We start from the raw sequence: 285183 nt of genomic DNA, 5'->3' as shown, positions 1-285183 counted from the left end.
TCTCAGAAGGTAGCTAGATAAATGTAGGACGGTGTTTAAAATTGAAAATAATTGGAAGATAACTTTTCCTTCCCCGCGAATAACAACTTTGTTATTCGCATTCTTTTTTAAGTAAGTGCACCAAAGAATAATTCTGTTGACAAAAGTTTAAAAATTCGCATTTTATTAAATTGCATAAAGCGAATAATTGAATTATATGGTGATAAAAGATAGTAGTTGAATATAATATATGATAGTAGTTGGCTATCCGGATTTAAATAAATATTAAGATAATTGAATTTTTTAAATCCTATATTTTTATAATACTGTGCATTTCACAAATATATATTCAATAATAATTTAAAATTAAAATTGAATTAACCAAACATTAAATTAACCAAATTTGTTACCGCGTAGTTTATTCATTTAACTTGACATCTGTTTGAACAATGACGACTCCCGTTCGCACGCACGATTTAGATTTCGAAACCTATGATTACACGAACGAAATACGCCGGAAGACGTTTAGTTGTCTCACGAAATTGTCGAGGCAGCTGAAACCCACCGACTTGCTTTTTCTCAGATCCCCGAATTCAAGTTTTCCGAGTAATCTATACTTTGCAATCGGTATCCCCCAATTTCTACCGCCGGGCGACGATCGCCCTAGCGGGATCGCCACTATGATATATAGGTAACTCGTAATTACAAGCCATTCGCGTGCTAACAAATTTTTATTGGCTCACCGTGGCTCATTCGCTAGACACAAATTCTTCGTAAGACGTGGAAACGCCGCGCATTCTCGTGACGAGGTGCCGTATATTTCACAAAGTCGTATCCGTATCCTCGCATATCCAGGCACAGTTTTACCCCTGTCTCGCTTGATTTCTTTCGCGATTAATCTCCTCGTTCGACGGAGTCACCCCATTGCCGGGCGAGATACTTTCCGTTATGCCGGGCGTTTAACCCGAATTCGGTTTTAATCGTTTCTCCAAACGCGAGCTTGGCCCGCTTGGCCGGCGGCGAGATACGGCGTCGAATTCGTTCGATTGCTCACTTTCGTGCTCCGCGTGTTTTCACGGGAAAATCCGAGGAGTGAAATTATATGCCGCGTATTACGGAGCGTTTCGTTGCGTGCCGCTTCGATCAACCGCTTAAACGTTGTAATATACAGAGGGGGAAAGTCAAGTATGAGTACCGACAATTACGTAATGAGACGCAAGCAAGAGAAATATCACGGCACGATGTATACTTATACCATTAACGTAATGTATCGTATCTCGCGAATTGCCACGGCACGAAAACACATTGTTGCGCATACGCATGTTGGAAACGTGCTACCGTATGACCGTGGAAGCGATCCGTTTTCACGGTATATTAATGCGATTTTCACGCGATCACGACCTGTGCGACAGCGCGAACTGGTTTGGATGATTAAATACCGGGTGACCCGTTGAAGCCGGGTAATTTTCGTCGGTCCGAAGATTCCGAAAGAGAAATTGGCGTAATCGTCCGATAAAGACCCCTTTAACCGGCACTGAAGGCTCGGTGGGGAAGAAAGCTCTCCTGGAAATTTTTATGCAAATGGAGGGGGTCTCTTTTTTTGGGGTCGGTGATTTTAGTTTTTGGGCACTGCCGGGCAGATCGGTCTCTCTGCCTCCTACCGAACATGATTGACAGCGCTATGTGGAACATGCGTCGTCCAACCCTGCTGTCAAAAGGAGAAGCGAGGGGAGGCGAGTTGCCGAGGAGACATGGAACCGAGCGCAAGAGAGGGAGAGAAAGAGAAGGGTAGCGGAACAGAGAGAGGTAGGATGAGCGGGAGGCAGTGCCAGCAATGGCGGATTGTCGAGGGTCCTTCAACGTTGCCACCCCAGTCATTACTTCGGCATTAACGGGGGATGATTCTCCTTCCCTCTTTCGCGGATTCACCGGTTCATCGAGTGCTCGAGAGGGCCCAGGAGAGGCGGGTACGCAGCAGGGGACTCCTCTCTCCGGGGCACGAATGTCGTGCAAAGTTAAATCGGCAGATTTACGAGTGGTTCTATACTTATCGCTGCCGATATTTCGTTATTTCGCGTCTCTCTGCCCGCGGGTTTGTTTTTTTTTTACTTTTTCAGCGACTTTAATAACGTGATGATGATGAAAAGTTTTGCAAAAGCGGGGACAAGCGTACGGTATAATTAAAGGAACATATAAACAGAACTATTATATCTATTATGAAACTTTTTGCTGTTTCCTTCCTTTTCTTGAAGGCTCTAAATTTTTTGTCCCTATAGGGTACATTCAAATGATACGTTTCATTTGCAAGCAATCCAATAGGTAGATCTCTTCTGAACGCGCAGTTACAAAACGTATAGTTATAAAGTTATTCATCAAATTTAATCTCGCTTGATAAGCGCCCTTTATTTTTGATCATGTATTGTTTCACTAGAGCCGTGGGACGATCGACACCGCTTGGGAAGATTTGGCTGCGCATATTGCGTACCGGATTGCCGCAGCTGCTGCGGTTTCCGGGCCTGATGGCCAGTTGGCCGAATTGTTGCCAAATTGCGTTCTTCCTTCCATCGAAAACGCACGTGGTAACGCATATGATTTACATGTAAAACGTATTTTCATTCTCCAAATTAATGTTCTCAATGCTGTATTAATTAAAAAGTTTTATCGGTGATACTTTTTCTGATAATTCCCACTTAGGACCAATAAAATATAATTTATAATAATATTTTGCATATATTTCAAAGTTGCATTAATATAAAGCTGTTATAAAGCCATAGATATTTATTTTTAGAGTTTTTATATACATATTTTATGTATAAATATTATTTTATGTTCTATGATAAAAATATCGTTCAATGGATTGAAATAGGAAGAAGAATATTAAAAAAATAATTTCTCTGAATCGGATAGTATAATAATAATCGGAGAGTATCACTTTGAAATTAATCAAAATGCTAGAATTCTGTAAAATTATGTCTTTTATTTTGAATTTTATCTTTCCAATTATCAAAATTAATATTTTATATTTTTTTTATCCCGATCTAAAAGACATTCTTGTCTCTCAAGTGACATTAAAGGCAAAATTATAAAATCCCTCGTCAGTCCTTCGTGGAAGTTTAGTCGTATCACTCATCAATCTACGCAGTTATAAGAGCGCTCGCTCACTCGCGTTCAAACGTCAACGGTCTCGATAGGTTTGGCTCGTTCTCCTTTCACAGTCTTCTCATTCTCTCGACGTGTACGTAACGAAAGAGGCACGATTAGTAACGCCGCTGCGAAGACGATGGATTATTGACCGGTGCAATAAAACGACGCCAGATACGCGCGAATATTTCGCAACCAGACGTCAAGCAAGGTCCTTGGATCCCATTCTGGACATGTGTTTCTGTTCCTTCGGTGGTAGCTACACGCCGTGGCTATAATGTTCGCAGGTGAAAGGCTGTGAAAATGTCAAATTGCAAACACGATCCGTAATAACTTCCTTGTTTAGCACTAAATTGATCGCGGAATCAATTATTTGTATATATTTTAAAGAATAAGAAAGTGCATACAAAAAATTCTTTCAAAAATCGTTCTTAATTAAGTACATATCCTTTTAGATTCGTTTTAGTTTAAAGGAATGAAAAATTATATAACAGAAAAAGTAAATGTATATTTAATGTATGTATAACAGTCAAAGAATAACAAGTGTTTCTAAATTAGCTGTAGAAGAAATGGAATCGACAAGCTATGATATAAGTGGGCATTTCTGTGAGCCTCGATTACGTAATTATTATTGCGTGAAAAATCGAGAGAACTGCGCAGATATTCTCGGAAGTTACCAAATAAATACGATTGGCCTTGATCGGAACTCCGTTGGCCCACGTTGTCAGTTATTACTGCGTGTGATCGTATCCATCTGATTACACAATCGTGTACGGGCCCATGCGATTTCGTTGACAGTATCGCCTACGCATCGGCCGATAAGAACTCTACAAACTATATAAACTCACGCGAGTAGCCAACAATTTCATTTCGCTACGCGCTTGACACCCGTCGCGAAGATTATGAGTAGAAGAATCGAAAGTTTCAGAAGTTTGCTTAAAAATATTATATGATATTTCATATATAATGTGAAGTCATTATACACACATACACACACGATATGCCATACCATTATATGACTTAATAAAAACTTGTGACGTTTTTAAATTTCAAAGAACAAACACTTGAGATTGACAATACGGGACCTAAAATTTCGGAGTTAGATCTTCGTTATAAATCTCTTTTGAGCCATTTCGTGGTTTTAATATATACACGGAGAATAACTTGAGGCATTGTAATAACATAGAGACGTATCGAAAACTCGCGAGAGACGTTGAGCACGTTGTGAGGCATAAAATAACGTTTACCTGCGTGACGTTATATCGCTGATGGCGTTTAACGCTGCCGGATCGGTGCAATGTCCGCAGGCGGCCACCAACTAGTTCAAGGAGAGAGAACATTGGCTTCGGAGCCAAGAGTTTCACGCTCCGTAGCCGTTTATAGCCATCCTGCGTACGCTACTGCCACGATAAACTTCTCGTTCCTTTTTTTGTCTTTCTTTTTTCAACACTGTGCCGTTTTACTGTACTCTTTGCTAAAATCAGCCGTTTATTTCACTATTTTACGAGAGCGTAACATGCATGACTTGCGTTTTTGTTAGGCGGAAACCGACACCAAATTGGGATCAGACTTGAAATATTTACAAAAAGAGGAAAAATGATATGTAGGACTCTAAAACATTTTATTGCCGAGCATTATCATTTTTTTGACCAAAGGAGGCTTGATACAGAAGAAGAAGTAATTACGGAGCTAATTTACAGGATCGGTGTACGCCTTTATCGCGTTGATCAACTGTCAATTATTCATCTGCAAATTCTACAGCGTAGACGCCGTCGAATATGTACGCAAATATGTACCGGTTATACTGCCAACCATCCCCCTCGGCATGTATCACCGCAGGTGGAACCGCGGAGGAGCAAACGCGGTCGTGTTTCCCTGGCAACTGGAGAGGCGCGTTTGGACGCTCGGATCCGCGCAACGCGGAATCGAGCTCGTAAACCACGGTACGATCGGCTTTAACGAAAAGTCAGTGCGTCGCGACGTGTAATCGAACGCCGTTGGGATAAAAACTGACTAATCCCCGGCTCCTCGATCATTCGATCCCTCTCGAGGGGGCGAGGCAGCGACCATCACGTCAACTGAAAGCTCCGTCATACATTCTAATCCGTCGTTTCAAAGCGCGCACGAAAAAAAAATGAAACGGATTCGATACCTTACGTACTACGTGGGTTCAAACAGTCGTAGGGTTCCTCTTCTCTTCGCTTGATGTCCGTCATATCTGATCGCGCGGAGCGAGACGAGATTACCGTCGTGAATGATACACGGCCGCGCCGTGAGAGAAATCCTCCGTGCCCGCGTGTTTCCGTGGCAACCATAAACAGGCGCCCCGAAATTTTATTGGCGACCACTGTCGTGTCGCAGGCAGGTGGGTCACCTCTTTTACGATCCGCACGTGGATACATCGGGGGTTTCTAGCTACCTCGGTATTTTCGCAGCCTACCCTCTGTCCGACTCCTCTCATCCCTTCTCGAGCTTTCGTCACGGGCGAACACGCTCGCGTTCAGCATTTATCGGCCTCGATTAATTTCCAATGGATGCTCGTAAAGCGTTTTACTGGCTATCGTACGTGCCGATACAGTCGGCAAAAAGATATATTTGTCGAATACTGCGCTTCCGCTGCGATACGGCCGCGGATCTCGGAGAGAACTTCCTCGTTTTCTCGAATAGAAACGACCGCAATCTCCGTAATGGAGAGGAATCCGTCGGCATCGGAGGCGTTCTGGTCGCTAGTAAATTGTTTCGTGCGAAAGACTGTTTGTTGCGTTCTATTCGTATTTTTTTCGAGGATAGAGTGACCGGAGGTTCCTAAATCTTTCATCCCTTTTAACTAGACTCTTTTTTTATATCTCGGTTGTGACTGTACCTTTATTTTATAATTCTGTTCGTTATAACGTTTGTATTCGGCTTCTCTTATATATATATATATATATATATATATATACCAAGCTATTATTCATATTCATTTTTCATAATAGAGTATATCTTATATATACATATTTGAGATGAATTGAATGACTTTATACTGAAATGAGATTGCATGATATGGTTAACAAACGCTAATCATAATATTAACATTTCGGACTTGTATTATAAAAATTTTCAATTAATTTGTGAACGCTGATATTTTCTTTTATTTTTCTTTCTCTATATTAATTAGTCATACTGTTCAGTTTTCCTTAGAAGTTTAAGACATTCTTTAGAAGAGAACTATCCTATGATTCCTATATTGGTTTTGGCGGAGTAGGAGCGTGCATTTATCGCCGGATGCACTGACAGCTTCGAAGTTCTCGCATCGAATAAATAGTTGGCATTTCTCGCAATGGAGAGACGACCCGATGTATGACGCACTGGTATTCATAGAATGCTTACATAATATTGGCGTTTCCGCGATAAAGATAATGCACACAGGGCAATAAACCGTCGAAAGGATAAATAAACGGGTGAATTTGAGAACCAGCAATTCAGAAATAACAGAATAAAACAGTGAGAAAACAATATAAAATAGAAAACTAAAAATTGTTAGTACAATAAGATAGTGTCGTATCAAATAATGGGAATTTTTGATATTTAATAAAATTTTATATAAAATTATGACGTTCTGATTATTAGAAAAGTTATGATCTTTTATCATGTACACAATATGAATTAATATTTAATAAATAGTTTATCGTGCCATCGATAAATTGTTTCATCGTTGAAAGCACTCTCTCTTTCTCTCTGTTTTTATTTCTTACATCTATCTTTCTATCTCTTCATTTCTATTTCTCCCTGTCATGCTTTTCTTTGTGCAATACTAATATTTTTATAATTTTTTATACATACACTTTTATATTCTTAATCAATAATGATAACGTCTATATCTGAACACACTTAACTCATATTTTCTTGACGATGATCAAATGCATCAATAAAGCACTTTAAACAATGTTATATTTTCTTTGTACACACATCATAAATGCACTATCTAGCGACCGTGCCTTTTTTTCCATGAACCGACAGTTCGTGAGAGAGCTTAACCTAATCAGGGCGAGATCCACGACGGGGGGTATGAAAAAGAGCATGAGAGCGGCGCAAAATTTATGGTTGATTTATGTATGTCGCGAACGGGCCGCATTTTAATTGCTATATAAATATCTTGGCGTGAATATCCACGATTGCAGTCACGGTTCAATTTCATTATGGAATTTAATGCCCGCGGCGTGTCGATAAAATATGTCTAAGGTACCCACCCAACGATTCGTTTTGCGCTTATTTTTAGTCTACTTCTAAATAGTATCGCAAAACAGGTTTCAGAACACGCAAAATTGCTACAATGAGGATAATATATGTGACATAATAAGTAATATAAATGTGTTTTAGAGTTAAGATTAAATACTATACTTTATATTAACCTGCGATGCAATTTTTAACTTTTGTTAGAAGAATGAATATTTTTTTTAGGTGAAAGACTTTATTTGGTGAACAAATTGCCATTAAGTTTAAGTGTCTATTTACTAATACGTAAATATAAACTGTATTTCTCGACGGATAAGAATTTCTTGACATAATTTTTTTAGTTACATAATTCTATTTGATTAAATTTTATCGGCATTCGAGAATAGATGTATTTTATTAATATGCTTCTATCGACGATTCGTCAAGTTCGAGAATGTTAATGGTGTTTATTGTGTAGGTAATGTAATTGGTATCCGTATCCCTACCGACCGGTTTGCCACTTCGCGTCGGCGTTTTCCTGGTCGTCTCCGTTAAGGCGTAATTACTTCGTCGTGATCTTTCTTCAATCAAAAACAAATGTCGACAATTGTAGGCGGACATGATAATTAAGGAGTAAGGAGATTGTACTTTCAAATACAATTAGAGCGCTTTTGAGGCATAATTTCCATTTTTGCTGTCTACAATCCTTTAGTAGAAATTAACGGGAATAAAATATTAAATTGTAGGTGCTATATATAGAATTAAAAGTTTACGTAAACATTCGTGTCTATACCTCATATTTTACGTTAAATATTAAAAATTATACGATATTTGTGTGTTTCTGATTATTTACCTTTTTTCTATTACTTTTATTATTTTTATAGAATTTTATCTTGAAGATGAGAATTAAAGATTTAATTTAACTATTTATAATATATTATCTTGTTTTTAATATCCCTCGTAGATAATTTGCTATAACTTCTGTTACACACTGTGTACACACGAAATTTTCCATCCACACCTGATCAGATATCCCGTTAGTCAGCTGTTATCTCTTTTAACGAATTGTGGGAACACAGATTGCGCTTATCTGTTCAGAATATTCTAGAAATCATCGATTCTCGGTTTCACATACGCCGGGTCAGCTTCCCAGACGATTGTCTAGATATAAGACACACGATCGAATCGCGGAGATTTGTGGATTCCATTATGAAACTTTTCGATTTACGTAAATTCTGATCCACGGTAGACCTCGATTGGGTTGCAATGCTCGGAATAGATTAAATCTTCGTTGGAGAAATGGGGCGATCGGATGCGATGAATCAAGTCCCCCAGGCTTTTCATCTCGGAAAAGACGTGTCTTTTTATCTTTAAATCATTTTCCCGTGCTACACGTCAACGGAGATTAAAGTTTCATTCGAGCCCGTAATTTCATTTAGATTTACTTATCTGAGTTTCAGTCGTGATTGGTTTAGTACCGTGTTTCATTGGTACAAGATGGTATAAGGAAGATAATCATGGTATTTAATCTATTTGACTTTCTGTATGCATCATGCAATTTTTCGCTAGAGCAGTTAAGGAAATCTATGCAAACATCGCGTAGCATAAAAATGTGATAAAATACGATTTAAAGACGCTTCAAATTATGAATACATATGAAATATTACATTAAATATAGCCATGTAATGTTAACGTTTCGTAACTTCTTTCTTCTTTGTAATACAAATTATTATATACACATATTATATTTTGCAAACTTTAAACAAATGCGATATTATGTTTGATTTTTTCGAGGTATACGGTTCGTGTGGGTAATTAATCATATAATTTACGTGCGAATGGTTTATTAAATTATCTTCTTTTCGCATCAGAGAGTCTTCTGCATTGAAGGCTCGTTCGCACCCCCAACGAGTGGCTATGCGTCAACCGACTACGCGAAATGTTTTCCCTTCGTCATCCTCAAACGCTGTATTGTCTCTGCCCGATCGACATTCGGCTTTATCAGTCCGGCATATTGAGTCGGCCGACCGGAAACGCGGTAGCCGAATATGCCTCGAGTTTCCTCTTCTCTTCCTTCATCCTCGTCAATCGCCCACCATCGCATGCCTCTCTCTAAAACTGACGATTCAGATCTCTCCGAGGGTTCTCGATTGCGATTTGAGATGCTGACGATGGGGCGATGGCCACGCGCGTCGTTCACGGTATTTGTCGAATGTCAAATATCTGCTTCGAAGGAACGAACTGGATATTGCGCCATTGTTCGTCATACGTCAGATATTTGCCCTGTTCGGGGTAGTGCGGATGCATTTCTCAAAGAATTAATCGATACGGCATGACATGATACGGTATAATAACTGATACAGCTTCCGAAGATTTAGTGGTATTAATAATATTATCGTGAGACTTCGTTAAAATCTTTCTGACAATTGTTGTTAATTACAACTTTTTTTAAAGTTATTGTTTTATCTCTCATGTCCCGCTACACCTATACTTCTTGATAGTGATGTGTGCTGCAAAAAACTGACTCACAATCAGTCTCTGTATCGGAAATCAATTCGCAGATTAGATTATTTATTAACGCACCAGTAGGAATAGTCAGTTCGCGAGTTTCTCATCTGCCTGTGAATCGCGTAATAACGCGCTGCTTAATTCTATTAATGACAAATTGCTTTACGATGGGATTCAGTTTTCTGAGCTGTCGGTCGGGAAGTGGAGTTCTATGACGAGGGTACAAGATGCCTGAGATATTAACCACGTCTTTAATTAATAAAGACAACCGGTCATGTGACTAATCCGATTTTAGGCTCCGATTTGGAGCCTAATATTAAATTACAGAATCTCGATGTGACATATTACTGTTACTATCGTATTTTTTGTATTAATTTTTCTATTGTTATTACCTAATGCATATCTTTAATTCGACATTTAACTTCCATTAATTTCCATTTAACTTTTATTTTTACATAAAAATAATAAGAGTGTTAATATATTGCAAAATTGCATTATTTTCCAAATGTTATATGACATGTTACACATATAAATGTTGCTGTCTCGAGACTGCGTAAATATGATTAATGCCAACGTGTATTAGCGTGTCATATGTACTCACGAGTACTTATGTAAATTAGCACACAATTAATCTGCGATTATTGCTCCAGATATAATGAGAAAAACATATTAACAGTTTTATCAACAACGTAATCATAGGAAATAAAGCCTATATAGAATCATATTTAAATTATATTAGAAGCTTTTTCGGTACGAATGCATTAATTAATTTGAAATATTTGACCACTCCAAATATATACTGTATCTATATAACGGAGTTTTATCATATTGTCATATAAATCGTATCGCTATAACGATCGACAAGGTATCAACAACAGAAATGTAATATTTGTAACGCTCTCGTGAGACTCGTCAGGCGCTCTTTTTTTGGAAACATATCTTTAAGACCAGTATGCGTCATTCGCAACATATTTTCTCTCGGAATTTATCTTAATGCGATGTAAAAATGCGTAACCGAGATTATAGAGTTTCAATTATCTACACTTGTTTCATAAGTTGCACTGTTATCTTTATTTTATGTAGGATACAGTAGAAATACAATAAATATATTATATATTACGACATTTCTATATGTCTATTCATTATCATAAACAAAATTAGATATTGAAATTATCGATTAGATATAATCTGATAATCCGGTTAGAAGTAGTAAAACATCTTGCACTTGTCTTATAATCCGATTTTTGTTCATTGTTTTCTTGGCTATTAATAATTTAATAAAATATTAAATGTGTGTATAATAGCGACAACTGGAAATTAATATTAATGGCCAACGAATTAGATATTTATAGCCATAAGAAGTATAATTTATATATACGTGTAGTCATTATTCTAGATGCCACCTAAGTTTTTTCTTAAGATTTTTTATCGAATATAAAGTTGATTCTTTTTTTACAAGATGTATTTAGAAAATGTATATGAGTATATTTTCCGCTGAAAAATATTAATATTACATGAAATTTTATCGAATGACTATATATACTAAAATTATTATATTATATATTCATATTCGTTGCAAGAGAATACTATTTACTGCTAATTTGTTGCAGAGTTAAAAAAGAAATTGCCAGTTTATCTTTAGTATTTAGTTTTCTATTTATTTGTCTTTAACATTACATGCATATTATTTTACGTTTCTTAATTTAAAACAAGTAATAATTTGGTAAATATGATATTAACAAGGTTCGTAAAAAGCCATGGATACGGGACATAGGATTCTAGAAACCTTTGACAAAGTTTTCTAAATGTTCTTAAATTTATTTTATTAAAAATATGAAACGCAATGTTGGTTTTACAAAATTAAACAATTCAAATAAATGTAACTACATAATACAATTGTTTAGATTAGTGTAGTACAACTACAAGTCTGCAAGCTTACTAATCTACGAAAAGACTTTTAATGCTGATTGGATTTACGTATCATTTTAGATAATACGAAATGTTCTCGTTTGAAAATCATGCTTTCTGAATGATTAACAATATTGTAGAAGTATACATCTGTTTTGCCCATCTCTTACATATCCTTCCGCGCAGTCGCATCCAGGTATACATGCCTATAAAACAAAATAAAGCAATTAAGAATTAAAGATACAAAAGTTTTATTTAATCAAAATTAGTTTCAAGTATATTTTTAGATTCTATTTGCTAAGAAATATACACATAATTTCCAACTAAATTAATTATTTTAAAAAACTAGTCGATACCAGGTGTATTTCTTTTTGACGTAAATGAAGAAAAAATTTTGTTAAAATATTTAATCACAGCTTGTTTAAAACATTTTTTAATATATCTCTTTCGTTAGAGGATTCAATACTGACCAGTGTACAGATACTAGGCGTTGGATTTTGACAGGTGCTTGGGCACGATGTACCACAGCTATTAAATACTTCGTTCTCACCGCAATGAGGCGCAGCACCTACACAAATGTAATTAAAAATTAATTATTTACATAGTAAAGTTTTTATAAAAATATTGTTATTATATAAAATATTCTTTAGTTTCGCTTTTCCTACTCATTACTTCATAAAGATATTGTCTGAAGCGAGTTCTATAAAACGGCTGTCAGCAAGTTACATTCTCGCTGTCAAGCAGAAAGCTTATTATTCTACATTTATATAACGTACGTAATTCTCTCTATTATTGGATTAATATGAAAAATGTATTCTTTTCCTATTAAATTCTGTATTATAAATAAACTTATTTCTGGAATTGCAAATACGAAATTTACTGAAAGAGAGATTAAAAGACTTCTTTTTAAAAAAAAGAATGTAGCGAAGCTATAACAATGGCTATAATTATATTTTGACTTTATTATGACTTCGCCCGTAATTTTATTTAACAAATACGATTATTATTACACGATCTTGCGTTTTAATCTAACACTTGCACACTCTTACGTAACGTCAAAGTGAAACTCCATTATTTAGAGATAAAATTTCAATATTTGACAATTTTGTTTATTATTGTGTTGGACTTACTGATTGTAGCGACTGCCACGATGAGGAAGAGGAAAGCTACGATGCGAGCCATGCTTGTGTCTTCGAATTCGCGTTGCTTGCACTCGAACAACTCGAGATAGACTGATGATAGCTGTCCATTTCATTGAGTTTATATAGCCATGGTGGATGGCCTTCGACCGCGACAAGTTGTTTCTCGAGATATATTTTTTCGGCATACTTCCTTCTTTCTCTCGACTCATCTCATAGTTCTGTACGTGACTATTGGCTCGGAGGCTTGGACCGTTATCGAAACGTGCGATGTGAATTTTAAACATGATTATCTATCTATAGGCTTGTAATCTAATCCTAATTTAGAAGCAGATGTTTTGTATTTTTATGGAATCAAATGTTTAATCATCTAAAGTAATATCAATGCTGAATCTAGGTTTGATAGCTTTTTTATGTGACAATAACAAACATGACAAGAGGATAGAAGTCTTATTTTTATCTCCAAAATAATATTTTATCAAGCTTACAAACATCTATCATTAAGTCAATTATTATTTATAATTGACTTTTATTATTTATTAATAATTGTCGATTACAATTTCTATGTATGATTAGAAGGTTCGAAGGAATTACACGTTTAAACATAATAAAATTTAATACCAGTATTATATTAACCGAAAATGATATAATGTATGTAAAACAATTCAGTCACCCATCTTGCTTTTGAAAAAAGATTTCGGTAAGACTCGAAGATGCATTCTTGCTAACGGGACTATCTCTCGAAGTGACCTCTACTACTTGAATTTGGCATTTGCTCTCATTATATATCTCGTTTCCAAGAAATACATAATTTACATAGATTTACATATCTCTTCACATTGACTGTTTAATTCTAGATAAGTGGCATATTATATTTAGTATGTTACATGATAAAAATAAATGAAACATACCGAAAAGTTTCTACATCACGTAACACAATGCGTTCAATATAAATATTTTTTAATTTCAACAGCTCGCAAATATTTATTTTAATTTTAATAAATTAATATTTATTTTTAATATTAACTTTTATTTTAATATTTACTTTAAATATTATCTAAATTCGATAACGCATAGAAAAATTATGATTGACTAACAAATATTACTCACCGCTTTCATAAGCCAGTTTCAATCGATAACTGATTATCCAATGTAATTTAATTGAAATACGTTAACAGCATATATATATTGCATCAATATTGCAGCTCTACTTGTATTACAAGTAAATTAGTAAATAAGTCAATAATTGATTTTTATAAACAATAGTGCCCGCGATCTAAGAATAAGGACGTACTCGCATTTCTTTGCTAAAAGATTTTTAATGTATTTTTTTTACACTTTAATATAAGTTACATATTTCTATAATAATAGATATAATAATAACTTTATAAGACATGATTTGGTTGCTTTTTTTATTTCACATTTTACAACATACAATAAAATTACAATAACAGAACTCTCATGTTTTTGACCTTTATAATTCGAATATTGAATAAAAAATACATAATGTATATATGCACTCATTGAGTCATTGAGGATGAAAGGTAAATGTCATTTTCACATCTGACCGTGTAACAATTATTTCTTTTCATAATATTGATTTTAAAATATCTACTGTTGATTTTTTTTCTCACGAGTTAAATAATTATAATTTTTTCCACACATATGCATATGCGAATTCCCATTCGTATACGTTTCTTTTTCGTTAAAACTAAAGTTTAATTGCATAAGGGATAATATCAAAATTATGCCTTTTTCTTAATTTTATGTGTTTGCAATATAATCGGCCCTCGCGCTTTATATATAGTAGAGAGAAAATTATTCTAAAGAATAATATATTTTATGCTAAATATGTAGGTAACTCTTAATGCTACTACTGCAGTATCCATATGTGACGTCTGTCTTAACGTATACTTTCAATATTAGCTAATATCTTATTCATTCAGTGAAATCTTGTTATTTAAACAGCATTGACGTACGAATCTTTGTTCATTCTCGGAAATACGATAAAAACAAAGCTTCCTCTATGAGGAAGCAAAAAAAATGAATACTGTCTTCTATGTGTGTGTATATGTGTGAAAGAGAGAGAGAGAATTTTTGAAGACAAAATACATTTGTTATACTATGATATCTTGTGTTATCAGTTCTGTTTCTCTAAAAAAGTTCCATATACATAAGTGTTGTTAACATATTTTTTAAACTTTGTATACACAAGAAGATAATGCAATCTATTGTATATTCTATGATAAGGAAGAAAACTGCGAGGCATGTCGATGTAATTTCGATGCTATGTGATTGTGCAATGGGAATTTACATATGAGAATCGATACGTTTTTAATTTTTAAATATTTTCTTTTTATAGGCGTTTATTATTCTTTTATTTTGTACACTGAAATATTTAATTGTAAAAAAAAACAGTTATTTCTATTATCATTTATAAGTATTCCGCGAAAGAGAACTCAGTCGTTAAGATAAACGTACGTTTTATACGACACGACAAAAAGATCTAAAAAAAGTTTCCGTTACAATATATTTTTTCCCAACTGTCACATTTTTTATACTTGTTACTCTTGTTATACTTGTTACACACGATACTTATTGTTAGTATAGATCCGTTTTTTTTTTCCGGTTATTTTGATATTTAGCCATTCGCGTATTATAGTGGAAAATTGTCGTAAAATAATTAATATCGAAAAATATGTCTTGTGTCTTTATGCACGGAAAAATTAGTGGATGTTATGCAATCAATGCACAGTTATGGGATCAAGCATTATCTTTTTTTTATTCTTGCAAAGTGTGCTTGGAAAAATTGATACACATACTCTGGCATGTTAAAATCTTGATGAAAACATATTATTACTTTTGATACAATGCCGAAATAGGATTTTATTTGTAATATTTTTCCAGGAAGAAATTATGTTATAATTAATTTTAAAACGATGCGTTGTAGGATTTAACAAAATGTAGTTTTTTATTCCAAACGCTATTCTCTTGATAGTTTCAGAGGATATAAAGATTATAGAGGAATATTTTTTTAGAAATATTAAATACATCCCACACATAGTAAATTATTAAAGAAAAAAATCGATGTTATTAATCTGTTGTATATGTTGTATCGTTTATCGTAATATCGTTCGAACTTTCCTCAACTGTCATATTTCAGTATGAATCATAAAATTCAGACCTCTTAAAAAGATTCCACTATCGTCTGTTTGTGCATTTATCTCGAAGTACAGTTTAAAAAAACAAAGGAAGGAGTAAAAATTAAGAACAGATATGTCATTATCAAATTAATACAGGTATATTTAAAAATGTACTTTGATTGTATTAGCGAGCTTACAAAATACAGAATTTCTTACGGATTCGGTCAAATATTTCATTATATTTATCCGCTGTTTTAAAAATGCTTATACATATAATTTATTTTTAATATTCCTAAACTCACTAGTGCAAAAGATCATCGCAATTTTAGACAAATACAAGATTAAGGATTTAGTTTAATTCTCGCAAATAGTTTTATTGCGTGGTTTTTATACTAGACGTATAAAAATATCTTTATTCAAGACTGGTTTACAGATTTTATAGTAATCCGTAAATAAAACAGGTAATTTACCGCGGTAGTAATTTCTTGCCATAAAGATAATAATTTATAGTACATGTACGCAGACAACTTAATTATTTCCTATTTATATTCAGAAGGATTGTTACCATCACCTCAAACAGTTGAGTCATAAAATCGATAAACTGAATAAACTTCATACTTCATTAATAAGTCAGTATAAAATCTAAATTTATTAAATGTTAAATGAAAAGACAGAAAGTTCTTCTAACTTGCAAACTCGAGATACTGAAATATTTGGAAAGCATTGAATTGGAAAAATATTTAGTCAGAGAGATACATTATCATTAATTATATAAAAAATAATAAAAAGTTTAAATTTTATAATACCATATTTATTAAATATTTAAAAAGTTGCAGATTAATAATTCGATAAAATAAACATTGAAAAATGTTTAATGATAGTAATTCATATAATACGAAGACGGAAATAAAGATAATTGCATTTATTTTTATATACTTTTATTTTCTCTTTCTTTCTCTATTTTATTTCCAACTCATAATAATATTCATTAATTACATAAAAATATGAATTATATAAGCTCGAGAATGTTAAGGAAGCCGTAGAAAAAGCTTAGCAGATTTAATTTTGCGTTTTTTATTTTTTTTAATTTTAAATTTGTAAAGAATATAGATATCTAGTATAATATCTAGTATAATGGAGAGGCGAATATATTCTTGTTCGTTTTTAATTAATCAGTAAATATATAAACAAACAATAATATGTCAAATTGCATTTAATACATGTTAAAACTCGCCGATTTTTAATTGAATTTTTTGTAAAAATATCATTGGCGTTAAACAAAATTTTTCAGCTCCTTAGTAAGTACATGTTTGTTAATTTCTAGCATTGTGTAGAGGGCACACATTCTCCTGAAGATTTTAACAACAACCCATCTTTGCATTGGCATCCTTGCACGCATTGCTGAAAAAAAGAATAATATTACAATAGTATCAGTAAAAGAATAGCAAAATATCGATATAATATATTGTAGTATACATAATTCAAAAAATATTTCACAGTTAATCGCATAGTATGTTTACTTCAAAAGAAATATAATTTTTGACGGAATTCGCGTATTCAGCAAAATCAAATAAATACCATAGTACAAAGTGGTGGATCGGGGTTGTTGCAAGATGGTGGACATGCCGATCCACACTCCTTATACTCTTGATTTACCGGACACTGTGTCTCTGTCTGTGCGATAGTCATGCCTGTACACAAGAGTGCAATGTTACACAAGTTATAATCAAGTCCAATTACAATATTAAATTGAAAATGGGAACTAAGATTATTGTTTATGAAGTTTCGAATTTAGTCGCAGAGTGAGGAAACGCAATAAATTCTTGCGTAGCGCGTAACTTACTGCAAAGCACTCCGATCATTAGGAATAATACGAAACTAGCGCGAGACATGGTTAATATCCTTGCACTTTATCTCGTGGACTGATGCTTCTGATGCGAGCTATGCGCTTTTATATACCGGCCAGTTTATTAGCTGACCTTCACGCTGAGACAAAACAGTTTAAAGTCACGTATTGAAAATTATTATCTATTTTCTAACTTATTGCGTCAGCGTCTTCATCCGCTGACGCATACATACGCATAAAAACATGTGTTTATTATCGTTAGCGACAACGTTACTCAGAGAATTCGAACATATAGATGTCGTTATAATCGTGAGAAAATATTGTTAGTGGAATTTTAACAACGTACAATTACGTTGTTGCGTTTATTTTTATGCGCTATGTTATTATTTTTATCCTATGTTTTTATATATTTTCTAAGTGCATCCAAAAGTATGATCTAAGATTTGCTACTGCACAGGAATTTCTGAAATAATTATTAGAAAAAGAAGTATATGAAAAGAAATCTTTGTGTGCTTTAATTAACATGTGTTATTCACAGCGACTCGTTAGATCAGTCAGAATGTTAGATGCCTTATTTGTAATTCTTTATTTCTCAGATGGTATTCCCCGTCCATATATATCACTATCACGCAATTGTGTTAGGCTTTATTCGTTATCTGCCGACGATAAAAGATTGGTCGACCAGAAATAGTAGCACATGTCGTCATTTATATAGATACGTTATTATTTTTTAAATGGTGAACTATTTTAAATTGCTGATGTTTAGTAATGTTAATGGGTTTGTGTGAAATAACGTGGACTGTATATAATGGTTCTTTAAACTTGAATGACTATTAACTAATGATACACTTTGACGTAAGGCACAAAGACTGTAAATCACGCTATCACACGCTACTGCTGCCAAATTGCAACGGCTCTCTATCTCAATGGCGCCTAACTAATTCGACTAACTAATAAGAAAAAGGAAACGTGCCAAAAGTAACGCCACCTAACTTCCGCTCAGCGCACGAGCGCCTTCAAGATATGCGCGCGTTGCACTAATAAGTAATTAGAGTCGGGACGACGCAGGCAGAATGCAACTCTCGTTCGATCAATCAGGAAATTTCGGGCTTGCAAAACGTTGTGTCCACTTTGTCGGCGTAAGCTCGACAGTCTCTCAATCCGGCCGCTTTCCGAACATGCTTTTACCCTAAATGCTATTTCGCCATCGGCGAGATGGCCCAAGTGAATCAGTCTGACCCTTCTGCTCTCCCTCCTGGCACATACTTTTTTTTTATTCTACGTAAAGAGCGCTGAGAATCGAGTATCCGGCGATTCGAATCGAATTTATTAGAATGGGGAATTGATTTATTGTCTGTGCGTATATATGTACAACTTCTTTTCGGTTGAAATATTTTTTTCCATGAATTAGAATTAGAGCAACTAGAATAACTTTAAGATGACGCATTCGCCTAGAAAATCATAAACCCCATCTGCAATGTCTAAAAAAGTATAAAGTCTACTTATTTACATTGCTATCTGCGATGTAAATAACGAATTCTTTATTAAACGCATATTAAACGCGCATGATTCTTGTGAAAGAACTTTCTTCTCTTATTTTTTATATATCTTAAGAAGCGAAAACTGTAGTCGATTACCGACCATCGTATCGCAAGGAATCGAAGACGCGCGAAATGAATGCACGAACGAAAACTGCTTTCGTACAATGGCGAGCCGACGACTTAATTACTTGGAAAACCCGGCGTGTAATTGTCCCACGTACCATTCCCCCATTGTCCTGGGTGTCCTATTCAGCATTTCACGACGCTACCACCCGTTTCTGACAGCGGAAAACTCGATCGGGGATTCTCGAGATTTCCCGCTCGTTCGCCTGCCTTCGCTTTCCGGTCAGCCTTCGTACTTCCTCTCACCCTATGTCCTATCTCGTTCTTGATACGCTGCTTTCACCGTTCAGCCTTTGTGTCGAGCAGCAAGTAGACGGTAACTATATCGTGACTCTGTCCCACTGACCCAAGCGTAACTTTACTGACCGCAATTCGACAAGTGACATATGCACAAGTTACAAAGTATCTGGAGTACTCTTATTCAACTTCCTCCGTAATTTATATATATATATATTTTTTATTAGGCATGCTTTGAAACGAATCCAGATAGTAATAATACTTACAAAAACATAAGTACGGAAGAATACTTATATATGTATATGAAAAAAAGAAAAAGAAACAAGAAAAGATAGAAGTTTGATATAGCTAGATATAGATGTGGAAATGGAATATAAAGGCAAAGCAATTATGCAATACTGGAGCAAAAGGGCACAATAAGGAATGTGCTAAAAAAATATGAAGCGATTAGAATTGACATGCAAATAGATGAATTTATAGGTGAGGGAAAAAAGATTTAGAAATAATGATAGACTGATAGAATGTGATATAGAATGAAGTAAAATGCTATAGAATATAGAATAAAAATATATAGCTTATAATTTATAATTTGATCATGTTGAGGCAGAATTATTAAATAAGTATTAAATTAAAGAGATCATATGTGTGTGAAAAATCAATATTAAAATTTATATATTATTAAAAATATATAATAAAGTTAATGCAATATAAAAATATAATATAAGAATAATTTATTGTATTATAAACTCTAAACTGAAAGCCATTCTATGCAAGACAAGGATTATAAGAAATAAATAAGTAAATAAAAATAAATTGCTCAATTTGAGATATTTGAGAAATATCTTTTAAAAAAATATTGTTTTAAATCGATATGACTGACGCTTTTATTTAGCTTGTTTTAAAAATATTTGATGTAAAAAATATATTTTATTTTATTTAAACGGAATATGTATACATTCAATAAGTTTATTCTGTGTTCACACAGGATGCATTATTGCCGTCTGCGTTAATAATATTAATATATCGTGAGTCACAAGATATTGGTTTACAGATTTTTTATGTATTTTATTTCTTCGTCTTATAAAAACTTGCTTTTTTATCATTTATATATATTTAACATACATAAAATATTATACAGGGAATCTAATATATAAATGCTTCAAATACATTGTGTAGTGCAGATAAGAATCTTATTGCAAAATTTTACCTACAAATATAAACAATATTGTATATGTATATGTTAACGTTAAAATGTGACATACACTTAATTTTCTAGTAAACGTAACTAGTAAAGACTCATATACCTACCGTTTTTTCTCTTGCATGTGTCGCGCACACATAAGAATAGAAGCGCAAAAAAACAATAGATTATAACGTAGTCCAGTATTACACATTGATTTCTCGAGATCCACGATAGTCTGCGTATAGTTATAAGACAAGAAATTGCACGTTGTTTAATAAACAATATGTCTATTATACTTTTCCCCGATCGTGCGCATTGTAATTTACAAAGATATAAAAATAACTGCGTTTATTTATATATTTTTTTTAATTTTTAATTTTCTGTTTTTATTTCTATTTTACTCTTCCAATTCATAATAATATTCATTAATTACGAATTTATAAAAATACGAATTATATAAATTCGAAAATGTTTCTATTAAGAAAGTCTTAGAAGAAGCTAAGCTCAGAAAAAGCTTAGCAGATTTAATTTTGCGATATTTATTTTTTTTATTTTAAATTTATAAAGCATATATATAGATATCTACTATTAACAGAGAGGCGAATATATATTAATAATTTCGTTTATTTTTAATTAATCAGTAAATATATAATAATTTGTCAAATTGCATCTAATACATGTTAATGCTAGCATACCAATAACCATGATTTTTAGTTGAAATTTTTATAAAAATATTGTTGACATAAAAAAATTTTTCATCCCTTTAGTAAGTACTTATTTGTTAATGCAGTATGAAGGGTGCACACAGTTTCCAAAGGAATTTAGCAGAAATCCTTGTCTGCATTGGCATCCTATCTTGCAAATCTGAAAAAGAATAGTACTAGAATAGTATCAAGAAACTAATAATAAAATTTTGATATAATTTATTGTAATATATGTATATAATTTAAAAAAATATTTTAATGTTAATTACACGTTTTCACTTGAAAAGAAGTATAACTTTTGACCAGATATCGCGTATTTAGCAAAATCAAATAACAAATACCGCAATGCAGGCTCTCTGCACAGGCTTGTCGCAAGATGGCGGACATGCCGATCCACAATCATTCCACTCTTGATTTACCGGGCACCGTCTATATGCAGGACTCCGATAATATGGTAGTTGTGCGATAGTTGTGCCTGTACACATGTGTTACACAAGTTACGGTCAAGTCCAATTACAATAAAAAATTGGAACTAAGATATGCGATAATTTTTTATGAAATTTTGAATTTAGTCGCAGAGTAAGGAAACGCAATAAATTCTTGAGTGGCGTAAAAACTTACCGCAAAGCACTACGATCATTATGAATAGTACGAAACTAGCGCGAGACATGGTTAATAATCCTTGCACTTTTTTTTATGGACTGATGTTCCTGATGCGAGACATGCCCTTTTATGGGATCTGACATTTGTAATCACGCCGTCTGGTGGTAAAAAGTAACACCATTCGAAGCCTACAGAATATCACGAATGTACTAGCGTAATCACAGATACTCTCCATTTTTATAAACATTGCGAATAAAATTGCACATTAATATTAAATACACACACATAGGCTTCACTTCCATGTCAGATCCCGATATCGATCAATTTATTAGCTGATCTTCACGCTGAGAAAGAGCAGTTTACGTTTTGAAAATTATTATGTATCATCTAACTTATTGTATCAGCGTGTTCATGTGCTTACGCATACATACACATAAAAACTTTGTTTATTATCGTTCGCGAGGACATTACTCAGAATTCCATCATATAGATTTCGTTATAATCTTATACATAATTAATAATTAATAATTTACTTATGCTGAGGCAGAATTACTATTAGGAGTATAACTAAGTTTCCGCCGTTTTTTCACAAAAATTCTTTTTATTAATACAAAAGAAACGATACAATTGTTTTAGTCAAAATATTTTCCATTTGCATTTACTACTTTTTGCCATCTTTCAGGTAGCGTACGGATCCCGCGGCGAAAGAATGTCTCGTCTTTTAAGAGTGAAAGAATGTCCCTACGCGATAATGCTGTCGACTCATTTTCTAGTATCTGCTTTATTTTTAAAGTGTGTATCGGAGAGGCTGTGCTGCATCGACTAAATCAGACGGCGCGATATCTACGAGAGTACTATGGGTGGAAATGGGCTTTCCATTCGAGATTATACAGCGTTTGTTTGATCTTATAAGCAACATGGGGCCTTGCGTTGTCATGGAGCAAAATGTCTTTGCGTTGTTCTGAGGCTTATGCCGGTCGTTTTTCTTTAACCGAAACGTTATGTGCATCAATTAAACCGTTCGAACGAGGCACATCAAGAAAACTGGCTGGTAAAACGATGCAAAGACATTTTGCTCCATGATAACGCGAGGTTCTATTGCTCATGACTCATAAGTCATTAGATCAAACAAATGCTGTATAATCTCGAATGGGAAGTCCTTTTCCATCCAGAGTATTCTCCAGATATCGCGCCGTCTGATTACCACTTGTTTTGGTCGTTCCAGCACAGCTTCTCCGATACACACTTTCAAAATGAAGCATGCAGATACTAAAAAATGAGTCGACAGCATTATCGCGTCGAGACATTTTTTCACTCTTAAAAGACATTCTTTCGCCGCGACATCAGTATGCTGCCTGAAAGATGACAAAATATGGTAGATGCAAACGGAAAATATTTTGATTAAAATTATATTGTTTTTTATACTGAGAGAAAAATCCAGGTTTAAATAATCGTTCGAAAATTAACAAACGGACAATCCGACACTTTCAATCGGAATAATTAACAAGCCGATCAATTATCAGTGATATCCGGCTATCATTGATCGGACATTATTCTAATCTTGATCGGCTTTTCATAATTCCGATTAAAAATATCGGATTTTTGAACGAATTGTCCATTTTTCTGAGTGTATGTATTAAATGTTTTCTATTAAGAAAACCTTAAAAAAAGCTGAGTAGATTTAATTCTGCAATATTTTTTTTTTTTTATTTTAAATTTATAAAGAATATATAGATGTCTATTATTAAGAATATATGTATAGACATCTACTATTAACAGAAAGGCGAATATATTAATAATCTTGTTTGTTTTTTATTAATCAGTAAACATATATTGCATTTATTACATGTTAATATTAGCATGCCGATAATTTTTAGTTGAAATTTTTGTAAAAAATATTGTTGACGTTAAACAAAATTTCTCAACTCCTTAGTAAGTACATATTTGTTAATTTCTAGCATTGTGTAGGGTGCACACAGTTTCCTGAGGAATGTAGCAGAAATCCTTGTCTGCATTGGCATCCTATCACGCATTGCTGAAAAAATAATAATAGTATCAGAATAGTATCAAGAAACGAATAGTAAAATTTTGATATAAACTATCGTAATATATGTATAATTAAAAAAAAATATTTCACCGTTAATCACACGTTTTCACTTGAAAAAAAATATAATTTTCGACAGAATTCGCGTATTCAGCAAAATCAAGTAATAAATACCAGAGTGCAGGGTTGATTAGGTTGCGAGTTGCAAGATGGTGGACATGCCGATCCACAAGTGGTCCACTCTTGATTTCTCGGACACCGTCTCTGTGCGATAGTCATGCCTGCAGTACATGTGCAGTGTTACACAAGTTACAATCAAATTCAATTACAATATTAAATTACAATTAAAAATGAAAACTAAGATATGCGATGATAATTGTTTATGAAACGAATTTAGTCGCAGAGTAAAGAAACGCAATAAATTCTTGCGTGGCACAAAAACTTACTGCAAAGCACTCCAATCATTAGGAGTAATACGAAACTATCGCGAGACATAGTTAATAATCCTTGCACTTTATTTCATGGACTGATGTTCCTGGTGCGAGACATGCGCTTTTATATACCGATTAGTTTATTAGCTGACCTTCACGCTGAGAAAGAGCAGTTTACGTTTTGAAAATTATTATCTATTATCTAACTTATTGCATCAGCGTGTTCATGTGCTTACGCATACATACACATAAAAACCTCGTTTATTATCGTTTGCGACAACATTACTCAGAATTCCAATATATAGAATTCGTTATAACCGTATATGTAATTAATAATTTATAATTTAATTATGTTGAGGTAGAATTGTTAAATTAGTATTAAATTAAAGACATAATATGTGTAAAAAATCAATTTTAAACTTTATATTATATATGTTATATAACATATTATAAATAATGTATTAATCTATTGTAAAAAAAAATATATATATATATATATAATAATAAAATCAAATAATGTAATATAAAATATAATATAAGAATAATTTGTTGCATCATGTATATTGTAAACTGATAGCCATTCTATGCAAAGCAAGTATTATAAGAAATAAATGAATAAATAAAAATAAATTTTCCGATTTATGGAAATATCTTTCCGGATAATATTATTTTGAAACGATAAAATTGAAGTGTTTATTTAGTTTTTTCTAAAAACATTTGATGTAAAAAATATATTTTTCTTTATAAACGGAATGTGTATATTCAATAAATTTTATTCTGTGCCCATACAAGGTGCATCATTATCGTCTGCGTTAATAATATTAATATATCGTGAGTCACATGATATTAAATTACAGATTTTTTTCTGTGTTTTACTATTATTATGTTTTACAATTTTCTCATGTTATAAAAGCTTGCTTTTTTAACATTTATATATATTTAATATATATTTGAAATATATAAATTATATTATATTTTCTTATTTATACAACGTCAATTTCTCGATAATTAATGAAATATTGTTCAGGAAATCTAATAATATATAAAACAGCCAAATACACACATATAGTGCAGATAACATATCTTCTATTGCAAAATTCCACCTGCATATACATTCAAACGTTATTGTATATGTTTGTTACATATAACGTTAAAATGTGACGTATACCTAATTTTTCAGTGAAGGTAACGGATAAAAACTGATACTGTTTTTTACGTTACACGCTTCGTGCACACGTAAGAATAGAAGCGCAAGAAAACAACGGATTATACTTTGACATAGTTCAGTATAATACACACCGGTTTCCCGAGATTTACGGTAGTCTGCGTATTGTCATAAGATGGGAATCACACGTTGACGGGTAAACAATATCTCTATTATACCTCGGTTTTTCCCGGTTGTGCGCATATACAACACACGAAGGTGACTGGATGAATCGACTTTAAAAAAGAAAAAAAATGACATCCTAGATGCGTTGTCCGATTACCGTCGCTTATTCAGCGGTAGACGCGAAATTATCTTTAAATAACTGGCCTTCGTTGTCTCAGACGCGAAGAAAAGAGTGTTTGCAAACAGTGAATTTAGACGTGGAAGGTTACAATTTTAAGCGCACATTTCGCGCGCGCTGATATTTGCAAAGATACAAGTCGTATTATGTACTGTTAGAGTTGTAATTATTGATTCAAATTTTATTTCTAGTGATTTGATATTGTTTTGTCTTTTTATCTATAACAATAAGTTTTTAAGTTGTCTGTTTCTTCTCTCTTTTTTTTGCCTGTTGCTTTTCTAGCCATTTTTTTCAGTAAAAGTTTTTTTATATTGTGTAAAACAAATATACTTGTGCGATTCTACGTCAAATCGAATAGCAAATGAACACGTATTTTTTATTTTTTCAAAACTTTTTTGTTTTCAAATATTTTTTATTTACTCGAATTCTGAAGTCACATTACCTTTAGAAATAATATAATATAAGAAAATTATATATTTTTATAGTAGTCTTTTTTTTAGTTTTATGTCTTATGTTCTACCTCATCTTATTTTAAAGATAATAAATCAAGGAATATTTTATAATTTATAATTCCTTGGGAGAGCTTAAAAATCCGAAAAAATTATTTTTTACATTTAAAATAACATATTTTAGATAAAATGCATTGTACAAGCAGATAAAGCAACCATCACTACGGTAGAAATAATTAGACTTCCTAAGACATGGCATAATACGTTCGGTCAACATCATATAAATGCTAATAAAATGCTAATAGAACTTTCAGAATTGCGAAAACGCTTGTCACTCCGCCAACAAGGGTACGCAAATTAATGACGAAAACATACATTCCTACCACAATGGTCTTAAAAATCCGGATTATGCTGCAAGGATAGTTTATGCATAAAAGATAAATCTCTTTATCTCAAAGATTAAATTATTTTTTATATTTTTTTATTCGCTGCAGCTTATGAGTCTTGCATCGTTCGGGGAGGGTTACATAAATATACATAAATTTATTTATATTAAAAATATTTACGTCGTGTTACTATTTATTCAGTTTTATAAAAGTAATCCAGGAAGAAATTAAAAGACAAAAAGTATCACTTTTTTCTTATCTTCCTGTACCGCATAAATTTTTTTGTAAATTATATGAACGACCATTTATCTTCTCAGTACATCTCATTGTACTGATAATGGTTTTATAAAGTAACGATCTTGTGCGCCATGATCGTCTAGGTATAACAGGCAAGTGAATACATTTTCCGCGCATCTTGCTCGGTGCACCGAGCGCAGATTCGAATGAAGCCATTCTTCCGGAATATTGTTCGCTAACAAGATGATAATGCTCGACTCCGAGTACACACGACGGAAGTCGGAAACCCCGCCTTTCGACAGGATCGGCTTCGCGTTTGCTTTAAGCCGCTTTTCGGATTAGCAAAGCTTCTCCCACAGTCATCGTCCGGTTACTGACGGCCCGGTACGCCGAACACCCGAACGGCCGAACGAAGTAACCATGCAGGCTCGACGTTCGAACGTACAATCGCGTAAGTCAAACAGTTTGGCCGGTGTTCCGAAGAGGTGCTCCAATATTTGGCCTCGTAATGTAATCCAGAAGTTGAGAGAGAGGATAACGTTCAGAATGTCCCGTACCTTTCCTATATATACACCTAGGCGAAATCCCGTCGAATATCGTGAGGTAGCTTCGAAATTTTCGGCACCGTTCTTTGTACAAGTTCGTTGTCGTATTCAGCGACGTGGTTCGCGATTAAAATGCGCCGGACAGTGTGCGATTACGAAACCGTTGCTCACGCGAGCGCGATTCATGTGCTCTGTCGATCGCATTAACGCCGCGGGCGATCGGCGAACGGTGCACGATGTGGGAAGTGCGGAGGTACACTTGATTTAAAAAATCTGCGGGCATTTGATGGCAGTAATATAATAATAAAAGGAAAAAGAACGTTTAAAACTTTAAAACATCCGACGATTCTCCCAGCTTCTTATATTTTTTCGGAAATTATGTATGTTATGATACTGAAAGTTTTATATTCTGAGATATTTTAATTTTTCCTTGTATGCATTCTTAAATTCTTGTATTATATTTTTTATTATGTTATATATTATTTTTTTACATATGCGCTAATATAGTAATATAACAATAAATTATTGCAATCTGCTGTTTACATACCTCCAATTTCAACAATTGATAAAAACGAATAACTCCTTCAGTTATATTGATATTTACAAACTTAAAGATAATATCATACTTCTGTAATACGCACATGTTTTTGGATTGAACAAACGTAGTGTAACTTTTGTGAGTAAGTGTAGCTCGAATGAAACGCACATGGTGAATCCAGCTCGAGTTTCGCATGCCGCACGACACGTGCGACGATCGAAACTCTCTCGTGCCAGGAGAGCGAGAGAATGAGAGGGGCATATATTCGTTGACGTACACCAAGAGAGCAAGGAGAGATGGACGCCAGTGCCTGAGGGGTTGCTCGAGTTCCTGCCGGCATTTGTTTAATTGGGAACCGACATGGTCGCCATGGCACCCCTCTCGATCGACCGTTTACTCGTCCACATGAAATCTCTTCAAAATTCACGAGCGGCGCACGAAAGCTACTCGTAGAGAATGCAAAAATTTATCCGTCTATTTCCCGCATATCGCACAGAATTGCAAAGAAATTCAGTGAATGGGAAGAATCGTAAAAATATCGTAAAACACAATTTTATTTTTCTCCTCTTCTGAGGCATTTAAATATAACATGGTCCGCGTAGGTAAATTTTCGAAATTTCAATTTGTGAAGTTTTAGAGAAGTGTACCCTCATGCAATATTACGAGCTTATAGCCCTTTAGTTTACGTGTCGTGCAAGCTGCTATCGTGAAGGCCGACCACCGAGGGTGGGATTGTGAAATTTTCTCTAACCAAACATGGCCGCCAGATCAACCCTCCACAAAGCGACGTCGATGCGAAACTCCCGCTGCCCTGCCGCCGGAGGTCTCGTTGCAAGGAAACGAGGGTTGAATTCGAAATGGTGCTTAGCGTACACGTTACGTACTGGCGCGTATACCATTATCGTGAATTCATTTCTGTTTGATTATACCACTGATACTCGCTATAAAACTAACAATATGCGGCGAGAGTAAAAGAATTAGTGTCTTAATGAGCTTTTTCATTTCAAGACATGATATTTTCTTTATAAATATCGTCAACAATTTCGATATTGAAAAAATACGCTTGATTGAACGCAACATGTTGGGAAGCACGCACAAAGCTGCGACTTTCGAAATTTCCTTCATCAGAATCGCCCGTCTCCATTACGATTTTCTTGAAATTTCAGAATGTAAATACATTTTCCTCGGGTTCGGTCGGCGTGTTAATCCGACAAAATGTAAATACTGTCCGCTGTATGAATATTCAATTAACGGACAATAGCTGTGCAAACTGGTATGTTTGTTTATTCAGGCTACTGAGGATTATCTGCAATTATCGAAGGCGTATTCTAACAATTTTCGTTTCTCGCGACAGGGAAATCTCTTTGATGACGAGATTATATCAGAACAATTTATGTCATGTTTACATATGTATGTCGTGTTCCTTTATGGTGTGTAACTAGTTAATAACGATTGTACAAATTTCAACAAGTTATATAAAACTGCACATTTTATTATTCATGATTATGCATCCGGTTGTTATTTTGGCAACGGAAAGCGAGTCAGCGATGTGACACACGAGATATCTTTCAGATATCATATTTTATTGTATAATTAAAGCGATATTGGATTTTCAAGATACCTGTTTATTGTTTATGCAATGCTAGGAATTTCGTAGTATTAATCCGGACATAAAAATTAGCAGAAAAGAGGAAGAAATTTCTACTCTCACAAACGGCTCGTTATCGCTTTTTCCCCGAGATTTCCTACTCTAGCGTTAGCGTTTTCCTGAAATAAGCGTTCAGTCCCGGTACCGGCAAATTGATTGGAAAAATGATTGGATTTCTCAAGTATCCTGAATAGACGGGATGGTCATTACGATATATCTGCAGAATAGAATAGATTCTTTTTTACTACAGAAATTTGCAAGGTTTATGCATTTTTAACAAAAAAAAGAGCCTGTTTCGGTTAGCAGGAATAAACTAGAAATAATCATCGCGGAATATGCAATTACGAACGATTAATAATTGTCGTGCTTATTCTTGTACCGCGCGATACTGCCTATATTTGGATACTAAATGCTAAATTTTTGTGCCGTTGTGTGTGCCGCGAGAATACAATAAATTGCCGATTATGTAATACTGTTTTAAAAGATATTTTTTCGCATGTTAAGGTATAGGTGACCCTTAGCAACTTAATGTCTTGTCATTTTGTACAGCCGTGCAGTTCGATATAAATTTTAGACATTGATGACGTTAATTTTTTCTGATGACGGTCTTCTTTTTCTTTTTTTTTTTTTTATGATGTCATTGAATAAATCCTACGCGATCGCGATCTTGGCGGCACGTGACATTTACATCACGCTTACATTACCGTCGTGAGACACGCTACGCATAGTACCACACGCGCGACGAATAATTCACCCTGGCCTCGTACATCTTCGGGACTTTATCTCGGGAAAAAGGGTGAGCACATTTCGAACGTCACGTTGTTCCAGCCGGCAACGTGAATACCAAACGGCGGACTGCATATAACTCACAATCAGTAAACGCGGAATTGCGTAGCGGCGGGCGCTCGAGTAGGTGATAAAGAGGGCAAATATCGTGGAATAGTTGAGAAATGGATGGAGATTGCAGTACGGGATATTATTCTCGATAGCAGAAATCATCGAGAGTCTGGACCTATATAAGGACGCTTGAAGCCGCGCGTCTAAGGCAAGCGATGCGGAAATCCTCGTCGAGCTTGACATAATCCTGACATTATTGTCTCGATGTCGGTTCAGACTGTCGAATAATCCCGGGGATCCCGCGTCCTTGTCTCCCGGGTGCGACGCGATAACACCCGAGAATAGCGTGCGGACCGGTAGGGTTAACGGCGTCCGATCCGGTTTTCAATGGACGATCGATGGAATTTAAAAGCGTCCGTCGCTCGCTTGGTATATCGCATAGTTGTGCGCATAAATCCGCGTATTCCGGACAGCCCGAATCGCGCAACAGCGGGGATTAAAAAGCGCGCTGCCAAAAACATCTCTCCTCCCTCCCTGTTGTAGCCATACTCTTCTGCACAAACGCAAACACGTGCGATGGAACTCGGCTGGATCTCTTTGTACATATATAGGGATTTAATAAAGTCCCCTAAATGTTTCGTTATCGCGATTAATAAATTAAATTATTAATACAAATAATAATTATGTTAATAAATAATATATAATATAATATATAATAAAAGTCTAAATTATTAATATGTACATAAAAAGAAAAAAAATGTCTATCAGAAATTGTATAAAAAATTTAATTTCTATGTAGAAAAAATCCGAAATTCTCATTAGAAAGTACATTGGTGTCAATATAATCGAGAACAGATTAATTTAACGAGTTCCTACGAAGTACATGTTGCACGATAAGATAGCCCGTTAAAAAAATTGATTATCTAAAATTATAAACAAGATTTATTTTCGTGAAAATATATCCGAACCTCTCATTAGAAAATACATTGATATTAGATCAGATTATTTTAATGAGGTTTCTATGAAGTAGAATGCATGTTGCACGATGAAATGTCTGGAGAAACTAATTATCTAACATAAATCACATGATACAAAAATGATTTATTTCCATGGAGAAAGGATTCGAACTTCTCGTTAGAAGACACATTGACGTTCGTATGATCGAAAACAGATTAGTTTAATGAAGTCTCTACGCAGTAGACTGCATGGTGCACGGATGAAATAGCTCGCTGGAAAAGTTGATTATCTAACATAAATCACATATTACAAAAAAAAAGTTCATTTCCATGGAGAAAGGATACGCGAACTCGTTAGGAAACGCCGTTGCCGTCGGATGTGTTCGAGCGCAAATTAAACAAAGTTCAATACGCTCGGTCGCTCGCCACGGAAGTTACACGCCGCACGATGAAATGACCCGCCGGGAGAGCGTTAATTATCTAGATCTAGACGCGTATCTCTCGCGCGCTGGCGATTCTCCGGAGAGACGGTCGTGAAAGAAATTCAAGCGTCGGCGTCGTTCGGAAGATGGATCGGCCGGCCGGTTAGCCTCGCGGAGACCGATAACACGTGTGCCTTTCCTCACGGCGTTATTAGAGCCCGGCACTGAATGAATCACGCATCGACTTAATCGCATTAACGATAAACGCTCCACCTCCAAGAACCCCCTCGGGCTGTGGATCCAGACCCGGTCGGTCGACGCGCGCAAATATTAGCTGGCGATATTTCCTCCGCGCGATTGTCGGAACGGCGCAATGAAAGCCGGGACTCGCGAGTATTCGCAACGACGAAGGCGCAATTATCATGTTGATTATCGCGCGACAAGCTACACTTGTCGAAGATTCGTCAGTATTTAACGCCTCACCGGCGTTATAATTCATTTTCTGTTATTGTCGCGATACGCTTCGCTTCAGCAGCGCGACATAATTTCGCTGTTGCATTTAAAATACGATACGTCTTGAATATGTAGATATAGTTTGAAATAGCAAATTGTGTTTGCCAGATTCGGAGTTAGTAGTTCTATGACTGTCGTCTTGCGTGTGTGCCGGCATAAATTCGACATAAATTTGCGCAAATGACACGCGAAACATCTCTGACGCAACGCTGAGCTAACCGTCCTTCTTTTTTCGATTGTTTTCCAGTAATGGTAAAAATAGCTTGGTAACAGAGACATAAGAGACATTTCAATATAATTTCTTTTCAAGATAGAGAATTCTTGTCAAATACTTTTAAATCTCCGTGAGAGGAGAGATAGGTACTCGCGTCATTAGTCAAGGTTTAAGTACATAGGGAGGAAGATAGTAAAAACGACCTCGGGATGCATGCCAAATTGTCTTTAAAAGCTGAAGTGGTATTTGCATGCTTAGAAAGCAGCGGATTCAAAATTTCCGACGTTAGCATTAATGGAGTTGAGAGAGAGAGAGAGAGAGAGAGAGAGAGAGAGAGAGAGAGAGAGCGAGAGAGAGAGAGCGAGAGAGAGCGAGAGAGAGAGAGAGAGAGCGTGAGAGAGAGAGGATGAGAGAGAAAGCGTGAGAGAGAGAGCGTGAGAGAGAAAGAGCGTGAGAGAGAGAGAGAAAGAGAGAGAGAGAGAGAGAGAACACATCAAAGATTCGAATTTCCACATGCATGGACACAGCTGAAAATGGGGAACGTGCGTAGTAACACGAAATGAAAATAATGACTATATGAATGTGAAATTAAAACGTCGACTATAAAAAGACGGAAGAAAGCGAATTCTGAAACATTGCTTTGACGTATACACAATAGTGCGGGATAATGAAAAATTATGTACCAATAAACGATTTTTTTATTGTCTGAAAAACACGAAGCAAGTCACAAATAATGCGCACCGTGCTCTGGTGGATCGAGTAACATCACCGGTACAATTAAGTTTCTGCCTTTAATTAGGGCAATATCAAAGCACTCTCCCGAACACTAGGAGGGAAAGAGAACAATGAGAGAAAGTCAAAGTACACAATCGGACCAACCACTGTTTGGCAAGGCTCGAACCTATCGAATAACTTGCCGCGTCCCGAGTGTATTTCAACGTAAGGGGGAAAAGTATCTTCTGTAGATTCACAGCACCCCCGCAGCACAACCTACCCCATATTATTTCTATCGCGTTTTCGTTGCGAGAGAAATAGGTAAATAAGTTTATTGTTATTCATTTTTAAAAATTTCTGTTTGATACAGACAGAAATTCAGGTCGCATAATTTACACACTAGATATGTGTAGCTGCAGCCGAATACGAGGACGGCGTGTACAAGAGCCAACCGCAGTTAGTTGGCTCATCATCGTGCTCCGCGTGAATATACATATTGTTTGAAAAAAAGTAATTTTTGAATTTAATAGGGCAATGATAACGCCCCGTGGGCATTCGTGCGTAGGGTGAAGAGAAAAAAAAGTATCTCGCCCGAATATACACGTAGTTCGAATTTAGGTAGCGGCCCCACTGTGTGCTATCTTCCCCCACGTTTTTGTTGTAATCTCCCGAGGGATGCATGAACGCACGTACGGCTCGGAGCGCGGTGTATATCGAGTGACCCTCGCCGGGATACGTTCGCAATATATACAGGAGTTTACAATTTCCGGAGTTTATAAGTCCTCCCCTATATTCTTACTATTACGCCACATTCTATGATGCATTCTGCGCGACTTAATAAAAGGATATTTACAAGGCAAGGATGTGTAAACAAATCTCTTCTATACTCTGCTTTCTCTGTTTCGTGCCATTATTATGGAGGTTATTATTTTTGCAGTGTAAATATTCCGCATATTTCGCACGGTAAAATCTTTATTCAATCTTCTCGTCCGAATCTGAATAATTCGTTGAACGAGCTGATTGAAATAATTACTCTATGAAATTAAAGGACAGAGTTTTTCATTATTCTAGTCTGATTTCCCGTGAATTATACCGACCCAAGCGAAAATATTGTGGCCAGGAGACTCGTTTCGGTCCAAAAAATTGCCTTCCCGACATCAGTGACAGCCCAGAAGTGTTCCCAAGCACCAAAAATTGGCGGATCTTTACGTGATCGGAATTTAGGGGTATCACCTGTGGTCGACGGGCGACTACAGTGACGCTAACTAACGTCATGTAATCAAGTAAGCAGTTCAACCGAACGATCCGGTTAGGACGACTTAGCCCTCCGTATCGACGAGGCGTCACTAATTGGTTTACAGATCTCCCGTGCCGAAGTCGGTGCTCAAAGGTCTCTCTAGTTAGCTACGTCGACCGTCTCCACGATATCCACCCGCACCGTTCAAATCCGCTCTTCGCAAATGCCCTTAATTAATACCTCCATACCCCGTTATTATATCTGTATCTCCGATCAATAATTTTTGCGAAACACGCAAGAACACAAGAACGTGCGAATTTCAAACCGCAGCTGCATTTTTTCTTTCTACATTCTTTCACAGCCAGTTGTTGTAAAGTTCGGAAAAAGCGAGATTGAAAAGAAAGAAACGTGCGATATCGCGCGTCCTTAAACAAGATATTTTATATTTCCATTAATGAGAAGATTTGCAGAGACTGGAAAATTATATCTAGCACGTGCTGTTCTTTCAAAGCGTCGAGCATCTCAGTATCTGAGGAATTTTTATCGCGGCTTACTCTCGTGACGTCCGCTCCAGCGAACGTGACGAACTGTAGATACCGTGTAAAAAAAAGATACATGAAAATATTTTTAGACCTTATGTCGCAGTAAAATGATAATTTCATTTGTGTGCCCCGAGAATATCCGCGAATATACACGACCGAATCGTATTTCAGATTTGCTGGAATCTCTATTAGGATTAAGGAGTGCAACACAGGCATCCGAGAGACACTTGAGAGCTGAAACGTCGGGCACTCTTCCACGAAGTGAAAAATGTCGTCCGTATGCAAAACAAATTGCGCGACAGCTCTCGTGGCGTTTCATTACCCCTCTGCAACCGGGGTGACTGTCTAAACTCGGGCTTTTCCCCGCCCGAGAAATTTAATTCTAGGCAGGAATGCCTGATGTCCTTTAATATCACGGTCACGACGAGTATGACGCACCGTCACCTGCGGTCGGTCCTTTAAAAATGATTAACTCGCTAAAGAAGCGACGGTCCCAGCCGCGCCGAAGCCGATGAAAAATGAAAGTCGCCTGCTCTGAGGACGAAACAAAGGAACCATTAACTCCCCCTCATGCTAACGATGACCATGGACCTTTCCCTAAACAATATTATGGCGAATTTCTTGTATCGAGTAAACAAAGTGGGCAAACTTTCCAACGAATAATCGCACCCATATATAAAGCCCATTCTACAATAGCTGTAAAAGTATGCGTTAAGACGTAAGCAGTAAGCTATTGACTAATGGGGTTTTTACAATCCAAGAATGATCGACTGTAGTTGGTCAATTTTTACTGCTTACGTCTTAACGCATACTTTTACGGCTATTGTAGAATGGGCTTAACACGATACATCAAGTTACTTTGCATATCGTGTGCGTATCTCTCGTTACGTTAATGGAAAAGAAATTTACTCATTTTTTACCTGAAACCTTTTGTCGTTTAACATAATGACTCAAAGTGAGATAATTCAAAATCTCTCAGATATCTGCATTGCATTTCTTGATCATAACAAAGATTTCAGTAAATCTGAAATACGATTGAGTAGGATAATTTAAAAAGTAACTAAGAATAAGATAAAGGCTTTGATATTTTGTAGACAAAAAAATTTTAAATACTTTATATTTAATATAGGTCATATGCAATTAATAAAGAGATCACACTTTTACCGATCACACTTTTTGAATTAAATTAAACTTACTAATTTGCTATCCATGTTTACAAATTATTAGAAGAAAGTATATTTAGATTTTAAAACTACAGAATGACACGACAGAATCGGCTTATTGTTCTAAAGTGTCGCTTCTGTTACTGGATTATGAATGATTTTATCAATCTTAAATCGAAATCGACACGCTCCGTTGTGATCGTAAGAATCGAAGCGACACGAAATCGTATTGACAACAGAGTTGTCATGCTAACAAATGCCTAATTAGTATTCTCGTTTATCGACTAATGAGATGCTCAAGATCAATGTGGCATTACGCATAATTTTCACATTAAACGAGCTCATTAACAGTAAGGTTGAATGAAACAGATTGTTGTGAACGGATCGAAGGTCGGAGTCTTTAAAACGAGAAGATTACCTATTGGGTTCTCCGTCAATGCAAACTTCGATTCTTTTCGAAGACTCTTATTTCAAGGATCTTTATTAACGAGTTCTTACTGAGAATTCAAGCTTATATAAGTTTCACTTTCCAGAAAATGTACTAATAATTTCAATACGTGGAAGACGAGTATTAAACGTGCTCTTAGAATATATTAATGACTCTTTTCTTCAATTATATTGTAAGATAATTAACAGTCTATAATAAACAATATATTTACTAATTGACTCGTAACTAAATTAATTGCGAGATAAAAATTACGCAATTTGTTGCGTATGATATAAACATAATACTGACAACAGCCAGTGTGATTATAACAATATTAAAAGTTAATGATGTATAAATTAACATGCTATTTCCCGTAATACTGAAAGTACGTTATCGCATGTTAGATAATATCCATATTCCGTAGAATATATTAACAAAATTTCAGAATATTTTAGTCACTCTCTCTCTCTCTGTCTCTCTCCCTCTCTTTCTTTCTCTCTTTATTTTCTTTCCCCTATTCTTTGTTCAGCAACAAAGCCGACGCAATTTTCGAGATATCGCCTAACGAGTGGCTGATGCCCAATTAAGCGCTGAAGTTTCTTTCGAAGTCCGTGCCAGAAGCGCAAGTCCTGAAACCAGAAGCTTCCTCTCGTTCCGCCTGACACGCGAAACATCAGCTATTCGAGCGGCTCTTACACCCTCCGCCGTCCAGCGCGGCTTAATGAAAACCGTGATTGAAGCCGGTGCACGGATGCCGATCGATCCGCCACGTATCACGGAGGAGGGTGTCCGAGAGCCAATCACCGGGAACCGTCAAAGGGACGATAATTTTTTTCTTTGTCCCCCTTCTGTCCGATGGGATTCATGAGTTGACTTTGTGCAGATCGTACTATTAGCAGTGCTGCTGTATGTTTGCTGTGTGTCCGAATCATTAGGGAGGCCGGAATGCAATAATAATAATGCTGCAGACCTCTGTGCATGAAACAATGCAGACAGACGATTCAGTAATCGCGTGAATATCTTTTAATTTCATTTTAAGAGTTTTTCTCGCTCATTCTACGAGAACGATACTTCAAAGGCTGTGGCACACGGTAAAAAATCGAAAATTTTATTTATTTCGCTATGCACTTTTGATACCGGCGATATCAAAATTATGAGACCTTTGTGTTCTTCATGCGGATATATTTTCCTCCCTTCTTCCCTCGTATCCCTATCTCGGGACTCGGCACTAAATTAAATTGACCGACACTTTGTAGCTGGATATAGGCATCGGCTTTTGTTTACTCCGGGGGTACCGGTATTGATCTCCGACGTCTTCAGGGAGGGCTCCCGGTTACGACGAATGACGGATAATTTCTCCTTTTTCCTCTGTCGCGGAAAACTGAACGCCGATTCGTGAAACGGGCCGGATACTCCTCGGAGACCTCGCATCGTTTCTCCTCCTACGTTTTATTAACTCTCGGTCGATTAGTCGACCTCGAAGCACCCCACCTACGATCGACCGTCTGGGATTTGCCGTCGAATCGTTCTCTTCTTTATATGTCGTAATTGCGGAATCGAGTCGCGTGAAACATCGTCTTGCGAGTAAAGAGCAAATTTATCTCAGATTTAAGAGTATAATGTCTGAATGATTACACATAAACTATTGGTACATCTACAGTGCTATATCTTTATTAGAATGTAAAAATATAACAAGGAGAATTTTATTATAACTAAATAAGAACAATTATATTAATCTTAATTAATTAATTCCGACTAATATTTTTACGATTTTCATACAACAAAGAGAAGTCTAAAATACCGCCTTATCTACGTAACGAAGATCACCAGCAAAAATATTCGACAAAAAAATGATTTAATGTTTATCTCCTTGCGAACAGGTACAATCGCGATGTCAATACATTTATTAATATTACTTAAGCAACCAACGTCGGACTAATTGCTAAATATAACGGCAATTATTCTATCTAGGTTTGCAGCAAGAGAGCCACGCCGGCCAACGTCCACTTGGCCGGTTTCTCCTTGCTTTTTAAATTAAACGTCCATACATATGTCGGGCCACGCGTGCGTGTTTTGTACACCGGGCACTCGTACATGTTCCTCAAATCCTGTTTGTCCTGCGTGATCGCGCGTACATTAATCACCGGCATCGCCGGGTATAATTCCTTGGGTCTGGAGTCGACGATGATTCCTGTTTGGACGTCCCATCGCGCGCCTTCCATAAATATTCCGTGAACGTAGGCCCCGTCCCTCGGCGCTGACCTAACGCGAACGAATCGGGAAGAAAGTCACTCCTCGGCTCGATATACAAGAACGAATCGACTTAACGGGCGACAACTATTCTGCTCCTCGCGACCGCGTAGATTATACCCGTGGAAACTTGAACTTTCGTCCAATTATTTTTCCTACTCACGTGAATTCTTCCTTGTTCTTTTTGGTCACGTCGCACTGAAGGCACATTTTGTCGAGCGGCAACTCGTGCCTCCTAGCTGTCGATTGCATGATGGCGGTGAGTAACGATTGGGGATTGAAAAACCCGGCGAGCCACACCGACGCCGGTAACTGGAAAAGGATTAATTTTATCGCGTTACGTCAGCTCTGTCTGTAAGAGCGTGCCGTCGTTGTATACTCTGTGTACACACAACGAAATCCGTGGACCATGTTTCCAGCTCTCTGATCCTGAGCAGCAGATCGACGAACCAAGCAGTCAGGCCCAATAAAGACGGATAAGCCCTGTTAGCCCATACCGGCGGAACTTGATCGAAGAACAACGCGTTCTCCAGGTCCTCCATGTCCGACGTTATGGTGAGCTCGCCCTTGAGGCCCAGATCTAATTCCCGCAGCGATCGTTTGATCTCGGTCGTCAGGTAATTCATCCTCTCGCATTCTTGAAAGGCGACGATTACGTAAGGTGTCCGTTCCTCCACCTTTCCCATAATCTCCGTCATGTTGAACTCCTCGGGTAGCTTCTCTATTATCTCGTCCAATACTTGCTTTACCTGCGAGATAAATACGACGTATGAGACATTTATATCTGCATATAATATATCTGCAAAGAAATATACATATATATAATAACACCTTCTCTTCTCTGGTAACTGTTTGTCCTCCCGAACCACCAGTATCACGCGGTTGCATCTCAAAAACTGTTCGGAATAAATTCTCAGCCGTCATCGTTAAAAAGCCGATTTCTGCATTTGGATGTAATCCATATAAATATGGTGATTCCGGTGGTATAGCTTCGTCAATATATGTGTGATAACCGACTAGATCTGTATTAGGGGGCGCGGGAAAACCTGAAATGCAAGGTGATTCGTAACTTTTAAAAATATTATCCTTCATTAATATTAAATAACCGAACGCGTCTGCTAGTTTACCTGGTGCCAGTTGCAATTCTCCGTCGATCAGGTCAGGCTGCATTAATTCTTCAAGATAGGATACGCAAAGTCTTCTGTCCCAGTCGTCTGTTATATGGCCACCATACATAATTTCTCCGAAGAGATACCTTTTTAAAAATATTAATTATTAAATTCTTTTATTCGTAGTTTGAGGAATAATTTTAAGTTAAACTATATATTTACGTACGTAGCTTCATTAATTCTACATAACTTTTAATAAATTATGCTGTGTATTTAACCCATTTATCTTATTTATTATTGATCTTAAAAATATAAATATATATTAACCTTAAATCTTCCCAAGGTACTTTCGGACTTGCTTCCAAATAATTGTAAAGCACACTGACACTGATATTCAAGTCTCCCACATTGAAGGGATATATTTTATTCCAACCCTGGGGTCCGAATTTACGACGTTCCGCAACGACTGCGTGGAAGTAACATAAAGAGAATAAAATTGCTTTGAACTCGGCTTCTTTAGAGCACATTTCTAAAGTCTCTTGAGTAAAATTGTCTAGAGCTTTATGCAAATTAGCTTGCATGCCGGTGGGTGGCTCATTTGTAATTTTAATCGATGATTCCAGAATACCCTAAAAGTAATGAAACAATATCGATAAACAAATATTAAGTTTATTGAGTTAAGTTTCTGTTACATTTAAACAATTAATTAAAAATTTACTGTTTACAAATTTTATAAAATAAAATAAAATTTATTTTATGGAATAAAATAAATAAAACAAAATTTTTAAATTAATTATCTTTATTTTAAAAATGTAAGGTAGAAATATAAGAATATTCTTACTTGAGGTATTATATGGCCGGCTGGCGTACTAGCCGGTTCTGCGCTCATGAACATTCTATAATCGGGATTAGAACCTTCCGCGGCCATTTCCAATTTCTTCTCCAATAGTGGAAGCCATTTTTTTACTAAATGTATATTTTGCAACACTACCCAATGCCCATTTTTGGCTGCTACGTCTATAGCCTGCTCGGCCACCGTTTCTTGTCCTTGACCGAGGGACACATTATGGAAATTTTGATTATCTGACATAAAACCAAGGCGACGCCCTAGATCCTCCACATCCTGAATAAATATACAAAATAAGACATTTTCTGTCTTATTATTTTATTCTGTCTCATTTTCTCGCTATTTCATAAATTGAATCTAATAATCTGATTTTTATTGGTGTGAACAAATTTTAGAAATTATTTTTGAAAACTGCGTTATGTATAAGAAAAACGGTAAAAGGAAATATTCCGTAATAACCTTCAGTGGATTTACTCCGGGCGACAGAATAAAGAAAATGGGAGTGCTCGGGCTAGTCTCTTCGAAAGATTTCGCGAACTCCACCGTTCTCGCCTCGATGTATCTCGCGCCGAGCTTCTCCTCAATAAATGCTGCGATGGCATACGTCATCCTGTCCGGCCTCAGAGCTCTCAGCATGCACAGACGTTGTATAGCCGTCTTATTTTTCCACTCTTGGGGAAACTTCTCGCGCTCCGGGCACTCGCACTCCACGAACTTTTTCCAGCGTTTGGCGGAACTCTCGATGTCTCGGTCCAAATTCCTTCAAACAAGCGGGATAAGTGGGTATAGCTAAAGCGACAACGGGACAACAGTTTCTCATCGTGCGTACCGAAACTCCTCCCTCGTAGCGAGACTTCTTATGCCGCCCCAACTGGTGTTGGTGAGGAAATCGACCGGCGAGGTGACGTGTGGCGTTATAGGGAATCTCAGGAAGAAGTCCAGCTCGCTGGCCGTGACTTCGTTTCTCACCAATAAGATTTGAAAAGCCATTTGCGAGGCGAAGATCAGCTTGTCGCACTCAAAGAGTCCCCTACTGGTGTACATGAAGACCGAATACGTGATGCACTCGATCAGATTCTGCACTCTTCCCGCAACGTCGGCCGCGGGATTGGCCTTCAGGATCGCCTTTTGAAATACTACGCTGAAGGCCTTTAGCGAAAATTGGTAGATAGGATTGATCGTGTTCAAGTCGTTTAGAATGAAGTACAGCAACGAGGCTCTCGCTGCTGCCGGCCGATATAGTTCGCGAGCCGCGTCGATCTGTCGGCTGGTGCCGTGAGCCTCCGTAACTTTTGTCTCGATCTCCGCGGCAGTACGCTTAGTAGTCTCTAAATTCTCCACGAGAGATGTGTCTTCGAGGACATTGCTGCCGGCTGATGATAGCCTAAAATGATAACATTAAAATTAATAATTATATACATTGCATATATTTACTGCTCGTCAAGTACACTTATTTATTTGACGAACTCACATATCACTGGCTGCAAATAAATTAGTAAAAAATATATATATAAAGAAAAAATAGTATTATAATGTATGAATTATAATATTTACAAAAAATTATTATTATTATTATTATTATTATTTTAGAACCAAGCTTTTGAGCAAACATTTTTGAGTGAAATGCATCGTATATAATTTATCGTGTATATGAGTAGTTTATAAATCTTAATTGTTTAATGACAAATTTGTACCTCGACAGAAGCGAATCTTCAAGACTGTTGAGAGTAATCTTAAAGTCATTCTGTTGCCTGGTAAGCTCCGCCTTCAACTCCTCTAAATCTGGTCTCTCCGCCTTAACGACTTCCGCGAGCAATTGATCCTCCAAGCCGTCCCTCGTCACCGTAAAATTAATCAGCGTAGTTTGCGCCTGCATTTCCGGCTTATAATGGGGATTAGCCAGTTTCGTGTGCAGCAACAATCTGAACATGGAATTGTATTCCACTTCCTTATCGCCGATCTTAATGGCTCGGCCTTTCTTGATTAAATTTCGGCCGAGCAGAGGATCCAGGACGGGATCTACAGACTCCCCGATGTTCTCCAGCAGGACTGTAGATCCGTTTGCTAATGATAATTCGATCACGTCCAAATAACCACGTTGACCTAATCTGATCACTTTTAGCTCGTCTCCGTACTTCTCCTTGATCCACTTTATACCCTGAAGCTGTAAAAAATTTTTTTATTGAATTGAATTCGATTTTCTATCATTTCCTCTGATATATTTCGTATAATTTCTTGATACCTGTGGATCTATCATTAGCGGCCAACGATCGGAGTTGGTCAGTATCGTGGCGTTCTCTGTCGACATTCGATCGTTCGGCAATCCCTCGTTATTCCATTTGGCGATTTGCGTGTCATCCGTTAGCAGCGAGAGGGGATCCAGGCCTTCGGTAATTGGGATTGTCGGTTCCACGGTGCGCATGAACGGCAACCATTGCTTGTTTTGCAAATCCTGTCGGAATTGTTTTGTGAAACAACCCACGTAGGATATAAAAGCCGTCACCAATAGTACATCGCCGGGTAACGTCGATGCTTGCTGCATGAAGCTACAAATATTTGCATTTTTTACTTTGTTTATATAACGTTATAAAATAAACAAAATGCTTGTAAAAAATGCCCACTTGGCGACTGAATCGGCCCAACGAACATTTTCGGACGCCAGACCGCCGACTAATCTGTTCGCTAACGCGATTGTTGAATTTGTGGCATCGGCTTCCTGTTGGCATTTTAATTTCTCGGATGTCGCTTGCTCAAAGTCCGCCGTTAACTTTGCCAGCTGCTCTTCCAAAGACTGAAAAAAAGAGATCGGTTATCCAAACTGTTTTCATAATAAAGCATTGCATGTGAAATATATATATGTGTGTGTGTGTGTGTGTGTGTTTATGGAACTTTTTGAAACTTTGAGGCATGGAATCAAATATTTGATATTGACGTTCACTTACGACTACTTTTCGCTTGATACCACTAAGCTTATCTTGAGCTGCAGCCAGCTCCGCGTTCGCATGTGCGAGTGCCTTCCGTTTCGGTTCCACGTCGCAAAAAACTTCGTAGAACTTGATGATATTGATCACCCAGGCGCATAAGCCCGCCGCGGCGGCTGACTTGGATCTTACGAACTCGGGCTCGAATTCGGAATCCTTGAGATAGGGCTGTATCGCTTTAATTACTTCAGGATGTATGTTCTCTTTGTCATAATTGATCAGGGAATCCAAGAAGGTGTCCACTTTCGCCATCACGATCTTTATGGAGAAAACAAAGAAAATGACTTGTTGCTCAGATGAAATCACGATGAGAAATGTTCTCTCTCGAATTGTTCCAATTGATTTGACAATACCTTGGCGGCTTTCCAACTGCGATCCTTAGCTACTTTGCCAGCCGGTGCCAAGAGGACCATGACTGCGGCAGTGACGTTAGTTACAGCGCCGGGAGGCGAGCCGAATGATTTTAATTCCGTTAGATTCGCCTTGTTCAGAGTATTTAGAGCTTCCTGCGCGGCCAGCAAAGCAGGCTCGGCTTTCAGTAAGTCCGCCTCGCAGTCTTTTTGCTTCTTCGAAACTTCCTCGGCTATTACGGCCACTTTGGACTCCTCCTCGTCCGCTAAATTAAATAACATTTTTCAATTAAATTATCTTTAAATAGTATAGAACTGTATAATTTTTTATATATCATTAATGATGTTACAAACCTATCGCTTTCTCTTTTTGAACTTTCTCTGTCTCGACACCAACTATGGCAATTAGAGCGTCTGCCGCGTCGTTCTTCTGCTGTAATTCTACTTCTTGTACGGCCAACTTCTTTTTCAACTTATCCACTTGTACGGCCGTTGATCTCAATTTGTCCAAGCCGTTTTCCAATCTAACCACTCTAGCACGTAGTTCGGAAGTTTTTGTTTTTAACAATTTGATGTATAAACTTATTTGTTCCAAGAAAGACTTCGGGGTCGTGTAATTGTAACGACGCTCGCTGCTCAGATAATGACGGCTGGCTATATTTACGCTGGTGTGTGCGTGGGCCATAAATTTGGCAGCTGATTCTCTATCAGAAAGAACGTATTTCTTATATTTTGAGCTGTATATATTATCTCTGTTCACATTAGCATATTATTCTATACCTGTAAGTTTCTGGTAGCTCCACCAGTTCCTGCAAAAAATTTTTCGATACAGACATTAATGCCTCCTGGGGCCACTCGTGAAACCAGTTTATCATTGTGCAGTTTATGATTGCCGGAAATTTTCTCGATCTGACCCGCAGTGTCGAACCGACGGGAGAAAAACATAATACTATCCTGAGTTGTCGGCGAACGCGATCGATGAAGAACTTCCAGCAATTTTCGCGTGTGTCCAACATACCGGCGCCTTTCACCTCGTTACGAACCCCTGATAAAATTTAATAAGATATATTAACGCTATCTACCTAATGCTTAACGATTTTAGCAAATAATAATAATAATGAATAATAATACTAATAAAGTGATTTGACAAATATTGAACTAAATAACAAAAATATTTTTGTGAAATGTTACGCGCGCGATTATTTTATCTATTTTAATGTATCCAGCGTTTTAATTAAAATTGTTTTTCAAACCTGCTATTATATTCTCCACTTCGTCCTCGGCGAATAAATCGGGAACTTCTCCGGACGCGAGCATGTCATTGATAAGTACTAAGAATTGCTCGTTCGGCACTTGCGCGTCTGTCATCAAGAACATGAGACCCAAATTTTTCAAGCCTGCTTTCGAATACAAAGCGGCGAGTTCCAATTTCAGATCAGTTATTCCGTAGCCCTTCTTCAGCTGAACTTGGAAGACCTCCAGTGAACTTATGAAGGCTGCTAATCGCGAAAGACTCTGCTTACCGGAACCACCTACACCCACTAAGAGCGCACTGCCTCTGGGCGATTCCAGAATCCTATTTACGCGACATACGTGCATCATAGCGTCCTCGAAAAGCACTAAATTCATGGCCGCCACCAAATCGTTATAGCTGACCATTGCTTCTGACAATAGCCGATGTAAAGTCGGCCAATCCTTGACGGGCATGTATTTCGGCTCTCCAACGCCTCCTAAACATTGCGCGATCTTTTTAGTAATTTCCGAAAAATTATATATCTTTATTTAAAAAAGGTAAATGCTGATTATTAAATCTTGAAAAATTAAAATTGGATATTAGTAACGTTGTAAAGGTATTTGTAACAGAAAATTAAAACAGAATTAAAAAATGTGGACCTGCAAAATGGCAATAAATGTTAGGCTTTTCCAGAATCGCGCTCTCGTCCACTTCCTCCACATTCTTTTTCAGAATATCGAGTTGTAGTTTCAAAAAACTTTCGATGTCTTTCTCGTCCGTTAGCTTATCTCCGTAGACGCGTTGAGTTTCGTGCATCCAGAGCCTAATTAGATCCACCGAAGACTGTAAGCACTCGTTGCCGCTGAACAATAAACCTTGAAAACAGTTGGAAAGTTCACGGAGATTGAAGATATAATGGAACTTCACGGCTGTCGGTAGAAACATTTGAGCGCAACGGTGATGCAGTTGAATGCTTGCTTGCACGATGTTGGAGCATAATTCAGTGACGCTTACAGGAAACCTGATTAGTATTATCGTTAATTAGCATTATAACAATAATCGAATAATTTTCGAGAATTACAAATTACAATGTTATTCGATAAACGATATTCAATTATTGTGAGTGTATATTTGATATGTAGAGAATTTGATTATCCATTCCAATATTACCTGTGTTCTACATTCGCGAGATGCTGCGACAAAATGGATGTATATATCATCGTCAAAGAATCCACGTTTGGGAAACTGATGGCAAATACAGCGAAATGCCTTTGCAATCTCGGATTAATCGTAAACGATCCAGCGGTCGGATTCATGCAGCTGACGTATTGACAATTATGAATGTCCTTCAGGGTTAATTTTGTTCGATCGTACCAATGACCGTAATCTAAGTGTTGCCTAATTAACGTGTGAGGCTGAACGGTGCCGTACGCGTCCACTTCCGGCATGTTCATGTCGTCGATGAAATACACTAAGGTTTTGTTTCCCGGCGGGCCGTAATTTCTGCCCGCTTTCTTTTCCAATGATTTCTCCAAGATCTTCTGCAGCATTTCGGATGAAGTGTAGAAATTGAACGGTACGTTGGAAACCGCGTAATTCTCAGAAAGTTGAAGAAGTTTCTCGGCGATCAGGACAGTCTTGCCGCAACCAGCCGTGCCGACCAACATTACCGGATGTTTCTCCGGCATCAACAAGTCGAGAAAGTATTTTATTCTGATACACTCCGACGTGTAGACAAGAACGGCTTGCAGTGGCAGCTCCGGATCCAACTCGAACTTCGGGAGACGTTCCGTCCAGGGAAGAAAACTTCTCGTCTCGTTGTCGATGTAATAGTCGAAAACCGTTCCTTGCGACGGAAATTTCACTTGCTTGAATTCGTTGGTCCACCATTTAGTGAACTCTACTCGATAATCCACAGTTTGATCCTGAAACATGGAAGAACCGAAGGCCCAGACGGCGGCGAACACGAAATAAAGTTCGTAATGATCCTTGTGGAAGTCGCTGGTCGTCAGCTCTGGTCTTAAGAGACAATGAAGAAGATGGCACAGCATCTCGACGTGCGCCATGTCGGCTATGGGCGTTATCTTCTTGAATCTCGTTCGTAGAGTCTCGAGACAAGTGGGGATGTATTTGTCGAATAGCATGACCAGATTCGACTTCTCGTTCGGCGAAGATCGCTTCTCAACCCAACTGGTCACGTACGGATTCCACCCTAAATCCTGCGGATTTATGTACAGGATACCGGCACGCGAGACCGTGGCGGGTGTAGCGGTTCTCAGATTCGATATTTCGAAGAGTAATCTCATGGCCGGTGTGAGGGCGATTCGTTCGTTGCTGGCCAACGTCAGAACTTTGTTGTCGTCCATAACGGTATTCAGCGATTCGATCCACATTGGATCGATATCGCCGTCCAGGACGATCCACTTCGGATGTTCGCCGCCCAAGTTGGCCTGCTCTCTCATTATCACCGAGAAGAGGCCGTCTTTCCACTCCCGCGTCGCCGGGTTGATGATACCGAAGAGCTCGTCGTTGGTCACAGCCTTGGGATTGAGATCGTTGTAGACCGGCCTTCTTTTCATATTGTGATAAGTCTTAAATAGCGTCTTCCAAACTTGAGTCTTTCCGGAACCAGCTATACCTACGATAAAGACGGAGTGTCTCACTTCTAACAATTCCTCGAGTTGCACGACCTTGAGAATGACACCGTCTTCCGGTTGCAGACTTAGATCGGTGGCCGCTTGCTTAACCATCTTCTCGAACTCGACGTCTCTTTTTCTAGGAACGTCCAATGCCGGGAATAAATCGGCTATCAGTCCCATAAAGACTGGCAGATCGTCCGACACTACTTTAGGAATGTTGAAGTCTCTCAGGGCTCGCATTAATACCTCTTCTTCCGGTCTGCCGGGATCGCCTCTTTTCAAGCTCCCGGCGACTACCAAAACCGACTTTATCGCCCTCAAACCCCAATCATAGTGATCCTGTTTGGACAATAACTCCTTGCACAATGTATACAACGTGATGAACTTTCTCGCGAGAACTCTCGCATCCTGAAATCCTTCCGCTACTAACATTATCTCGCATATCAGCTCGAAGTCGGGCACTACCATGGCGCAGGGACGGAAAAGCGCCTTCAGATTCTCTGGCAGTTCCGTACGACCGGCATAACCGGGATTCATGGTGATGAATATGCCAACGGTCGGCTCGAGAGCTATCATCTCGCCCATGAAGTTGAACTTTTCCTTCTTATCCCTGATGGCGTCTTGAATCGATTTCACTTGCACGGCGACCACCGAGAGCACCTCGACAGTGATCCTGTTGAATTCGTCGAAGCAACCCCACGCGCCGGTTTGCGCCAGACCCTTGTATATGTTACCGCAGGACTTGTAGTCCATCTGCTCGGAGCAGTTGAACACGTACACCATTATGCCGAGAGCTCTGCCCAGATCTTTCGTGGTCTCGGTTTTTCCGGTTCCGGCCGGTCCTGCTGGACCACCACCCATGATAAGATGCAGAGATTGCGTCAGAGTTATGTAGCACCTGTCCGTTAGCGGCGTTATGACCAATCTGGGAGCAAATAAACGTATTATACACATTACATCAGTGATCGATGAAAACGTACCGATATTAAGTAAAATATAATGCGTGTTCTAACCTGGGGGTATTACCCAGGTATTCGTGAGAATATTTGAACTGTGCGTCGCAAATATTTGCGAAGCAATCCTTTTCCTTCTCGTCCCATCTGTGTCGCAGCTGACTCTGCCATTGGAAGGCCTGCGCGCTCTCCACCTTCGACTGCACCAGCTTCGTCACGACGTCCCTGGAGTGGACGTCGATCGTACAAATGGTCATGACCTTCTGCCTCTCCTGCTTAGTCAATTCTCCTATCAGTAGCGTGATCAAAGTGCTCAGCTGCGAGATCTGCTTCTTCAGATAGTCCTTGATCGAGTTATCGTAGCCCTCCTCGAGACGCGCGAAGGCCATATTGACCTCGGTAGTCCACCAAATCTGCGTGCCGCAGAGAGACACCTGGGCCGGATAATCGAACAGCCACTGCTCTCGCGGCTTTTCCTCATACAACACAACCGCTTCGCTGAAGTAATGCCGGATGGACACGCGCATGGCTTTCTGAAGACGATTCAACCATCCTTCCACGGGACCTTCGCAAATCATCTCGCAGTTTGCGAATTCCACGTATTCGCCGTCTTTAGCAAACATGCCTGAAATATAAGTGAAAAGTTAAATGACTAATATTTAACACTAAATATTACCCGAAATTAATTATTTACCTAGGACGCGCTTTACCGAGGTATCTTTAGTGTCAAAGTTCAGACGCGCCATAGAATCGAATAACTTTGTCAAGTGTTTCGCCACTATTTCCGGTTGGTTTCCGTTCGAGAGTACATCCAACAGATCGCTAGAAGAGACGAAGTAGAATCGCGGGAAAGCGAGACGCTTGGTCTCGAGATACTCCGCCAAGGCTTTCTCGCATAACACGAGCCCTTTTTGCAAAATGTCCAAAGTGGACACGAGACCGTCCTTATTTGTTGCCTCGACGACGTTCGGCGTTTTCGCCATCTCCTCCGTCATCTCCTTAAATTCTTTGTCGATGCGATCGAATCGCTCAGCATCCACCGGCAACTGCCGTCGAATATCCTCGGACGACATAAAAATGCTTTCGAGGTGCATCCAAGTACGTTGAACCTCGAACCAGATCGTCGTCACTTGATCGGCGATACTCAATTTCTTCTGCCACGACGACACCTCCTCCAGGAAGTGCGCGATAAATTTCGAAGTGATCAAATTTTGTAATTGCACCTGCAATTTTAGGAAGGAAATTATCTTTAAATATCAGGATGATATTTCTATTATTGATTGCAAGTTGGAAACGTTTAAATGGTCTAGCGTTGAAGTTGAAATATTAATTAAGAGTAACCTGGTTTTCCTCTAAAGTCTCAATCAATTCTTCACTAGCTCTTATTAAAGTAGCTCCCGTGCGAGCGTGAACTTCCCGCTCAAATTCCATTTTCGACCACGTAACATTCAATTCTTTCATGTATTTTTCCATGGACATTTCCTTAACTGCTTTATCCACTATATTCTTAACTTCCTCCTCGCATTCGTGGAGATTCAACTCGAGCAGATCGGCTAGAGTCGTCGATTCGTCCATTACAAAACGAACCTATGTATAAAAAAATCGTCTGACGATCTCAGCTGCATTTTCTCTATAAAAAGCTATTATATCGGTCGTGTGACTTACTTTAATTCATAATATAATTTAGAGTGATGTAGGAAGTTGCTAAATAACGTAAAATATGTGACTTTCTGTATTTATTAGCAAATTTATTAAAAAATCGTACAATGATTCATACAATGAATGAATAATGAGAAACTTACATAATGAAAGAATGATGGCGACTATAAATAAGCGGTTTATCAGATTTCTAGCGATGCTAAATGTGGCTATTCTTATTTTTATTTTATTATTAAATGCGAAATTTATATTAAAATCAGCATTAACTCAGATAAACACATTCAAACAGGCTTATATAAATATGAATCTTGCGAATAATAAAATTCTAAAATCCTAGCTTTATATTAACCAGCGTGTCATCGCATGCTGCGTTGTAGCCATGCTTACAAAATAATGTACACTTATGACGTGTAACAGTGCGCGCTTATGAAAATCTATCGTGCCGAGATTGATTTTGTCATACGAAAATTTAACTATTGAAAATATAAAAATGAGAATGTAGTTTAAAACTAAGTTCCACGTGCGTATGTACAGCGGACTTACGGTCATTTCTGGAGTCATGTTGCCCAATTTCTGTAACACCGATAGCGTATATATACAGCGGTGCAACTAAGTCTAGTATGATTTCATGTGATTACACACACTCGCATTATATACAATTTTACAGGATTATATCAAACGTGATGATAGTAGCATAATTAAAAATGTTAGAAATATAAATAGGTAGGGCGTTGAGCTTGTATGAATTTATGTCTTCTTTCAGCTAAAGATATCAAGTATATCTCCTAATTTGCACGAGTTTATACCGTAGGGAAATGAATTAAACATCCGCTCTGCGATTTCCAGCGATACCTTAGTACTATTCATCAGCTGTCGCCAGTGTCTCTCTCGAATAGCTGGATTTTGCAACTCCCCTACGGCACGCAGCGACGTAAGCATATTCTTCACCGTCGCTTCCAACGATACGTAGGTGTCCCATGGCCGCATTTCTTTGTCCAGTGCTACTCGACAAAATATATCCGATGAGATAAAAATTGTACCGTTTTAATTTAGGAAAACATTTTAGCATGATTTCGCAGATAATAAAATACAGCTGTACCTTGCGTAACGGTAATTTGAGTTGTGCGAAAGAGGGAGCGCGAAGAACAGTAATATTTTATAAAGATATATTCAGGACATAAAACCGCGCAATTCGAGGGAATCCTTCGGGAGCGCGGACAATTTCTTAGCTACTAACCACGTATCTCCTTCGCAAACTTCTTGCACTCGATGTCCATATTCTCCACGTCGATTTTCCTCCAGGGCGTCGTCTTCCAGCCCTCGATACTACTCTGCACTATATTTACATAATCCCAGAGCTGCTTAAGCATCTTCAGCTCCCTCCTGCACTGCCTCAGCTGTTTAAATTCGGGTACCGTCACTTCAAACAGCGAGGCGGATTCTTGTATATCCTTCATTTGACATTCCAGCATCGCGATCTCTTTGTGGGCCTCGTCTGACAGCTCGTACGGATTCTTGCAGTCGTACTTAAAGAACAGGTATCGTCGAAATGCCTCTCGATACTGACTTATTGTGATGTCGAACGCGGAAATCCGACCGCGAATTCTCGATACTTCGCCTATTATTTTCATACATCTTTATTATATTTAATGATTGGTAGGAATGGTTATATAATATGTTGCAATAATATTGTATAATATTTAAACGTAAAACTAAATTCTAAAAAATTTTGTTTTTAGGTAACAAATATTAGGTGCGCTACTACTAATTTAAAAAAAAATGTGTGAATATTCTTATCTGTATGTTTTTAATTAAATAAAATACTTCGTCGATTGACAATAGTATTGTCAGCTTAATAATAACGTCGGTAGCGTTTTATCTTACGTACCTGCCTGCAATGGCGCAACTTGCTGCTTCACCATAAGAGCGAGTTTTTTCGTGTTTGCCCATTGCTCCGGCAACTCTTGCAACAGCACGTTTACTTCTTCGGGTATATCTTGATCGTAGAACTTGAGCAACTCAATGGTTTCCTCTAATGGGTGGAACATCTCGTCCGTAGTTGGCTGGCGTTCCTTCACCTGCAGTAGGTAGCCCATTACGCTAACTAGAGCCGCATAATCGCCCGGTTGTACTTGTTGTAACAATCCCTCGTCCGCTAATCTGGAAACCGAATACGATAGATTAAAGAGATAAGCCATAAATGATGATAATGATTAAAATTAAAAAATATGCGAGTTAAGAAAAATAATGATTTAAATGTTGTACTTAGAAATGAGATCTTACATTGAATTTTGAGATATTTGAATTATATTACAATTATTACATACGTTTTATGTGAGAGTATACCTTATGAACGTTCCCAGATCAGAAAGGCTGCTTGTTACACGATCGACCAAATGTTTTTTGAACATGCTCGACCATTTGCACACCGTATTCAGTACCGACTGTCTGAAGGGTCTTAGATCTACTCTGAACCAGCCGCAAAATGCTTTGGACAGATCCATTTCCTCGATCTCGAGATAGAGGCCCTCGTAAAGGTCAATTTGTTCGCGGAATTGCTCCATTTTCGGCGGTGACTTCGTCGGACCTTTAGGGTCCTGAGCCGCCACCATGTCCATTTCTTCCACTGACAATTGCCGACTGTACTCGAGAAATTGTTGCATCACAACATCCCTATCATCCAACCATAAATAGGCGTAACCTAATCGAACATTGAAGCGTTGCATTTAAAGATTTAAAAAACAATGCGTGTAATTATTAGTTTATATTTCGGAATAAGGAAAATAGAGAATGTTTTAGAATCCATTTCTTAATTTCAATTTTAATTTTAAATTAATTTTCTCAGATATATAATTTATATGATAAATGTTTAATGTAAAATTGTAACTCTTTGAAAATTATATTATGTTATATGAGATTTTTGACGAATTATTGTCGAAAAGATACTGAGAGTAGTTATTAAAGACTTCATTCAAATCAAAACTATTGTAAACTAGATTGTTACAATCATACCTTCAAAGTTACTACAAAAGTCAGTAGCCTCCTCTACGGCAGTAGCTACGCTTGTCAATATCTCGTCTTTCATTCCCTTCATGTCTGCGTCAGATGCTAATTCTTCAGCATATCCTACAGAATCATTTTTTAATCTTGGTACCAAACCGGCCATGCCGGTAATGTCATTTAACATGCCGAGAATTAACTGATCAAGCCCATCTGGATCTTCGGGTTCCAACGATGGCATGTAATACAAATCTGGTTCCCTGAGCTCTAATTTTGCTTCAAGTAACGGCTCGCACTGACCGATTGGATCCATACTTTCCGCCAAGTAGCCTAAGTGTAACGATGATAAAAAGATATTCGATTTTATTAAATCGATTGATGATTAATGAAGAGACGTTAACTAAATTTTCCGTGTCATTAAATGTGGCTTTTTCTTAATTTAAAAATGGATATAAACCTAAAGAGCAACCAACTGCTTTTCGAAGGGACTCGATCACGATGTCGTCAATATACTTCACGTATTCCTGCCAAGCTTCCTGTTCGGTCTCGTTAATTTGAAAGAGCGTTTTATTTTCTTCCAATATCGAGTGTATCTGCTCAGCGCCCTTGGTGATCTCCGCGTAACGTTTCGATACTTTTTCCGGACGATCTTCCAAGGCCAGCAATGTCTCCTTACGACGGTCCTTCCGTTCTATGAGGGGCGTTTTCGTCCAAGGTTCCAAAATGTTTCTAATCTTCTCCACGTTCGATTGGGCGGACTTCATGCGCTTCCACAGCCCCTCCACGAGATCACCTAACTCCGTTATATATTCCAGAAGCCCGTCTGATCTCCAGCATAGCTCATCTTCTCCACGAGATATCAGGGAATCGATTCGCGCTACTTCCAACTCGATTAGATCAAACTCAACACGCTTGGTTGTTTTATGTATGTTGTTGTACGAATCCACCGTTCTACCTAGCATCGTGCGAAATTTTCTGAACGTCTCCGCGCTCTCGGATACCTAACAATGCGATATAAAATGGAAATAATTAAACACCACGTAGTAACGACGAATTTCCGTAAAAATAAAAAAATTCCGAGCACGAAGACATGATTTTGCTCGTTTTACTTAAAGCACGTATTTAAGACTATGTACCTTAATTGCTTCTTCGGGAATATCGGAATGCGACATTTGTTTCAAATAGGTCACTTCTTTCAATATTGCGAGAAGATCGGGATCGAAATTTAATAGCAAAATATTGTTCTCTCTACAAACCAGATGACGGTTGAGACCAACGTCAACAGTTTGCGGTACCGTACGCGCCCATTCAGTGAAAAGATCGTTTTCTTTATTGGCAAATATTTTTATTAATCTTTCGTGACGTGCCATTATATTATTACCTTCGTCGCTGTGAACGATTCTGCAAATGAAAGATGTTATAGGTAACTATCAGATTATTGAAGAGATATTTATTTTTCTCTTCAAATTTTATACAATTTTCTACATAAAAATACGAACCACTCTTTGAATTCTATCTAGAAGATAAAGTTAAACAAATTTTTGATACATACGGATGCGGCATGGCTTTGAACGATTGTACCGGCAAGTTGATACGCTGCCGCAACATGCTGGTGAACGTTAAGGCAGCTGCCAAAGGCGGTAGATCAATCAGAGCACCTCTGCTACCGCGATTGAACAGAACTTCCACTATCGAAAGTTCCATGTTTAAAAGCTCGAGAATCCTGGTGTATCGATTAGTGAATTGTTTTCGTATGACAGGACGCTCCAACACTGACCCAACGATATTTATCAACTGATAATAATTAGAAACGAGCATCTTTTACGTTTCGGACATTTGAAATCCATTGTGCTAAGAAAAGCAAATGAATTACAAACCTTGAAAACACTTTCAAGATTGCCGCAGTCGTCGAAAGCCTGGCACAGAATCGCTGCCAGTTTACTGTCGAGGTCGATAATGGATTCAGCAAACTTAGCGCAATCGACGACGAAGGATTCGTCGTCCGGCTCGAGAACGTCGCTGGCCCTCACGGTGAACGAGACGAAAAGCTGCTGGAATTCTTTGAACACGCTTATGATCCTCGTGCTCAAAGACCGTCCGAGAATGCCACCTATTTCAATCTTCTCCAACTTGGAAAATTCAAGGACGGTATCGAACAGCCACTCGATATCCGCCAGCCGTTTCAGGAAAGCATCGAGACGAGTGAAGACGGCGGTTGAATTGAATGTCCAAGGTGGAGCCTCCGGTTTCAAGCCAGGCATGTGTTTTCTCAATTCGAACTGTTTTTTGAACTCCTCCAGTACTCCTGATTGAAAAACATATTCTTTCAAAAAATTTATAACATTTAATCAATAATGTGTTATTTAACAAATCTAGCACTTGAAAATTTCTGCACTTATTGATAGATTGATGATTTTTCATATTTCGATGTAATGTAAGAGGATAACTTAACAAATGGTTATTACCTCTCGATATTTTAACGCGCTGGAGAGCTTCGTCGACATCGCTCTGAAATATCGACGTCGGGTCGAGAAATCGACGTGCCTCCTGTATCAATAAGTTGCATATCTGCCGGAGTATAATGATGAGTTTACTAGAGCTTTGATAACTCTTGCAATTTGCCCATGCTAATCCGAGCGAGTGTACGAGAATTGCCATCAGCGGCTTAGCTTCGGCGAAGTCGATCTCTTCCACGGACTTGAAGCACTTCGCCAGAGGTGTCAAGTACAGTGATATGTCCTTCGCTTCGGCCAAGGAGGAGACGACATTGTCGAACAACGTGCGGAAACAGGGGAAGTACGCGCTGTCAGTTTTCTCGAGAATTGTCGCCATCTTCTTCACGCGATCCTCTTGCAGTTGATCGTAGATGTATCTGCAAGATGAGCGCGATAATAAATATTTTTACTGTATATAATATACGCGTTGTACTATAAATGAAAGAAAAGTGCATTCGACTGTCTTATAAAAGTGCCATATGAAAAATGTATGTCGTCTATTACTCGATACCTCAAATTCGCCAATCTGGCAGACCAGTACTCCAGTTCGATGTTGGGCGTTGGGTTTTGTCCGTTTTCAAACGCGACGCTGGATTCGTGAGTGACCACGTCGTTCACCAAGTAAGCCCACTTAATCACCACACCCTCTATAGCACTTTTTAGATACAGATCAGCCGCTTGCGGTCCCTCTGTAGAAACCAATCTCTCGACTTCCGCCACCTTTTCGAGACCTGCTGGCATCGGTAGTACCGTTCGTCCATTTACCTGACCTTTTACCTGTGCATTCAAGCGTAATATTATTTATTAAAGATTTTATTTGAAAAGGTAGAATTTTAAAAGACTTAATTATATCGATTGCTTTATTACCTGGTACAACGTACCACGGAGAGCGTGTACGTGCTTACATATGTCGTGAATCGCTATTTCCGGCAAGTCTTTGTGATTTTCCGGCTTGGTGAGAAGTGGAGCGACGATATTATCTACTAACGTAGCCAATTGGTCGACAATTCGGTGGGATAGATCTCCCACGATTAACATAGCTGAACATCCTTCCTTGTCTCTTGGTAATGGCGCTTCCTTTACCTTGATTGCGTAAACTCCTACATTAATGACATAAATTTGTTCTTTAATATAAATGCTCGTAATATACTCACGATAAATAAATCATCGTTGAAGCGGGATAAAAAGTTCTTGGAGATTATTAATTATTGTTAAAATATTTCTGATCATTCAGTCGTGATACAACAAATTGCAATCATGAAGAACTCACCCTTTGTTCTCTGGCACGGTATGGGAAAACTGGACGATGCCACTAATTGCGCATTCGGTGTTAAAACGACAAAAAGAGCAACTGGTAACGGTTTGTCCAAGAAATCCAACACCACGTTTCGATAGTCTTCCGTCAGTAATAATCTTCCCCATTTTTCCGGCTTTAATTTCAAACTCTTCTGCACGAAACCGCCGATGTATTCAAGTCGAAAGTCGAGCGGTGCTTCCGGAGTAGTCATTTCTGTTCACAATACCAAAAAATATTTACATATTTTCTTCTATTAGGAATTTCAATGTAATTTCCCTTTTTAAATAATAATTTTTGTTCAGAAGCAAATATATATGGAGGGGTAAAAACCACAGTGGTGTAAGTCAAATTTTTAAAAATATTTTCTTGTGTGCAATCTGTATAATATATAAATTGCATCTATGCACGCGAGAAAATATTTTTAAAAATTTGACTTACACCGCTGTGTTTTTTACTCTTTCATATAATGTCTTGTTGATAGATGCACGTGTGTCTGTTTGTCGATTATAAATATAATAAAGGGAATTAAATACGTCGATTAAATTTTTAGACAGCAGATTAATGGCAATCTCCCGCTTGCGCGATGGCAAAACTCGAAGAATGAATGACCGAACGACTCCGCGCCGAAGACTCGAGCGACTTAGCTTCTCGCCTTAGTTCACCGCGGGGACGAGCGGTCGTGAAACGCGAATATTCGCTGACGCGGGGTATCATGCTCGTTAAATGGCTGTCATGCAAGCGGGTCAGGAAACCAGGTACGGACTGAACCAGCGAAAAGCAGTCTGGCATTGGACGATCGTGTCTCTCCCGAGTTGGAACCCCCGCACCCTCGGTTGGCCGCCCTATTGTCGCGAGACGCACGTAATATGCTGAAAACAACTGACATTGCACGCGATGTCCGCCTTCCGCGCAGCGGCAGGTACGATCTCATTCCTCCTGCAAAGTTTCCTCAGGCTCGCGCACCCCGAGTCTTCCGGTCGCTAGCGTGACGTTACGTTTCGACTCCTTCTACCTGCTTCCTGCTTCTACTTGCCTCGCAACGACGTGGATCTTCGCTACATTCGTAAGTTTCCCCAATACGTTCGCGAATATTAGCGCGTCGTAAGACGAAGTTAACACTCTCGTTGCTTGCCGCACGTTTGGCGAAGTCTTTTACGTGGAACATGACTTTGTTATCAAGACCTGGTTCTTCATGTGTTCCTATAGTTTTATAAAATATCATCGAGTAACTACGCCGATGTTATAACATAAAATTTTTGTTATCGTAGAAGGTATAGGTAAACTGATTAGTTTCGATTGAAGTTCAGTGTTTTCCAAAGAAAATTTTCTATGAAAGTGTCGCAGTGGAAGTGACAATGACGAGATGAGAAATAAAATTCTTGAAGTTACTTCTCGAAGTTAATTCTATCTTTTCTCACAAACGTGAACATATAATATATAATTTAATCAATATCAATTATGAATCCAAAATACTCGTCACGGAAAGTCCACTTAATGCAAAATACGATCGTTCGGAATGTCACTCTGTGCCGTGCACCATTTTCGCGCACAAAGGAAATAATAGACTTGAATATCTCGATCGATTGGTCATAAAATCTGTATATTTAAGAAAAGAATTACTTTCACTCTATATACTCTCATGCGTAATTATACTTTTTCTGCAGCAGTTTCTTCATTATAATTAATGAATTGTGACTTCAGGTTTTTTTTTACTTACTAATATATAAAATCTCTCTTCCGCATTTTCGAGAAACGTGAGGTAGATAGAAAATATTTCATGAGATGTATAACATTCTGAAATTGTTTAAATATGCCTTCTATTTTTCTCTTGCGTCTAGAAATTAAATAAGCGGTGCTAAACGTTTTAAATTTTACAAATATCGGATAAATTTGCATGAGAAAGGGCGCAAAATGTTGTTACACGTGCAACTCAGATTGGATAAGTTCAACATCACTATAATGTTCAAAATGAGTGTATTAAAAATGGCTCCGGTTGTGCCCGATCGAGCCTGCCGCTCGTGCTATGGGGGTGAAGAGAGTTTCTCTTTCATCGCTTTAATCCCGGCACACGCACGTGCACGCACACGAGCTATCCTGCGGAGGGCGCGCGTACGCGCGCATCTACAAAGGGCCCCGGCGCTTTTCATTTCGCGGATACTCGCCCTTCTTCAAATTAGGAAAAAAAAGGGGCGAGTACATCCCCCGTACTCTAGCCCACCATATCAAATTACTCCGCCCCCTTTCCACCTTTTTATCCACGCGTTCCGCTCGTACCTTCCGCCTCGACGACGGGGGTGCGCGAGAAAAAAATTCGTCCTCGCTGGGTGGTCGCGGAAATTGGAGCGGCACGGACCAGCATCCGGAACGAAGACGGTAAATGCGCTGTAACAACGTTCGTAAGCTTTCTCATGTACTCTTTGTATGGACACCGCGCTACCACTTGCAATCAAGAGATCCGCACACAAAGAGGGTGCGAGCGAGTTCTCGGAAAATCCGAGTGGCTGTAACGTTACATCATATTTTTATTCGAGAGCGACTTGTAATTGTCTCTTCAGGATTCATTTCTAATCTAAACGTCTTTCCCTTTATTTCTTTCCTTTATTTTTAGGGTAAGGTATATAGGTGTAGATTTCCAAAATCGTCTTCCGATGTAAAAACAATTTGTGCGCGGTAAAGAAATCACTCTTGACGTTATCTACCCTTCGAGGAAATTTGTCTTGCCGGTCATTCGTCATTCCCCGCACGATTACCGTCGCTCTAACAAACCGGCCGCCACGGATTATCGCACGTCCTCGCGAAACAGATCATTCGACGGCATCGTCTCCTCCTCGCCGTCGTTATCGTCATCGCCGTGGGGTGTATCGCGGTTTTTTGTCTGGCACGACGTTGAAATTGATGATCGAGAATCCCGCGGGCCGACTCGGGTATTTCACTTTAAGAGTTTTCGGACGAGTGAATAATGCGACTGCGGGTGTGTACGCGCGCGAGTTTTCGCGCGCGTGCCTCCGCGAAAGCGATTTCTTATTTAGGGAGGCTTTTGAACTTGATGTCATTTTTCACACACACGCGTCTCTCACACTGTACGGATGCAGCGATACGACGAGCGTCGCTTTTGAAACTTTCACGGCTTTCTCCTCCTCTGCTATCGCGAGGAAGAAAGGCATATTTCTCCGTCTACCGCGTGCGTTTTCCAATTTTCTCCACGCACGATGGTTGTGCCCGCGAAAAATGGGAATATCGGGAGACACGAACTCGACGTTCTACACAATCTCTTGAAAAATTGTTTGTCTACCAATACTTTGCGTCAATTTTAAACTGTCAATTCACCGTTTTGTGATGGAAACATGAATTATAACGAGACGAATGTAGAGAAGAAATGTAACAAATATATCTTGCTCTCGTCAGGCCATTGCATATTTTGATGATGCTGTTTCTTTATCATTGCGCGCTTTCGCTGAAACGTACGTTCACAGAAAATTTTTTACGGAAGGCAATACACTTTGATTGCACATATCTTCTAGAATATACATATACAAAAATATAAGTTCGAATATTGTAACATATAGTTCGAATTCCTCTTTGCGTTATCTTATAAAAATTCTTGAACGATATTCAGAGAACAAGATTTATTGTTAAATAAATTCTTGATAAAAAGAAATATACGATAACATGGCGTACATACCCCAACTATATTTTTTTCGCATGTCGTAATGAAATTATACATAATGTTATATGTTCGCGTGGCTTATGAATTTTAAATGAAATTCGGCAGAGTCTTTGTATCGCGTTCTGGTTGAAATCTGAAGAAATAAGTAGGAAGGTAATCGTCAAATAAAAGTTTGAATGTTTATAAGATATTCCTAATCGAGAGAGTATCTTCTCGAGAAGATGTAACGTGGGACGTGATGAGCAAATCCGTTTGGTCCAAAACTTCTCAGGAGACGAGAGAGAGAGAGAGGCTTAAAGCACGTCAAATGGAAGGGAGCGCTTGTGAGGAAGCTCATACAAGCTTGACATCCAGCATTATGATAATCCGGAATCGATGCTGCGTTCTACGTGCCAATTCTCTCAGACGGGAGAGAAGGAAGAGAAGGAAGCGTGAAAGCCTAGGAAAGTACATTTTATTCGCCGACGAAGCTACATCGAGATTTTATATCCAATGGGAGAAAGCATACAACGCGTAAAATGTATAAATAAAGAACATAGCGAGTCGCAATGTTATTTGCGTAGCAACACATCGCATATACGCGAGACGTTTCTCTATACATCTGTGCCCTGAAATGTAATAAATGCGCAGAAACATTTTCCCGCATTGATCGATAATTCTTAATAATGTAATATCGCAAAATCTCATTTTTATCCCGGCTTATCTTATTTGATATTGAAAATATGAAAAATAGAATCCAGGCATTAGGTGACGTTTCTTGTTGACGATGTTCAAGACTATTCGAAAATGTCGAAAAATCTCTTAACTTGTCCTTCGACTGTCTAATGTATGCTTGCAGTCCACGGGAATGAAACGGACCGTGAGATCGAATTGGAAGGTTGCCCAGAGACGCGCCTAACGAACGTTACCCTAATAAAATCTCGCCCTCTTCCTTCCCGAAGGAAGAGAAGAGGGTCTCCTTAACTCGAACGGCGTATGCCGGCACCATTCTCGCGCATTCAGCCTGACATTTATAATTCAAGGCACCGTCCTTTGCAGCCCAGAGAACGCCATTGCGTGCACGATGCAATACTAATTCGAGCCAAAATCTCTCTCTACTCGTATCTCCGGAATTTATTATTTTAATCATGACTCCGCACGAACTCTCGCGCACGACCATGTGGAAGCATGTAGCACCGCAAACCGTTTGTCGTTGCAATGACCGAGGCAAGGCAGCATCAGGGTTTATTCACAGCAAGTTTAAAGACGTACCGTTTGTACGACAGTCATATGTATACGGGATTTCGAGCGACAAGAATCATTGTCAGTGTACGCAATAACAATTATTTCAAATAATCTCTTCTTGAGAAATTTTTTTCACAAAGGATCTTCTCGACTGTCGCAGAGTCGTGATTAAAAACATCTCACTTTTCGTGAAACTAAAGGCAAATCTCCGTTTCTTTCGTTATCTCTCTTTCAGAGATAGCGCTGTAATTATTTCTAAAAGTGATAAGAGATTATACGCACAGAATTGTACGGGCGAGCCGGTTTTAATACGCCGACATCTCAAGCGTTATTCTTTCCTTCTTTACGCAGATGGCACGATCTTAATCTACCCTTGTGGATCTACCTTTAAATGGCCGCGAGCGTTGCGGGCGTTTTATGAGTTTAATTTGGGACGCAGACGGTTTCTCTCCGTCGTACGGGTGTTTCGGTTCTCGCAAAATTTACCGAGACATTTAGGACGTCTCGTGTAAGGCCGAGATCGTCGTTGGCGCAGTCGCGGGATCGGTAACAGCTTGCCGAACCCGCAGTTTCGGATATCGGATTACGCGTAGGCGCGCAATTTCTCTCGGCCGGTCGCAATTAAAGTATAATTGCCGATTTCACGCGTGGTCCACGATTAAAGGGAACGACGGGTGTCGCTTCCCTTTGTCTCTCGAGTCTCGTTCGCGCACGTGATGGACTCTTCTTCCACGAACGTTTGAAGTTCCGTCAAATAAAGCTGGTCGCAGCATGACGCAACGTTGTCGGGAAAATAAAGCGAAGCACGCGCGAAATTAGGGGGAAGAACAGCTAATTTATTCGAGACCGAGGGACAGCGAAACCACCGAACTTCCAGTCGGTATCCGCGTTCTCGCGGACTCTCGTCACGAGAATGGAATAAAAATGAATGCCAAGGGGGGCGAAGAAAAAAAAGAGCGAGATGTTTCGAGAGGGTGGAGGGTGGAACTTAATCCCCGAGGTCGGAGACATTTCCTTCGCGCCGTCCATCGCTGTTCAGCCACTTTCCCGCTGGTAATACCCACGGCGAGCGTCTGGGAAATTCTCCAAGTTAAGCTGCAGCAAGCTCTCCATTTTCGCCCACTCCAGAGTCTCTCAACAGGTTACCCGAGTTCCATGCAACTTCATCCCCGTTTCGCATCCTCAGCTTCGTCGTCTCGAATCGGCGCCGAAGCGGGCGAGACTTTGGAAACGAAACGTTTTATCCGTGCTAATCTTTCTCACATTTGGTTGTTGCGAAAACTGATTGGTTCGACGTAGGATATCTACTTCAAAGGTTTTTTTATTTATAAAATGATAGAGAACAACTTCCTATAATATTAAATTATACTTTTTGATTTTGTGAAGATATTTGACTCTCCGGAAATCCCCCAAAATATATCTTATTTGATGACGTTTTCAATTATTATTAGTATTAATTTATCACTGACATACAGGCACATAAAATTATATTTCACAAATTAGTTAAGTGCAATTAATTTCCAGATACAATATATCTTTAACTTCCAAAAAATATTATAGATATAGGTATGTATAAAAAATAACTTATAAAGTATAGAAGTGTGTGTAATTGCTTTACAAAGTATAAAAACCAAAACACATGCACGCATAAAATTATACGTAAAGTATATAAAAAATATTATTCGATTAATTTTAATAAAAATTTATAGATACTTTATGATACATTCTCTGACATCGTGATTACAAACAAACATAAACTTTTGTACATTTGTGGAGTCGATGGATACTGGCCTACCTACGATCTTCTTTTCGTTCACGTTATCTTCCTCCTCTACCTGCTCCTCCTCTTCGGACGCGCTATGGATGATCGCTATCATCGATTGAAGCAGTTTCTCGAATTCCTCAGGCTTGTCGCCATTCTGCCGAGTCGGCATCGTTTCGATGGTGTCGTCGTGCGTTGCTGATTTTTCCGAGCCGTTCTGGCTCACTACGCTGTCCTCGGAATCGGACATTTTACACCCTTTTTGTAACAGCGTCTCTCGGTGATATCCCTAAAGAAACACATCAAAGACACGTCATTAAGTTTTATTTAATAAAGTCATATCAAGATATTAAGAAAAGAGCAGAAATTTATGGACTTCAGTCTTATTGACACTACATAAATATAATAAACACATTCAATATAATTATGTAATTTATTATGGCATTTAATATGTACGGAAATTGTTATTGTATTTTTATTACGGTGTCCAAATTTTTTTTCATATATCCACACGATGCAGAATTCAATCGTCAAGCTAGAAGTCGACGCGACACCCGCGAGAATAGCTTCGGGCCCTTTTGCGCTACAATGGGAGTTGATAGATGCGATCAATGAGAATGATGCATGACGGACGATGAGAGTGGTTGGGGTAGCGAGGGGTGACGGGAAAAGAAAGGAGCTGGGACTCGCTTCGAGTGTGCGTAAGCGTGTAAAATTGAGCTATCCGCATTCATATCAGTCCTGCTTTACGACCGCGACAGTCCTCGCACAGTGCCTCAATATTCGGATATTATTCGTAGGCGGACTTCTCGCCGCTATCCTTCTCTTAAAGCGCGCCAATACTGTCGTTTGCGGCGAAAGTTAGGAATATCCTCCGATTATGCTGACATAGCTTGTCTCTCCGTAGTTACCGTGCCTCCTCTCGCGTTATCTCCTTCTTGCCGCTTACACTTGGCCGTTCCTTGGCAGATAATCTTCCACTCTTTTTTTTTACAGTAAAATGATCGCGTCATCATTTTCCACGTCGGCTATACCTGCCGAGAATAAGGTCGCTGGTTTTTTTTAACGCGTAACGTAATTTCAAAAATTTCTCATCAAGCTCAGCGAAACGTGAAAAATTTATTGTCATCGAAAATTAAATTAATAATTCGACTAATGCTTTTTGATGTTTGTAGCCTTTAAATACTTCCAAAAACCTTTTTTATCTTTATAATGCATGAAATTAATTTTTTTTATCATTTTAATTTTATTAACTGTGAGACTTTAAAAAAGAAAAAAACTTAATTTAAAAGAAAAAATTCCTTGGTATTTTAAGATTTTGATACTCTATAGGGAATTAATGACTCTGTACAATCCCAATATCTGTTGTAATGGTTATTTAGTTTTGTTAGAATTTCTTTCATATTTTAATAGAAATATTATCTTAACATATTGTATCGCTTTAAATTTCTTTTAAGCTTATAGTCCTATTTCGAGTAAATTTTCTTTCACGGCGAATGCTTCTATCGCGATGAAATCTCACGACTTCCGATGGCGTTTCATCACGATGTCTGTCGCGTGTGTTCTTCTTCTACTTTTTCTTAACACTTGTTGTGTCTTTCTTCGATATCTGCTGCCCCATCAAGCGACATTTTATCTTCCCGTTCTCCTGTCGTCGCGAATTCCCGTCATGTTGCGCGATAAGGCAGCAAAAAAAGAGAAAAAAGAAAAGAAAAGAAATGTCTATACACTTCGATCGAGTGGAAGACTGTGAAAATTGCGTTTCTTATGCCTTTAACTAGTATATAATATCGCACGAAGAACGAAATCACGATTACGTCTGCCCGAAGAAGTTTCCGTGTACAGAAATAGCATCGCACTTCGCGAAGTATTTATTGATTCTGGGTATGTCTATTGGGGCTTCTACCGGCTATATGAATTATTCATTAAAACTTGTTATTATTAAATCGGCGTACCTATAGCTCGCCAACGTGTTGCCGCCGAGTGCAAATGTTAACAATGAAAACACGTGCGCAGATGAATAATAAAAGTAATTAAAAATAACTTTATGATCACAGTTGATCGAGAATATACGAAGATTCTGCAATTGTATACCAAGATGAAGTGAATGCATTATCATATATGAGAACATACGTAATATTTAACACGCTAGATCTTTCGTTACACGTGGAGAGTTATCGGATATTTGCAACGCAAATTGTTAGGTGTAAACAAGTATATTTGTAATAAATTTTGTTTTTAGTTACATATTTTAATTTTTTGTATATTTAACTGATTTTTCGACTTCGTCGAAGTGCATTTATTAAGCTACATTTATTTATAGATGTATAATTGGAAGATTTGGTTTTCAGAAAAACCGACACATCTTGCTTGGAATAAAAATTATATTTCGTGAAGTTCACAGTGGCCACGGTCGGCTATTATCGTACAAACACTCCCTAGCAACGGCATCGCACCATGACGACGTAAACGTTGCGCTTGTTCGAATTTTCGCAGTTCGGCCGTGTATTACACATTATATACTCCCTCAGATTTTCTTGTTCACCAAATAAAACGTGTTTTCTACTCAGCTTTAAATTTTCACTTTTGATTATAGTGTGAAGTACCACGTCACTGTGCCTGTGTCATAGAGGCTGCAGATGAATATCGATACAAATTATTTTACAAATCAACAGCAATATGACGTATAGAATTACATAGATTATAGATAATTACCTCTTTTTAACATGCTTCTTCGGAGAACGCGATAACGTAAATTTTATTGCCATTGAGAGATTTGAAGATTTATTTAACTCTTTACTAATTATGATCTGGAAGTATATAAAGTAACGGAACTGGATAAATTGGCACGAGGTGATAAGTAAACAATTGCAATGCACGGCAGCAATCAGGGAGACATCGATTGGAACAGCCCTATTTCTCATCTCAATAACAATATCTCTACGACCATCGGCGCTGCCCACCTTCTATAAAACACGCGGGTGTGGTGATCGGAGCCGTTCATCAACACGCGGAAAGGTACTCGTCGGCCACTTCCTACACTCGTAACTACCCCATAATCTCGGCCATTTCGCGGTCTACTCACCCCGTCTCAGTTTTCTTTCCTCGTTCGTCTTAACGCGTTGTTTTGCACCTGGCTAGGTTGTACTAATCGGGGGTTCGGTGGCGTCGCGGCGAAGGCGTCGCGGCGCCACTTGCCCACAACGCTTTCACAACACGCTCTTTCAACAAGCTACGGTGCGACCGAATTTCTCAACCCTCTTTCTGTTTCTTCGGATACCTAAATTATTAAAAAAAAAATATCTTACAAAGATTATATATTTAGAAGATAGTAACAAAATTCAAATCTTTCTGTTAATGTCTGTCTTATTTTAAAAAAGATAATGCTCTTTGCCACTATACTCTTCAGATGTTTTTTCTTTGGATTATTTCGTTATAATGTTACATAATTATGAAGATATTAAGTATATAAGTGTATGTACGCGCCGTGCTTTATATCGCCCGAAACTTCTCCCCACGATAAGAGGCTTCCCTCGTCGAGTGGCGCGAAGAGGGTCCCTTAGAATATATACCGGATCTCATCCTTCAGATTCGGCAGCGCCTAATTAAAAAGCGTATAATAGATTCTTGGATTTCTTTCGTGACGCTTTACGCGGGCCGTATATATACGTCATAAAGTTTTACGTTTTTCTCTCATACATAATTCATGTTCAGCGCGAGGAGTATATAGTCTCTCTTGGAGGAAGAGAGAGACAAAGAGAGATCGAGAGGTGAAGAGAAAGAGAGAGAAAAAAGAGAGAAAGAAAGATTTTTTCACGCAGCACCGCGTGACACGCTCGAGATAACGCGAAGATTTCTTCGTTTCCTCTCTTCCTTTCCCTTTCTTCCCGTCCTTCCTCTGTCTCCTTTTTTTCTTCTTTTTTCCGGTTCTGACGTCTCTCCTTGCGAAATCACGGAGCCCACCATCCTCTCGCCCGTCCAGCCGCGAACCTCCGATGGCGGCGCCGATCTCATCGTTACACGCCGAGTAATTTCGCCAGAAAATCGCATTATAAGCGAAACATTCGGGTGCTTCGATCTTACGGTGGCTGGTATAGCAGCGGGCAGCGGTGGCCCACTACTCGAGCGAGGTTGGAGGGTCTCCAAGATATGCCGGGGCAATAATTCAACTACGGCCACGCTCATACGGGAGGGCAACGGGAGAGCGGGCTAATTCTCACCCCGGTGTACCCACGGCGTGGGATAATAGATCGCGCAGATTAAGGGATTCTCGGGCTACGGAGTCAGACCCGGGTCTAGGCCGCTGCTCTCGTATTAGTCCTTAATAAAGAGCCACGGCAATAATTCATCTTGAGCGTCGCGCACGCGGAAAGCCCGCGCGCTCTCGAGGCGATCGTCGAAGTTAATAGATATCCCATAATACACTGACCCAAAGTTCCGCCGTTCTCCGTGGATCCGTGCAAACGTTGATTTCGGCACAAGAGAATTGCCGGAAGTTGAGCGTTAAGTGACTTAACGATGTGAATCCTGCGGCAATGGAGTACATAATCGGTGTCTCATTGCCGCTGACAGAAGCGTAATCTGTTTTTGACATCTCTCATTAAAGAAATTGATATTTAAATGCAGGAAAAAGGGGTGGATAATATAATTTTTCCTCGATCTTTTCGTAATTTTTTAATTTTATTATTGCGTAGTAAAAAAAAACATGAATATTAACTCAATATTCAATGAAATTTGTAATAACGTTTTGCAAATACGTTGGTTTACCTCCTGGAAGTCATGTATTTCCTCCATTCTTCTATACGGAGGAAAGTATTCTATTCTTTCTTGCGCTGTTATATTGACCATGATAACAGGAGCGATAAAACTACGTTGAAAATTGCAACGGCGATAATAAAAATAAAAATTTATCGCCGGTATAAAGTCAATGAGGAAGAGAGATAGTTTCGCTTCCGTCGCGGCTTCGTCGCGCATTTCCACGTGAGCTTTTATGGTGAAGCAACTATACGACGGGTTATCGCATTAAAAATCTGAACGGCAAGAAAAATAAAAATCGACTTTTCCGAAGGCGACGCCCGAAAGAATTCAACATCGCGTTCTCTTCCTTCGAAACGGACGAGTTCTGCGCGCGTCCATACAATAATAACGGTATAACAATAACGCACCAGCCTCCGGAAAGCGGATATGAATATGTATCAGATACATCTGTTGCCTCGTAACCCCCCGATGTTACCCGGCGAGCCCAGGAAAGGGTGCAGAAACAATTCAATATCAGGCCTGGAGTCCTTCTTCGCGACGTGGCGGGAGTCGCCGGGCGCGAGGCTAATTTCCAGGCTGTCGGAGATATCGGAGAATTTATCAAGATTCACGTCAGTCGCAGTTGAATGCTGCTTCTCTGCCTTATATTTTAGCGCAGTCAGATCGCGCGGCTCGGTGAAGCGGCTGTCGAAGCGGCCAGCGAGGATATCCTATTTCGCCTTCTTACCAGAAGGATATTCGAGAAATTCAACATTGGAATCAGTTAAATCGTAAACAACGACTGATTAATCAGCTAGGCTGATGCAATGCAGAATCAATTTCAGAAACCGGTTTTTTTTTTCAGACAATATTATAATTGATACTCTGGCCTTATATGCTACATATGTAAAACCGGTAGATGACATCAGAATGCATAATTATGTATGTTTTACTGGCAGTGAACTTGACCTTCAGTTTACTCAAAACGCGCTGGATTTATCCGGTCACAATGTAATATGCTTCTATTTCAGATTTTGGAAACCTCAGTTCTTCTATATGTGCTTATTTGCGATTCTTAATGGATCCGATAACCAATTATCGTCTTGAGTAGCGTTTACTGCGCACATCGGACAAAGAAAGACTTTATCGTGGAGGGACGGCCTTCCCCGACAACAGCCTTTCAGTAACAAATTAAGGATTTTAAGCCGAAAGTAATTAGTTCGGACGGACGAGGTGTCACTTTATGAAAACGGGGAGACAGAGAGTCAGTCTTCATTGTCCTCGGCATTAATCCTTCGGGGACGTTCATAAGTTTTTGACTCGCCGTCTCGTGACATTAAAAGCTTCTGGCGAGAATTCTGAAAGGCGCAATTTACGTATTTTTAAACGATCTTCAGTATAATCCAGGTGTTTATCACAAATATAGTTTTGAAGGCGTAATAATTGTAACGGGAACTTTTTTAAGGAAATTGCAGGGATAACAATAAAAAATAAGAACAATCGAATAAATAAGAATTAAATTATATTTATACGTAAAAAGAAAATAATATTTGTTACATGTTTTTCTCATTAATAACACAATAGGAAATGGAGTTTTCATCATACTGTCCAAATTGTAATCTTCCCCGAGTCTCCGTTGGTGATTTATCTTGGCCGCAGCTCCGCGGAAAAATATCGTTTCGAGGAAACGGGATTTAAAGTTTGGAGTTTATCTAAGACAGCGGCGCGCAGGCAGTCGTAACTTTTCCGTCCTTCGAGTTTTAAAATACGTAACAAAGATGTAGCTACAATATTACAGAGAATAATAAATGTTTCCTAAATCTCAAACAGATTTTCGCAATAGGCAATATTTAAAATAATTTATCGCAATGTGTTACCTTTATAATTTATATTACAACTAACAGTAATATAATTTTAACACGTAAGGGTTTAAATAATCTGAGAGGTACTTTACCTTCAAAACTTGCTCATAAGCAATTACATCGAATTGCCCGTCGATCTCGAAACAATCCCTTCGCTGGGAAACGTGACTCGATAAATCTTATTTAGTCTACCGCGAGGAGATAGATTATTCGATTGCGTGAAAATTTCCAAAGTCGGACATCCTCTTTAGTTACTACAGACGCAGTTAGTCAATTAAAAAATAAAAAGAGAAAGAGAAAAAAGAGAAGTTGAAAGGACAATAAATACCGGGAAAAAGAGAGAAAGAAAGAAGATATAAAGGAGACGACAGGAAAAGAGGGGACAGAAAGAGAGAATGATGAAAGACACTGGGATTTGCAGCTCCATCGGAGAGAACAACCCTTTCTTGCTTCACTAAGAATGCTTCTGGGGTTGCTTCTGATCGGGTAAACATTTAGGCCGCTTCACCAGCAATGTAGACATAAAATCTATCTACTTTTCTTCCTTTTGTCATTATATATCTTCACTGCGTCACTCGTTAAATCAGTTTCATTGAATAAATATAATTATGCAACAACACCCATACGTTGCAAAATACAATACTGTATTTGGCGCGGTTTATAAAATGTATTTTTTTGCTATCACTCGTTTTCTGGCTTTTAAAAGCTTAGTGTCGAAAATCGCGACGCTATCAACCGAAATATTTTAAATATTCAATTTTAAAAGCGAAGTTATACATAATTCCGCAACGAGAAGGAGAACGCGAGATTTCACTCCGCGAAGCAGGTAATCAAATCAAACGGCGTCTCGCAATCAGATCTCTCCTGCAGATCTCCGCCCCATAAGATCGAATGGAAAGGCGGAAAGTAAGAAAATATAAATCAGCGGGGTGGATTTAATAATTCACCGAGGCGAGCATGGCGCCCCTTTCCCGAAAGCACAATCGAACCATTTAACCGTGAAACATTGTACATTTTGCACCACCCCCGCCTCCCCCCGTCCGGAAAGGGGTGCGTCGCTATTCGCCATCCCCATGGATACTCGACCATCCGATTATCCCGTTACAAAAAACTTTCCCTTAAGCGTTCCAAGCTCTGCAGAAGATTTAATCATTTTAAAGAAGCAAAACAGTTTGATGTCTTGTTCAAGAAATAACAACATGTATCTTCTTCTTAGCGAAATAAATCTCGCAAAATCTATGTACACCGATGTTGCTTCGTTAAAAAAATACGACATGAATTTTGTTTTAATTACAATGTTTTCCTTAACAAACGTAATTCTTCTTCCTTTAGTTTCCTTTAGTTAAATGATGATATCGCGACGTCCCATTCGTCTCCTACGAGTCCTACGACGAATGAAGATAGGGCCGATCATCAATACGTCGCGTCGTCGTGATGCCCTTTTCACCGCAGTCTGTTATGGAATTCCTAATGACGATGGGGCAACGTTTAGAAGCGGCTGTAATAACAACCGCCGGCTGCTGGAGCTCGATAGATAACGCGGGAAAATATTCAGCGATAAAACACGCGTCACTCACGTAGCTGGCTGATAAAAGAAAAATAACAGTCCTTTTTTATATTCTGATCTCTTCCGCGACTATACATAATATTGTACGTCCAGTATGGTGATTTTATATGAATGAGTCAGATAGATATTTGCGGAATTGTTAACGAAGACGACGAAAAACAATTTTATCAATTTTAAACACGTAAAAAGATTGTATATTATCCGCGGAATCGATTGCGAACAATCGCCGAGAGAGGCTGCCGACTGCTTCGGTAACATTTACATAATCGTATTTCGGATCCTTTCGCAAGGTCATTTAATTATCCCCGTCGATGACTCGCCTCCGGGCGAGTTATATGCCGGGTGTGCGCAAAAAGTGGAACAAAAAAATCAATTCCAGACACGATTGCAATTTACGAGGTATGTTTGTATACTCGCATAGAAAATCGAGGATCGATTTTTGGCACGCCGACAAAATATGGAACGGCTATAATGTCATCCGATCAGCTCGTATAAAAATTATGTCGGCAGTTTGAGATGCTAATATTGTCGAGAGAGCATAATTTTGAACCGAATAGCTCGTATATAAATTTTTACGCGACTTACCATTAAAATATATTCTTGGATTTATGAAAAAGTCATCTCGGAATGAGGCCAATAATGGATGGTCGGACGAAGAAATATGTCCCTGAATTTAAAGTCCATTAAAGTTTAATAATTTAAGATAAAGACCAGAAGTTTAAATAATATCAGTATTTTGATTGTACCCTGTTCATAATTATAATTCATAAAATTTTAAAACGTCACAAAAAAATTGCTCTTCGACTGATTAGCGTCTACCGTGAGAAAATCCAGCTTCTCCGTTTGTCATATCGCTCTTGCGAAATGAATATTGCATGACAAGGAGAGGAGACGCTTTTTAGAATATCAAACGAACGAGGGCGCGCGGTATTATCTCTCTTTCTCTATGAAGCCGGAGAGCGGATAAGCCGGTTCTCCTAGATGCGGGGGATCGATCTGCATGCAGATGCACCCCCTCACGAGCCACACAAAGATGGCAGATCAAAGAGTGGTCATCAGTTAACATTCGAGCCACTCTGAATATTTCATACGCGGCCGTGACCGTGCGTAGATTGCACGCACGCGAGGTGCAAACGCAACAAAGGCGAGAGAGGCGACGAAATTTTTTTTTTTTACGCGGAGCACGGTGACGTCTTTGTGTGCGTGCGCCTCCGTACAAATGCCGATGGAGGCCTTTTGTCTCACACGATTCGGAGCTGATCGGAGCTTTGACCAGCGCTTCGACGCTCGTCGAATGTTGGCAGATTGAAAACTTTCGCAATATCGAGTGCAGCTGCTCAACGCTTCCTTCTTCTTAGGATAAAGCGCGCCATTCCGTCCGTATTCTTCTCTAGACGAACGATTTAAATCGTTTACCATTAATTCGCTTGCTGTAAAGCGGAGCTGATGAGATTCTGTTATTACATTTCGTTCTTGCATTTCATTATTACATTTTATTATTGCATTTGTTATTACATTTCATTACTGCATTTAATACATTACGTATTACAATTGTATTATTCTATTTCGATTCGCATTTTGTAATCTGTATTTATGTAAATTTATCTTTCTTTCTGAGACAATAAAGTAAAGTATTTAAGCGGAAGTTATGGACTATCAAAAACTTATCAGATTATATTTCGATAAGAAGCAAAATACGAAGTATCTTCTTTCTTTAAAAAATACAGATAATGTACTAAAAATGTATTAAGTATATAAACAGAATAAATAAATATTGACATTTCAGTAATCGAGCGGAATCTTGTGCCTAATAATAACTTTTTTGAGTTTTCCTTGATCTATTTATTTAATTACTTAAGACATGTTAATCTCTGTGTATAAAAGAAGTCATTTTTTTTTAATATTTCCAATTTAAGAATCTTTTCAACACTATGTCCAGCGTACGAGCAAAAGTAAAAGAATGCAATTTAATTTTTTTAGTATTATTTTTTTAGTTTAGCGTGAAAGGTTAAAGGTGGCGATAAACGCTATCTCTGACTATGAAGATTGCCTTCCTAAGATATCGATCGACATAACAAAGAAACCTTAGCTGGCAAGCTGAGTGAAAAGCGGTACCCCTCCGACGAGAGTTGTGAATCTATTTGACTTACTTACAGTCTGTCAAAGGTGTTCTGTCCCTTTACAGATGAAAAGAAGCGAAAGAGGATTTAAAAATCTAACGGTGTATTCCATCATAATCCATAACTTTAAATCCCAGTGTCGCTTTTTTTATTATCGAAAATAGAAGTTTTCTGAGACAAAGACGCTTCACGATTCGAAGTAATCTTGTTTTGTATCCAAAAATGACCAATGCCAAATCTACACAGAAGTTGAAATATTTTGTTAGATTCACCGAAACAAAGACGTTTTTATGTAACAGACCGTATCTTGTCAACGGAATATCAGGCCGAGACGCAGAGAACGCCTCGTCCATATCAATGACACGGTTCCTATGAGTAGTTATCTACGAAAAAAAATATCACGCTCGAAGCCGATCACGTACTCATCTTCCCGTATTGCCTTTCCCCTCGAAAACGTTGTCCTTCCACTCCGTTACCCTCCAGTTTCAATTAAGGGAATTTGACGAATTCGCAAAACTGGTCATCCGAAAAAACTCGAATATAGTTCCTTTATTAAATATATTTCCGATGAATATTTTTTTATCGAATAAAATCGAGTTGTTTGTGAAAGATTTGTTGCTAAAAAGGCAATTTTCATGCATCTTAGTTCATATATGTGCTTAATTCTAAGAAAATTTGTTTAGGGCTATAATAAATAATCTGGATTTATATGTTCATTCCTTTATTACAAACGGTCGCACATGCGAGCAACAATTATAATTAATCCTATTTTGTGAGTGAAAACGATAATAGTTATAACAATATATTCAATATATTGTGGCGCTTGTTTTGAAGTTTATCCCTCTTGATTGCTGCGACAATTAAATGTACCAATGCCAGAGATTTATGTCTGGACACCTTTACCATTTTAGTTTTTAAATAGTATAACGCGAATTAAAATCAAAAATAAAAATATAATACAAGAAAAATATTTTTATCTTTGACTCTTTGATTTTAATTCGCGTTATAACTTATTTAAGGCTAAATTTAAGACTAAAATAATAAAAATGTCCAGACATAGATACGTGCCCAGGCATTGGTACATTTTTACCTTAAATTCTCGTTAATTGAGCCCAAAAGTACTTTGGTTAGAATATCTCAAAACAAGCACCAAATATCGCTCTAAAATTTTTAATATATTAGTACACAAAAATATCGCATTAACATTAATTTTGTCAGTCATTATATCATGTATTGCAACATCAGTGTGCGTATAATTAAGCTGAATCCAGCTTGTACAATGTATCCTTGAAACAATTAGGCACCGGGTTTTCGAGAAACGATCTCTCTCGAGGGTTTGTTAAAATTAGATACCTGTATAAATTCAACTATGTTAAATTTATATGTTAAAAAATCTAACTGTACAAAATATATTGTGCATCGCAAAAGGCACAGATAAGTTTCTCTCTTTACAATATTGCATAAAAGAAAAATCGGAATTTTTCCGTCATAATAAAAACTCGTATCTACAAAAACTTGAATCAAAAGCCTGAATTTAATTGAGTTCATGAAGCTCGAATCAATGTAAAACTCTTACAAAAATTCCGAAAAGAAACATCTTATTTACATGACAAATATCGACAGAAAAACACTCAATTGATTTGGAAGATTTATGTTTCGTGCAAATAAAATTTTGCTCTTCGGCAACCTAAGATTTCAATAGCGAATATTTCATACTATCTCATGTGAATGATATGTGACTACATGTATTTATTCTATATAATAAATATCTTTTCTTGTACTAGAACGAGTTTTGTAAGGCACTATAAATAATTGCGTTCCCATATTGGGAAGATTTGTATATTAGATGGGACGCTATGTAACTATTTGTTATATTTGTAAACGGTTGTTATATAAAGTTATTACTTTCTGAAGATACAGGTCGTTCCTAATCAAGATTTTCTAGTGGCAATAGATTTGCTTATTCAACAACAAATATATCTATCTATATCTTGTAAAAACTAATTTATGTATATAAATATTATATCAGTTTTATTATCAACTGGAAGCATCTGTTATTTCTGTTATAATAGGAAACATTATTAAACTTTAGAACAAAATATAATATCAAATATATTACTGATGATTCATATTCATAATCTCTCTGTCATTTTTTGTTACTGTTTTATCTTCTTACATTTTACTGTTCAACTCAAAGACTTCTAGATTTGACCATTTAAAAATTGAAGCCACAAAATTCTCTATAATAATAAAATGTAATATATAAAATACATTTTATGTGTAGAAATACTCTGGTTTCTTACATTCTGATATCAACTTTGGCAAAATAATTAAAATCTGATAAAAACACTAAGACATAATACGTTTTGTTAACATAAATCATCTTACATGGATTTGTTATATAATTGCTTTGTAAAGAATAATAGCAATCTATCATTAGGAACTACGAAATAAACCAGTAATATCATTATAACATTGTGTCACGGAGAAAACTCTCTCTTTATGGGAATTTGATTTATATCTAACATAGTATATATGACTGAGATTTAAATCATCAGATTTTTATCTTATTGCAGCCTAATCAAAACAGATATTTTACCCTGTTTTAAAGTCTAGCTACTAGTGACACTTTATCACTAAAAATGATGGGAAAATATGTAATTGTAGTCTTTACAATTTAATTTCCATTATTCTCTCGATGTCTCAATATAGCTTGCCATATCCTGAGTTCAATTCCTCCCCTAGAATTTTATATAAGATATTTATCTCTATACGTGCTGCGCAATTATTAAATAATAGAGACATTATTTTTTACCTTAAGTTTAGTCTGCGAAGATCGTCCCGTGTAACATAACGCAGAATATCTTCCAGTGTATATTCCTCATATAGAAACTAAAAGTATTAAAAATCATATGTAAAATAAATAATACAAAATGTAAAATAAATAACATGTAATAACTTTTATTTTTATTCTTCTTGCTTATTTCAAACATCAGCGGAATACTTACCCTCTCGATTGATGTCTCATCTATTTGAAGATTCTGTAACCAATCGATAAGGGCCGTATCCGGATGTGAAGCAGAATTGTGCGTATCGGTAGTCATTGAAGACGCTGATATATTTCCAAAAATGCAAGAATTGTAGCTGTGGATATTTAAAATATTCGTTCATATAACGTTAATCAGATTTTTCATGCGTTGTAATACACAACAATGAATAAAATGTTTTCCGTACCCTGATTCCTGTCTTATTGATCTCCTATTAATACTTTCACACAGATGTGTCAACGTGTTAACTTGAGCTCTCTGCTCTTCGAGAGCTTGTTGCAATAATGTCTGATACGATTTCTGACTTTCTATCAATTCCTGAAGTAGCCTCATATTTTCCATCTTTAATGCTCCCATTTGATCTCTATATTCCTTCCAATACTTATTGTCAATGGAGTCACCGGTTTTTTGGGATTTTACAGAGTTTACCGTTGATACCCCAGACGTTGATCCTTCCTCGGGACCTTGACCACCAGGTTGTCGTTCTTGTCCAAGTAAGTTAGCGCCCAATTCTAGATACACAAAACACAATTTATAACACAAAACACATTCCATATAATGCTAATGTTATATAATACTTTTTAATTACATCTGGAAATATCTAATCTCTCGATTTTCAATAAAATCTATCTAAATCAGATGTGTGTGAACTCAAGTAGGATGCGGTAATCCTCTTACTGAACGCAACGTTCATAAGAGATCCTATATTATTGGTGACTTTCCCTCGAGATATTTTTAGAGTTGACATGATAACATACTCAATCTCTTTTACGTGTATTATACTTGAGATACATGCGTTACACATCTTGACATCTGGTTCATGTACCAAAATGTGAGATTCTAGCTAGCTGAGCGGAACACTTTTTTACTTACAGAAGTGTATGTTCTCATTAATGTTTTCTCGAATATGTGAAAATTTGTTATACCGCTGCTACTTTTATTTTATTGAAAAGAAATAGCACTTACCGGGAGATAAGACGGTGATAGCGGCCTGAACAGCATTTCTTACTAAATTGTCCAAGGCAAACATCCAATGTGGCTTTATACTGTGCATTCTGAGGACCTCATTTACTGCCGTTTGAAATAAATAAATAGCCAAATGTAGGTGATTGATAGCGGTCGAATCGAAATCCAATTCCTCTTTCAATGTTCGAATAGCAGTTACTATTACTTCCTGATTTTGCTCTGCGATATAATCCCTTAAGCCACGCATAAGTAACACTAAATGACTCTAAAATTGTAATAAATAATTAAGTACATGCCGATGATTATTTGCAACGCAATATTATTGCTTCAGCGTGTAAATACCATTTGCAACACCGTTTGTCCCTCCGCCTGATGTATACCTCTCATCCAAACCTCGCAAATTTTCGCCTCATCTTGGTTGAGAACCCTCGTTAATGTCATACGTCTTTGGCTATCTTTCTTTAAAAGATAAAAGCCTTCTTGCTCCTCTCCAGATTTTTGTCCTGGTTGTCCTGTTTTAATCCCAATTTCTTATAAATATAAATCAATAATATCATATTATAATAAATCTTGGACAGATGGATAAATTCGCAATTTATCTATCTGCCCACGATCGCGATATTATTTATTTATATTATAATATTGATAAATTCTTTCTGATATTTTCTCATAAATAATCTCCGATACTAATTTTATAAAATGTCAAGAAATATATTTACCCCCTAATTCAACTTCTGGCGATAACAAGCCACCAGACGAACTTCTTCTGGTCATTGAGACACCAGCTGTATCAGTTTCGCTAGTTTCTATCGATGGAGTATTCCCTATCGCACTAGAAAAATATAAACAGTAATATATTAATCGTATGTTTCTTTTACGTTATACTTTTGTACTACCTATCGAAGTGATAAAATTTTATTAACACTGTGTATCAGAAAATTGCATTAGAACATCCTGCATACAATTCTAAAACTGATAATTTTGTATCTTAAGTATTTTAATACTAAGACATTATTTTCTTATTTAATAATTTATACAATTAAAGATTTAATTATTCTTGTATTATATAATATAAAGGAACATAATACGCGAAGATCTGTTATTTAACATAATATTTCGAAACAATTTAAATAGTCCACCTATTTTTAGGATATGAATTATTATTTTAAGATAATTATGTAAAAAGCTATGAGCTATTATATGGGATAAGTCAAATGTTAAAAGGCTACTTTATTTAAATTATATTCTAATGTATTGTATTCAGATAACTGCACTTGTTATGTATGTAATAATCATCATTTAGTAAAGCGATTATATGTTAGTATATTTTTATGTCAATGCTTAAGAGAATAAATATAGAACCCAAAACAAAAAACGTTATATAATAAAATATAATTATATTATTTCATTTCAAATAGTACTTTAAAATACTTAATAATAACGTTATATATAATAATTTTATTAATATTATTACTTGTACAAAACATAAAGGAACATAAAATCTGGAATGATATGACTTCTACATATACAAAGCTACTGGGTTATACATCGAGATACTAAACAGCATAAACATTCAATAGCAAAAAGTGCAGGTGATAGCATAATTACGGATATTTTTTTACACAAACCGTTTACATAAGCATTTTTAAGACAATAATTAAGCATTTTAACCATTTAATATTAATAAATGATTATATAAAAAATCTAATTTATGGTCACAAATAATACGAAACCAACAAAACAAATCGTACCTTTAGTTATACTTTGCCTGCATATAAACAATTTACAAAGTTAGAACCATACCTGTTAAAAGAGAGGATTGCAGTAGGCATGCTGATGGGGGACAATAGGTGAGCTGGACTGCGTTCTCTCAATGGGCTTGACTTCGTTAACCCTGCACTAAATTTAACATTTTATAATTACAATTCGCAACGTGCATTCACATAAAATACTATGCTCTTGCATTATATTCTTTGTGCAATGTTGCAATTTGGACAAACAATTTTTAACAAAAATATGTTATTAAAATATTTTAATAAATTTAAAGGATATAATAATGGCTATTTAAAACTTAAAATTAATTAAAGTAGAAATAAACATAATTCACACTACAATATACATATAACGCGTGACAATACACAAATTAAAAATACGTTATTCCTTGATAATATTATCATACGAAAGTAATAGAATTCCGCATTTCCTAATATCTCGATGCTGACAATTACCAAGCAACATAAAAAATGAGATTGGCACCAAAACTGCGTGATACAAATGAAATAAATCAAATGAAAGTACAATATACTAAAACAGAGGCGAGGACGCCACAGACTACAAAAATGCTCACACAAAACGGAACATTATAATAAAAGTGGAAATTTTGTAATACCTATCATCCGATTGAGACATCAGCATAGGTGTGGCAGCGACAATGTGATTGTTATTCGTTTTATCGCATTTTCCCAAACGTTCCAATCTATCTGCAGGGACCGATATACTTCTACTGAAATCTGGCGGTGCGACTAATCTGCTGCTCTTCTTTTTTCTATTATAAATAAATATTTTACTATACAACTGTAAAAACTTATAAAACTCAATAGTACTATGCTTTAATTTTATTTACTCATTAAGAAATGGATCCTCTAATAGCTCTGCCGCGGTTGCTCTTACATCAGGATTTGGCTCAAAACAACGCAATATAAAACTTTTTGCTCTCTCAGATAACTCTGACGGTATCTCAGGATGTATTTTGTAATATCCCACCTAAAAAAGCATACATACATCAGACATTTGATAAGTTTAGCAATTCAATGTTTCTAAAATGTTATGTATTTAATATTTTAGATTTACTTTGAAAACAGCTGCTTGTGGAGAACCTAGTTCAATGAATGGAGGCTTTCCAGTGGCCATCTCAACTATCGTGCAACCTAAAGACCAAATATCCGCCTAAAGAAAAATTTGAATAATTGTCATTGCGATGATACAAGAAAATATGTCTTTATCCTATGTGTGAATACTCTCAAAACAAAACGTTTAAACTCACAGGCGCACCATAACCACGTTGACCTTTATCAATAACTTCAGGTGCCATGTATTGTAATGTTCCAGTAAATGTTTCTGTACTCGGACATAATCCAGCCAAACGTTTGGACATACCGAAATCAGATATCTTTACAACTCCACTGTATGTATTTACCAATACGTTGTCACCTGTAATAATAGAAGTAAAGATATTATTTGCTTTAACAAATAAGCGTGAAATTCATGCATCTTACAAATTATGTACCTTTTATATCTCTATGAACTATTTTTTGATCATGGAGATATTTAAGGCCTTCCAACATCTGTTTAGTATAATATGAGATGGTCGATTCGTTTTCTTTTAAAGGACCCCATTTCGATCTTAGCAAGGCTGATAAACTTCCTGAAATTATGAGAAATTATGAATATTTAGAAATGTCATTTTTTTATGTTAAAATATTTATTTCTTTCCTACCTCCAGGAACTTGCTCCATAAAGATTTTGAAATATCCATCCTCGCTTACTGAGCCCAAATATTGAACGATATTCCTGTGTCTCAATTGGCTATGTAATTTGATCTCTTCGTGAAGAGGCTGTACATCGCCCAAGTTTCGTTCACGAATTTCTTTCACCGCAATCCTGACTTGCGTATTTAAATCACGCGCTGCATACACAACGCCGTATGTTCCTTTGCCGAGAATTATGCGCTTATTTTGATCATCCAATTCATATTCGAACTATAAAAATACATAAATTACAAAATTAATAAAATAATTAAAGGTTATGTACAAAATGCATGTATACACGCTACTAATATAATAAAGTGATATTAAAAATGGATAGAGACCTTCATGCGCTCATCAGTCATGTAAGCATCCAAATCTGTAACCATGCCTTCTTGATCCCTAGTCATCTCCAAGATCAAGTCGTAAAATCTTTGCCTACATTGTACTGATGGCAGGTACATTTGAAAATCATCCGAGTTTTGATGAACATACAGAAACAGGCATCTTTCATCCCTTTTGTATAGGCTTACGCTACGTATCATGTTCGCGGTAAACAACCAATCGTGAACTTGTTTACAATTGTTTCTCATATTATCCAAACACAAATTCCATATTTGTATAGACTTCTCTTCCGCGCCAAGATTCACGTTCACATAACTCGGCATTAAAATCTTTGTTGGTTCCAACACTAAAATCTAATAAAAATATTATAAATGTATTAAGCGTTTTTAATGGAAAGATTATTAAAGTGGGAAGTTCTTAAGAGTGAATCCATAAATCTGCACTAAGAGCAGTTTTATATTATTCTTACTTTGACCCAAAATGTACAGAAGTAAGCTGGATTGGTAACACATAACTATAAGCCACAATCTCCCAAATTGGAAACTGGATCCTCAGTAGAACGATTCCATTTATCAACTTACTGGAAACCGTATACTATCGCCAACCTCCGGCTTTGTAGCTTCGACAAAGTAGTCCATCCAAAAACTGAATATTTGTTCCTCCGGTGAAATTTCAGCTTCCTCATTCTTTTTACGAAACCTATCTATCAGTGATATGTTGCCGATTGTCGATTTCAGATACCTAAAAATTAAAATAATTAATTAAAATAAGTTCTAAATATATATTTTTGTTCTCAATTTTAGACATGGTTGTTTTTTACCGAATAAATATCTAAACTTTTTTTCTCGTATACCTACCAATTCGGTGGTTTTAATTTGAACATACATTCAGCTGCTTGTATAGCTTTCGAATAATCCTCCGCTAATACACTAATCTCAAAAAATGTCGCTACATCCCAATAATCTTTTAAGCTCGGTAAACTGCCTTTCTTGCCAATTAAGTTATTTAATACCATTCCTATGTGCTGTAACTCCTCACTTTTAGAGAATTCATTTCCTGCTATGACCAATAAAGTAGCAAGATTTATACCAGCATATTCGTTCGGCTGAACCTACAAATATAACAAAAACAATACATATATGCATCGACAGAGATGCTTCCAAGAATAGAGAAAAGATTTATGTACACAGATACTATACCTCAAAACCTTTTCTGTACCAGTGGATCGCATTCTTTAAACTCTCCTCATCTGTATGTCTGCTCTCTACAAATTTGTCTTTATATATTCTTCCACATAAACATAACATATCAGGAACATGATTTTCCTTTTTCTCCAGCGCTTTCTCGATAACCTTTAATGCTCTTTCTCGATCACCCTCTTTATTTCGTCGATTTAGAGCAAATGCGTATAAATATCTTATAGCTGGAGTATTTATATAATTCTTGTGAGTTGGTATAGTTCTCAAATCATCAACCAATTGTACCATTGCATCGTAACCCTGATAATTTTAGGATAAATGTAAATGTCTCTGACGGTACAATTCCCATTGGGAAGTATCATTAATCTAGCATTATTTTACCTGTATTTCCCGGAATGAAATGAGAACATTTAAAACGACTTCTCCTGACAGAACATTTGGATCATCTAAACGTTTGCGCATGTTATTCAGAGCTCTGGAGAGTTCTTCTCCAGAATACGTCTCACGCGCCTTGCGTAAATCTGCCAGAAATTTCTCCTTCATGTGTGCTCTGAAAGTTTTAATAAAAGCGTGGTTCACATTAACATATTAAACATGTCTGTTTCCTGCACTTCTTGATGAAATAACGATTAAAATTTTTTAATATGACATTTCTGCTTGTACTGGAAGTGATTTTCACATTTACTTACTTGGATTGTATTTCTACATCCTGAAACAATTTCTTGAGCTTCAGAGTGAGGTGCTGTTTGGGATCTATTGTTTCTTCGCTCGTGATTCTGCTGGTCGCTGGGTTAGTAGCTACACATGAGCCACACGATTCCACAACGCGATACGAAACAAATGTATAACTGCCACAGGATAACTGAATAAAAAATTTTTTCTGTATAAACTAGTTATATGTTTAAAAATATTGCATACCGCTATAATTAAAAAGAATTTATTTTGTAAACGCTATCAGAAAAATAATGCTAATCACAAATCACGTAAAAAGATTATTTGTATTTCGCCACGACATACTTCTATATATTATGTTATCAATAATATACAAGCATAATAACTGAGTTCAACTTTCCATTATTCACAACTCATTTCATGATTATTTGCCATATAATTTTACATTAACTTTAGTGCATGCACCTCAACATCAATTCTTACACTTTCTTATAAATTATTCAATACGAAAATTTCAAATAGAATCAAGAATCTGGATGCACTACAGAGTTGAAACGCACGTATAACGAATCAGTAAATGCACAATGTTGCAACATATTACGCGTGATCGGCCAGCACTAACTACTACATTAAGTAACTGCTATATTGAGAGTATGAGCTCACGTTTTTCTACTCCATATTAAGCGGAATTACATATTTGGTGCTTGCCCAACAGGCAGAGACATCATTTCATTTGATAGTACCGAATGTTAAACTCACGGCTATCTGACGTCCAGTACCGTTCCGCGCGCACGTTCTAATACGTTCTACGTTCTAACTTATCGCCGACCGTAGTAAAAATACCAACTCTTTCCGAAGCTCTCAAAACGACAAAAATCTCGCGGAAAAATTAATCAGCAAGCAGAAATTAATTATGTTAATAGCTAAGTGATGATTAAAAATTCAGATAATTGTTCAAGTGCCTACAAATCAGCAAGATTGATCTACTCGTGAGAAATGCGTGATAATAAGAAATGTGAAATGTATCGTAAAAGCTAACGCCCTTTCACTATTTCCACTTTTTAAAATCTTCTTGTATAAATTAAATACAACACAATTTTCGGAAACAGATACTTAAAATAGAACTTTTTATGTGTTATAAATAATTCTTGCGAGAGAAAACTACTAGATGGATATGTTCTCAATATCAAGAATACAGGAATACTGGAACTGTGTGTTTGTTATGCTGCGACAGTGCATACAGTATGGATCACTTGCGCCTCGGGCAATTTATGAGAGCATTAATTGAGATCATTGCTATAAAGTGCATCCTAAGTCTAACAAACGGCCAAGGTCACTTATGCCTTACCGCTACGTTATGTTCAGCGTTTCGCAATGAGTGTATGTACAAGACTTATTCGCATTTACATTCTAAAAGCATTAAAGAGTCTGAGCGGTGTACATTGTACATACGTACCTTAAGTCTAATTGTAGCTTCGGTGTCTATATCATTATACAGCAAAATGTTTTCCTTCATTCCGAAGCTTTCCCTGACACCGAGATGATAAAACAGCGCAGATTGTTGCAACTGTATACTTAAATCCACAACCGCCACATCAGCGTTATAAAACGTGTCCAGCACATTGGTCTCGCCAAAATCAAGTTTCTCAAACTACACAAGGTGTATGGAAAATTAAAAGGAGGATTAAAATCAAAACTTTACTCTACAGTCTTCTTGCAACTCTCGTATCTTCACTTATTTATAGCTTTAAGAGTATAGAAAGTATTATTAAGATTAATCTAGTACTTGACTTTCGATATAAATAACTTGTTTTGAAACTGATAAGATTGTTATGTTGCAACAGTTCGCTTTTTACTTTTATCACATTTTCGTTCGGAGTCTCGTTCAAAATACGCATTTTACCATCCTGCTGTTATTCAAATCGTGCCAAAATCGTACAAAAATTATACCTGAATATGATGTATGTTGGCGTTGACCAAATTGCAGGCCTGTCTAACTTCGTCCAGCGCTTTCTTTCGTTGAGCCAGATGTTCCGATTGTTGCAAATCCAAGACACAGGCAACGTCCATCCTGGGCCTCCCCGGCACCGTCGTGTGCCCTGATATGTCACTCTGCGTTCCCACGCTATCCGTACTGGAGATGCCTTCCATGACGCCAGATTGCGAGGCAGCTGCTGCGCAAGTTCACTCTTATATATATATTGAAAGTATTTACGCAGTTGCTACATTGAAACCGATATCACAGATATGATAGCGTAGGCATGAGGTATGACAATAATGGACAGAAGCATGTGATTTACCAGCCGTATCGTTCATATCGCCGCAAACAGAAGGCATGTTGTTGCGTACTCCACTCGCCAGACACTCGACCGGCGCCTCTCTCGTACTCCTCTCTCGCCGGAACACCCCAAGGGCTGAGCTTAGCGTGTACCTGCTCACAAAACAGAACGTCAAACGCCACGTTCTAACTGACATGCGACTCGCCGAGCCGTCGATTCACCTCCACACGTATGAAAGCAAGTGCGCAATGTCATTTCCTCGCGGAATACCAGTCTCTCGTGGCGGAAGCTCAGCTCGGGATCGAACGTACGGGGATGAACGTCACTCCTCGAAGAAGTCATCGCTTTCGGTCCTACGACGTGACCACCGCGCGAAGATAGAGTTGCTATACGAGGCACTTTCAGCGAGGATACGCAACAGCATCCCGCGCGTCCACTGGCAGCGATAAATATAGTAAATATACCCGTCTCCGGCGCTCCGTGAAACTCGAGCGAATCCTGGGGGGGCGATTAATCGGCGCGACGTAGCGAGCACACGCAGCAGAGGATACCTTTCGTCACGAACATCGTAGAAAACCGCGGACGTTCCACACTCCTTCCGGAGCACGCAAACCCGGGAGTCCCCAGTCCCCACGTCCCCCCGAGGTCGCCAAGGTGCGCGAGTACCCGAGCTCTCCGCACTCCGCAGTTCTCCGCGAAGAAGCGTTTCGTGTCGCTTCACAGATGGCGGCGAGATCAGAGGCCGCTCCGCCGGTATAAAAATAGAACGTTCTCAAGATAGCGCCGAATCGCGCCGAGGCCTAACCCAGCCTAACCTACGGCTGCGCCAAAAGCTCTCTCGCTCTCGGCGTTGTAAGAAGCGTGTCTGAATATGAACTCTGAACAGTAAATCACAGTAAATCATTTGGATACGCATATCATATCCAAGCCAGATGCACGCGGCATTGCTTCACCTTGGCGAGAATATTAATATAAATCATGTATTATATATGTATATATATATATCTATACATATATACCTTATGGTCAAAAGTTCGAGGCCATTGAAAAATATCTATATGTGAAATAAAATCAAACTTATGCATTATAAATTTATTAACATATTTTTATTATTTTGTTTATTGTTTTATAATAAAATAAAAAATAATAAGATGTTTGAAGGTTTCTACAAAAATATTTTTTAGAAGATAAAAAAAATATAAGACTTTTCGTTATTACTATCTATAAACAGGAAAATTACTAATTCATAACATTTTCTTATTCGGAGATTCTAAACATTTTTTCCGCACCCTGTATATATACCGACATACGCAGAACGTTAATTGTGTACGTAACTTAAATAAAAAAAAAGTTTACGATTCATTGTCAGTCCGATAATGTACAATTATCGCACGTGTAGATTGACAGATTCCTCGAATTCCATCGAGGCCATCGTTTGTCTTATTAACGCTATCCTCCGGGTCAATCGAAGAGTCCTTGGCATATGCGTTTGCAGGCATAATCGAGAGACGTTGAACATGCTGCACGCGGCACGTGCAGCATTATTATATAAATCCATGCTCTGTCAGCTCAATTACATGAACCCGTTCGGCACGCGACCTTTCGAAAAGGAAGAATGTATACCTTTAATTTTATTTCGGAAACACACTGCGCATTATTTCTAGCTGCCGCCAAGTGTAGCCAGAAAAAGAAATCGGAAGAGACCGATTTTTGTATTTTACTGATTAGAATAAAATCTTGTTTAATCATATATTACATTATTATTTTACATTCTTATTGCATATATTTTATCATTATACGTATATTCAAGACCATGAGAAAATTCTATTGTGAAATATAAAAATATAAATAATATAATTGTATAAAAATTGCTGGGTAGACATGTTTAACATTTTGACTATAGCTAACTGCTCTAATCATAAGCCTTAAGGCCATTGAACGTAACAAAGTTTTAGTCATAATCGAAAGGCCGTAAGAAAATAGACCAATCACAGTCGATTATTCTCCTCGATCTCGAAGAATAATCGAGTGTGATTGGTCTATTTTCTTACGGCCTTACGATTATGACTAAAACTTTGTTACGTGCAATGGCCTTTAGGATTTCTAAAACCGAGAAGTGCTCGATCGTATATGAAATATATAAGCAAGGTACATTGCCGATCTAGAGAGATAGATCTATCTCTTACTTATAAGTTATAACAAAGAAAAAAAACCGAAAACAGTAACATACTTTTCTATATCTATACGATCTGTGAGATTACAATTATGCTTTGATTCCAAAATGTCATGCAAAATTAATGTATTTTTTGATCATTTTATTTTCAATAAATTACTTGAAACGGTTTACTTAATTATATTATAAGGATATGTCTTTATTGTTTTTAATGTCCTTATAAATATTTCATGAAATAATTTCTGATTGAGCAAGTAAATTCATCTGTGATTCAACTGTGTGGGGCCCTCATAGAAAGTTATGTCTGTCGGCCAAATATGGGCGTCGAGGCAGTCGATTCTGTTTCCATCCGGTTTCTTTATATACCCGACGACTTTACGTTACGCGCGACAAAAGTCGCCCGACCCCGAGGAGTCGTCCGGGCAACAGCGAGATACTTTTGTCGATCGACTAGAGTCGACCGTCTACCGGGAGATCATGAACGCCCAGACGGTCGACGTCGTTGATGGCTGTGGGGGAAAAGGAGGATAGACGCACGCGAGTTTGTGGGTCATTCGCATTCGGTCGAGCTGGGTGCTACAGCACGGAGCACCGTGGAAACGTACCAATGAACTCCACGCGAATAGGTTGTCAGGAACATGAAAGAGTCGTACGTGTCTCTCTCTCTCTCTTTGGATGCGCGTAACCATTCGGACTGTCCCCCGTGCATGTGCAGCGTGCATTCGAATCACTTATCTATGAGTCTGTGTTAAATAGGCAATTTATATAATACAGCTCGTTCGCCGCTCATCCGAGCTGTCTCTATCGCTCGTTCGATCGCTAAGCGAGCGTTGCCCTTCGGCGTCCCATGGACTTCGACCAACCACTCAGAACCGGAACCAGAACCTCGACAAGAGTGGTCCTCGAGAACACGAAAGAAGAAAAACACTCGAAATAATAAATCATCTCAGAATTTAGAAATATCTTGCTATTAAGAAATTTTTCTCATTTTTAATTATTAAATAATCGGCTTGATCGGGTCAAGAATCTCTCTCGGAGTTTCCGACTTGGTCCAGTGACCCTCCGCCGTTTATAACGAGTCGCGGTTCCGATCCGCCACGGCCGCGGGGAAAGAGAAAGAGAAGGAGATAGAAAGAGAGAACGGGTTGACCGCTCCGCTATTCGCGGGCCGAGAGATCCGCGGCCCGCGGCGCGTTCGTACGCGCGCGGCTTGCGAGTGCGAGTGCGTGGAAGGATAGTGGGGCGCAGTGATGCGCGGAGCGGCCACTCCGCAGCGCTCCCCTTTCAAGAGGAGCGCATAAGACGGCGGGAGGCAGGTCGGAGCCGGTGATCTCCGGACCGCGGACCGCGAGAGCGATGCAGCGCGCGGCGCGGTACTGCGCTCCGGACTCCGGACCGGCTCCTCGGCGTGATGCCGCCCTGTGCCGGGGGGTCCCCGAGAACTGGCCTGCTCCACGATCGACGTTTCCACAGACCACGTCATTGCGCGCGTGGAGGAACACCGGGCCGACGCGCGACGAGACGTCGACTGCGAATCGCGAGGAGAAGGGGAATGATGAAAATCCGACCCGCTGAAAAAGAAAATAATGATTGTCATCGTGTTATGATTTTGAAACATGCTACACCCGACTGCCCCGACTGGGGTTTGTCTTCCTCCTTTAGACTTTTGAGAGTCCCTCCAAATATCTCGCTGCTGTAATAAATTTTATTACGATATAATAAATTACGCATTGTCCGATATATGCATATATATGTGTGTGTATTATTCAGTTATTCAGACACATGATGCCACGTGGTCTTTCTGTGATCGTTTTGTTGTTTAATTTACTCATATGTTTACGAAATAAGAGCGTTTTGATATATGTACGTTTTAGTATGATCAATTTTATGACAAACATCGCACTGTGAATCATATTAGAATCTTCTAATTTAATGGAATATTGCCATATCAAACTATTTTGTCTACCGTTCCTTTGTGCACTTTATCAATTGTCTTGTGATGGATTAAATGTGTTCTTAAAGTTGCCAGTGAATTTCATCAATTTTCTTGCACATTTTACATTCTGCCTTAAAATTCTTTAAGAAAGTATAGTGTTTCAATAAATAACTACTTAAACCATCTAAAATCTAAACTCTGCGTTGCCATCCTCTTAATGGTACAGCCTCTGTATCACTTAAATACGATACAAAAGCTATTTCACGAAGAAATGTCGAGAAACATATTTAAGGGAGGTCGAAAAGAAATGCGAAATAATTCTTTGCTCATATGTAGATATTGATATTATAGTTTGACAGATCTTTAACAGTCAGATCATATCGCTCCACTTACAATTATTCGACTATCGCAATTTTTAATTCGAAGAAATTACATAAAACAAAGCCAAAAAGCAAAGTCACTGAGCATAATAAAGGTTGTGTTTCGAGAGATATTCACACTGCCAGTGCTGAAAACCTATTACATCAGATAACGTATAGATTTCTAGCACTGACAAGAGTACAAGAGGAGTGAATATCGGCAGCCTAGGATCACTATAAACTCAGTTGATTTTGTTTTCTTTATCTTTCTATGGCTGCATTCCGATATTTACTGTCAGCAACAGTCAGTACTAAAAATCTATAGCGTACGTAAACGTAAAATATAGAAAAATATGTATTTTTAGTACTGACAGTGAATATCGGAATGCAGCCAATGTATACATTATCAACGTTATAACCATTATAATTAAGATCAATATAAATTTATATATGATACATCTAAATCTAAAAATAAGATCAAATATAATATATATGTATAATATATATTATATATTTGATATATATATTTAATATATATATATATATATATTAATATATATATGATCTTTTAAAGATTTACAAGAGGTACATACACATATACATATCATCTTACACATAAAATAAAGTACGTTCATAGGAAGTTAGTCAATCACGGACCTTGAGTTTTTGACAGCCAAATACGCAAATCGCACAGTCTGAAGATTGATACGCAAATAAAATCCTATTTTGCATGCAGAGGAATTTTATATATTGCTCATAATGTTATCATAACTCCAGGTACAATATAAAAGTCATAATAACGTGATGACATTATTATGACTTTATTCACCACTTAAAAGTTCCTCGGATGTCCAAATAATTTTTAAGCGACAAAATTAATTTAAATTTGGAAATCCACACTTAATTCGATTCTAGTAACTTATATCAACTACTTTATTTATGTCATGAAGGCAATGTTTAATATATAAGATCTATTTACATATATGGTATAATAAATACGAATAAATAATTATTTGTTAGGATCATTCGTTCTTTTTGTCATTTAGGGCAAATTCGTAGATGAAACTTCCGAGCCTTCCATATATTCCACTTTTAATATGACTATAGTCATATCGCTGCCCGAGTCATCAGTATCACTGCTTGAACTTGAATTGGTTTTCCTATATTTATACATAGAGATTAAAGAAATAAGAAATGTGCCATGAAGAAATTTATTTTAATTATGCACGCTACTTCATTAAGAGGCCAAAATCGTTTTTAAAGCAATGTTTTTAAAGCTATTTACACACATACACACACACAAACACATATATATTGTATAACAAATACAAAGCGGATAATTACTCATTAAGGACATTTGTTCCTTTCGTCATTTGAGGCGAATTCTTAGATGAAGCTGCTGAGTCTATTTTACTGCCCGAATCATCAATATCGTTACTTGAACTTGAATTGGTTTTTCTATATTTATATATGAAGATCAAAGAAGTAAGAAATGTGCCATAAAAAATTAGTTCTACTTATACACGCTACTTTGTTTAGAGGCAAAAATCGTTTTTAAAGCAATGTTTAATGCATAAAATTTATTTATATATATTGTATAATAAATACAAAGCGAATAATTACTCGTTAAAATCATTTGTTCCTTCTGTCATTTGGAGCGAATTCTTGGATGAAGAGGCTGAGTCTTCCTGATGTTTCACTTCTTTTACAGTCGTATCTATATCTGAATCGCTGCTCGTGTCATCGATTGAACTTGGACTGGTTCTCCTACATTTATATTCAGAGTGATTAATGAAGTAAGAAATACAATGAAGAAATTAGTTCCAATTGTGCACATTATTCTGAATCTATTAAGAAATTTTATTATTCAGACATTTAGAAACAATTAAGTGTCTAACTCAAATATTTTACAGATTTGATAATTTTGATCATAAATACTATATAATTATGATATATAGGTATGCCTTGATCAACACTCGTATCTCCGCTACATTTTCTTTAGCTATCGATTGTTTCATTATTGTCAATTTTATATTTTTCAATATTTTAATTAATTTTTTAATGTACTTACCCATGAGATTTATTCAGATGAGAAACAAATGTATTATATATTCCATCTTCTTGCTTAAATGGATGACCACAGAGTTTACATTTCCCCATAATATCATCATTCTTATTAGTTATTAAGTAATCCCATCTCCAATCGAGTCTTTTATCTTTGTGCTCTGTTTCTGTTAATTCGTTTTCATGTACATTATGCAAGTGGTTATGTAACGCACGCGGGCGTGTAAAATCAACTACCGCAAAACAATTACGACATTTTGCCGCATAATTCGTTAATTTTGAGAAATGTTTCCGTACGAAGCGACGTACCGGGATCTTTTCTTTATTCACATCATGTTCCATATTATGTACGGATTCCATAGAATGTACGAAATTATATTCTAAATGATGTTTGCGTGATAAATGCTCTTTTAATTGTATCATTATTTTCTCAAACGTTGAAAACCTTTTACTTTTATATACAAAAATCGCGTCACAATATTGGCACATTAATGTAGGAATGTAATGTTCAAGCACAAAATCATATTCTGTTTTCTGCTTTGCCATTATAACCGTTTTGCGAACCGTATTGCGAAGCACTAGATACTAAATACAGAGGTACAGAAACCACGTGAAGAACCGCGTTTACGAAAATTGTTTACGGAAGGTCGAAAACAGCGGTGTGACACTCGTCAGAACGTAAATATTGATATGTAGTTTGAATCCGTCTAATTGTGAGATCACAGCTCTACTTCTTATATCGATCACTTATTTTAAACTTATGTTAAACACAATGCTTTACAATTAAAAAACGAAACTAGCTATACATATGGCAAAAATTAATGTCATTATTTTACAGTTAATATAATCATAGAAAAGTAATGAATATCTAACTAAATTTAAAACGGGTTTAAAACATTTAAAGTTTAATCGGAAAATTATTGTATAATGAACTCTGTTTGGATTGTTTATTTCATCATTTGTTTAAATGCATATGATATTATATCATGTACAACTTCCTGTTTATGTTGAAAAAATTTACATCGGGAAATATTACTTTACACGCAGTATTTAATGTATCGGCAAGGTCAGCATAAATTAAAAATTCTAATTTACTCTCCACCGCGGTCGAATAAATATTATCTGTTAGTGACATTTATATCGTCTTGACTTTTGACTTTTAGTTTCGTAAGAATATAATAGAATGTACTTTATCGTATCTGTAATTCTTCGTTAGTTCTTATATATTTCGACGTATTTTATATTTTGCACGCAATTTGCTATTTTTCCTGACTCTGATAGTGAACGGTCTCGTCATCGCCGTTTCGTTCTTCTTCATTCACGGCGCAGGAAGCAGCGGAGGAGAGTGTCAGCCAGTATAGGTACGCGCAACGCGACGGTTCGCGCGGAGAGAGGGAGAAAAAAAACGGAGCTAAGCGGAGCTGTGTGATTTCGGATCGGCGGGAACCGGCCTGTTCCGTCTTAGGATGCTCGCCTGATCCTCGGGGAGCCTCGCGGTGTAGAAACCGGTCAAGGAATGCGTGTAACGCGTGTACGTACACGTCACGCCCACTCGTCGTCCCCGTCACGTACGAGGCTCGACGGTGTTCGCATACGCGCTCCGCTTGCGGTCTGCGCGCGTGTTGCGCGTGTCGCCGCGCCGTATTGTCGTATTGCCGTATACACGTCGGCACGCCACATACGCGGTCGCACGAGGCCGATCACGAGCGTGTGCGGAGCGACGCGGACGCAACGACGTAACGCGCGCGCGGACCGGAGACGCGCACGTGCGTCTCCGCGTGCGTGCGCGCGTGCACCGACACGGAACACGCGGCCGAAGACGATTGTCGGAAGCCGAGCGAGCTGCCAGGAAACTAGCAAGAGCGACAAGATTCGCTCTAGGAATTTCGCGGCGGGAGGGGATAGTTTGTGGCTCGGGGGTATCTCTAGTTGATAGTTGAGATGCACCGAGATAAAATATAAATAGAAGCCTTAATCCTCTCTCGATGCACTGTCGTATATTGATTACTTCATAAAATACATTTCGTTGGATACACTCGTTAGAAGTGGACGTGCTAAAGAACACAAAATAATTAATTTATGCGTTGATATTTATTCGCGTAATTTATCCTGCGCGACAAATATATTGACGACTTCTAATCATGAAAGAATTATAAAACTTGAATCGTTCTTTTACGAAAGCACAGAACATATAGTTAAACGTGAAACGTTCCTAATAACTTTACGTTACGGTGATATTCATTTAAAAGGGTCGTGTTATACAAACAGAATATTTCTAACGGCGATAAAAAAGTGTAAATTCTATGAATTATTTTCCAAGAAGTATTTTTCTCGTAGCCCCGAAGTTTTGTCCGGCTTGTGTAGCTCCCTTATTGGTACCAGCTTGCAGGCCGATGAGTCCCTCGCCAGCCCTCAACTGCTCCTCCGTGAAGGCCCTCTTGTTCTCCTCCGCTGGCTTCGGACCCAGCCAGGGACCACGCCATTCCGGATGCTTATATGTCTGTAAATTAGCATAAAGAATGCACATTTTCCTCTCTGATTACCTAATATAGTTAAAATGGTAAGACACAATCTTAAAGTACATGCTTAATTCACAGATATTAATTACTCCAGATTTGCAAAACAAGATTCTAAAAATTTATCATACATATTTATCCGAAACATCCTTCTTAAAGGAATCTTCAGATTTTCTAAATTCAATAAAGTATCAATTTAATATACAAATAACAAGATGACGAGGCTGTCGTTAATTAATTACCGTCCGTCCGATAGCGAAGATGGTATTCGTCACTTGAGCAATATTTTTACGTTCAATCAGGTCGACAGCTTGGAAGAGATCAACGTCGGGTACTCCATATTTCACACAGGCTTTCTGGAACCTGAAAAACAAATCAAAACACACACTTTTATTAATATAACCAAGTATATATACGTTACATAAATTCGATAGAGAGATGAAAGACGTTACATAGTTTCGCACGTTTTAATTTAATAAACGGAATATTTCTAAAAATTAACGCGAAAGAGACATCGAAGAATCCCTGCGATAAGGAGGAGTCGTGGGACACACCATGACGGCAAGTCCGAAGTTGGAGGGAAGACAAAGGCGGGGGAGAAACAAAAGAGAAGCATCCAACTCCTTTATACGGCTGTTCGCCTGGGCATCGCCTTGAGCTAGTGACGCGCTTCTATTGTTCGGTCTCTAATTATCGCCGCTTGGTAATTAACGGGTTGTGCGATACGCAACCGCCTGGGAGGTACGACAAGGCGATGGCCTTTGTTCTCCGCGCTGCAGAAATGACGTGTCGCGTGTGCCTGTTTAACAGGATAGCAGAATCACCCTCCGTTTCCAGCGTCGAAGACAATGTCGTCGCCTCGTCAATCACGCTTACCGCGAATGCATCGCTCTCGTAAACGCGAGATCATTTACACATAAAAAATACGAAAGTTCGCCTAATTCACGAAATTTACATTTGTCATTCTCACATATCGTCATTAATACTCACATCAGTTCGAATTTTTTTACCAAAGGCGATTCCAATCTTTCAATCTATACTAATCGCGCTTGCAGAAGAATAAAGATGATCCGTGAAAGACTGTAATGTTTTCAGCTTCGCGCCGGATGATAAACGTGGGATGTAAAGGCGGATGGAGTCGCGTCCGTAGCGTCGCGCGAGAAAGCACTTGACACGTGAGAAATATTTGGCATACGCGCTAAACATACCGTCGCGTATTTTAGCCTGCTCATTTTGATGTGTTCCTGACGCTTGACGCGTCTTCCGCATATGAGGCACTGAATAATGAAGCGTTTTATCTTGCGCGACGAGTGTCGTGGAGTTAAATCAATTCAAGAAGAGAGACGTGTCGTGTCGACCCTCTTAAACGAGACTTTACGTTTTCCAAGCTCGACGAGAGCATACGAAAAGGTACAAAATTTTAAATGTCTTTGTGATACGTCCTATACATTGTTCTATTATGGGAAGCTCTAACAAAGTGGAAATGCATACATAGTATTTTATATAGTAATACCAATTGCATTTAATTATAATTATGACTATATATTTATAAAAAAAAAAAAATATATATATAATCTATATATATTTATGTAACAAATGTAATATGTAATATACATTTCTTATATAATCATATATGAATAATTACATATTTAAAATTATACATTAAATAATTATTAGAAATAATATAAAATAATATAAAAGTCGCTGGTTTCGTACGTCTCGCGTAAGAGTCATGTCGGAAGAAGCGCGAGGGAAGAAAGACTAGAAATTTTAACAATAGACGTTTTATTGTTGTTCCCACAAAATAGCGGACTATTTCGTCAGAATCTATAGCTGCACTGCGTATCGATCAAGCGTGGACCTGTTGCACTCGTCAAGCAGAGAGCGTGAGGCAGGTCAGTGCTCACGAGCGGTCGGTCTATCAGAGCCGCATGAGGGGGCCTCGTCTCCGCGCCGGCCGCGCGGCACGCGAGCAGGTCCCTCCTCGCCGTGCAGCCGGTGCAGCGCAGCGGTACGCGTGATCTTACACGTTCCGCGAAGACGCGACGCGCGGTAGGTAGGTGGCCGGTGGGTATCGGCGGTGGTGGCGGTGGCGGCACAGCGGCGGCAACATATCCACCTTCACCGAGATCATACTGCTCGCGTAGAAAGGGAGTAACGCGGAGTGGCCGCGCTGCGCATCGTTCGCCCCACTACCTCGGGGACGCGCTCTTAAACATTCAAAACGCGCCAAACGCCCGAAGAAGCGCGACATGCGCACGGCAATGCGCCCGACGCCGACGGCGACGGCGACGGCGACGAGCGCGAGACAGTGCGCGGACGTGCGCGACGGGCGCGCGCGTCCCTCCCGTGGGAGGGAGGTGGTCGAGGTGGCCGAAAGAGAGATCGCCGCGTCCGCGGGAAACGCGCCTGCTAACGCTCCCTGCTCCCGACAGGCCGAAGGGAATAATCCCCGTTTGTCTCGAGCGAGATAAAAGGGGGAGAATGCGGAAAAGCGCAGGGCCACCCGAGGGTGCGCTTCTTTTTGCGCTGTCCTAAAATCACCTCCTCGTAGGCAAATACTTCATCAGGATTGTAGCAATGCGCTACAGGCGTTCGACTCGGATATCCTATTTTCGGGTTGCGAACCGGCCACGTCATAGATATAGCTAAACGATTGCCTACATATATATACATATATATATATTGTCGCGAAAAACGTACGACGCAAAAAGCTTAAGAATAAAGGGATATTTAATTCCCGGGAAGAAAGGAGTACTGTATACGTAATAAACTTTATGACGTACGGAAACTGCGACTGACAATTAAAAATTCTTGCGACGAGCTGTCAGTAAAAAGTTTTGATTTTCCAGACTGATCATTAATCGATTAAATTGTAATGTATTAAGCTTTTTTATGCGTTTATAATTCGAAGGATATTGATGTATGGAAGAAGAGCACGAGGAGCGTGATATAACGACGTAAAGATTCGCGGTTTTCTATTATCCGCGCATTCGGCAACGAACTACGCTACGTGTCTACAGTCTACATATATCTATCGATGTTTTCACTTTCATCGCGCTTCAATCTATAGTCGATGGTCCCGACCTCAGACTTTGTCGGTTCTCGGCTGCCAGGCGAGCAGGACGCACCAGGAGCCGGGGATCCGCCGTCGCCGGGGCGTTTCGCGCCCAATCGCCCCGGCCGGGCCCCGGCGATATTGCGCGACTCTCGAAACTCGGGCGAGTCGCGCGAGGGTCAACAATCTCTCGACTCGCGACGACGGTCGTTGATCGGCGTTGTCGATACTCCGCAGTCGAGGAATTGACGCAAAACACTGTCGATTGCGTAAAGTCGACGACGGATTAGGGAACCAGGAACGCGCAGAAGGCGCGTCGGCGGCGGAGAGCGGAGACGCGGGAGACTTCGCCGTGAGGAAATTATTCGCTTCGAGTCTCTCGCGGTCATGGAATATCTTACATTAAGAAAGAAAAAATATTGAACTTAAAAAAATAAATAACCGATAGCAATCGGTATCAATAATATAGTAAATTAATAATTAGAAATACGAACAAATTAAATAATCAATTTGATAATTCTATGTTATTGAGTATCTCTTAACAACTCATTATTGACAAGTTTATAACGAAACTAATATCATCTCAGTCAGGTTCAAATTTAAATAAATGTTAATTATTTATAGAACATTTATGTCAATTTCTACCAATATACGCAGATTAATTTACTTTCGATTTACTTTAATTTCGGTTTAACTCACGTTTTATCTTTTCTTAGTTCTAAGAATTAGAAAAAGATAAAAAGTAAATAAAACCGAGATTAAAGTTAATCTGCATTGATAGAAATGAAGATTAATGGGTAATACAATCTTATTTTGTTGTTATTATTACATTACGGTTCTTTCATATGGTGTATTTACTCTTTAAATAATTTCTCATATTTTTTTGAACGGGTTTACTGTTTTCAATTCATTGTAACGCGATACTCACTGATTAAGATTATCCATCATCTTGTAATCCCCACCGGATGTATTGATCTTGGAGATCAGGCCGGGCTGCAATTTGTTCATGAGCATGCAGAGCAGAACGCCATCCCTCAGAGCGTCTTCATAACTCACGCCTGTAAAAAAACGTGCCAAATATGTACATTACATTTCATCGTTTAAAATGAGTATAATTTTTATAACTGAAGAGAAACATATCATGAGCAACCAGTTGTACGATTTAGATGCGATAAAAAATGATTAGACCGTCAGTTCAAAACATTGCCTCAACAGGTATGCAAAAGAATAATTGGAGGGGTAAAAACCACAGTGATGTAAGTCAAATTTTTAAAAATATTTTTTCATGTGCATAGATGCAATTTATATATTGTATAGAGTGCATCTATGCACGCGAAAAAAAATTTAAAAAAATTTGACTTACACCACTATGATTTTTACCTTTCCAATTATAGACGAGTTATTTATACGGCAGTGCAATCTCTCGAAATTTAATTATCATGTCATAAGATAGTCAGAGATACTTAATAAATGTCGTCTTGATCACAGATGGGCGCGAAATATTTCTCTCAGAATCTCGAGGAAGATCTCTAGCAAAGATTTACGAGAGAAAGATCTGAAAGCCTGGTATGTTTTATTTACATTTAGCGCATTAAAGACGTCGCGCTTATCGGCCGCATTGCCCGCATTTACACGGAGAAAGCCTCGAGAGAAAAGGAGAGCGATTTCGCCCGATGGCGAAAAGAATGCTGATGACCACGGCGGCACCAGGATTGCAGAAGCGACATTCGCCCTTCCCGCGGCCGTCGCCGAAAATCACGCGCGGTTTCAGGACAGGAGGGCCAGGGGCTTGCGCGATAGAGCCGCAGCGACGAGCTTTGATTTTCGCGCGGTGAATCCGGCGGTGTTTTATCAACGTCGAACGCGGCCACGTGCCTTCCCTCTGCCATCGGCCATTTTTTCGCTCGATACACCGCGCGCTGAGTGGATACCCACCACCCCTTCTACCGTCCGTCGTGCCCCTCCTTGTCGTGAGAGCCAACCCGCCCAGTCGGGGGAAGAGAGAGAGAGAGAGAGAGAGAGAGAGAGAGAGAGAGAGAGATCGAACGGATTCACCGCGAAATAATAACCGCGAACGAGAGACCGGGTCGGATATGTGCAACCAGCGCTCGCTCATGGCGCCCCATTATGCCAAGAGGCGAGCCAAGGGGGCATGGCATTTTTTGTCACGTCGGACGAAGAATCAGGAAAGGCCGGTCGCGTCTTGCGGGCGCGCGCACTTTTTGCTCGCTTTGATCGGCAGGAGCATCGGCGCCGCGCGCCGCCGCCGCCGTCGGCGTCTTCCCCGTCGGTGGCCGGCGGCCTCCGGCGCGACCGGGCGTCTCGCCGCGACGCGATGCGCGGCCCGTCGCCATTCGAAAGACACAACGCGTCTCGGGCTCCTAGGGGCGCAGCCCGCCGCAGGAGCCGTGCGTTACCGCGTCGAGCTGTCATTGCGTTTTTTTTGCCGCTGCCTCCCTCCAACCACCCACCCCCCGTCCCCACCCCTCACGTCAACGATACAACCAGTGTATCGATGTATCCAATCTATCGGCGCGCGACGCTGCCGCCGGCCGCCGGCCGCCGGCCGCCCGCGCCGCTCCCACCATCGCCGCGGCAAATTGTATCGACGCGCGGCATCCCGAAGCAACAGTTGGCATAACCCCACCCTCCTCCCATTACCCTCGCGCGTTTTCCAATAACCGTGGGAATAAGAATGGATTGGACGTTAATCGCATCAGTGCGTCTCTCTCCGATTCTCTCGTCTCTGTCACTTAAATTAACAAAAGCACGCAGACGCGGAATCGCTAATGAACCCGCAAGATCTGGGTCTTGTCAGAGATCGGAATACAGAAATATATTGTCGCACTCGTCGTAATAATTCAGATAAGATGCGATAATGAAGTTTGCACACAGATAACTTGGATCTTCTTGTTTAATTTGTTTTAGCATTTGAAAAGATACTTTAACGTGTCAGAAATTGCAAAGCGGAAGTAATCCGATAAGAGTGTACGAGGACTAGAACAAAAATTAAGTCAATGTGTTCCACAGAATTACGAGTAATGAGAAAGCTGTGCACAGTTCACGCTTTTGCTTTAATCTTCTGGATGCCTTCTGTCGCGGTGTGTAAATTTACGCGAGGATATCAACGTAATTTCTCATTTACGCTTTACTCTTGATTTATATATTTTCTATGTATCATAGTTCTATGTATCATTTAACGTTCAGATTTGAAGTACGTTCTTGCAAGAATTCTTCAGAAAACTTGAAAGAAAAAAACTTTTTCTATTTCTAATTTGATAGAAAATTATGCTGCATATACATGTATTAATAGAGAAACTATATCATTAAGAGTCCGAAGCTTTTTACAGCTCTGCGAGCCTGGCGATATCAAAACGAAAGATTTTGCAGGAATGTATGTATTTATTAAAAAATCTCGAGAATAAAAAAACAACAATGACCCTCTCAACAATATGTGACAAATAAAACGTTCGTCGTTACGATCTGATGAAAGACTTTCTTCGTTAATTAAGAAATTTAGAGGATTTTCGGGCGGGAGGACACGTGCCAACTGTCTAAAAGACTACTAGCCTGATCCTGCAAGGACGACGCGTCACGTGGTTTTGAGTTGGTGGGGATCGCGCTAAAACGCCTACCCCGAAATCTGCTCGCCTAGTACGCGGCTGGTCGTATACTTGAATTCTCGATTGACGAGCCATCGACAGGCGATTGGTTCTGGATAGTCCGTCGCAACCCCGATCAGAGCTAATTATGTCGCGATGCTGAAAGCGGCGATTAGGATCATCGCTATTAAATTTCGATACGATCCGAATTTAAAATTTCCGAAGACGCGCGTGCTATTTTTTTTTCTTCCTGGGAATGCCCCTGATGATCATCCCGCTTAATTAATACTCGCTTTTTTGGGACAGTTTCTATAGAAGAGAGAATTGATCGGAAGAGAAGAACGAGACCTGTTGCTCGTTTTGTGTAGCGCGGACGGTTCGGTTGGTATCAGGGACGTATTACGCGCTTCTCACACGTTTGCGTTTCCGCTTCCCCCGGACCACCCGTTTCGCTTCACTCGAGTCTCGCGTTCTTCGGGAACCTTATCCTTAGGGACGCCCACAGTTTCCTCTCGGACCAGACGCGCACGAAGCGAACGCCGAATAGCCAGAGGATAACTCGATATAATACGAAATGTAATTAAAATGTAAACCCGATTATCCGGTGAATAGAATGCAATTTTCGCAGACGTTTTTTTCTTCGCCAAATGTATAATTTGACGTGTCTAACGAAATTACGTCAAATTTTATCGATATTGCTGATAGATAATTTTATTAGTGAGGCATAGTGCACGTTTTGTCTTCCAAGAATGTAATTACGAGAACGGTCAATTAATTTAAAGTAGAATTCTAATCGACAACAGTCCTATTAAAAAATGATGATAAATTACAAAAGCAAGTAATTTTAATTAGTGAGAAATTTCTTTACGTTTTTACGCAGTAAGCATCTCATTTATATCAATATTATCGAAAAGATGTTATTTTTCTTTCTCTCTCTTTCTCTCTTTCTCTTAGCCTCAAGATTATTTTCGTAAATACACATATCTTGCAGAAATCTTGAAGAATTTTAGATTAAGACACGAGAAAGGTGTGCGAAGTGTTTCGACATATAAGCAGACGCGATACGTTTTTATTATTCCACGGGGCGAATTTCACGCTGTACGAGTGTACGGCGCCTCCGCTTTTCCACGATATCCAGGCAGCATCCGGCCGGCGTTCTCTTCGAACAAACAAATACGCGCCGGTGCGCGCGGGCCGGCTGTCCCGCCGGGGAATAAACAAGCGTGACATGCTGATAGGTTCCTGGTAGTGTCGAAACGCGGTGAGATGTCGTAAACCCGAGAAGATGACAGAAAATCGATAGCGGGTCGCCTTCGCGGGCCGTCCGTCCGTCGCGGCATCGACGCCCCGTCTTCGCGTACCGTTTTTCTTCCCGCGGACGGCCCGCGCGTGATGCTGGCCTGGTCGTTTTCAGATGCCGTGCGTCTTCCTGCTGTCTTCGGGAAAAAATCCCGGAATGCAACAAATATGTATCGGCGAATCGGGACTATTCCCGCGGGTGATACTATCCTGCTACGTTGACACGTCACGGTCGTCATGTTGGGAGGATTTGACGTGAAATCGATGGGCACGCCTCCGATACGTCCCATTGCCCTCCGCGGCTGTCGCGATTCTTTTTTAACGCCGCCGATGATTAATCGAAACATTCCGGCGTTCGGGATACGGATACCGAGAGAGAGAGATTTCACATTAGGGAACGTGCACGCCAAATTGCGAATATGCTAATGAACGGCCGTCGACTTCTATCACGTAAAATGTGTAAGGTAGCGATAATGTTGACGATATCAGTCGTCAGCGTTATCGTTTGGACGTCGGGAGACGGGAATTTGCTGTCTATGCTTTGGCAATTATTTTAATTACTACTTAATTCTTTATTGTGCTTAATTACCGGCGCGGCGAGAAATCTAGCTTGCGAGAATCTAGCTCAATTTCTCGTGTATAGTTAGCTATATTTCTATCTCGTATAATGACTAATTCTTTCGAATCTGTTACGTAAAGTTTAAATCGCATTACACGACGTTTCTCGCGACTCGTTATTTCGTAAATAGATTTGACAGCTTATTCCGGACGGAGGAAGATTCATCGGAGAGAAAAAGACGCGACGAGCGCGCTTGCGTCACCGTCGTATCGATTAAATGTCAGACTCATGTCATAAAGACGTCACAGGCACGGTTTTCACCAGGACAACATCCTGCGCTTGAATTTACGACCGCCAACGTGGCAACAGGTCTCGCGGGAACGCCGTTGTACGCAGAATCCGAGATTCCCGCCGCCCGCCGCTTTCCTGATAATAAATCCCGAAGCAAGAATTTATCGCCATTAAGATGTATTCGCTCTTCATCTTCCATCAACTTATTTTTTTATCCATTCGAGCCATTTCAACGCATGAAACGCGTTTCAATTAAGATTAAAACGTATAACAGCTTTTAAGCCGTGATCAGACTACGGATTGGGATTGAGATTGGATTGAAATTTAATCAATCAGAATAAAGAAAACTAACTTCAAGTTTAGTGAACTTTGCTCTAATTGGTCAAATTTCAATCCCAATCCGTAGTCTGATCACGGCTTTAGAGCATTTTCTGACAATTAGAGAAATTAACGTAAATATATAAATTAGATTTAACCCTAGACAGACTCACTTATTTTTCTCATACGTGAATGACTCACTGGGGTAATACGTTACCCCAAACTTGTACCGCGTGTATAATATTTCCAGAATGTTCTTAGAAAACTTTATAATAGATAATTTTGTTTGTTGTTTAATAGGGAAGACGATAGTAGTCATCAATTTGCGGTAGTAAAAAAAAAACAGTAAAAAAATTTCGAAAACAAAACAAAGAACCAAAAATTTGGCTGAAATAATGCGAATTTGAATTTCGCGTGGGGTAACGTATTACCCCAGTGAGTCTGTCTAGGGTTAAAAAAATACATATATAAAATAGATTTAAAAAATATATAAATTGCTGTCGTAAATGGAATATAATAATTATCAAGCGTTTAATTTCCAGCGACTGGAAATATAAGTATAAATATACGGAATAAGTTATGAAGGGAATGAAAATAAATCGAAACAAAAACGAGATGCTCGACTACTTTTAGCCTGCATTCGTTTATTCCCAGATTTTATTTTTCTAATAGCTCTCCTAATGTGAATAAACGAATGGAAGCTTATAGAGTTGCAGTTTCCAGCCGTTACTGGATTCGCGTTAACGTTTTACATTGATCGCCAACGCGAGAAAAGCCACGCAGGTGACAATACACGTCCCCATGGTCGCGTAACCCGTTCGCTCCCTCTCCCACCCCCTCGGCGCACGCGTGCGCCAGCATTACCTATAACTCGCGACGAACCACCTGTTGATCGCGCGACGCTCGTAAATCTAGCTCGGGGCTGTAATCCTGGTAGGCTCGTCTCGGAATGACGTCATTGACGATCTCTTGACGGACAACTGACACTCGCGGCCCATCCTCGAGTGATCGGCCGCCCCCCGTCGCTCGTCGCCCGGTGATTTCTTTCCGTATATCGAAGGAATTCTCCTTACAACCTCCCTGCGCCCCCCAACCCCTCGGCCTTTCGCCGGGGATTCTCGCGACGCGCGCGAAAAGAGCTTATCAGGGTCCTCCGCGCGGAATGGTACAACGCGTATCCATCCCCATAAATTCATCTACTGCTCGGCGTTGCTCCCCTAGTAGGTGCGAGCTTCCGTGACGTCACGCCGCGTCATATGACGAGAACATGGTCGATGATGTTCAATGATCGCGCCCAACTCGAAAGGAACAACTCACGCGGTCACCCGCGGTCGAGGAGTTGAATGAGGGCGAGGCGAGAGGAAGGGTGTAGGTGTAAGGTCGTAATTTAGCGAATCGACCCGTCGGCGACGGGTTGCTCTGGCGGGACACCCTATAAATCCCTCAAACGTCTGCTGGTGCCCTGGTGCACCCGAGCGACTTGCGCCACCGTGACGGACGGATGACTGACGTTTCTTCTGTTTTGGAAACGTCGCACGTATTATCGCAGCGTTTAAGCAATGTTCACATCGATACAAATCGCGAATGAGATTATCCCGAGTAGAGGGGAGGCTGTCGCGTTGCAGCTTTGCGCGAGAATGAGTTATCTCAGCGGACAGCAATTCCGAGCAAATCAAACTTAAACGGCGCCCCGCGCTACCCAGTTACATGCGTAACTCAATCTCGCGCGATATCGTCTACATAATCACGAAGATACTGTGACATTATGTTGCAACCCTTCCGGTACGAAAGACGAACCTCCGGATTGTTCGGATAGATAAAATTCTGAGAATGGAATTTCGCATCCGCTTTGGAAGAGCGTTGGTCACTTAAACGCCGTTCGAGTAAAGTACCGCAAACACGGGTGATAATTATTGCGAAAGAGGGAGAGGTGAGACGAAAGAAGGAGAGGTGACACATAAACTAGTAGCGCAAGGTACGTCCATCCGGAGTGCCGTATGCGGCCCTGGTACGCCAGCGTCCCTACGACGTAACATGATGTACAGATGACGGTAAATCAATACGCATCGTCGACTATCGACCCTAATGTTCGGGGGGTAGTAACGTAAGCCACGAGAAAAATAAGTGAATTTGTCGACAACGACATCGAGACCGGCGCGATGGAACACATGTTTGCCAGAACATGCTATCAATACGTACGCAATGATAAATAAATTCTGAATGTGTGTCACGCGAGATATTTGATGAAATATCAAACTGATATCAGCACAAGAGCTTTTTTGCATGCACGTAATGAGTTTTGGTAATGCAAAAACACGAACGTTTCCAGCTGCTCGCGATCGTTTCCCTGACATTAAATTGATTAACGTAAATCCCTTTCTTCATCAACATGCATGAAGATTGATTATTAATTTATTTTCAACTTGTATTTTTGCTCCGTAAAGAAATATCGAAATATCATTTTATCCGCGATCAATGACAAAAATTTAAATGTTAAATACAAATATAAACAATAAATAAAAAGTGAATTGATTGTATAAGTACAAAGATGTATAAATACAAAAAAGCCTTTAGATAATTTTTTTTCATTAATAAGATATGCAGCGTATATATCCTGTTAAACTCCTAGAGTCTAGAATATGACTCGATTCTCCCCGAGATACGTGTCGATTATTAATATTCAAGACGAGTCGCGACAAAGTCGTTAATATGATATTTCGCGATCGAGACCCGTCAGACAAGGATCGTGCCAAGCATGCCTCGCGAGCTTCCGGGAGCAGGCTACCATCCGTATTTGGAAGTCCCGTGGGATACCTTGAAATTTCCATCAAATCCTTGCTGGGCGTGCATCAGGATTCCAGTGTCTAGGACGGGTCAGGAGCGGCGAGAGGAACGTGATTGCGCCACGACCGTTTAAGTTCAATTTTAAACGAGTCAATAACATCAAAAGCTTCGACTATCCGGCTCGCATCCTCGCGTAGAGCTCGAACGTGAACTCTGACGTAACGTATATACCGCCATTGTGATCCGGACCACCCCTAGACACGTTTCGTTCAAGATGGGGGCTCGAAGATGAATACCGAATACGTTCTCAAAGCACCAGAGCAGCAGGAAGAAGATGAAATGGCATAAACTGTCATTTCTTTAGGAATAGATAGAAACGATAGAAAGGATATTAGATAATAATATCAATCGACCGTCATTTTATATCTTTGTGTCCGATAATAGATGAAATTTCTGCGTTAAACTAATTCTGTCTTCTCTAATGAGTAATTCTGCGGCACGGCTTATTATTTCGTGACAGTTTATTTCTTAATTCGTAAGATTTATAGATTTTATGAAAAATTTATTTAGACTGTCGCGGAAAGTTAAATGTATCGCAAAGTTTTCTTTATCGACATCAATCTGGAGACGGGATTGGATTTCTTTTTTTACACTCGATCTCGTGCGCATCCGACAGGTACGCTCAAGGTTCGCGGACACCAGGCTGCCACTCGTTCAAGAGAGCTTTCTTGCGGGCCTACGGGGGGGACCCCCACTTAGATGGTCGTAGGTACCGAAGGTTTCCTAGTGGGGATTAATCATGTGCCCGAGTGGGGGTGGTTTCGTCGTTTGGCCACCTCCACCGCGTCCTCGGCACAACCAGGATGACAGTCATAGGTGGAGGCTCGTTAAATCTAAACATTCGACATAATCAGCATTATCGGGTGCATCTCCGAGTTCCCGCCCGCTCGGAGATCTCGGCGAACGCGACGGAAACGAGATCCGCGTTTGCGGTAGCCGGTCGATGAACGCCCGCGACAAGCTCTCGCGATAGTTCACGAAGCAGCGAGAAATTCGTCGAACTTGGTTGAAAACTTATCGAGCTTATGATGGAAAATATTCTCTTTCGATTCGCGTTTGTTTAAATGCGCTGGAAATATTATTAAATTCATTATTTAATGATTTTTTGATAATACTTAATTTTAATAGAGAGACAAAGTGACAATTATCGTAGTCTTATTATAGTAACAAGTTACAAAATTATTTTTCTACTGTGCTTTATAAAGTATACATAATAAATATAATATATAATAAATAAAATTTTACGTTATTTATAACTTTACGTTACTGATAAAGCATGCAATAACCGTTAATTTAAGAAACAAAGTCTTTTTTTAATTAATGACAGACTGAAGAGTTCCCTCGTTTCTCTCTTTCTTTCTCTCTCTCTCTCTCGCTCTCTCTCTCTCTCTCTCTCTCTCTCTCTCTTTCTCTCTCTCTCTTTCTTTCGTAACAATTTAATTTTATTTCTTTATACGTATCGAGAATAACACTTCATTTACGGAATATTAATTAAAAGCGCTTTATATCGAATATATTAAATGGCGTTATGAAGAACGATATGTTGACGATTAAGACACCGATTTCGTCCAAGATTTTAGGATATACGACCTTTGAACCACTTATCAGACTACATTCATCTTATTCAATACTATTCGTATATAGGTGAGAAACGAGTGGAAAGAGTAAATGAAGCCGCGCAAACGTACGTGAAGTAATGCCGATTGCGTCGACGCCTGGCGTGTTTGTCGCAACAGGGGTGTATGTCGAATCGAGGGTTGTCCGCCGAGGCATGCTCGATAGGGTGGCTCGCAATGACGTAACAAAGCGCGCGTTTTGCCAGGCGAGTATAACGCGACAGGAGGGTGAAACTACCCCTGATGGTTCGGACAGAGTTCAGTAATCTCGTTATCTCGTAAAAATAGTTGACACGATATTCGGCGTATAGGCCCTTCTCTCCCACGCTCAGTTTTTATTCAAGCAACATAATTCTATAAAGACTTGTTGCAACTCGAAAACGAGTCTCGTATACTCATTAATGAATTTTGTACGAATTATAAGAAATAAATTAAAATCGTAAACATACAATTGCTATAATTAGAGGTATAAGTATTTCTCTTTTACGAATATTAATAAAATACAATTCAAATACAATTCACGAATATCAATGAAATACAATTGAGTTTTATGTGCAAATTGCATTTACACATTTGTGATTACTTCTTTAAATAGCTTGACGAGTTCACTTACGACAATTATACATGTAACGTGCGAGTTTGAACGTTCAATTCAAACATTATTACGGTACGTTTCACACTGCAGCTGCGCCGTCAGATATTTGAAATCAATATCGTTCTGCATGGCGCGTGTCTCGTCGCCGCGATTGCATTTTCGATCATATGACAGGTGTACTATACGGGGGAACTGACCTCGACAAAGCTTAACCTTTGCGACGTCACGCGGCCTGACATTTGTATCCGGCAATTATGTGATTCTAGTTAGATAACGACATATGCTTCCATCCCTTTAGCTGAGCGTCACCCCCACGGGGATGAAAACATCGAAACGCTTTCGGATTCGCGTCACCCACGTGGAACAGGAGTTTATATGCGTTCGTATAATAGAGCCATTAAATGTGTATGGCCTTTATATAAGAGTGTCGACTTTATTCACTTTTAGTGGAAAAAAACATGTTAGAATATATACATATTTAAAAAATTATTTCACAAACGCGCTATTTATTTTTTATCCCAAAAAAGTGTGATAAACGGTCGATTATTCAATAATTCATTTCTTTCCACAAATGTAATTATAAGATTATATTATTTCGAATTCGTAATAGATAAAACTTAAAAGGCATGTCGTTTGTTGGTGAAATATTACTAATATTTCACTACGAAAATATACGTATTTGATTGAAAGATTTATAAATTGCATGTATAAATACGAAACGACGTGCATACTAGACAGACATTTCTCTCATTAAGATGAGATATTATATTAATTAAATTATTTTAGGAGCTCACCTGGTGGAAATCTTTGGCCAATTACAGTCTCCATCCATTGTTGGGCTTCAGCTTCTTGGCTCGCTTCGCGCTTGCCAGCAACCTGCGATTAGAAAGAAACTTACGATTAGAACAGGTAAGTTACAAATTTATTTCAAAAAGAAATGTATTATATTAGAAGTTTATATTCTGAATATTTATATTAGAAGTATAATATAGTATAATATGTTTATATTAGAAGTATAATATATTGACGAGGATAAACGATGACCTAGTGATAGTTGGCACAATTGAGACAAGAGAGATGAATGTTATTTATTTTATATTTTTCTCGCGTAAACATTTTATTTTAGCCAAGAAATCTGACGTTCTATTTTACGTATAGACAAAAATATTTTTTAGTGAGAAAAGCAAGAATTTATTTTTCCCCTCAATATTATTATTTTATTTTTTCTAATAAATAATAGAAAATGACAGTTAAATAATTATTAATAAAATTTGTTGGATAAGTATCGCGATATCAAGATAGTTAATCTATTATAATCAAATATTTATTATTAATTTGTTATTAATTATTTAATATTAATTTATTGACATATATAACGTTTTATAAACAATTAAACTTTCATTTCATCCGGCTATAATTGGCAAATATTCATCGTGACGATTCGACCATTGGTTTTAGTCGTTTACTAGACGACGTCAAGACGTTTTATATTATTAAATAATAATTTATTATTATAACGTTACAGTTATGTTGCGAATATTATCGTTATACTTTAATTTTTCTGTAACAGATGCAGCTAATAAAATTATCTATTAAGAATTAAGATATAAGGTAACGAAGGAAATTATTTTATTTTTATTGAAAAAAACTTTTTAATTAGCTTTATTATTATTATTAAATTAATATATGTGTTTCATTTTATTTTAAATTTTGTTTTGATGATAAAGATTATATTTAAATATTAAAAAGAAACACGTAACTAAATACATAAAAATAGAAAAAATAATATCAGGATGTGAAACGAAGGAATATGACAAAAATTCTCAATAGGCTAAAGCTATTTCTTTACCTATTGAAGAAAGGACATTTGGCCGTAACGAACCCGGAGGGGTGAGAAGGGATCGGGTGCCATAACAATAAGAAGAAGGAAGGACAGGAGAGTTTTTAAGATCTAGTCTGAAAAAATATTTTATGTTTAAATTCAGTTAACAGTTTCCGCAGAAACTTTCAAAAATTGCCGTAGCCGATGGTATTTCACATCGTCATGGCGGGGTATTGGTAAAAGTTTTCAACTAGCAATAATCGCACCTCAGTAGAACTTCATTGGTTACGATATCGCCACTGCGCAAAGCTGACGAGAGCTCCCGCCGGCCGCCTATTCATAGTAGTTGTGATGTGATTTTAAACACGAGAAAATTATCCCTGTCGCACTCCGCGTAGCGGCCGCTTTCCGAACTAACGGGCCGGTCGCCGAAATGATGCGGTCGATCTTGCGGCGGGCGGCGCACTGGACTCGCTCGTCCATTCCACATGTATAAAATTTACCATTGTTAACGGATAATTTAAACGTCGGGCCAACCGGGTATTTGCAAGAAAATATATCCGAACAGGATCGCATGACGGCAGGAGGTTACGCGCCCGAGAACGCGCGCGCGTTTCAACGGCGCGGTGCCGTCTGGCTCTCGACATCATTATCTTTCACCACGTTGTGCTCTCTTTCTTTCTCTTTCTCTCCCCAGTATCACGTTATCGCGATATAATTTTCCAATGTCTTACGCAGAATTGTTTAATGTTTTATAAAATATTAAGATAAATAAAAGTTCTTGGAGTAACGTTACGATAAAATTATAATGCTATTAAATTCTTAATAAACTTACATGTGCAATCATAATAATGTTAACAATTATAAAATATTAACAATTATTGTGTTGTACTATGTAATTAATTAAGATTTTAGCGTTGACTGCCTTTTGCATTCTCGAGTTAGAGCCGACTCCAATAGGTATACCAACATCAGTATACTTTGACATTACATGAAACGAAATATAAACTGAACGCAATATGCATACGCCACTTCAATAATCGCAGAATATTTGATAATAATTCGTAAAAAATGAAAAGTAATCTTGCAAAGTAAAACTATTTTATCCAATAAAAGATAAGGTTATTTTTTATTATCTAGTGTCTTCGTTTTCTCAAATATCCGTTATGTTTTGTACATTTATTATCACGTCAATGTTCAGGGATTTCTAAAATGTCTCACGAAACGGATTATTTGTTCTGAAGAGATTATCGACGACGTGCCATTTGTTATCGCGTTTCGTTACGTAACATTTCGCATAGACGGACAGCATCGATCGCTCCAGACGTCTACGCAGATCCGTTGCGTTACGATAAACTTGGAAACAGCGACGATTGACGAAATCTAAACTCAGCGGTGGCATCACCCTTCAAAGTGGCCGGAGTCCAGAAATTACAACGTTTACGTATCGGCGTTTCCGTCTGGCGAATGTCCACGTATGTTAAACGTATGCGGCAAATTGCACCCACTTGTTCGAATTTTTCCGCTTCACAGAAATATTCTATTTTATGACGAACTCGTCAGAAATCGCGAGCGATATTTCGTAATGCGCTACTTTGAGTTGCTTCTTATCATATTTTACTATTTAGATGAACCGATTGACAAAAAATAAATAAATGTCTTTTTCTTATTTATTTCAAATTAGGTGATAATGTCCGTAAAAGTATCTCAAGTCGCTTTTTAAAATAAAAAACAATTCTTTAAATTTTTTTTAGAGTATATTTTTCGTTCCGTTGCTCTTTGCACGTGTTAATTGTAAGCTTGTATAATTGTAAACGCATGAACAAGCCTCACGGCTAATGCACGACCTAGATCGAGCACGATAGTACCAGTCATATGAATTTACGAATCGTTGAACTGACCCTTTATGCGTTTTAAACTGTTTATCAATTAAATCGCGAACACTAAAGTCAAATATTTCAGATTAAACACTCGTAGAGCACGCCGTATATGTGTACTAAAAATAGAACGCGGCATCAGATACCATGCAGCTGTCAGTAAGAAAACTTCCTCACTGATTTGTCAAATCTCACGAAATTCTGCTAAAAGTAGCTTTTAAACGAAAAAGAAATTCGCCACTTATATACTGAGATAAAAAATTGTTAATCCCAAGAAATATTTAGTCCGATACGTTCAACTAAACATTTTAGTTAGTTAACTAAATATTAGCTGTTTCAACAATTTATTTAGTTTCTTTAAACAAGAATTAATTAATTCAACTAATGTTTAGTTAACTAACTAAAATGTTTAGTTGAACGTATTGGACTAAATATTTCTTGGGATTAACAATTTTTTTTTCTCAGTGTAGGTACATATAAATGCATATTACTCTCTAAATTAATTTTATACATGAAATAAATTTACTCATATTTATATATAAAATGCACTTTTGTTTAATTAAATTCATAACTTATTCATATTTTTAACAAGTATCACGCATTTTATTGCGCGCAAGATTTTATCATCTAGAAAATACGAATTAAATTATATTTATCTAGTTTTCAATTATCGTTCCTCTTTATGTTTGTTCGTACCAGGATTTTCGTTCATCGTTATTTTGTTGTTGCCGTGCTTTTAGTGTCTGTTATAAAATACGTATTATAAAATACGATGCATGTGCAATGCGCCGAGATGTCTTTCCCGCGCATCTATTTGAAAGCAAACCATAATTTAATTTAGGGTCACGCCGCGTTCTGTAAGTAGGGCCGGTGTCAAGATCTGGTTACGAGCGGGGGTGTGGGAATACCCAACTGAAAACTGGGCAACGAGCCAAAGGCACTTAAATATCGGCGGAGGGGATGACGCCATATAGCGTCGCGACGCGCGGCGTCCGATTTAGTTTCTACTCGACATCATCGAAGTTTCAAAGTCACACGCAATCCGGAAAAGTCACCGTCGTCGAGGAAACAACGCAGCGAAAGAATGCCGGTACGTTTTCCCCTGAGGAAAGCCCTGAGCGAGCGAGACGCTGATCCTTTTTGCGCTCCGGTGATAATTAATCGCGAGCCCATTCTGGCACAACGTTTCCAGTGAAAAATTCATGCGTTTTAATAAATATCTATGTTTTTTATACAAATAAAATGCATATAGCATACGACTTGACATACGAGAAAAAGTGAAAATCACGAAAGAGCTTTTGTATCTTTTTTTATGTTTGTAAAAAGAAACAATTAACAACAATTAATATTAACAATTAACATTCTATAACGTTGTCTGCATAAAAAGATAAACAATCTACATACGATACATATCTGTCAAATATCTTATAGTGGATATGAATTATAAGGATTTTTATTGTTTAGTTATAACAGTTACTGTCGCTCAAGAGTAATGTATGACTTCTACAGTATTTATAACTGTGATTCAATTTACTGTGATACACATCGTTTTACGTCAGTGCTCTTCTTTGATGTATGTCTTTCTCCTCTACATCCGGTGTATTTATATCCCAACATAAATAACGTTATGCAACGCAGACTTTTCGATGTTATCCCAAGAAGCTATGGAACCAAAACACATTTAGAGAATATTGATGGGTAGCTTAACAATAAGTGTCTCAATAAATGGGTGTGGCCTCGGGGATTATTTGCTTATAAAGAAGCTTAGTAACTATCTTTGTTTCTCTTGCGTTAAGGAGAGAAATTGCAATGTTGTTTGATCCTTTTAAATTCTTAATTACTGTCAACATAAAAATTATTTGAGTTTAATAATATTAATCATCTGTCAGTTATGATAATCCGTTTCATCCAAAACATAAAAAAGTGCTGCGTTGCACGCATTTATAAATCGGAAGCAGCAATTTATCAAAATACTCGCCGGTTTAGAAATTTACATAATTTTTTCTTCTTGTTTTCAATATTAGATATATTGTTATCATTTATTTCTTGGTTTGACTGCCCTCGTTTGTCATCTCCATGTTTGAATTAATCGTTGCAGCCTTGTTTCGTATCGTAATTTATTGCATATAAGTGGCTGTGGAGATTTATGGAATCTCGCGTGCACGTAATTCCTGAATCTCATCCGCTACGCGGCACACTCGATTGCAATATCCAATTCATGCGCGGAGGCGACACGCCGCGATGCGTCTCCGGCACAGGTGCGCGGTTTGATCTGTTGCCAACCAATTCGCTGGAGATGCGAATTGTACGTGGGCCCATCCAATTTAATTTTAAATTTAGTGAGCGGTCGTCGTACGTCACGTTCGCGAAACGTCCTCGGAAACAGCGAGGCCGCTCCCGCGTACGAGCGGAAGCCGCTCCCCTTGAAAATGGATCTTAAAATACCACCCCGAGTGGATGCGACGAGAAACACGTTGCCGCGGCTGTATCTGACACTTCGCAGATAAGAAATTGGAAATTCTAAGCGACGTATATAGCGAATTCGAAAATATTACTGTCAATGCCATGACCAAAAATTCACTTTTTGCCAGAACACTCTGGATATGATTCGCGTTATATTTAATCTGTTGATGCAATCCTTAAAAAAAGAAAAGAAAAATATGCCTTCGTCGTTCGACACTCGTTTAACATCTTCAGTCCCGATTTTATAATTCAAAACTAATTATTACTGTCCGCAATATTGTTACATTGCTATTATTTCTAACGAACATAATACTTATTGTTACACTGAAAGTTACTATCTTAAATGCGCGTTTATCGTATAATTGTAAACGACTTGCGCAATGTATCATTGTGAATCACGCGCTCAATTAGAACCAATTAAAGTCGCCTTCATTATATTCGGACCAGTGTGCGCGGCGTGTGTCTTGGCTGAGTTCATGTGCCGAGATATAGATACCTGCGCAGCTGCATAAATGAAACGAAAGCTGTTCCTAGAGCCACGATGGCGATGTTATTAGAAAACTTGCACAATTCCATTGTATATCAGCGGTATGCGGTATCCAAACAACGCCGTCGCCCCGTCCCAAAATATCGCACGGTTGAGCGATTCGCGGAGCCGCGAAACAATCACGACGGTGTTTATCGTGCGGTTTCAAATCCGCGGCTTTTCAGGGTTAATTTTACTATAAATAGTGATTTATAGCTTCGACCGAGGGATGCCAGGTCTCGTTTGCGTCAGGCAGCTGTTCGAATCATAAATCGTCTCATGTGAACATTAAGGAATTTCGAAAGCGCGCGAAAGCCATTAAAATGCCCGTTATCCGTTTCTCGTGAAACATTTGCCGTGAAATTGTTGCGAAATTTATGCACCTGATTAAAGTGCAACTAATTATAGGCTTATGCAAAGCTATATGTCATTTTCATCTCTAACGCAAAGTTCTAATGCATATATAATAACATTATTCGTCAGGAAAAAAAAATATATATATATAATAATATATTTTTCTGTAAAGACTTTCTTTCGTATCGAGCCATTCAGGATAATCCATTGTTTGCATGAATCAAGATTTCAACTCATAAACTTAAATTATATGGACCTACACGAAACAGATGTTTGATAGTTTAACACCGCTTTGCCAGTTTTCATAAACGCCAAGACATCGGTCGCCGTATTTTATTTTCGATGTTGGACTTTACACGGGTAATCCTACACCACTCACTGCGATCTATTTCTGATACAGCCATTTTTAAGACAACCAGAAAACGCTTATGATGTTCACATATATACATATATATATATATATATATATACAGACGCGATCCGCGTGGGAATGCATTTTACAGTAAATTTTTGCAATGCGATAAAAGACGATGTTGAAAATAGTCGCATTGATGTCAGTGTATGTGTGAGAGAGAAAAAGACAAAGAGAGAGAGAGAGAGAGAGAGATAAAGCTAATTTATATCTATAATTATATCATATCTTCTTTCAGGCTCGTAATAAAGAACAAGAAGCCGAGATCCTCGCCTGGATCGAAGCTGTGTTAGGCGAGAAGCTCCCGCCAGGAAACTACGAGGACATTTTGCGGGACGGTGTGATCCTTTGCAATTTAATCAACAAACTTGCACCCGGATCGGTCAAGAAAATTCAATCTAAGGGCACCAATTTCCAGCTTATGGAAAACATTCAAAGGTGAGCGAAAGCGAACTATTTTTTTTTATCTTATTTTGCATACCGATTTTTGTGTAACTCTGTCTATATTTCTATTTTCAATATGTATAGATTCCAAGCGGCGATCAAAAACTACGGTGTCCCGCAAGAGGAAATTTTCCAGACTGCGGATCTCTTTGAAAGACGTAACATCCCTCAAGTCACCCTCTGCCTGTACGCCCTAGGCAGAATCGTGAGTAGTTTACGATAATACTTTGATTAATCAACTATTGACAAGGTCGTAATCATTAGAGATTAAAGATATCTATCATTCTCACAACATATCTCTTGTAACATGACATAAAATAGATAAATAATTTTTTTAATAAAGCAAATTTTTTTATATTAAAAAAACTACATTTTTAGAAAATATTATCAGTTTTTAAAATTTAGAATACTCGGCGATATACTTTTCTCACATCTAAAATATGGAAAATAATAGAGGCTTTTATACGAGGAAAAAATTGAAATCTTCTGTTTGACAGATGTCAAGTCAGCACAGCACAGGCATACATTTGCCACAGTTCATTTACAGTTCTCATTGTTAATAAATATTTGTGAAATTTAATTAGGATAAATTTTTGTAACAGACGCAGAAACATGACTGGAACGGGCCAAGATTAGGACCGAAGATGGCGGACGAGAACAAGAGAACCTTTACCGAGGATCAGCTTCGTGCTAGCGAGGGCCAACTGAATCTTCAAATGGGATACAATAAGGGTGCCAGCCAGGCTGGTCATGGTGGTTTTGGAAATGTTCGACATATGTAAATTGTTTTTTATAGAAAATAATTAACACACATCTGTATCTTATACGTCTACAATGACTGGTTAGACTATCGAACACGGAGTATGATACAATAAAAACATTGAAATAAGCCGCATTTTTTTAACCGCGCGTATTAAATGTGTGTATGTGAGAGAATAAAAAAATTACGCTTTTGAAGTATATTTCAAATTCATGAGTTCGCGTAAAAAATCGCAAATAACATCTACCTATTTTTGTTGTCGTCGATTATTATTTTCAAAAATGAGATCGAACAATTTATGTTGATACTTCTCTCTGTTATAAAAGTAATCTTTTCTTCTACTTTGTCACGGATACATACGCATCTCTGTAGTATTTATCATTAACTTTTTATTATCTTTTTCTAGTCGACTTTAGATATCTGTGTTTAACAGTTAATTTATTATATTAATTATTTTCTTATTCTTTCTATATCAAATATTAATAATGTAGCGATATTAATTATTAACCCTCTATTTAGTCACGGAAGAATATATTTTTTATATGAATTCATAACAATTGTAGTTTGCATGTAAGTGTAAGTACATACTCTATCATTTCTGATATCGTAAAGGAGCGCTTTATATTTCGTGAAAAATTCTACTTTCCTTTATATATATACTTATACATGATATATTATCACCTACACAAACAACTTTTATACACGATTACACGCGAGTTTCATGTTAAATACACGGTACTATACAAATACACAAGTAAATATATAATACACACGTATGTCGATTTCAAAATAAAATATTACATTAACGTAACAAAACGTGTTAAACAAAATGTAGGCATTAAAAACACAAACTAAAAGTTAAAACATACAATCATTTATTATATGTTTAAATATGTGTAATTAGACATACACGTATACACGCAAACTACACGATGCGTACATACACATGACATATACACGCAATGCAACATTATTATATAATATTTATACAATAGTCAAAAAATCCAACCTATTTATAAATTTAGAATATTTAGAAATAATTTTTAAGTTTTACACAATATGATAAACCAGCTTTACCTGCATGATATTTTGCATTACATGATTTCAAATTATATCATAAATCCGTATCTATGTTGTAAATTAAACTTTGTAAACGTCCTACACTTATTTTTTCTTTGATAAATTAATACATCAAATTATCAGGACCACCATTAGTATTATTATACCACTATTATATCATTATCATTATTCGAATTGTATATGTACACAATATATTAATAAATGAATCAATATACCTACATCTTTCAGAAAATTATGTTATTTTTTGTAATTTTTATCCTATTATTATCTCATTAATTTATGTAATCTCGTGGAAATAAAAGTTATCATTGTTCTGAAATAAGTGTGTGATGTGGAAACGTGTAGGCTATGAATAATTTTTTGAAATTTATGCTAATGGTACGAGGGATTATAAGACAAACAAATGTAACGAGGAAACTGTCTTAGAAATACCGACATTGCAATTTGAGACTAAGCCAATCTCATGCAATATTCCTGATAATCCTTTCGCTCATATGCTAGCAATAAAGTTAATCGTGAGACACAATCTCGGATCGATATATGTCACTGAGGAGATTTGCAATTATTATTTGAAAATGTAATGGTTTACAAATAACAAGTACCAGCTGCGATATAAAGAATTTAGAATGTTGATGAAAACCGACGTATCTTTTGTATATCTTATGTACGTTTTACATTTTACGATAAAAATATCGATTACTAGAAAGAAATATGGTTGGAGAGCGGTATATCGAATCGACGGAAAATTTTCTTGCCTTACGCCGCGGTCTATCTTCCATCGCAGCGTCACGTCATGCTTATCTTCGCACCCACGCGAGTATAAAAATATCTACTAATGTTTGTAAATAAATCGGGAACTCGCGACACGTCATCCGCGACACGCTTTTCTGGGTTTTTCGTGGAAGCTAATGAGCGTGCGCGCGTGTTTCTGGCACGGTAAAATTTAATTCCTATAACTTTTGCTTTCCTTGGCAAATCCGAGTGCCTTTCGGTTTATTTCTGGATCGCCGTGGCACACGCGGCGACCGTTGCTGGACCCGGGTCACGGAATGTCACTTTATTTCAAAACGGAACCGACGTTATCGTGAGAAAGGAATTCTTACGTGTTTCAGTTTCTTGTTATCAATTAATAGTACATTACTAGTATTTCAAAAGAGTTTTTATTATCATGTAATTATTATTACTATACGCTTTTACCGCATTATTAATTATATATACTATAACGCGCGATTCACATAGTGTTGCATAAAGATTTGCTTACTCTGAAATTTGATACCAGAAAACGATTGCAATGCGCTCATCTCAATTTTATCGTTCGATACTTACTTTCGAAAATTATTTGCTTGCTTAAAGGAAGCATGATCGACGATAAATTTCCGTTGATGATTCATAACGTTAAAAGCGTATTCTGAATTAAGAGCGCCTTAATGCGCGAATCGACGGAAGTCTCGTATAAGATTGACGTATGAGTCAGAGCTTCGAAATAGAAAAGCTGCTTCAAATTTTCAGAAGGTGTTAAAAATATATTATAAGAGCAGTATATCGAGGAATCTTGTTTACGCGATGTGCGATTTTATGAAATTTTTCCCTCGCAAGATGAGATGAGACGAAATTAATTGTATTAATTAATTTTCACCGCACGTTTTTAAGCCTACCTTGATTTGTTACGCACGCACAGTTTACTTATATTTCAGAAGAATAAAGAGAAGAACAAATCTTTTTCAAGTTTTCCTAATATTTTTCCGTAATTTTCTCTCTCATAACTTTAATCTTATTAATATTCGTGCTATTATTTTACACAGAAGTACTCTATTGTCATTTACGTTATCACACAATGTACGCTCATGTTTTCAAGCAAAGTTTAAAACGCATCTATAAAAGCAACATGTAAAAATCGTGATATCGTGATATAGCTCAACATAAAATTAATTAATTTCACGTAAATCATTATAATTAATACAGATATGTATAACGTGGGACTTTTGTAATACATATTTTAATTGAATGCCAAGCATTTAACAATTTGTAAACAGAGCTTCTTTAATTTAAGAAACAACTGCACATGTGTGTGTGTGTCGTAGAATATTACAATATTAATTGCAAAATGATATTCAGATTCACAATATAATTTATGAAATAAAATTCATGTGTCTCCAGTAATAAAATAATAATTGCGAATTGGAATCGAAAATCAGACACGATTAGAGAGAAGGGAGACGCAGCGATACGACGCCCTGTTTATCGTGGTCCGATTTCGAGAAATGACGCGTCACTTACCTGCCAGAGTGGGCGTCCAGGCATGGCGGATCCGCGTAACTCAGGTCTCTCTCTCTTTCTCTCTCTCTCTCTCTCTCTTGTCTCGGGCCTCCTCACCGGAAAATTATTTTCCTCGCGTCGTTGCGCAGAGCCTTCCCGCCGCAAGCTCAAGCTCAAGCACAAAAAGTGCGCTCCACGGCGGCCGCGCTGCGTATATATGCATGACAGGTGCGCGTACGTGTTGGTGGAACGTGGGGGCGCTTCTATATATGGATCACTTACTCACCACTTACTCCAGATTTAAGCGCGGTCCATTGGGGGTGTCTACGAGGAGGGCCGGGGGCGGGAGGACATCGCGCGATGTCGTCCAGTCGATGACGCGATTGAAATTATACGGCGACGTCTCGTTTTCTAATAATATAATAATTTATTATATTTATCATTCATATTATTATTATCATCTCATTTTTTTGCGTTTTACCGGAATTTGAACTCCTCGTTACGAGCCGGAGCTATATACAATCTTGAAATTTAGATTTTGATGTCACGGACGAAAGACTTTTGATCTCGTCTCGGTTGGCATCCTCTCGCATTTCGAAACACACGTTCTGGCGTCTACGTGAGCGAGCACTGTTTTCCTTCTTATTCATTCTTCTGTTCCCTGCTTCCCGCTTCCCGTCCTTTGTCGTCTTCTGACCGAGTACCCCTTCGCGTTTCATGAGAGAATCTGCACACAGTAACAATATCCTACTTAAAAACCTATAAAAGAAAGGCTCGTCTTTTCCGCGCCGTCTTTTATTCCTCTATCTAGAAATACAAAATATCTGTTCTCTATCGCGTTCCCCTCCGCTCGCAGCCGTTCTGCGATCGTGACGTGACTAACGAGATCAAGGACGAGATGTGTTTCAGCCAATGATGTGGCCGCGGCTTCGCGGAATTTATAATCTATACGGATACCGAAAGGTATATCGCATTCGATAAATTGACTTGTCATTACATTTCTCCGGATAATCGGTCTCACTTTTTTCAACCGTTGACCCTCGCGACTCTCGCGTCGTGTCGCGCGGCTTCGCAATGAAGTTGCCGTCGTTTTCTTTCGGAACACCGATATAAAGGATATACGAACGCACCCGCTAAATCGAGTGACGCGCGACGTATTTAATTAGCGAGTACAGTTTCTATTAAGGCCATTGTGCACGTAACAAAGTTTTAGTTTTAATCGTATAAGACCGTAAGAAAATAGACCACGCACACTCGATTATTCTTCAAGCGCGAGGAGAATAATCGACTGTTACTACGTTTACGCGAGCGTTACTTCTGTAGTAACTTACTATAATTTCTTCGCGTAAGGAATTTTCCTTCGCTTAAACGGGATTTTGTAGTAACTTACGATAATTTACTCCGCGTAAACGAGTGAATTATCTCGTAAGTGAATTATCACATCTTATGATTATTCAATCCGTATACGATTAATCAATTCCTGGACCTAATGATTCGTAGCTTTATCGAGCACCGATGTCAGAATGGGGCTAATAATTAAACACGTCGCAGCATTACTCGATTTCGGGTGCGCTCATATTTTTTGTCCGTATTTTGAAAACGACGGTAAATTCATTTCCACCGCGCGACACGCAAGTTGACGGTTGAGAGAAGCGAGTCCGATCATCGGAAAGAATCGAAAGTCAATGTTATCGAATGCGATATACTTCGGTATTCCGCGAAGCACATATGCATTAAATGAACATTCGATATATCACAGTTTTCCGTGATTTGAATCGCCGCCGCGGCGCGGGCGCGGTACCCACGGCTCGCGGCGACCTGATTGGTGGGGACGGAGTGGGGGTAGAGGAACCAGCGTAACTAGATACGTCGAACGCGCACCGTGCCTAGTCACTCTGCTCTCACTACGCAGGTGGCCGCTGCTCCCGCGACCCCATTATTGCTCTCGGATCGTAGCACGGAGTAATACGTATCGCCGGGTCCGACGGTTGAGATTACGAAGAACTGTGATATACGTGATATATGTGACATACATGATACATGTGATCTACGTGATATATGTGACATCGACAGGGATATCGATGTGTTCATTTAATACACGTGCTTCGCGGAATTTGTACGGATGCCGAGGTATATCCGCATTGCCGAGGTAATATTGACTTGCCGATGCATTTCTTCGGATAATCGGTCTCGCTTTTACTCAATCGTCAACTTGACTCGCCTCTCGCGTCGTGTCGCGCGGCTTTCGGAGTGAAGTTGCCGTCGTTTTCGGATCTCCGACATAAAGGACATACGAACGCACCCTAAATCGAGTGACGCCGCGACGTGCGATTAGCGATCGATACGTGCAGTCGCTATTAACGTCGTACATACGTTTATTTAATTGTGTTTCGATTTTGGTATCTGGCGATCATAGAGGAGACACAGTGTTAATAAATCGTTGATTTAATTGCAGTTAACCAAAATCGCCTCACAAGCAGCGGCAAGTGGAGGGTCCTCGCGACGCGACGGTTGCTCCGGTTGCGAGAGTGGCGAGTGCAGTTGATCACGCGATTTACGAAATTCTCTCCGCCATCTTAACGTCTACGTGCGGGACGTCATAGGTCGACGGCCGGACGTCGAGCGGATCGTACAGCCTCGTTTGTAGCTTCTACTCCGCCGTAATTCTTCCGTCGCCATCGGCCATGTAATTAAGTACGCGCCGCGTCGCGAGATAATACCGGGAGTGCCGTGCAAAGTGTATCGCGCGATCATAAGCGACGATATTTTCGCGCGTACGTGAACGTCGCGAGTAAGTGCGCCGACGGTTGGCCGAATCGATCCTATAGCTGGGATCGGGTGCCATTTCATTGTGGAAAAAAGAAATGTTCCGACAACGGAGGATAACCGCAGAGAGGAGGAGGGGCCCTGGAAGGCATCGAGTGTAACGTCCCTCGCGACGGTTGATCCAGGCGAGTGAAGTTGGCCGCGCGATTTACGCGATTCCCTCCGCCATCTCAGCGTCTACCTGCACGGGACATTATGGGTGACGACGGGCGTCGAGCGGATCGCGTAGCTTCGTTCGCAGCTTCTCCGCTGTAATTCTTTCGTCGCCGTGTAATCAGTTACGCGCCGCGTCGCGAGATTTTAACCGGGAGTGCCGTGTAAAGTGTCGCGCGATCATAAACAATGATATTTTCGTGTGTGAACGTCGCGAGTGAGTGCTCCAATGGAGATGCAACAACAGAGCAGGAGCGAGGGAGAGGAGGAGGAGGCCTGGGAGGCATCGGGCGACAGCGGAGCAACCGTGAGGTAATTATTTGTTTATTATTTTACTGTCCCGTGGCGGATTCCGCCACTTTTTCAAGCGCGACGTAATTCGCCCCCCCCCTCCTCAGTATATGATACTTATTTATTCGTACAATATATACCGTTCGAGATTTTTCGCCGGAGTTCGATCTCTGGTATATAAGCGAGAAAAGATTATTACGTCGCAAATGTCGCATCTGTTTTATTCGCGCGGTAATATTACTTGCACGATTTTTCGTGAAATAATTAAGCGAGCGAGTTAATACAGAAATACGCAGCCGCGATCGTTTTTTGCATTAGCATTAAAATCGATCGAATTTTAAAATCGGGCATCTGTTAAAATAACGTTTTAAAAATTTAACGGGCGCGATAATTATTTACTTAAAGTATTGATTATCTCTCTTGGACGCAGCTTTAATTAATATAAAAATATTTCTATGTTACAGATCAACGTAGGGTTACAACTCCGCTGTTGCGCGTCGACTGGGTGAGTAATTTTTTTATTTCAATGTCGAGGCAATGGATTTAAAAAAATTATAGGATTTATTTATTCCAACAATTGTTAAAGAAAAAATTAAAACATTAAATAATAAGAATATAAAAATATATACTACAAATGAACTAATGTCATAATCTATTGCCTCGAAATGGATGGGCTCCATTCCGAAAAGGTCCATAATACGTGCGCAGCTTCGTCCGGAATGTTCCTACTAGAGAACAGCCGAAAAATAGATCGATCTGTCGTCGAAGGTAGCGTGGCCGAGCGGTCTAAGGCGCTGGTTTAAGGCACCAGTCTCTTCGGAGGCGTGGGTTCGAATCCCACCGCTGCCATTTTTTTTTTACCCTCCCGTCCGCGCGCGCGGACGACACGCCGCGGCCGCGACGTAGCCGCGCGACCTCGCGCTCGCGGCGACCGCGCGGCGCGCGATTAACGAGACGCAATGGTAGCGTCTCCTTCGAAGGTCCAATGGGTTGCGTCGGCACGCGGCGCCGTGGTTCACACCTATCAGGCGTACATGCACGGCAAGTAGGATAACGTTCCGATCGCTCTGTGCGCGCGACATCTGCGGAAGGGACGGGCCACCTTAACGAGCTCGACTCGTCGAACGGGCAGAGAGCTGTCCACCGCGGAACAATCGATCCTCGCGTGATTATTATTAGCTGAAAATTTACGTAGGCGTAGTATAATAGCGAATTCGGGCGCTTGCACTAGCGCACACTGAGTCACTGAGTGCGCACTGAGGCTTGTTCTTAGTTAATTCTTATATTTACAGATCATCTTAAATACTTCTTGAAATACTTCTTAGCCAGTAAAATAATTTGTACAGGCATCTATACAGATTGTTTTATTGGCTAAAAAGTTTTTAAACGTGTATTTAAGCGATCTTAAATATAAGAATTATATCTTAAATATAAGATTATAAACAACCCTTAGTGCGCACTCAGTATGCAATAGTGCAAGCGCCTGAATTCGCTATAAATTAGATTTGTTTATCTCCTTCTGGAAATAGTAAATTTTTCTACAAACTTCATCTCGGCGTGCATCTCGGAGAGTATAAGAAATTCACTATAAGAAATTACATGCCGTTGCCAGACGAAAATTAAATTAAATCTGTTGATAAAACAAAATGTTTGCAAGTAGATTCATATAAATAGGCAAATCGATTAAGGTTTCGATCGATGGTTTTAATTTCCATCATTTTTTATCCCTTTCGTTGGTATATATAGCGACGCTTGTTTTTCCATGTAACGTTGATATATTACTTGCGATCCGGGAGTAGGAGAACTCCTTCGAAAGGAGAACAAGACGGAATTCCAAAGCGCGAGATACGTACGGAGCAAAGGAACGTATGCTCCTTACGGAAGCTCGTTTCGCGGAGTCCCCCATATATGCTCTTGCGAGCAGATGGGATCCTGTTGATGTTGTTGTCGTCGGGGGCTCGCCATTCCTGCCCGTTTCGGTTAAAAGGGATCGTTATTGAACGCTTATGAAACGGCGAAGGGGAAAACGGAACGCGCGGCGGCCGATATATAGTAATAATAATAATAACGGCAGAGAAAAAAGGAGAACGGAAGTGTGCTCCGAGGCCACGTGGTATCCTGATACGGGTTTCATTCAAAAGATGCTACCACGGACCACGCCCAATTAACACGTTCCTTGCAGCTCGAGAGAGACCGTCGATATACGTCGTAAATCGACGTCGAGCGAGGTCTTTCATATATAAGTACATATACTATTTATCACAATGCAAGTTTCAATTAATTGAAATATAGTTCCATGCGCGTGTAAGTCTGTTATATAAAATATTGTCGATAAATAAACTAACAAGAGAGAATACACAAAGCAATGTATTCTTACAATTAGGATGTAACAAGTATACCGTAACGCATGAACTTGCGCACATGTCGAGGTATACCTCGATATTCGGCGCGCATGTTTCCCGTATAAATATTCACGCACTATGTTAGCTACTCGAGAACATCATTCCTATTATTATCGTATTGTTGAAACATGCTTATTTAATGTTATATTATTAATTATTATTTATTCATTAAAGAATTAAACATTGATACGTCAAGCTACGAAATATATCACCTACGAAATATATTTTCACGGTTGCCAAAAATCGTCGAGCTTCGTAGTAACTGTAGTCGAGAATTTAATTCCGTCGTAGACGAGGAAAGGTCACGTTTAGAGGTCTGCTCGTCTCCGCGTCAGACGCTCGCGGGCGCGCGACGAGAGATGAATTATCGTTCCCCCGACGTTCGCGTGTAGTAGATATAGTCACCCGGCGGAGAAGCGCGTTGTCTCGGATGATGACGATCCCCCGGCATCGCATACACATCTACGCGCCTACGTGTTCTTTGACCGCAATGAAGCGCGGTGCGTGCTCACATCCCGCACGTAGGCCGTGCGTTATCAGGGCAGCATGAACGGCGGCTTTTCTCCTCTCTCGTACAGTTGAGCGTCATTCGCGCGGGTTGTCTCATTTGGCCCCTCCTCGCACCAGAAGAGCACGCGGAGCGAGGAAGTCGTCCGGGCGCCCGCGTTCTTGTATTACCTATGGTACCCACTTTCGTCCGAAATGACTTCCGCTCGGCGGGAATTGCGTAGCAGTGTAGTCGAGAACGATCATGTGACAACGGGTTATCAGACACACATATATACATATATGTATGTCAATTATACATACATATTTGTATATGTGTATAACATATAGATACATATAATTGATTTCTTTATTATTATATTTTAAATTAACATTTAATTCTCTTGGTCTTCAGCATAGTGTCAATAATAACAGACTCTGGTTTTTTGTTATCACAACGAGAAGAATTCTCAGAGTTGATTAAGATTTTATTTCAATATGATTTCTGAATCAATATTTCTTTTTAACAAATAGAAATTAACAAATAACAAGGAGAAGAAAAATTACTTTACACGTTTTTATGGAATATAATATATTAATAATATAAATATAGAGAATAAATGTGTACACATATATAAAGTATCGTCAACTTAATTATCTATGTAATATATTTCAATGGATTATAATCGACAGATCGAACGAAATTTCTCACAAAGAAATTCTTTTTAAAAGATACGGATGTTCTTTTTCTACTCGCTCGTTGCATAATCTCTATTATCTATTCAGTCGTGTCATTGCTGCCTATCTTACGCAATGCGTCGCCACGCGCCGCGTCGTAATATCAAAACGACAAGCCGCTCCCCTCGAAACGGCGACGAAGCAGCCGGCGGCATTCGATCAAGTATCCGATACGCGCGAGGCCAAACGACCCGCTGGCCTACCGTCTCGGTTGCCCCCGCTCGTCCTCCACACGCTAATTTACACGCGGCTCACGAGGGTAATCTGCAGTCAACGGGCAGAATGGACATAATCAACAATTTAACCGAGCGACGAGCAGGAACGCAGGAGCAGCAAGTAGGAGAGTGGCCACGCGGCGGCCGCGTTGTGCCTCGTGCCTGCGCCTCCTGGCCGCTCCTGTTCGCCGTGGATCGGAAAGACACAATTTTGAGGAAGAGCGCGCGGGCCTCTAAGCATCGTCGCGGCGCAGCCATACCCCATTGGTCCACGGCGATCTCTTTCCACCGCTTATTGGTTCAATGACTCCGGCGTGGACGGAAATTTCGGCAGGGCTACCGGGCCCGGCGAGCCGCCGCGCCGGCACGGCGCGAATCCCGCCGGGCCGCGCCCGCCCGCGCCGGAGATTCGCACGCGGCGACGCGCGGCCACGATCGACGCGTGGCCATCCTGTGCATGCCTCGCGGGAGTCGGCGGACCGTCGTCCGCGGGGACAGTGACATCGTTTTTCCCCAAAATCGGCATTAATAACGCGCGATTCCCCGCCGCCGCCGCCACCACCGCCGCTGCCACCGCCGTCGCTGCCGTCACCGCCACTGTTGCCGACTAGGACGATGTACGCGGATGCCCCGACCTCGGCCGCGGGTTTCCACGGTATTGCTCGGACTTCGTGTCTACGTCGAACTGTGCGATACGCGCCGCGCGTACCCTCGCAACCACGGGAACGGCTCCCAAACGGATCGAACGTTATTACGTTTTCCCCTAAAATTAAAGTCGCTACGCGCAGGAGTGGGGACCACTACTTGCAACGAGGCGGTGTGTATGTATGTATACAGGGTGACTCACGCGACACATTGGAGTAGGCGATGACGTCTCGTTGACGTTCGCGACTGGCAACGACGCGGCAGAAAATTCAAGTTACGTGAATTATGAATAAGATAAATTGATATTGATCATCATACTCGATACTTAATGCAATAAGTTCGTCGTGAAATAAAGTTTGAAAATTTTATCGTGTAAAGTTCTGATATATTAAAGTTCTTAGACAAAGCGCTTAAATGGAGAGCTTTACATAGGTCGCATCTTTGTTTCGATTATCATGCAAATAAGAAAACAATAATAATTGTTCAGTGTGCCATATTCTTAGTTCATTTTATTGCTAGAATTATTTTATTGTACAATATTCTAGGCATCTTGCTTTATTATAAACACGCGTTATTTGTTGGAACTTAAACACACGAAAACACATTATAAGTTATAAATTCCATTATAATGAATGTAATAAAATTATATATTGCATCCATTACATACCGTACTGAATAGATACAAGGGAATACGCACATTATACAATTCTATACTTGCATGCCGTACAAACATACCTGTCGTGAACACAGTTATGCCGATCTCTGTCGCGCACTCTCGTTACGTCCTCCGGTGCTCCGGGGAATCAATCGCGCGCGATTCCGCGATACACCCAGTACATAATCTCCGTGCGTGCACACGTACATGCATACGTACATAGGTCGGCGTTGTTGACACCAGCGCTTCTATCGGCGGCGTCACAAGATTACGGACGGCCGCATGCGTTCCTGTTGAAAAAATTCCTCACGGGCGAAAGTCAAGGTATGACGGAACATCGCCGGCGAGTCGGCCGGCTCGGCCGATAGAGACGGGAATCGGCTCCTCGCGCCACGTGCTCCCCTGGCAGCAGGAGGGGCTCGGCGAGACAACCCGCGCGAAACTCTGTTCAACGTAGGGAGAACGAAGCGCGTCGTACAAGCTCCTACCACCGCGTAGCGTCCGGATAACGCGGTGCTCGCATGCGGGATGTGAGCACGCACCACGTGCTCGTCACCGGGCCGGGCCAGGCCCAGGCCGGGCGCGTTGGGATGACGACGATCGCCGATCGGCCGCGCCGCGCCGATTCCTCGCATCGCGCCTTGTCGCGCCTCGCCGCGCTTCAACGAGCCGCCCTCGACTTCTCGCGGCGCGCACACACACACACACACACACACACATACGCGAGCGTTTCTCGCGTTGAATTGATTTATCATGGTACTTGGTAGCGCACGTCGACCGTATCGATCGCCCGTTACTCGTGTCGGACCAGCGTCAAGCGGCTCCGGTCGTGGCACCGTGATCCTAAGCTCGTTTCGCACGCGGATCACCACAGGGTGCAATCTCGAATTCGCTGATCGAATGGCCAAACGTGGAACATGAATGCCAGCTTTGAAGTACATTGCACGTATAATCGCAGATATGTTTAGGAAATATATTAGGCGCACAAGTATTATTTATCTTGTATTTTCCTGTAGATATAAATATCCTGCATATTATCAAAGAAAGATAAAATAATTTAAATAATTTATTATAAATAATGTAACAAAGAAATCGCTACAGATGGGGTCGTTTCTCAACGGAGCCCATGATATATCGGATCTCGAATGCGAGAACCATATTCGACCACCTGCTGTTTATTTAAAAACTTTAATACGTCAGGAGTTTGCAAGAATTGCAAGAGCCACGTTTATTGTTATTCGATATAAAGTTTGTGGGGTGTAAAAAATGAGATTATCTATACGCTTGATCTGTCGAGATATACGATACGAATGTATTTCTTACTCAGAAGCGAATTATCGCAAGGACCCCGTGGCGCAACGGTAGCGCGTCTGACTCCAGATCAGAAGGTTACGTGTTCAAATCATGTCGGGGTCAATCGTATAATTTTTTTCGTCGCCTTCTACGTGTTTTCACACGGTTACCATTTTTGTTGCCTGTTGTTGCAATGACGCTGTTCGATATGACACATAGCGCATCTTCACTTCCATATTCACAAATATCGGATTGGATAATGTTAAATTTTTTTTTAATCTGAAAATATAATTAATGTCGAGTCAATTACTGTACATAAATATTACACACATACACACACACGTATATAATAATTATTATTATAATAAAAATTTTATTAGCGCGTGAGTTGAAATATTTGTAAGGTGTCTGAATTCCAGCAGGTAAATACTCGTAGCAGTCGTGGCCGAGTGGTTAAGGCGTCTGACTAGAAATCAGATTCCCTCTGGGAGCGTAGGTTCGAGTCCTACCGACTGCGTTAAATAGTGGATATTAATTTTTGTTACTGGATATATTCTCTTTTTTTTTGTAGCGCAGAAACCGATAGCCGAGTTGTTGTTCTATTTTTTTTCGCGTTATGCCTCATAACTACTATATAGCGCGGAGTAACGTCATTCGATTATTATCGGCTGTAACATCCGTAATTATCGCAGTAAATTGTGGTAACGTAATTGAATCAAGATTAAAAATTATTTCCTAAACGTTTTCTGCAATCGTGTAGAACTTTGAAATGTATACTTATTATTATTATATAGATAATTAGTGTAATTTTATATGTTGCGTATTTTGAGAACGAACTTAAAAATTCCTCGATAGTATAGTGGTTAGTATCCCCGCCTGTCACGCGGGAGACCGGGGTTCGATTCCCCGTCGGGGAGATTTCTTTTTTTTTTTATTCTAATGTGCAAATAATGTGCATTTAAAGACATAAATTTTGCTCAATTTAGGTAATTAGATTTACATCGATATATATATCTCAAAATTGGACTTACTTCGTGCATGTCTATATGTCTTTTATCCAGCATCAGAAGATGCAGTAGAAAGGAAGGGAAGGAAGGGTCTTGTGTTAATATTTTACATCCAGCATAAGAATGATATTTTAAATATGAGTAAATAGAGAAGAAAACAAGAGATAACAAACAATATTATTTTTAAACTTCAAATCCAGATTACGCGCGTTTTCTTCTTATGTAAAATCTTCATCATTAATCTAACATCTAACACTTTATTTACAATCGCAATTCTCCTTGTATCTTCTTTTTAACATCTTTCATCGCCTTTGTACGTATGTATTTAATAATCAAAATGATACAGTTAGTAATAGGCAATTTGTAGGATTCGAGCCACGTTAATACACGTTATCATTAACGATATACCATAATACAAAGATAATCGACACAATTGTAAAGCTGAATGGTAAAGTGAGTCCTTATGGAATTAATATGGCGGAAAAGAACCCGTAGGCGCCGTGGCTTAGTTGGTTAAAGCGCCTGTCTAGTAAACAGGAGATCGGGGGTTCGAATCCCCCCGGGGCCTTGTGCAATTAATTTTTTTTCATTCCGAGCTGACAGTACGCGCATACTTTTGTATAAGCAATTATACGAATAATGTGCGCCCTGAGGAATGCCATATCATTTATTAAGAGTTTATAAGAGAATTAGCTTATTGGGTGAGATGTCTCCAAATTTTTTTATATGAATTGATTAGTTTTATTTATACAAAATAGCTGTAATTACAACTGTTAAATATTATGTTTAATTAATATACAAAATATTCGAATACATGTAGAGGCCAACTTATCTACGATATCTTACATAATAAATAAATATAAGTGCACGTATTCTGCATTAAGTACGTTTTAAAAATTACACAAATAAAAAATTTTTATTATAACAACAAGTGCCGTAATATTCAGATTCAGAAGTCGAACTTGTATCCATTCCCAGAGACCTTTACGCGCGCGACCGACGGGGCGGATGAATAAGCGATACCCAGCAAATTCTGCGATTGTTGTTCCCTTTGTTGTTCCTGCTGCAATCGAGTTTGCTCGTCAGGCACCTGCGCACAGTTACTATTAACAAAGACCACATTAATAGTCACGCGGCCACACGAGAATTATCTCCTATTAGATAATTCGACGACACGTTGATGAAATACGATGCGATACGCGAATTTCGGCAAAAATATCATGAATGCATCCGCATTTTCATTTTTGTTTCTGCATGATAAAACCTACCTGTTCCGATGGAATTGTGTGCAGCTGTCCTTGCTGAGCTTGCGTCAATTGTGCCAGACGAAGGGCGAGCAGTTGCCCCAATTGCGATTGATAAATCGCGCCGCCCGGCTGATACGCGTTCAAGTACGCTTGCTGCGGCTGCTGCAATTGTTGCGCGTACGTTAGCGCGGGATCTACGGTTTGACCCTGATACGCCAACGGGCCAGGCGCAAAATTTGGAAGGACCCCGCTCGCAGCAGGACCGAGTGTGTAATATCCTGTATAATGATTAAAACAGCTCAGTCGCGAGTCTCATCGTCAACTCGTCATAAGATTAAATAGAATTGAGGTCGTTGTTCCGTGAGTTCTGCGATTCGAGCACAAGTTCGAAACGTAAAGATTATATAATTAACACACGTTTTACACTTGTTTCATAATTAGTGCCTACTTAATTACATAGTATTATCATTTAATTAAAAACAAATCCTGATCATATATGAATACCTTAAATAATATAATATGGTACTTCCTTTGTTAAGCATCGAGAGAAAATCAAAAGAAAAAATATTTATCTTCTCAACTTACTTTTTTATTAAGAAATAATGTCGGGGTAGACGCGAATTATGAAACATCCGGTGTGAAACAAGGCTTTGAATACTCGCACGAACCTAGGCCAGGATTTCTTTGGGCGAGAGCGTGGGCGATACTCGGATGAACTTTTTGCACTAGCTGAGGGTTGCCGATGCTAGCGGCAAACGATTGATGGGAGCTCGGTCCAGCGAACGCGAACGACGTTTGCGTTAGTCCTGGTCGGACGAAGCTGAAAGAGGTGTGCTGCTCCGGGCTGCCTATCAAATTCGTTGGCTTCACACCGACTTGGACCGGTGGCTCGGCCGTAACGAGATAACACATCGCACCTAGGACAACCGCGTGCTTCTGCAAGTCGCAATTTGATTCCGAGATCAGTCGAGCAACCGAGATACTTGATTAGCGTAATGTAATTAGTCACAAAATTCTGAACGATGGTATCTATCTTATCAGACATCTTTTTTATTAAAAAAAGAACACATTTCTCGAAGATACGTCGATAGTTATAATAATAATTTAATTATTATTACTATAATTTAATAACAATAATATTTAAAAATAATAATTATAAAAAATAATTCTATATATTCCTGTTAAAATAATGGTATGTTCTACAATTGTTCTCGTTGATTCTAATTGATTCTAAAAAACAATAGCGCTTAACAAGGTGTTAAATTAATAATCCGTGTAAGTATTAATTCTCAGAAATTTATTATTATTCTTTTCTTCTCAGAGAGTAGAGCACGTTCTCAAACTTTGATCCTTTAGAAATATCCTGTTTGAAAAATGAGACACTAAAAGTGTATAAGTGTTCTGTACGCAATTCACTCACCAACATCTTGAAAAATCGTCCGGTCTATCTTGCAACGTATAATAAAGAGGCACGGTATTATCGCTGGCAAAATCACGACGGTATTACAGCGCGACGAAACCCCGTGGGGAGCTATATACCACGGAAACGGCTGGTGCGAAACGTGAGTCGCATCCGATCGACATCGTTTCAGCAAGACACTTTCTCCGGGACATAAAATGTCGAACAAATCCGTGAATCGCAATCAGACAATGACGTAATAGTTTCCTCAAAATATGACAGACGAAATGGAATGACAAGGTTCACGTAAACGAGAATCGTTATCCATTTTTAATAACAGTAGAGGAAAACAGGAATTTTTAGAATTGCAACCGCGAGCAAAATAATTTCTTCCGAGATCAAGTTCGCTGATAACGGAGAAAGTCACTTTCGAAATGCTTAATACGACAATAGCGTGACCGTACGTTGAGTATTAATTGCGATGAGGTGGTCGATAGAATTTCAAGTATCTAATCGATGGCGGTATTGTTTCTGTTGCAGCGAATACTTTTACTGTGGATATAGGATATAAGGCTCTTTTAACAATATATATTTTTTCGATTATAATTTTCAACCATATAACTGATGAAAATAACAAACAATTGCAAACAACACTAATTTAATCCTGTTTTATTTGTACATTACGTGATAGCATGTTAAAATTCGTATATTATATTATAATCACGTTTTTAACACGTTCATCGTTTTGATTTAATACAATTATGATATTATTTATTGCCATACGCATTACAAAATCTTATCGGTAGCCGTTATCTTAATTATTTGGCGATAGGCATTAAAATAGGTAATCTGAAAATACGTATTTCAATGGACAATGCTATAATAATGAATGGCTGATCTATGAATTAATGAAGATTTGTGCGATGCGACTGGATTTTTTTCCCCCCAATAGATCACTTCACATGTTCGAAAAATACGACTGATAAAACATGCCCATAGCACTGGTCGAAAATAACGCGAAACAACTCCACCATGTTGCTAAGCCTAAGACACCTCTGTACACATCTGTGGTAAATATCTATAACAAAACGAAATATATATTTTAAATACTTTTTTTCGAAATATTACCAAAAGATAATAAGATTTAATAACAAAGAAAATATAACGTCTTTTCTTTTCACGAATGTATTAAGACGTTACCTGTTTTAATGAACTTAACGCAAGTTGAACTTCTTCAGCGGTTTGTATAACAGTCTTGTCGATATTATCAGGATTAATTGTAGACAATAGTGACTTCGGTAATTCGTCCGCTGAGCACTCTTCCTCCAAAGTTCCCTTTAAGATACCCTCCCAGGTAAAACCACCTGATCCAACAAGAAATATAGGATACATAAACAATGTACGTATATTATAACGTGAGCAGATTATATACTTCAGAATATTTCTTCATACCCAGTGTTTTGTACAAAAATGTAAAAAATAGACATATAATTATGGGAACAACAAATTGTAGCGCCACTACACATAGGTAATAATACACAGCTGCAATCTGTAACATACAAACAAAATTTGTTTCATTAGGTACATGAACAAAACTTTTAGTTGTGAGATATAATTAAATACGTAACTTCATATATATATATATATATATATATATATATATGCATATTATCATGATACAAACCTTTTTCTGCAAATCGACATTAGTTATTCTGCCAGCTTCTTTCTTTTGAATCTCCAATCTCTGAATGGCGAGATTTAAGTAAGATTGCAGATATATTGGCATGAGTACAATTTTTAATAAACCGACAACAACAATAATAATCAACCTCAAACTTTCAAACCTTGCTACTGTCATTCTGCAATATAAATTTTTCAATTTTTTCTGACTTTTCTAGATATTAATTTGTTATATTTTGATATATCAACTTACAGTGGACCAGTCATACCACTAAATATCCGAACAGTTAAATAATCTCTACTTATAGGCGTAATCCATAGACCCACTAATAGAAGGGGTGATGCATAACTGATATTTGCTATTAGCAATAATAATTTATGATCTTTATAATACCTGCAATTATTTTCTTATATATTAATTAGCTCTCTATATTTCAATCAAATTAAGTTGAATTAATATAGAGTTTATCATACCTCAACGTATCCCAATGCATTTTTGACGCCCTCAATCCTGGGAAAGTGAACAAAGATCCCAATAAACCGCACCATATAGCCAGAAAAAACTTCAAGACAATTTTTGAGGCTGGTCCCCTATATATCAAATACATTTGTTAATAAATGTTATCGTAACAAACATCACAAATAATTCACGATAAGAAATAATTATCTTCAATTTTATATCTTTAGTATTAAATTGATGGACTAGATAGATTGTACTAAATTTTTATTTAAAAAAACCTCTCTGTCTAGTTGATAAAAGATAAAGCTCTATTATTGAAATATTACTTCACTAAAAATATCTTACAAGCAACCAATAAAACATGCAACAGATTATTTATTCGATTATTCAATCAAATTAAAGATGAAAAAAAAAATGTAATTAACTTACGTCGAAGAAAGCCCTTGAGTGTCTAAAAAATGAGAAGCACTATGATTGAAACTTGTATATGCCTTTTCCAACCCAATTTCCAATTTATTTTCATCAACTATGAGTACCATCATAGCGATAAGAAGATACGCAAATCCAGTAACGATGCATGTAGATCTTTCACCAACACTTTCTTCGCCCTTGAAATATTGTATCCAGAGGGAAAGTAGTATTTTACTATAAATTATATAAGGAAAGTCACTGTAACATGATTTTTACTCAGCCCTTGGAAAACAAGAAGCTATACAGATTTTTTTTGCGAAAAATTTTAATCCAAAGGATACAATGCAAAGCCCAAGACCACCACACACCATAGTATACTGAGATTAATCTCATCTTTGATTGGATACAAATAATTGTATGCCTGTTAAGTGACAAAGGAGAGAGATTTTAGATAGTATATTCAACCACACAGAATATTAATACTAGTTAAAATACTGCAAGGATAGATATTTTCATTCATAGAGACAAGTACTTGCAATTGCAAGAGTAGCAATTAAAAAGCACTAACCTCAGTCAGTACATAAACGATGATAGCGTATACAGAGAAATCTAATAGCCATTGATATTCCGTGTAATATTTTAAGTGCACTACATCGAGAGCAGTTATTTTTGCACTTTCAAGCTTGATATCCAGATTTCTAGGGATGTGAAACACATCTCCCACTTTGCCATTTTCGCTGTGCTTTCCTCTCTTTGGTTTCTCCTTCGGCACACCAGCTAACGCTCTTAATTGTTGATCTGTTGGATACAGATATCGTGTCAATCTGTGCAGACAAAAAACAGAGATGACAGACTTTATCATTCCATTGCTATCTATCATTTCTATAATTATACGTGCAAATACATACCCTGTCGAACATAGGATCCATCTCGCGAAGGAAAAATGCGGACTCAGTTTTTGTATGACGCTGACCATTACGAGAGTGATGACCAATTGCGCTCCTAGAAGAGCCTAGAAGTGCCATTAAAAACACACAAGACTAAATACAAGACGTAAACATAAAGAGAAGAGAGATAAGTCTAAAAAAAAAAAAAAAATACATTTGAAGAAATAAGATGAGTTAAAAACGATTATTATAACCGAAACACGTAATTTCCGCAAAAGAAATAATTTTCGGTGTTTTTGTTATCGTTAAATTTACCATGCTTAACGTGACGTATCGGCGGATGGAAGTTTCACAAGTAGGACCGCTCCATCAGAGATCAGAGGCGACGAGGTTCCCAAGGTCTCGATCAATTTTAATAAGACAGAACGGCGAGGTATACGTTCAATTTGTCACGGGTAATGTTTGCTCTACCATCTTAAAGGGTCTACGCCGGTCGCGAGCTGGTTTTATAAATAGTTATAACCTGGCGATCGCATAATATACCGAGCGCACGAAGCCGCTTCGCACGGGGCGACACGAGGTTATTTCCAGGTACCGTCATCGCTGCAGCTGCTGCAGCGAGGAACGGCGCCGCGACAAATCGCGTGTCGACATCTAACCAGCAGCATCGCGATGAAATGCGATGTAACCATGCGCCGGTCACGTACTCGAAGATTAAAGTCTGCAATTTATATATACAAATATTAATAACATTATTATTAAATTAGTAATTATTATTATTTAACAATAGGTAATTATTAGATACATTATTATTATTTGTGTAACTTACAAACCCCTAGCTTGAGCGCGACACGTAAGGGATGATAGGCGCGGATATGATTCAGCACAGTCTTCGATTAACGTGATCCTCCGATTAAACTCGCTCTTCATCTCTTTCTATGGGGATAGTTAGAAAGAGATGCAGAGTGAGTTTAATCGGAGGATCACTTTAATCGGAGACTGTGATATTGGCCCTATAATTATTCTAATCTGATCTATTTAAAAAACGTTCCTTTTTAATTACTTTTCCCCCAACGATGATTATGATTTTTCAAAGCTTCGCTTTCTGGCAAGAAAGAATCTTCAAGACGAGTTCTTGATAAAATTTCATTTACGAGAATCCATGAATTAAATGTTATTTAAATAATATTATATATATTGAATTATTAATTATTAAAGTATAATAGTGTAATAAATACATATCTATTAACATATATCTGTTATACAGATATAAAATGTATATTTAATGTATCAATAATAAATAATAATTTATTATTGATATTATGTGTATAATACGACATATGATATGTGTAACATTTCGTCACGTTCTTATATGTAAGTGCGAGTTTCAACTCCACAAGACACACACGCTCGATTATTAGCTATAGCAATTCTGCATCGTGTAATTATACGCAGGCCGTGATGAACTGAGGCTCATGTAAATGATTTGCAATGGGGGATATGCACATATACTCTGCGCTGGTCTTTCTTCTGCAACTATTATTATTTCCTGTAAATATAGACAATAAGCAAACGCGCGATGTTGTTATTGCACATTGGTTCCGATAGTGCTCGGACTAACTACAAGGATTAGAAACGGAGAAACCCTCGATGCTTAATTACAATTAGATAAATAAATTTTTATTTCGGCAAAATCTAAACAAAACTACAGCACGATTTCGAAATGTAAAAATTGACACGATTAAATAACCGATTTTAAAAGCATCGCAATGCAATTTAGACTTAGAGTAATGACATCACGTGAGCTGCCTCGAAGATATCTGCGCAGATATCTTTGAAAATTTTCAGAAATCATTTTCCCACATTAGCGAACTTATTTGCATCCTGGAAATTCTGGATCTTCGATTACGTAACTCTTATAGTAATCATCAGCGTGTGATCCTTCAATGTCTTTGAGTAGATCTTAAATAATCCATCTAATGTTGTTCATTGTCGCAGACATCTATACGTTAAGGAGTGACTCACGCACATGTGCACATACACGCATATAAATACATGCACACAAAAGCTAATGAGAAAATTATTTATTGTCTTAATTGGCGATTGAATAGTCGGAGGTTGTATTTTACAAACGAGTCATTATTACCAACCGTGACATGATTTAGAAGCTTTGAAACGAGAAAAATAGAAAGATTTATTATCAAGATATTGTAACCATGCCATTTTGAAAATAAATTTATCAATTTTAATCGTGCGAACACATGTGCGTTTGGTAACGTAATTGTTCCATTATAAAAAATAATACTTCTACAATAAATACTATATTACAAACTGAGAAAAATATATCGCGCGCGATATTATTCCTAGGCTACAGTTTCTAAAACTTAAAGGATTAATCTTATGTCTATCTTTTTTATATACTTTATTTTAGTATCTCTCGTTATTTGCTTCTTTCCTTTCAACAATTTAATCTAATCTAGGGCTGTGGTCTACTTGATGCTACAAATGCTTTGTTTGCTAACATTTTTTCTGGTTTTTCTCAGATAGAGAAAAAGAGATCATTTAGAAACTTCGCTGTCAAGTGGGCCGCAGCCTAGGAAACTATCGTTTTTTTTATCAACACATTGATATAATCGCTTCAGGATTGTTATCACGTTTGCGAGTCTTCATTTCCAACAAAAATCTCTCATGGACTATATACAATTTTCAAAAATAGCGATAGTCTTCTAGTCGACATGCAATCGTAATAACTAAAAATCGCTTGTTTTATTCGGCGATTGTCCCCGATCGAATACTTCGCACGCGGAAACGCGTCCTTTTATGCAGCCCGAACGTGGAGAGAATCGGCGGTATAAAACGATGCGTTCATCAGTTCGCGCGATCATACGCCGAGCAGTGTTGCAGCAGGCAGTGGACCGCGGTTCGTAACGACAGGTTCGTAATATGTTCGTGTTCGTTGTTCTTGCACAAGGAGACTCGTAGGCGGCGTGTCTTTTTACGCGCGATGACGCATGCGGTGTGATTGAAAATTTCCGACCGGCTTTCGTGAAAATTCCGCGAGACAGTCCCGCGAAGAAAATATTTTCATTTAACGCCGGGAAAGAAATTTTTATAATAATTTTTATAATAATGCCGTTATTTATTCGATAATAACCTCTAATTACGCGTTTACTTGCTACGTGAATGAACCGACAATTCAACCGAAGTCTTCAAGCAAAGAATGTTGCCCGGGTTTATTGTTTACACATATACACGGAAAGAACGGTTTTGCTGAAGTATCTAAAAATTTAGCTACACAAATATGAAAATAATTTTGTTGAATCATTAAAATAATTATAATAGGCTCAAGAGTATGATGCTGCAAAAATTTTGACATTCTAAGCAAACAGTTTGAGTATCTTGCATAATTATTTTTATAGCTCGACAAAATTATTTTCAAATCTGTATCTGACTTAATTTTTAGATACTTCAGCAAAACTGTTCTTTCCGTATAATAATTTCTTCTTTCCTTCTTTTATCTTACTCACCATTATATTATTATATCATTAAATTGAGAATTGTTGCAATGTGCTACGTGATATAACGAACGAGTCGAATGCTTCTTGGTTTAATTCGTGGAATTATTTCGCCATGCAATCTCGAATTTCTCATTTTCCAGTGTTTATCAAGCCTTATCAGCAATTATGTCGCCAATACCATGTGTACTCTTACTCGTCATTTCAATCGCGGCTCTTCCGAGCATCAGTTCCCTTACTTTGTCCCCTGAAAACTGTGTGACCAATTCGGAGTGCCAATCAAGCTCCTGCTGCTTGCTAGGTTTGTCTCTCTTTTTCTTTTCTCGCGTCAAAATTTTAAACGCCCTGAGGGACTGCTCCTTCTAGCGTCAAAAAAGTTTTTTTTCTTACATTATATTTGATTTATATGCAAGATAGCTCCATCGAAACATTGAATAGCAAATCGAAAAACTCAAAAATATATTAGACATACACTTCCGGTTAAGGAACCGTTCGAGTTCTTGATAGATGCGTTGAGTGTTAACTGATGTCCTTTTAGGGCCTTCACGGTACGCGATACCGACTTGCATGCCGTACCAACAGCAAGGTGAACAATGCCGAGTAAACGCTGACACTCTCACAACTAACTTGTCTTATCCGGACAATACGGAACTGGAAGTTACAGGTGTCCATTCGATCTTGTGTCCTTGCGCCAACGGATTATCTTGCGATCCGAAAAGCGGCATCTGTAATTAGAAGAATTTTCTGTCAATTAAAGTGATCGGAAACATTATGATTATGTAAGATCAGATATAATATTTGAGGAATCATTGGAAAAATCAAGTAACATTGAGAAAGTATTTTCGATTATTATCCTGTTGACCATCATAATTGGAATATGTTCCAGAAATTAAAGCGTTGTTAATTATTATTATTCTATCTGTTACATTATTATATTATTTTATTCTGTTATGATATTTTTACTATTCTTTAATTATTGTTACTTATACCAGAGAAACGTTAATTAGTAATTGCAAATAATATATTGAAATAAATTGAGACCAAGACTCTGTGCATGATTAATATCTACTTATGATAGAAAAAAATTTCAAATTGCAGGTAATATTTTTTAAAAATGTATTTTTATGGCAAGCATTTTTAACAGAATTGCTGTTATGAAATACAATCTGGAATAAAGATTAAACTCTATCTTCGATTTATAAAGAAAAGACTTTTATTTCAACAGAGGGAAATTAGCAATATTATTTGTAAAACTGGAAGTAACATTAATCTTCAAATAAATAGGAAATGTGCCAATATACAATCGGGCTGGATCTTTTGTGCCTAATAATATTATTTTCTAATATTTTATGTGTACATTGTTTTCGCTTAGCAAACTACGCGCCGTTACTGTCAGTTTTGAAACGCAATTTCAAGCTGAAGCTAGAAAAGTATAATCACATATAATAATTAAATTGATAATCAATTTAATAATACCGTTACTGCAAAGGATATGTTACGAGATGTTAACAATTTTTTCGAATAATACAATCGAGCCTCTTTCTTTTATAATCGATTGTAATTGTATGAAATTCTAGGAAAAGCATGTCATATCTTTTCTTCTGCATCTATCGTAACATTAAAATTACTCCAAGGAACATAATAGAACGACTTACAGAATCCTTATTTTGCAAAATTATTTTATATTTTATAATATATTACTTAAGTATGTATTATAAAAATATAGCACAACACTTATATACATATATACGAGTATGGTTATCATAAAATTAATAATAAACATATGTTATTGTTATAATTATTGACTTGTTTTTCTAGACGAGAAGAATATTAATAAGTAACCAATTTTCTCTTTTTATGTTATCTTGCATTTTTTTTACTAGTTAAAAAAATCTATATATATATATATATATTTTATTGTAATATTCCGACGAACCACGCGTGTGTTCGTTATTATCGACCTAACGGGTAAATCAGGCTGATAAGTCAGGCTGCTACTATGACCTGGCTTATTATTGCATCAGTGCATCTGCTACCAGTTACCTGTTCTGTTACCGCAGAGAACAGCTACAGCTAAACAGCTGTATATTTAATATATCTAATAATCTATATCTAATGTCAATTCTTAGCTAAAAAGAACCACGTTTTCCGTACCGAGGTAGAAAGTTTAGGGACTGGTCGTGCAAAGAATTAAAGTACAAACTCAATTTCCAAATGTGTATTCGAATTTTGCCGTTTTTTCGAACGTGAGAATTTTACGTTACAATGTGGATGTGGAGAACGTCAGTTGTCACCGCGTCGGATCGTATATTTCCCGGTCTGTCGTATTACGATCGAAAAAAGGAATTTTATGACATAGGTATGCATTTTGCACGTGTTTTGGTATCGATCGTTGCTATGAGGAACGATAATAGTACATATTTACGCCATTCTAACTGATGATTTTGTTACTGCCGTTATTTAGTATCGCGAACCATCGATTAATGATAAGGAGATATTTTTTGAAAATTGTAAGATACGAGACAATAGCGTTAAAATTAGTAGAGAAGTCACGCTCGTTTTAAGAAAAACTATGATATGAGAAGACCAAAATATGAACAAAATAAAGATTGTGTTAGTTTAAAGTGATATCTGATTCATTTTCAATAGTAGTACGAATATTTAACGTTTCGACTATATTTAGTCTTCTCCAACAACATAATAGTATTAGAGTTAATCAATGAATTTTTTTGCGATTGCAGAGCTAATTATTAAGTTTTAACAGTAGCGAGACGCGTAACTTAAACTTCCAATAAAATTTAAAACTCGACTAAGCTTCTATAATGAAACTTCCAACTTCACTAGTTTAATAATTCAATCAAATTTTGCATATTTATAGAATCTTTTATACATATATATCTTTACATGGTTCACTATTTGCTTTCTCCAGGAAATCAGATACAATCCAACTTACCACTCCAAATGGCATTGTATTTTAATGTGTGGGTGTATCCCCTGTGGTTCTTTGTGATACTTGTCAATTTAGATGCGAAAGTAAATATATAACAAAAATATAGTAAACTTCTTAAGAAAAATCTGGAGGTAGAAAGGAGAATAGACAGATATTTCTTATTTTACAGTACTATTACTTGACGGACGTATACAAATTTATAACTGTAGCTGTATTTATTGTTATATCAATATTGGAAGGTATACGGCTTTACTTGGGGTATCTTGGGAACTTAGTGGAGAAGGTAATTAATCAATAAAATAAATTGGTCGAGCGGATGTTAGGATTGAAGTTCTCTTCGTCTTTACACAGATTCCAGAATTGGCGAGCTTCTGGCTGATATCAACCCTCATACATTTCCCTTTAGAGATGTTCCTTCTTTTCGACAGCAAAACCAGACCTCATCTTAGCGAAACGATCACCAACGGTATCATGGCGTTTCTGCTCGTTACAGAAATTATAACAGCTACTGTAGCTTTAAAGAAGTCGGCAGATCATCATGCTAAACGGTTTTATGTCGCACAGTTATATGGGATCGACAATAGTGGACATTAATTAATATGTATTTATTTTATTGGTTTCGAGAATTGACAATATTATACCTCTCATGCACAATGAGAGGAATAAGGAACAAGAAATTAAACATAGGCCGGTATTTATAGTCGGATATTAATGTCCACTATCGTCACTGTGTATGGGCTCTTATATATTGCACTGATAGTATTATTGCATTATTAACATGCTAAAAGACTGAATGTAACATGAATAACGAATAATATGTTACATTTGAATAAGAGCTAATTTTTGTACTAGTAGTACATAAGAATTTATGATCTTTTATGCATAATAAACATGCATAAGTTTTTTTTAGCTTCGTTCCATCTTCTTTTTTTAGATGTAACCTATTTATGTATCTTTTCAGACAGTATCTTTTCTATAATAAAGATGAAATATCGAACTTTAACAATATATTTTACGTTATACCACAGTATATACTTCTAGATTATGATCATTATAAAATGCCTTTAAAGCTATCACATTTTTCCTCAGATTTATTAAGGAAAGCTCCATATTATTTAAAGTAACTTCTTCTTTCCCCGTTTCTCCATCCGCTAATGCTAGTAAGAGCTGTGAACGGGAAGGTGTCATACGTGATAGGAGCTGCAACAAAATCAATGTTCCAACACAATGACATAACCATTTTTAACTAGTTATTAACGTCTAACGTACATATGCATATAAAAAAAAGAATAATTACATTAAACAATTGTTGTGCCATCCAACCGTGATAGGGCTCAAAAACTTCTTTGTACGCTTCTCTCAAGAATGCGACCAGATCTTCTGTTGATTCCCCAGTTTTGTGATCATCCACGATTCTTTCGAAGAATAATAAAATCATATGCAAGGCCCTAAAACATAGCAATCGTTGAATAAAAGTTTTATATGCAAGCATGTATTCGAAAAAGAGAGAACTTACAGATACGTTTAATAAGAAATAACGACTAATATGTATATAGTACAAAAGAGATATAGACATTTACAGTCATTGGGTAGATTTTCTGCCTAATAGTAACTTTTGTGAGTTTTTTATTGTACATTTCTTATATGTGTTGAACTATCCGCCGATTATTATTCGGCTTCAAAACAGAATCTTATACCAAAGTTAAAAATATAATCTTATATTATTAAACTGATACATAATTTAATATTATAGACCTGATGAGCATCTTGTAAACTTAAAAAGAATTTATTACAAAGGATGAAACAAAAATTATTGCTGGGCATAAGACTTTGCTTAATGACTGAAAATGTCACAGCGTTTGCAGATACAATATTCAATACCTTCTTAACCACATTAAGGCGTCAACCGCAATGAGATCTTTTTCTGTAGATTTTTCGAGTAGGATCATGTCTTGCAGAGTCGAGTTAGCGATTTTATCCATAGAATACCTGGTAGTGAGTTTCTGTGAATGGAAGAACGTACAATTTTTAAGATCCATAGAGACTGTCAAAACCATCCTTGTGTGGAAATTGTTTAACTTACATCGATGTTGCCCTGCATGTCGTATCGTATGGGCGCAAACAATTTGCCAAATTTATCTGAAACACAGATTTGTTCCTGTCGCGCGTCATGCTGTATTTAGAACAAGATTCGTGATCCGTCGGCGCCGTTCGATTCCGTAGCTTTTCGAGCAAATTTGAGGTTAAAATCGTGAATAGGTACGCACCGACTATCAGCACGACATCCCGAGCGGCCTGCAAAAACTTCTCGGTGCTTATCTTGTCGTCGATTATTTCAGGAAATTGCACTCTGTTACCGGATCCGGTTACTGCACAAGCGTTTTCCCGAACGGATGACATGTTCACATGCACATGCGTTCGACACACTTGGAAATAACAAAATAACGCCGCTATGTGTCATCTGCAATGCGTCGTCTACAATGGCAGCAGGAGTATACATAGTGAGACGTAAGCAGTAAGTTATTGACTAAATGGGATTTTTTACAATTCACAAGAATAAATCGACTGTGGTTGGTCAATAGCTTACTGTTTACGTCTGCTGCATACTCCCACATACTCCTGCTGTCATTGTAGACGACGCTTTATATGCGGTTTTTCGTGATTGCTCACGTGCTTGAGGAAAAAAGTCCGATGTCGGCTGACTATCGCTGTATTACTATCAGTACTAATAAGATTTGCGATAAGAATCATTTAAATACGTCACGTTAATATTTTTGCAACAAATTTATATGTAGCTTGTATAGAATGTATAGTATCACACAGGATACAAGTAAAAATATATAAATACTTTCTTATATGTATATTTTATGTATGTTTTCTAAAATAATATTTCTAAATAATTTCTTCAATTGTTGAAACATGACAAATTACATTAGTCGCATTCCAGGTAAAATTAGTAATCTCAAACTGCATTGGAGAGCCTTAATTTATCTTTTCCTGGTCTATTAATTTTTTTCATAGATTATATTCCTAGTTTATTAAGCCTGTTCATTGATTATATAATATATACTTACTATAAACTGTGGTAATCACATGTAGTATCACATATTGACCGTGCATAAGCTTAACGTGAAGGAGAAATGGGTAGAAAAGTTGTTAGTCGTATTTCTAGCTAATTTTGTATTTTTAATTTGATACATAGATTATTCTTGCCAGTTTGCCAGAATTGGTGGTACAATATTGTCTCGTAATTGTTGGTTCACTAGCCTAATTTATTAAAATAGTTTAAGATATAATACTGTACATATATACGCTTAACCGTTTGAGTGCTGAGGGTGGTCGTAAAAATTTGCGGGAAAAATGTCAAGCAGCGCGTCCGCGCTGTTCCTGTTTCACGTCGGAAAGCGTTATAAATGTCACGATAAGTAAAAATAACATTTACTGTATATACATTTTTTATCTTTTAATAGAAAGAAAACGATAGGGTTCGATTAAAGCCTAATTCTGAGAATAGCAATAGAAGCTGAGCGCATTATCAGCTTGCCGCAGCGCTTGTTCGCACTTTTCGACATGAAAAGTGAACAGTATGATCGCGCTGCGTGGCACTCAAACGGTTAGTGATATATAGGTGCTCTAGCAACTTCCGATTTTATGTCAATTGTTTTTTTTAGAAATTCTACTTATATACGTGTGTCTAATTGCATACATATTATAAGATTACTCTATGAAATTTCCGCAACGCATAATTACACAAGTACTTCCAATATCTTATACGCTAAATATATTCCTCGTTTGTAATACTCAACGCATTTGTGCACGTTACGGATGTTATGAATTAATTTGTCTACATTAATAGGAGTTGAGACTATGGCTCATGACACGATAGAGACTATTGTTACAAAATAAATTATTATAAAGTAGTTCCCTGCATATTCGACAACATGGAAAGAGTTGTACGTGAGCAAGATGTGTTATCAAATATTTGTCATTTGACTCTGCCATTATACATTATTATATAAAATCCATATCATCTATATGACAGTTACATATATGTAGTGGATAGAAGCTTTTATTTGATTCTTAGCTGTACAAATTGTATCTGAAAGTATAATCAATAATATAAATACTTCAAAATTTCACTGTTAGAGTTTCTAATAAAATAGCAGTAATAAAGCAGAATTTTTTCAACTTTTACGTGCAAATTGCGTTTATCTCCATTCCAGCCGAAATCGTATTTGTATTTTCAGAAGCAGAAGATATATAATGGCAGTATAATATTTTGATTAATAATTCTAAAAGAAAACTGTGATATCGCTGATATCTGGACGATTAACGTTATGTTCTCACATAAAAAAAACTAAGGATTTATTTTGATATTATTTTACATTCATAAAATTAAATAAAAATATTACATACAACTCGTCATGAAAATTAAATTGTAGATATTTTCATAGATATTATTTTCCAAATTTTCTCACTCAGTTGCATTTATTACAGTAATATATATATATATCTAAAAATATCTCAGTTTTTCTATGCGGATTTATTAACAAATGTAATTAGCGCGTAAGAGACATCATTAGAAACTTTATTTCTGTACACATTTAATTAAAATACTTAATAAACTTTTAAACAAGGAACAAATAAAAAATATAACATCTTTGGATAATTTACAATATGTATATTAAGCCAATATTGCTTACGAACTGTAACAATCTTCGCCGGACTAGAAAATAAAATTATGCATCATTGTTTCTGCTGACCTTTAAAAGGCAGTAGGAAGAGGATGTTTGAGCACATTCCCGGTGGAGTCTTCGGCAACGAGGGTAAGAGTGGTGAGGCAGTGGGGCGGAGGTGGTGGAACTAAAGCCTCCAAAGGCGGTCGTAAGCCAGGAAATTGGCGGGAACCCACAACCATCCCTCCCGACGTCTCTCTAAGCTCTATTACTCGTACTCCGTATCGTGATCTCACCACATTCCTTATGGAGAATAAAATCACAGCTATTAAAAACAGTCATGCTGAAACTTACTTGATTTTATTACTGATATACTATAAGCAGAGTAGTAAATAATTTTATAAGAGATTAGTCGTTAGAAAGTCATTTGACGCTTAATTATTTATATCGTTCTAAAACGAGAGCATATTGTCGATAACAGTCAACTCACCTTTTCCCATCGTATTCTATCTCGTGATGATGCCTATTAGAAAAATTGTCCATTTCGCTATTAAACCAGCGATGGTGCGCGAGTAACGCTGCGCATGATGGACCCCAGAATGTCCGATCAGGCTGTGAAGGAGGTTCCGAGGCGATCAGACTTTTAGAGAGAGATCTATTAAGCTCAGGACTAGCTGGCGCTGATAGTCTTCCGGGTAACTGTCTCGTAGTGGACGACGGCGCGGGTCTAGATGTTTCCGAGAGTAATCTGCCCCTTCGTGGGCTTGATATTACGGCTTCTTGCACAGTTACCGTAACGCTGAGTGGTCGACTGAGGGCGACAGTCGTGTGTTGGGGGTCTCTTCTAATAGGATTACGATTGAAATCGATTCCCGCCGCGCCCACGAAAACCCTGTCGACGTAATCGAATCCTCGACCCATTATTCCCTCTCGTGTGTGGCCGAGATCGAACGTGTGACCAAGCTCGTGTAGAACGGAGCCTAATGTCGTCGCCAAGCAGCCACCGTGCGTGCCACGATAATTACTGTCGTCCATGAGCTGCTCGGTGTCGATGACAGTGGCGTCCAGGAATCTCGATAACACCTGTTAAATTATACGAAAAACTCTATTTTTGAAATACTCTTTTCGGTAACATCTTGTATGAAATAAGAAGCAAAATTTACACGGATCTTTTTTGTCACATCGAATTGTCTTATGGCTCTTGCACACGAGACGTCCTGTGTGCAGGAGCCATTAGTCAGCGATCAACGTTAACCAACCTGAGCCATACACGTAGGCCAGGTGTGAAGACACGCCGAACCGAAGAGCGCCAGGCCACCTCCGCCGAGGGCCGCATGACCCTGCGTTCTCATCAAGGTGTCCTCGTGCGTGCGAGGGCTGGGCGCCCCGCGGTACCTCGTGCACGACAAAAATGCCAGGTATTTGCGATCTTTGGACGCTAAGGGACCGGTCATCAGCTCGCGTGCGATTAACTCCCACAGTTCTCTTTGCTTCATCGCTCGCGCCTGGTCCACGTGAAGCATACTGTGCATCACCAGGCATTCCGGGCCGTCCAGGTCTCTTTCCAGCTGGAAGGTTTTTCTACCATAACCGGCTTCTTGAAGCTTCTCGGCTGTCAAGGTCTGCAAAAGCCTGGCACCGAGCCCTATTCTCGTTGCCGCGCTCTCAGGTGATCGATCCTCGTTGCGTGGACCCTGAAAACGTAGACCGTGACCTATCAGATAACTTCGATGCGACCAAGTCGCGAGATCATAATCGTTTCATGAAATTGAGCAATCAAGAGAGAACAATCGTATTATCATGCCGGAACAACATAGGCAAGACTAACACGGCGACATGGCTATTCATGCAACAGAATGGCGATCGATAATTGGAGAAGTGCACGCTACGTTCCAAGTAGCCTGAATTTATGAGTCACGATCACTTATCTACATTATGTTCATTAAGTATCAATTGTAGCTAATCGAAAGGTTTCCTGACTGCGACGGAGTCTCAGTAATATCGATTAAAATACGATTATTGAAATAATCTGGCGATCTGTGACTTTAAGCGATCATGCAAACTGTAAAAATAATTTCTATCACATTTTACTCGGAGGATTACTATCGCTATAGTTATATACAGCTATAATTTACTCTTGTCGCTACCTGAAAATAACCATCGTGACCCGCGCAGATGACGTAGACCGGTGTCACTCGCAGCCTGGTGGTTCTCGGTTCGTATATCAGGACCAATCTTCTTTTATGCCCGCCCGCCTCGAGTTCTATTTTGTTCGGACCGCGTGCCAGATCCACCAGAACACGGAATTGCCCGGCGATGATCGGCCACTCCGAGGTCACGTTCTTGTGACCCCGAACGGTAATGTAACTGCATAGCGCGGGTGCACGACCCCTTATCAGGGCCAAGCTGTAAGTCAAGGTCTCGCCGTCTACCAAGTTGCGTATCGTGATGCCTTCCGGGTTACCGTTCGTCGTGAAGGTACGATGACGGTGGTGGTTGTTCGCCAATGTCACGTCCGCAAGTACCTTAAATATACAGGCGCAGGTATCTCGTATTTGTACTTCGGCAACTGAGTATTTCTTGTGCACCACTAAGGCGTCGAATATAAACGCAAATGTATGAATTTGCTATTATAATCTTTGAGAAATTTTTGCCGCTTGTTATATTACATTATTACTATTTCTTGAGAAAGACTAACAACTTACTCGCTTCTCTCTCTCTCTCTCTCTCTCTCTCTCTCTCTCTCTCTCTCTCTCTCTCTCTCTCTCTCTCTCTCTCTCTCTCTGACAATTTATGATAATTGAAACTAAATTAAAAATTTTGATTTATAACAAAAATTTGAAGAAATCTCAAACATGTTTCCGTTATATGTATATATGTCGCAGGGATTTCGTGTAATTCGTTTTTTTTTTCCAAAATTTCTAGGGAATCCACAAAAAACCGCGATATTGTGGAATGAATAAAAATTACACAATATCTTACTAGTGATTTTGCAAAATCCTAAGTTCTGTCAGTAAAACTGTGAATTTATATTTATAAATGTATTGTGACTTATATATAAATATAAATATAATTACGTGAATTTATATTTATATAAATTATATTTATATTTAAATTAATAATTTTTATTTATTCCACAGTATCCCAGTTTTTTGTGGATTCCCTAGGAATTTTTGGGGAAAAAAAAGCGAATTACACGAAACCTTGCGACATATACACAATTTAAATTGCAGGAAATTTATTAGTAACATCTTGGGTACAAAATCTGATTGTCCATCTGTGACTATCATCTGTTATTGACTATTGGCGCGGAATGAAATCCATCATCCTAATCTTAATCCGATTAGGTTTCCTGAAGGATACAACGGTAAATACACTTTAAAGGCATCGAAGCTTTATCGACTGCAGTCGACTTTTCTGCCGTAGACACAAAGGCTCGGCTTATTATAGTAAATTTCTGCGTAGGACAAAGATTCCTATTATTGGGTTATACTAGGGTACGAGATGAAACTGCGCGCGATATTTTAATTAATATTCATACCTTATTAATTTCAATGACACTTTAATCAATATCGCGATTTTATAGAATCATACAAAATTAAAAAAACCACAATTTTTAAAGAAATCTCAATTTTATAGAATTATAAAAAAAATTAAAGGAACCATAACTGTGTAAAGCTGTTGTAATCTTTTCTGATATACAAATATATACATTCTTATAAGTATCTCTCTCTACCGCATATGCGTTCATATATATAGGACACAGAATGGAAAATAATCTCAAGTGTATACGAAAGTATCGTACAGTTTGCGATTTGTTTTGTAAGAAAGCTCAAAAGCTTTGTGGCTCAATAAGTTAAGGAACAGTAAGTTGTGCTACTTATTGTTAGTTTCACGTCGCATTCAGAACTCTTTCGAAAGCGGCTTAATCTCCCACGAGTAAAGAAAAACAGATCGATACCGCCAATTCCCGAGCGGACATTCTACAAATACTCGAATACGAAATGCGCGGGGTTTCATTTCCTGGTTTTAATTACTACGGAATAGAATTACTAATACGGAATAGGACTGGTCGTGCAAACACGAGTGTGATCTGTATATTTCATTAAATGATCAATATGTCCGCACGAGCAGATGCATATTGATGATCTTTAGACCGAATATATCACATAGTGCTTTCAAAATTACGAATGTTCTGAACGCAATTTCACATGAGCCATTTCTTTTCCTTCTAAATCGAGAATATTTAATTGTAAAAAAGATGATTCAAGTATCATAATACATTATTACAGGATTTTTAAGATCACTGAGACAGAGAACGATCAAATCACAAAAAAATCTAAAGTGACAGATTCAATATAGCGAATGCAAAACATTTCTTCAAATTTTAATGAAAATTTACTATTGGGATTATCAGAATTGTAAAATGTAAATCAATTTATAAAACAATATAATAGAAAATATAATAAAATAATAGAAAGTCATAAAGTCATATGATAGAATATGACGAAACGATGTATATTAATACGAATGACGTATCCAAATTACAGCACTGTTATGTTTCTTTGAGAAACATAATAATTAATAATAATAATAATAATAATAAAAACATTATAATTTGTTTCTTTGAGAAACGTAACAGTGCTATAATTTGGATAAGAAACATAAGAAACTCGCGAGTTTCATTTATACCTTATATAACACGGTATGTTTTCCGAAATGTATATCATCAAAAATGTAATTTAAGTAATAGTCGCGGGAAGATAATGCTGCGCAAAAACCTTTTATCATTAGTATGAGAACTTTTGGATCTACTATTACGCAAATAATTTCTTGTATTTCACGATAGTATTAACATTTCATATATTTTAGTTAAAATTTATGCAATTTTCTTTTGAATGAATCCTATTTGATCTTGATAACAATATTTATAAAAAAATATAACTTTTAAACATATATATGTTACTAGACGCGAAAAAATTAATTACAAAAATCGTGATACGTCGCACCATTTGTTATAGTTTTATAACGACTTAGGTCCATTTCTATTAATGCGGATTAACTTTAATCTCGGTTTATCTTACTTTATGTCTCTCCAGTTCTAACAATTAGAAAAAAGATAAAAAGTAAGTTAAACCGAGATTAAAGTTAATCTACATTGGTAGAAATTGGCCATTAGAAAGACCCGTTCTTCCCTGACATTTCGAATTCTCAGATTGAATGCGACGCAATTAGAAATTAGAGCAACTAGGTGGACTAATATCGACGCGAATTAACTTTTCAAAGCGTTACGCAACGCGTTGGAAGTAAGATTTCAGTCGCAATACAAACGTGTCCAACGGGACACAAATAAAAATAAAAATAAAAAAAAGCACAAACATCAGATGACGTTAAAACTTTGAGGATATCAGCGCAAGGGGCCTTCCCGTCACGTGCTGCGATCATGCGGTAAATTTCGTAACCGTGAGACTAAACCGCACACCGACGCGACCGGACCGGACCCGATCCCTCGTCCTTCCTGTCATTATATTAAAGCGCGTCGCATTAAGTGCAGGGCGGATACCGCATTTTCTGCGTCTCGCGTCTCCTCTATTGCTCGCCGACCGCCGTTCGATTTAACTCCGCCGACTGCAGCCGCCCAGTTTGTGCCAGTTGCCTTCGCCCGAAGGCGATTTCCGTTACACGCGGCTAACCAGTTGCAAGTAAAACAGATGACAGAACAGCAGACGACGTGTCGCAGCTGCGGCACGTCTGGTTGCGGTCACGCACCTCCGTCAACGCACCGAAAACCCGCGCGCGCGAGATATCCCGCGAGGAGAGAATATGATGCAGCACGCGCCCGAGATCCGATCCGAGTCTCTCTTGTCCGAGAACCCCCATGTCATTTCTTTTCTTTTTTGTTAAGGGACTTTCTTACGGCCATACAATTTCTTTCCGGTCCGAGCAACAACCCCAACCTTAATTCTTGGAAGAGATCTCTTACTGTGCGCGCGGCCGTTTTGGGTAATACGAGATATAACAAGGAGTAAGGTAGCAGGTACGTAAGGCGAGACACTCCGGGTTCCGTCGATCGACTTACCATTCTGTTGACGGGGAGACGAGATGGAGGAACGACGCTGCCGACAAACCCGTGTGAACCCGTACTCCGCCGGCTCCTGAGTCAGACATGCGGAGATAGAAACTGGCGCCGAGAAGGCCATGGCGAGTGGCGGGTTGCAGTACTATACGGCGCCGTCGCAGCGGCGCATGCAGACGTCGACGTCGCCCGCACTCGCACCCGCGTCCTCGCGCGTCCGTCACGTCCGCCCCCGTCTCCCTCGACCCCCTCCCCCCTTATTCTCTCTCTCTCTCTCTCTTCCTCTCTCTCTCTTTCTCTTGGGTGCTGCCGGGAGTGCCGGGTGGTCCTCCCTCGAGCGGCATGTTCGCGCTAAACCGTCTATCCACCCCCGGGCACCCCCGTCGTTGGCATACTGCGTCACCACCGATGTACATACATATGCCGCGTGTGCGACGGCAAAATGCGACGCGAGCTGCGAACTACTTATAGGCTTGCGAGATGCACTGCCGACTCTGCGCTTCCTTTTATTTACTACGGAAACAAACAAAGAAACAAACAAGCGAACCCTTATTCGGCAGTTTTGCGATCAAATATCCGCCTCGTTGCTCTATTGTTGTTTGTTTAACTCTCTAATATCAAAAGCGTAGTCTCGCGATTTTTCCCTGACGCCAGATTCGCGTCAGAGATTCGACAGAATTCTATTCGTTTTATTATTCATTTAATTAGGACAGAACCGTACATTTTCACATATTCATGTATTCTAATGCACGAATATTCTGTCTTGAATTCTCACACGAATAGTAAATCTAAAATTCTAGCTCTGGCTTTGTTTTATATTTTCTGGATTATGGTTATTATTTGTAGTTTTTTCTCTTTCTTTCAATCTCGAGAATAATCAGAAATACGTGCCCCGCGAGCAGAGTGGCTCATCTTTTATACGGATTCAGGAATAACATGTCCACGAAAATCCACCAAGATAAATCGCAGCTTACGATTTACGGTGGTGGAAGTGTTCTTGACGGCGAGTCACATGTTGATCGCCACTTTTATAAATTGCACAGATGGTTATACGCAAGAGTATCGTTTTTTTTTCTATCACAATGAAAATCCCCACACGCTCGAATTACCTTCCGGTTGTCGCACGCGAACGAAGCTAACGCGTTTTACGACAATAAATGAGTAATATGAGTGCTTTCGATGAAGACGAGGATGTTTACGGTCTGGGAAAGATTGAAAAGGCGACCACGCGTATATTTGCGTATCTGCCTAGAGGGAATTGATTCTTGTTAAAACATTCTTGTCGTTAAGTTCTTCGACTATTATGATTTATGACTTGTCTGTTCCTTGATAAACCGATCAGATTACCAGTGAAAATTCACGAAACTTTCTCACGGCATTTTATTTTGTTATTAAAATATTAAATATTTAGTTCATTTTTAATAATAAAATCAATAATATATTTAAATATATAAAATATTTCATATATTTTATTATATATTATATTAAAATGATTTTTTTGATTATCGTTTATATAAAATATAATGTAGATGATATTTTGATGTTCAATCTTCCTCTTTTCGTACATACATTTTAAATTAAAGTAGATAAGCTATGATATTTTTACACGTTTAATGTTGAAGTGTATTAATAAAGACTGTTAAAATGTAACTATTGATATACTTGTGATTTTAAGATTATTCAAGAACATGTAATTTATATTGATATATGAGACTGATATATATCGACAGAATTATTTCAACATTATACAGTTTAATTACAGTTTATCTTTAACATTACAGTTGACCAACCAACCGAAACGCAATTAATTAACTTTCCCCTTTAAGTTTCCCATTAAGTTCATGCTACAGCAGGCGTTGTGCCAAAATTTCTGACACGCTTTCAAGTCCCCGAAGTTGAGCGCGCTAATTTCATTCGTTAGTGGCTTGCGTTGCTTCCAAACGGATTAATTAACGGAGTAATGAGTCTTCGGGGAGTAATAAGCGCGAAGTATCATTCAACGAGCAGAATTAGCGCGTAGGACGGGCGAGAACCAGCCCATTTGCGAGTCCTCGTCACAGTGATCTCCACTTCTCGACATGGCCGAAAAGATCGATAGACGTGCATCCACTTGGGCGAGTGTTCGCGTATTCGTCCAGCCGGTGAATTACGCTTGAAAGGGGAAACTCTTCGTAGACTCCCGACAGGAATCCGATTTAGACCGTTGAACTTCAAGGAAGAATTTCTGCCCGCCGTCAGCGCTTTGGATCGCACGTGCCATGGCGTTAGATACACCCGAGATAGTTCATACACGCAAACCGAATCGCCCGATGTAAGTCAAATGCGGTTGAAATTGCGCCGCGCTTTAAAGTCGCTTCGGACAAATCAAAGCAAAATTCCGAAATTCTCCGGGGTAGGAACGCGATCGAGTTATTTGCATAAATGTATCCAACGATTCGCGAAACGTGTAGGTGCTATCTCGCGGGCATCGAGAGGGTAATCGTCGTTCGTGGCAAACGAAACACGAGAAATCGTTTCGTATAACAGAGCCTCTCTTCGTTCTCTCCGCGTTTCTGACGATCGTGCAAACTCCTGCAATCGCGATGCGATTGCGATTGTATAAAGTTATATTTCCTCCCGATTAAAAGTGTTGATACTTGATACCTCTTCTTATTTCCGCTCCCCCAACATCGAAAGTGTGTTTAAACAGATATTTGCATCGCATATCTACAATTTTAACTTATAACAGGTGCATGACCCAGCTTACGATGTAATTTTTCTTAATCGCTCGCAGATTGAGACGCATTTTTAGTTCAGCCAAAAGTTCGGCATCGATCGAGATGCATTTTTAATGGCAGCGTCCGAGTTTCCAGCATTAAAGAGAGTACCTTCATACAAAATTCAGTTAAAAATTCGAAAGTTGACGATACTTTACTTGAACGTGATATTGAACGTGATACAAGACGACATCCTGAATAATTACAAAGTTTCAGCAGTTCTTGGTGTTAATGAGAAATCTTTCGGTGTCAACGTTGCAAACTAGGAATGTCTGAGCTGTCTGAGATTGAAGATGCCTCCGAGTCAAGCATGTCAAGGTCGTGCCCGTTCTGAGTATGCGGCAGGTGCCACATGGCACGACTTGCACGCATTTGCATCCGATCGTCGACTCGGTCGTGAGGAGAGACGACGTAGGGCGGCTTCGAGGTCGGGCTCGGAATAAATTCGGTAATTTCCACGTTACGTTGTACCGTTCGTTTTGACGCAATGTTGCGCAATAAATCCATATCTATTCGGAACTTTGGTAAATACAGTTAAACGGCAGGAAAGGTTCCTTAAAGGTCTTCTTAAAATGTACGATGTGACTTTATTTCCAAACGTAATACCATGAATAGTAACACCTTTCTGTTTGACTTTCGTTAAGCTTGTTTATTGAATTCTGAAAGATCGATTTCAATTCGGATTTATGTCCATAACAAAATTAGCTATTTCAATTACGGAGCTACGTCAGTCAGAACACAAAATTTTATGAAAGCTGTTAAAAGATTTTTTGCGAGCGCTCCTTTAATTTGGAACATGCAAAGGGCAAAACGCGCACTATTGATTTTATATCTTCAACATTTTTCCTGAGTCTCAAAGAAAAAAAGATAGAAATCCAAAATGTAAATTCAGATTCATGATGTTGATTGTAGAACTTAATTTTACCCCCTAAAAATTGTAATATTTAAATTAATGCATCGCAAGCTGCGTATTGATCTGAAAGTTCGACGATAGCATAAGGCCATTACTTGTAGTGCCGGCCGTTCAATAAAAGTGCTCTACTACCTGCATAAAATGGAAATATGGTTATACGAAAATCATGGCAATATTATATTTTATTTCCTTTTATAGGATGACGCAGCAGAATTTTTTTCAAGTGCACGATGCTACCATTAATCTCAAAATATGGAGATTCCTCCGTATATTATTTCCTATGACGCATCTCCGTACCTTTCGCATTGCTATGAGTCGCTCGAACGGAAGAGCTCGATCCTATATCCTAGATAATCCTTGAGATAAATTGCTTTCGGTTTGGTACTGTAAAGAAATGTATGGCATATAAGATATCCTATCAATCAAATACAACCGGACGACGATAATACAAAAGAAACCGCGATAAATTCTAAGAGAATTGTTAGTGGTATGTAAAATTAATATTAATTTCTTACAAGTTTTAATGTTCTTACAAATATATAGAACATTCTTTAACGAATATTGCTGAAATTTATTGAAGCATTGAAGAAACACTAGTATGCTAGCACTAGTAAACTTTGTGTTTTGTAGTCAGTCTTCTATCTTATAGATTCTTTATCTTATAGGTTTTTTATTTCAATAATCTTCACAATAAAGACAATTTTAAACTTATAAATGCTCCCGCAAAGGTCGGTGAATTTTTTATTTCTTACAGATAATGATATTTCTAATTAAAGCCAATAAATAATTCTTCCCTAACAGTTCTTCTTAAAAAATTCATATTCTTCATCATGATATTTTATCGGTTATTTTTCTCAAGTCTTGGTATCTTTCTTCGCATCTTTCTTCCCATACTTGCCCCGGGAGAAAAGTAGATGCGGTCGCGGAAGATGCGAAGAGATCCGCGGCAGCTTCGTTTTTCCGTGGCGCATTAGAGACCGTCGCGTCGTCGCAAGGAGAGAAGGAAGACACGTCTCGCGGCTGCGGGGGCTATTATCGCGATCGCGGAGATAGTAGGCCAACTTTCGAGATGACAGTTTTATTCTCCGTGCATGGCGGACTTTGCAAAAGCGAGCCGGCCGGCGCAGCGAACCTCCCGGAGCGTCGTACGGAGCGCTGCGGGGGGGAAAGGAAAGAAATCCTCGAACACGTTTTCGCTACTTTCCGAGCACGATATCGTGAGAATTCATGGTGAAAAGTGGGCCCCGTGGATCGCGGCGATCCGCGCGAGGATAAAAGTTGAGAAACCGAGGGAAATCCCCGCGACGCGCGCGACCTAGGACGAAAAATCGGCGCGCGCGCTCGTTCAGATAAACCGCCGAGAGGAAGAGAGAGAAAAGAGTGAAGAGAGAAAGGGGATAAGAAACACGTGAAAAAGATCTCCGTCGAAGATTCACGACGTGCTCGTGATCGTTTTGACGAGGCACGCACAAGTGGATTTTATCTTGAGAACAATTCTGTTTTGTATCGCTTGGAGTTTTCCAATTAACTTTTACTCACTTTATCTCAAGAAACCAAGTTTATTAAAAATATATATATAAAATAAAATAATCTATACGCGATATTTGTCCGTTTGCCGACACAATGATCGAAAGAATCTTCTTGTAGTCCAACGCTTGTGATACCAAAAGAATTAATCTTTCCTTAATTCACATGTTTTCCCTTTTAGGGCGCAAAAATGGAAAGAAAGGCAAGGAACTATTAAAAGGGAAAGATAAAAGGCAAAGGCAATCCCTTGCCTTTTTTCTTTCCACTTTTGCGCCCGATTTCTATCTGTACTTCCACACGACTCCCCGTCATGATTCTTCGCTCCTAAATCCTCTTTGAATTTTGTTCGTCATATTTTCCACAAGTATCGCTTACAGCCATAGAGTCTATGCTTACATCCTTTGTTTAATTTGCTCCGCGTTAACATCAATTATCGATTTCTTACCTTATCAACCATTTAGGAAGTATCTTTCTCTAATGAATGTAATGCTTATACGGTAGTTTTTTGAAACGCTTACAGTTTATATTGCAAACGATTAAATTCAATTAACAAATTTCTTTTATACTATTGTTTTTAGGCAAGAGAATTTGCCACGTGTGAAATTTCAGTCAATTCAATTATTAGTTTATATTTTACATACTGAGCGCATGTTATTACATTCTAAAATTCTTATTTTCTGTGTTCCTCAGATTTCGATTATATGATTAATGGTTAAAAATATCTCTAGACACACTTCTGCATTGGCTTGATATTTGCTCGTTTCTGTAAGAATCAGCGTTGCAAAAAAGTAGACAATTTTGTAGAAACTTCAAAATTACCCTCTTTCTTTTGTATCTCTATATTACTAAATTGATAGACAAAATAACGAATGTCTTTGAAGAAGAGTCTGGTAGGATCGTGATGCATAATTTAAAGATATAATTTTTAAATTTATTGCCACATATAAGCGTCAAATATAAAAGTCACTTGGTTTGACTGCCAACATTTCTTTGATTTGTAATGCCATTCTGACAAATATTAATTAATATTGAATGGCTTCCTGTTTCTTCCTAAAATCTGTGTTGGAAAGATAAATCAACTGTTAGAGTGTCAATCAATATTAGTGGAAACCTTTATTATACTTATTCTCCGTTTCGATAACTTTGAAAGCAGTCAAATTCGGTCGATTTTCCCGATTAATCTACGGGTGGTAATCCAATCTTATATTTAAGATCGTCTTAAGTCTGGTCAAATTCTTGACCAAAGTCTATAGAAATCTGGTCATTCTTAAAACTTCATCCAGCCAATGAAATGACCGTATGGCCCCTCGAGACACTATTTAAGACGATTTTAAATATACGAACGGATTATGAATATCGGATTATGAATAACGGCCATTCAGAATTTGACTATGTGAATACCGGCCTACGATCGCATGAATCTCCCCGGGGACACTATTATTTTTCTACGTCGCCGATGCGTCGTTCGGCGAGATCACACTCGGCGATTTACGGCAAACGGCCAGAGTGGTCCTCTCCGTTAGAGAGTCCGTGAACCCGGCCAGTTTTACGGCGCACAAGCGCGGGTAGCGCTTGTCGTGTCGAGATCAAGCACGATCCTCTCAGTCGCGGGGTTAGCGACCGTGAAAGTACTCCCTTGCAGAAGTGGGACGGCCATTTTTCAAAATCGTTGCGACGATTGCGTGCGCCCACAACCGACACACTTCGCGGCGGGTCGTTGCACCGGAGGTCGGTTTCCTCGTTCTTCTCACCTTCGGCCGTCCTCGGCGCGCCAACCGTGAAAGAAAGTGCAATTCCCTAATAAGTGCGCCGGTTAACGCGTCGCGCTAGTTAGCTCCTACCGATCTTCCTTTCGATTCCACCGCTTTTCTCTCTGCCATCATCTCGCGGACTCTCGAGATGACGCTTTTGCCAATCATTCAGGGTAACGCGACTCTTTCGAGTTTTCGCTGAATTGCGAATCGAACAAAAATCTATTTGGCATTTTGTCAAATTAATTGACCTTTATATCTGACGTTATAATGGCAGTAATTTTAAAAAATTATTTTTAAATTGTGCATTACATTCCTACCAAACTCTCCTTTAAAGACATTTATCATTTTGCCTATTAATTTAGTAACACATAGAGATACAAAAGAAAAGATAGTTTTAAAGTATCCAAAAAATTGTCCACTTTTTGTTACACTCATTCTTACAGAACGAGCAGACGCTAATGACACTTGAGATGTGTTCCTGAAAAAATCACAGTGTCAAGAAGGAGAAACAGGAAATCGTTAGAGAATCTCGAAACTTAAATCCTCTTAAAGAGGATGCTTGAATGAGTAGTGACTTAATTAATTCGTTAATTTAAAATCATCGCAGATACAACGTATACTTCTTGCTCTTTATTGGATATCCAAGTTTCAACAGTAGGTACGTTAAACGGTAAATCGCTCGGTGTAAACCTAATCAACGTTCCGTGCAATATGGAGAAACTCAACGGCCGATCGGACCCGAATTCATCATATCGCAACAAATTACTGGAACTTTTATTGGAAAGTCCGTTGAACATCTGGGATAGTACTCTCGCCCGGTCTCTCTCGCGTGCCCGTTGCGCCTCTCTCGCATCGATCTCGCGGCGCGGCGCGGGTCGGCGCGTCCGCAAAAGGAAAACGAATTCTTCCGTCGGTGGAAGCGCCGTTCGTCCGTCCGGTGTCGTTCTTCCGACCGGCCGCAGCTCTCTCGCCGCGAGGGAATTACCCGTCGAGATTTTTCTCGCGCGCAGCTCTCGCACTCTCTCGGCTCCGCATCCATTTTTCCACTCTCTCGTCCATGTCGCGCGGCGACTCCCGGCGCGGCGGATCCGCGGCCGCGCCGTCTGCCCGATCTAACGACCCGTTCTCTCGTCTATCAGCGGGGGCCCGGGGCTCGCGGCGCGGCGTAAGTCGGCCAGTTATAAATAAAAGTATAGCTTTGTTGTCAGCACAGGCGTGCTCCACTTGCGGCACTTTCATAACAGAACGAGGGGGAGAGCCGGGAGAGCCGAGCGAGAGGCGACCGCGGAAGAAGGGAGAAGAAGAGTGATGCTTTCCACCGTCCAGAATCGGGAAGAGCGTCCTGCCACTCGTAACGGCGCGCCGCGGCGGCGCGGTCTCCTCTTCGATCTTGAGCACAGCAAGAAGCGAACGACTTTTCTTGCTGGAAACCAGGTCGAGTCGGACGGATCGTCGTGCAGCGTGCACCAGGCACGTCGTTCTTCTCTCTTTCTCTCTTTCGGTTGATTTATGTGCCAATCTATTTACTATCACTGACATCCTGCAACGTGCTGTCAGCGTCGTGCCGATAGATACGCGAAGTTAATAAGAATGATATCAGGGAACCGACAAAGCGGTGAATTTTAAGAATACAACTTGCGGTGTATTCCTACTTAGATTGCATTTAAAATTGATGCATTCTCTTTAGTAAAAAGAGAAGTAGAATATCATAATTTTTGCCGACTGAAATCAAAACACTTATAAATGTAGATTGGTCTGACCTTGATTTAATTTACAAAGTAATAATCCGAAATTAAATAATAACACGATTAATTTTCTCATCTTCTCAAAAATGTTCATTTAATTATCTTTACCTCTGTTATTTCATTTATCTGAAAAAAGCCCCGTGTATTATTGAGATCGAAATATCGGATGTTCTTTATTTCAAAGTGGCTGTCTATAATAAAAGTTTTTTTCGGTAGGAAAATGTAAATAGTACGGAACGAATTCAGTTACTGAGCGGTAGGGAAAGCGGTGGCCGGAAGGGGCGAAGGAGAAAAGCGCGATGGTGGAAAATGGAGGCGCGCACCGCGTTGTTTTGTCCCGAGCACGAAACGAAAGAGAGTGAGAACACGAGCGCGAAGCAGGAGAGTGAACGACGCTGGAGAGAGAGTAGGCCAATGCCAGTGTCAGCGGCTCGGCTAGCCAGCCCCTCTCGGTCGGGCAAACTTGATCGTGAAAACAGAAAAACAACGAGCTGCGCCGATTACGTTCTCGCGAGATTTATTTATAGGTCCCCTCCCTCGGTGCCGATCGCGCGCGGATTTTCGATCGATATACGGGACGGAAACTGATCGGGTCGGCGACGGTCCAACGATTGCGAGACACGCGAGATTTGGATAATATCGGAGTATGTTGAATTTCGAGCGATTTCAGCTGATCGAGACGTTAAATCTCGCCGAGTCTTCCGGCCTGTGAAACTCGTCCGCGAATCTGCAGTCGGAGCATCTCGGCTGCGGAGAGATCGCTGATTTTTTTCTTTCTCAAGAAAGTGATATTTTCCTAACGCTGCAGGTTCTCTAGATCTCTTTGTCTCAGAACGCTTTTTCGGTCGGCGACGTTTTCCACCTATCGAACCGTGCAGGTATATCCTTTGCCTGGCCGAAGCCGGCCAGCTGTGCAATTTTAATTCTCATCGCCCGCGTCGTGTTTAATGAGGAGAGGAATGACAGCTCAATGCTTCCATCGAGAAGGATTATGTGGATCATTGCCACGTATTGCTGATAAATATGCAACATTGGAAATAGGATGATGTCGATAATCGATGCGCAGCAGCGCTCGCACTCGCCGTCTGTCATGCGTATCAAGACACAATACGGAGATTTTGGATGAAACGCGTATGAGAGTTAGCGAGTGATGAGTCTAAAATTCTTGCATAAATTTTTAGTTTTATTTATTCTGCCAGCGCACTTCGTTTTCAATTGAGATTAAAAATACGAGAGGAGCCAGATGTCGCAATCCCATGCAATTTTTCCCTTACGCGATTATAACAGTTTCGCTTCAATTGTGATATGCAAATTTTCAAATAAAAATGAAAGATAATTTCTATATTTATAGATACGTCTGTGTTAAAACTCTAGTTTTAGAGGGAATAAGTGTTACGATTAAAAAAGACATCCGACACGATACATCCGAATAGTTAAGCTACTCGCGTAGCTGCGAGGAATGAGAAACGCTCTTCGTCGCGACAATCTCATTTAATATGTCAGGTGGATATAAAGTTGTCACTACTAACCTAGACACGCATACACATACGTACACGTCGCAGCTCGTCTATCTAGTTCATTGTCAGGAGTCCGCGGTTAGCGGGATGCAGAGTTAAATCTGCGCGTGTCTTCGCGAGACGAATCTGCAGACCGCGAGATACGCGTCGTAACACTATATATCGATTATTACTATTATTATTCTGCCTCGTAGGAGAGGATGGGAAATAGGTGTGGCGGACACTTGCGGAAATTGCGTTGTAAAAAAGCACACACTAATGAGTGCTGGAAGTAGGGCAAGGGAGATCGCGTGAGACGAGACGCACTCTTGATTTCTCCGGAAAAGCCGAAGTGTCCGCGAGATTGGAAAAAGCGTGAAAAGAAAAGCCACGAGTGGACGACGGTACGGGCACTGAAAAAAAAATATTTAGATCCAAGAAAATATTTATTCAGATAGTACCAATGGCTTCATATAATCACATATTTATTTAGAATTAGATATTTTTACTTAATTTAAAGTCATTTATCACTTTTAGAGTCACATAGTCATTTTACTTACAACGTTAGAGTCACATGATCATTTACAGGTATGTATGAAATGTGAAATTAAAAAATAAATTTGAATAACATATATATATATATATATATATATATATATATATATATAATATTTATATTTATATTTATACTTATAAATAATTTCGAAATTTTCACGCGGGTCGAATCCAGCCTGCGGGCCGTTAAATCACCCCTACAGCTACGCTGCAGGCCCACGGCCATTTCGAGTTTGAAGTTGATCACGTACCCTATCTAGGTCCTAGTAGTAGGGCAGACGAAACCGCGAAAAGTGTGGATGGGGGAGGGGAGGAGAGCTAGAGGATTGGGTCAAGGGATTTTAACAAGGTTTGGAAAGGGGAAAGATGGCAGCGAATGGAGACAGTAATGGAGTAGGCAGTGCGTGAGAAATTCAAAAATTTGGGTCCAAGAAACACTTTTCAAAAGAACCACAAAAATCGTCGTATTAGTCCCGGTTTAATGTAATAGGTTTAAAGTAATAGGTGTGTTAAACCTTAACAACTGACTAATCACAGTCATTTATTTCCTTACATTCGACTGTGATCGGTCAATTTCTTACGGCTTAAGATTTGAACATTAAAAATGGTGAGATATGGTTGTCAGCAGGATAAAGAAAATATAAAGCAAATATATATGTAGGCGAAACCGTAGGCAATGGATAAATTGTGAAAATTCAAAAATTCTTGTGACGAGGGGGAGGAGCGAAGACACGTGAGAATACGATTAATGTTATAATCAGAGGCTGAGAGACTATGTATTGCAACACGACGGAGTTTATTTGGAAATAATTTTGGCATTGAATAACGACACGCTGACATGATGAAGAAACATATCATTCAGAGGACTGTAAACGATGGATTACAAGAATGTACAAATTGAAGGATATCTAGATAAAGAGTTGAATGAACTCTATGAGAGAGAAATGAAACAAATTCGATTATTATCAATTTTTTAAATTATATATTTCAAATAAAAATACACTACCAGCGAAAATTAAATACTTTCGCAGTCGAAAAATAGGCCACTTTCAAATGAATGTAACTTCGGTAAAAGTGATTAAAGTGCGACGGTTTAAGAAGCATTTTACAGTATCTATGTCAAGTATCTACTCTTCAGATAAGAGCTTTGGATAATTTACTGATTTTACTGATTTTTTTACACGGGAATTCAAATAGAGATTCGTTACACGTAATTTTAGGCTAAATTTTGCAAACATCTGTGCCATTTTTAAGCGTACACAAATTCGGTTTACGGTATTTGAAAGAATGAATCTTTATCTTTAATTTGCATACTTGCTGATTGTTGCGCGATTGTTTTTCACCGAGTTATTTGTTGTTGAAGCGAAAACCATCATCTAATTTTCGATTGCTCTTTGTTCAAAATTTCTATTAAAGTTGCAAGTTTCCTTTTTAAAACGTACCTGAGCTTTTGTGGTTAGGTTATTGACCTGTATGACAATAAGGCCTAAAATTCCTGTGCCTTATTCACCTGTCTAACAATAAGACATAGAAATTCTAGGAATTTTAGGAATTTACTTTCCATTGTACATAAATACTTCATAATTCTGAATAAATTAAAGTAATATTTGCATGTTTTATCTGAACACATGTAAACCCTAACAAATTAAACTGTACTTTTATTTTTTACTTATGTTTTTTTTAGTTTCCAAAATTCTTCAAAAATTTATAGCTAATGGCACCAGTATTATCAAATATATATAACATAAAAGTCTAGACTGTTTTATTGCAATATGTTACACATATTTTTGGTTCAAGTTTACAAATTCTTAAATTAAATTGAAAGTGTTAGATTGAAGCGATATCTTTTCACGTCGTATAGTTACGTATAAATCTATGGATCTCCAAAATCAACATCCCCGTCTTCTTCCTTAATATACTCATTCCCATGTTACTTTTAGAAAGCGCTTAATTATTTAATATAATTGCGAAGACGACGCTAATCCAAGGGACACGCAACTCATGCCAAAAATAAATTTTTTTACAGATTTTGCCAGAGAAAAAACCTGTTTCGCGGCATGTGAGATTGCGCAACGTATGCGACTAGTGCGAAAGCGTGCCCAACATAACTGGCAATTATGCGTGAGAGCGTGTCGCAGCATAATTACACATAATCATGTATCAAAATAATTTGGTGATAAAAAAAACTCTTGTCATCCATTTCTCTGCTAGAGGAGACTCGCATGATAAATTTCGTACCCCAACTTTTCGATCGCGAGCTTAGGTAGACGACGACATATAAAATGTCAGAAGAACGCCGAAGATAGTAAAATGTAGATAACGGGAGAAAGTGTCTTCCCGAATTTGAAATTTCGAATCTTGGTATTTTAACTTTTAAATGGGAAGCGCTATTTTAAGCCCGATATTCAAATTGCTTGCGGCAATTGAATTTTTAATTGGAAAGACATGAGCACAAAACGATAGAGCAAAAACCCTAAATTATTCTGTTACGGAGTAGAAACCGAATTTCGTCGTCGCTTCGCAGGTATGTCGATCTACCGACCAATCCACATACGATAACGATCTGTTACACTAAGTAGCCATTTCGAATTCGCTTTCTATATAACCAATACTAATGTTACTTTCGGGCCACATTGAAGTATACTAAAGAAAAAAAAAACCCGTTTAGACTGTCGACGCGAATCGATAACCGGGATTTTAGGGAGAGTTGGAATAGAATCGTTTCGTGAGTCTACAGTTTTGTAATTCTGACGAGATGAATTACATTTCACTTTATTCCGTTTCTTCAATTCGCAGTCTCGAATCTTCACTTTTAAGTTATTTAGTAAAGAAAGTTTGTGTCAATTGTCTATAATTGTTTAAGTTGTACATTGAACGCGCTTAAGGCTTTTATCTTATTATATTTCTTATTATATTTCTTATTATATTTTTGCATCTCATTTTTTTAAACAAGTTCATCGGAGGTAGAGAATCAACAATGGAGTAAATAATTTCAAAAATAGCCTTTGTATTTTATTACGTGGCGCCAATCTGAATTAACTGATTTTTAAAGTTCATGCCACATTTAAATTAAAATTAAAATTGATTTTTTTTCTCTACCTCGAGTCGCGCAACGAAGACAAGAACCGCGGCGAGCGATGCCGGTGACACACGTCGAGTCAAACGGAGAATTTCGAGTCACGTCGGCGTCGATAGGCCAAACAGTTCGTGTTTCACTTTCGGCGCTTGAAGAATTAAATTCTTCGGACGAATCGAGCCCGTACGCGCGCGACGCACTCGCGCCGTGTCAAGGACAACGCGTCTATTCCCGCGTGCTTTTCTGAGAGGCACGAAAATCGCCCCGTCTTTTCATCGGCGAGGCGTTGTGCAAGCTGATGTCAAGCGGATGGTCCTGATAAAAGATGTATATTCGATTATTGTGTGCTGATGCGCATGGTGATCCAGATTTTTCGGGACCTTATAAGATTCATGTATACGGTGCGATTTAGTGTCTGTATAACAATCAATGCGTCTATATAATGTCCATTTTTACCAATGCAGTTTAATTACAATCTTGGTTTCATTTACTTTTCATTTTTTTTCTAGTTCTAAGAGTTGGAAAAAGGTAAGCTGAACCGAGATTAAAGTTGCAAAATCTACATATGTAGAAATGGACATTAGTCTTTCAAAGGCAAAGAAGCAGGTAGACATTTTCGAGATTTACACTGAGAAAAAAATTTGTTAATCCCAAGAAATATTTAGTCCGATACGTTCAACTAAACATTTTAGTTAGTTAACTATATAAACATTAGTTGAATTAATTAATTCTTGATTAAAGAAACTAAATAAATTGTTGAAACAACTAATGTTTAGTTAACTAACTAAAATGTTTAGTTGAACGTATCGGACTAAATATTTCTTGGGATTAACAATTTTTTTTCTCACAATCAGTGTAGAATTGAAAACCGACAATAGTTCTACAATTCTAAATCTCGAAATTTTGACGTTTTTGTAACAATGCGTAACAATTAGAAAAGAGTTATGGATATCTGTCAGCGCGAATTTTTAGTCGCTCCCGAGTACCCTCGGGAATACAAGTCAATCGCCCAATAAACTGAAATTTCTTCTTTTCTTTTGAGGACTACTATTGAAAAAATGGTGCTACCGTGATTTATTAACGGGACAACAAATAATTCACCACAATGCAGACCACGAACTTTTTACATTAGCCGGCTCGCACTTCGCCGAATGAGCGTCACGTATTAGCGAGATTTAATGCGGCTGCTCATCGCGAGGAATTAGGCCGAGAGGACCTGTCGCCGGTGTCCTTGACATGCTGAAAGTGAGTCCGGTCCCGCGCGTACTGACTTTAAGGACTTACGCAATCGGTCGTAGGTGTAGAGCACGCCGTTCGGCGCCAAAAACCACATGCCGACGGCGGAACGGTATAATGTTACTATACTGTCGGACGCGCGACTGCGGATTATGCAAATTCGCGAACTGTATCTCTCGTAACGTGCCGCGGCTTCTACCGTAACTGAAGCTTTGAACTTGGAATCACCTTGGTACAGACCAAAGAATGCTGCAAACGATGCTTTGACACCTCTCTGGTACACATAGGACATTCGGGATTGGGCAGCCGATAAAAGTCCGACATAACCGCCATAATCCTTCCTCGGAAAGGGTTATACCCTCGTTATAACCTTGTCACGTAAAAACTAATAATTAAATTAGATCCTAGTACGAATTTTGTTTAAATATATTTTTTTTCATGTCTCGAAGGTGTTTTTTATAATTCATATTGTTTCACAAAATCGATTCTATCTTCGTTTTCTCCATAAACTCCAAATTCTATTCCAATATCACTGCTGATACTCGCTATCATGGCTATCTATTCTTTCTTTTATATCATCATCAGCATCATCATTATCCAGCTATCCTAGTCCACTGCTGAACATAAGCCTCCCGTAGTATTTTCCAATTTGTTTTGCATTGCGCCGCCTGCATCCAATTTCCAGCGACATGTTTGATGTCGTCGGTCCATCTTGTCGGCGGACGCCCTCTGCTTCGATAGACATTGTCCCTGGGCCTCCACTCAAGAATCCTCTTCGTCCATCGCTATGTGTCCAGCCCAATTCCATTTTAAGAAAGTGATTCTTTTGATGGCGTCTGCTATGCCCGTTCTTCGGCGTATAGTGTTGAATTTGCCGAAGGCCGCTTATGCCAAACCGATTCGCCTGTATATCTCACACGTTTGGTTATCCCTGGCTAATCGTATCTCTTTTATATCATTCTATCAAATTCCCCTCCGCTTTTTCCTATACTGCTGTTAGGTGTTTTAATTCGTTATATTTATACATAAAATCTTTTTTCTCTTTCGCTCCGTAGCTGCACGTTTTATTGAATTTCATAATTTGTATAACTAGTTAGTGTCTATATGTACTTCCTGCGAGATCTGTCTATTTGAATTCTTTCTTGTTTTATGTTATGCTTCTTGCGACTAAATTATTACCTCTTTGATACAGATAGGCATCGTAGCAACAGCTTTGTTAGCATCTCACTGTTTGCATGCATTTTTCACCTGTTTCATTCTTTTTACACGATTGCACAACTTGTCAAATCAAACCTTATCTATGTAATAAAGTTATTATTATTATTACCATATGTCTCGAAATTCGCAATCGTGTCCCTTGATAAAAGATATCGAGTACATGCTGGGCGCGAACTTTTCACTTATATAGTGCCTTTGGCGCGGTGCCGAAAATCCAAATCGGTCAGTCGAACGCGAGGGGCGGGGGGCGATAGGTGGTGTCACGTCAGGCACATGAATGAAAGTGAGATCTGATTTATGAATAAGTCTTAGCGGCCTTGAATACATTACACGGTGCCGATGGCGCAAGAAGAACGAAGAAAACGTCTCGCACCTGTTCCTCGATTGACTCGAAGCCATTGCTAATCGTTACGAGTTGCTCCGTCAACGTCGGTGCTTCCTGTCTCTATATTTCTTTCGAAATTAAATTCGGAGAATGTCTCCATAATCCCTGGCGTATCTCCCCGATCTCCTTCACCGTCGCTCTGTTCTAGGATAACCGGTACCAATTTGATCTCACGACAATCGCGAAACTTCTAAATCTAAATAGTCAACGTGCCAAATGTGGATCCTGATAATCAAAGAAGAACGCTATCAGTTCTTTTCCATGTAACGGTATCATAAATGTGGGACTTCAACTAACTTTTATCGTGCATTTTAATGTGCGTATGTGTGTGTTTTAATTAATATTTTCGGTCGGACAAAAAAGTTTCGGGACTGATGAAATAAAAGTCACAATATGTAGCCCACCCACATGAACGAATACGCAGTTTGTTCGCCATGGCGAACAAACCATGTGAGAACGATGGAGACTCCCACTTTTCGAAATCGCAATATTGAACGCACGTGGGAGCGTAGCTCCTCTTTTGAGTATTTCTTCCATTCCGACTCGACAGGGTTGCATGTCATTTCTGGAATCGCTGCTGGGATCACCGTGAGCGTGCGTTAGCGAGCAAAGGTACCGACCGCGCCTATCTCTTGTAAGTGAACGACCCGAGAGGGTCGCAGGAAGCGAGCCGAGGAAAAATTAGGAAATAGGGAAAATGGTCGCACGTGCGACATTTGTGACACGTGTGGACGTGGGAATTTAGACGGGAACAATGTAAAACGTGCATTTTAGTGTGTGTCACATGGCGCTCATGTTATTGACCTTTGCTTCTCCGACTGCCTAGAACGGTTATCGGCAATAATAAATAGTGGAGGAAAAATCTTCTTTCGTAGAATATTTTGTCGATTTCCTGTTTGCTCGGCTGAAGATCGACGAGTATTTGGTGAGAGAGGGAGGGAATGTATTTTGCATGATATCTCTCACGTCACGCGGTCAAATATGCACGTGACAAAGTTACTGACTGTATTCGGACATTGCATATCAAAGAAATGATAATTTATAAGAATTTTAGATAGAGGAAATTTATATACGAGAAAAAGATAAAAGAGATGAATAAGTTTCCTATATTCTTCAAATTCTTTTGAATTCTTTCAAAGGTACATTTACATATATTTCTGTTTCCATTATTTTATCATTTCGACGGAAGATTGTCGCTATCTCTAATATTTTCTAGATTAAAAAAAGATTAGTGATATTTTAGTGTATCGCCATATGACGATGCAATCATCCATTACAGGATTCAAGGAAATTTCAGGTGATAAAATCCAAACATTCAATCTTATCGGAAGTGATACAAGGTTAACGACCCCGACGAGGATTTAAAGACACAATTTCAAATACAATGATCTAATACGAAGGAAAATTAGTCGTTTTCACATTTGACGTATTAAATCTTACAATGTACATTGACACTGTAAGATAAACTTTTTACACATATTTGATACGTTCTATCTTAGAGACATACAATACAATACAATACAATTTCATTAGGTTTCTTTAAAAAATTTTGTACGTTAAATCGTTTTTTTTTTTTTTATTAAATAAATAGGCATTTTTTTAAAGCACACACACATATGCACTTTGAAAAAATGCAGATACTAAAGAACGTATCTGTTATTTAAGATACGCCCCAGTTAGGGATGACGTTTGCACGCTTGTTTTTCTTTTTCTCTTCTTATTTGCTGATGTCAAACCGAACATGAAATGTCAGGAGTGAGCGATTGCTTGAACTTATATCCGGTATGTCAATATCTGTCGATAGCTGTCGATACACATGTATGGTGAACGAATAATACGACGAAAGAAATCTGATTGGTGCGCACACGGAATGTTTTGGCTCAACTGGTCAAGGCTACCGCCGTATCGATTTAACGGATGTTAATAGTCCGATCATTTTCCCGCGCAATTTAGTAGCCGAGGGTTTCACGAATTCGCCTAAAACTCGAATTTCCAGTGTGGTAAGATCGAAAAAGTATTAAATGAGAAAAGAATGAAAAATTGTTTAAGTTATATATTGTAAATGATAGGAGTTCATTATTTAAACTCAGTATGTATATTGAAGAGTTTATCTTATAATTAATTAAGATGTAAGAAAAATTCGTATTTTTTTACAAAGAAAAAAAGATAATTTGAGAGAAATGTTATGAATGCTAGCTTTGAAACAAATTTTTTAAAGATGTATAAATCATCTGTTATTTAATCTAACGAATATCGTTTGCAGTCAGAGCTCTTTTTTACAAGCAAATCGTTTTAATAAAACATTTATGTTTTAATAAAACAACACAATCGATAGAACTGACTTATATACCGAAAACTCTCTCCTCTTGTTTCGTTAATTAATATAAATAACCATATACCTGGAAATAAAATATGTATAACCAAAAACGAAATAAGCTATGTTCACAGCTAATGACAACTGTCAAATTAATAATATATAGAAATAAATATGATTTAATTTTTTTATTTCTTCGAAATAAAAAGATAGTTTTCGGTATATTTTGCAAGTCGAGTCTATCTTTTGTAAGTGTTTGCTTTATTGAAACAAATTTTTCACAACACCTCCACGGAAAGTTCGCTTTTTCATCATGCCTGTAGAGAGGGGCGAAAGTGGCCAATTTCACGCCAGGGCGGCACAGCGGGCGGAAAGTAACCACTTTCTTCCCTAGGGAGGAAAGTAACCCCTGGCGAAATTGGCCGCTCTCGCCCCTCTCTAGGCATGGAAGTCGAACTTTCTGTAAAAGTATTGTGAAAAATATCGTGTGCACCTCGGGTCGAAAGTTTTTTCAGACTCGTGATTTGCCGCCCTCGCCTTCTCGTCTGAAAAACCCTGCTTTCTCCCCTTGGTGCACAATATACTATTTATTTTAATATATTTAGCAAGAATATTTATGGAATTTGAAATATTTCACCCTTAGGAGTCAGGTATAATGGATCAGGTATATACCTGACCTTTTATACCTGACTCTTCATACCCTTAAAGGTCAAAATCCTTAGGTCACTGACCCTTAAGTAGTAATGCCGATACGAGAAATTTCGAGACATAGGAAGCATACACAATTCGAGGAATAACCCAAAAAAAGCAATTTCTTATACAGTTGTTTATTTATTTTAAACTGCAATTATTTATTATAAATACTACGCCAATGTCAGAATTCCATAAGGGAATTTCTCTTATGGCTTTCTTGGCTTCAGATTTTTTTAAAGTTGCAGCTCCGAACTGCACGACTTCCAACGCCCCATTATATGCATGAGCCAAATTAAGGAGTAAATATGTTTAAATTAGGTAATTGTCTTATTTATTAAGGGAAATAAGGATTAAACGGCAGGAAATTTTATTATAGAATTATGAGATTTTTCGAGACAAGACGAGAATTTCTTTTCTTATCTTTTGTCGAGATAATGAGCTTATTAGGGTCATTAGCCTAATGTAATAGTTAAACTGCGCCGTATAATAAGTTTATTTTTCCCAAGAAAGAAGTGTGAACTATAGGGGTGGTTCGTCTTTTGGGAAAGGAGGGTTTGATTAACAAGGGAACTCCGATGTGAAAATGGATCCTTGTCCATCTGCATGGCTCTCTGTTGTTATTGCCTCCGCCCTTTCTCTCGTTTCCAGTTTATTGACCTTTCCGGACCTTCCGTTCTTTCTGCCTCCGATTTCCTGCCACAAAATGTCGGGTTGATGAACCCAAGTCCTTAAATGTCACCCTTAAGCGGATTCTCATTCCGTAGATGTGGTCATTCTAAAAATCTACTTTGTTTAAGAACCCAATAGTTTCAGGGAAATAAGATTGACAACTTTGAAAAGAAAATATAGAATCTTTTCCGAGAAAGATACATAGGTAAACAAGAATATAATTGCGTAGTTTCAAAAAAAGTTTTATATTTTTTTATAGATTTTCCAATTTTTTTATTTCTATACTTTGTTTGAGTATCATCTGAGTATCATCAATGCAACGTTGTTTTAAGTATTAACAGATATACAAATTGTTTCAATGTTTTACATGTGGAAGACATATACGATAGAAGCGAAATTCTCCCCCCCCCTCTCTCTCTGTGTATGTGCATGTGCCCCCATTCTTCTAATATTATATTTTAATCTATATTACTTATGGCTATTAACTTATCTTTAGAAAATACGATTAACAGCGGTAGAATTATGATACTCTAGCAATAATACGTCAACGGTCTGCGAAGATATGTAATATAAAGTGGGTCATCGATGTCGGGAACGAAAACTATGCAAGATTTAACGAACGGTTACGAAAGGAAGGACTCGCGCGCGAAAAAAAGAATGGCAAAGGGAAAGTGGTCTGTCAAGGTTGACGACGTAGCCACCTCGACCCTTTGTTTCGCGCAGAATTCAGGATCACTTTGAATGTTTCCTGAAAATGTCGGTGATTTTCAGAATTAAAACCATATTTTGAGTAATGTTTGAATTGTACCGCCATATCATAATTTCAAGAATTTGATCATTGACCGGATAATCGGGATAACGAAATTTGAAATAAAACATGAATGACTTTTATTTAAAAAAATGAACCTGAAAGGATAAAAATGAATGGGGAAATGGCCGGCATAAGAATGAATGGAAAATAGTGCCACTAATGCTCGTTTACATTTTTTTATCTTTTTTGGATTCTTTATTCTTCTCGTAAGTAAACCGGTCAAGAAATGTCATTTTATATAGAACTCTCTGTTTCAAGGGACTGTGAGAGGTCAATGCCTTGAAATGTAGAGTTCTAAAAGAAAACTGCTTATTTTTGCTACATTTTATGATTTGAGATGAATAGGTTGCAAAAAGATCCTTTCTCCAAGCTGTGTTTTGCTTTAAAATCTATGATATGGCGCGACACTTTCTGACTATAGTTACCCTCCTTGAAAGAACGCATATGTTTTACGCATATTATGTTCAAATACACACTTTCTTTCGAGACCCCAACCGCCGGACGTGACGCGATTAGATTTTCTCACAATTTACTTAAATCAATATATATATTATATCAATATAACATATCAACACAAGTCAATAATTATCACATATATAAATACCTTGTATTGCGAATTGCGATATAACAAGAGGAAATAATATATAAATTTTGTTATTTTTATTATATATTTATTTATATCATATTATATTTTATATTACATTAAAATTTATTTTTACAAAATAAAATCTCAACGTGTATGCTTCAATATTGTATGCACCTTCGTACAATTACAGTTGCACTAACGCAAAGTAAAGTTTTAATTTTTTTGGATAAACGATGGACAATTTTTCTCTTATATGCGTCACTAACTTAACGGATTTTAATTTACGAAACATGATGAGTTTGTTTATCGAGCTCAGCGAATTAATGAAGGTTGGATGAGTCCGTGCGAGAAATGGGAAGATTATAACTTTTAACATCCTTCGCGAGAGCATGTGTACCTTACTCCCGATCTTTCTCGAACCTCCCGATCGTTTCGCTGATGTGAGACGATTCGCAATTTTGCCAGATGCTGACGACCTCGCGCAAGGCCGCGCGGATGTGCGCGCGCGCGTTCGCTCGCTCGCTCGCTTGCGTGCCGACGCACGCACGTGCGTGGCCGCGTCTCGTACCTGCGGCGTGCGGTCCGTGCCGGGAGGAAAGGACGTTTCGTGTTCCGATTTGAATACGATTCCACGGGACGAATTTTTCAAGATAAACACTCTATCAGCCGTTTCCGTTTTCTCTACCGTCGCCGTCGTCTGGCACGCATCGCTTACGCACGTAGACCTTCGCCGGCGTACACGGTTGCTCCACGGGACGCCAGCAGACGCACGCATCGCGGATACTTGCGGATACTACTGTCTGGCTAGACGCTAGACGACACGTCTGTCCGGTAAGCGGCGCATTTTGCTAACTGTCAACTATATGCGCGAAAGATAAGAAAAAAATGAGTGACCAGCGTCCGGGTATTGTGTTTCAGAACTGATGGTTTCGGTTTCCGTCGCTATTTTGTTAATGGGAAATCTGCCACCTACCTTAAAGCTGCCTACTTCGAAACTGCGTTATTAAGTTTCGCTGTTCTTTTACAACGATATGGGTCTCTAGAATAAACTTAGGCAACAATAGTTTGATATTCGATACGTTTTCGTCTCAAGTTCACATTAACTTCGACACTTAGCAGATAACTATATGAAGATTTATTTAATGTACACGATTAATAATATGCTATCAATAATTAAAGCAATTGAATTTACTGGTTTTCTGAATTTATTTATCTTTTTCGAACTATAGATTAATTATTTGTTATTTGTTATATGCTTTAAATATCTTTATTTTTCATTTAAGAGTTTTTAATACTACGATGTAATTTGCAACCATTACCACTGGTACGTAATTGCATTTTGATTTTAATACAGTCCTTAGGAGGGACCTTTGTAATTTATCGAAAATTTACGAAAAGCAAAAATCCTTTGCCGTTGATTATTAAGGCGATACGCAGCAAGATTTCCAAGAGCAACAGAACATTATTCATGCCCATGACGATGATGGGAGTTCAATATTGAGACATCAAATCGAAGTAATTGAATCGCAGACTTCTTCGCGGATGAGCGTGAGCGTTGCAGAGAAAACCGTATTTACGAATGCAACACGGCTTCCATTGCGGTCCTTGAGAAATTGGCGGCACGATGCAGAAGTGACGCGGCGAGTTACTGGGGCAGACGAATTTAGGCGGGCATGACTCTTCCGGCGGACTAGGTCGCATTGGACATCCGGAGCACGGCTGATAAGGCTGGTTACGTTAATTAAAAATTCAACAGAATTTGTAAAATATTCTTTTTAACAATACTCGAAGCATTATCGTACATAATTGATTTACTCTACTATCACGAGCCTAAAAGCGATGAGAAAAAAAATAGGTTAGATAAGTACGATTATCAATTAAATTTAATTGCTTTGATAATAAGATCTTTTGATAAAACCTTTGGTCGATTAATTTCGTTGTGTTAATAACAGATTGATAATGTCAGTTAAATATAAAATATATATTGCATGCTTCGCAATCATTAACGAAGCAAATACTTCACTTAATTACAAACATTTTATAAATAATCCTTATTTTGCGTTGCACTGATTGCTTATCACTTACCATGATTTAACCGAACATAGGAAATATATTTAATTTACAAGAATTTGAAAAGGATATTTTCGAGCACGAAAGTCGTAACCAAAATCATTGTCTTGCTGTTTCCATCATTACCATCGATACTCGCGATTCGTTTCTTTTTTTTCCCGTTTTGTTCGGAATTGTCAATTAAATTGATGACCTTGTGGGAGACTGCGAGGATTGGAACCTGCGAAACCCGACCTGCATTAACGTGTGGTACGTTACGCGGCAATATTTTGGCAGGATTCGCAACGAGACCTTGGCTCCGAAACACCGAAACACAGATTCCGCGACAGGTCCAACTTTTCTTCTCCCTTTCTATTTTTCGTTTTTCTTCTTATTGCAGTCGTCGCTTTTGTTCAGGTTTCCTTAGGTAGGAACCTCCAACTCGCGTTCGTTAGCTGACCCGAAAGTGCAATTTATATTGGCTCGCACCCAAGAAGAGTGAAATAAAATTCTTACACGTATTATAACGCGCGCACACAGAGATATTTATCGCAAATGGAATTATATCACGCGATCGTTTTAATATTATTGGAATAATCGTATTGATAACAATTTTTCAGAATGATAAAAGGAATTCAAAATAATAAATAGGAATTTTTTTCACACATTTATTTCTTTGAATACTTTATAAAATATTTATAGTTAGATTTTATCTAAATAGTTGAAAATTGAGAGAACTTCAACAAAATAACAAGTGTAATTCTTGAAAATTCATGTAAAAGGCTAAGCCTGACACACAACTGCTCTAATGACTGCAAATATATATATTAGGAATCTATCGCAATACCTATTCTTGGTTACAAATATCAAAGTTTCTTTCCGGCATTTTTTGACAATAAAAAAGAGTGAAGCGTGTTAAAAGTTAGATATGCTGTGTCAAGCCAGGTATAAGACGTATGCTGTATTAAACAATTAATTCGACATTTAACTTATTCAAATTTTATCTCTATATTTTATTATACATATATATTTTCACGATTTATATATATATTTTTTTTACGTTTTTATGTATTTTATGTAATTTAAATTCTCTTTACCTACACATTCGAATTTGTAAATTTTATTATTTTGTGATTCTCTATGTAAATAATATGGACAAAAATGCTTAATAGAGAAAACAAAAAATGAGACAAGAATATAATCAACAAGGAAAGAATGATTATATATCCGAGAAACAGAGTCGAAAGATTGTGTAAGATGCTCAAACTTTAGAACATCACCGAGGGGGATTCGGGGGACCTGTAAAAGTATAGAAGACAGGACAAAGATCGCGGGTGGTACAAGTAAACGAGCCCAAGGTTACCGCATGAACATTGCCCTAATACCCAAATACATATGATTAAGGTGCCCAAGTGGCCACGAGTTACACCTAACAAGTGAAACAACTTCTCGACCTTTCTTCGGCAAAACGCTTGCGTAAGACTTACGAATTTTCACACGTGTCTGCGTCCATAAAACGCAATTCGATATCTGGATGTTATCGATCGCTCCGTGAATCCGTGAAGCGCATATTGTTTATCAATGACTTCTTGAATGAAAAAAAAGGATTCAAGAAAAGAATTTCATTACATATATTAATATCTAGCACATTAAGGTATTAATAAATTACTTTTATTATGTTATTGTATTATTATTAATAATGGATTTAACATATGAATCGGTATCGAAATTTGTTTAACTGTAAAAGCTCTTAATGATGCATTCTATACTATCTTACAAATCTTTTTTTATTGATTTCTATTTTTATGAAAACTCTGTTTTTACCTAAGATTTATGTAAGTGATACATTTTTTTATATCTGTTCTTTATTATTTTTTGTTGCCATTATTTATTGCCTTAAAAACAGTGTTTTTCACACTGGTACTAAAAATATATTAAAACAAAATTTGCCATAAATCTCGACATCTCTCCGTGTCTTTTAATGTTATTTTGAATCCGCAGTTTTGCCGAGTTTAGGATTTTAAACACATGATACCTGTAATTGAAATCCGCGCGACTTCCGTGCGCGATTATCATGCGGGGCGGCCGACGCACGATGTCTTATCAGTCTTATCGGAAGCGAGACGCAGGTGTCCTTTCCATCTCAAGAATACTCAGCAGCGCGCAGTATTCTTGAGAGAGAAAGAGTAAGGGTTAATGATCTTCCCCTTTCGATGTACATATATATGTATATACGTACGAGGGAGATACGGCGTCGCGCGGCTGGAGCGTCTGTCGTCGTCGGCGTTCCAGGATGACGAGCTTCTTGCTAATCGCTGGTGTCGGTGGCCGCGCTCGAGGTCTCCCGTTGGATTCCTATGTGCGTCACGCGATTCCACGACTCTAATTGTATGCCGACGCGTTCGAATAATTTTTGCGTTAGAGACGACGAGGAAGAGGGAGGAGGATGTCGAACGTAGCAGACGTCGGTTGGGAGCCGGGAGAAGGCGGGTCGAGGGAAAACGGCGACGGTATATTAAAAAATTCCTTCGGCATGAATGGACTTCCGATCTCGCGTTCGCGGAAAGGGTGGCGAAGGGATCGGCTCTGCCTTAGGATAATAGTGCGGTTCTCGATTATGCGAATGATGCACGTGAGCGTGAGAATGAAGTGGAATCGAAAGATTCCGTTGGACACGTGAAAAAAGATGCTCTGTCAGTAAAGTCAACAACAGCAACTTTCTTTTGACAAAGAAGCCGAAAAAAAATCTTCAATATCTTACAATTAGCGAGAAGCTCGGTTCGTAGCATCAATCGGAGATCGTGAGAAGATCGTGTTGAAATTCAAATGAATATCAACAAGTTTTCGAGAAATATACTTATACGATTTGAGTGTATGAGAAGAGAAGCGCTGACGAAGAGGTCGGGAATCGTGGCTGGCGCGTTCGATTTATTCTTGAATGAAATTCTTGAATACTCTTTAGGATACGAATTATACTCCGCATGCACTTGGCTCCATTTAACGATTTAACCATTCAAAGTGCATACGTGCACACTCTTGATATCGCTTAGGAAACGCATAACAATTTCTTCCGCGAAGACCCTCGTGCGACGAAGCGTATGGAGATAATGGCGTTGTGACTAGCGATGATTATGGGAAAATAAAAATTAATTAATCGCGTGTAACGCAGATTAGTCAGCGTCAGCGGATGAATCAGCGTTAAGTATCCAATGTACCACGCCTATCCACACCAGGATACAGATAATTAATATCACTTGGACGCGACTCTGAATTGTCTTCCGATAACATTCTAATTTTCATTGAGGCATCAAAGCGCGTCAGTACAGTCGTACTCAATTCAAAATTATCTATCGTCTTTAATATATGTATTTATTATCTATTATACACATGTAGGTCGGGATAGTTAAGTTTTTTGAATCTCGTCGATATTTACGGGGCGCCCGGGGCGTATAAAATAATTATCCCAGTTGTGTTCGAATTAAATATGTGTCACGAGCGTCGCATTTTTATTGCGTTCGTCGTACATTCGCGGGAGTGTATATAAATATGGTGAACTTGATCGGCGCAACGAAGATTCCCGCGTCCTTGGAGAACGGCATCGATGCGTCATCGTGCACGCACGCACCGCTTGGATTCTGCGTATTCCGAAACTGCAACATCGGTGCAACATCGGTCGGCGCGGGACGATTGCATCATCCCAAAAAAGAATCCCACGAAGAACACGTTCTCCGGTTTTTCCAATCTGTGCGCAGGTAGCGAGCCAAAGTTACGAGCAAATTACTTAAAAAAAAATAGTAATAATCTGACCTGCGTCCGTTCGCAGAACAGTGGAAAATTTTGTTTGGCGGTGACGTTATTTCGGAGTGGAAGCGCAGTCAATTTTTTTGTGTGTAAGAACGATAAGGATACTAACCCTAAATTATAAGACATATATACATATATAAAAGAATTCTCACTGTCATCTCGTTTATATAATATGACACATTTTTATAAGTTATACATTCAAAGTTATACATAGTATACATTCAAATAATTGATAATTCCATATTTGATTAAAATTCTTTATCTTTCTCCGTTTCTTTCCTCGCAAATTAAATTTTTCTTATAGGTCAAAGTATGAATAATTTTTACTTAAAAGATTAGAATTGAAGATATATATAGATAGTGATATTTAGTAGTTAAGTTTCAAGGATGTGCAAATAGACGATAAAAGCTTATTCTTTGCTTAACTGAAAGCAAATTTTGACAAAAATGTTAATTACACATAACAGATGTTAAAAGGTTTAATGAAATTTTTGTTATACGAAAGAATTGACAAAAAGGGTTCTTCGGGCTTAAAACAGTACATTCTACAATACGTCGAATGTCAAAACGCAGCCGATGTTCCCATGAGGAGAACTCATTTTCAAAAAGGAAATTTCTCAAAAGAAGCGACAGTAGTAAGCATGCTGTAGTCGCAGCAGTGGAAAATTGTAAATGTTAACAATAAAGCTAATGGATCGATACTTGAGTTTCTCGTCGAAGGGGATCGATACTGTTCTTTGATCCTTCGAGATCCATGTGTGCAACATCCCATCGTTGAACGATCCTTGCGCACGTATAAAAGAAGCCGCAGTCATTTCTCAAAGAAGAGGGCAGGACGAGAGGGAGAGGCAGTCTTAGAACTCCTAACGTTCTCTGAATTTCGCGACGGTTCAGACTGGTTCAGACAACGTCTAGAGATCGAAGGACCGCCAGCGCGTGTGAGATACGCAGACGGTTCGGCCACACGTGCCGAAGGAATTGCGTCTTTCGCCAAGGCGTCCTTCGGATCGTGATCGATTTGTCGGACATGAATATCATTTGACCTTAACCCCTGTTTACGTTTCGCCGATTCGTTGAATGCCCATACCTTCTTTCGCTTTTCGTAAGCGTGTGTGGCGTGTTGCACGCTACCGATATGACGTAAGAAGCGTAAGATGATAATCGCAAGGCGTCATATTATGCACTGGCGAACTTTTCCATTCTTCATAATGAAATCGTAATGTTTTCGATTGTTCGCCGCTTCTAAATGAAAAACCGGTTTCAGATTAGTGTCAATATATATAAATCCATATAAAATAGATATATTAATTCATAAAAAAGACATTTGCCATGTTCGATAAGTGTCTGATATAAAGACGAAAGTTTGGCACAATTTATGCAATTATTACAGTATGTGTTACGTTTTCTGTAATCATCAACAAGTTGTTTTCCGTTATTGTCGTTTACATGCACTTCGTTGCGCAATATATGTCCTTGAGTCATACACTATCTGGCCTCTGTAATTTTTATTGGTTTGTAAAAGAATACTGATTGGTGCTGACAAACAGTTGTGTCTGATAACAAGTGAGCATTTTTTAAACAAACACGCTGAAGTACAGTATAAACAAACAGTACATATTTTTCGTAGATTACTTAACTTTTATACTCACTTTTATATTAATCTCACGTGATCAACTACTGACGTACAAAATTAGTGTACAAATAAATCGAATTAAAGTAATTACATATTACTAAAATGATGTATTTGTATATTTTCGCAGAATTAATTCGCTGTTTTAATTTCATTTCCATATACAGCATGTTTCAAAGAAGAAATGTATATCTATATGTTTTATTAGCAAATACATTTCCGAAATCTTACCCATTAGGATTAATATAATCATTTAATATCACAGAGAAAAGTTGGACAAAGTTGTAAAATACCTAAAACTTCAATTCTTACTTGCTTTCTTATTTGCTTACTTATTGACTCATCTTTGCTTGACTTTTAACAATCAATAGTACTAATCTGAAAGTTCTACATGTTCTCTCTCTCTCTCTCTCTCTCTCTCGCTCTCTTTCAGTTTAAAAGAAATAGATACGTTACATGCATTCCCTTTACTGTAAATTACTTTAAACCCGTGATGTGATAACTGAAACATTCACTACGTCGTCCCCGGCTGCTCCGTGATTGCAACGTGAGTTTTGGCATTTCTAATTCTTGTTTACTTTCCACGCGGTCGTAATTACGATAGATCGGATCGGATCGGATTTAACGTTTCTCACAATTAGCCGAATTGCTTGTGGTATAGGCGCGCGGCACGGCCTCGGTGCGCGCGTTACCTACGTAGTATTACGCGCTACGTTTTCCGCGTTCACTGCCCTCGAAACACACGCGAGTGTGTTAACGTCCCGGCAACAGAAAACGTGAGCGTGCGCGGCAGAGATCGGATCAAAGATCGGCACGTAAAATATATTTCATTTGCGAACACGGGATCGCGGTCCATTCCAATTGCCGCGGCCCACGTGGCGCAAACGTGCCGGCGCGATCGGCTGCACGGGTAAGTCCTCGTGACCGCCTCCTCGGAAGGTGCTGCCTAGTGCATTCAATTCGATGTGCTTAAAGCCCACCGTAAACGATCTATCCGCGTCAAAATACTATTTGTAATTTTCCTGAGTCGTGTATAGGACGAAAAACATTTAAAAAATAAGTATATGCATATATAGGATGACACACTCGCGAAGTTGCTAAAATTAAATAGCTTCAGGCTCTGTCGCCTTCTGATAATGACAGAATTAAATGAATTAAACGCTAGTACAAACAAGTGTACATTATGAATTTGTAAAGTAAATATTATAAAAAAGGGCCAACGAGCGACCATTCGGCCACTTTATATGGCACAGTGATGTATGTTCAGAAGATTTCGACATGGGCAGTCATTTCCATGAGAGGAATTTACCGGGAATGCCTCGAAGGTATAGTTATATTTATTAATGTTAGAAAGCGTATTTATAATAGTTTTCAAAAGCGCCTCGGTTATTATGCAAGTTTGGATGATCATCGTTTCGAAAACATATAACATTGAAACATATAACCTCATATAACCAGCCAAAAGTCGTTGACTTTTTATAATATACATATACTTATCGTTCTCATTAGCCAAAAGTCGTTGACTTTTTATAATATACATATACTTATCGTTCTCATTAGCACACACATATATGTATGTAAAAGTAAAATCTACGCTAAAATATTATTAATTACGTTCCCTGCTGTGTGGGACCTATGCACCCCACGCTGAATTTTCAGATGTTTGATATTTTTATTGTATTTTTGTTAACATATATTTCAAAAAATTATGCGTTGAATTTGAATATTATATATAATGTTGAATATTATGCATCACATTATTAAATCTTTTTCTTAATAATAATAAATTTCTTAATAATAAAAGTCTTACAAATATCATACGATATATGTTATAAGTAGAATTATCAGTCTGGATAACGTGGGGCGCGTATGACGGCCCGAATGGAAAGTTACCGAAAATCGGTTTGGCAGAGAACGTGTTAAGACATTATGTCTCCAACAGACATCTATACACGGTTTTTTCATTCGTCGTAGTTTCGTCATTTATAAGAAAACTAGATAGGTATAAAAGATATAGAAGAAATAACGCTCGTAAACGTTATTTTGCAACTTAACCGCATTACTTCCAGTATCCATACTCCGTCGGACAATTCTAATCGCAATATATGACATGCGCAGCATTATCATCTACAAAAGAAACGGCGAAGCAAGTCAACGTGTCCCTGGGATTATACAACGCCACGGACAATTTTCCATTCTTTCCCGTTCGTTTCATTGGCTTCATTCCGCGAGCCGTGCGTATAAATGTATGCGAAAATCAATCACGCAACGATCGAAAGAAAAATCGCGCACATAAATATGTAGAGTCCCCGCGCTCGTACGTTTCTGCACGTGGACGAAAAAAAAAAGTTCTCCTCTCACTTTTGCTCTCGTCACATTAATGGTCGCTAATCTTCGTAACGCACTGCCCGCCGCACGTAACTTATCCCTAACGAAGTATTGTACGCGTCGTTATTGCCGCGTTAACACGATAACGACGAATCGTGCAAGCTTGCGAATGTATCGCGATGATCTTTCGCTCGACCGATCGATCGCTTCGCGGGCGAACGCGAGTTTCTTCGCTCTTCATAGAATCCACATCGCAGCACTATTGTTATATTGCTGTAAAAATTATTTAAGCTGTTAATGTTACCGCAATAACGATGACCGAATGAAGAAACAGTGTCGGTCACGGTGCGATGTTGTTGATATTACTCCAATCTCGCTTGCTTGAAAGATCAAATCGGATTGAAATATTAGCTTCAGTCTTATGAAAAAAATTGCGGCAAATATTTCACAAACTAACGAGCCCGATTCTTTCCATTATGGCTTAGATCAGTTTTCATTCATTCGAAGCGCACCTTTCGTTACTTTTACTTACGCGTCACATTTCTTTCTCAAAAAACAGTTGTTCGTGCAAAAAATTCGCCAATGCTGTATTCTATAGGTAATATATGGCGCAGCGAATTTAAGTTCATTCAAAAATCGAGGTCCTCACGGTGTAACTTGTTACGTGCGAATCGCCGCGGTTCTTGGAAACTGATAAGACGCTGTAATGGAGTTTGTTGTTCAGTTTTTGCCAACGAAAGTGATCTCGGACGGAGAGAAACGTCGTGAGAAACGGAGAGAGATGGAAGGAAAGAGGGTGGGAGAGGTGTTAAGAGAGAGGAAGAGGGCTACGACCTGTGTTTACTACCGTTTACATCGAGAGTGACAGTGATTTTAGATTTTATATGCGCGGCCAGTGACGCAACTAGGATCGGTGGTTCGTCATGACTGCTCGTATTTCGTAGATGGAACTTGAAGGCGAACTACGCAGAGCATATGATGCTTCTCGTCAAATTACAACATTGTGCGTAATTACGGTGCGTCAAAGGATGACACATTAATGAATCATTTCAAATGTCGCCGTTCCTTCATAAATTACGGTGCAATCGCATCATATTAGCATCATAAAATCGTTTGGTCCGCTTGGTCATGCTAATAAAGATATATCTTTATGATGTATTAGATATTTTATAACTTTATATTATATAAATCTATAAGATGCATTTTACGATGTCTTATATTTCTTATAATAATCATATATTATACATATACAACTTTCTTTTCACTTTTTTTTGACATCATCAACGCGTTTGAGTCTTTATTACTAGGTATATAAGCGTATTCAATCTTCAAACCGTTCCATTGAAAAATTTTCTGATTCTTCCATACAAAATTATTCTTTCTAATGAGATAAAATGTATATAAATAATAAATAATACACATTTTTTATGCTGCAGCTTCTCAAGATAGTGCGTGATAATATCTCAGAAACGAAAGTTAGAGGGTCACAAAGCTAAGACTTATATTTAACATTTAGAGAACGTGATTTAAAATGATCATTTAAAACGATCTTAATCGAGCTCATTGTTGAATCCATATCGGACATTCATCGAGTTCACGGTCGAATTGTTTACAACGCGGAGGTAATTTGAAGCAAAAAAAATCGAGAAAGAGAAACGTGGTCAAAAGATAAGATTATTAAAAATAAAGGCAAAGAAATGCGTATTAAGGAAGAGGCTTGAGTGTTGGTTATATCGGACTCGTCGAAACGACAAAACATCAATTTTGTATTCATATACGCGCGATCGGCGGCGCGATATCGAGCGTAGTAACTTCTTTCATTGAGAATCGCGGGCTTTGGAATCCCGGCAGCGGAATCTACTGTTTCGTCAGATCGGATTCTAACGTTTAAAGCAGCTGACGTGCACGCGACGTCTCCTTTTCACATAAAAAAACGCACGGTCGATGCCGATCCGAAATTCAGCGAATCCGTGCGAATCGAAGCTCGTGTTAAGCTGAGCGCATGTGGAAACGCAGTTCTGTCCAGGTGTAACGCGGTTTGCTTTGCTTCCTATTCGTCTCATGTTTCCGCAGCGGCGATCCTTTTCGCGTATTAGCGCGCTGTCATACGATCGTCCGGCGCGAATCGAAAAGTGAGCGGAAGAATCGATGGGCGAGGTGGAGTGAGTCCGCAGAGTCCGCTCATTATGCGAACGAGCAGACAGAAGACGATGACGATGAAGTCAGCCGACGAGGGAGATGACCTGTGTTTTGCGCCAATACGCGAGAACTGCGTAAAATGATCGAGGTCGGAGACCTCATCGATGTTTTATAAGCATCGCCCGTTATTAGCATATCATCTAATCGCGATCGCATTTCTCGAGTCAACCACCGTTGGCACCGAGAGCGAATTAACGACGCACATTGTATCGCGATACAATAAACATTATATCACGAGTATAAGAACGGAAATTCCCCTTTGAACCATGTAGCAGATGCATATTATTAATTAGATTCAAATCGATATCTCTTTGAATTTTTCGGGGAAATCTTTTTATTGCCTGTGAAAAAGCACATCTGCTATGCGACTGTAGTCGTAACCGGATAATTGAAAGTAGAGTCCATCCGGTTCAACCTTTTTTAATTTCGGCCAAAACAGGAAACGAAAATATTCGGTTCCGAAACCGAAAATCAAAACCTTCATGGGAATCCTAGAAAGGCCATATGTACATATACGCGCGCTAATATATTCGAGAGTGTATGCTATATACTATATAGTTATGGTATATACTTTTTTTTTATAAATATCATAATTTAATTAGAAGACTTTAAAATAATATATAATTACACATATTATTACAATCATATTATTACAATATATAGTATGCTATATGTATACTATCCCGTAGTATCACAATCATATTATTTCAATAATAACCTAAACATAAAATATTTTTTAAACAAGTCTTTGGAAAATCTGTGGAAAATACAATTTCGCCTACGTTGCCAAAACTTTTTTTCAATTTTGGCCGAAACCGAAACCGAATTTTCGTCGGACGCTAATTGAAAGTAACAGCCCAGCAAACACCAAGTAACATGTAACTTACATGCTACTTGGATGTTTGCTAAGAGTGTAATAAATAATGTACAAAAATCAGTATGTGCGAAGAAGATTCTTCAGGGATTCTGTCATCGGATTGCCAAATATTACGTTGGTAGTCTGTGGGATCGTTGCAATGTTATTAATTAGTTCGATAGTTATCTTTCTTCTGCGTCACCGGCTCGCGCACAATGCAATACGTGTGCATACAACACTTGGTACACAGTACCTGCGGGTCAACGTCCTTTCGAAGGTTCGGATCGTGCGATCGTAAGAGCCAGTGCGCAGTACGTCGCATACCGATCGATTGGTTGTAACAACTGGTCACAGGAGCGGATCGACCCTCTAAGACCACCGATCGATCTCTGATTCGGTCAGAAAAATTCCGTTTTTCTGCCGTCAACGAGAGGCTTATTGATTTCATTCGACGTAGGAATAAATGGCGCGCGTATATATCATTGGTTTTTCTTTCACGTTCGATCGTTATCAATCTTTATAACGAAATCTAAATAAGATCTTAATAATAAATAAGATAATAATATCTGTAAAATATATTTTAGAATTGTATTTTATATATAGGGTGCGAAATACATGGAGAATGTCTCCTCTTTTATCTGAAGGAATTTTAGACGAGACCGACTTCTCTTTCGTGGCTTGTAGGATTATGCTCTTGTCCACATTCTCTTTTCCGTAATGTAATTTTGACGAAAGTACAAGGATGATAACCTGCTGTGACAATTGGTGCCGCACCGCAGGAGGGTGGATGCGCCCCTGACGAAAGAGACACAAGCATTTCCTCGAGAAATACGTACGAGGTTTCCTGTTCGCGAGACTCTCGTTGACATTTCGATCTCGTTGCAGCGCCAATCCCTGTGCCGATTACCCCGCGCACTGGCAATTCTCAAGCCCGCTGTCCCCTTATCTTAGTGCCGCGCCGCGCTCGTCCTGTCGCTCTCACGACAATTTTCCATGTCGGGTTTTCCTGTTCCAGTTTTGCAACGCGGCCTCGTCGTCATGGCGCGTGTTTCTTCTACCAATCGTAATATGGCTGAATGTCTATTTTCTACCGTTCGTTGGATACAATTGCAGTTATTTTCCACAGTCCCCGGTTTTCGTGAAATAATGCGAAATAACGCGGCGTATTACAAAAGCTTTAATAACTAATATTCTAAGCTTCGCATATTTCAGATATACATATAAATGAGATGTATAGCTTTCAGAAAATTATCACGAGTCGCGATTATTTTTATTTTGCCTGATTGATTCAATGTAAAACTTAGTTAATATAATGCCTGATGCTCATGACAATATATAACAATTGTCGAAACGCAACGTACGCCACTTTTTGGTCTATTTGTTGCCAAACTGCCAAATTGCCAATTTAAAATTAATCATATAAATTATAAATTAAAAATTTTATTAATTATATAAATAGCTATAATTATTAATGATTCGGGCGAGTTGACTCGGTACGCTAAAATTGAGAAATAAAATGAATGAGTACCTGTATAAGGCGGTGCATGGTGCATCGAGTGCCGTTCGGTAGGATAGTCGGGAATAAGCGGAGGGGATGGAATCGAGGAATCGAGTTCTCGGCTGGCTTCGACGAACGGACCCAAGCGTTTATCACTTTTACTTACTGTTGTTGGGTCAGTCGAGCATTGACCGCTCGCCGATTCAACTCGCCTTACAACGGCGGAATGTGTACAACAGATCCTTCTTTTCCTCTCATTCGTCACGCGCATATAAAAGAGGAAGTTTATGAGCGCATTGAAAATGTCTTTTGCCAATAAAGCGGCAATAAAGTCTCAATATTTGATAATTTCCATCGTCCATTGCTTTCGTCGTAATGTTTTATATCTGCCTGCCTGTATATATAAGATCTGCATGTACTTAAGAGTTTTAATCACGGAACGATTTTACAAAAGTTTTCTAGCATTCCATAACGTAAATTAAATGGTTTATATTTTTTATACATAGCGTAAATATCTCAAGTATGTGAATAGTTGCAGGCAGATATAAATAATGTGCATTTTACCGTGTGCTTTTATTAATAAAATATCTATTATCTAAATATATATATTTTTTTATTCTTTTGATTTTGTTTCTCAATCTACGAATGGCACACTTCAAAACTGGGGTTCAGCACGGTCGTGTGTACAAATGTTCTTACGATTGGTTCCAAATTGTGGCCGGCGATTACGGGGAATGTCAAGAGTCGGTGCATTGCCGTGTATAACGGATATTACGGTACTCTCTTGATCATTACATGTGGTAACGAGTACGCGCTGCCTATAGAAAGAAATAATAAGAGCGCGCTAACTTTAACGTTCGCTAATAAAGCATAAATCGATGCTTATACCAGTCATTTACACCCGTTAACCTACTCCATATTATCAAGACGCGAAAAGACTAGATTACAATTAAGTGATTAACCAGTTTGTTAATACTGACAATTTGTGAGAGGGAGCCGCAAAGCGCGACTAAAGAGAAAATAATAAGGCTTCTCGTGTTTTCTTACGACCTGACAGACCTACAATGTAAATATCAATTGTTCATTGTATAAACTAATTAATGACGTTCCACGACGCTTTGCATAATATTTAACATACGATTGTAGCACAATAGATAACACTCTACGTGTCATTGTTCGCGCGAAAAAGGAAACGAAAGCATCCCGGATTTCTAACGAAGAGATAGAGGAAATGGGGGTAGAGGACAGGGGTATATAGAACCGGTATATAACGATCGAGAACTGTTTGCAAAATGCCTATATCTTGTCGTCCCTTTCCTTTTGTATGGAAAAGGGAGAAGGGCGTATAAGTATCGAGTATCGACGATTGCGATCTGAATGGCATGAGCGATCACGGCGCAAATGATCCATCACGCAGCCCAGCCCCCGCCAGCCCGTTGTTGTTGTTATTGTCGCAGGTGCATTGCCCCCTGCCTAGTTCAGCCGTACCGACGCCAGTCTTTCTCGGTACTGCGGTGCGCGGGCCTTTCGCCGACGCCGCGGCCGTATACGCTCACGAACAACATTTCGCGCGTGAGTACGCGCCCCTAAAGGTGCCCGCGCGCTGCACCGCGTGTTTTTCGCGCGCGCACGTGACTCGGGCGCGTGCCCCAAGCGTCGGGGCCCCTCTATCGGGGCGCTGAGTCCCCGTTTCCGGGCCCCACGTCACATTTTTCCAAATCTATTACCTCCAGTTTCAGTTGCGAATTCTGGAGCTGAGGTGATTAATCGTTAATCACCTCTTGTAACTTTTATTTAGTGCATTTTCGTGACGAAATAAATACGATATAAATACTCGCGGTTTCAGACAGAGAGGAAACAATTACATAAAGTAAGAAAATACGATATGTGTAATTGTTATGCCAGAAAGAAATTTAAATAAATTTCGAAATATGTACTCGCGACTGTGTGATTCAAGACTTGATCCTCACACGATCTATAATTGTAACTATTATTATGTAACAATTATTATTATCTAATTACTGTAATGTAATAATTATTATATTATCTGAAAGTTACATATCGATATTATAATAAAACGTATTTAATTAAAATTATATACATCGAGTGAAAGAAAGTCTGTCATGCATGTCTATATTTTGACACGATATTCATTTATCCGCATTCTCTCAAAGAGATTTAATAGTCAAGTCGGACCATATCCTAGTATCCATATCGATTTTTTGCATAACGCGGTGCATAAACATATTGCTTCATCGCACTCGATCGAGTGCCGCCGATCTCCTCAAACGGGTATCAACTGCGTAGTACAAGTATGTTACATATCGAGATTAAGCACCTCCGCTTTAGAGGGCCTTGCGAAAAATGAAGGGGAACAATTGTGATGCAGTGATGCGCCCTTTTGACTGATGTTCCCCTTATTGCTTCGTCGTCCGCAGAATCATTGCGTGTCCACTTTTCAATCGATCGTCGATCGTTGAACCTATTGTTGGACTCGAAAGAGAAAACACAAGAAATTGTAGGAAATACCGCGAATACTAGGATATAAAACTTCATACTTGCATATATTAAATCCTAACCATAAATCCTGTCAAACCGCTAATAAATACAACTCTGATTTGTCAACAGACTTTCCTTATGATTTGCATAAAAATTATTTATATACTTGCGTTTGTTCGCAGAGCTTTCTACTAAACTAACTTATCGAACATAATGCTATAACGAAAACTTTTTATCACGGTAAAACATACTTTGACCTCATTGTGATATGATTACGTAGAAATGAAAATTATGCGTTTTGAGATATTTGCAAGTAACTTGTTCTCAAGAGTAAGAAATAATAAATTAAGCAGTTATGATTGAAAAAAAAGAACAGCCAGAAGTGCTTCTCAAAAGTTAAAAGAAGGCGCGGTTCGATACATGCTGATTCAATCAATCATCGATTTTATTATTGATTATTGACTTTGTTAACTCGTCACTCATTGATCCCATTCATTACACATTTCAACCGGCAATTATCATTTCGTGAACTTCCTAAAGTCTTTGAACTCGATTCACGAGTATTGATCGATTCGCAGCTGTGATCCCCACTTTGATCTCTCTTCTTTTCCTCCTTCCCTCCCTCCCTCTCTCTTCCAGCCTCTCTCTTTAATTCATTTCACCCAATTCAGGTCGTTCACCTCGTCTGTGAACCTGCCGCCGCAAGAACAGGATGAAAGTAGTGTTAGAGATAAAAGCTAGACTAAATTGTTCCCACCGCGAAATTCTATTTATAAAGATAGACCGATATGATGTCTGGATGCTGGCTATCGTACAAATATCATCCTCAAATTCCGCACGTCGGATTTCTGGTAGGTTCTTGAACTCGAGTGACGAATTCGATCGATCATCGACATCGATAAACCGGACTTACTTCTGTACGCACCGCCCGATGTAAATCTTTAATTCTCGTCCTTCGTTCTTTATCAAATTCCTGAGCAAGCGAATGAACTCGCATTAACGACAGGTCGGAAATATTGCGGAAATATTGCGCGTTTTTTGAGATTTCTTAAGCTCTATTTCCTCCGCTGTCGATTCCCGAGGCGGTCGGCCGCGGCGAACGATCCGTAGCGGGATCCGGAATCGGGAGTAATACGGCGCGGCGAGCGAGAAGCCGAGCGCGTGTTTCTCCGGGGCGTCAAAGTGTACCGAAAAACGTCGTGTGCGCTGCACCTCGAGACGGATCTGAAGCGGTCGGCCCTAAGGTGGCCTTTGCGAAGAAGCGAGTTCGTCGACCCCGATGAATTAAGTGCGCGAGGCGCATCCTCTCGTCGTTGTCGGCGCTGCCGGCCCGCCGAATTCGGAGCTTTCGGTCAGTCGGCTACGAGACTTGTCGCTCATAAATGAAGGACGAAGCCCCGTCGGTGACTCCTAGCCGATCCGCGCGCGGCATTTACGCCACTTTGCCGGTCGTTCACCTCACGGCAATCGGCCGTGCGTGTTAAAGCACGTTATTCGCCACGTATCGCCATTTCGCGACTTCTCGCAAACTCTTTCGGTATGCCACAAATTAATGACAAAACTTGCGAAGACGTACGGGGAATTGTTGGCTCTCAAAGGGAGTGGATACCCTCTGGCGCGAGGAAGATACTCAATTCGAATAGCGATGACAGGTTTGCGTAGCAAAATAAAATACAAGCATTGACGTTGACGAACTGTACAAATTATCAGCAATGATGTAGAATCATTTATCAATAGTTGTTTAATATGGATCCTTGAAGAGACAGAATCAATGGGAACATTTTCGTGCGATTTTCCGACGATATTCTGTTTCTTCTTATCGCTCGTGAATTAGAATTCGAAATATTAGGGCGGCGCTCCAGAATGACACTTTTAGCGCTCGAGCATCGTTCTATCTTTGTTACTTACAGAAAGTTGAAGGATATTAGAGTACGCTCGTAGCGCTAAGAGCGTGGTTCTGAAACGCAGCCCAAGAGAAAAAGGCAAGAATTATAATAGCTGGTGTTCTAAAAATGGGAAGAATGGGATACAATAAGGGATAGGATATAATATATCATTGAGAAGTTACAAGCCAGATCGTCGCGGTACCGTTATTTTACCTAAATATCACGTTTAACGATCGCCGGTTTTCGGCGTTGCTTGTATAACCGTACCATGTAAGCTTTCGATCTAGCCCAGTATAATAGTTCTTCGATTCTATTATCTCATAAAGTCGCGCGCAAATAAACGTAATCATTTCACAACTGGTAACTGATGTTATCACACAATGATGCAATCGCTCGTGCGGATATTGGATATTGGACATTGGATTTCAGTTCCATGGTCTCAAGAATTTAAAACAAGAACAAAGAGAATCACTCGATACTTATATATATAATTGTCGTTTATCTTGACCGCCGAGGACTTTTCCGCGGATGAAAATGTAGAATATATTTATTCGAACATTTTGTGAAAATCCGTCTATGAAATTTCGACAAATTTTGAAAGCATCATGATCGGCATTGCAACAATTTCGCCATGTTTTGTTGCAACAATTTGATCGTTGCGACAATTTCATGTTTCGTTGAGAGAGGACCGCAGGAATGCAGGTAACGCGATTTGGGTAATGCTGGTCGATGCGATTTTGATACGCAACGTCAGCGATCGCCCGTAAGTTTGACAATTCGCAATAGCCATCGATAATGCGAATCGAAACACGTGTCTTACATAACTTGACCCATTATTGACAGGTGTAATGCGCTACGTGCGAGGAACGAGGAAATGTTCGTCAACGCAAGCATATTTTCTTGCATAAATATAGCGACATGTAAGCGCAACAGCTGTTTAACAATTTGGGTTGAAGCGAAAACAGCTTCTGTACAGACTGTACACCTTTATCCCTCGGTTATTGAGGATGCTACGACCGCGAAACTTACTCCTATTGAATATCGCGGTACAAGCAGAAAGAGAGAAAGATTATTATTAATAGTATCAGATTTTTATATAACATTATTTAAAAAGAGAATATATTATCGCTATAATGGAAATTAGAAAAATACATCAGAAGGACTTGTAAATTACTGAAACATATTAGGCAGCTGCAAAGTATTGTACTGCGATTGCTATGAACGGAGACACTTCATAAAAATAAAAAGAAAGCTGCAGAAAATAATTCTTAACAAACAAAATTTTGAAAAAATATTTGCCAAATCTCAAGAAAAACAATTATAACGCAACTTGTATACTCACTATTAATATTAAATATAAATTCTTCCTAACAGACATTGAGAGATATAATTTATCACGAAAAGCTTTGAATGTGGCCGTGAATGTTTCACAATTATAAGAGAAATTTCCTTATTGACTTTATGAATACCTTATTGACACATGAAATTCTATATATTCTATCATTTAATCTCCGTGTGTTACCTAGATATTTTTAAAGTCACTCTGAGTCACTCATTCATCGGTGCACCGCAAGCAGTCCGTTCACCCCTGAATCGAGAAGGAGTCATTCGATGTCGTCAACGAGAGGAAGGTTTAAAGAGACGTGCAGGCAAAGGCAGGAGGAGAGGAAGAGACCGTATATGCGGCCACGCGCACCGGTAGCGGCGATTCGTCCGATGCGTCGCAGCGCCAGCCGAAAATTTCGAACGAGATCTCAGGTCACTGACCCGTTGGCGTGGTCAGTGATGGTAACGGGCGAGCGAGCGACCAACCAGTCCATCCGTCCGACGCATCGCTCGGTCCTTCACCCGCCATTATCTCGACTGTTACGTACGCGCACGTAGTACACGTGCTCGCAATATATCGTCTCCCTCGTGAACTTCGCCTGAGCGAGTCACAAGGAAAATATGTTTGTGTTCGCGGAGGAAAACCGTGTTGCGCGGGCGAGCGCGAGCGTGATGCACCGTACGTGCACTCGCTACGGGATGCGATCTAAATTCTGCGGTCCGCAATTTGTATGCGCGCCGGCCGGGGGTTTTCCTCGTTTTCTTCTTTGGTTTTTGACAAGTGCCCGTTGCGTATCTGATTCTCCTTGTTTTTTTTTTGTTTTTCCTTTTTAAATCTTAGAGTCTTCTTTATAGATGCTTCGATGATGTCTGTATAATTTCGCAGCGTTTGGCGAAGTGAAATGGCAGTGTGACGAAGATCCTTAAAAGAGTTCGAAATAAGAATTTTTTTAATCTATTTGTGACTTTAGTTTAAATAGCTCCTCTTTCTAAGAATCCTCTCTAACAACCTTTTTCCGCACACGATTGTTATTTTTCAATAATTTTTACCTAGTAGGTATATTCACTCATATCTTCTATTGTTCGAGTCTATTAGGAAACCTGTGCTTTTCGAATGGTTGCTACATAAAGTAAAAACAGAAAGAAAAATACATTACAATCCAGCTACAAACCCCCGATAGCCTTATATTACAGAAACCATAGTTACAAAAGGCATATCAGCGTTCAAGTCCAAATCGCCCTTAGGCGGTCAGTTTTTTTGTATTTTTTTAAGTTTCATCTCGCATACCGAAATAGTTAGTTCAGGTAGACGGACAAACAGACGATATGATAGACCAAGTTCTTTACGAACTTGCTAGAACATGAAGTCATGGATGGTCGACACGTGTATCAAAACACGTAAAGAAAGATGTGATTAATGACGAGTCGATGATCGAGACACTCGCTAATTCACTTCGCTGGAGGATCATTGATCGCAATGGCCTTGATCACAACAGCCTTGCGCGTGCGTCTGATTTATTTGAATATTTTTCCCACGAGCCGAGATTAAGTTCCACAACCTGCTCGTAAAGTCTATTATTATGCATGTGTTTACGATTTCGATAGAAAGTACAAGTTGCTTTTATCGCGCCTGTCTCTTAGCTCAATTTCTAAAACGCTATTAACAATTGATTGAAGACAAATCTCCGTTATTAGCATCGATAACAAATTTTCTATCATTACAATAAATACCTTAGTTGTGTTCAATTAAAATTCGATATTTCAATGCCTTATTTCGAATGTATAAGTATAAATCATCCGAAACGTCATTGACAGATTAATAAGTAACAATTAAGATAACTTGTTTATACAGTTTAGGTAATTCGTCTTTGGTCATTGATACCTGTTGTCAAATGTCAATATACGCTTAATTCTCATTGCACTATACGTTTCTCAATCCGATGTGTCCGATGTGGCCGACGTGACCGATGTATATCAATTAATGGAAAAATTTCTGAATACGCACTTTTTAAAGAGATCGTATCGAAAATCGTTTCTTCTAGAACGTGACTGATGAAATGTCGTTCAACTTCGTAAATTTTGAAGGCTGATCGGGTTATCGTTATTCTTGATGTCAAAAAGAACGTTGCACCGGGCCAATCGCGGGCGCGACGGTGATTGCTTTACCAAAATTTTAATGAGGTGCTTGATAATAAGGTATATGCTAATGCCCCTTTGCACCCACACTTTGCACTTTGATCCGCCGGCAACGTAACGTGACGCGGTGTTTGTATACGCATTGTATTTTCAATCCTACGCAATTTACCTCTCTCGATTATAACAATCAGTCGCATTTATCGGGTTGTTTCAAGAGCGTGATGACCTTTTAGCAACGAATTTTGAACGCATCGATACCGTTTCGATCATCTATTTCAACTCTGTTTATTAATGGCGCAACTCGCGTACTTGTTGTTCCGCTTATCGAATATTGTTATATGTTGTTCTTAAGCTTTGCCACTCAATTGTAATCACATTTGGCAATTATCAGATTGCAACATCTATTCTCGTGACAAAGTGTGCAATGTACAGTAATTTAAACGTCTTAATAACTAGAATTTTACGATTTTACTCTATATAATACATATAATTTAGAGATTTTATAGCTACTTGATTCAATTACCTAAAACCTAAAACCTTTAATGCATTAAATTATTTTTTATAATTTGCAAAGAATTCTCGAATTGATTTTTTGCTGTAAAAATTTGACGGGATTGACATTTGCTGTCTGTTTTACTTTTAATATCGAATATCTGAACGATTAATTCTTAAACTTAAACATTGTTAAAGCGCAGAAAATTCTGCGTATATTGATATTATTTTTTAAAATTATCTTTAATATATATATGTATATATGATAAATATTATTTAACGATTCGAATAATCACATACTATGCTTTTTTCACAATTTCAAAGGTCATCTTCATCATTTTATCGGTAAGTGTCAAACTCGATATTGTGTAACATTTATATCGCCAAACCTTACACCTTTAAACGGCTGATAAATCGTTATTGCCTTATAGAAAGTACGCCGAAAAGTGTCTCGGTCATCGGATTATCGCAATATTGCGCTTTCAATTGAAAGCAGTTGCTGCATACCTCGAAGAGGTAAACGCGATAACCTCGCAAAATTTGTCCGATAAACAGGCCGAGATTCTCGAATATTTCTCATGCTTGAGAGTACTTGAAAATATTCGACTCATGATTAAATGCGCCAATAATCTGTAAATATTATCAAAATTAATTTGGCTGATAAAGTTGACTGATGAACGTGACTGATAATTTGATAATTCTTTTAAATGACCGATACGAATTCTGACGATTTGATTTTATCAAAGAATTATCGAGATGTCATTCACCTTTTGTCAAAATTGCTGGATTGACCTGTATTATCGCATATTGAACGGCGAATTAAAAATTATAGCATTAATGCTGACAAATAAATGTAGATTTTGATACATAATGTAATATATAATTTATTTTTATATACGTTCGCACAGGAAAGTATTTTAAAATATAAGTTATATTTTATACAATTATTTTTATCTTACGTTTTAATTGATAAATAATCTATTTCGTCAAAAAAATGTATAATTTTAATCCGATGTTTAATGATCTATGAGCGCGCAGGTCGCGCTTTTTATGCGAATCTAAGATAAGATGAAGAGACGGGGGAGACTCGACTTGCATCCATCATCAACCTTAAGTGCAAGTCTAGAATCCGTTAAATGCGGGTCATTGTCAATGCGAGAGTTTATATACACAATAGTAGCGTGCAACGAGGTTATCAGCGAGGTTTGACCCGATTTCTAACGGACGAGTGTCCAAGCAACAGTCATAGGAATAACGGACTCCCCAAAATAACCTGGACCCGTTATTAGCCGTTAGAAACGAAACCTGTTGGATTGGCATAACGTGGGTCCTTCCGAGGCATTTAACGTGCACCGCTACGTTACTCCCTTACTCCGTTCACGCATCCGAGAGACCATATCACTTACTCGCAAGTTAAAATCGATGATACAGACACTTTTACAAGATCACATTGCTTGCATTTTTACATTGCATTATCAAAATTTTTTTTCTACAGACAAAAAAAGAAAGATTATTTTTATTTAACTTTTATTTTTTATACTTGTACTATTTTTATTGTTACGCTTTAAGATGGTATTAATCGTAAGATAATCGCTATATTAAATCGTTACTTTAATTAAATTTGATTTAATGTTTGATATTATAATTTAATTTTCTATGTATTTTTTCTTCCCATGAAAATTCTCTTTAATATAAATTTCCTGAAAATACATATCGTTCTCGATAAACATGAATCTTTGAGATATATAGTATATAATGACTCTCTGAGAGAGAGAGAGAGAGAGAGAGAGAGAGAGAGAGAGAGAGAGAGAGATGAATCACATGCAATGAATGGGCGCGTCGTGTAGGCCGATTTAAATCGACAATGTCAACTGTTTAAGAATACGGTACAATTACTGTATGTACAACAGCGAGTACCGGTATATTTATCGAGTCCCACTCTGACCCACATATGCGATTCAGTGCCTGAAGAGATGCAGCCTGCAACCTTGTGAGATGTGGCAGAGGTGGATTAAAATGAAGTAACCGCGTCTGATCACCTCTCAACTTGGTGAAACTTAAAAAGCAAATTCAAAATTATACAATCAAAGACGGAGAAAATACGATTTTACGAAAATAAATGACAACAAAGTAATAATTTCGGCAACAAATTACAAATGCATATAAATACGACTGTCTCAAAAAGTTGAAAAATTTAATTATTATATTTATACACTTCAATCATGAATTTTATCAGTTTCTAAGGTTTAAGTATATTTTCTATTAAGATTTACTATGTATAAATTTATTACACATACTAACAAACTATAAATATATGTTATACTATATATAGATAGTTATAAATATATATAACATATTAAGGTGTATCCAAAGACTAGCTTTTTTGCACGATACTGGAGACTCCAACGGGAATCGATAACAGATATCTCAGAAACTTTTACTGCGGCGATTATTTTTATGTCAAAGTAATCACTTCTGCTTTTCCAATTTTTAACGATTATTATTTTTTAATGAACAAAGTCACTTTGCTCAACTTCAATGCGCTATAAATGGCTAAATAATTCTGATCGTATCTAGTTGTAAAGCATTTCACACGTCACCGACGTGTAATGAGATACGCGCGATACACGATATGCTTTTCATTTATCGTCAATCGAGCGTTCGAGTTCGACGGCCGAGAGTCCTTGTTGCAATATCTCTCACGTCGGTATAATCGAAATATATACATTTTTTTTTTGAAATGTGATAAAATTTTGATATACGTGACGTTGCGAATATCAAGCCGACTCTCAAGATCCATCTGTTGAACCATATCACGTCTCGAAACTGGTCGAGTTCCTCGAAAGAAACGCGACTATATAAAACAGGGGTTTTACTTTACTACGCGAGAACTAGAACTCCCGCGAGTGAGAGGTACTAAATCTTTCGGCTCTAGGTTAAATACGCGTCTAAGCATAACCGCGCTTAGCATACAAGCATCCGCGCTATTTTTTTGCGATAAATCTTTCCTCTCCTTCTTCATGCTAATGTGCACTATTGGTAAGCTTGTTGTATACAGCGGATGTTCTTCTATATACGCCAGCATATGCTGCTCTTATAAAATCAACATAAAATTTGTTAGTTAAAACAATATTTAGAAGCATCATTATGATATAAAAATGAAACGATCTGCTGTAATCAATTATTATTGTCTTGTATAATTATCAATAGGTGATTATTGTGTGCTGTTGTTAATGATTCATTTTATATACTCAGCATACGCGTAGTTATATTAACATCATTACCGATCGCATCATTAATAAACGGATATCCGTCTTCGTAATTGAAAATCCTAATGAATGCAAATAGCGGAACAGACTGTATTCGCAGCAAGATATACCGCATTCTATACTTTGCTTGAATGATATTTTTTTATTATAACGTTCTTTTACTCTCAAGAAACGAAGAGGCATACGGCCGTTGAGCGATCTTCTTATTATAGACATTAAACTGAGACATTTACCGAGCGTGTTGAATGTAATTAACGTACGTCCTTTCTACTTTATAAATCAGATTGACGAAGAAAAATCAATCGATAATGAGATTTCTTTATGGCGAAAAGTATTGAGTATTTTGCCCTAATTACACATTGTCGCGCCACAGCGAAAAAGTCACCTCGCCAATCTCACCTCGGGGTTTCTCTAATGTCGAGATTAACGGCGTACGTACCGCTAACTAAAGCTATCGCGGAAGCGGGCGCCGATACAGCACGGCGTTTTCTCAGGAATAGCAAGAAGTGGACTCGGAGAAAAAGGTATCGGCGCCGTCCAGCTCTCAGTAATTGTTCGCCGTGCGCGATACCCTCCAATTAGAAGCTCGCGTGATCAAGCAACAGTACACGAGCGGAGGTATCGGCTAGCGCAATGCGGCGCGATAAATGAGCGGCGGTCTGGTACTCCGGTATGCGCTCGCGAGCCCGTACACACGCGCGGAATTACGCACACGCACACGTATGGCATTCGTATACAGCCGGCAATATAGCCGGGGCCCGATCGATCGGCCGTATAAACGTAAATGCGACACACGTGAGCGGTGTGCCCGCTTACTCGTTGAAACCGGGGCTGCAATTTCTGATTGTTTACATGCGAGGGCATTGCCCGGATGCCGCTTACCTTACACACATTCCAGATGTGTCCCACCACCACCACCATCACCACCTCCTCCTCCTCCTCCTCCTTTTCCTCCTACGGCCGCACCACCTTCTACTACACACCACATCGTGGTGCGGAACGGTAGTGCCGCTCTAGTCGTTGCCTCACCTTTTGCTGGGCACTCTATCAGAGGGCCCCCTGCCGTCGATCGGCCGGCACGGCGCCGATACTGATAAGTAGAGAAAATAAGGAAATGCCCTGAGGTAATACCACAAATTTCAAGGTTTTTGTCGGGTCTACGTGGGTGGGAAGCCGATCAGATGTTTCCATCATAGTTTATTTACTTATCAAATTTTTTGGTGATACACTATCATTCAAATCTTCTGTACTTATTGTAGATTACTGGTACTTGTAAGAAAGCTGTCCTAGCTAGCTAAATACAGAATAGATCTATCAAGATTTTGCGAGGATCTAACATATCGAGCGGCTTCTCGCGATCGAATAAGAAGAGAACGTAGTTAATTGACGTGCAGATCCTCCGAGATGACTCGTACGCCCGTTATCTGCCATCCGTTATCATATCATCGGTGCCTTGTTTTATCTGCATGTTTTATTTCGCATCAGTGACACCGCTCTTATTTTATCGGCAATGTTATGTGAGCGTCGTTATCCAAGGTATAACTTACATTCAAGTGTAAGATCGATATCGATTACCCGATTATATCAGTCGGCAGGTCAACAACCTGTGCACCGTCATAAGGCGCAGCGTACGTGACCAGAAAGCTCCGGCTACGTGCATCTCGACGAATTCTATTAGTACATAGAGCACCGGTTAAGCCGACCGCCGCGAATTCGTTAAGGAAGAAGAATGTTGGATGACTTATTGGTACGTGCGAGGAATTATGGACCTGCCTGCGCAGCGTTCGCAATAGCGAAGAACGATCGTGCGCGATAGAATGCCATGCCATTGTTGCGACTAACGCGACTATGTAAATCCTCGCTGACCGGATTAGCGTTTATTAGCGCCGTCTGAGCAGTTTATTAGAGCCGTCTCCCGCGACGGAGAATTAACCTATATACTCACCTCATCTCATCGCCCTCTCTTTTTTTTTCTCCATGTATAATAAAGCCGCGCGGGACAATTGCGGTCGGACGTAACGTCTTCCCGTTTGGGGCGCCCCACTTTGAATTTTGACCGCTGCCAAATTGCACGTATAATTAATAATTATATATATGCGATACGGACTCTTGATCCCTGGGCATAATTAGGACCAATCGTAACCCGCAAATGTAATTTCCATCAATTGTTGCAATTTGAATTGCCGTCTGCTTCCACGCGGAGGGCAACGACCGAGCATGGAGCTTCCATGAGCCGGCAATGCTGCGACCTACTTGAAATCTGAGATACGCGCGAGAATATACGTGTCGAAATCTCGCATAATTATTTCTGGTTAAATCAAGATTCGAGCAACAGCGAGCTCCGGTTTCCTCCGCGCGAGATTCCGCGGGCAGGGCCGAGTCTTGAGATTTCGCGAGTCCGGCGCCGCCGTTTCGGGAACTCGCGAACTCGTCGGCTCTCGGCGCTCGGCGCTCCCGCGCGGCGAGAAATCCGAGGAAACCAGGTGCGCGCTTTGCGCGCGTCGCGTCGCGTCGCGTCGCCCAACTCTCCCCGATTTCCATCGCGCGAAATCCCCGGTCGCATACCATACGTCCGGCCGATGCATGTCCGATTTAGCATGCCGCGAATCGCGCCTGCGACGTGATCGTGATCGTGCTCGTGCTCCTCGCGCGCGCGGTAGCGCCCCGTGCTCGTCCGCGCCCGCGGCTCGGACGGGAAGGGAGCAGCCGACACGTCCTCCACATGGACGGTCGTTCACCCTCGCCACTGGATCACAGACAGAGCGTAGACCGTGTTTCTCCGTCCGTCCTCTTCCTCGTCTTCGTCGTCGCCGTCGCCGTCCGATCCTCTCCAGCCTCTTCGTTCGCGCTTCCTCTTCTTCGTTTATCGAAACGAATTCTGAGTCATTTCCGTTGCTTCCGCTTCCTTTCCTCCTTTTCCGCGCACCATGGATGCGACACACCGCGAGACGTTTCTAATTTTCGAACATGCCCCAGCGTTCGCAAGTACGCACTCGCGTTCATCGAGGCAAAATAAAAGAGGGAGACGGCGAGGGGTGGAGAGAGGGGGGGGGGCATGACAATTTTCTCCAGAGAAGTCTGTTTCGCGGTCGTTCACCTTTGCGAACGGTCACATTAAGGGGTACGGACGTGGTGTGTTGCTCCTTTATTATTTTTTGTTTATTTCTTTTTCTCTTGTTGCCGACGAAGAGAGATTGGATTATGACTGATTTTTGTCCTCATCTCTTCTCGCTCCATTTATTCGCAGCGATCGCAATCGCGCCAAGATCGAATCATGTCATTGTTTAATTAATTTATCTTTCGTCGATACTGCTAATTGACGTAATAGAAATATATAGGATTTTAATGATTCTAAAATAATGTTGAAATTTTACTTTTGAATATTACATTTTTAAAAGTGTCTTATTTTCTATGAAATAAGACTTTAACGTCAAACCAAGAGAAGCTTTTTTAAAAAATTAGAAAAAGTGCATTTTTTGTAATTGGTATATGTATTGGGGAAATTAGGATGCAAGAGAATAATTAAATTCAATATTTGTTGCATGTAATATTTCATGTGTATGTGCGTATGTACAAAATTATGTTATATTTAAGATATTTCACAATAATCTTTTTAGATGAGATCTAATTAATTTATAATTTTAGATTCTGAGAAAAATATTTATTTTTAATATTACTTTACCGAGTGATGACGTCGATGATGGAGAAAACTCTGAACGATAATAGGGATGATGTCCCTGAATAAAATCAAGGCTTCTGTCAATCTAGAAAAGCAGAAAAGTCATTTCGATGTTGACTCAAACAAATCTCCAAGACATGTTTTTCTATTCGTTCTGTTTACGAAAACCTACAATCGAAAGGATGAGGGAACCGAGTTAGGACGGTGAAAGTAACAATGCTGCGTAAGAAGGGATATATAAGGAAAGATGCGGAGGATTCGAGGCTATTGTCAAGAGACTCTCTCTCTCTGTGCCGATGGTTGTTGTGCCATTAAAAAGTTGTCAGAGTTAATATTTAGTTTATGTAAAAGTTTAATTAAAGTTTTCAATTATGTACGAAGAGTATAAAATAGTGTTATTATCAATGTGTTTGAAAGTTAAGTACGTGTTGAAAGTTAAGTTTATTGGAAGTTAAATTAGGAAATTAATGAATAGTAGAATGAATAGGAGAAAAAGGGTTGAATTTTCTTGGTGTCCGCAAAAAGCCAATTTGTTCAGTGGAAATTCCAAAACTCATTTTTGGATATGAAAACATTTTAATTGAGCGTAATGATACTTTGCATCGCAACATATCCAATAAAGAAAAGCAAGTCAAAATTTTTACCAGAAATGACTATATCGGAAGAAGAAATAAACGAGCATATTAACAAGAAATATCATCGGCGTTTTCAGAAAAGAAGAAAAACCTAAAATCCTTGCCTGTTTAGATGGACAAAAAATCGCTGGCAACCGTCTCAGCTGCATACAGAAGAATTTACAGGAAAGTATAAAAAGCTAGATACCTTAAGAAATACAACAGTCCTGTCACAAAGCCTTCGTTCAATTAAGAGAGAAGAAAATGAAGTTCTGTCTTTCTTTAACTTCATTTGAAAACGGGTTTTTCCAGAGAAATGAGTCAATGCGATATCGGGCAATAATGAATTAGCATACGTCGGCCTCGCAATTGATCGAAGGTAGTCGTACCGATATAATCTTCGTACTCTGCACTCCGCCGAGCGATCGCGCGAGAGGCGACGTGAGCTTGTATTCGCGAACGATATATTCCGAAGATCGCGAAGGTTATCTGGACGCGCACGTGGAGTCCTTCATCGACGCGACGAAGTCACGAGGATAATCGAGACGCGCGTGGCTCGTCGGCGGTATCGATACTCCCCTTTCATTGACCTGCGCGCTGAATCGAGCAAATGACGAAGAGAGAATCGTTACGTTCTCCATGTTCTGGATCAATGACCGAACAAGTGCAATCTCCGACTCGCACGAATACGCATTTCGAGTACATCGGCGTGCGCGCATGACGTTGCGCTGCGAGAGAAACTTATCGAAGTGCGAAAAATTGAGATAGTCGCGCCTGCGTCGCGATTATTACCACGTATCGGATAAGTTCAATGTGAATCAATGCACTTAATTACACAACTTAATCAGCAAAGCGGAAAGTTTTAAGAGGGCCCTGACTGGAGACGTTTACATTTTTTGATGTCTCGCGAAATAATTTATGTTTTTATGTTAAGATAAAAGAACTTGTCGGAATGTCGTAAACATTTAATTTTATTATATTCTACATACCTATACATTAACTCGCGAAACTGATAAAATCGTATCAGTGTTACAAAAATTTATTTCTTTTAAAAATTCGTTAAAATATATGTAGCAAGATTATAGATAATTTTATGCTAATACTAAAAGATCGTTTTCATCGAATGCCTTCTTCTCAAATGAATTAGTAGTAGATAATTGTTGTGTAATACATTTGATCAATGATGACTTCGTGAGTCACACTGAATGTGTAGAATACATTTTTTCAAAGAAATTTTATTATACAGAGATGTTTTCGAGAGGGGAGGAGCATTAGAGATAATTGTATAAATAGTTGTAATAGATATTGAATGCATATTTACGTGTTCTTACAGAAAGAAAAGGGTATTATCATTTTGTCGCGCATTGAAATACGAGTTCGACTCCGCCGTTTTTGTAAGACTGATGCTGACGTTCGCTTTAGCGCAAAGTGCTAATTCCGTGGAAATTCCACGTTTGTAGACAACGACTCGAGTTTTGGCGAGTCTAAGCGACTTATCACCCGCTGGAGACGGACAGAGTCGTAAACTGAAACGAACACGTTACATTCGTTCGGAACGCGTAACGAAAACGATTCCGTCTGCTGTTGCATAAAGTGATCCGACTGGAAGGGATATCATAAATCAATTTCAGTTAGATAATCGGATTCCTAAAACTGTTTTCCTGTAACCCGTGTCCACGTGTCTTATTACTCTGGCGACACGTGATGAACATATAAACACGCCTTGGCTATTTATATAACCGATACGATTCTGACCGTTTCGTCTTATTTCATAAAAGCATGTTTTTACGAAATTGAGAAAAGAACAGAACAAACTATTTCTCAATCGCTATTTAAAATATTCAGATACATACATTATTTAACTTTCTATTTCCTTTTATCTATTCTATTCCTTTATGCCTTTATCTCGGTGAGACTCTAATATCTTAAATGTAATCGACCCCACGAAAAATGGTCAGGATTCCGACGGAATCAGAGAGAAAAAGGACCATTATTTTCATCGGAAAATTTTAAGAACATTGTGAAGTTCTACACCGTCATTTGCGTTCTATTGTCATCGTTTGCTTTTCCTTATTTGGACGGGCTGCGATGTACCGGACGAATAAATATGTCCAAATAGAACAAGAGATGTCAGTTTTACATGCAAGCAGCATGAAAATTCACTTCGCACTCGTCAACGATATATAGATTTTATTGAACTGTTAAAAAAATACTGTGTTTGTTAAATCCGCAAAGTTAAAATTTATCAAATCTTATCGATTGCAATGTATGTACATTTTTATTGCCTCATGTAATTACCGTAATATTGTGTCCGCACTGGAATAATAACTGCAGCGTACGTGTCTATTTTATCAATACGTTAGTCATTTATTCGCCGCGGTGAATGATCCTTATAACTGATTAATTAGACTTCAAACTTCAAGTGTCCGTGAACACGAGAACGAAGGCGGTTATCAGCGGCAGGTATGAAGCAGGTTATTCACCCTGAGATGCAGGTTTATCATGACAAACGACTCGATTCCCAAACGAAGTATCGGTGAGGGAAAATTATCGTATAGTAACATCGATGCAAGGCATCGATTGTCTCCGGTGACTTCGTGACTGCTTTTTGGACTTTTCAACGAACGTTGTGTGTTCCTTATATAGGAATGTACGCGGAAATGCACTGTTGAATTACGTAGAGAACGCAAAATTCAGAAATATGAATAATTATTATAGATAACATATAAATCGCATATTAAGTAATTAATTAGAGTAATTTATTAAAATTTTTTACAAGTATCTTGAAAATTTTATTCTTTTGTCTTTTATCATATTGATTATGAAATTAATGTGTAACCTCGGTTGTTAATTAGTAGTTAATTACTGCACGAAAATATTGACATAACCGCCATATATATAACTACGTATTCTTAATAATTTTATAATACTTCATTAGCGGTGCGAATCATTGGCCATTTAAGAGAGCTCGTGAGATCTCCCCGCCTTTAAACCGTTTGCGTAATTATGAGCTTCATTAAAAGTTTACGAATATTGGCGCTCGGGATGAATGCGTTGGTGATTGAGATTAATTAGATTTACACGTAACGGCCGCCGCGAATTATGACTGTCCGAAATCTCGACGGGCGACGCGTCTGACCAAATGACCCCGAAGATTTGATAAGAGGAGGCAACGTCGATGCAAAGTCATCGATCGGCACAATTTGCGAATTGTGATGCAAGCGGCCGATTATGAGACAGCCCGTTATTTCTTCGCGCGGCACGTAGGCATTCATTGCGAAGTGTAATCTGCGCAAGCCGGCCAGTCAAAATATATTCGCGTCAGCGTATCCATGCGCGCGGAGTAATATTTTCAATCGCGATAAATTGCTCATAACGACGTTCATCACTTATTTACCATCAATGTTGAATATGCGTTTTATTGTGAGCCGATTCTTCACTTTCGTTTCTAACTTGGAGCTTCAGCTAACTATATAAAAGTTTATGTAATAAATTTAATACGTGTCTTATTTATCAATTATTGTGATAATTAATGAATATTTTACGATAAAATTAGTAATATGATGTAATATGATTTAAAATAATATATACCATGCAGAAGAAATACTTGAATTAATTGATACTGCTTCAGATTTTCTTTTTTTTAATTGTTAGTTATACAGTAACAACAGGATAAGTTAATAATTTAAGTACTAAACTTATAATAAATATTGAAAAACTGCTTTTATCCTCGTCTCAAAAATTGTGTGGCAATACAATCGTCATTACGTGATTTAAAAAGAAGATTATGTATATGAAGCAAGATATATTTCTTTATTTCTAATTGTAAGTCATAATAGTTCTTTATTTCGGTTCACTTTTACAAGAACATAAAATACGATAAAGTATTACAACGTGATTGCGATGTTATCTATAAACAAATAGAGATTTTATAGAAATATCTATACTTATCATTACGCAATAATAATGTTCAAATTATCTCTATTTTATAAAAATATCTGTTTATTACTGTTCAATAATTAAGTCCAAATTATCTTTGTGTGTTTTATTATCAGTTCTACACAGCTTACTATCTCGATTAGATAGATTGTTAATTATAAATAATTCTTAATTCAACGTGACAGAGAGAGAGTTCAGATTTGAAGTAGTAATGTGTCAGAAGTGCGTTTTCATTCAATACATGTGACACTAATAAATCTGATCATTAAATAATCAAACGATTTTTCCCAAAGTTTTTCAAAATTTTTGTCTGCGTGCAAACATCGGTCGTGCAATAATTCTAATTACATTTCTAGTCAAGTAAGAGATCAAATGCGGATATCGAAAAATTCAAGATCCGTTTTTGAACCGAGACGAGATCAACAAATTCATTTATGCAACGAATCGTGCAATAAATATTCCGAGGAATAAAAATATTTATTTTCACAAAATTCCACGTACCACGTCTATTTCTCCATTTTTCCAAACGAAGTGATGCATTCGACGAGACGCGATGCAGTCGCGATAGCTGTCTGCGCAACGAGCTCGATCGTCGACGCAGCGTTGGTCGTGCCCCACCGCGATCAGGGAAGGACCCCGCGGGAAACCATCTCTCCCCACCATGATGTTCTAGGATAAGAAGCCTCGTGGTCTTGGGCCCTCCCGAGAGCGGGGATCATAGGTCCGCCCTCTACGATAAGTGGGAGAACGCCGATCGTGCGTAACATCGGTACATTTGTCGGGTGCTCTTCACCAAGGCGATCGGCGTATCCCCCACTTATACAAATCGACCCCACCGCCCACGGTGTTCCTCTCTCTGTCGTTCGGCCACCCCTCCATACCAAGGGACTGTTGGGGGCAGTAGATGATTCACTATATAAGACAGGCAAGGACAAGAAGGTGTATGCTAGTACATACAATCCTTCCGTGGCTCGCACATTTCACGACGTGGCGAGCGGCGGCGAATTTGGCTGCGGCGTTGACCGACTTTTTATTCTCTCTCTTCTTTTCCTCCTCCTCTTCTCCTAGTTGGGCTCCTTCTTACCTTCTCCTTCCTTTGCCTTGAAACTACATTGTTATTTTATATCTTTTCGGACCTTTGAACCGTCCCCTTGTAGTTTTCACCCTTCCTTACCACCCTACAGCCGAGACATTACTCAACTTTGTCTCGATCGGAGCAGTCACATATAAGACGTAGAGTCGAACGGACATAGTATAGTCTGAGCGGACGGAGCAAACTGTGTCGTTTTTTTTTTTATCAAGAGACTAAGAAAAAGAGAAACGTACGAATATAGAGACTTTGTGCGATATATACGTCAGTGATAACCACGCAACGACAGGCACTCGAAGACATTTACCAGCGCTTCGAGATCACGGATCCTTGATCAATCGGTGGTCTGTGATCGATACAAGATGCTGGTGGAACCAATCATGCTGTGGCTCTGGCACAAAATGGGCGGAAGCATCAACGAGGTCCTTTGCACCCTTTCAGTGTTCGCCTGTGTTTCTCTACCGGTTTTTCTTCTGGTGAAGTGGGTAATATACATCAAAAACTTGCCGCCCGGCCCATGGGGAATGCCGATCTGGGGCTACTTACCCTTTATGAAAAGCCCCACGCACTTGCATTTCCACGAGCTGGCCAAGAAGTACGGTAAAATATTCAGCGTCACCATAGGCTCCGGATTGACCGTCGTTATCAGCGATTATCGCATCATCCGCGATGCGTTCAGAAGGGAGGAGTTCAGCGGCAGGCCGCGCACTGACTTCATGAGCATCCTCGACGGATACGGTAAGTGTCAAAAGCACAGCAGATTCCAATAATACGCTTTAATCTCGCACGCTCTCGTATCGTCGGGGCGGGTTAAAGCACTCTGCCGGCTCGCTCGTCTTTCGCACGATTTCCACATTTTATCGTTCTTCGCTCGTGCCGTGCGTCGGGATTATTCTCAATGCTGGCTGATATCGGAAACATTTTTTTCTTTAGTGCGTTTTACTAAGCGAAACTAGCGAGACTATAACGAAATTGGAATACGACATTCGAGGAAACTTTATACGGGTGACTTCTCTTCCGTGATCGTTTCTACGATATTTTCCGAACCGTCGCGTTTCCGATCGGTCACGGCTATTGATTTCCACGGTTGCTTCTCGGTCAATGCTAGCTTGTGCTTCGAGATGTTGCAATCGATCGTCCGCGAACCGATCGATACCGTGAAAACGAAACGAGTCCGCGGATGACGCGCCGCATATGAGAGAGTTATCGCGGTTTCCGTAGCTCAGCATCGTTCTCGTTGCTGTTGCAGGCATCATCAACACGGAGGGTGCCTTGTGGGAGGATCAGAGGAGATTCCTTCACAAAAATCTTAGAAGTTTCGGCATGTCGAATATGAGTCGCGAAAAGACAAAAATGAACGAGAAAATCATGGTTAGTACCAAATTTGGATTTATAATCCTGCAATTTGTTGATTTATATAGCGAGTACTATAAAACTTTTAAGATGCGTATCTAAGCATCTCTACGTGATATTTTAAAATTGCGATATATAAAATATATCATTTATAATTTAATATAATACGAAGGCGATATTCTCGAGATATACGTTTTTCTTTAATTTATCAATATTCTGTACTTAAATACAATATGTAAAAATTTGTTGTAATTAATTACTAATATTTTGTTTTATATTTATATTTTGTATATAAAAATATTTTTGTGAATACGATATTGATAAAAATTTTCATTGCATGAAAATAAATTATCAAAAAATTTAATCCAAAATACCGTAAAATAAACGATCACAATATTTTGATTTAGCACGAGGTCGAAATGTTTCTTAACCGAGTGGAGTCGAAGCGAGGGGCTCCTACAGACATCTCGTCCTATCTGGCTCTGTCGATCAGCAATGTCATCTGTAAGCTTACAATGAGCGTACGCTTCCACCTTAATGACCCGAGATTCGAGAGGTTCATGAAACTCATTGACGAGGGATTCAAACTCTTCGCTTGTTTGGCGTCTGTGAATTACATACCACTGTTCCGCCACCTACCATGGTTCCATGATATCCGAAATAAGATCTCGCAGAATCGAGCGGAGATGGCTGAGTTTCACCAAAACATTATTGATGACCACAAAGATAAATTCAAGAAGGACAGCATTAACGACATCACTGATGCCTATATACACGAAATTCGGCAAGCCGAGAATGAAGGTCGAGAGCTTTTCCAGGGAAAAGATAAAGGTGAGCAGAAATCAATTTTTTCAATCGATTTTTTCAAAGGGTACGCTACGCTAGTCCCACGTATCAGCATTATTTCAAGTAATATTAATAACATTATATTCGTAAAATTTAATGATTTGTAATATATGAACATTTCTTTGAACGGCTGGTTTTTTTTTCTTTACGCAGATCGTCAAATGCAACAAATTCTGGGCGATCTTTTCTCTGCGGGTATGGAGACAGTGAAAACGACATTGAAATGGGCGGAGCTTTTCATGGTGCTCAACCCGGAAATGGCAAGGGAGGTACAGGACGAATTGGATAGGGTTGTAACAAGGTCAAGATTACCCACGCTAGAGGATCTTCCCAACCTTCCAATCACAGAGGCAACGATTCTAGAGGTTCTTCGCAGGTCCAACCTCGTACCACTTGGAACCCCGCATGCTACCACACGGTAAAACTTTACTATTTCATCTTCGATTTGTTCCCGTACGATTCTTTGACGGAAATGCTCTTTGTTGTCCATTCCCTTTCTCTTTGTTGTCCTTTCCCTTTCTCTCTACGTGAGCTAAGATTTCACAACGGGTCCTCGCCTTCCTCCTCGGCGGCTTTCCGTCTGACATATCCCTCGTGCCTCGCTCGTGCGCGCGCGACCGTTTTGGATGATTATATTCGGCAAGAAAAAGTGAAAGCAAAAGGTGTGTGGCCTCTTGTCTGCTTTTCGGCTGGGTCGCCCCGCCTTTTCGAGGCGCCTTCGAGGTCGATGACACCGTTTCACAGAGAGCCTGTTTGAGCCGAGGCAGATGGATCGGATATCGATATCTATTGAAAATAGTTGTTAGGAATAATCGCGCATGAAAGCAGTGTTAGAAACGGCGCGGGCGGCACGGTTTCACTTCTTTGCGAAGAACGCGGCCAGAAAGAGCGTGACAAGCACACGTGCGTGCGTGTAAAAAGCCAAGTTTGTGACTGACTCCACCAACAGATTAATATCCCGTGACCATTGAAATATAAAATTATCAAACATTAAGCACAGCAATTAAATTTTGCGTGAAATTTTAGATTTACATGTATTATGGTTTTTTTTATATTTAATAGAAAATTATTGATAACGAAACGAGCCAATTTTTATCGCATATGCTTAAAATCATGCTTTAATCATAAGAAAATATATCCTGATCCTCTCCAAGATCAATTATTTTCAATCGATTAATCGCCATTATTAGCTGGAATTTTAGTAAAAATGTTGCCTAATTAATGTTGCAGGGACGTAGAGTTGGACGGTTATAAAATCCCAGCCGGTACTACCGTGATACCGCTATTGTACTCAGTGCATATGGATACGGAACTCTGGGACGATCCGGAAGCCTTTCGGCCTAACCGTTTCCTTGCCGAGGACGGTAAAGTCCGTAAACCGAACTACTTCATACCCTTCGGAGTCGGTAAACGAATGTGCATGGGCGAAGTGTTGGCACGCATGGAACTCTTCCTGTTCTTCAGTTGCATGATGCACAACTTTAACTTGACCCTGCCCAAAAGCGCCCCTTTGCCCAGCTTACGTGGCAATGTCGGTATCACAATATCGCCGGAACCCTTTGAGGTTTGCTTTCTGAAGAGGCCTCTTCAGACCAACGTGATGGCCTATATGGCCAATAACGCTGAGGCCTCCACGCCTATTCGTAACATTGGCAGCCATTAAGTGTCCTCAACGGATTCCAGAACACGGGCACGGTACTTGTTCCTATTGCCACAGGAGAGGCGAACAAAGAGAAGAGATTCGCAAGTCGCGTGCTGACGCCATGGGGATCCCATCCACGCTCAGGCACGTGCGCATCAGCTGAGATGGAGACCCGTAAGATTATCTAATTGTACGATTAATTGTCGGAGAACGGTCGAACGTTCACGCTTTGTCGAAACCTTCACGTAAAATCAAATATTTGCAGTAAATTTTGACATTGTTATAGCTGAAAAAATTACACATTCACTTCGCTAAAAAATGAGGGAGTTTAGTTAAAAGTTTAGTTCTGTTAAAAAACCTAAACTAACTTTTAAAAACTAAAAATTCTCTGAAATTATACATGAACGATCGTTCTCTGGAATCTAAAATAGTATATAATTAAAAATGTTTTAGTGTAAAATTAAAAAATGAATTGAGTCTTCAAGAACAAAAAAAAATTGATAGGTTATAGAAAGTTACTGAAATAATTTTGCTAATAGAATAGAATGTAAGCTAGGTTCTCGAGCGTGTATCCAATACATGTCTGTCCATTTAATTTTGGCAAGATTTTATATGATTCCCATTTCTAATTACGAAGTTCGTTATTAACACAAATATACTTTTTACAATTTTATCTTTTATCTCTAAAATGAGATTTTATCCTTTATATCGAGGTTTTAAAAAATCTACAATTTAAATTATTAAAAAAATTAAAAAAATTTTTTTTAAATCATTTAAAAAAATCTACAATTTAAATTATTAAAAAAATTTTGAAAATTCGTGACCTTGCCAATCGTGGTTTCTTTTCACAGCGATTACGAGACAAATAATTTCAAGCTGATAAAAAATTGATTAAGAAAGAAAAGAATAGTCCACCGTATGGTAACGTATCACATATACGAGCTGTGATACCGTTATCATAATCCTATTAAAAATTCTAAGTAGTCATTTTATTTTACTACGCCGGAACCGTAATAATAGATAAGTTTTGGCTACGTATATAATAATAGGTAAATTCGTGGTTGCGGAGGTAGTTTCTTTGTAAGACAGCTAGTCTAACATCGGATGGTCGAAAGAAAGCGGAAGTCCTCCTCGGCTAGCTTAGAGTACAAAAGGAGCATTACTTCGAAGAGCCTACATCTCCTCCCTCCTCCTTCTTACTCTCACAGTCTTTTCCGAACTCATCACTCAATTCCTTAATCGTCCATGAGTATTTATTGCTTTGCAAATGTTACTTTGCTCCCGCTCACCCTTGCTCCTCGCCTCGTATTTATTCGCGCTTAGTTCTAGATCGGCGAGATCGACGGGATTCCGATGTGTCTTGGACGGTTTCGACAGCGATTTCGTGCCTAACGAGTTCGCAATCTGTCGGTTCACGTCACGTTAATGACATTAATGACTCCAAATGCAACGAAACACCGATTTCGTGCCTAATGAATAACGTCAATTTTGCCACATTGTACTAAATCATGGCTCGTATCGAGGTGTTTCGTCTCTCGAAAGCTCTCAATTTGACACGGTTTATCAACGTTAACGACTTCAAAAAGTGATCAAACGATACCGATCACGATCCCGAACGCCGTCGACTCGTCATAGATCTCCGCGGACGAACGAGGATGGCGGCTCATTATCCGATGCTCCTCTTTCGTTCACGATAATAACAGTTATCCGTTATTAAGACAGAGAGAAAGACAATGAGCGAGAGAGAGAGAGAGAGAGAGAGAGAGAGAGAGAGAGAGAGAGAGAGAAAGACAGTATATTTGCGTATGTAATGTTAGGTTGCATGTAAGTATATAGATGATAGATTTGAGCGTGCGTGAACGTTAGCGTGTATATTTGCTGTACGTATTTTTAATATTATATACATAGCTGGTCGACGAATCACGTGCCGTTTGACGAGAAAATGCGAGACTGCCCTTGCACCCGAGACCGCTCGCGCCCAATATAGTTAATTTTTCTAGCGATTTTCTAACAGTGTGGGTCGTGCCAGTGTACTGGTCGACCCAGCTGGACAGAACAGGCCAGGCCCGTGAGCGATTTTCGTGAAAGTCGCCGTTGTGAGATTCCGTTGCGACATCCGCCATTCGGCGGACGACCACACAGCGCGGCGCGGCGGCCATTCGGAAATGAGAAAATGGAAAAAAAAAATTATGTATCAAGCAAACATCGATCGGGCCGATCGGATTGATCGGCCGCTACAGCTTGGGTGCGAGCGCGGGCTGAGGCTGTGAATCTAAGAGACCCCGGGATGTACGGTCGACGAATCATTGTGACGTCGTGCAGTTCGATTTCCCAAAGATATCCCAGGCTGTGCATCCTAAACAGCGACGAGAAGCCGCGCGGCGACGTCCTGATCTCTGAGATCAGGAGGGCGAATCCGAAACGTGTAAGCTTTTAAAGCGTACTCGACGACTGACGGACCCCTTTTAGCGGGATCGACGCCGCGCGGGCAAAGCTCCTTCGCTCAAGTATCCGATAGAGATAATTAGTCTTACCACATAGCATGCATGAATTACAGAATACCGCATTGTGTTCACCCATCGTCGACAGCGAAGAACATTTAACGTTCTTCTTTTTCTATGAAATAAAGATGTGTTTTACAACTGAGGTAACCGTCCGATAAGTGATTCATCCCTACCACCACAGTCCTAAAAAGATACTCGTTTTGTTAACAAGAATCCATTTAAAAAAATAATAATAATCAGAAGACATTCATCTCACAGATTCTGAAAATATTTCAAAATGCGATACAAACTTGAAATGATTCTTTTATTCTGTATTTTATAAATCATAAAACAACAAGCGTATTTAAGCGAAATAACAGTATTTAAGTGCACAGAAATATCGCTAGAGATTTCGATGGATATGCCAAGAAAACATACATTATACCATTCGTAACAGTGACGAGTGTTCGGCCGAATATATAACAAAAAAACTTTGAATTCTTTATCGATCGTTCCCGCGAAAAATTTCGTCTGGAAACTGCAATCTTGGGAACCGGATTCTTAAAGATGAGTAAAAAAACTTGTGGTTCTTCGGCTGCATACACCATCGGCCTTCGACTCTGATCTCCGTGATCGCGCGCCCATCCCTTCCTGTCGCTGTTCAATACTTGGAGGACTTTTGCTCGGGGCCTACGAAAGAGAACTGAGCTGGGCCTAGCTTTCTCTTCCACTGATCCGCTCAGTCTCGCATTTGGTAAAACGCTTTTTTTTCAATTCGTACAGGCATTCGTATTCTGCTGTGGCAAAAAACAGTCATGAATCTGATCTCGCTAGCTACTTTAACTGGGTGAGATTAAAAAAAAAAGGCCGTAATTAGCGTCAAATTGCGAAAAATTATTGTGTACTTTACTGGATAATTTTCGTGATAAAATCCTGTTTAAATGTTAAATAATAATTTTGAAAGGACAAGATTTTCATATTTGTTAGATGTTGGTTGTGATTGCTGTTTTTAAGATTTTTCTTAGCAGAAATTAACGGCTTATATACATAGCTTGAGCGTAATTGTCGGTTACGGTAATTAATTTGATATTTCCATGTATAAAATCTCGACGATTCCCGAAATTGTAAGAATAAGAAAGCTTTGGAAGCTGTTGGGGTAATTATTCACTGGTCAATAACTCTGTCAATAATCACGCGAGTTGACTCGTACGAACGGTACGTAAGATTCACGGCGGCACTTCAGAACGAGAGACGAGCGCGCTTGGCGCGCGCTTACATAAGAGAAACTCGCGCGTTCTGGGTTTCTAACGAAATATCGTCGCCGAGTACATTACGCCGGGGTAAGGTTAATGACACGAGAGTCAAGTGGCCCCAAACCGCGCGCAAGTTACGTAAGGTCAGCTCGGTCGGCCGCCGCGCCGCGCGCCGGTGCGTCCCGGGGACGTGCATTGATAATGGCGCATTTCCCGCAATATTCGTACACGCGAAAAACGCATCTTGGTTGCATCTGCTGTGCAACCGCGACACGTGGCGCCTGCTGCCCCAGTAAGGGCCCTTTTACCTCGCGCTTCGGTATGTAACTTCGTGGCCTTTTCTCGCCGAAGAGTCGGTCGAGCGCCAACTGGCCCGCCACAGTAAAGACAGAAAGTTTGAAGAACCGTTGCTTCAAGGCTTGGCTCAATGAAGCAGGAAGAGGCGTTTTGTGGTTTATTTTCTTCCTTTTTTTTTATTGCCCAGCACAAAGTTGAAAGTATGTTAGAGCAAGATCTCTTTTTATGGCCCCGAGAATCGCTTGGATTTCTTCATTTCTATCCCGATAGAAATTCGGCTGAATATCACGATGTAATCTGTCAGAAAGTTAACCGATCGTTTCCATGTAAGAATTGATTGGCGTTTTGTTTCGTTCGTCGATTTTACCTATATTATGTGTATGCATTTATATGCACTTGCATTTTTTCCAAATTTTAAATGGACTTATTATTTGTTGTATCAATTTTATTTATCTTGTACGTTACCACAATCGCAAAAAAAACTATCTTACAGCATTTCTTACGATTAGTAAAAGTCATTAATTTATTCCTAGGTGTATTTTACCGTTAATATATAGAATGTCATCCACCTTACTATATGGATAAATAATTAATTTAGATCAGAGAAATAAACCTAGGGAGCCCAGTAAAATTAGTTGATTCCTTTACAAGTCAATTTCGCGTTGGCTGTGCGATTTTATATTCACAATGCGATTCGTGTATCCCCTAATGACATTTGTACGCAAATATGTTAACGTGAATGAGAAGCAGGAAGAGGCCTTCACGAATGCATTCATCATTCATTTCGAAATTCACCTCGACCTTTTCTTTTCCTTTTAACGAAGCCAAATTCCTGGTTCTTTCTTTTCTTTATCTTCGGCAGTATTTTTCTGTGGTTGAAAATGACTAGAAGGAACCGGCCGGACTCAATTTCGGCTTAAGTGAACGGTGCGCTTATAATTTATCCAAGGTCGCTATATTGTGAGATAAAAACGCGTGTTGCATAATGCTGACGATATTTCACGAATCCGATGCGTGAAAAAGAAGAGTGGAAAAAAAGAGAGAGAGAGAGAGAAGAAGAGAGATGTGGAGAAAGAGCGAAGCGAAGGAACGGTTTATGTAAAATCATCTCCAGACGCGCGTGATCGCGTTTGACATTTTAACGGCTTGTGTCCGCGTATTGGAAACGCATAGTGGTAAAAACGCGCCAATGCGTAAAATACGAGCGAGGTGCGTGCGAATAAGTGTACCGCTCCGCTCCATTTCCATAGGGTTGGACATTTTCTCGCTGCTCGCCTCGCACCGTGCGCTTTAATAAAGAACGTTCCGTTTAATATCGACGGACTGAGATATTTTGTCGATGTCGAAATATAATTTAACTGCCGCGGTTCGCAATCACGCTACAAACGGACACACGTCTGACATCCTGCAGCATTCGCTACCCATCTCGTTATTATCTGCCTTGTGAGCCTCGGTCTACCCTACATGTAAAATCGAGACGCACTTCGTCCTTCGATTTCGCTCGATAGACATGTTAATGCAGTAAGCGCAAACAATAGTGAGAGATTCTCGATAAGGAAATGAAAAAGCTTAAGAGGAAATGCCGAAATTCCTAGATTCTTTCTTTTCTTCGTAGATATCTTAAGGTATCCTGAAAACAAAGAAAAGGAAGAACCTTTGGCACGTCTTTTTTAATCTTCTTCATTTCCTATCTTCTTTTCGATTAGTTGCCACTCTCTCCATTTTATCTGAATAATTTCCGTCCTCTCTTTTATCTCAAGTTCAATGACTTATTCTTTCTATGTATTTCTTAAAATATCTTAGCTTTTCTGATTAGGTCTTGTAACAGCTGTATTGTCGCTCCGCTCTTTCTGGTGCACTCAATTTTTTGTTGAATTTCTGATTTTGACGAACTTTGATAAACTCGATAAGCTTGCAATATGCACCCAATAAAATTATTATTATTATTAAAGAGATTATGACAGATTCTATTAAATAATATCGTGTATTTCAGTAACGTTTGTGATATAACTCATTGCGATTTGACCAAGTCCTCGGTCCTTGAGAAAGAAACGTAAATTGGCAGGATCGTTGAACTTTTAATAAATGTTGACATAATATGCAAAAAGAACGAGCTTGTTAATGTGTATGTTAATGTAATGTAAACGATCACTAGTCGAGTAAAATATATATTTTGTTTAAAGTTCATATTCGCAATCACAAACGGTATGAAGAAGTTGACAATAAAAGCGTGAAATATAAAGTGTAACGATTAATATTTGGAGTAAGAGCTAATAAAGGATAAGTATTACTATCAATTATATTTATTTAATATAAACGCGTACTTTATCCGCATACAGAAAAAAATAAAGCACGTATACGTAGACATAATATATTTATGAAATTCATATGTATTTTATTTTATATAATGTCACACATATAAGAAACATTGTTGCAAGTGTATATAAGCTTATTCCCGCGATGTAAAAACTAAGCGATGCGGTTTCGGAATCAGGGTAATTCCACACTCACCTTCCAGATCGATACGCATACCGGATGGCACGGAGATAACAAATGAATGAAGAAATCTTGCGGCGAACAGAAATAATATCATCTTGGCCAGTTCGTCACCGACGCACATACGTTTACCTATCGTATTATATGAAACCACAATGTACGTTTAATATCGTGCGAAACCGTTTCCGATCTTACGTCTCCTACGTAAACCTACCTGCTTGATACGGTAAAAAGGCTTTCGGCTTGACGAGGCTTCCATCCTCAGCAATAAATCTCTCCGGTTTAAACGAGAGCGGGTCGTGCCAGTACGAAGGATCGGTATGAATAGCCCATTGCAACGGAACAACCATAGTGCCTTTCGGTACATCGTAATCGCCTATTTGTGTGTCCTGAATGCAAATCATCTTGAGAGTTCACCTCAATTTTCATTTCGCGCGCACAGAAATATGTAAGATTAACCGTTCGATCGTTTGTTGCTGATGTTAATCGACCGCGAAGATATTAAATAATTATTAATATAAGTCATAATTAGGCGCTTTCGACTTCATGGAATGAAACGGTACGAAGAAGCACCGCGCTGCCCGTTGATTCTTTCCATTCTACTTGTCACCTGCCACAATTACCTCTATTGTTCCGTGAGGGATGCCGACCGGCACCACGCTCCTCAATCTTTGCGTCTCTGCGATGGCCGCCTCCAGTCGAATTAAAAGCAGTCTGTCCTCCAAACTGGGTAGCTTTTGTCCCAACAGCTCGTTCATTTCGTCCTGAATTATTTTCTGCACAGAGAGACAAGGACGCATAGGGTTCGAAGAGATTGCACGGCGGGCCGACAACTTTCCATTGAGAGGAACGTTCGCTTAATATAATATCTCTTACGAAAAAGCATAAATTCAAGGATACAGGCGTACTTGCTCGTCCGGATGTGCTGCCATGAAGAGCAGGAACCAACGGAAAGTTGTCAAAGTTGTATCGGTGCCTGCGCCATAAAGATCGGCTAGCAGGTGATAAAATTGCGGTTGTGTGAAATATCCATTGCCCTCATTGGTACTCATTGCCTCATCGAAAGCCGCGAGGAAGCTATCCATTTTCTCGCGTCGAGCACGATGCTCGTCGATGATTTTTTGATATTCCTGATGCGTTTTTAACTTGCCACCGATAAGTGACTCCATTACTTTGCCATATCGTGGCAAAAATCTAAATAATTAGAGAAATATTCAACAAAAGAATTTAGCACTCAAATTATGTCGGTTGAAATTAATTTTTTTAACTCTTAAACGCAATGTAATTTCGCTGTTATTAACTGTTAAAGTATGATCGGTTAATATCTTTAACATACGCCATCTAAACAAAATGAATATATAAAAGAAGATAAAAATTCGAAATAATGTGTCAGCGATTACAATATCCGTTTATTGACGGTGTAATTACGTTATCTTACATCCGCTTTACCATCGTTAGAATAAGCTAATTTGATTTTATAATTATAACCTTTTGTTGAAGACGTTTTATCGACAACCTTCCAGTCTAACTTATGCAAACTTAACGTGATGATTTTGCATGAATAAAAATGTCCTTCGCGCTATTTTTTTAAAACAAAGATTTGTACTTGCTCTTTGCTATACAGTTCAATTTATCATGTCACTTACGTACGCACAAAAAGGCAGTTGCCTACCTTTCCATGTTTATCGCACAAAAGCCACCGCCTTCGATGAAAAACACGGCATTTTTTGCATGGTATAAACACTGAATAAATCATTGTCGCATCGTCAACGTGTTAATGGCTGTGCGGATCAATTTACTCAGTTTTTTTCTTCACAATAATGGTTTACTTTTCGTTAGGAGGATGAAAATCATGTGCTATAGGTATAAATCGGCGAGGATTTTCAAAGGATCTCTGTCAAGGGATATTGTCGTACCTGAGAAACGGCAAAAAATTAAGTGGCCCTGCTACTCCGATATGCTTAACTCCTTCCTCTTGCAGGTGTCGCAGCCATTTCCACACCTGGTCGTTCTCGTTGTAAACTTTACCAAACACGAGATCGTTCATCATGTTACCTACACAATGATGGAGCGTCTCGAGGGGATCAATACCGTCTTCCATAGTGAGCTCTTTTAGTTTCTAAGATATCAATAAGGAAGGTATTTCGTCATTATTATTAATCTGCTTCCCTCTCCATATGCCTTTAGTTGACGTGAAAAGATTTTGAAAAATACGCCCGCAATACTTCAAATTCGTGTTCTTATATTATGTTCCTAACGTAACGGATTGTCGAGCAAAAATTTTTCTTTCGATATCATATGCGCCTGTTTTTACATTAAGACTGTTAAGCGAAAACGATGGCATCGAAATGTCATGCAGAAATTAATAGCTTCATTAAATGCGATGACATTTCCAGATAAATAAATGTTAACTTGAGCATGAGTTGAATATTCCTTCTGGAATGAAATGTTCGGTCATTGACATAGTCGTTTAGGGGCAGATTTAGCGACACGACGGCCTTGTGTTAAATACTCTGGACGCTTAATTTACCGACGTGCACTCGTTCACGGCTACGAGAATCCTTTGTTCCATTTTGTCCCTTTTGGTACCGGGTAGTTTCGTCATGCCGAAATTCTTCAGGCATCCGGCTACAAATCTTCTTTGATCTCTCCAGAGATCACCCTCCGCGCAAATGAGACCTGCGGAGTACATAAAGAAACGCCGATAAAGATCGATTCTCACTATCGGTAAGGCACGGTCCGGTCACGAGCCGATCCAAAATCGTTGTCACTAAATTCAATGCTTTTTCGAGTTTGCGTTCACACTGCCGGTCACGCTTGACCGTGTGTGAATGCAAACTCGAAAGAGCATTAAATTTGCAGTGTCAATGCAGACTCGAAAAAGCATTGAATTTATTGGCAATGATTTTTGATTGATCGTGACCGGACCGTGACTGGACTGTGACTTAACCGATATGATAGTGAGAATATCGACCTTGAGTCTCGTTCGAGAATTTCCTCTTTCCTCTCTTTTTTTTTCTTCCCTCGCGCGAAGGCGATCCTCGTCGCACCTTAATCACGCGGTCATAAATAAGCCGCCACCCGAACGTGCCTCCGTCGCGTTCCCTCTTTCAGCGTGGAGGCGAGCCGCGCTTCGTGGTGGGAGGGTGTAAAAAATAGCGAGAGGATTACTGTCATTCCGTAAGTAGGCGCAGCCACTGAACTCGCCGAAGGATAATCCTCGAATGAATAAACAATAATCTCTCACCGCACCCACTCACCCACCGTCCCTCTCTTCGGCGCGCGCGTGTTCGCCGCATAAACCAGACACGGCGGTCGTTGATTAATAGCGATCGCGATTGCTGATTAGGCTGCAGATGACGGCGATAGTGACAAAGTGTTCATCGCCGCTGACGTTATCCGCTCGATTCCTTTTGTTTTCCGACTATTACCGTCGATTCCCTTTAATCGCATTTTCTACTAGTCCCCTCTTTTTTCGTGCTCGTGTGCTCACTTACTGCATATCATATTTATCTTATATTTATTTTTTCAAATAGAAAACATAAAAAAGATGATAATGACAATTGAGCACAAGTACAAGTACAGATAGAATCTCACAGATGGAATCAATTTAAATTCACTCTTATATGCGCGCAGCAATCGCGCTTAATTAGCTCAATAGGAATAGCAATTATATGATTTTTATACGATGCTGGATAATTAAAGGATTATTAAGATCGAGAGACAAGACTTCGCGCCGAAGAGTTTATGCATCTGCGCGACGACGGTGAAGGTGTGTCGCTTATGTACATCTGCTACGTCGACTTTGCAGCCAGATCACACGCGAGTGTCGCCGGCGCGAGAATGATCTCGGAATCTTGATCATCGGTCAATGAGATTATCGAGGTTTACGGTCGATGTGCCGCGGGAATACAGATCGGGATCTGCGGCGTGCAATTTGTCATCGTGGTATCTCGGATTATCTACTCTCTCTTTCTTTACGTTACGCGCGAATCCCTTATCAGTTATATAAGAGAAAAAAAGACGAACAGAAGTACACGTATATATCGCAAGCACATATATAGCAAGACGTCACGATTTTTAATCGGCTGTTGGCCGGGAATGGGGTCCACCTTGATTTTTGGCCGCGCATGTTTCCACGGAACGAAAGCGAACTCGCATCGCGGGAGAGACGAGTATTTCTACGAATTTAGAATTCGTCATTTTGCACGCTCGAGAGCGACGAGCGCCGAGAGAAGAAATAATGAAAGTCCGCTAGGGTATAAACAGGTCACCGCGCGATGCGTGTTTGCGATACTATTTATCATTCGCAGCTTGTTCTAAGAGGCAGCAGCGTTGTCGATAGGTCAGTGTCGTATTTAAATGACGCCAAGAAAACTTTCCGGGATCGCAGGTGCGCCACGTGTGCATTAATCTTTCTGCTTGATCGATCTTAAATTATCTTCGAAGTTCGCACGAAGAAATAAAATTCGCAACGTATAACTGAACTTTCGATTATAAGATAAATTTTATATTTCTTCGCACAGTATTTCTTATAAAAGAAAAATAATTAATTCAAGGCAATTAATTTCAAGATTTATTTCGAAGTTTTGAGGCACACAAAAATAAATATCTATTCTACATCTAATTGTAAGTGACTGACTATATTGTATTTTCTTTATTTTTAGCAATTGACTATAATTTTAATATATATTGCAATATCAAAAGAAAATTGGAAAAGTATTAAAAAGAGAAGGGTGAAAGAGAATTGCGTAGCTTTGAAGGAGTAATTTCTAAAAGGAAAAGATTACGTACACGCAGCTCTAACTTTGTAGTTCGCACGTTTGTTTTTCATCCTCGCAATGCATCTGCGCGTGGCAGACGCGAAGCGGGGAAAGAAGCAGACTACGGACAATGAGCTCTCCTTGCCGGTCGATTCTTACGCAACTAAACACCCCGCCGCGGTGATTTCAGGGGATGACATCACTCGGGCACGGCGATCTCCGTCGAATTCGCGAACCGCCAGAAATAAACCGGACGAGAGACGGATAATGCATATACACGTTCGAACGTTTCAGGGCCGGTCATTCCACCTCGACCGGCAAAAAACTCGACGAGTGCAGCAGCGCGGGATGGAGGCGACGCGCGATAGTCGTCCTGTCCAAATACAGTCGACCGATCGATCGTGCGTTTTATGGCGTGCCATTAAAATGCCACGACAGCTTTGTCGGCCGGTTGAAAAGTGTGACTATTCGGTAATGATCCTTCGACGAGTGTCCACGACCGAATTATGCACGAGATTCCTAAGGCTGGCTGCGCGACGAGAAGCCATAAGGAAAATATATGATCGGTTGTATTAAATAAATATATAGGTATATAAAATAAAATAAATATATTTTAGGGGTTTCTCTTGTTAAAGCGTGTATCTCGCGACTGCGCGCCAGCTTTTTTGCCCGCAATAATTCATTGTCCTTATCGCGCAGATAATTGCGAACAATTTTCCGATTGCAAGATTCGACGGATGAGTCAGAATAATTGTCGAAGGGATAATAACTGGTAGTCGAGGAATATTGAACAGCAAATGGTTTAAGAACTGCTCTTTAAAGATCGGAACTATTTTTCTAATTGCCTGTTATTATTCAAAGAGCTGATATCGCGAACTGTTACCATTACTCAAAACTGTAAATTAATTCATTTTTTAGACATTGCTGGACATCTTGTTGTTGAAACAATTTCGAAGTTTAAAAATTTGTTCCTCGGATCAACGTTGCTACTTTGCTAATTAATCTACCCTCTCATTAGTATACATGTATAAGAGAAATTGATTGCTAATTTTTTTAAACGCATTTATCAGGTTTTAAACGGTCGCAAGCAATTAAATGCTGCTCATTTCCACTTAGCTGATGTTTTTCTTCGAAACTTTCGACTCCTAAGTGAAGTCATTATGATAAATGATACGTATTAAACATATTACCTTATTATAATAATTATTTGTCGAATAATTACTTGTTTGTCGATTCGCACATTAATCGATCATCAGTACATATATGGAATTCAGGAAAAAAATTACGAGGCCGGTCATAATATTTGCATTTTATGTCCATTTCTACCAATTTAGATTAACTTTAATCTCGGTTTAACTTACTTTTTACCTTTTTCTAGCTCTAAGGATTAAAAAAAGATAAAAAGTAAGTTAAACCGAGATCAAAGTTAATCTACATTGGTAGAAATGGACATTTAGTTTTTATTGAGTGACAGGAAACCATTAAATATCATATTTTTTCTGATACTATGGAAATCGTCGCAACAATTTTCTTTTACGAGGTGTGCACTATATGCGCAGTATGTATGTACATCTCGACTAATTGCGTCAACTCGTGAAAGCTGGGGGGAAGGGGGGACTCTAGATGATTACCGACGACCTTCGGGTACGCGGGTCGTGACAGGTCGACGATGTGAACGCCATTCGTCCATACAACGCTCTGTCGCTCTTAACGGGAGAGGCCGTCGGCCCGTCCTTGCGGAGCTAACTGTAATTCCCCGCGGATGCAGAGCAGAACTGTCGACGACCGGGAGAACTTCCTTCAAGGAGACCGATAAAAGTGAGAGTCCTTCGCATCGGCGCGAGCCGCGGCCGGTCCCGGGTTCGCACGGACGTGCCTAACCTACCCAATTGCGAATAAACCGCTCGTTACGAAAACGGGAAAAAGATTGATGGATCCCGAACGGCAGCCAGCGATCGAACTCGCTTCGATACGTGATCGTTAGTTGAAGGCGCATGTAAGCGCGGGAGACGGCAATTTATTTTAATTACGAGTACACAGTCGTTAACTGATATATATAGGTAACGTTTTCTGTAACAATTGGGCAAGCACTCTAATTTATAATAATTTACTTTTATAAATAAGTTCGTGCTATAAACAAGATTTCGAAACTGGAAGTCGTTCGGACAGAATTGCAATTTATGTTACGGGTAGCTTTACGACGCAACGAAGAAAGCTGTACAAAAGTAGTAGATGCTCAATAATTATGTAGAATGAAAAAAGGGAGACACAAGAATAGTGCGTGGGGAGCAGGATCGCCGCGAAGGAAAAAAATATGAAATTCCACCCACACCCAGTCCGTCGTTCGAAAGAGGAAAACAAGCCGTCCGCGGGAAAATCGCGGACGTCTTACGTCAGTGTTACACGCGCTTGTAACAAGTCAGGCGCGGGAATAGTCTCTTGGAAGCTCGGTTGTGTGTATGTGTGTGTGTAATGTTTATTTTGCACGCGCGCCTGCACCGTTGAGTCAGTGCTGTGGTATGCCAAGTCCGATTGGAAACTGCGACGTTTCTATAACAATTTAGATCATCGGCGTTACGCGAACGTTCGCTTCTGCTCGTTACCTTCTTCGAACCCGTGTAAGAAGAAGCTTACGTGGAGTGCAACTGAATTAAAAGTCTGTCAACTAACCATCCTGCATGTATCGATTCAATTTAATTGAGAATTGAGGAAGGGAGAAGTCTCTGACATGATTGATATACTTTACGTTAAATGGTGAAGCGGAAAAGCGCAACTTAAACAAAATATAGAGAAACGAATTTTAATGCTATTCAAGCCTCTCAGAAACCAAACAGATCAACTTCTTTTTTTGTCACTTTCTTAATTTGAGTACCAGAGCGTATGATTATCTTATATTTTCATTAAAGGGAAAATTGCTTTAAAAAAATTTTTTTTACCATTTTTTTTCTTTAATTTTCTTAAAATATACATATATATTTAAAAATAACAGGCATCAGTATATGAACTATCCGCTGAGTGAACAGTTCACATCCTATTCATCCTATAATATTATATATTTAATTCTATAATAGAATTAAAGGCTAATTGCGCTTAAATAGGATTATCATCGATCTAAGAGGCTTATTGTAACTTTGAGAGGCTGTAATTCTGATTCAGATTAATGTTTTCGGACTTTTTATTTTTATTTTTATTTTTAAGCTCTCTCTCTCTCTCTCTCTCTCTTTCTCTGACATTTATGAATACGCCTTAATAAATTTTAATACCGAAAAGTTTTATTTTGTCAAATTATGAAATTAAAACTAAACATCGGAAATTTTTTTGGCTTCTGAGAAACTCATTTATTTTTATTATTATTTTTATTCTGCCATAATGTAATTTTACACAACAGTAATATACTGATTTGCGAATTTTGAATATTCGATAATATTAGGAGGGGCAGTCAAGTCAATGAAAAATATGTCTAGGTGCGTTTTTTCAATAAGAATCTCCCTCCGTGATGGTTGAAGAAAGAAAAGGACGACGACGTCACCAGCAATTTTGGTATAAGTGGCCAAAAGTCGGTCGTCCTCGTCGAAGGATCCTACCAAGCGAATCGCGATGTCATAAAAGTGAATCGTGACAGAGCGATCATTTTTTTTCCTTTATCGGCCGAAATTAGCCGTCGACGTGTTGCAGTTCGTGTGGCAGCGGCAGCGGCACCAAGGACGTCGAGAATTTCAGGTTTCGTCGACCCGCTTAAAGGCCAACGCCGTCGCATCGTTCAGACACTTTTGACGATCGCCGCGATGCAGGTCGATGCACCGCGGTAACGAGAGTGGCGGCGACGATCTATCATTTTCCAAGATCAAGTCTCTCTCCCCCTTCTTCTCCCCTCTTTCCACTGTCCATCGGCGCGCCTTGCCCTCGCTGTACAAGGTGTAATGTGACAGTCTGGGATCCCCGCACTCGGTTGTTAGACTGTAATCGTGATGCCGTCATGTAATCGGCTTCAGTAACGATATCTTCGACTTTTCTACACTTGTTATCGGGACTAACGGCGTGCGAATCGTCATATCGCATTTACATTAACACATTCGTTTTAATTATTGCCGATATTTATTTATTTTTATATATATTATTATTTTTTTGTAAGAATAAAATTTATTTAAGATAACGTACTTTTTTTATTTCGCGACTGTACTCCAAATTATTGTTTAGCTAAAAAATCGCGATATATCGCATTGCGTCTCAAAATTTATTATCTATATTGACCTGTCATAAAATGAAATTGTTTTCAACAAAGAATATTTTGCATGCAACGTGTAGTTTTACGAGTGATATTCCAGGATTTAATCTAAATGCGAGAAACAGTCGATTATTTCCCGGTATTCCCGGTAGACGTGTCATAAGGATTAACATTTTCACTTTCGGTTTGTTTCCTAGAAACCTATTAATACCTTTCGGCCGCCGGCGTTTTAGTTTCCGTTACCTCCTCGTACCTGATCACCGACCTACGGTACTTTCGATCCTTCTTAATCCTTCCTAATCTTGCCTGTTCAAATGCTCATTATAATAGGTTTCGCTAAAATAACTTCCTAGAACGAGTCTATTCCTAGAAATGCCACTATTGTATAGAATAATTTACAAGCCTCAAGTTGTGTATATTCCGATTGTTTTTCGTACTGGTTTTAATGAAAGGATCGCGCATATATTTTTAAATACTCAAATTATCGCTGAAATTCAGTAACAGCGTCAGCATAAAAATATATATAAATCAATAGAATAGTACGCTTGTCTACAAGATTCTGTAAATCTGTACATTATAACTACATATCTATATTTTTTCGAATGCTTAGTTTTAAAAAACGATAAGAAGAAGAATTTAGATAATTATTAAAATATAATGATTGAATTAAATAATGGCGCGATTGATGAAATCCAATCAGCAGGATCGATTACAAACAAATAAGACAAGAAATAAGATAAAAATATAAAAACCGTCAAACACACATAATGCCACAATTTATAATTCACACCTTAATTTTTGTCATCTGTCTTTTTTTTTCTAATTCACGATTGATAGAATTCTATGAAACGCGAGTTGGTTGGTCGATTCGGCAATGCGACACGTGACGCGCGATACGAGTAGAGACTTGCGTAATATGTTTATTACGGACGGCGCGTTATCGCCATCTCGGCGCGCTCTATAATAAATTAACGCTATTACGCACGGCTTTATCCGAGCGTGGTGGGGCAACCAGTTTGCCGACCGCATAAGAAATGTGAGCGCGCCCATAAAGAGGCGCGTGTAAACGCACTGTCGAATAATTACTGGTTGCGCCGTCAGAAGGCACGCGTCGGTATTCTTCCCCGTGTCCATCTGTCAGGCATCTCCATTGTCGATTTATGTATGGCATTTCTCTCATAAATTTTTATTGAGCCACTCAAGTATAGGGTATACACCCTAAATTTACCGCGAGGCGGAGAATGAGATGCATAAATAAAATTGAAAAATATGAATAATTTCCAAGATACACACATTGTATTTTATCGAGAGAAACTGAAGTAATAATTTATTTACGATGCGCATAAATTTAAATAAAAAAAGAGTGAGGTATGTAATTTCGAGAATTATATCGATAGTTAATGTTAAGAAGTGCAAATAGAATAAAATTTATTCCTTAACCTATTGCAAGTGGCTTTTACACAAGAAACTTTATCGAGATTTAGATTCGGTATTGAATATTAGCTAGTCAAGTGTCAAATATAGTGAAATTATTGCTCTAAAGATGAAATTGTACGACATTATTATATATTGCCCAGTTTTGAATGCAATTTTGCGTTCTGATTCTGATATTTCAAATAACTATGTATTATTTTATAAATTATTGAGTTTATTTTCACAAACATTTTGTGAATACAATAAATGTATTTTCTTTCTTCTTCTTTTACAGACTATTTGATTATCAATTAAAATAAAATTTAAATATTGGGATATAAATGAAAAGCTACTGCATTCGTCGGAAAACGCGATAGAGACAATGCATTTTTATCGATAGTTTGATTCAGAGACATCAACGCGTGGTGATGCGCACTTTTGTACACCTATAAGTAGTAATGATCCGCAATGTCTGGTCGCTCGTCTGATTAATCTCGGCCCTCACTACTTGGAATAAGCGTTAGACACTTCAGAGAGCCTCCCTTTCCTGCCGAGCCGAATGCTCGCGGTCGATCTAACTTTAGCGAAAGTTCACGTATCACAAAATATACCTACGGACAGTACCTGTTGTCGGAGGCGTGGCTCTCCCCACCGGGCGTTATTCCCGATGAAGAGAAAGAAAGGAAATCCACGGCGGGAGGATCTTTCCTGGATCCCCTGGTGGGGCACGAGAAGCGAAGGAAGGCTCTTCGAACGCAGGAGCCTTTTGTGAAAGGTAGCAGAAGCATCTCAATGTCGCGAGGGTGCACGTGCGAAGGATGTAGCTGTACTGAATGTAACTGTGCATCACGAATTCGTCGCATACGTCTAAACTGAGATAGCTTTGTTGCAATCGCTTTGGTTTTTAATTTTAAATTATTTTATCTTCAACATATATATAGCTCTTTCTGCAATTTTTTCGCAAGCTTATTTCGCACTTCAAATTATTTCAAAAAACATGCAAGGCAAGTGTAATCCGTTATTCACATGATGAATTGATACAACGAAAATTAGAATAAATTAAAATTTTTTATGACTCATAAAAATATGCATGAAATCTGTAAAAGTTGCGATAGCAACTCCTTGATGCAAAAGTGGCGATACAATTTTCATCAATAAGAGATATACGATATTTATAAGGATATTTTCTTATTAAGCCTAATTTGCTTCTCTATGCATAAATTTAATTTCACATTACTATTCATTCTATATGCAGAACCGCATCCAAAGATATGACTCCCAATCTCTGATGCTTACTCACTTTGTCGTTTATCAATTTATTGTCCTGATTATGAAATAAATTTTTCACACAGTCCTTAAACTGTTAAGTCTAAATTTACTTAACAGCTAGAAATGTTGCATGTAAAATTCAAGAAAAGCAGGTTCTATTAAACCGTTCGCCTACTGCGGAAATAAAACTTCCAATAAGTAACTGAATTCATATTTTTAAATTCGAATCCGCGAATGGCTAATCGTCCCGAGGTCGATATCGCGGTCAACTCGTGATGCACGCGAGTATTTATCGGCGCGCCGCTAGATCGGCGCGCATGTAAAAGATCGGCGGCGATAGCGGCGAAGGAAATGAATGGAGAAATCACGGGGCCGTTGACTTGGAGGCATGGCGCCTCGTAAACATCGCCGAAGGCTCACGTACACGCGCGTGTATGCACCGGGCATCGAGAGAAAAAAAAGAAAGAAAGAATGAAGAGGAAAGAAGGCTTGGGAGGGACAAGGAGGCATAGGGAGCGGGGAAGGAGAGAAAGAAGCGCGCCGAAGACGGCGGATTGCGAACGGGAGAATGGGAGCTTTCGAAACGAGGTGTAAAGGTACCACCGGGTCCCGTGGTATACTTTGCCGTGAAATTATCGTCCCGCTCAACTCGGCACGGCACGGCACAGCACCGCCCGGCTCCGCTCAGCTCGGATCGCTGCCGCCGCCGCCGCCGCCGTTGCCGACGACGGAATTTGTGGCCTTGCCGGCGAATTTTCAGTCGGCGGGCGAAACTTACGGCCGTTCGAGTAACCCTGTTTTCGTCTGGAAACAAAGGCCGCGCCGCACAAATCAAGGGACAGCCTCCGCGGCGAACGGTAATTTAATCCCGACTTCCGATATTCCCGATGTACATCGACGGAACGCGCCAAGCTCGAGCGTTTTGATTTCTGCATGAGATTAGAGGAACGAAGAATCCCGGCGAGAGGCGGGAGACGTTCCCGCGATACTCTCTTATCTATCATGTATTATGTCCGCGACAGTCCGTATATCTCGAGTAACGGGGCGACTCGGAGACTCGTGTGCAGAGGACCCGCTATCAAATGTCGCGCCGCGATCGGTAACGCTCGATCGTAAATCGAAAATCGTAACGGCACTTGGATCTAGAGTCCTCGTTATCGCGAGAACGGGACCATTCGGAGAGTAGGCTGACCAGCTCTATTCTATTCTCCTTGATGGTTCATATCTTGGCGAAACACGCGATTTTCTCTATCTTGACAATGACGTGCGACATCGCAATGAATTCCGACAAAAATTGCGCGAATGCATTTGTACATTGCGTAATTAATTATTATAATCGCATGCTAGGCGACATTAAAGTAACGATTCACACGTTCTTTCTGCAATGTTTCAACATTCGACATTTTAGGTACTTTATCATTACCCAAAACAAAAATGATTTTAATATAATATAGACGGTGTATCTTCGGATTATAAAGTAACAAATTAAAATACGAAGTTCTTCGCGCATTTATATTTATTTCAAGCCTTGGTAGGTACCAAAGATCCGCGACCGTGTAAGAAAGTAAAAATTCGATGAAGTAGAATCGGAACATAGATTCCAGAACGAGAATCGCGCGTTACTTTCGAGCGTATTCTAACGACTTCACGGGAATGTCCCAAGTGCTGTTAGAATGGCGTTGGCGAGCAAATACGATGCGTTGCCGAAAGAAATTTATTTCTCGTTTACACTCCGAGCCGAGGGTATTGACGAAATGACTTTCACTGTGCGTACACGTCGGGTTATATATATGACGCGAAAGAAATGCTTGTAGGTCGAAGGTTTTAACGATCGGCAGAGACAACGAAGACGGTCGCGACGGACGCGACCCGGAAGCTCTCTCTAAATCCTGCGAGGGCCGACTTGCTGAGTCGACCTCGTTCCCTTTTCCCGAGACGGTCGAGATGTTTTAGCTTCTTTTTTTTTTTGTGAATCCTAAAACACCACCGAACGGCAGATATGTTGTTCAACTGTTAGTTAGTAGGTTAGTCGGTCCATAGCGAATCTTCGTTCGTTAGAGGAACCGTTACGTCCTACAACGACAGTAGTGCCCTTTCATTATGACCGCCTCGCTCCATTGTTACCTGCTGATGAGTCATGCTCACATGCATACAATGCGATGCTGTACGCGCTGGGAGAGCTTATGTCTTCAAAGATTATTTAAATTGTAGGTCGAACGCGATTAGCAAAACTTTTTATAAGAACATTATAGGCCTTTATAAGCATTTATGTATACATTGTTAAATTCGTAGTGTCGTATGTTATAATATGTCGTTAATTTAACTAAAACAATGAAGCTAAAGTAATATCTACTGTTTTGTGTTAAAATAAGAAATTTCGACACACGTGGTGGTAATTAAAAATAAAATGTTGTTTAACTAAAGAGGTATTGGTTTAAATTTCAACATTTAATATTTAATAATGTAACTCCATGATTCTTCTACTTATTCGAAATAAGCAGGATAATTGAAACAAATTGAGTAAGATTTACCATATCTTATCAGTTATCCATTACATCGATTTATAAAATGCTATACTCCCTAAGCTTTTTGTAGATTTGTAGTCAAAAATTTTAACCCGTTGCCTGCAAATGTTAGACCTTCCCTTTTACATTTTTATTTCAATCAGCTGTTTGATTTCAATTTTATATAGTTTGTTCTACGATCTTTATAAATTTATTACACTTTTCTTTTATTTCTGTGGCGAATTTATTCTTATAATAAGAAAAGTATTTCACTCACCGTATCCCTGCATCATTCCGTGCGTCAAGTACAACGGAGCCCGGCCGGCAAACGCATCCTTGGCAAAGGTCTGCCTTACCAGCTGTGGATCCGATAATAATACTGTGTACACAGAGCCCATTCGTAGCCCACAAATCGGGCCATACTTCCTCGCCAGTTCCGTCAGCGATACATGGGGACGTACGGGATCTATCCATGGTAGATAACCGAACAACGGAACGCCCGGTGGTCCCGGTGGAAGTCGAAGTGACTTGCGATTTTTACAAAAGAAGACGTAGATAAGAAGCACGAGCGATACGCCCAGAATAATAAGGGCTATCATTGTGATCCCGTTTCAGCAGAAGCAGAAATGCTGCAACGATGCTGCGTCGCCTGCAAATGAAAGATGATGCTTTCGAGCGCGACACGAAATGTATTTTTTATTTTTAGCAGAAAAAGAAATTACAACGTTATCTCGTTGCGAGATAATTTTTACGCAGATGCAGCCGTGCGTGAAACGACGGCATGGACCGTTTTCGTAATGAATAATGACTTTATAATCGAGTCGTTTGGATCGTCACCGCGTTCCGTGAAAGATCCTCTCGCGCGAGATACGCGCGCGAGTCACGCGGATGTAGTAAATTACGCGAATGTGCCTCCCGACGATCCCTCGGTGATCGTGAACGTTCGTAATCGAGGGAACGCGATTTCAGCTTCCAGGAATGGCACAACGGCAGAAGCGGAGTGATATAAACACAACCTTTCTCTGCGCCTACGGCGAGCGCACGCACTCGTGTAAAGTTATCTCATTAGCGAGGCACGTGCACGTACACAATCGCCGAGAGGATAAGGAACGATTCCGTGCTGCGACTACGCGATATAGGCCGACACGTGGTCAAACACGTGCCGATGAGCCGGCGATGAATCGAGGAAGCTTACTTTCGATGGCGCGCCCGCGTCGGCGAGATTTTTATAGCCGTCAACCATCGGTTCGGTTCGCAAATGCTTAGCGGTTACGGCATTTCGTATTTTTATCCAATCCACTACGTATAAAGTTGACCCTTTCACGTCTAATGGAAAATAAATGTTTCCAGTTTCCCGGATAAAATAGTAGAGATTCTCCGACAACCATAAGAACGCTGCGCGCTTTGTTTGTGATTGATATAAATTATCTTGACTTAATAATAATTTGAATGCAGCAAATGTATTTAACCATGTAAAGAAAAAAATATATATGGATTTAAATAATAATTACTTAATAATAAAAAATCTATTAACTATATATATATAGCAAATTCATAAAACAATTTTAGTCGCATGTTAAGCTGCGCGTGAAGCTTTCGTACAACAATCTTAAATACAACTTATATATGAAAGGGTACCGAAAAGTTTCTGGAATTATTTTTTAAAAAAATTTTTAAAGTGTATTTACAGGTCTGAAACTTTGATCCCCTTTGAGGTACTCCACAAGTGGGAGAGGCGCTTGGATTGTTGTATTGAGTCACATAGAGAGTAGCCTAGCAATCGAAGATCGTATTGGATCTTACTTTTAGAACCAATAAATTCAAATGAGCAGTGAACGTGTCCAATGTGATTACTTTGCATTGAAGAAGAAATGTATCTTTACAAAAGGCGTTTATCGCACGAGTTCTTAGTCCCTGCGGTCACTTCATGTTGGTCCCTAAGGAATTCCTTTCAGCAACAAATTCAAAGGAATTCCTTTGAACATTAAATTTTAGTTTAGAGACCATGATAAAGTCCGCAGGGACTAAAAACTCATGCGATGAGCGTCTTTTGTATAAAGATATATTTTTTCTTCAACGTAAAATAATTTTCTTGATCTAACGTCTAATTTAAATTTTATTTTGAAACGTCACAATAGTTTTTAGAATATAATGGTAATTCGAAAATATGACTATTATATTTATACCTGTTTATTTTTTATGTAATAGAAATTGGATAGTTAGAAAAAAAATTCCTATTAAAATATTAAATTTATAACTAAATCTATAAAAATCTTTGTAACTGAAAGTTATGTTCATTAACTCATTATTTAAATATTAAAAGAATCAAAAATAACAAAACCCGTTTTCAAATATCAAAATTAAAATTCAAATTGTCAGACGTGGTAAAATTAGATATACTTACATTCAACACTTGTTATTCTAATATTAAAGTTTGTAAAGCTTTAATAATTTTTGAGGTTATAATGCATTTTATACACAAATCACACAAATCTGACTTCTAAGTAAGTTATGATTTAAAAATATAGGTATCCTCAGCGTATAACAATTATATAAAACGTTAGACTCGGGAAGCAAGCATAACGTTGGGAGCGAAACTTACCGAATCTGCTAGCACCGAAATCCTGCCACAGAAGCCTGCTACAGCAGCCACGATGATGTCCGTGGTCCACGCCCGCTTGAATAATATTATAACTGGTTGAGCGGGAATTACGAAACTCGAATCTGTAGCAAGGAAAAAAGGATATGCGGCGATTTTACATGAAGAAATGTACAGATAATTATTATTTACGTGATAAATGCCGATTGAGATAAATTCCACAATGTAGATATACATACAACTGTTGTTTTTTTTTCTTTTCGGAAGGAATACTTTGTAGGAAAGACTATTCGATGTAACATCGACCACAGTGTCGAGCTAAGTGGCGTTGCCAAGCAGTTGACGAAAGTGATCCCCGGATCGTTTGACTACCAAATGACAACTTCTCCTTGCTGCGACAGCAAAGATTTGTTCCGCGATATTCGACGACATTAGAGTAGAGATCACGTTTTCGTACGTATTAAAACTTGAGATCGAAAACTCGTAATTAAATTGAACGATATTTAATATTTTCTTAACCATTTTATCTGAACAATTACTAAGATATTTAGAGACGTCACAATATTTCACATGAAGCGATCAAGAAATCTCTTATGATATTGACATATTATAATGACATCGACATATCATGGAAGATGCTTGTGTCGTAATATCATTTATATTTAAAAATTGATTTGATATGTGTTATGAATTATATAACGTACAATGTAGCAAGAGTAAAGGTAAAATTTGGATACAGAATATACTTCAAAATTCTGTATTCGCGGCGCCTATGCGTCCGGAAGTTTTCAATGCCTTGGAAATATTCTGCATTCATGACGCCTATGCGTTCGGAAGTTTTCGGTGCCTTGGAAATATCGGAAATGTTCTGCACAGAATGACACTTTTCGGACAGACCCGAAAGAAGATTAGCTAGACAAAAAGTTCAGTCAAACAGGTGTGCTTTGCTTTGGCTTTTATGAACCAATTAAATAATCTGTTTTGTTAGAAATGTTTGCGCTCATAATTTACGATTACTTGAAAAATATCTTATTGTTAGAACTAATTGCAGGCAGTTTATTGACACTCCAATGTCCACCAATCCATTTTAATCTCGGTTTAACTTACTTTTATTTTTTTCTAATTCTTATTGTCAGAACTAGAAAAATATAAAAATTAATTTAAACCGTGATCAAAGTTGATCTACATTGGTAGAAATGGACATAAGAGTGAAATTCTATTAAATATTGCGTTTTTCTATAATTATATAGGTACATATTTATCATGGATAAATAAAAGCTTCATGTAACCAAGTTCCTCATAAGTTGCATTTATGGTCATGAGAGAACATTATGAATGTATTCCTAATACTTTTGTGCTAACGTAGACGCATACAAATTTACCAACGACCCATTGCCCTTACACACACGACTGGCCTTCTCGGCTCACCTTACGAGCTCGTCTGTATGTGCACTCACCTCCGCTCACGTGAGAGCTATCGCTCGCCTCCGCCAATCACGTGCGAGTCGATCGTGCAGGCCGAATTCAATTTATTTGATACGTGCCCAAACGCTCGAGTTAAAGTGAGGAAAAAAAAGAAGAGGAAGAGCTCAATTTCCTATCGACCTACTGGCCCCTTGAAGAAGTTTGGAAGATACATTTCGACCGCCGAAGCATACTTCTCGATTTCTTGGAAAGCTATATTGGAAAGATGGTGAGAAACGGTTGAATCTTTTGATACCAATACCCGAGACTCCCGAGAGTACTATTCCATTGGTCGTATGGCATATTCAAACGTGCTGATTGGCTACAGGATAGAGAATTTCTGAAGACTCGAAAACTTCGAATCGAGTCGAGACTCGAAGACTTGTCGCTAACTGTCGAAAACACAGTATCGATGTGTACAACAGATGCTTTTATGTACAAAAATGCTGGAAAATATATAAAATATTCTATTTTTAAAAATTCATAATAATATTTGGTTTTATCTTCATTTTTATCTTACAAAATCAATATAATCTGTTCTATAGAAAATTAAAAATAATTTTTTTTTTCTTTTAATTTAAGATTAAAAATATACAATGAATAGCAATGACTTTCTTTGACGTTTGAAGCGCGATAAGATGAAAAGTGCGCCTTCAAATCGTTCTGAAGAAAGTGCGATGAGCCGCTGAGCGATCGGTGGCCGCGCAAGCCGTCCTCGGCGCGTGCAGAATCTGCTTGCGCGCTACAGATAAATCATGCATTCGCAAACGTACGCGTACGCACAACGAAGGTACGCTACATGAAGAGGCTGCTATATGCTCGGTGAAGCCATAGTCATCGGACGCTGTAGCACACGACGGGCGCGCCACTTTCCCTCCCGTGAACCGAACTGGATTGTGCGGAGGAGGAAGAGAAGCATCAGGAGAGGAGCCACCGGAGAAGATGACGAAAAGGAGACGCGCGCATGAAGAGAAGGCCGAAACGTGATCGGCCGTGCACGTTGCACGACACGATAATCAAAACGCACTCCCGGGGCTCACCTACAGTGGCGGATCGCACGCACTCGAAAACGTGAGACACGTTGATGATAATTACGCGAACGCTCCGCGCAATTATCAACGATCGTACCGCCGGCGGTACCCGACCTCTCGTCATCGAGCTTTCTCGGAGGCACGCGCTTACCCGCTGATAATGCGTCCAATCCTTGCGTGACCGTACACCCTTATGCCTACCAGATAACACGCGAGTGTTAAAACTAAAACACTGCATTAACTCGTCGAAGACCAATAATTTAATTTTTGGATTTCTAGGATTTGCACGCGCTGAGAAAAAAGGTAGAGAATTTACGCTCGATGGCTCTACAATTTCTTTTGGAGATCAGTTACTAAATAAATAGTTGCAATTGCGAGTAATTATCTCACTCTATATGTTTTAATTAATTATAAATTCGACATACAAAAAAAGACGTCGAATATTCGAAGTTTTTTTTTCTCCAAAAAAAAAAAACGGAAGACTGTATGGGCTTGTTTTCTGCCCCAGAAATTAATTCGCCAGTTGTCTAAGAGAACGCACCTGCACCTCAGCCACTTCCTCCGACAAAGAGGCTCTAAAACTCGCAATCGATAACTGCTACGGCACGATAGCGCGATCACGGAGAAAAAGGGAGGAAGAGAACGAAGGGCGGACGTCGACTCCTTCGCAATCGGCTCCTGCTCGGGCCTCGATGAATAAAACGAACGGCCGCTGATGAGAGATCAGTAGCCCCCGCAGTGGACCCCCGCGCGACTCCCTCTCCTTCTTCCGCGAGACCTCCTTGCACTGCGCCCGGTTCTGGTATGCGCCGCGGAACAGAGTACAAATGCACCCGACACTATCTGACGGGACGTGCAACGACCGACAAAGGTCATTCACGACGTTAAATCTGCATATCGTTTTTCGCGCCTCTTCGCCTCGCGCGTGTCTTGTTTCATTCTCCCTCGGCGCGTTGAATTGGCCAGGTAAGGAACGTTAGGATCGCACCGGGCGAGCACCGGGCAGACGGTTGAGGTGGACGCGACCGCGTCCGACTCGATTTTGAAATGCGGGAGATTCTTGCCAGGCGCCAGGAAGACGGTTCGACGATTGACCATTTTCGTGTCGTACCGTACGATCGAGCGAAAGTAACACGAGTATTCTCAACCGCCGTGTAAAAAACCGGTTCGACTTTTGGCATACACTGAAAACCAATTTAAATTTGATTAATCTCGAAACGTGAAAAACAATAAAATTTGTAAAATCAGGCTCGTTAATTTTGCAACACTAATTATAATTCTCTTTTCATATTCGTTGCTCCCTTCTATTTTATCTCTTCTTTCCTTTCCTTGACAGACTCTACTCTTCCTTTTACAATAGAAATAGAGTAGTCTTTTCTAGTCGTGACAACGCGGAAATTTGAAACGACATAATCAATTTACGAATTTCCTTTTTTTGGCGGAGACGAGAGAATAAGCTTGGGAAGTAGACGGTAGAACAGAAGGAAGAAGCGTGGAGAGTTCGTCGTCTCGTCTAATGCGGCTGATAACCTCGCCTAAACCCGGTCGTCGTACCGGGTAGAGACGGAGGAGAGGGATGACGAATAAAAGAAAGAGAATGGTGCAGAGCGAAATAGAGGAGGGAATGGGACAGGGAGGAGAGGCAACCGATCGTTTCGAAATTCCGACGCAGATCACCGCACCACCGATCACGGCAGATAAATTGTAGAGCTCAATAGAATTAATCGCGATGATCGATGTGCTCCAGATAATGGCTGCCCGCGTTAAGAGATCGTTAAGCCGCGCCGCCGAGTCGTTGAACCACTTTGAGTAATCGATGGTTTCATCCTCGGACGCATCCAGTCTGGTTTTCGCGAATCCGAGAAGCAAAAGATGCTGTTTATTATATAAACTTACATTCATTCTTTCATCTACGTATTGTACTTAAAAAAAATGCATCTACATGCATAAGTACTTCGGACTGATCGTAACGATTTTAACAAATCCCCAACCTGTTTATAGCAAATTTGCGTATTCGGACTCTGGTATTCTTAAAGAATGCGCAAATCATAATGTACTGTTTTTCCTTTTGAGAAATGAAAGAACACGAAAAAATGGATTTCACGGTCAATCTAAAAAAAAATTTTTTTTTTACGACTTTTCTTTCATCTTCTCGATGATTTCGACATCTATATAATAGTCTCAACATCTTTCTTACAGTCCTATCTTATTCTAGTCAGTTTTTTTCAGGTCATTTCTTTTTTCATAAAGAGTTTGGGCTTACCGCCCGTTGCTTCGCGCGGGAATTCTCTTTCTTCCAAGTTTTATGAATAGCTTATTCTTGTGTGAAACAGATTACCGTTTCCCAACAGAGCAATAAGTAGAAAATTTCAAAATTTCTACAATTCAAAAATTCCATACTGAAAGTTTTTGAAAAAATTCTGTCGGGTGGTTTTGCAAAAGATTTGCCACAATGTGCCAAAGATAGCTTTTCAGTGAGAAGGCCCGCCCCTATCCCTTTGAAACATATAGACCGTTATTTACGGCCTCCACCTTCTCTTAGTCTGCACCGACCCCTAACTCTCCCGAAGCACCGGCGCATAACTACCATCACCGTATAAGCGTAAGCCGGATTCTTCTCTCTGAGGCGGCGGCGGCGGCGGCGGCGGCGGCGGCGGCGGCGGCGACGGCGACGGTAGACATCGGGCAGCCATCTAGATATCGTCTGCAGCGTGCATTGAACGCAGGGGGAATGCACTGAATGCAGAATGCAGGAGAGGGTACCAACCCCGGTGTTCTCTTGGGGGGCCCCAGGGCTGCAATCGCCACGGTGATCGATCGTACGTGACTGCACAACTCAGCGCACCTTTCTCCGCAAGGGTCCTTCGCGGACCTCGTTACGGATTCACGGATTTGCGTGCGAGAGTGTCCTCCACAGTGTCAAAGAGATCTAAAAGTGATTCGAGCGAGCAGGTCGGAAATACGGATCGGAAATACGATTATTTCGAAGCGGCATGGAGAACGTTCGCTGAATCCGTACCTGCGAGACAGTACAAGCACCCAGAGTATGAAATATTTTTCTTTCGACTTAAGGACGACTACTCCGGGTTCAATGAAACGGATTTTTCTACGAGGACTGCCCGTGCGCGCGAAGCAACGGGCGGTAAGCAAAAGAGGTGGTACCGATAGGCACCATGTTGATAGGTTTTTGTCCTGTCTTCGTTTTGCTCAAGAGAGAGAATAATGAACTCTGGGGTGCGTCGTTCTCTCAAAGCAGCATGGCTACCCTATCGCGCGATTCTCCATGATGATCTCTTTTCTCCTTCCCAGCTCCCTCTATTCTGTCCTCAACGACTTCATAATTAAATGCATTCCATTTTGATTCCGTTGCTGTTTCCTTTGTGCTTCCAAGCGCTAAATGACCGAATGATCTTAAGCCTCCTGCTAACTTGATTTTCCGCTTTAACCGAGGCTTTAACGCTTCAAGCAGATTTTCTTTGACTTAGAATCCGACCGTCTTCGACATCTTTGACGTCTTTCATATGTCTTCAACGTACAAAAATAGACGACGTCGTACAAAAATAGGCGTCGCGACGCCTCGCTGTCTACCGAGGTAATGAAACGTGTCGTTCGACTATCAAAATATTTCATGTCAATAAATCGCTCATCAGCCACGTAAATTGATTTTTAAATAACGAAATTATTTCGGATAAAATTAATTTAAGTTTAAATCTACAGCAGTTTTATATAATTAACATGCATTTCTTTAGATAGGATACTAAGTAAAGAATTAAACTAGTAACGTATTTTTCAAATTGACAGAATATAATTTTCGTTGATACCAATTTTTTACTATTAACTACATTTCTGTACTAAATGTACGCCAAAGTTATGGCACGACAAATGCGCCAGTAGCGCTTATCCCTGATACGTGCACGTGCACCAATTGGAACGTCACGTTTTTGCAAGTAACGAAGAAAGTACCGGCTGCAGGCACGTTCGCGAAGAAGATTCAATTACCTTGCCATTGTTTCTCCTTTTGCTTGTCGTAGCGGCGCGGGAGTATCTATTTATATCTTGGAGATCCTGCATTTTTTTTTTTTACAGGATTCCGAGGTAGGTGCTCGAGGCAACTAAGGATATCTACCAACTTATCTACCTGTTCCTGCTAAACCCTACAGGTATCGGCCTACGGTGCAACGAACGACCGGGGTCATTGGCTGGATCCAGTTATCAAGGTTGGGGTCCTTTTCCTTCGGAGAGAGATCGCCGTTTCTCCTCGGTACGGAACAACGAACTTTCCAAGCTCATTCTGTGCACCACCTATGTCTACACTAGTTAATAACGTCGACACATTCTTCGTTTTGTTTGAATTGAATAGGATGACCTCGCTATTTTAAGACTCTCTGATACGCACTTGACGAAAGAAGGAATTTTTGCACCTGACGAAAGGCTCCGCCCTCTAGATTTCCAAGAATGACCATAATGCTGTCTCGACTTGGGACTTATACGATCCTTGAGTTGTGGGGCAGTCGGCCATTCATTGGCCAAAGAATGCATTTTCGAAGGCCACCGGAGTGGAAGGTATATCCTTCCGTCTCAGGAATGCAGCACTTTCAAAAGACTGTAATTTATCTGCCTGTCTGCCTTAATCATAATCATTACATTTTAAATAACAGCAACATTATAAAACTAGTCGTAAGATTACAAATGTAATTTTAAAACGATTAAAATGGCTAAACGGAATCAAAACTTTTCGCTCAGGTGCAAAAAGGTTCCATCTTTTGTCAGGTGCATATATCCAGGAGCGAGATTATCCTATTCAATCTTATTCAGAGGAAAAATGTGTCGACGTCATTAAGTATCTCGTTTTTCTCCCATCACCAAAACTCTCTCTCTCTCTTCTCTGTCTTTTTGAAATCTCTTTTGGATCTCCTTGCAAGATGAAAAAAGATGGAGGTGAGCCAGAAAAGCAACGAAAGCCACGCGTACTTCGAGAACCTATGTTTATTTGAATAATGCAGAGTAATAAAATAAAAATGTAATATCTATTAGCATAAAATCAAAGTTAACAAATTATTTATTTATCAAAATTGCTCAATATGATATATGCTATCTTATTGTATCTATAAATATTTAAATAAATCAAGTAACTTTTGTTTAAAAGCATTATGTATATTATAAATCTAATAGATTTATGCTTAAACTCTCTTTAACATTTAGAATGTAGTAATTTTAACATTTAGCAAAATTTATATTATACCATAAAGACACGTATACATATATATAATTTTGAAGTTCTTCATTATTTCGCAGTCATTAATCGATACTCGACAATCTAATTAAGATAGATCAAATCGTACCAGCAATACATTCTTTACAATCAATGTCGATAAGAAATATTACCACGTGATAACAATTACAACAGTTACTTGAAAAATTGACTGACGAACATATACTATTATAAATTAATATGTTAATTGTGGCACATAAGAATTTTCCAAAAATCTTCGAAGTTGTAGGTCTCTTTACTAGCATCGAAATCAAAATAACGTTATCGGAGCACTTCTAATCGGACGAAAATGCGAAATATGCCGATCTCTTTAGAGACGAGTGGGCGCTAATGAAAATAGAAGAGGACGAGAAGGAGGAGGAGAGAAGGAGAAGGAGGATCAAGCGTAACCGGTCCAAGGAGAGCTGCGTTCTGATAACCCAGTTTCATGTGCTATCGGTCAGATCGACCTCCCCCGCCTTTGTCGAAGCGGAACGATCCTAGCTCTACCACCTCCGTAGCGCGACCGGCTCGGTCATTCAGCCGCGGATAGTCAGTGACTAGTTTGCGACTAGCGGACTAGCTCGGGCTTGGCGCTCGCCTCTTATCGTTCATCTCTTACGGCCATTTACCTCCATTCAAGAGAATATCCGCGACTCACCCCGCGCCGGCGGATTAGACGGACCTGTGGCTTTATCTTCTTTAGCGCCTCTCGGGCTAGAAAGCACGACGCGCGTTCCAAGTAGCCACGATTTTCACATAATCTCCACATAATCTCGCGCCGACGTGATTTATGTACAGATCGTATTTTCAGATACTTTCACAGAGAGGCAAACTTGGAGATTTACCTACTTATCAATTATTTTATCGCAGATTCGTGCTTACTTACGTGCTCGCGTAATTCCGTGCCCCTTTTCTCGTTCAAGAATAATTAGTCGCAATAGCAAGCCGCATTATGTCGTCGCAGGATCCGTCAAATCTTGAATCATAATAAAAACATTATTAATTATACAGAATTTTAGTTTATAAGAAGCGTAGAATGTTCGATATCGACTTCATAGAAATTGGAGATCCTCAATGTCGATCAAACTTAATTATGTGTTCTTGTGAATACTACATATTTTTCAAACAATTGCTCTTTACAAACGCAATTATATATTAACGTCAAGAGCTGTGCAGTTACTTGTATGCAAATGAAGCAAAAGCGAACGTAACGATATATAGATGTTACTTGTACATTGCGACTGTCATAAAGATAAACAGAATTATTCGCGCCGCTTATTCGAATTTCTCGATATTTGTACGGCTTCGATAATCTATTTGTCGAATTCCAGTGTCTGCGTGGGGTACACACTCCGTTTATGTTCGCGTCGTTCTCCCGTAACAAGGCGACCGATATGATTCGCTCGGCGTAATTGGCATCGACGTACTCGTGACGAAACGTGCCGCTGTAGCGGCACACACAGGGAAGCATAAAGGCAAATTAGCAAGCCGCCGTCCATGTAGATGACTGTAACGCGAGTGCGTGATTTGAAAGTGCGATAGGCTCTCTGCACCCCCGCCCCGCGCCCGTCCCCTCGCCCAACCGTCCATCTCTCCCCCCGCGTGAGACAGCCAGGAAATTGGGTCGTCGAAAACCATCGATCTTCGCGATGTGCGTACACGTAGACCGGCGACCAGCTGATCGACGCTCCCCTCCCGGGTTCAACGACCTACCCTATTCGCCAACTAGATATTTGTGCCTACTTAAAGTGTTTGCACGACGGTGGACACCTCGCTGCAAAATAAACGCGGCGGCATGCATCTCCGCCGCGTTGCACTTATGCAAGTGCGTCTTTGCACATCACTCCATCGCGATGTTACGTTTCAACCTGGCTCGCGTCGATGACTCCTCCGTGGACAAACGTCGCCTTAATTTGAGTGCGCAAATATTTTGCCGCGACAGCGTTTTCACGTCGTCCCCGTCCTCTCGCACGTACGCGAGATCCCGACGCGGGAATCGTTATTTTCGCAAAGAGATCGTACGTTGCCTGGACGGGCAACGATACAAACGGCTGTTTAAACGAGCTTTCCCGAAAATATCGTAATATCGCATCGACGATTACTTGACCAGTAATATAGATAATAATCGGAGAATTATTTCTTATGATCGTACTGCGGCTTGATCTAAATTTCTACGAGCATTCTTCAAAAATGAAAATAGAGGATCGACAAAATACCTATATATAAGCTTAGCAACGTAAGAATCTAAATAAATAAACACGTTAGAAATTTGTGTCAGTCTCTTGATAGAAATCGTCGCGAAGTCCAAGAGTTCAATAGTTTCCAAGTTGTTTTCGTCAATTTTTCACACGTGAATAAAGAACGAAATGAACCAAATTGACTCCTTCGACGGGTGTCGAAGGGACGGTGGCAATTACGAATCTGCTCGCGCGCGTCATGCAGTCGGAGATTTCACACGAGTTATGCGCGCCGGCTTTTTATCTCTTTCCTTCGAGAGCCGTTCCTTCGTTCGCACGGGAATTCGCAGATTCGGCACTCGCGCAAACGTGGTCGTGCGGCCGACGACCGCGACTTTCTCCTTTTATGCTAATTTCGTTAATATGCTATTTTCACGATTCTCGTATCCCCGGCTCCACGCCATTGTGTGCCGGTGTTCGGCGTGCGAGAGAGAAGACGAACATTCTCCGGAGCTACGATAATTAGAGGCAACCAGCTGGCGACTTATTACGTAAAATTATATCAGTCGCCGTACCACTGGGGCCGAGCTTGAAAACTTAAAAGCTCATTTCTGGCTTTAATTGTAAGAGGCGAGAGTGACCAAAAGTTATTGCTCGTTGTTGTTCGTGAATCGTGTATTATCTGCCTGTCAAATCGAGCGTACCGGTTTAAAATTAGTGACATTTATTTTTTTTTCTCTGAAGATGACATATTCCGATAACGGCATTCCCCGCCTTGCTCAAAGAAATACATAATTACATAAGTAACATAAGTACGGTACTTTATCGATTCAGAAGAACGTCATATCATGCGTGTACGTGTGATACGTTGCTAATTGATCGAACATTAATAACCGTTTATAGATTGCACGTAATTATCAACAAATTCAGTTCTGTTTCTGCAAGTCAGAGATCGGAAGAAATTAGTTTCTTTATTAAATATGCATTTTTTATTAATTATGCAATCTGACGATTCTTTGACATGTACAGGATGTTTTTAAAAAGTGTTGTTTTTTGGGAGCAGGTAATATTTATCGAAACAAAAAGAAAATGTCCAGTAAGCATGGGTATACCTGTTAAGATATGGGCCGTCTTTATTGTAAATACAATAGGAGATGTGGTTTCCATTCATTGTCACACATTCTTTAGGCCTACGTCTCTGAGAATCACGCACTCTTGCGAATACACCTATTTGCTCTCGGATTTGCTGACACGCATTAAATACTCAATATTTGTACGGCATCGATGGAAAGGGTTCAATATCTGGGTTAGGTATTGTCGCACGATGCGTACAAAGTGATGCCCCATCATGCATGAACCACATCCGTTGCCCTTGACAGAGAAGCACTTCCTCCAGTATGACAGGTAATTCCCCAGGATTGAAGGATGTGTGACAATGAATGGGAACCATATATAAAGCACTTCCTATGGCATGTGGTAAAGATCGCCCCATATCTTAACAGATATTTCATGTAGAACTCATGTTTACTCGACATTTTCTTCCTGTTTTGATGAATACCTGGTCTCAAAATATGTAACACTTTTTTTTTAACACTTTGTATACCTTGTTTTTTTCCTTCAAAGTATTTTAGAAATATTTACTGCATTTGAGCGAGAGCTATATTCTGATCAACTACATTTAAACAATCATTTTAAAAATACATTCAGAAAGATTGCACGTTTCTTGAGTAGATCTATGATGCATAGGTAGTGCTGAAATACAGATTGACAACATTTTAAACTCATCATATTAAAGAAAGTTATGGAAATTTAAAGTTGTATAAAGATTTCATAATATTGATACTTTACGGCGATGAGAAATTAATTGCGCGTAAATGAAGGATTTTACGGGCGTAACATTTTCGTGCACAATTTAAGATTTATTTATCCCATCTCCGGATTTCTTAGATAAAAGATCGCAACGGTTCCGACCACAGAGTCGTGTCTTATCAACGATATTAAAGCGTCTATCTACGTGGAGCTCTTGCCTATCGGATAAGGTGAGTGTGATATCCCTTGTTGCAGCATGGAATGTGCAGGCTGGTTTATTTCTCTCGTCATGTGTGCTCCTTGCACAAAATAATCGTCGTCGGGTTACATGTTGCTTTCCAGAACGTTGACATCAAAACAGGTTGATGACAATTATGCAAAAAGGTTTTTGATAAATTGATTATAAATATTATTTGCTACGATAACAGATTTTATACTATTTCAGTATGTATTCTTTCTTACAATTTCAGTCGTTTGCAACATGCAAATGGTATAGACTTCTAATTCCTAGGCAATAATTATCTATCACAATAATCTCGACAATAATCGAGTTGTTCGAGAACTGTTGCAACAAAAGTTAAGTTGTCGCATTAAAAAACCGCGTGTAGTTTCGAGAAGGATTTCAAGAAATATTGATCTTCAGGAAAATTAATCAAATGCTCATAAACTCGATTGATTAATAGCTGTGTGGTTTGTCTTGCGATAAGATGGATCGCGACAACGGGGCCGATTATGATCGCGGCTCCGTGAGGAATCGCAGAGAAAGAAACGCGCGTCCTCCTGGCTTGTTCGAGAAAAAAAAATGGATCGGACCTCGATCGATCGGTTTCTCCGAGTGGTTCGGCCAGTGCCGTAGTAAATGACATCCGCGGTATCGGTGCGAGAGCGGAGTTCGTTGCCCCGTGAAAGAAGACGGGCGCACCGGCCCCGTCGCGTTTCTGGGTTTACTGTTTCTGCCCGTGTTCGCGAGTGTATGCCAGCATCGCGCCTCCGTGCACGCGTTTCGTAAGCTGCACGCGAGGACTCGTCTGTATGGTACCATATCGTACCGAAAGCACGAAACATAAAAGTGCGGCGCAGACGAGCACGAGGAGGACCAGCGAAAATTAGTTTCGGCGCGACGGCTCGACAGGGAATTACGAAATCGACTGTGATTGATAAACACGAAAATGCAGCTTGGTCGGGTTATCTCTGCGTTGACACACACACACGTTCAGTCACTAAATCTAATTTGTACGATAAAATAATGAGTGGACATGTAGGATATTCGCGCACGATAAAATATATAATTTCTTAAAAACATCGGCATTATTTAGGATTAAAATTGTTTTATTCGCAATTGATATATTTTTATTATAATCAATATATTTGACCAAAGAAAACTAAGAAAGACAGAAAGAAAGACTAGTAATTACTTAGATTAGCAGCAATAATGGCACAAATAACAAATACTACTGATCTATGCGATGCGGGAAAAAAATATTGGCGAATACAAAAGAATTGAAACCTTCGAATCTTAAGTATATCTCGTTATCTTTCGAGCAGAACTGAGCGTCTCTGCAAAGAATGTATTTCTGCAAGACCAATGAGCAAACCAATCGTGGAACATGGTTTGTTCTTCCAATAGCTATTTTGCACATTATTCGCGCTTAGAATACGCAAAATACATACTAACGAAGTTATTAGATAGTGTGAAACCGATTGCACTTATGGTGACGAGTCAATATGTCACTGAAGATGCGTAGTCGTTGCGTACATGTGCAAAGTGACTCCGCAAACAGGAGCCCCGCTCGCGTGATAGCGCCTAGAAATGGGTAAAAAAATAAATTCGCGTTGGGCAGATACGCCGCTACCACCGGTCGCGCTCGAGCAATAATCAGGACGATTGCCGCAGCTCGTAAGAAACAAATCGCGCGAAGCTGTCCGAGTGCACTTTCCTCGCGGCGTAAATGAAAACGGTCGAGTTTCTATGTCAACGCCTTTCCTCGAGGTCGTCCGGCGTGTGCGAGCGATTTCGTTTGATTTCCGTCATTTAAAGGGAACGCGATCGTAGCATTACAAATTCAGACTAGACCGCATTGTAAGTTCGTCGCTATGAGAATGAGATCGCGACTCGATGTAATAACGGCGACGTATATAATTAACGTTTGATGAGACGACTTGAGCGTAAGTCACGATGTATACGAGAGGAGGCTGTGACTCACGCTTTATCAACGTCTTTGGAGCTCGATCGAGGGCGAGATTGAATTGGTGTTATTACTTAATTGGAGCGACAAGAAATTGCGTAAGGTTTTATCTGAAATTTTACTTTGAACAAATTAATCATCAATATCTTAAGCGATATATTAAATTCTATTAAATGACCATACATCATTATCAAATGGTTATTTTTATTACTATCAATTTAATAAATCGTTTCATTAGTATAAAAATTCCTTTTGGAGAGAATAGAAATATTTATTTTCTGCATTAGTTAATTTAAAGTATCCAAAGAATTATATAAATCTGTTATTAATTTTATATACTCGAGGTTTTACAATACATTTTCAAGTGGTAACGAAACGGAGAGGAGCGTAATATCGAAGCGTCGAGCAAGCGTCTATGGCTTTAACAAATGCGTGTCTATTTCGACTCTTTTAAGGAGAGAATCGACTGGCTCTCGAAGCAGAGTTATTGATCTATTGAAGCCTAAATAATAAGTGCAAAGATATGGCTTGTTTGACATCACGAAGAACTGCGGGGGACACGTCGCGCGTAGGGCCCCACGAAAGAAGAGGGAAGTCGTCGAGCTCGTTTTTCCCGTCCTTACTTTGACGTCCACCTCCACCTCCTCTGTTTCTGATGTGGATAACCGTTTCTTTCTTTCTTCCTTTTTTTCAACCGGTCGGTTTTAGAGAGCGGAACCAGGGCCTACCCCACCAAACCACGTTTGTCCGTTTTATTACTGGGGGGGGGGGGAGGGGACATTAGTCCATACTCCGGGGCGTGCTCGTTATTGCACTCACGCTCTCGCCGCGCGATTGAGAGAGTCGGCCGAGCAGAGAGACGCGATCGGTCGATCGTACGTATACGTACGTACGTATGTACCTGGGCCGACCGGTCGTATTACGACCGCGTTTGTACCCCGTTTGGAACACACGACGGGCCGGTCGTCGACCTGGCCCCGCGGTAGGCAAAGCAGCGCGGCGGAATTATAAAATTGTGTTACGACACCCAAAACGCGCGACGCACTCGGACGGGCCCCCCGCGCAAAGCGACGCAACGCTACCAGCCGTTGTCGCTGCAACTGTTTGTACCGTGCATGCACCCCATTTTATATGCCGTTTTCTTAGGAAAACATCGCGAAAATGACTTTAGCTCTCGCGCAGAATTGTATTTTAGAAATATCAGTTTCTTCAGTTAGTTTCATGTTTTATTCGTGAAACACACACAACGCGAATACTATATCGATTAGTTCTAACGTAGTTTAGCAATTTGCGAAAATCAGAGACAGTTTATAAAATACGGATTTAAAATTTGTGTAAAACAAGCCTTTAATGAAATTTTTAAATTGCTTAAATGGCTCATTTTATGGATAAAAGAACTAATTTTTGCGATAGTTACCGAAAAGAAGTATGCAAGTTAGTGTTAAGAATTGAAATTTCTCATGAAGAAAATATAAATAATAATACATCAAAGAAAATGTAAGGTGAACATGGATAATATCTTGTATTTCAATAATTTAAAAATATTTTTGCACACTGTACGGACGAGTATTGATCACGGAAAGAAAGTTCTTCCATTGTAGCATCTGGAATCTTGAATCTCGAATCGAGAGGTGCGACGAACGCGTGAAATCGACCGTGAAAGAATACCGGATCGTCGAAAGCAGCGATGCTCAAAATTGCAGATTGGGCGCTATCCTGAGTATGGCAAAAAAAAGCAGAGTAATAAGAATAATAAAAGAAGAAGAAATAAATTTTGCACGGTCAAAGAAAGATCGCCGATAGAAAAGAAGAATAAACAGAAAACTTAATTTAATTGTACGTTGCATCAAATATAATGCACGCGATTCAAGAAACTCGAAGAGATTTTTTGAACTTATCTAATAATATTCACACAATTTATTTTTCGAGATGCAAGATTTTTGGGGGTAGAGGCTAGAGGCCATAATATTTTAAATTAACTTATTTATATATTGCTTATACATATTGTATATTTCATAAGTATTCGTTGTATATCTCTTGCTTTAAAAATAAATTCTGATATTAATTTACGACCTTTTAAATTATAGTCAAAGTTTGCTACGCGTTTGCACAGTAATTTAGTTTAACACTCGATAATATTAAAAAAATACGATTTTACACAATTTTGTAAAATCATGATTCAGATCTCAGTAGAAAGGATGAACGAGACGTTTGGCCGATTGCTTCGGGTCATCAGGGGTCGACGTACTCGAAAGTCGAAGCTTTCCCGACTCATCGGCATGCGGGTCTCGCGAAATTGTCTATTAACGAAATTTCTAATGCGAATTTATGATAATGAACGGCCGATCGAAGATTATCCATTGCCCCGTGGCCATTTGATCTATCACGGGGCAGAGGTTCTCAATGTCCAAAATATTTCTTCCACTGCTACTACGCGTATCTTTCTTATCTTCCTCTATTTCTTTGTAAAAAGCCATTATATCGATATATTCGTAAATTATACATTTAAGATTAGACTGCAAGAATATTCATATGTTTGGCTACGCATTATTTTAATATGACATATATATTCATACTGTATCTTTTTATATGAAAAGCAAAATCTTTATCACATGAATTCCTCTAGCGTTAGAAACAATATTCGTTGCCGAAAAATATATCACGTTCTTGTCTTAGCGATATGATATCTTTTCAATGTTATTAATTTTTTATAATTCTTGATATGTTTTACAGATTTATAGCTTTTCTTTATATTAGTTAGATAAATATCCGATAGAAGTCTTGTACAATATCGAATTTGTTCTCCTAGTCGAATTTGTTTTTCAAAATTCTAATATTTTTTGCTTGACAACGATGTCTTTGGAGAGAATGAAGGCTATGCGACGGTAATAATTATTCTCTGATACAACCCGTTAGCGCATAATTCTGCTATTACAAAAAGTGAAAAAAAAACAAGTCTAAAATGGTCTCAAGGCAAGCTTTACAGTTACTGGAGAAGGAAGAACTGTTCCTTCTTCCAAAGTGTCCTTATCGAACAGTTCTACGAGAATTATACAGTCGATTTTTAAATAATACGTACCAAAAGTCACCTTGCAAATTGGAACCCAGGAAAATTGGAGTCATCCGGTTCCTCATCTCTTCGCGATCTCTTTGCGGTTGAAGAATAAACTCACGATGACTCAAGCTTTCTAACGCGTCGCTAATGACCTGAAATTTAGAATCGTATTTTACTGCGCGCTTATGGTTTTTTAAGAAACCTGATGACATTTGTTATAACACATGAGTTAATTTTTAGATTTTAATTTGTCGATGTCGATATTAATTATACGAGCTCATTATCCGCACATTTCTTTATCTCTTCTAATACATATAAACCATAAATCTCGGAGAATATGAAAGTAGAAATATATCTGTACACAAAGTATAATTCAGACCAATATATTCTATGTGCAGGTGACGGATAAATTAGAAAAGACAGAAGTGTGTAATAATGTATAAAATATATGTAACTTTAAGAACATCAATCTTATTTTACGAATACCTCTTTCCGTATAAGATTATGTAATTTTACTATGTATAATAGTACATAATAGTTATATAACTTTATGCATAAATACATATAAAATCAGCAATAAAGTCTTTTATATCAAGAATAATTTCTAATAAAAATATCAATGACTATGCAATTCATAAATCCGGATAAAACTTGAACAGACACATTAACAGTATAATATATTCTCGACATTTTAAATAAACTATAATAAGCTAAGACTAGAGATCATACAAGATCATAATCGGAAAAGTTTGCCGCGGGCGAGGCCGTTTCGCGTCCCGCAAAAAGAAGAAATCCACGGAAAGAAATCGTCTCGCTGTACAGGGGGGCTGATGCGACGCAACAGGACGAGACGAGTCGTTTGGTCGAGGAGCTCGGCGATCTTACGCGGAGGATGGGCAGCGTATGTCGTCGGAGGTGTCGCGAAAGGTGGTGGTCGCCGAAAGGTAGTGGTCACCGAAGGTGGTGGTTTGATGAACGCGGGGGGAAAAGGAACGCGCGGCGCAAGACGGAGGACACTTTCACTCTCACAGGTGCATGACCGACTCGAGAACATGAAGCTCGCCGTTCGAGAGAGCGAGAGAGGACGAAGCTAGGTGAGAAGGACAAGAGTGGAAGGAAGAGAGAAAGAAAGAGAGAGAAGATGACAGGGGCAGAGAGAAAGACACAGAACGACAGACAGAAAGAGAACGAAGAGCGAAGGGAGGGGGGGAAGGGAAGAAGGAAGGTTTTAATGCCGCGGTAATCTCGGGTCGTTCCACAAAGTGGAGGGCTTCACGCGACCCGCTAGATAACGGCCCATCGACCACGTGCTCGCGCGTACTAACGTCCACCTCCTCCGTCGCGCTAATACGAAATGTCTTGTACCTGTCCGTCCTTAATATCTGTCGTTAGGCCACTTTCCTACTGCGCGTCGGTTAGGCTCAGTTAAAAATCTAAGGCCGGGTCCAGATATGTATCGTATCACCGTATCGTATCATGATATTTTCTTATCAAAATACGAAATATATTGGTTATAATGATATGCCAAGGCCTTGTTTTTAATCTGTAAGATACGTGATACGAATACGAATTGAAAACAAGGCCTTGGTATATCATTATAACCAATATATACGATACATGTCCGGACCCGGCCTAATGAAGCGGAAGATGCATTAGAATTATTCGAGATTCCGTTATATGTACAAAAGTTGTACTTTAATTAAAGCTCAATGCGTTAAGATTTTGATTATTCAATCATTATCCATATCAGAAATTAAATTATATAATTTTGTAGCCTCGACACATGATCTAATTAAGATAACCATGTCGAGAGAGAGAGAGAGAGAGAGAGAGAGAGAGAGAGAGGAGAGATATCTCTTAAATACTCATTTCTTAATCCAGGTATTTGTTTTTTAAAATAAATTTTCGTATATAACATACGTTTAGACCTTTTCAAGAAAGTAGACCCATATTTACGTATGTCTTATAATTAAGGAATGAATTATAATAAAAATGGGAAATGGATATAAATCAAATCTAGCTTCTTGGCAGAGAGCCATGTATCGATTGTTATCCGACATCCACGATAAAATCAGTTTATGTGAATCAAATTGGCCAACTCGCCTCGCGTTCTTTAACGATGGTGGAGCGAGTGCACGTAGCGAAACGGTGAATACGATGATCCATCGCGGTAGCGGATATGATCGCATTGAAAGCCGCGGGCACCATTGGCGACGACGAGAGGAGGGATAGAGAGGACTCGGCAGGGGGGGCGAGAAAGAAAAAAAAAGAGAAAGAGAAAGAGGGAGACAAAGAGTGAACGGGGGCGAATACGGAGGGGGAGGACGGCAGAAAGAAAGAGGGGAAGAGAATAAGATAAAAAGAAAGAGAAAGATGGTGAACAGGGTCGATGAACCGAGGACGTTCGCGGTGTTCGCCGCGTTTACTTACTACCGAAATACATTGTTGGTCCCGATGGTCCGGAGTGGTCCCAGTGGGTCAGTGGTTCACGGGGGACCCAGAACCGAGCCCGCTGGAGATACGCGGCGCCGAAACATCCTTTACGATTTCGGCTTTCATCTGTGCTCGGCGATCAGCGAGGAGATCAACGAGGCGGTGCTACTTGTTTGCCGAAATCAGCGCAAACAATGGATTATAGGAAACGTGAAATTATAGCCGTTGTTCCCGCTCGCATCCGCGCTCGCATTCGGACGAACGAAACTAAAACAGTTAAATTTATTTTGAATAAAATTTCATTCTTCTCGTTTCGCTACATCGTTCTATTCTATCATGTCTGTACTCTGTATCAATTGTTGTCTGCCAAAGACGCTGAATGATAAATGACTCGTTTGTTAAATAAAGCGCGATTCGCCTTAACTTTCAAATAGAGATGTTCAATTTTGCAAGTTTGATTCACTACAAGTAGCGCATCGTTCGATGGTAGCACGTCAGAGGTAGGCAAGCGCAAAACGAGTTGACAAGGGTTCATTGTTCCGAGGCGATCACAAAGCCATCAGTCGATTTTATTTGATGATCAGGCCCGAAGGGAAGAAAGGAAATTGCGTTGCCAGAAGTAACGTTCGTCGAGGATCGTAAAGAAGAATAAAGAGGTTAACTGTCGCACCTAAAAATATCTCCATTCCGCCTTCGCACCCAGACTTCCATTCGCTGCACCTCGGATCCCCGTCTTTCACATTTGACAGCATCGTTTGGTAATGAACTTTAGGATGCAATAGAACCGGCATGTGAAAGCAGTTAGAATAACAACTGATATTGCTCCGATATCTCTCGATGCAGCAAACTGCAATCTATAAAAATTATATTTTGTTAATTAAAATATATTGAAGTGATAAACATTATTATATAGATATATATGTCTTCAAGATTTATTTGCTTTGTTATAAATAATATAATTAAAAGAAAGTGAATCTCTGTAATTTTCTCGAACATTAGACTTAATATAATCAGTCCGCGTAAACAACAATTACAAATGAAAAGAAGACTCATTAAAATGTAAAATACATGTCGACTGCATAAGTCACCGTGTTAGCGTATTTCTGCTAATTCTATCACTTAAAAAAAAAAAAAAAAAAAGTCGCTTTTACATTGCTGACACAAAGACGAAACGTGTACTTATGTTGTTAAACCGTCGTAATTCGAGCAAACCGAAACTTTCGCAAAAATAAAGAGGAAAAACGAAAGAGAGGAACTAAATAAACGTTGTATGTACATACAAGTGAAACTTCATGAGAAGACTTCCCCTCGGTGAAGACCGGTTACGTACTACATGATGTTGAGCGACTTCAATGAACGGACGAAACGGACAGGAGAAGTCGAGTGCGAGATCTTCGAGATACTATAACCATACGCGGATTACACCCTAATTTGGTTTATTGCGATGCTAATGATCGCGACGTAAATGTATTTTTTTTTGCTCCTTTTAGGTTCGGATCAGCGTTAGCGCCTTCATCAACCCTGCCTTTGGGATATATAGCGCATATCGGAATGTAGCTTAGGTTGCAGGTTGTAATTTATGATCCTATTTCGTCCTATTCGTTCAATCTGCAATAACTCCCCAACCGCAATCGAGCCCGTAACCCGTAGTGTGATTACGGCTTTAACGTTGCCAAGAACGGCAATAAGCCAAGAAAATGTATTGAACAATAGTGGCCTTTTACAATTGAAGATTTACTCGCGAATGCTTTCAGCTCGGACGATAGATAAATGTAAGATTACGTCTCAACTTCCTGATCGATTACGCAATAAATTACGCAGTTTGATCTTCAAGAAGGAGCTCGGCCGTTTATCAGCGACCCGGTAACATCGTTGCGCTCGTCTTCCCAGAAACTGTGTCCCATACGTCCTCGAGCATATTAGAAACGGGGTAAAAGCACGCCGAATGCTCCCACGTCGGGCCAGGAGAGACCGCGGTTCGTTGACCCGCGACCACGTGGAGTAGCACGTGCATTTGCGAGAGATTTCGCGCGCGGTGCCGCGGTGAACGATCGTTAAGCGACTATCGCTTGGCTCAACTCGCGCGTTGGGAGCAAGGAACTGCTAATGCGACTGACGATCGTTAGAAATCTTTCACGTTTCTTGCGCCACCAGGCATTCGCCTGGCCTAATCGCTCGTTAGACAAGTCACGTGCTGCATATATGCCACGCTGAATTCAACCCTACACTGACTGACTGACTCCGACGATAGCACGACGACTACGACGACGGTGACGTACCGCGATACGCTCGTTTACATCTGCGCGAATATCTCGATCTCTGCTCTTTCGTGGGATTACTTACTTATGCTCCTTTGCTCCGTTCTCGCAGCATTCGATGGAAAATAAATCCATGATACTGACGATCGACCATTAATGAATTTCAATAATTATTGAAAAATAAGTATATATTTATTAACAGATGAGGAGTCTCTACACGTTATTTTAGAATCTAAAACGAAATTTCTCTTCTTAATGAGAAATCTTAATGAGGAAAAGAGCACGCTATCTATAAAGATGAGATTTTAATATTTTCTCTTTTATCTTCCATATGCTATAGCGACAAAACTTTATTCGGCATGCAACAAATTAAAAAGAAAAATATATAGTTCTTGAAGAAATTGGCTGTTTTAGGTTTATTCTAGTAATGAAATATATTGTTGTACAATTAAGAATGTAAAAGGGAATATCTCAGCAAAACATAGCAAGTATAACGTAGAAAATCAGTTTTATGTGGGGTCGTACAATGCGAGTCGTGGATCGTGAGTCGTAGGAAATGGACCAATCACAATCGAATTTGAGAAGAATAATCGACTGTGATTGGTTAATTCTTACGACTCACGACTTTACGACTCGCATTGTAGACCTAGCATTTTACATGAAGCTGAAAAATCGAAAATCATTATTTCAACAAACATTTAACAATTCCAAATTTTATCACTGAGAATTAACATTTTGGATTACATATGATGCAAACCAACTATAAATAGTAATCTGGTCTTCGTGGGAGGTATTGATGAGAAAGAACTTGTTCGATTCAGGAAAAGAGAAGGCAGAAAGAACGAGCAAGATTAACAACGGACAAAAGCCATTCAGTTGTAGAGCCATTCAGTTACGCAGTCGCAACAAAAGGGAATGATTTGCGGAAAGAACTATAAAAGACAAGGAGAAGCTATGAAGTTTCCGTCGTTAGACGGTCGTAAAATTTTCAGCTCCCCGTAGCGAACGTCAAAGAGTCATTCTGGTTCGCTTGCGGTTCCAAGAATTCCGGTTAGAATTTAGGCTATCAGAATCTGGAACGCCTCGGTCGTTGGCCTTGCCTTCGATTCCCAGCCTGCGAGATTTTCGGGCGCGACTCCTGCGTATGCGGCGTGTTTGTATGCCCGTATGTTAAAACGGAGCTTTTATCTAATGAACGTCTAGACCGGTTCGCGAGCCGATCGTGCGGACGCTCGCGAATCACGCGACAATTTAGTCCCAGACCCGTTGAATGTGCGGAAGGAGAAGGCGGAGAAACGGCGATGTTCGCTTTAGCGACGTACAAGCCACGGTACCATTAGAAATTTTCGATTACTCTGATTCCCCCTTTGAGCTATCTAGTATCATTTTTGCTTTATAGATAAAGATAAATAAAATCAAGGTTTGTTATAAGATAATAAACAACAAATTTTTTAATGTATATACAAGTTATATTAAATAATAACGAAATACAGAAAAGATTTCCAGAACAGATGCAAAATTGGAGATATGAGAGATGTAGTGTGTAAACGTCTTTACTTTTCCTGTTTAGTATTCAGTGAACTTCGTTTCTGCTTCTAAATCATATATTTTTATCTATTTGAAAATGTCCAGCATTGCATTAAATAAAAGTCAAATATATATTCTTGAATTAAATGTGTAGCATGTATAACACTGCAATAATTATTACAATTGAAAATATTGACAAGTGGTAAAGAAAATTGATAATATTTCGACTGCACCGACTCTTTAAATATGAAATAATTTTTCAAATTAAAATTAACGATTGATGTGCACTAAAACTATTTACAGGCATCATTGATTCGTGCAGACCGCATCTTCCTCGAGTATTTAATTTCCTGTAATTATCTACGAATGCTGCATTTTGAATAGCGTTGGCTTGCTTTATGTGAGAATAACGTTCTAATTTTTGTGTTCTCTAATAATTCTAACTCGTAACAGAGTGGCTATTTTAGATGTGTACATTTACGTGTATCGCAATCATTAATCATGCCGTTTTCGTGCATCGACGCGCGACGGCTACAAAGTCGCTATCGTTAATTTCACGCTGTATATTATAATTACACGCCTTTTTTTCTCGCCTCAGATGTGCCCGAGTGAAGACGGAGGCTGCGGACGGGCCTCGGACGCGCAGCGGAGACGGAGGGGCCCGCGGAGGGAAAGGCATGGAACGATTCGGAGATAATATACCGATGTACTGAATTACGCGGCCGGCTACCGAATCATTTTGACCCACATCCGTGAATCGTCGTTGCCTCGAGGCCGAAGATCCGAGGCGCCTTCTTCTCGGCGTTACTTTATCGAATCTGCTGTGCTGCGTTTTCAGAACGGCGATAAATAATCCGCCGAGCGAGTCGAAGAAGAAAAATCATGCCGTATATTTTTCTTCTAATTAATTTCTTTTAAAAAAATTTAAATCAAAGTTTAATCACCAAATTATCTAATTCAAATATGTGCTACATGTATAAGCAAAAGTTAATTTGAAATATATCTTTATAGAAAAAAGTATTTTATATAAACTTCTTTTGTGTGCATATCGAGAGATAGTTGAGGGTAAGACTTAATTTGTATTTGCTTCGTGTTTGCGTAGCTTCCTTTATGCAAATACATCGTCTCATTGTACACCACAATAACGTGATAATTCTGCCGGAACTTGCCATGAGACCTGTTTTCTGGTGCTATTGGGTCGCAACAGTCAGCGGGAAGATAAGCTGTGCAATTTATATTCAAGCTGTGCCCGCGATTATAATTTGTATTTGCGACTTAAATAGTTATCAAGAAGACAAGCAATACGAATATGACGATGATTATTATTGATGTTGCTGATCACAGGCGCCGAAGGTAATATATAGTACTAAAGAGATTGAACTGAAAAAAAAACCGAGAAAAGATGTTCACATTCCGGATTTGCACACTTCTTATTTCACAAACCCTTTGAGATAATTTCCTTATTTGCATATCTGGTGTTTAAAAAATTCCGCTAGTGAGCGTGCTATAATGGATAAGGGTTTCGTATATAAGGAAAGGAAAGGTAGAGTTGACTTGCAGTGTCAGACTAACAATAAGTGGCGCTCTAGTTCAGGATAAAGATAGACAGACAATGGTCTCAACGCGAATAATCTTGTTGTTCGTAGCGATCGGCGTTAGTTCAGGATTGCCTATAAGTCATCGTGGGTCCCATGGCCATCCTATACCGCCTGAGCCACGGTTTAATGGAGTTTTCGACAGCGATTACAATCACGAGGAAATTGGTAATTAAATTTCTGATGATAATTCCAGTTTTGACAGATTTGCAGCTATTCAAAGTTTAAAATAAAAATTGATTTTACTCTATGGTGTTACTCGCAATAGGCGTAGTAATTAAAAAATGCTTCGTTAAAATCTGTTGCTATTTCCTCTTTTTCTCTCAGCTAGTAACATAAAATATTGGAGTCCGAATGATCTACAAAATGTTTGGGAATTAAGCGGTTTACACGAAGGTGATATCATGATACATCCCGATAGCCCATCGTGGAAAAATGGTCTTCTAGATGCTACAGCACGATGGCCTGGCGGTGTCGTGCCCTATTTCATACAAGAAGATGACTTTGGTAATTCTACATCTTCCTTTACATAATCGCGATAACAAATAGCGTTAGCATAAGTATTAATATTACAGATGTCATTCATTACATTTTTTACAAGAGAGTTTGCTACCGTTAATTAACTTCTATCTTAAATTATTTGCATCGTTATCTCTTTCCGAAAGTAGAACTAGAAAGAAACAAAGAAACTCGTTTAAACTGAGACTGAACTATGTTGTTGAAATCAACTGTTAGTTCGTTATACATATATACTTCAAAACTTAGTCTTGATTCGGAAGGTTCAATTTTTGTCTAAGAATCATTAATACTTATAGATCGGGATCAAATCGAACTAATCAAAGAAGCCATGCAGGAGTATCATGAGAGGACATGCTTACGTTTTCGACCTTACAAGGATACTGACGACGATTACGTGACGATACAGGCAAAAAAGTCGGGCTGCTGGTCCTTGGTAGGTCGTCACGGTCACGGACAGGTGTTGAATCTACAGAATCCGGGATGCGTTCATCACGGTGTTGTCGTGCACGAGCTCATGCATGCCTTAGGCTTTTACCATCAGCAGAGCGCCGCGGACCGAGACGAGTGGGTCACCATACATTGGGAAAACATCAAGTCGGGTACGAACAGCTAATAATATTAATATTGTGTTTGTGTTAATAATAATTTACATTGATTTCTTATATCTTTTGTATAGAAGATCGTGTATTTATTTATTACTGTAATAATTTTTTAAGGATATTTAAAATAATCTTTGAACGACATTTGTTGAATACTTGAACGCTATTCGCATCCGAGTCAAAATGATGTCAACTAATGTGTTCTTAGAATGGATGCTCTTGTACGATGCACGAATAAAATTTTAATGAACTTTTGCAGGTAAGGAGCATAATTTCAACAAGTATGACAATCGCACTGTCACCGATTATGGTATCGCCTATGATTACAAGAGTGTCATGCACTATAGCTCCCACGCATTCTCTAGAAATGGAGAACCTACCATTACGCCGAAGGTAATGATCGTGCGGCACTCGCAATATTCCTATTGATTTCGGTTTGTTCTCAATGTTTATACTATTTCGCAGAAAGAGAAGGTGCAACTTGGTCAACGAGACGGACTCAGCGAAAAGGACGTGGCTAAAGTACAAGCAATGTATAAAGAGCAATGTGGCGATCGTAAACCAGAAGGAAACGGCGGCAATTCTTTTGATTCTTCCGAAGAAATTTCTATAGGATGGCTATTCAATTAAAAATTCACGTTTTTAAATAATCAAATTCTAAAATGTATAATAAAGCGTACCAACAAATATCTATATAGTACGTTTCCATGTTTTTAGATTAAAATGAATTTATTAATTTATAAGTCAGTTTATAAAAATATCACATACAATTATACTTAATTTCTTAAGTATAATTATCAGTCTGTCCAAAAATAAAATATTTAATCTTCAAGCATCATAAGACTTGTCGAGCAACAATAGCACTGCAAACTGGTCCCTAACAATCTCTGCTTATTTCATCCTATAACATTCAGCCGACAAAGTTTTCCTAATTGTAATACGTTAACTGTTTCAATTCATTTACAGCATCCTCTGCCGCCTAAAAATAATATTTATGTTGTATTATACAAAATCGCATAAAAATACTGTATCAATTAACTTACGCGTCGGACATATTCATCTTCATCCTTGATTAAGCCTTCCATGAGATTTCTGAATGATTTGTTCCAGACCTGTTGTAACGCTCTGCAGCAAAATCTACCCAACAATCTGATCATAGTACATGTCCTTGCTCGTAAGACAGTTTGTCGATGACTGAGAAGTTTATTGAGCTGTTCCACTGACGCTCCTTCAAAAAATTTCAAATATGTAAATTCATTACAAATACGATGTAAAATAGAAAATTTACAATTTCGGCTCACCGGGAGTTTTTGTACGTAGAACAACTTGTTCCACAAGCTCGGCATTCTCAGGTTGAGATCGTAGAACGTTATTTAAAATAGCGATGAGATCTGCAACGACCCTTGCCTTCCTTTTTTCTAACGTTAGTAGTTGCTGTAGAAGTGGCATCCCATTCACAATGTAAATAGCGTCGCAAAATTGCATGAGAAATTGATTCTCAATATAAACTAATCTACAGAGAACTAGCATCGCGCATTCGAGTGCTTGAAGTTCATCGGCGGATAAAGAAGATGCTGATCTCGTTCCCACGTTCACTATCGCATTCAACTCGTTATCGGAACGTTCCGACATCAACAGTTTGATGGCATAAACGAGATTTGGTACTACTCTCACATCTAAATAAACTCGTTCGATTTTCTTAAGATTTTCTTTGCTGACTGATACGGTGAATGGTAATGATAATAAACAAGTTACATATTCGACTACTCGGCAACCGGCTGCTGGATTTCTTAAAGGAGAAACAAACACCGAGACACAATTTTGTTGCAACAACGAGTCAATTTCACCCTCCATAACTTCTTCCATCGATCTTTGTAAAAATGCGATCCATTCTTCGTTTTCGATAGGCTTTTCCACTGCCTTCGGGTCCCAATCTGGCAATCTCGTGTGTTTTTCAGTCAGGTTTCTTTCACCGAATTCTTGTTCATAATCCATGCTCAAGCAACTTTGCTTGCGATCACCATCACCATGTACAATTTGCTCTACGCGCGCGTGCGTAGATTTTTCAATTTGTTGACCTACATTGATTCCATCACCTTGAGCATTAGTATGATACATTTCCTCATTCAATTGTCGTATGGAATGGCTATCATCCGTTTGCGTTTGAACAGGTTTCGAGTGATCGTCTAGTATTGGGAAATTATGTTGTACGTCTGCATTATGTGGACAGTCACTCTGACATAAAGCGTGATTTGCAGCTAAAAGATCACTTCTCAAAGATGCCCTGAGACTGAGATTTCCTAAGAGTACATCAATACTAGCGCTAGAATCAGTGCCACTTGGCTCACTACGACGTAATGCCTGACAGTGGTTTATCATATGATGGCAATATGCAGGAGACATTAGATAACCCGGTTGTGAAATACATGTTCGTTGCTGATACTCATAATGTCTTCTCTCCTGTTCTTGTAATTTTTTGATTGTTTTCTTCACAAATCTATACAAAAAATTTTAATTATTTGTATGCATACATATATGCTTTTAAAAAGAAACAATTAAAATCAATACTATACTTGGATTTATTTGCAGTACGCATGGCTAAACGCTCTAATTGTTCTTGCTTTGCTTTTGCTTGACTTGCAGATAATGGATTTGTAAATGGAGTAGATACGGTGCCACCTACTATTATTATTCGATCCTTGACAAACGGATGTTGGAGAAGATCGGGCCAAGTTAACCGCTGAGAAGGATCTTTCTGAAGTAATCCCTGAAATTAAAATTATGAATAAATTTATTAACAGAAAAATCAACACTTATTATAAGTTAAGCTATGTAAGAAGGTAAACGGTCAAAATACGACTAAAATATTGGCGAGTAAGGATAATGGCCGTAGACCTTTTTACATATAACATCTAACTTGAAATTATGATAATTTATTATTATATAATTCAACCAATAATATAGTAATACATCTTTTCATAAATTAATAAACATCTTTACATGTACAATATACAATATACGATTGCAAAAGTATTAATATCACAATAAATATCTTTACCTCTAGGAAGCTTTTGCAGGTTGGAGAAATAAAGTCTGGCCACTTAATTTTTTCAAATTTGATCAACTTAACCAAATGCAGTATTGAATTAGTTTGAAATGGAGGCGCACCCACCACCAACTCATAAACAATGCAGCCTAAAGACCTTTTTAGAAATTATGAAATTAATTTCAAGATATATTTCCTATATAAATGAATCATAAATTATATATATATATATATATATATATATATATATATATATACACACATATATATATATATATTTAAAATATTTATATGGTTGTACATTTACCATAAATCAGCGTTGTGATCATAGGGGTATTCGTCCATGAGTTCTGGTGCCATGTACAATGGCGTGCCTTTGATTGACGTAAGTACATGAGTACCAGTACTCATATTACGAGCAAATCCAAAATCACATAGTTTAGCTATGCCATTCGCTTCTAAGAGAACATTTTGTGGTTTGAGATCTCTAAATAACATTAATATAATTATTATAATTGCATATTATAAGTCATTCTTTGCCTTAGTTTAGATACAAACCTGTGCATCACCCGATTTGAATGCAGATAATAAAGTGCAGATACTAGATCACAAGCTATTACTTGTGCTCTTTCCTCAGACAATCTACCTCCTTTGGCCAGTATGTCATATAATTCCTTATCTGCGTATTCTGTTACAACCACGATCTAAATCAGATATTTTACAGAATATCTAGAAAGGTGTCTTACTTATAAACATAATTCTTTTCAAATCCGACATACTTCATTTTCTGTTTCGAATGAATCTATCATCTGCACGATATTTGGATGCTGCAGATAACGTTGAATCTCACACTCTTGACGCAGACTCTTGAGATCTTTGTCTGATCTGCCACACTGTGGAACAAGCATATCGGCGCGTTAGTCATGCAGCAAAACAAGTTATTTATAAATCTCTCTTGTTGTTTCATAGCCATTCATACCTTCCTTATCATTTTGAAAGCCACAATTTCACCATCTGAACGTTTTCTAGCTTTATACACTTGTCCAAAGGATCCCTCTCCGATGTGCTTCAGAATCTCGTACTTTTTCATCTTGAAGCTCTCGTATTTCTTCATTTTGTTGAAGTGCTGAAGATAAATGTCAAAAAATGTGCTTTTTGTATTATATTACGGTGTGCGCATGCAACAAAACGGAAACTTCACAACGCGTCAAATATAAATAACTAAATGCAAGCGTCCATTATATATGTAGTGAAAGCGGGAACGAAAAGACAGCTGTTTGGTCCGCAGGATGTAAGATGTAACGTAGCTTGAAATTCTCTGTGTACTAACGCCATCTTAGCAAACGTTGTGATTGAGGCAAAGCAGTAACTCAAGGTAGAAGAGTATTTGATGATAATAAAGAAAAATAATTATTAAAAAAAAATACGATCAGAATAATTTCAATTATAAAAAATAAATAAAGCCTATGTTTGTTTATTCATCTCATCATAAATATGTTAAGACATTTCTAAATATTATTGTTACTTTCCATTTATATTAAAATATTAAACTTTATCGAAATTGTATTGTTCTATATATGTGTATTGAATATACATATTTTAATTTAATCTATGTATTAAAAAAGTCTACATATTCTTACGAAAAAATTAATTCTATTATTATCAATTATACGTGATTAAACAAAAAGATTTAACAAAAATATTGATTCGCTAGAATTGAAAAATTTTTTTGAAAACGAAAAATACAGATAATTTATGTTAGAAGAATATTTTTCAATAAGACACACTTAATTGCTTCTGCATAATAATTCCTATCGCCGTAACAAATTAATTATACGGTGTTAAAAGATTTAACGAGAATAAAAATAAATAGAATCGTGATGGAATAATGCTTTTGTTACGCGCGACCATAACTTTTTTCTTATGATGAAACATATTCTTATATCTCGAGCGTGTTACTCACCATTGGACCACCAATAAAAAGAATTCTAATACATCAACTGCGATATACGCTGGATCAGTTTTAATGTAATAATATTTTCACACTAGCGATTAGTCAGTCCATGTTTGTAGTTCGCCCAAGAAAGATGCAGGAAGCTCGATATCTTTGTGGCTCGTTTCCTTTAGCATTCCTTTTACTAGGTAGCTGGTTTGTCACGAACATTAATACATATCCGACGCAGCTTATCAATTCTTGGACAAGATCGCCACCAATATCGCTGAAACTGATGAAAACAAGGGAGACCACTTCTGGGACAACTATTAGCTATAAACGTGAGTAAAGAAATGAAGTTCATTCCTTGATTGTGCCTCGAGAACATGCAGATTTCTAGAAAATGCCATGAAGATATCTAAATAAAGATGACTTAAAAGTATTCTGATATTTTATAAATATAATATTATGTATTCACAGTTGATTCATGGTCTCAGTATGATAATCCGGAAGAAGGTGCAGAACGAGAAGGCGATATATATCAGTCGTCGAAAGCGAGGAAAACTATTACGAAGGATAAAACTTTATTATGGCCTAATGGCATCGTGAATTACTACGTTCATTCGTCCATAGGTAAGCCGTTTCTGCAATTCTAAATCAAAACAGTGACTTATATAACTACCTAAAGACAAGCTCACAAATAATGGAACATTTTATGTATACATTCCACTGAAAATCAAATATATTTAAGAATTGCTTGTCAGGTCTAAATATTTAAGGATTTATTATCTGCTCTAGCTAATAAACCAAAGAAACTTGCTATGCTGGAGGATGCGTTACGTACCATAATGTCAAAGACATGCATTAAATTCCTGCGCATTAAAGAATATGCAAAGCTCCCAGCAAATAGTTGGGTCAATATCACGGGTCATCAGAAGGGTTGCTTCTCTGAATTAGGACGTAATGCATACGGACCTACTTCTTTAAACCTAGACGTGAACTTGTGCCTTCACACAATTGGACACACGATACACGAGACGTTGCATACCCTAGGTGTATATCATGAGCATATGAGGCCAGATCGAGACAAATACATTACTATAATATGGGAAAATATAAAAAAAGGTAATCAATGCAACATGTGTGCTAATAACAAACTGAAAAGAGGACTAACAAAAGATTCTTACAGAAGATGTATTCAATTTCCGTATGTTAAATAATAATACCGTAACCGATTATGGATTACCATATGACTATGACAGCATAATGCATTATTCTATGACGGCGTTTTCCACTAATAGGTCGCTTCCTACGATAATACCTACGGTAATATCAATTTTTAGATACAATATCGAAGATACTTCGAAAACTAAATATAACTTTGTATATACTCAATACTAAGAATCAAATATAATACTTATTATATTTGATTCTTAGTATTGAGCAATATATAATTCTATTGATTGAATCAATAATAAAATTCTGCTTTTACAGTCGTCTTATGTGGAGATTGGCCAAAGAAGTCATTTGTCGCATTACGATATACAAAAATTGCTAATTGCTTATAACTGCACTGCCGTCGGTACTAAATTGGAAAATAACAAGAAACTCAATTTGGAGAAACCTAAGAAACTTCCTAATCGTAGAAAATTACCGCAACCACAGTCGTTGAATAAAACAGTCATTGAAACAGAAGTGAAATCACATACGCCGACAATCGTTATACATAATTCAATATTAAACAAATTAGATGATAAGAATGCTGATTTAGGAAAGTCAATGGATAGACTTAATCAAGTAGCTTTTCTTAGATCTGTATATCCTATTCAACCCAATTACTATCCTGTGCCCCTGAGCCCAATATACCTGTACATAAATCTTCATTTTTACTTGAATAAGAAATGAATAAGAAAATATATATAGCAAGATAAACAGAATGTTTAAAGTTACAAAAATAAATTTAATTGATGCTAATGAAGAATATATATACATTTCACAAAGTAAATTATAATAATACTAGAGTTGTGTTATTAACTGTGATAATTATTAACTTCAGATACACAAATCTTTAAATAGATCCCATTTTTGTCTTTACTCTTATAATTAGTTTGCAATTAGAGTCAATACTCTTTACTTCTGTCTTTTCGTTTATAATCACTATGCTTCGAATAATGTCTCTCCGATGATTTATCGCGATCTCGAGATTTATGTTTCTCTGATGATTTATCACGATCTCGAGATTTATGTTTCTGTTCGTAGTATTTATCTTTACTTCGACGTTTGTCCTTTTTATGATGTGACTTCCGCTCTCTCGAACGTGACGACTTCCTATATTCATGTCTGTGCTTTCTTTCCGTTGCATCTGAATATCTTTCCTGTTTGTCTCGATCTCTTGATCGGTGATAACTTCTATCTTCTGAATGGTCTCTTTTTTGATTATCTCTTTGCTTCTTATGGTGATGACCGTTCCTGTCTCCAGAATTATAGTCATTATAGTCTCGGGAAGGAGGATCTTTACTAAGAAATACTTTGTTTAAACGTTCTGTTCTATCTTGCATCTTTTCATAGTTTGTATCATCTGTTTTGGTATTCGAAACGTCTGTCATACGTCCAGAATTACTTTCTCCGGAGATATAATCTACATACATCTCCATTTGTTGATCAATCACTTCTCTGAGAATTTCAGTATGAGACTTTTTATTTGTATGAACGCCTCTATGCTTTGCTCTACGCCTCTTGAAGTTGCGCTCTCGTATCAACAATTCCAGAAAAGACAATTCTTTGTCTCTTTTTTGTTGTGCCTCCCTGAAAAATAGATTTAAAAATATTTGTAAATTACAAAAAAACAATATATATAATATATAACACAAACATACTACTATACGTTACACGTATAATTATAAATATTATATTTATTCATTATAAATTTATATCTATTCATTAAACTCACAGATTATTAATATTTGCAATATCCTCTCCAATGTCTGGCTTGGCGGTATTAGCGATGACATAGTCATACAGCGCTTTCCTCTCATCGCTGGTGAAATCTATGATAACCCTATCAGATGTACGCGGTACTAACCGCTCACCCATACCTATTATCAGTGTTAAGAATTCACATTTTTCGTAGTTATAGCATGGTTATAATATAATCATAAAAGTCGAAACATAATTAAAAATTTCTTGCAATTTCAAAATAATAGCTGTGCAGTTCTTTTCAATTGCATACTAAATAGGAAAATTACAATTGTTAGATCGCAAATGTTATAATGTACCCATTTTGTCTTTATGCGACTATAAAATATTGAATAAAGGATATGTAAAAGGATATATTGATTCTGCGACAAGTATAACATTCACAACTCGCTGGAAAAAATTCCATTGTCATTTAACAGGCATAAGAACGCACATAGTCGTTACGTTTTTTACTAACCAGTTTTCATCGTTGGATTTTGTTCTTTGGCCTTCCTGAGAACTTGTTCTTGCAGTTCCTCATCTGGAACAGACATTTCATATAGAGATGTTTCATAGAATATCTCTAGAAAAGTTATAAAGCGCTCGTCCTAAGAAGCTCGTCCCTTACCAAATTTTATACAGAACGGTGAGTCAGCTGGTAAAGTTGGCTCTGATAAAGGAACATCTAGCTTTCCGTAACCCTCAGCTTTCCATTGACAAGAGGCGAGATGGTCATTGAGAGAGCTTTCCGTTAGCCGGTGGGACGAATCATACGGACACGTGAGATACTCCGTATCCTATACAAACGCAATAGTTCCGTTAAAATCAACATATCTGTGTCAACAAGTTTCGATTACGCTTACCACGTTCGTCACGCTCTCCATCGTCCAGCCGAGGGTTCCAACGATGCTGGCGATTTCCTCGTTAACCGCATCGGTGAAGCTCCGCAGTTCCTCCAGTTGCTCCTCACGAGAATCACTCATATTTTTTAACGTGCTGATTTCAACACTGTTTCGCACAGAATTCATCGCATCACCGATTCATCTTGATTCACGCCTGGACCCGCTTGTACGAAATTAGGATTAATCGAGAGAGGACAAAATTACGGCGCGTTGAGGTTAGGATACTCGCGCGCAGGTGTAAGTGTACTCGTCCGCTCGTCGTACAGATGACGACATCTGTGAGTGATTATGCGAAGTAAGACGCTACAAGCTTTGGCAGATCATTCTGCGATAGTGCGATTTATAATCAATATTTACTGTCAGTATTCTGATATTGAAGCTGCGGAGCCCTTACGTGGAAGAAAATCATACACGATCAACCGTGCAGCTCGCCGTTCTCCGCAGGCAGATATTCGCATTGCGATCATCGAGGACATTGAGGTGAACTGCACGCGCCAACTTGAAATTTGAAATTTTGAGCGCGCACCGCGTCCGGCTTCTCCCGCGTCTTTTACACGCAGATTTTTCACGTATTCGTTCGAAATCTTTGTAGAGAATGTCGAATTAGACACGTCTGATCATCGTAATTCGCTAGGAAGCACGGTAGAAAGCGCGCCCGACTGTCATTTCAGTCAAATTCAAATAGTTGACATTTCGAAGTATCTCGATTTCGAGATCTTGCGAGCCAAAACTCGGCCGCCATGACACTCTCGTCGAGTCGCCGGTGCATCGGTTCGGAGTCGGATCGCGGTCCGCAATTAATCGCGAATTTCGCCCGTTAAGAGTGCACGATGAGCACGAATTTCTATCGGGAGTGCCGACCGGAGTGACGGGCCATCGACAGAACGTATCGGTTAGCGCGGGCCCTCGCGATTAGTGTCGTTTCACCGATCGCGGCTCCGACGCTGCCGCTCCGCGTAACCGCCGGCGCCGTGCCGTCCCGGTGAGTGCAGATTCCGACGCCCATAGGCGTGCGAAAATCGCCCTTACGCTTTTCGCAGAGACCCTAATATACCCTAAATAACACAATTATTTTTGCAACATTTAACAATCCTAGAACTTGACCTTCGTTTACTATCATTTAAATTGAAAATGGTTCTATGCTGTTTATATAAAATAGTAAAAATAGATCAGATGCAAAAGAGGGTCTGAAAAGTAAAGGCCGCCGTCTCTGCATCGGGTGTTCATTTGATACGTGTGCTTCGTGGAATTTGTACGGATACCGAGATATATCACATTCGATTACATTCTTTCGGGTGATCGGTCTCGCTTTTCTTAACCGTCGACTTGACTCGCGTCGCGGCGTCGTCGTGTCGCACACGGTTTCGGAGTAAAGTTGCTATCGCGTCGTTTTCGGTACACGGATTAAAAATACTGGCGGAGCCTTTTACAATCGAGTAGTGCCGCGACGTGTTTAATTAGCAATCACAGAGATCACAGTCTCTAATAACGTCGTACGTTTAACTTCTGTATTGAATCGTGTTTTTGATATCGTGGTTTTGTCAATCGTGGGGGATAGCTAGAGTGTGTTCATAAATCGATGATTTATTCGGAGTTAGTCGAAATCGCGTGACAAGCTGCAAGTGTGGCGTTCTCGCGGCGGTTGCTCCTGGCGAGTGAAGTTGGCCGCGCGATTCGCGAAATTCTTTCCGCCATTTAGCGTCTACCTGCGGAACGTCGAGCGTCACGGGCGGCAATAAGCGGATCGTAATAGTTTCGTACGTAGCTTCTCCGACGTAATTCTTTCGTCGCCGTGTAACAAAGTACGCGCCCGTCGCGAGATTAATACCGGGAGTGCCGTGCAAAGTGTCGAAAGTGTCGCGCGATCGCGTAAGCGACGATATAACGTCGATTTTCGCGAACATCGTGATCGTGAGTGAGTGCGCCGATGGAGAGCGACAACGGAGGACCGAGGAGAGGAGGAGGAGGCCTGTGGGAGGCATCGGGCGACAGCGGGGCAACCGTGGAGTAAGTAATTATTCGTTACTATATTATTTTACTGTTCTCTGTGGCGGATTCCGTCACTTTTTCAAGCGCGACTTGATTCACTCATTATGTGTGATACTCGTTACTTCGAGGTTTAACTCCGGCGCAATTTCGCAATTTATTCGGATTTCGATCTCCGGCATACTTATACGAGAAGAAATATTACGTCGCGAGCGTCGCGTCTCTCTCTTATTCGCACTGTCGTAAAATCAGATATCTGTTAAAATAATGTTTTCAAAATTTAACGGGCGCGATAATTAATTATTCTCTAGTATCGATTATCTTCAAAGACTCGTTGCTTTAATCTAAAAATATTTTTCTGTTACAGATCGACGGAGGGTTACGACTTATATAACTCCGCTGTTGCGCATCGGCACCGGTGAGTTATTTTTTTATTTTAACACATAACACTAACAATCGCGGCGGGAAGCTCTCGCATCAATGTAGCGAACCGGATAGGGCTAGGAAGAACAGCCGAAGGAAGGGAACTTTGCGCCATTTCGTTGTAAGCCGTCATTAACAGATACTTAGGATGCACGAGGAGGGCGCGGAAAGTAGACGACACGATGTACTCGCACCTGCGTGCACCATTAAAACGCACTATTAAATATTAACGGAGACCTTTATGAGGCCGTAATACGCTCAACGGCTCGTAGCTCGCTACTAGCGTCACTGCCTTCGCCTCGAACAACGCTGAGGAACTCGAAATAGCTCCCGTTCATCGACGTGAACTTCCGACGCCTTCCTTGAAGCTGTCATAGGATCCGGTCCGCTGTTGCAAATACATAAGATAAGCACGACCCGCGAAAACTAATGTTTCACTCGCGATCGTTGATTATTCAAAGCAATGTGCTACCTAAAATATATAACTTTCCAAAGAAATCGAAACTTTTTTGTAAAATATTAATAAATATTAATAATAATAATCGGTATTTGCTTCGTTTAGCAATCATCAGAAAAGAGATCTGTCTAGAAGTTTATGGACTTTGTAAATTCATTTTATACGTTAAATCGCAGATTTTTCATTCAAGTTTGTTGACACCGTTTGTTTATACTGTTTCGTCTTATTAAGCGAATTTGGCGAATAAAATCTAACGAGCCCAATCTCCGATGCACGATCAATTCGCGGAACATTTCGCCGCCAGCGGCTTTTCGAGGTACATTATCGCGAGGCCGCGGGATAAGCGCGATACGAGACACTTTAACGAAGAAAATGTAAAAGTTTTAACACGTTTCCGCGGCGGACATCGCGGTAAATAAAATTGAACAATCCTTCCAATCTGCCCTAGATTTTTATTACTCGCGGAAACTTCGAAGTCCACCTGCCCCCCTCCCTCGCGAACTTCGGAAATCTCTTTGGAGAGACGGCAAGAGAGAGAAAGCGGGGGCACGAGTGCCCCCCGTACGGAAACTCGTCGGGAAAAGTCATTCCGCCCGTTTCTCCGCGGTGGTAAGAAACGAGCCGCCCTGTCGGCGATGCCGTGGGGGGTGTGCGAAAGGGAAAAGTCCGCCCTCACCACCGCGGTATAAGCCGCCGTGCGTCGGCTCTCCGTATCGTTCGATAAGCTCCCGAGCCCTCGGCGGATTCGGTGCGGGCTTCCACACGGCACAAAGGCCTAATTACCCATAAATTCGCTGATTTACGGCGGTCTAGAAATGTAAATATGAAATATGAAAATGAGGACGGCGGTAATAAAAGTAAAACAAAATTCCCTTTATCTCGCTCTTTCTCTCTATTTCTTTCTCTCGCTTTCTCTCTCTCGCTCTCTCTTGTCTACTCAACCCGTCTCCCCCCTCCCCCCACCCCCTCTCACCGCCCTGCTTTCTCATCGGAGACGTCGACGGGAACATCCGCGCGATTCGCACGCGAATTTGGTTCTCTCACGGCGAGAAGGCACTTTGTCTTGCCTTTTGTAGCTGTCGTTTTGATTCACGGCAGCTAGTGATTCTTCTTTTCTTCCCGGCCGATGTCGGAAATGCTCGCGGCCGCGATGGAATTATCGACGCGAAAATTGTCGTTACAGTACCGACTGCCTCTAATTAACGTGGCTAACAATAAGCCAAGAACTGATCGCTTCTAGTGAATTTCTTTAGTAAGAAAGACGTGTGTATATTGTCAGGTGAATAGCAACTTTAAATTATCATTTTCGCATCAGTCAGCTAAACAATTCATTGTGATATACCTAAGATATTTATCCTTATAAGCACATAGTCGTAATTAGTTCCGTATAGATAGAATATTATTTTATGTAATTATCTTCTCTTTATTTTACTACAAAAAAGATTCGCTCGTTATTGCAATGCCGATTGAAATTATTAAGAATGTTATAATAAAGATTTATATATTAATTAAGAAATAAATCGAAGAACGGTTATATGCTCATAATGACGGTTTGTAATGAGCACTTCACTCTCTGATCATCGGAATGCGCGAATGCACACATGAACCGGATCCGGTTCCTTCGAATGCGCATTTGAGTTGACAGTATTCGTTAGCAGTTACATTTCCCTACATAATTTGACTTTAATTAAAGCAGTCGTTGAAACGTCTGTTGACTCGAAGCAGCGTTTTATGAATTCATCGGGATTGCAACGTTTGCGCGCTATTCGCTCGACGTTATCCCGCTCTCGCGTTGATATTCTTTTGCTACGCCATTTGTTGAAATGCAAACAACCTCTCCGAACATTTCGAAGACCGTTATGTGGATGAAAGAAATAGCAAATACGGTGGATTTTCCATTAGGCGCAATAGACGAGCACCTAGAGCTTCCATATTGTATGAGTTTTTTTTTTTTAATCAAGCTGCGCGCCCACTGACTGATTATTTTATTATTTATACGCAGAAATGTGTAAGTCACAAACGAAAAGGTAGTTGTCTAAGTTTAATTAAACGCAAAAAGCGATTTTTAATAACGTAGTCAATAATGGCGAATAATAAGTTTTCATTAAGAAGGTAGATGATATCAATATCGTATAATATGCTAATAAAATAAATGAGCACTCGCTAATCGTTGTATCTCACAATCGGCTAAACGTGCCCTCAAATAGAAGAATTAATGTGTTGTAATTATCGTGCGTCATGCAATTTTATGTTATACGTTGATCAGAGCATTTAATTCATTTCATTTTGATGAAAATGCCACTATTATGTACAACAATTTACATAAATAATTATTTAAATATTTTATATGACTCTTTTTATTAAATGTTTTATTTTAATATATCTCGATTTAATTATTCATGCCTCGATATTTTTTCGTCTAAAATTGAACCATAGAACCTATTTGAATGCGTGATTTTTAAAAAGTTTAAAAGTAGAAATTGACATTACTCTCAAAGTCCAGAAAATGGACTATAAATATATACAGTACAAAATTTTCAATTTCATTTCTTAAAACTTTATTAATTATGCATATAATCTCATTTTAAACTTTTACTAGTTCAATACTGCAGCAATCAAATATTTTAATATAAATGTTCAATAAAAATGTTAATATATTTATATAAAATATAAAAATCTTTTTTAATAGACATATTAAAATATTTAAAAACAATTTATAAATGATAGCAATTACGCAATGATAGCAAATAACTAGTCTTACTCACCAGCTGTGGTATCGCAGTTTGCTCCACCCGTTGCAAATTCCACCTCAGGAATGATCCGCATCCAGCTCCAGCGAGGAAACAATTAATCCCAGAAACGAGCACTTAATTACCCGCGCTGCTGAACGAACTCCGAAACTATAGATCCGCACATTTCACTTTCGAAGGAACGGACATTTCGAAGAAATCACAAATTCACGATATCGCCTGCACGATATCGCTACTGACACGCGAAATGCAAGACATAATTCTCTTTTTATTCCGCGACACGTCCGCGCACAGATTAATTATAACTCATTATTATCACCAACACACAATAGAGTATCTTTTTCATTAGACGTATATAGTAGCCGAGCGTCTAAGATCTCTTGTAAAGGTCTCTAAATCAAGTTTGCGCTTCTTTACCCTCAAAATCCGCCGCTGATTACGTTAATCAATATAATGTCGTCCAATGGTTTTAATAACACATCAGATACTACGGAATTATTTTAACGCGATATTTGCTTTCATTAACATAATTTAAGCACGATGAAACAAACAATTCCTATAATCGTAGCGACTATAGTATTAACTACAGCACACTAACTTTAGCCAATTGCTACACGTTCCACCTCGAAAACTTCTCTTTTGATATTTCTAATGCAAGTACAAAAAAAATATTTAAACGCATTAGAAACGTAAGAAAAAACTTTCTGTATAATTTGAACATAAAAATCAGCAACAACTACAGCAATCTAACTATAAAATATACCCTAAATATATATTTCAGGCAGTGTTATCAACTACTAATTTAAACATTTGATAAAAAAACAAAGACAGCAAAAAAATAATTAAGATCGTTATATTTTAACAGTTAATGATTAATATACATGTCAATATAGCATTAATCATTAAATGTCTTAAAATATTGCAAACGTTATGTCCATTTGCGCCTTTATTTATGAATCGCACGGAGCGAACCTTCATAACATATTTATTATATCCAAATGACGCTTTCAATTGCCAAATATTGATCAATATTGATAACTGTATGTAACAATACATCAGCATCAGGACATTCGCATTTATCGAATGCAAATTATTTGATTCGTGTTGCAATATTCGGCAAACCGTCTCTAAACATTTGTTGAATGTTTATCTGGTGCATTAGCAGCTTACAGTGCATATCTAAATGCGACCAGTCGCCCAATACTTGTCAAGCCGAGATAGGTAATGCATCGTATAGATCATATGACGCGTATGACAACGTAATAATTCATATCAACGTGATAATTCCACAATTGGATGTGACAAAGGTAAAATTTGTTAAATAAACATGATATATTTATATTTGTCTCGCGTATATTTGATAAATAAATGTGCCGTTTAGAAAAAGCTAAATCCCTTGCGTGTGACACGTAACTTAAAAAATTTTACTATGTTTGAAGCTTTTTGATATAAAATTTCGTTACCATGCAGTGATAACATCTACGTTAGCCTCAGTAATATTTATGTAAAACAAAGTATATAATAAATTATTATGTCACGGTTATTAAAATTCCTCACAATTCTTTGTCAAATGAGCGCGAAGATTGAAAACACGGAAAGGGCAATCTCCGTTGCGTTGACCGTGGCTGCAAGAGATTAAATGCGGATCATTTGTGCCGGTGCAGTGGTGGAACATTTGACGAATGGCCGTGTCGTCCGGGGCCGGCTTAAATCAAGTGTATCAACGTCTCGTAGCCGTCAATGCCTTGGATAGGCTATCGGTCGAACAAACGCGTTGTCGCGGCGTAATTCCGCGTTCAGCGCGAGTGAATTATACGCGTGATTGTCGCACGATACAATACGCAACGAATGCGTGATGAACGATCGGGCATGGCGACCGCGCGCGCTTCAAGCCGCCTCGACGCCTTCGCGTTCCGAACAGATTCGATACGCGCGGCTCTCCGATTAGCTCGCCGGCCACGCTCGTTTTCCCGCCTGACGTATTTGCCCGCCCGCGAAGAATAACAATCAATTGTTCCCCCGTGCCTTTATCGCCGTTCTTACATTTATTATATCGCGCGGCGTCTCTCGGCCGCGATATATTTCATCGATCGACGTTCGCATATATACGAGCTGCGCGTTAAAAAGCCGCCTGGTTAATTCAAAATCGCTCGTCCCCGTCGCCCATTTAATTCCCCGAGCGAACTAATCTCGTCGTTTCTGCCAATCTTTCTTTCGGTAATTTACGACTGATACTCCGCGATGACGAGTACACGCGGTCGCGATGGAGCGAGCTCTAACGACCGTTTCGAAACGATTAACGGTCGATTTCTTTTCCTCCTTTTCCGTGACTGCGTGCACGTGTGTACGTGCTATTTTTCGTGCGTGTGCGTGTGCGCGTGACACGGGTACGAGACGAATCGTGGAAGCCGGTGCTCGGTAGTCCGCTTCATATCTTAATGAGACCCGTTTGTCGTTTAAAGTTTGCCCCGCTCCGTAGGGTGGCAGAAGCGTGCAAATCAAAACGGCGATTCTCTCCCTAAACCCTTTAATTAGCAGTCATAAATTGTAGCAATACAAGTTGATAATGCCTCGCCTGGTTAATTTATGCCTTCGAATTACGCTCGCTGAACGGATCCCAAAGTTTTGCATAATCGTCCTTACTCCATCGCGATAGTGCCTTTCTATTAAACAACTTTCCGCGCGAAAGACGACTCCTGACTCTTTATGCATGATGGGTCTGATGTAATCAATGATATATCGCACATTTATATAATTTATGCAGTGTGATACGAATCGCAAAATGTTCCGGAGTTATTGCGCTTCCCTCCATTTATCGATTCGGCGGTTGTTCCTTGCTAAGATTGAACCGGTATTCTATTCTTTTTAATAACTTTTTTATGTTTTTAACTTTCAAAAATTTTTAATAATTTAGATTTAAGTTAAAATTATTTAAACAACAAATTTGACTAAAAATAAGAAGAATTTATTATTTATTCGTAAAATTTAGTTTACCAAAAGCTCTTCATTGTCACACACACAATTATTTGTACGCTCTGATTATTAATAAATCATCGAGGCTCTATGTTATTAAGAATTGATTTCTTAGTTCAGAGAAAGTGTGTCATAGAAAGGCTGCGGATACTTAATAAATTATTAAAATTCTATGAAAAATCAAAGTAAAGAAATTTAATATGAACAGGGAACATGTATTTAGAAATATATATGTTCAGATTTTATGATTTTTGATAATTAATTTGCGACTATTCCAGTTGATACAGTTATTTCTTATAATATATTTTTCGTTGAAGCGCTGCGAGTTATAAATTAATTATTAATCATTAGAAAAGGATCAAATCGCATAAAGATGCATTCCTAAGGAGTGGACGTAATGTGCGTATATTTACTTTAGTACCCACCTGTTGCAGTAACCTAGTTTCTTACGTACACCCACCGGAAACTTTTTAAACTTCCCAAGGATCCCCTTAAATTCCCGACCCTTACATGACGTTTAAGAATGCGCAATTAACTAGGTACGCAGTTGTAAAAGGGAGACATTCCTCACGCGTCTTTCTTTCTTTTTCTCGTTTCGCAAAGTAAGAAATAAATGAAAGGTATAGTGCAAAAAATTTTATATTTATTTTTTAATCCTATCTATTTTGAATTAGGTCAGGCCGCGTGGTTTTCGTGAATGCAGGGAAATCAATAATCTTTTCTAATCATACCCCTGTTGAACATCAATAATTAAATTCAGTCTCATATCTGCACTTAGCAAGCGATATCATCGATCGTATCCTTGTGTTATACATGGTTTCTGAATTATGTACCAAGATGTCGCGACGATGCAGCCGATGCAGCCGATGCTGCATCGTCGTAAAAATAAGAGAAAAGAATAAGCACCATATACTGTAAACGCATTAATTGACAGTTCGAGGTTGTAAAATTTTGTGTTATACGCTGCTTTCGCATTTGTTACCTAGAAGCTGCCTGGTACTTTAATCATTTTGTATATTATGTATGATCATTTCTAGTTTCGACTTTAAGGATAATTGAGGCACGAGTTCTGTAGAATATCGAAAAAGTCTTATGTATAAATCTCAGAAAAGCAATGATCGTTTTTCAATCTGAGAGACGAATGATTGGGAGGGAATTTTCCTATAAACTACATATGTTGTACAAAAAGCATGAATATTATGTTTAGAATCAAATAAAGAATTATATCTTATTTTTTTATTTTTTTTATTAATTAATATTTATATAATAGTAAATGTTTCTCGAAATCTCAAGATATCAACTTTTCTTATCAGATTTATTATTATGCTTCGTATATTAATTAATATACGAAGCACATAATAATAAATCTGATAAGAAAAGTTGATATCTTGAGATTTCGAGAAACATTTACTATTCATATTTATATACTACTAGTTCATTAATACTAGTTTGATAATTTATTTCACTCAGAGTGCTAATACCTACGCTTGCAGTCGATTTCGCGAGATATATCGCGTGACAAAACTACAGAAGACGTTAAAGGAACGCGTTTTTCCGCTCGCGAGGCGCCAATTAACTGCGTTACGCGCAACCTATTAC

The 285183-nt window shown here is 38.8% G+C and overlaps 19 protein-coding genes, 1 long non-coding RNA gene and 6 other non-coding genes across 41 annotated transcripts; 11 read left to right on the top strand and 15 right to left on the bottom strand.

Moving 5' to 3' along the window:
• Positions 1-11628: 11628 nt before the first annotated feature.
• LOC139813349 (chymotrypsin inhibitor-like) lies at positions 11629-12991 on the bottom strand. The gene is made up of 3 exons (XM_071778837.1): positions 12861-12991; positions 12201-12298; positions 11629-11936 (listed from the first exon to the last, which is right to left on the bottom strand). The coding sequence occupies exons 1-3, from the start codon at positions 12910-12912 to the stop codon at positions 11856-11858; spliced, it is 231 nt and encodes a 76-aa protein (XP_071634938.1). The 5' UTR covers positions 12913-12991; the 3' UTR covers positions 11629-11855.
• Positions 12992-21559: 8568 nt separating this feature from the next.
• Positions 21560-22588, bottom strand: LOC139812752 (chymotrypsin inhibitor-like). The gene is made up of 3 exons (XM_071777831.1): positions 22268-22588; positions 21988-22121; positions 21560-21806 (listed from the first exon to the last, which is right to left on the bottom strand). Exons 1-3 carry the CDS (start codon positions 22284-22286, stop codon positions 21717-21719), a joined length of 243 nt encoding a protein of 80 aa, XP_071633932.1. The 5' UTR covers positions 22287-22588; the 3' UTR covers positions 21560-21716.
• A 1451-nt stretch (positions 22589-24039) lies between these two features.
• LOC139812751 (chymotrypsin inhibitor-like) lies at positions 24040-24880 on the bottom strand. Its single transcript, XM_071777830.1, has 3 exons — positions 24740-24880; positions 24468-24574; positions 24040-24284 (listed from the first exon to the last, which is right to left on the bottom strand). The coding sequence occupies exons 1-3, from the start codon at positions 24786-24788 to the stop codon at positions 24204-24206; spliced, it is 237 nt and encodes a 78-aa protein (XP_071633931.1). The 5' UTR covers positions 24789-24880; the 3' UTR covers positions 24040-24203.
• Positions 24881-38709: 13829 nt separating this feature from the next.
• Dhc93ab (Dynein heavy chain at 93AB) lies at positions 38710-58904 on the bottom strand. Its single transcript, XM_071778532.1, has 37 exons — positions 58313-58904; positions 57848-58087; positions 57445-57677; positions 57089-57354; positions 56548-56954; positions 55960-56387; positions 55635-55876; positions 55219-55483; positions 54540-55083; positions 54095-54412; positions 53429-53783; positions 52971-53242; positions 52320-52700; positions 51935-52083; positions 51626-51655; positions 50765-51010; positions 50118-50646; positions 49484-50048; positions 47002-49395; positions 46491-46852; positions 45851-46327; positions 45378-45642; positions 44952-45301; positions 44601-44863; positions 44209-44505; positions 43888-44057; positions 43509-43812; positions 42961-43430; positions 42096-42650; positions 41726-42026; positions 41261-41542; positions 40747-41048; positions 40438-40565; positions 40142-40356; positions 39703-40059; positions 39474-39622; positions 38710-39322 (listed from the first exon to the last, which is right to left on the bottom strand). The coding sequence occupies exons 2-37, from the start codon at positions 58083-58085 to the stop codon at positions 39028-39030; spliced, it is 13404 nt and encodes a 4467-aa protein (XP_071634633.1). The 5' UTR covers positions 58086-58087; positions 58313-58904; the 3' UTR covers positions 38710-39027.
• Positions 58905-75517: 16613 nt separating this feature from the next.
• Positions 75518-87622, bottom strand: Ask1 (apoptotic signal-regulating kinase 1). Of its 9 annotated transcripts, XM_071777725.1 has the most exons (25): positions 87310-87622; positions 87067-87198; positions 86867-86997; positions 86517-86740; positions 86023-86217; positions 84584-84756; positions 84276-84444; positions 83895-84194; positions 83553-83806; positions 83277-83436; positions 82695-83048; positions 82323-82584; positions 82113-82250; positions 81870-82036; positions 81677-81772; positions 81450-81589; positions 81216-81371; positions 80630-80725; positions 79546-79658; positions 79169-79356; positions 78827-79091; positions 78048-78372; positions 77822-77957; positions 77629-77705; positions 75518-77554 (listed from the first exon to the last, which is right to left on the bottom strand). In XM_071777725.1, exons 3-25 carry the CDS (start codon positions 86901-86903, stop codon positions 77491-77493), a joined length of 4089 nt encoding a protein of 1362 aa, XP_071633826.1. In that variant the 5' UTR covers positions 86904-86997; positions 87067-87198; positions 87310-87622; the 3' UTR covers positions 75518-77490. The 9 variants fall into 9 exon arrangements, with proteins under 9 accessions (XP_071633826.1, XP_071633825.1, XP_071633827.1 ...); XM_071777724.1 differs by having other exon boundaries at positions 87067-87622; XM_071777726.1 differs by having other exon boundaries at positions 86517-86737; positions 87067-87622.
• A 3650-nt stretch (positions 87623-91272) lies between these two features.
• On the bottom strand, positions 91273-95221 carry LOC139813961 (uncharacterized). Its single transcript, XM_071779870.1, has 4 exons — positions 93385-95221; positions 92937-93080; positions 92658-92771; positions 91273-92473 (listed from the first exon to the last, which is right to left on the bottom strand). The coding sequence occupies exons 1-4, from the start codon at positions 93921-93923 to the stop codon at positions 92356-92358; spliced, it is 915 nt and encodes a 304-aa protein (XP_071635971.1). The 5' UTR covers positions 93924-95221; the 3' UTR covers positions 91273-92355.
• Positions 95222-95357: 136 nt separating this feature from the next.
• On the bottom strand, positions 95358-122263 carry LOC139813963 (muscle-specific protein 20). Its single transcript, XM_071779872.1, has 5 exons — positions 122091-122263; positions 110870-110951; positions 99880-100009; positions 96136-96256; positions 95358-95877 (listed from the first exon to the last, which is right to left on the bottom strand). The coding sequence occupies exons 1-5, from the start codon at positions 122112-122114 to the stop codon at positions 95686-95688; spliced, it is 549 nt and encodes a 182-aa protein (XP_071635973.1). The 5' UTR covers positions 122115-122263; the 3' UTR covers positions 95358-95685.
• Positions 112068-112208, bottom strand: LOC139814015 (U4 spliceosomal RNA). The gene has a single exon (XR_011732314.1). It is a non-coding gene; the product is annotated as a U4 spliceosomal RNA (small nuclear RNA).
• LOC139813964 (myophilin) lies at positions 114706-118862 on the top strand. Its single transcript, XM_071779873.1, has 4 exons — positions 114706-114864; positions 117768-117967; positions 118058-118178; positions 118576-118862. The coding sequence occupies exons 1-4, from the start codon at positions 114859-114861 to the stop codon at positions 118753-118755; spliced, it is 507 nt and encodes a 168-aa protein (XP_071635974.1). The 5' UTR covers positions 114706-114858; the 3' UTR covers positions 118756-118862.
• Positions 122264-124027: 1764 nt separating the features above from the next.
• Positions 124028-201413, top strand: LOC139813966 (uncharacterized). Its single transcript, XR_011732302.1, has 3 exons — positions 124028-125360; positions 125804-125844; positions 198091-201413. It is a non-coding gene; the product is annotated as an uncharacterized lncRNA (long non-coding RNA).
• Trnal-aag (transfer RNA leucine (anticodon AAG)) lies at positions 126107-126188 on the top strand. The gene has a single exon. It is a non-coding gene; the product is annotated as a tRNA-Leu (tRNA).
• On the top strand, positions 131825-131896 carry Trnaw-cca (transfer RNA tryptophan (anticodon CCA)). Its single transcript has one exon. It is a non-coding gene; the product is annotated as a tRNA-Trp (tRNA).
• On the top strand, positions 132209-132290 carry Trnas-aga (transfer RNA serine (anticodon AGA)). The gene has a single exon. It is a non-coding gene; the product is annotated as a tRNA-Ser (tRNA).
• LOC139813962 (uncharacterized) lies at positions 132266-135468 on the bottom strand. The gene is made up of 4 exons (XM_071779871.1): positions 135448-135468; positions 134696-134963; positions 134049-134305; positions 132266-133870 (listed from the first exon to the last, which is right to left on the bottom strand). Exons 1-4 carry the CDS (start codon positions 135451-135453, stop codon positions 133730-133732), a joined length of 672 nt encoding a protein of 223 aa, XP_071635972.1. The 5' UTR covers positions 135454-135468; the 3' UTR covers positions 132266-133729.
• Positions 132619-132690, top strand: Trnad-guc (transfer RNA aspartic acid (anticodon GUC)). The gene has a single exon. It is a non-coding gene; the product is annotated as a tRNA-Asp (tRNA).
• On the top strand, positions 133275-133348 carry Trnat-agu (transfer RNA threonine (anticodon AGU)). Its single transcript has one exon. It is a non-coding gene; the product is annotated as a tRNA-Thr (tRNA).
• Positions 136080-139480, bottom strand: Emei (transmembrane protein 161-like emei). Of its 2 annotated transcripts, none has more exons than XM_071779865.1 (11): positions 139180-139480; positions 138886-139017; positions 138546-138801; positions 138319-138398; positions 137996-138211; positions 137581-137697; positions 137360-137500; positions 137111-137285; positions 136879-136975; positions 136627-136790; positions 136080-136504 (listed from the first exon to the last, which is right to left on the bottom strand). In XM_071779865.1, exons 2-11 carry the CDS (start codon positions 138951-138953, stop codon positions 136385-136387), a joined length of 1434 nt encoding a protein of 477 aa, XP_071635966.1. In that variant the 5' UTR covers positions 138954-139017; positions 139180-139480; the 3' UTR covers positions 136080-136384. The 2 variants fall into 2 exon arrangements, with proteins under 2 accessions (XP_071635966.1, XP_071635965.1); XM_071779864.1 differs by having other exon boundaries at positions 138886-138989.
• Positions 143111-146105, top strand: LOC139812591 (transmembrane protein 17B). Its single transcript, XM_071777536.1, has 4 exons — positions 143111-144738; positions 145309-145412; positions 145499-145612; positions 145681-146105. The coding sequence occupies exons 1-4, from the start codon at positions 144645-144647 to the stop codon at positions 145921-145923; spliced, it is 555 nt and encodes a 184-aa protein (XP_071633637.1). The 5' UTR covers positions 143111-144644; the 3' UTR covers positions 145924-146105.
• LOC139812590 (glycolipid transfer protein) lies at positions 146324-148343 on the bottom strand. 4 transcript variants are annotated; one of them, XM_071777535.1, is made up of 6 exons: positions 148000-148343; positions 147597-147624; positions 147413-147468; positions 147211-147332; positions 146627-146777; positions 146324-146529 (listed from the first exon to the last, which is right to left on the bottom strand). In XM_071777535.1, exons 1-6 carry the CDS (start codon positions 148078-148080, stop codon positions 146347-146349), a joined length of 621 nt encoding a protein of 206 aa, XP_071633636.1. In that variant the 5' UTR covers positions 148081-148343; the 3' UTR covers positions 146324-146346. The 4 variants fall into 4 exon arrangements, with proteins under 4 accessions (XP_071633636.1, XP_071633634.1, XP_071633635.1 ...); XM_071777533.1 differs by having other exon boundaries at positions 147597-147804; positions 147917-148052; XM_071777534.1 differs by having other exon boundaries at positions 147597-147790; positions 147917-148052.
• Positions 148490-156241, bottom strand: LOC139812589 (uncharacterized). Its single transcript, XM_071777530.1, has 5 exons — positions 156085-156241; positions 152153-152530; positions 151265-151699; positions 150496-151088; positions 148490-150308 (listed from the first exon to the last, which is right to left on the bottom strand). The coding sequence occupies exons 1-5, from the start codon at positions 156085-156087 to the stop codon at positions 150095-150097; spliced, it is 1623 nt and encodes a 540-aa protein (XP_071633631.1). The 5' UTR covers positions 156088-156241; the 3' UTR covers positions 148490-150094.
• A 12058-nt stretch (positions 201414-213471) lies between the features above and the next one.
• Cyp18a1 (Cytochrome P450 18a1) lies at positions 213472-219596 on the top strand. The gene is made up of 5 exons (XM_071778437.1): positions 213472-213847; positions 214359-214480; positions 214870-215293; positions 215462-215726; positions 216539-219596. The coding sequence occupies exons 1-5, from the start codon at positions 213472-213474 to the stop codon at positions 216969-216971; spliced, it is 1620 nt and encodes a 539-aa protein (XP_071634538.1). The 3' UTR covers positions 216972-219596.
• A 3672-nt stretch (positions 219597-223268) lies between these two features.
• Phtm (cytochrome P450 enzyme phantom) lies at positions 223269-240586 on the bottom strand. Its single transcript, XM_071779109.1, has 9 exons — positions 240492-240586; positions 240256-240377; positions 237931-238302; positions 226010-226158; positions 225396-225598; positions 224388-224673; positions 224103-224255; positions 223694-223868; positions 223269-223611 (listed from the first exon to the last, which is right to left on the bottom strand). Exons 3-9 carry the CDS (start codon positions 238250-238252, stop codon positions 223433-223435), a joined length of 1467 nt encoding a protein of 488 aa, XP_071635210.1. The 5' UTR covers positions 238253-238302; positions 240256-240377; positions 240492-240586; the 3' UTR covers positions 223269-223432.
• Positions 240587-264937: 24351 nt separating this feature from the next.
• On the top strand, positions 264938-266802 carry LOC139813965 (seminal metalloprotease 1-like). The gene is made up of 5 exons (XM_071779874.1): positions 264938-265209; positions 265369-265548; positions 265857-266159; positions 266419-266552; positions 266625-266802. The coding sequence occupies exons 1-5, from the start codon at positions 265059-265061 to the stop codon at positions 266787-266789; spliced, it is 933 nt and encodes a 310-aa protein (XP_071635975.1). The 5' UTR covers positions 264938-265058; the 3' UTR covers positions 266790-266802.
• An 89-nt stretch (positions 266803-266891) lies between these two features.
• Fu (STKc_STK36 domain-containing protein fused) lies at positions 266892-271309 on the bottom strand. 3 transcript variants are annotated; one of them, XM_071779861.1, is made up of 10 exons: positions 271169-271309; positions 270185-270331; positions 269985-270098; positions 269764-269909; positions 269513-269692; positions 269218-269362; positions 268733-268926; positions 267461-268656; positions 267203-267387; positions 266892-267138 (listed from the first exon to the last, which is right to left on the bottom strand). In XM_071779861.1, the coding sequence occupies exons 1-10, from the start codon at positions 271169-271171 to the stop codon at positions 267088-267090; spliced, it is 2361 nt and encodes a 786-aa protein (XP_071635962.1). In that variant the 5' UTR covers positions 271172-271309; the 3' UTR covers positions 266892-267087. The 3 variants fall into 3 exon arrangements, with proteins under 3 accessions (XP_071635962.1, XP_071635963.1, XP_071635964.1); XM_071779862.1 differs by lacking the exon at positions 271169-271309 and having other exon boundaries at positions 266893-267138; positions 270185-270642; XM_071779863.1 differs by lacking the exon at positions 271169-271309 and having other exon boundaries at positions 266894-267138; positions 269764-269893; positions 270185-270199.
• Positions 271181-273043, top strand: LOC139813959 (zinc metalloproteinase nas-4-like). The gene is made up of 5 exons (XM_071779866.1): positions 271181-271479; positions 271619-271771; positions 271937-272263; positions 272328-272464; positions 272633-273043. The coding sequence occupies exons 1-5, from the start codon at positions 271269-271271 to the stop codon at positions 273041-273043; spliced, it is 1239 nt and encodes a 412-aa protein (XP_071635967.1). The 5' UTR covers positions 271181-271268.
• Positions 273044-273077: 34 nt separating this feature from the next.
• LOC139813960 (U11/U12 small nuclear ribonucleoprotein 48 kDa protein) lies at positions 273078-275244 on the bottom strand. 2 transcript variants are annotated; one of them, XM_071779868.1, is made up of 5 exons: positions 274960-275244; positions 274722-274890; positions 274572-274634; positions 274089-274233; positions 273078-273943 (listed from the first exon to the last, which is right to left on the bottom strand). In XM_071779868.1, the coding sequence occupies exons 1-5, from the start codon at positions 275119-275121 to the stop codon at positions 273259-273261; spliced, it is 1224 nt and encodes a 407-aa protein (XP_071635969.1). In that variant the 5' UTR covers positions 275122-275244; the 3' UTR covers positions 273078-273258. The 2 variants fall into 2 exon arrangements, with proteins under 2 accessions (XP_071635969.1, XP_071635968.1); XM_071779867.1 differs by having other exon boundaries at positions 274957-275242.
• Positions 275245-285183: the final 9939 nt, after the last annotated feature.

The sequence above is a fragment of the Temnothorax longispinosus genome, chromosome 5 (genome assembly GCF_030848805.1).
Source record: "Temnothorax longispinosus isolate EJ_2023e chromosome 5, Tlon_JGU_v1, whole genome shotgun sequence".
In the NCBI taxonomy this organism is placed as follows: Eukaryota; Metazoa; Arthropoda; class Insecta; order Hymenoptera; family Formicidae; genus Temnothorax; species Temnothorax longispinosus.
The sequence above is the reverse complement of the archived record's forward strand: the minus strand, read 5'-3'. Positions and strand labels throughout refer to the sequence as shown.

Bases quoted from the DNA above. Each gene is read 5' to 3' on its own strand.
- LOC139813959 (XM_071779866.1), top strand. From the start codon at position 271,269: ATGTTTGTAGTTCGCCCAAGAAAGATGCAGGAAGCTCGATATCTTTGT. The intron at 271,480-271,618 runs GTGAGTAAAGAA...ATGTATTCACAG, and splicing joins GACAACTATTAGCTATAAAC to TTGATTCATGGTCTCAGTAT. The intron at 271,772-271,936 runs GTAAGCCGTTTC...TATCTGCTCTAG, and splicing joins CTACGTTCATTCGTCCATAG to CTAATAAACCAAAGAAACTT.
- LOC139813349 (XM_071778837.1), bottom strand. From the start codon at position 12,912: ATGGCTCGCATCGTAGCTTTCCTCTTCCTCATCGTGGCAGTCGCTACA. The intron at 12,299-12,860 runs GTAAGTCCAACA...ACATTTGTGTAG, and splicing joins CGTGGCAGTCGCTACAATCA to GTGCTGCGCCTCATTGCGGT. The intron at 11,937-12,200 runs GTCAGTATTGAA...TTTGTTTTATAG, and splicing joins CGCCTAGTATCTGTACACTG to GCATGTATACCTGGATGCGA.
- LOC139813964 (XM_071779873.1), top strand. The intron at 117,968-118,057 runs GTGAGCGAAAGC...CAATATGTATAG, and splicing joins CTTATGGAAAACATTCAAAG to ATTCCAAGCGGCGATCAAAA. The intron at 118,179-118,575 runs GTGAGTAGTTTA...TTTTTGTAACAG, and splicing joins TGTACGCCCTAGGCAGAATC to ACGCAGAAACATGACTGGAA.
- LOC139812591 (XM_071777536.1), top strand. From the start codon at position 144,645: ATGTGGATGTGGAGAACGTCAGTTGTCACCGCGTCGGATCGTATATTT. The intron at 145,413-145,498 runs GTAAATATATAA...CTTATTTTACAG, and splicing joins TTGTCAATTTAGATGCGAAA to TACTATTACTTGACGGACGT. The intron at 145,613-145,680 runs GTAATTAATCAA...GTCTTTACACAG, and splicing joins TTGGGAACTTAGTGGAGAAG to ATTCCAGAATTGGCGAGCTT.
- LOC139813960 (XM_071779867.1), bottom strand. From the start codon at position 275,121: ATGAATTCTGTGCGAAACAGTGTTGAAATCAGCACGTTAAAAAATATG. The intron at 274,635-274,721 runs GTAAGGGACGAG...TGTCTGTTCCAG, and splicing joins ACCGTTCTGTATAAAATTTG to ATGAGGAACTGCAAGAACAA. The intron at 274,234-274,571 runs GTTAGTAAAAAA...CACTGATAATAG, and splicing joins AAATCCAACGATGAAAACTG to GTATGGGTGAGCGGTTAGTA.
- Fu (XM_071779861.1), bottom strand. The intron at 269,363-269,512 runs GTAAATGTACAA...ATTTCTAAAAAG, and splicing joins GATCACAACGCTGATTTATG to GTCTTTAGGCTGCATTGTTT. The intron at 267,139-267,202 runs GTAAGTTAATTG...TATTATTTTTAG, and splicing joins AAGATGAATATGTCCGACGC to GCGGCAGAGGATGCTGTAAA.
- LOC139812590 (XM_071777533.1), bottom strand. From the start codon at position 147,729: ATGTCATCCGTTCGGGAAAACGCTTGTGCAGTAACCGGATCCGGTAAC. The intron at 147,469-147,596 runs GTGCGTACCTAT...TCTGTGTTTCAG, and splicing joins GGATGTCGTGCTGATAGTCG to ATAAATTTGGCAAATTGTTT. The intron at 146,778-147,210 runs GTATTGAATATT...GCTATGTTTTAG, and splicing joins GCCTTAATGTGGTTAAGAAG to GGCCTTGCATATGATTTTAT.
- LOC139813965 (XM_071779874.1), top strand. From the start codon at position 265,059: ATGGTCTCAACGCGAATAATCTTGTTGTTCGTAGCGATCGGCGTTAGT. The intron at 266,160-266,418 runs GTACGAACAGCT...GAACTTTTGCAG, and splicing joins TTGGGAAAACATCAAGTCGG to GTAAGGAGCATAATTTCAAC. The intron at 266,553-266,624 runs GTAATGATCGTG...ACTATTTCGCAG, and splicing joins AACCTACCATTACGCCGAAG to AAAGAGAAGGTGCAACTTGG.
- Emei (XM_071779864.1), bottom strand. The intron at 138,802-138,885 runs GTATGTATTTGC...TTGTCTGCACAG, and splicing joins TGGATCCTATGTTCGACAGG to ATTGACACGATATCTGTATC. The intron at 138,399-138,545 runs GTTAGTGCTTTT...GTCACTTAACAG, and splicing joins TCGTTTATGTACTGACTGAG to GCATACAATTATTTGTATCC.
- LOC139813961 (XM_071779870.1), bottom strand. From the start codon at position 93,923: ATGGCAAAGCAGAAAACAGAATATGATTTTGTGCTTGAACATTACATT. The intron at 92,772-92,936 runs GTAATTATTCGC...ATATAAATATAG, and splicing joins GGAACAAATGATTTTAACGA to AAAAACCAATTCAAGTTCAA. The intron at 92,474-92,657 runs GTAATTATCCGC...GTATAAATATAG, and splicing joins GGAACAAATGTCCTTAATGA to GAAAACCAATTCAAGTTCAA.
- LOC139812752 (XM_071777831.1), bottom strand. The intron at 21,807-21,987 runs GTATTTGTTATT...ATTCTTTTTCAG, and splicing joins TGCAGAGAGCCTGCATTGCG to ATTTGCAAGATAGGATGCCA.
- Ask1 (XM_071777724.1), bottom strand. From the start codon at position 86,903: ATGCCTTCTGTTTGCGGCGATATGAACGATACGGCTG. The intron at 84,445-84,583 runs GTAAGTAAATGT...TAAAACTTTCAG, and splicing joins GATGTAGAAATACAATCCAA to AGCACACATGAAGGAGAAAT. The intron at 79,659-80,629 runs GTATGGTTCTAA...ATATTTTTCTAG, and splicing joins GCAATCCTCTCTTTTAACAG to TGCGATAGGGAATACTCCAT.
- LOC139812589 (XM_071777530.1), bottom strand. The intron at 151,089-151,264 runs GTTGGTTAACGT...ATAATTTAACAG, and splicing joins GGCCTACGTGTATGGCTCAG to GTGTTATCGAGATTCCTGGA. The intron at 150,309-150,495 runs GTGAGTTGACTG...ATTCTCCATAAG, and splicing joins ATAGAATACGATGGGAAAAG to GAATGTGGTGAGATCACGAT.
- LOC139812751 (XM_071777830.1), bottom strand. From the start codon at position 24,788: ATGTCTCGCGATAGTTTCGTATTACTCCTAATGATTGGAGTGCTTTGC. The intron at 24,575-24,739 runs GTAAGTTTTTGT...CATGTACTGCAG, and splicing joins AATGATTGGAGTGCTTTGCA to GCATGACTATCGCACAGAGA. The intron at 24,285-24,467 runs GTATTTATTACT...TTATTTTTTCAG, and splicing joins CTAATCAACCCTGCACTCTG to CAATGCGTGATAGGATGCCA.
- LOC139813962 (XM_071779871.1), bottom strand. The intron at 134,306-134,695 runs GTTCGTGCGAGT...ATCATTATACAG, and splicing joins CCAAAGAAATCCTGGCCTAG to GATATTACACACTCGGTCCT. The intron at 133,871-134,048 runs GTAGGTTTTATC...AACTGTGCGCAG, and splicing joins ACACAATTCCATCGGAACAG to GTGCCTGACGAGCAAACTCG.
- Phtm (XM_071779109.1), bottom strand. From the start codon at position 238,252: ATGATAGCCCTTATTATTCTGGGCGTATCGCTCGTGCTTCTTATCTAC. The intron at 226,159-237,930 runs GTGAGTGAAATA...TGTACTCCGCAG, and splicing joins CGGAATGATGCAGGGATACG to GTCTCATTTGCGCGGAGGGT. The intron at 224,674-225,395 runs GTACGACAATAT...CTAATTATTTAG, and splicing joins AATTTTTTGCCGTTTCTCAG to ATTTTTGCCACGATATGGCA.
- LOC139813963 (XM_071779872.1), bottom strand. From the start codon at position 122,114: ATGCCTGGACGCCCACTCTGGCAG. The intron at 110,952-122,090 runs GTAAGTGACGCG...TTCTAATCGCAG, and splicing joins CTGGACGCCCACTCTGGCAG to GTTGCTGGCAAGCGCGAAGC. The intron at 96,257-99,879 runs GTGAGTATCGCG...TTTGTTTTTCAG, and splicing joins ATGATGGATAATCTTAATCA to GTTCCAGAAAGCCTGTGTGA.
- Cyp18a1 (XM_071778437.1), top strand. From the start codon at position 213,472: ATGCTGGTGGAACCAATCATGCTGTGGCTCTGGCACAAAATGGGCGGA. The intron at 213,848-214,358 runs GTAAGTGTCAAA...TTGCTGTTGCAG, and splicing joins GAGCATCCTCGACGGATACG to GCATCATCAACACGGAGGGT. The intron at 214,481-214,869 runs GTTAGTACCAAA...ATTTTGATTTAG, and splicing joins AAATGAACGAGAAAATCATG to CACGAGGTCGAAATGTTTCT.
- Dhc93ab (XM_071778532.1), bottom strand. From the start codon at position 58,085: ATGACTACTCCGGAAGCACCGCTCGACTTTCGACTTGAATACATCGGC. The intron at 57,355-57,444 runs GTAATAAAGCAA...TTGAATGCACAG, and splicing joins TCCGTGGTACGTTGTACCAG to GTAAAAGGTCAGGTAAATGG. The intron at 55,877-55,959 runs GTTTGTAATTCA...AATTATTATCAG, and splicing joins ATCTTGAAAGTGTTTTCAAG to TTGATAAATATCGTTGGGTC.